At 40.6% G+C, this 258,420-nt stretch overlaps 5 protein-coding genes and 2 long non-coding RNA genes across 16 annotated transcripts; 4 read left to right on the forward strand and 3 right to left on the reverse strand.

Moving 5' to 3' along the window:
- The first annotated feature begins 3,195 nt into the window (after positions 1 to 3,195).
- On the forward strand, positions 3,196 to 44,157 carry kiaa0319 (KIAA0319 ortholog). Of its 4 annotated transcripts, none has more exons than XM_008108791.2 (21): positions 3,198 to 3,433; positions 12,075 to 12,238; positions 17,955 to 18,706; positions 21,512 to 21,704; positions 22,854 to 22,952; positions 23,584 to 23,681; positions 27,227 to 27,314; positions 28,872 to 28,964; positions 29,066 to 29,198; positions 30,552 to 30,780; positions 31,302 to 31,425; positions 32,190 to 32,322; positions 33,927 to 34,075; positions 35,492 to 35,643; positions 36,348 to 36,486; positions 38,722 to 38,881; positions 40,066 to 40,208; positions 40,299 to 40,421; positions 40,560 to 40,650; positions 41,874 to 41,962; positions 43,641 to 44,157. In XM_008108791.2, exons 2-21 carry the CDS (start codon positions 12,181 to 12,183, stop codon positions 43,817 to 43,819), a joined length of 3,225 nt encoding a protein of 1,074 aa, XP_008106998.2. In that variant the 5' UTR covers positions 3,198 to 3,433; positions 12,075 to 12,180; the 3' UTR covers positions 43,820 to 44,157. The 4 variants fall into 4 exon arrangements, with proteins under 4 accessions (XP_062836723.1, XP_062836722.1, XP_008106998.2 ...); XM_008108790.2 differs by having other exon boundaries at positions 3,199 to 3,433; positions 41,871 to 41,962; XM_062980652.1 differs by lacking the exons at positions 41,874 to 41,962; positions 43,641 to 44,157 and having other exon boundaries at positions 3,197 to 3,433; positions 40,299 to 40,471.
- Positions 44,158 to 44,939: 782 nt separating this feature from the next.
- On the reverse strand, positions 44,940 to 70,110 carry aldh5a1 (aldehyde dehydrogenase 5 family member A1). The gene is made up of 10 exons (XM_062980657.1): positions 69,808 to 70,110; positions 62,310 to 62,393; positions 60,273 to 60,443; positions 58,130 to 58,246; positions 53,386 to 53,529; positions 52,431 to 52,574; positions 50,675 to 50,833; positions 50,381 to 50,550; positions 48,883 to 48,941; positions 44,940 to 47,697 (listed from the first exon to the last, which is right to left on the reverse strand). Exons 1-10 carry the CDS (start codon positions 70,108 to 70,110, stop codon positions 47,489 to 47,491), a joined length of 1,560 nt encoding a protein of 519 aa, XP_062836727.1. The 3' UTR covers positions 44,940 to 47,488.
- A 113-nt stretch (positions 70,111 to 70,223) lies between these two features.
- Positions 70,224 to 112,471, forward strand: gpld1 (glycosylphosphatidylinositol specific phospholipase D1). Of its 3 annotated transcripts, none has more exons than XM_062980654.1 (26): positions 70,224 to 70,361; positions 75,680 to 76,020; positions 81,294 to 81,349; positions 82,589 to 82,667; positions 84,235 to 84,332; positions 85,926 to 86,036; positions 87,075 to 87,123; positions 89,288 to 89,342; positions 90,172 to 90,279; positions 91,553 to 91,580; positions 91,660 to 91,799; positions 94,896 to 94,961; positions 95,199 to 95,322; positions 97,617 to 97,756; positions 98,942 to 99,128; positions 100,408 to 100,518; positions 100,848 to 100,925; positions 103,718 to 103,874; positions 105,197 to 105,338; positions 107,250 to 107,352; positions 107,455 to 107,548; positions 108,482 to 108,658; positions 109,097 to 109,257; positions 110,457 to 110,483; positions 111,250 to 111,300; positions 112,203 to 112,471. In XM_062980654.1, exons 2-26 carry the CDS (start codon positions 75,927 to 75,929, stop codon positions 112,278 to 112,280), a joined length of 2,514 nt encoding a protein of 837 aa, XP_062836724.1. In that variant the 5' UTR covers positions 70,224 to 70,361; positions 75,680 to 75,926; the 3' UTR covers positions 112,281 to 112,471. The 3 variants fall into 3 exon arrangements, with proteins under 3 accessions (XP_062836724.1, XP_062836725.1, XP_062836726.1); XM_062980655.1 differs by having other exon boundaries at positions 95,202 to 95,322; XM_062980656.1 differs by lacking the exons at positions 70,224 to 70,361; positions 84,235 to 84,332 and having other exon boundaries at positions 75,936 to 76,020.
- Positions 112,472 to 112,543: 72 nt separating this feature from the next.
- mrs2 (magnesium transporter MRS2) lies at positions 112,544 to 134,369 on the reverse strand. 2 transcript variants are annotated; one of them, XM_003219777.4, is made up of 11 exons: positions 133,818 to 134,340; positions 131,186 to 131,259; positions 129,856 to 129,892; positions 129,458 to 129,570; positions 126,562 to 126,735; positions 125,110 to 125,240; positions 123,080 to 123,196; positions 120,350 to 120,502; positions 118,139 to 118,256; positions 116,335 to 116,448; positions 112,544 to 115,473 (listed from the first exon to the last, which is right to left on the reverse strand). In XM_003219777.4, exons 1-11 carry the CDS (start codon positions 134,323 to 134,325, stop codon positions 115,363 to 115,365), a joined length of 1,650 nt encoding a protein of 549 aa, XP_003219825.3. In that variant the 5' UTR covers positions 134,326 to 134,340; the 3' UTR covers positions 112,544 to 115,362. The 2 variants fall into 2 exon arrangements, 1 of the variants encoding a protein (XP_003219825.3); XR_506147.3 differs by lacking the exons at positions 112,544 to 115,473; positions 116,335 to 116,448 and adding an exon at positions 119,529 to 119,662 and having other exon boundaries at positions 133,818 to 134,369.
- Positions 134,370 to 136,146: 1,777 nt separating this feature from the next.
- Positions 136,147 to 163,841, forward strand: LOC100568238 (partitioning defective 6 homolog gamma). The gene is made up of 4 exons (XR_010006097.1): positions 136,147 to 136,611; positions 144,050 to 144,263; positions 161,255 to 161,476; positions 163,080 to 163,841. It is a non-coding gene; the product is annotated as a partitioning defective 6 homolog gamma (long non-coding RNA).
- Positions 146,338 to 152,926, reverse strand: LOC134298964 (uncharacterized). The gene is made up of 2 exons (XR_010006099.1): positions 147,080 to 152,926; positions 146,338 to 146,997 (listed from the first exon to the last, which is right to left on the reverse strand). It is a non-coding gene; the product is annotated as an uncharacterized LOC134298964 (long non-coding RNA).
- Positions 163,842 to 182,110: 18,269 nt separating the features above from the next.
- dcdc2 (doublecortin domain containing 2) lies at positions 182,111 to 246,887 on the forward strand. 4 transcript variants are annotated; one of them, XM_062980658.1, is made up of 12 exons: positions 182,111 to 182,261; positions 187,188 to 187,541; positions 189,666 to 189,717; positions 196,858 to 196,872; positions 204,479 to 204,555; positions 204,644 to 204,775; positions 212,038 to 212,184; positions 213,638 to 213,692; positions 215,230 to 215,365; positions 222,380 to 222,480; positions 244,474 to 244,785; positions 246,369 to 246,887. In XM_062980658.1, exons 2-12 carry the CDS (start codon positions 187,249 to 187,251, stop codon positions 246,471 to 246,473), a joined length of 1,425 nt encoding a protein of 474 aa, XP_062836728.1. In that variant the 5' UTR covers positions 182,111 to 182,261; positions 187,188 to 187,248; the 3' UTR covers positions 246,474 to 246,887. The 4 variants fall into 4 exon arrangements, with proteins under 4 accessions (XP_062836728.1, XP_062836730.1, XP_008107000.1 ...); XM_062980660.1 differs by having other exon boundaries at positions 244,474 to 244,765; XM_062980659.1 differs by having other exon boundaries at positions 182,128 to 182,228.
- The last annotated feature ends 11,533 nt before the right edge of the window (positions 246,888 to 258,420 follow it).

A 258,420-nucleotide genomic window follows, 5' to 3' on the forward strand; every position in this document is an offset into this window, starting at 1 on the left:
TTATGCCATTCTCACTGTTTTGTTTTACTTTGTTATTGTATAAGCATTTTATTGGATGTTGTCGAGTGTCTTGTATGTGTCTTGTATGTATTTTATTTTGTTTTATTGTAATTGTTTTGGCTTGGCCCCGTGTTAGCCGCCCCGAGTCCCTTCAGGGAGATGGAGGCGGGATACAAAAATAAAGTCATCATCATCATCATCATCATCATCATCATCATCATCATCATCATCATCATGCCTTGAGCTGTGAGAAGAGGCGAGTAACAAAAACATTATTATCATCATCATTAAAACTCATAATATATCATCACTGATCATGTTGGCTTGACTGGTACTTGGATTCAATATTAGGAACCACCGAACTCACCCACTGTGGCATGAGTGGGAATAATCTACAGCATAGGACAAGTTGGGCAATGTATGCATATTCAAAGGCATTTGCCCCAAGGCCTGTAGAGAGGTCACACTGGTTTTTTAAAATGTTGAAAGACAGGAGCAGAACTGGTTTAGACCACTTCTGGTTTAGGGATAAAGGTCTTCATTTCATGTTAAACAGTGCAAAAGGGCTCTGCAAGCTATTTTGTGCAGCTCCACAAAAAGAGCTATCTTAGGGAATTTGGGTGAAAGGTCCGGGAGGCATGAAAACATCTATAGGCACTGCACAAGACATGTGAAAGCTACAAAACTGGTAATATGCTACATCCATTCTGGATTATACAGTACTGTGAGCTTCAGAGAGTTCAGGCAGAGGCTGGAATGTTAGGTTTCATAATTAATTTGATGATGTCAATTATTAGAAATTGGGAAACCGATTCCTTATTACCACTAATAATTAAAAATTCAAACCATTGTAATTGGCCAAGTTGCCTTTTGTTAACGTAACTGACAATCCTGGGTTGGGTATTCCATGTTATTTACAGAGAACAGCATGAAAGCCGGCACAATTCCTTTCTCTGAGGCTGAGAGAATGTTTCTTGCCCAAAGTCACCCAATGGCTTTACATGGCTGAGTGAGGATTCAAACCCTATTCTCCAGAGTTATAGTCCAACTCTTAAACCACTACATTATGTCAATTAAATTACGTTATTCTGCATACAGGACAGGTCATTTCTCCATCCATTTGTTACCGTGTGTTTCTGATTTGTGGCAATGCCAAGGTGAACCAGCCTGTATTCACTCGAAAGCAGACATGGGTAAACTTCAGCCCTCCAGATGTTTGAGACTTCAATTCCCACAGTTCTTAACAGCCTACCGGGAGGCTTCTAAGGAATACCAGGTGTTGTGTGCTATATTTCAGAGGAAGAAGCTGTTAGAGCCATCTGTGCGTATTCCTTGCCTAAAAAAACTATGAAATCCATGAGGTTGTCATCAGTCAACAAACAAATCACAGGGATTTCTTGGCAAGGTATGTCCAGAAGGTTTGTTCAGAAGGGGTTTTGCCTTTCTTTGAGACTGACTTGCCCAGAGCTCACTCCTTGGGATTCCTTTCTTGAGGCAGGGACTGGAACCTTGGTCTCAATATGAAACCAATAATAACACTATGTAAGAAGATTTTTGTTCCTGGGTTATAAATGTCATTTCCTAATTGGTTCCATCATAAAAACATGGAATAAATTTATTAAACTGCCAAAAATTTGCTTTTGCAGGACATTCTGCAGCACATTTTGCTATAGTTTTTCAATGAATATCCCATCGAATCTCAATCAATTCAATACTTCCTGACATCCATCGGGAAGTAGCAGCCAACAATGAAAGGACCAAGGCAGTGACATCTCCGGCCCATCCTCTGTTCGGATATCAGCCAGCATGTCAATGCCTTAAATCAAGAATCAGCTTCCTAAGATCCACAGAGATACTCACAGGAACACCTCAGCAAGCGAGAGTCCAAAAGTGGCAGGCTAAAACCCGAAACCTCAATCAGTGGCTGATACCAGATAAGAAACTCCCTCCTGGGTACACAAAAGACTGAGCAACCTGGAAGGCTCTGAAGAGACTCTGGCACTATGAGATGCAGAACTAACTTAAAAATGGGGCTACAAAGTGGGGTCTACAACATGTGAGTGTGGAAAAGAGCAAACCACAGACCACCTACTACAATGCAACCTGAGCCCTGCCACATCCACAATGGAGGACTTTCTCACAGCGACACCAGAGGCACTCCAAGTGGCCAGCTTCTGGTCAAAAGAAATCTAGTACAATGTCAAGTTTTCTAACTTTGTGTTTTTTAAAAATTCATTATAACTGAAGCCTCAATTTGCTCCTGACACAATAAATAAATAAATAAATTCAACACAGTTTGTGACAGTCACAAAATTGAAGTTTTTGGCATATAACAACTACTTTCAAAGTAATTACAGAACAATTAAACAAGAAATAACATTTTCAGTCCAGGAACAGAATTTCTTTCAAATTTTGTAATATAGTGTAATAATAATAATGATGATAATGAATTTATTACCCGCCTCTCCTTGTGGTTCAAAGCAGGTAATAAATAGGGGATACCTTGAACATGCAACTATGTTTTTCACATAGGTAAAGGTTTTCCCCTGACATTAAATCTAGTTGTGTCCGACTCTGGGGATTGGTGCTCATCTTAATTTCTACGCCAAAGAGCCGGCGTTGTCCGTAGACACATCCAAGGTCATATGGACGGCATGACTTCATGGAGCGCTGCTGCCTTCCAGCTGGTGCGCTACCTATTGATCTATTCACATTTGCATGTTTTCGAATTGCTAGGTTGGCAGAAGCTGGAGCTAACAGCGGTGAGCTCACCCCGCTCGCCGGATTTGAATCGCCAACTTTTCGGTCAGTAAGTTCAGCAGCTCAGCGGTTTCACCCGCTGTGCCACGGGGGGCTTATTTCCACATAGGACCATTGCAGCCGTTGGGTACATCTACACTGTAAAATTAATGCAGTTTGACATCTCTTTAATTACCATGGCTCAATGCTGTGGGGTTGTAAGAGTTGCAGTTTTACTCTCTGCCAAAGAGTGCTGGTGCCTCATCAAAGGCAGAGCAAGCTAAACTACAAATCCCATGAAGCTATAGCATTGAGCCATGGCGGTTAAAGTGGGGTCAAAACTGTATCAATTCTACAGTGCAGATGTAGCTCTCCTTCCCTTCCGATGCATTGCAGAGCGCCGGGTGACGCAGCTCCGCAGCGGCCTCTAGCGGCGGGGTTGGGAAGCGCCTCTAGGCGGCGAAAGGATGCTCTGAGCCTGGGCTGGAAAGCAGGTGCCTGGAAGAAAGGATGCAAAGCGACGTCCTTTGAAGGCGGGGGAGGAGACGTCCAGGCAGCGATCACTCCTCCTTTTGCTATAGGGTGGCCACTTAGACCCACTCAAGCCTCGCCCTGCCTGGGTTCTCCTTGTTTATCCTTAGCAAAGAGGGCTTTTTCTCCTTCCGCCTCTTCTCTCCCCATCACCAGCCGCCAGGTAAGAAAACAGAGAAGCAGAGAGGTGTGGCGATTTTTGTGGCGTATTGTCTTTTGGGGGGAAGACTGAGGGTGGAGATCAGGGACTGGAGGTGGATAAGATCCAGCAAATATAGGGAGACGCATTTGTTTAGGTGGGTTTTTCTTCTTTTGCTCTCTTTGGGAAATAATGTGGTCCTGCCTCCCAGGTTCCCTCCCCTCCTTGCTCTGGCAGACAGAGGGATTTGCAGTGCAGCCGCCTCCAGGTTGATCTCTTCATCAATACCTTTGGGATAATGCAAAATACAGAAGCCATTAGCCATGTCAGGCTTCTCCTTTCCTCCTGCACAGCCCCAGATTGTGATTTTAAAGCATGTCAAGGAGATATGTCTCTTCCCTTTGTTGCTTAGCAATTTATTTTTTAAATGCCTTTGCTGCGTCCTATTTGCGGTGACAAAAGGGCTGCTGCCTGGTGCTTCTTGCACTGTGTCTCACCAATATATACCTTGACATGGTTGCTGTGAGTTTTCTGGGCTGTAGGGCCATGTTCCAGAAGCATTCTCTCCTGACGTTTCACCCTCATCTGTGGCAGGCATCCTCAGAGGTTATGAAGTGTTGGAAAATAGGCAAGTGGGGTTTATATATCTGTGGAAGGTCTAGTTTGGGATAAAGAACTCTTGTCTGGTGTGAGTGTTGCAATTGGCCACCTTGATTAGCATTGAATGGCCTTTCAGCATCAAGGTCTGACTGCTTACTGCCTGGGGGAATCCTTTGTTGGAAGGTATTAACTGGCCCTGTCTGGAATTCCCATCTTCTGAGTGTCATTCTTTACTTACTGTCCTGATTTTAGAGGTTTTTAAAAAAATACTGGTAGCCAGATTTTGTTCACTTTCATGGTTTCTTCCTTTCTGTCGAAATTGTCCACCTGCTTGTGGATTTCAATGGCTTGACACTGTGCTAGTGGAATTCCAGACATGAATCAATTAGGGCCAGATAACACCTTCCAACAGAGGATCCCCCCAAGCAGTAAACAGCCAGACCTTGAAGAAGCAAGGCCATTAAATGCTAATCAGTGTGGCCAACTGCAACATTCACACTTTCCTCAAACAGACAAGAGTTCTTCCTCCCACCCTGGACCTTCTCTCTGAAATGTGGAAGGTGTAAGTACCATTAGAACCGTGATTGACAGTAGCAACATCGATCATTATCAATGCTATTGCATTCATCTTGCGTCAACACAGAGCAAAATGTCCCACCTGAGGAGCAACCAGACTTATGGCTTTCCCCTCCTGCTGAGCTATACCGAGTTAAAGAAATGCTTAAGAGACGAGGTTTGTTCGATCAAGAGACAGGGACACATAAAGCATCTTTCAGAAAATACAGGAATTGCATCTTCATGATACTTTGCTGTATGTTGCAACCTGTTGTTTTCAGAGATTCCAGTAGCAAAGGATGGGCTTGGTTTTGTGTTCAGTGCATTCAATGATGCGGAAGTAGGCTCCTATTTCCAAGGGTGTCTCTACACTGTAGAATTAATGCAGTTTGACTCCACTTTAACAGGCATGATTTAGTGCTATGGGATCATGGGAGGTTTACAAGGTTATGCCGCTTTGAATCCCACCCATGGGAGAAAGCAGGATAGAAATGAATAAATAATAATAATAACTGCAAAAGGCCACCCTACTGGGATCTGCGCGCATCATCCGAAAATACATCACACAGTCCTAGACACTTGGGAAGTGTTCAATTTGTGATTTTGTGATACGAAATCTTGTTTGCTGTGTCATACAATGTTGTTGTGTCAATAATAATAATAATAATAATAATAATAATAATAATAATAATAATAATTCTAGCCTTCTCTGTGAAAAAATGCTGGTGTTTCACCAAACCGCATCTCCTATGATTTTATAGCATTGAGCCGTGGTAGTTGAAGTGGCGTTAAAATACATTCATTCTGTCATTGAAGTTCTTTCCTCCATCTCCCGATCTCCACTAGCAGATCGTTCTCTAATGTAACTGATTTAAATGTGTTGTCAAAGGCTTTCATGGCAAGAATCAATGGGTTGCTGTGAGTTTTCCAGGCTGTATGGCCATGTTCCAGAAGTATTCTCTCCTGACGTTTCACCTGCATCTATGGCAGACATCCTCAGACATTGTGAGATATGTTGGAAGCTAGGCAAGTGGGGTTTATATTTTTGTGGAAGGTCCAGGTGGGAGAAAGAACTCTTGCCTGTTTGAAGCAGGCGTGAATGTTTCAATTGGTCACCTTGATTAGCATTGAATACCCTTTTTGCCTCAAGGTCTGGCTTTTTGTTGCTTAGGGGAATCCTTTGTTGGAAGGTGTTAGCTAGCCCTGATTGATTCATAATAATAATGGCAGAAATCCTAGTGGCCATCCAGTCCAACTTCATTCTCCTATGCAGGAAAAGCACAAGCAACGCATCCCTGAAGGAAATACGGTTTTGGAAGTACAGTAGAGTCTCACTTATCCAACAAACGTTCCGGCAGAACGTTGGATAAGCAAATATATTGGATAATAAGGAGAGATTAAGGAGAAGCCTATTAAACACCAAATTAGGTTATGATTTTAAAATTAAGCACCAAAACATCATGTTATACAACAAATTTGACAGAAAAAGTAGTTCACTATGCAGTAATGCTACGCAGTAATTACTGTATTTACGAATTTAGCGCCAAAATATCATGATGTATTGAAAACATTGACTGCAAAAATGCATTGGATAATCCAGAACGCTGGATAAGCGAGTGTTGGATAAGTGAGACTCTACTGTACTAGGTTCTTGGTTACAACATTCAGGAGACAGTTATAGCTGGATTTAAGTATAGTGGAATGCTTTTTCCCCTTGTTTCTGGTAGCTTTAGTTGGTAGCTTTAGGAAAGGCAGAGATCATCTGAAGGCAAGGATTAGACCTGTTTTTTACTTCTTCAACTAGTCAGCATGTCTGCTATACATGGGATGCGCTGTCAATTTCCCATCCAAACCAAAACCTGCTAAGCATAGGCAAGAGTCTGCACCTTGCATTTAGGGATCCCATTCTGGAACTAGATCAGTCTTTCCCAAGAACATGCTGACTTGTTTTGTCATGCAGCTTTCATCAGCTTGCCTGGCCAATATTTGGATTGATAGGAGTTGTGATCTAAAACAATGGGAGGACAATCAGTTGGAGACGGCTGTTCTCGATTACGTGATTTGCTTGAGCAAAGCAATTCTCAAATTGCAATGAAAACAAATGCTTAAGTCAATAAAACTGCTAGATATTGATACGTCCCTGCAGACCTGTGTATCCAGGAAGGAGCCCTGAAACTTTATAATCTCTTTATAACTGAAATATCTCATACTGATAGCAGGGATAGTGAAAGTGTGGCCCATGGGGTGGCATAGCTTCCAAAATCAGAAGAGGTTGGATGTGCACAAGATGTTGTGATGGGTGAGTAGTTGGAGAAATATCTTTCTGATCAACAGTGGTGTACCTAATCTGTTTTGGATTATCCTGCTCCCCACTCAATTATATTTATTCTGTTGTGGTTTATTTATATCTCACCTTTTTGTCAATGCTGGGATTCAATGCAGCATACGAAATAAAAGACATGAAAAACATAGATCAAGAATGTGTCGTCGAAGGCTTTCATGGCTGGAATCACTGCATTACTGTGTGTTTTCCTGGCTATATGGCCATGTTCCAGGAGCATTGTCTCCTGATGTTTCGCCCACATCTATGGCAGGCATCCTCAGATGTTGGGAGGTCTATTGGAAACTAGGCAAATGGAGTGTATATATCTGTGGAAAGTCCATGATGGGAGAAAGAACTCGTTTCTGTTTTAGGCAAGTTTACTTTATTTACTGTCCTGATTTTAGAGTTTTAAATATTGGTAGCCAGCTTTTGTTCATTTTCATGGTTTCCTCCTTTCTGTTGAAATTGTCTACATGTTTGGAATTCCAAACATGAAACAATCAGGGCCAGTTATCACCTCCTAACAGGATTCCCCCAGGCAGGAAGCAAGCCAGGCTTTTAATCTGCAAGGTCATTAAATGCTAATCGAGGTGATCAATTGCAACATTCACACTTGCCCCAAACAGACAAGAGTTCTTTCTCCCAACCTGGACTTTCCACAGATATATAAACTCCACTTGCCTAGCTTCCAACAGACATCACCTTACTGAGGATACCTGCCATAGATGTGGATGAAAATTCAGGAGATAATGCTTCTGGAACATGGCCATGCAGCCCGGAAAACACACAGCAACCAAGAATGTTTACCTTAGCATGCTAATGAAGTTTATACAAATGGGAGTAACTAAGAAAGATAAAATAAAAGAAACTTCCATTGTCTTTAGAAACAACCACCCATTAAAGGTAAATCTTGCTGTTTCTTCTTCCTGACAGCCATGTCTTAAAAGTGTCAAGAATGCATGTATTTCATTTGGCCTCTGATCCACAGTCTGCTTTCATGTGTGTTAAGTAACCCTTGGAAATGCATTTGAAACTTGAAGACTTCAGAAGCATCAGGTTTTGCTGAACAACGAAGGGCCTGTTTCTGTTTAATGTGTGTGTCACAAGATAATATAAGTCTTCCTTTTGATAATGGCAATTTAATATCTCAACAGAGCAATTACACTCTTCATTGGCTTTTAGTGCAATTGGCTTTTGGAACCATGCAACCATTCAAAACCTCTCCTTTGCAACTTCCTTGCTTCTAATGATAGCTTCAGTAATTGTTAACACCGACATTTGATTCAACAACTGCTGCAAAGTAGACTTTTAATGAAGCATCATTTTTTTCAAATTATTATCCAGGTATTGCTAATTTGGAGCATGTCCAATTAGCTGGCCAAGCACTTGAATATAATAAGAGACCTGTTAGTTTAGTACAGACTGAGTATCTGTTATCAAAATCCAAATTGTTTCAAAAGTCAAAATATCCACATGAATGGCTGAGATGGTGACACATTGATTTTTTGATGGTTCAACATATACAAACTTTGTTTCATGCACAAAAAACAATAAAAGTATTGTTTAAAACTTGCCTTCGGAGTATAAGAATCATAAATGAATTTTGTGTGAAAGGCTTGGGTCTTGTTTCTAAGAGATGGCATTATGTAAATGCAAATATCCCAAAATCTGAGGGGGAAAAAAATCAACATTCTGGATAGGTATCTTCAACCTGGTAGCTCCAGTTTATGGAATATTCTCAATAAAATACTCTCAATGTATTTTATGTAATGATATATATGTATTTGTGTTTTTATGGTGTTTTTTTATGCCGCTTTGAATCCCATCCATGGGCAAAAAGCAGGACAGAAACGAATAATTGTATATCTATATGTATATGTATGTGTGTGTGTGTGTCTCTCTCTCTATATATATATGTATGTATGTATATATATGATTTTTTTATTGTGTTATTAGCTGTAAATACAGTGAAAGTGAGGAAAACAAATATGTAAAGATGGTAAGAAAAGTGGGGGGAAATGAGAGAGAGAAGAAGAGAAAAAAAATTAAAAAGGAGAAAAAAAAGTTTAAAAAAGAGGGGGGGGGGAGTGACTCCCCATTGTCCTCTTGAGGATGTTAGATTGCCGTTGTCAATTCTCTTGTCTGGTATTAACAGTCCTAATACTTAGATGTTTTTCATACATCAGATAAGTCTATTGTTAGTTTGTATCCGTCTTTTCGAATGAAAGCTCTGAAGCCCGACCAGTCTGTTTTTTCCTTGACGTCTCTTAGTCTCTGAGTCAAAATGTCCATTTGGATTATGTCAAATAATTTTAAGATCCAGTCATTAATAGTAGGTACCTCCTTTTGCTTCCATACTCTGGCTAGCACTAGTCTTGCCGCAGTTCCAATAAGGAAGAACAGTTTGTCTTGGTTCTTGTTCAGTTTTACATTTGGTATGCCTAACAGATATGTTTCGGGTGATGACGGGAACTTGGTTCCTAATATTGTTTGTGTCGCATTGTAAACATTGTTCCAATATTCTTTAATTTTTTTTACATTTCCATTTATATGTATATTTTATTAATGTTCAATGTATTTAATTTTAATTGATTGAATGTTTTGTATTATTTTTATACATGTGTTTTATTGTAAACCGCCCTGTGTCCCCTATTGGGCGGGATACAAGTACTGTAATAAATAAATAAATAAATAAATAAAATAAGATAATAATAATCATCATCATTATCATCACCTGGGTTTCAGGGATACCTCATTATTATCTCTTCGACCAGTGCTTCCAAAGCTATTATTATTTTTCAGTGTCCCAGGAACTGGCACTATATTTGTGCCCATTTGCTACAGCTGTTTCTTTCTTTCCTGGAAACATGCCAGGTACCAGCCTTCAATGGCTCAGCAATGGGCAAAACATCCACATTGACTACTTACCGCGAAGGTGCCCCAGATCACCTCTGTGGCAGCCAAATGTGGGATAAGGCCAACTTAATGCAGGAGGTCAGGAAGGGGGGGGGGGAAGGAGGGGTGATTTCTCCTCCCCCATCTATCTTGTTGCTTTGATGTCCTAACTGATTTCACTTCAGGTGACAACCTACTGGTTGGACCATGTTGTGCCTGGAGACCGTCACAACATGAACAACAGGAGGAGACAGTAAGGGTTGCTGTCTGGTGGCACCAAACTGGATTCAATGTCCCTGGACAGTTTGAATTCCCCCTCTCCTCCACAGTGTCTGTGGGATTGTGGCTTTGAAAACCGTTCCTGGGGCTGATCTGGATTGGTGTGGCGTATGCCAAATCAGTCCCCAGGATCAGTCCCAAGATGGGTCAGCATAGATCTACCCAGAATCAGTCTGGAAGCTACTTCTTTTGAGTAGTATTAGTTTAGACTTTAACATCTTTTTATTCTTCAAGGTGTTTAGCAACCGCCTTGTGTTTCTGCAGGTTGCATTGATTTCCTGATAGTTTGTATTGACTGCACTTTGCGACTCAGGTGTTCTTTTTAATTGATCAATTTCATTCTTGTATTTAATAATTAACTTGGCCACCTTGGGTGACTGGGAATTACACATAGCTGAGCGTGTAGAATTCTTTCCAGGTGACTGAGCTGGCTGCCAAAAGAGGTGACAAAGTGCTCCATCCCTTGTTTATCAGTCGGCTTCCAAGCTGACCACTGAAGAAGGACCTTCCCATTTTCCCATTTCCACACACTTCCCTGTTTCCAGGATTCATTTTAGGAAAGTCTTACTCATACATTCTTTACTGAGGATTAAGAACTCATTCATATACCCTGTTTCCCTGAAAATAAGACATACCCATACAATAAGCCGTAGCAGGATTTCTAAGTATTTATGCACTATAGGCTATACTCCGTAAATAAGACATAGTGATAGATGTGGCTATGCAGCGTACCAGCACAGAGCGGTAAAGAACATAGGCAGTCCTTCTCATCTGCTTCATTGTGACAGCTGCTTTCTCAGAGGTGACCGGAGAGGTGCTGGCAGCAACAAGGGATAAAATCACTGACAGTGTTGTTGCCAATGCACTCCGAGGAGGTTACATGGATAAGAGCAGCTCATTTAATGAGAGCTCTATTGCTCAACATAAAAGATTGGGGCCAATGGTTCTAAAGGAAATGGAGTCGTAAAAAATACAGGATGAAAATCCGGGTTTGGAGAGTTATGATGATGTTCCAGAGGAAGACGACTTAACTAAATAAATGTAGATTGTTGTACCATACTTAATAAAAAATAAGGCATCCCCTTAAAATAAGCCATAGTGTGTCTTCTTGAAGAAAAATAAATATAAAACAGTGTCTTATTTTCAGGGAAACATGGTATGCAGCAGGCACATGTGGCACAAATCTTACCTGGAGTGTACTACTTGAACCAACAACTGCATTTTAAATTTACTAATTCATTTAATTTATATCCTACCTTTTACTTTGCATGGGACTCAAGGTGGCTTAGAACAAATTAAAATGAATTATTTTCCCCACTCTTCGTTTCCCTTGCCCTCCCTGATTTTCTAGCATGTGCTTTGTTTGCATGTATGTGTGCATGAGAGTAAGAAAAACAAGCTGTCTGATTTTCCCACCTCAACAGGTATGCCCCAAAGACGCTTTGCCATTTGATTCTACCAAATATGTAAAACAGGTACCATGGAATATCAAACACTAGACTTAATGAACAATAGATGTTCCAAATTCTTGTTTGGTACCCTGGAGATCAGGTAAGGTTGCCACATCTCAGGGTGGCAACTGAAGAGCTTCTCTAGGTCTCTAAACATTTCCATAGACAAAAAACAACAACATGATTTTACTTTAATTGCTCCCATCTGTTATTGTGATTAATAAAACGTTTAAACCAATGCAAAAAAGAAAAAAATGTGAAAAAAATGCTTGTTGTGTGAAGCTTTTTCTGGTGAGAACAACCATATAGCCCAGCGGTGGGAATGCAGATGAATTGGATAGCCATGTTTATCTGGTGAAAATTTCTTCTGCATAGATCTCCCTTGCAATTGTGATGATAGATGCAAGTGAAACATCAAATTTGTCTTTCAATCTTCATTGTTTCTTTCCATAGTTTATTCAGTCTTCAGGAAGTAATCACACACTCCTGCCTACTGCATGCCTGGTAACATTCTAATTAATATTCATGCTAAATCTGTTTTTTAATCTTTCAATCTCTTCAGCCCCCCAGCAGGACATTGAACAATCTCAGAAGAAAATTAAAATAAAGTTGCAAAGTTTCTGCATTGCTGCCAGGAGTCAGGATTGGCATCACCTGTTCCAGGAAAAATGTCTCGAGAGCTAGGAAGACTAGGAGCTTTCTGCTTAGTCTTGGGAGCTTTCACAGGTAAGCTTGCACTTTTGTATTTGTACTAAAAGTTAATAATATTTTAATCTTAACCTAAGATCTAATAATCTTAGGTTCCTTCCAGTGCTATGTGGGGAAACAGAAGTCTGCATAACCAAGATTTTCCATTCTGCACAAAAACCTAAACAACCCGCATAAAAGGAAGAAATTTGGGGCTGAATTGCAAGAGAACCCTCCCAGTGACTATTGGGGAATGATGAGCATGATAGAATAAAATCATAGGTCACCGGAATCAAGCTAATGTACTTAGCAAAAATATTCCTTTTTAGCATCTTGTACCTGAATTGCTCCAAATCTACTTCATCCAAATCAACAGACAATAGTTTGTGCGTTTTGTGTGGAATATTTCCGAATTTAACTACACCCTTGAACTTCTTAATTAGTATTTTCCTTCTTGTGATTCTGGGCACATCTGCAGCAATCACTTAGTCCGAAGGATGACCAAATCAGCATCACGTTGGCCAGATGCCACATTGAGCTGATCCAGGTTAAAGTAGGGCAATGCTGCTTAATGTGGCCTAGAACTGTGTTTACCAAATTCATGAGTTGCTTCGAATTCTGCCCCAGAATTTGGAACAACCTGCAACTTTGGATCCTTGTAAACGGTTGGGCTGGTTCTGAGATGGAATCAATCACAACTGTTTGCACAGCCATCCCGTGTCCTCTGGACTCAGGAGGCCTAGGAACATGGGATGGCACTTACTGCCTCATCCTCTTCTCCTTGTCTCAGCAACTAGTGGGTATGACATGGGTCATGCTGGTTGATCGTTGTCTGGAGTGACGAACCTATTCAGCCAATCAGGGAAGAGAAGATGGAGGGGGGGGTTAAAACACCCTCACTCACTAGCCAATGTCTCCAAGTGACAAGCGACCAGCATGTCATGCCCACTGGCAGTTGCAACAAGAATGGATGGTAAGGGTGGCCGGCTGATAACACTGAACCAGGTTGGCAACTGGTCAGGACTACTTCTCACCTCCGCAACAGCAGAAGTGGTGGTGACTGAAACCATACTGATTTGTCATACGCCACACCAGATATGCCCTGGATAAGGAGTCAATAGATTTGCCCTCTGTCATCCCCAAAATTGCTTGCAGTGCATAGGGAAAGAGGAAGATGTGTACATTTATAACATGACTGTAACCCATAGAGAGAACGAAATCACACTCATTATGCACAGGAGCTTATGGCAGAATGTTCTGACTTAGCTTAATTCCTGACTCTTCTGAGGGAAAGATTTTCATAAACCCTTTCAGAAGTTGCCTGTGATAAGCGTTTTCCAGAAATTGGTTTACAAATCTTTAACACTTTCACTGCTTGGATGTTTAAAAATCTGTGCCTGACAATTGTATGTAATTGAAACTTTTGACCTATTGCAGAAGTGTAAATCTTTTATCTCCAGTGGAAGTTGCATAATGGGGGTGGTAGGAATACACTGATAATGAGTTGGAACCCATTGGATGAGGCTGATGTGTCCAGAGGCAAACTTATGTAGTAGCGATTCTATTGTTTTTCTCTCTCACTCTCTCTCATTCCCTCATCTTCCTTTTTGCCCAGAGGACTACTGGGAAAAAACCTTGAGATACTACACATTTTGTATTATACTAGAAACAGTCATATTTTTTTTGGCAGTGTCATTACGGAAAAAAAATAAATTCATACCAAGGTTTAAATGCCTTGAAGACACTAGATCCCAACTGATTTTCTCAGGCTGGCTTAAAAGGCAGGCACTTAGAACTGCAGAATTCTGATGCCAGGAAGCAGATCAAATGGAACCTGACAGAGTTCCCGGTACTTCTACACATTATCCAATCTTGGATTTTCCAAGTTATCTCTGTTTTGGTAGCACAGTAGAGTCTCACTTATCCAACATAAATGGGCCGGCAGAATGTTGGATAAGCGAATATGTTGGATAATAAGGAGGCATTAAGGAAAAGCCTATTAAACATCAAATTAGGTTATGATTTTACAAATGAAGCACCAAAATATCATGTTAGACAACAAATTTGGTAGAAAAGGTAGTTCAATACGCAGTAATGCTATGTAGTAATTACTGTATTTATGAATTTAGCACCAAAATATCATGATATATTGAAAACATTGACTACAAAAATGCATTGGATAATCCAGAACATTGGATAAGCGAGTGTTGGATAAGTGAGACTCTACTGTAGTTCTGAAATATGGAGAGATAAAATTATTGCTTCTAGTGTTAATCAATTGGGAGCGAGAATTCCTGACCTATTGCAGAATAACAAGCGGATCCAGATAAGCCTTCACACTGCAATATTATAGCTATTTGACACAACTTTAACTGCCATAGGTCCATCCTTGTAATTTGTTGTGGCACCAGAGGTCTTTAACAAAGAAAGGTAAATATCTCACAAAACTACAAATTTCAGAATTTGATCCATGACAGTTAATGTAGTGTCAAACTGTTATAATTCTATTTTGTATCCGCCTCGAGTCCTTTTTGGGAAATGGTGGAGGGATATAAATAAAGTAGTAGTAGTAGTTGTTGTTGTTGTTTTTTCTGCAGTGTGGATACAGCCTCAATCAATCTGATTTTAGGATGAAAGAGCTTGATTCTGAGGAAGATCTGACACCTAAACCCACAAATGCAAAACCAATTTACGCATAACAGTATTAAAATTAAAAACAAACAAACAATGTACAGCATATTAGATCTTAGTTTTTATGTTATATTTCAGTCCATACTTTTGCAGGCTATCTTGCCTAAGAAGGAAACAGCAGGCAATTTTTTCTTTGTCAGCACCTGGGTCAGATGAGATTTTCTTGACTTATAGAAGTGCCTTGTGCGTACGCTTCATGATTTTTCTGCAAACAGGATACAGTTCTTTCTTTTCCAATGGCTCAGCAGGCTGCCTTGCTTAGTCAGCTCATTTGCTACTTCTGAATTCTGTGGCAACCAAAAAGAGAGAGAGAAAGAGAGTGGGAGAGAGAATCTAATTATTTTCTGGATATGATGATATATCACTTGAAAAATACGGAGAGTGCCACCTCTATTCTTCATACTCTCTTAGAATATAAACGTTTGCAGTCTGCTAGCTGCAAGGAACTGTATGTTTCAAGGTATGATTTGTAGTGGTGCTTTTGAACACCACTCTCCTCCTCCCCTCTTTCTCATTTTCCATCTCCCCAGAGTACACGGCACTGTGAAGGAAACAATTACATACTGCTGCTGGTGATGAGGAGAAAGATATGAACCAGTGTTTATCCTAGGGCTGCTTCTGAGCTGTAGACAGTTGTGACAGATATTGCACAGGAGCTCTTAGAAAGGATTTGTGTCCCTGTGAACAAAATGCCCCCCTCCCGCTACAAATAGGATGTTGTTGGTCTTGTAAGAAGTCATGAAACCAGGGGTGGAAGCTGCCATGCTGAGGATTTTGTATGCTCTTGATCCTCCCCACTTCCCACACACAAATGGAGGGGGGGGGGACAAAATCCCCCGAATTTGGTATAATCTCAGAGACTTCCAGAAGTGGCTCAGACCAAATCCTCCAAAGCTTTCCTATATAGCCAACCCTCTTTCTCCATGGATCTGCATCCACAGATACAGCCCTCTATGGCAGGGGTCCCCAAACTATGGCCTGCGGGCCACATGCGGCCCATCGAAGCCATTTATCTGTCCCCCACAGCACAAAGGCAGAAGAGGGTTGGGCTAAATGGCCCAAGGGGTCTCTTCCAACCATTATTATGATTATTATTATTATTATTATTATTATTATTATTATTATTAACATTGAGGCTGAGAGGCCACCTGTCAGGGGTGCTTTGCTTGTGCTTCTGGTCCACAAAAGGGGTTGGGCTAAATTTATTATTATTATTATTATTGTTGTTGTTGTTGTTGTTGTTGTTGTTGTTGTTGTTGCTCGATGGCCACCTGGACAACTATAGTCCGGCCCTCCAACGGTCTGAGGGATCGTGAACTGGCCCCCAGTTTTAAAAGTTTGGGGACCCCTGCTCTACGGTTTGAAAATATACCCTGTCCTGAATTTTTTTTTTAAAGGCAAACTTTGATTTTACCGTTTTATATAAAGCACACCATATTGCTCCATAGCCATGGTGGTCTACGCTCAGACTTAGCCACAGTGGTCCATGCTCTCGTTACATCTCAAATAGACTATTGCAACATGCTCTACATGGGTTTGCCTTTGAAGACTGTTTGGAAGCTTCAAGTAGACCAATGGGCTCCACTGGCTGCCAGTTTGCTACCAAGCACAAAGTGCTGGCTTTAGCCTATAAATCCCTAAACAGTTCCGGTCCAGCTTACCTATCTGAATGTATCTCCCTTTACGAGCCAGCTAGAGCATTACAATCGGCCGAGGAGATCCTGCTCTCGGTCCCTCTCGCAAGCAAGACTGGTGGGGATGAGACACATGGCCTTCTCGGTGGTGGCACCTTGGCTGTGGAACTCCCTCCAGTGAGATCAGATTGGCCCCCTCCCTCCTGACATTTAGGAAACTACTTAAAACATGGCTTTTTAAGCAAGTATTTGGAGAGTCAGATGAAATCAGCCATGATAACTTCAGGATTGGTGCAATGTTCAATGTTCTATGTTTAAGGTTGTCTGTGTTTGTTGTTTTATAGTTTACTGGTTTTAATATAGTGTTATATGCTATTTTAATTCTGCATTATATTTTATATTTTTTAAAAAAATATTGGTATTTTCTGAGTGTAACATTAGACCAAACAAAAATGAACACCCCGAAGAATGAGAATGCAAGCCAACAAGCTATTTTTCTTTTTATTTAAAATCTTTCTTTTTCTTTTTTTTATTCTTTTGTTATATTTTATATTTTTTGTGAACCGCTTTGAGTTCCCCCAGGAGTTGAGAAAAGAGTTATAAAAATGAAATAAATAAATAATACCTAACTGTATATACAATAGAGTCTCACTTATCCAACATAAACGGGCCAGCCAAACATTGGATAAGCAAAAATGTTGTATAATAACATTAAGGAAAAGCCTATTAAACATCAAATTGTGTTATGATTTTACAAATTAAGCAGCAAAAACATCATGTTTTACAACAAATCGACAGAAAAAGCAGTCCAAAACATAGTAATGTTATGTAGTAATTACTGTATTTATGAATTTAGCACCAAAAACATTGCAATATATTGAAAACATTGACTGCAAAAACAGTGGCTACTAACAAATTGACTACAAATAAAGATAGAATTGCATAAAATGAACTTACAGTAGCAACATTGTCTGAAATTACATCCATAAAAAGTTCAATCCTTGCTGCCTAGAGAAACAGCTCTGGATCGGGGTGGGGGGCAAATTGCGTTGGATAATCCAGAATGTTGGATAACCAGATGTTGGATAAATGAGACTGTACTGTAATGAGACTTGAGCACCCACAGATTTTCCTATCTATGGGAAGTCCTGGAAGCTAACTCTGGTAAATGCTGAGAATCCACTGTAATAGTGGAGAAAGGCTGAAAATCAGCTAAAAACTATTCTGATTCCCATTTCTTGTTATTTGAGGCTATTGGTTAATTTGGAGGTTAATTTGGTTTACCAGAGCAATTCCATGCACCTTTCCTTTCAATCCAATTTTTATAAACAAATAAATAAAAAAAAACTATTATTTTAAAGAGGAATGTATGGGTTCTGTGGGATTAAAGCTTCTCTGCTCTTCTTGATACCTGTGCCTATTATTTTCAGGGTATTTCTGTGAGGAGTGCAGGGAAGGCGCCAAGTACTCCGATGCAATCATATCTCCCAATTTAGAAACAGCGAAAATTATGCGGGTCCCCCATGCTGTGTCAATGTCAGACTGCTCCGCAGCCTGTTGTGACCTTTCTGACTGCGACTTGTCCTGGATGTTTGAGGGGCATTGCTACATTGTCAGCTGCCAACACAAAGGGAATTGTGAGCCCAAGAAAATGGAAAAGGTGAAGTCCTATTTGACTTTTGTGCTGCGGCCTCCCCAGAGGTCCCCCACATTGCTGGAGTACGAGCAGATGCCATCAAATCTGATCCACTCTATGGCATTGCAAGGTGAGACCTCAGAGGACATTAGTAATTTGAAGGAACTGTCTTTTCTCAGCAAAGAGCACAGTCTTGAAGACTACTCAGAGGAATATGGCGAGGTGGAGCAGATCCCCTTTCAGTTGAGTTTCAAGCATGAAGCAAAGGAGGGCCTGAACTATGCTGACTGGGGCTTAAGGGGAAACACAGAAAATGGCATCAACGCTTCAGGGCTCAGTCATGGAGACAAGCATGAAGAGCTGGCAGAAAATGAGGAAGATAAGACACCTTTGGAAAACCCAACTAACATAGCGGAATCTGAAAGAAATCCTGCCACTGAACATCCCGGACAATTGCCAGAGATTACTTTAGATCTTATAGAGGAATCTGTAAATGAAATCGGTTCCCAACATCCTAATGAAGCCAACAACACCTGGCAAGAAGAGGTATGCATACTAACAGTATTGGTTTGTTTTTTTAGCTTGGAGCAAGATAGAAATATGTGCAAATTTAAAACAAATGGAATTTTGTCATCCCCAATACTTATATTCAGGTTATCAATAAAATGGGAAGGAACGTTAACTTCATCTTGCTTGGGACCCAATGGGATGTTTTCATGTTCTCTTACTGCTTCTCACAATGAAATAGTGAGAATTTCTCACTATATAAGTATGTTTAAGAATACAAAGAGCCATGCTGGATCAGATTCAAGGTCCATCTAGGTAAAGGTAAAGGTTTCCCCTGACGTTAAGTCCAGTCGTGTCCGACTCTGTGGGTTGATGCTCATCTCAATTTCTAAGCCGCAGAGCCGGCGTTGTCCATAGACACCTCCAAGGTCATGTGGCCAGCATGACTGCATGGAGCGCCGTTACCTTCCCGCTGGAGCGGTACCTATTGATCTACTCACATTTGCATGTTTTCGAACTGCTAGGTTGGCAGGAGCTGGGGCTAACAGCGGGCGCTCATTCCGCTCCCGAGATTTGAACCTGGGACCTTTTGGTCCACAAGTTCAGCAGCTCAGTGCTTTAACACACTGTGCCACCGGAGCCCCAAGGTCCATCTAATTTAGCATATTTACAGTTTTCCATAATGATCAGTCGGATACAGCTGGTTCTTTCCAGCTCTGATAAACCCACAAAAAGAAATGAAAGCAACGTTGTGATTAATATGCCTATTAATAGCTATATTTCTAAGCATCCTCTTAAGCCTTTTAAGGCAGAAACAGGCAACTTGTGAGCTCTCCATATTTTTGTACTACAACTCCCATAATCTCTAGTCCAGTGGTTCTCAACTTGGGGTCCCCAGATATTTTCGGCCTTCAACTCCCATAAACAGCTGGTAAACTGGCTGGGATTTCTGGGAGTTTTAGGCCAAAAACATCTGGGGACCGCAGGTTGAGAACCACTGCTCTAATCAATGCAATCCTGTATTTGGGGATCATATGAATTGATTCCGTCATCACTTGGAGAGCCACACATTCCCCATACCTGGTCTAAGCCAATGTCATGGCCATAGCTTAATGCTCAACAAAAGTGAGTGAAGAAAATTTTCTGACATTTCAGATGTTTCTGGACTGCAGCTTCTTCAGCCCAAGTTCTTGCCTGGCTGAAGAAGTTCTGTCATGTTAATATATTCTGATTTCTACTAGTTAAAAATAGAGGAAGCAAAAAGAGTAGCTGTGCATAAACGTTCCCCCAGGCTTAGATTTATGGAGATATTCAAAACATTGACCATGGTAGCAGAGAGAGAGAGAGAGAGAGAGAGAGAGAGAGAGAGATCTTAAATTCTTGTCTTCCAACTAACTGTTAGGCCCTTGAGAGTGTGGTAAAGGCTAAGTTTGGTTCCTGGTTACTTTCTGATCAGTTCTGTTACTACCATATTCGTGGTAGAAAGGGCCAATTTGGAGCCATCCATTGGCATATTCCTTGGGATGCCACTTTCCATTTGTCAAATTATGTTCTGTTTATTAGCTTCCTAGAATATTTGAATGGTGTCATGACAAAAATATGCAGTATTCATTATAACATTAACAATACAACAGCATTGGTTTTTTATTATTTCATTTATCTGTTTTAAATATGATGGGGCTTTTTGCCTTTATCACACTTTCGAGGGCCTATCAGTTAGTTTAAAACAATTAAAATGTACAACATTACTAAAAGAAATCAGAATACGTTAATGTTTTTGCAGAATAAAATTTCTTCTGTAATTGTAGTTCATTACGTCTTTGGCTATCTCTGCCAAAAAGTGCTGGTGCCTTGTCAAACTACAACTCCCAGAATTCCATAGTATTGAGGCATGACAGTTGAAGTGCTGTCAAACTGCATTAATTCTACAATGTATATGTGCCTAAAGAGCACTTACATTTTGTGTGCATCATCTAGAGCAGGGGTCCCCAAACTTTTTAAACTGGGGGCCAGTTCACGATCCTTCGGAACGTTGGAGGGCCGGACTATAGTTGGCCACTGAGCAATAATAATAATAACAACAACAACAATAAAAAAGAGTTGAAAGAGACCCTTTGGGCCATTGAGTCCATTCCCCTTCTGTCTTTGTGCACCGAAAGCACAAGCAAAGCACCCCTGACAGATGGCCACCCAGCCTCAATGTCAATAATAATAATAATAATAATAATAATAATAATAATAATAATAAAGAGGGTTGGAAGAGATCCCTTGGGCCATTGAGTCCAACCCCCTTCTGCCTTTGTGCACCAAAAGCACAAGCAAAGCACCCCTGACAGATGGCCACCCAGCCTCAATGTCAATAATAATAATAATAATAATAATAATAATAATAATAATAATAATAATAATAATAAAGAGGGTTGGAAGAGATCCCTTGGGTCATTTAGCCCAACCCCCTTCTGCCCTTGTGCCGTGGGGGCCGGATAGATGGCTTCGATGGGCCGCATCCGGCCCCCGGGCCTTAGTTTGGGGACCCCTGATCTAGAGCCTCGGCCCTTGTGTTCATTGTTGTAGATGGAATCTTTGAAGAGCTTGCATGGGTTTCTATTTCTGAATCTCCTGTGGATTCATCATGCTTATATTCAATTGTTTAAAACATCTGCTTATCATGATACTTAAATATTGGCTATTGACATTTTATTTTTCATACCTGTTGGTATTGTTATTGAGTCTGACTATAATAGAATTTTTCACTTGGATCTCCAATACATTTGTAATGCTACATGTCAGAAGGCAATCAGAACTATTCACAGTAACTGTGTGTTCCTGCGATTCATCTTGTAGGTTCTAACACCTTCCCATAATCCTCCTCCTTCAGACATCCCGGGATTTCTCTCGATCACAACAGCGCAAACTCAAACATCAGATGGAGGTAATCTTGTACAAGATGAAACCACATCATTTCCCACCAGTGCCCCTGCCACTCAGCCTTTTGCTACAGATACATTATCATATCCCTCGACTACCACCAAAGCAGGTAATTTGAATTCTTTATGGATAAGGTTTTGAGAAAAATTTAGTAATGCTGCAAAGATGTCCAGTCCTGTTGTCTTTATATTTCACTCCTTCTGAGATACTACACCAGAGCTCTGCCATATTGTTCTTGTTAAATTTTCCATATCCAAGAACAGGAGAGCTTTTAGACAAGGTGAATATTTTTAAAGCTCACAAGTATCTATTAAAGGGTGTTTGAATACAGGTTGGTGAAAATATTTATCAGCTATTAACCATTGTGGATCGCTTAGTATTGCTGGTTCAAATATAGTGAAACCATCCAGATGTTGTACTCTAAATAACCAGTGTTCCACTATGGACCTCCTAATTCAAGAAGAGAATACATATATCAGTGGTTCCCAAACTGGGGTCCCCAGATGTTTTTGGCCTTCAACTTCCAGAAATCCTAACAGCTGATAAACTGGCTGGGATTTCTGGGAGTTGTAGGCCAAAAACATCTGGGGACCCCAGGTTGAGAACCACTGATATATATGGAGTAGGACCATATGACTACAGATGGACAGTTTCTTCATGTTGTAGAGTTACAGGCAGCTGTGAGCACAAAGAAATAAATAAGTCCTGCTTTTCAGTTGTTAGTTTTGTGGTTGCTGTTTCCAGGGGGAAATCTGTTAAGTCTTGATGAGGGAGTATAACTCGCTGATCAGTATTACAGTATTTGCAGGACTAGAACTTTTGATTTCACTTACTTACATTCAAAATAACGTCCTCTCTAAGCATTTTCTAGGTCTTCCAGAATTATTATATAGTATGCTTCCACTGGAGGTTGACTATAGAGATGTGCTAAAGGACCTAGAATTGATAGAGATGTATTCTCGCTAGATATTTTCTATGTCCTCCAGCATGATTTTATGGTATGCTTCTACTGGAAGTAGTTAGTTTGAATAAAATTCACTATTATCTGCAGTTTCACACTCCCATGATAAGTTGAGGATTGTATATCCCACAGATAATCAGAGTCATGCTGTAATATTGTTTTTCAGCGGCAGAAGATTATTGCCAGGATTTACTCAGTATGCTTATTGATGTTAGTCATCGGACTTAATGAGCAAAGTTGATTTTCACTTTTCAAACAGCCATCTGTTCTGCTTTTCTTCCCCTTATATCTGTGCAGTAAAAAAACTCCTGGTATCAGCTGGAGATAATTTGCAAATCACCTTGCCAAAAAATCAAGTTGAATTACATGCATCTGTAGTTACACCATCACTTTCAGGTGAGTTCTTCATATTAGTAGGATGGCAGACAAGTTTTTAGTTCTCACATATGTAGCTTTGGATCTGTCAAAATCAGATTCCAATTTGCAACTCTGATGAAATAAAAATCTGCATTTTGTTTAGCGTAGAGCAGTGGTTCCCAACCTGTGGGTTCCCAGGTGTTTTGGCCTACAAGTCCCAGAAATCCCAGACAGTTTACCAGCTGTTAGGATTTCTGGGAGTTGAAGGCCAAAATATTTGGGGACCCAAAGGTTGAGAACCACTCGTGTAGAGTAAATGAAAATAAAGTTTAAGATAGGGTTACTCTTCCTGCTCCGTCTTCTGCCACAGATTCCACCACCCAGAAGGGAACTCTGCATAATTATTGGCAAGTGGTCTGACTTCTATTGACTCCCAAGTTTTGAGACTGACACAAACTTTTCCCTTTACAAGACAAACAAATATGAACAGCTTTATGGGCATACTTGCTGGAAATGAAAGAACCAGGAAAGCCAAGGAAGAACCAATAGGGGAAATAAGTTTAAATGGCTTTGACAACTTTGAAATATTAACTATGGCATCAGTAAGACCATCCAAACCTCTTCTTACAAAGGGAAAAAAATAATTGCCGTGCTTCTTCCTCCTTTTCAGAAACACCCTATAACTATGAGTGGAGTTTGATCAGTCATCCTGAGGACTATGGTGGTGAAATGGAGGGCAGGCACACATCAACACTGAGACTTTCTCAAGTAAGTGTGCTAGTCAGGTGTGACTCATATTCAGTGTGGACTACATATTTGACTGCTGTTACCAAGATACATTTTAAAATCACAATTTCAACTCCTAAAATCCCTTTTGTATTCATGGCTGGGCAATTCTGGCTGTTGTAGTCCAAACTGGAACTTCTCCAACTTTTGGCCTATTAAACAAGAATACAATGTCCAATGTATGCTGCTTTCTGCTTGCAGAAACAACTGTCAAAAGTCAGACGCCAATTAGAGAGCAAAATAGAGTTTATTAAAGCAACAGTCCAAAAATAGCTCAACAAACTAAAAAGACTTAAAACACTTAACTTTCAGTGTTATTAAGCGGGTAAAACCCCAAAAAACAAGAACTGGCAAATAATCCGGATTAGCCAGAGATATAATCCGGGTTAAATTTAAAGTTCTAGAACTTGACCCAAAAGTTCACAATGGGCTGAAAAACGGAGGCATGAACTAAAGCAAGCAGTATTGAAGCCCACAAACCTTTCCCAAAACTCAAAAGTACAAAGGAGTTCAAAACAAACAAACGGCCAAACTGAGCTAGGGAACTCCCAGTTGAGAGCAGCAAAGCCAGTGAAACAGCGAGACGCTGGCAAGTTCGCAGCAACCGCTGTTGGAACATACACCAAACCAAGAGTTAAAGGAGCAGAGCGAGAAAGCATTGTCAAGCCAGTCCGAAGTCAGGATAAGCAGACAGCGTTGGTATCAGGAGTGAAGGTAGTAGTCAACAACAGCAGACAGCCACGGAATAGAGAACGATGCCAAGCCACGGATTGAGAGCGAAGAGCAAAGCCGAGTCACGTTCCAGTCCAAGGTCTGAGAGGTTGAAGTCATCCAAGAAGGTCACAACATGAAATGGCACAGAGAGCCAAAGCAATGAGGGTGAACAGCAGCTAATACAAAATAGTAATAACAGTGCAGTCCAGGAAAACCCACACAATTCCAGCCCTTCATTGCAGAATAACCCAGATTAAATTTACATTTGTTGCAAAGTCCCAGTCCAGTCTTCAGTAACACACACAGGAAACCCAATGGTGCCCAGCAACACCTTGCCACACGCAAGGTATAATGGCCAAACAACCCCAAGATATCCAGGTCTCCCTGGGCTTCCAAACTATCCATGCCCAAAGAGCAGGTGTCTCAACTTCTTAATCTGAATCAGAACTCCACACAGCCAATGCCCTTGGGTCAGGTGTTCCGAATTCCTCATCAGAGTCCCAATCATCCTGCCCATGCCCAACTCTATCCACACCTGTGGACCCCCTCTCACTCCTCTAAGCAGACCAAGTGGGATCTGCTTCTGAAGACACCCAAGCTTTCCCAGCATCAGCAGTATCCATGGGCCCCGATTCATCCCCAAGCATCTCCGGTGCCCGTTCCCAGTCCGTGCCCAATTCCTCCGTTAACACCTGTTCCCCAGCATCCATTTCCACCTCAGGAGCCCCACATGAATCCTCCTCCTCAGTCTCCCTGACCCTTTTTCTAAACAAATCCTCCAATGAGCCCTCCTTGCGAGGGTTTTTCTTTCCTCTCCTGATCCCACCACTATCATTCACAGTCTCCGAAGGTGCATTCACAACACAACTTCATCCAACATACAGATGCTCAACAAAAGGGTGTGATGTTAAGAATGAGGCTTAGTGGATGGCTCTTTATATGCGAGCGACATGGGAAAAGATAGATCTGCTTTGAATGTCGGAATCAATATTTATATGTTCTCAGCATAAGACAGTGTCTGCTGCATGATGGCTGGAAACATGCTGGCCTCCTAAAAAGATTGGTACCAACTTTTTAATTAGTTGACATCAATGTTGTATCAAAAAACATGAGAAAAGACTCGCACACAAAGAATATTTATATAGCAATTGTTTTCGATACATAATGTTTGCATTCTTGGGTGCATCTACACTGAGTTTGAAACCGGTTTAACTTTGAAGCTAGTCTGGGGACTACTTCACATTCTACAGATTTATGACCTTATCACATGGACCCCCCTCGTGCCGTTTTGCTATCACATGAAGGAAATGTCGCCAAAACCGAGCAGAAGTGTGCCCATTGGAGCAATTGGAAAAATCCCTGGAGCCAGCACAACACAGAAAGATTCCTCTGTTTGAAGGAAAGCATCCAAAAAACCCTTCCCCTCTAGTTGGGGCAGGGCCTTTGCCGGAAGTCGCACAATGTCATGTGATGGCAGGCCAAGGGGCTCTGTATCCAAAGCAGGCTGGAAGCATCCTATGATACTTGATTTGGTCAGTGTGATGAGGTTCTTAGTTGTATATGTATATGATGTATACTACAGGGATGTTTTATCCTTCTTCATAGGTTTGCATACAGGGCTCTCATATAGAAGGAGCAAGCCCATATATGAGAGCCAGCTTGATGTGAAGGTTTGAACATTGGACTATGAATCTGGAGACTAAGGAAAAGGCAATCTTATCTGAACAAATCTTGTCAAACAAGCCCAATGCTGGATTCCTCTTAACATTACCTTAAGTTAGAAACAACCATAACACACAATATCATCAATCATCATCTCATTAGGAGGTGAATACTTGAAGATAAATTCCGGTATATGATCGGTTCCTGCTCCACATGACTGGGACATCCACACAACCAAGGATATCATGACATGGAACCCAATGTATATAACATAATAAATAAATTAGCAATTGCTTATATGCATCTTCATCTTCAAATGTCCACATTTAATGCCTGAATGTTAGAAAATAAAACTTGTTTAGATTGGTGATGTTGAAGAAAGACTTGGCCACAAGCCTTCCTTCTTCATATGAAAGTAATATCTAAGGATATTATCATGTGAAGTAGGATGTGGTGAAACACTAGCCTTGCAGTCAGGCAGAATAAGGCAGCTACTTCAGGCAATAAAAATGGATATCATGAACTGGCAGCAAGTCATTATTTAATTAGTTCTTACTAGCACAGATGGAGCAGAGATGCCAACTGGTGGGATTTTTTTTTTTTTGCACAAGGCATGAACATATGCCAGTATTCTGACGCCTGAATCAGAGGGGTGTGGGTAACATTTGCTGCTCTGTTGCAGGCAGCAAAATGTTTTGGGCTGGCACAGGCATGTTAGCTTAATTCAGTTGCAGAGTTGAATTAATATATGGAGATGGTTTTCAATAGAGAAAATAGAGTAGCTTTTCCTACAGTTTTTAAATTTAAAGTGTATACTTCAGGCTTATGATGGTATAATTTCCAGCTGGTAGAAACAAAAAAAAATAACCAGAATGGAGGGTAATTTTGAAGTCAAATTAAGATTCAGTTGCCTTCTTGGAAAGATTTTCATGTATACTTAAGGCTTCTTAGATATATTATGTCCACCTCATTACACTCCTCCCGCGTTTTTTATGGCAGACATATCTGTAGTCCTCTGAATGGCTTTTTTCTCTTGAGTGATTCTGGGTGATGAGCAAGATGCTTTTAACTCCGGCTTTCAGATTCACATTGTGCCTTAGTGAAATGCTGCATGTAATTGGATTTAAAAAAACCAAGTCTTTCTTTTTCAGCTGTCAGTAGGTTGCTATCTCTTCAAAGTGACCGTTACTGCTGAAAATGCAATTGGAGAAGGATATGTAAATGTCACTGTCCAACCAGGTAAATAGTTTTTTTCCAGACAATTAAAATAATCTCCTAGTCTTCAGCAGAACAGTTCAGTGTGTTATATTTTCAGTATTGTTGATTTCATGAAGTGATATACTTTCTGACTTAACTCTTTTTTCACTCAAGAGGAGTTGCTAACAGAGCTAGGAAAGTTACTTTTAAAAAGTAATCCGTTATGTAACTTGTTGAAAGCCTTCTCTTGTAATTCATTACCATTGTACTCCCTCTCCTCCCATTGTAACTTATGCTTTTATGTTGATAAAGGACCTTTGGGTGCATGTGTTAGAACCGATAAGAGAATAGCATGAAAATACAGTTATCTGTAGCCAGCAAGCTTGGAATTTTAAGGGTTGGTGTCAGAGCTGGTGCACAGACTATTATGATTTATAAATTGTGTATAATATTTAAAATGAATGGTAATACCAACAACTAAAGCAGATAACAATGTAATCCCATGAAGACAATAAAAATAAATGAAATATTATAAAATTGTTTAAAACATAATAAATCAGGAAAAGGTTTAAGACTCTATTAACAGAATGTGAGAATAGCTATAATCTAGAAGACTTCTGTTTGGCAGTTCATCAGAAGGGTCAACAGAAGATGTCTTGTTAAACCTGATTCTTGGTACATGATCATTTTTGGTTCTCTTAAGTCTAGGCTTGGAGGAGGGTTGAAGACAACATTGCCTTCCTCTTCCAGAGTCCACATTTGTAATTTTGTTGTTGTAATAAGGGCAAAAACCTATGCTTCAAAAGTATTACAACAACAATAAGTGTTCTTTAACTACTTTGAAAACATATTTTGCAGTGTGTGTGTGTGTATGTTTTACATACATGTTCACTGAAATCACTAAAGTGCTTGTAGCTCCTTGCTTCCAAGTCTGGCTGGTAAATACTGTCACTTGGTACTCTTACTCACCTAAAACAGACACTGGGCAATGATTCTGTGCCCAATGTAGTGAGATCTTAAAGCTGCAACTTTTACCTGCTTCAGTAATCTGCTGCTACTTAGTTTTGCTCCATGGTGTTACACTGTAAGTCAGGGAAAGAACTCAAGCTTGTCTCTATTGTGGAACATGTCATGTATCAAATGGTCCAGATTTCTCCCCGGAGCGGGGTTCAGGGACGACACAACCCCCTGTTACCCCAGCTCCAAGGCAGGATATAAATATGGTAAATAAATTAAATAAATAAATGTATTCAGCCAAACAGCATGTTGAAATAGTAGCTACACACTCTGACTTCTTTTAAAATGCTAATTAATAATCCTATATTTAACTTTTACATTTCCCTGCATCTCTTGTACTCCAGTAGAATGATCTAGTTCTGGTTGCATTAGAAGTGGATTTGCTATCGTAATTTATCTATTTGATATCTAGTTGGAACACTCAAAACCTGTGTTCTGGGTCATCACTTGCATTAAGAATTTAATCTCATTCAGTGGCTAGCTAGAGAATGGTTTCTGGTTGCACAATAAGCCTAAAGCTTCAGTTGCATGGGATGGATTTATTTGATTAAAAGTGGTGTTCTGTTTCTCCATTTCACGCAGCAATCAGAATAAATCAGCCACCTGTTGCTGTTGTCTCTCCTAAAGCACAAGAGATTTCCTTCCCAACCACTTCTACTTTTATCGATGGGACTCGTAAGTACCAGGTGGAAAGTTTTGTCCTGCAGTCTAAATAGAATTGCTTAAAGTAGTACTAGCTTATTAACTTACGCTTCTGACATTTCCCTTTAACACAGAAAGTACAGACGATAGCAAAATAGTGACTTACCACTGGCAGGAAATTGAAGGTCCCCAAAGAGAAAAGAAGGCATCCGCGGATACACCTGTTTTACACTTGTTTAACCTCGTTCCTGGCAATTATACATTCAGGTAGGAGATTATTTTGTTACTTTCTGCATAGCTACAATCCAGGGATGGCCAACTTTTTGGTTTTGACTTATTTTTCATTCCAGGAGCTCCTCTGTTTTCCTCATTTATGCTGGGTTTGGAATTGATAAGTCAAGTTGTTGAATTCTGCTTTATTATGTCTAGAATGTAGCCAAACTGGTTTGTGAACCAGACAGAAACCAGAATTAGAAGCTATGAATTGTTGTTGGTTTATGAAATCTGGCATGTTCAAGCTATGGATTGGCTTCTTCTTGGATCCAGAATATTGGGTTGTTGACTGCCCTGAAACAGGAACTGACAAAAGGAATGAGAGAGAAACAGACAAAAAAAAATGAGAAGAACAAATTGTGTTTTGTTAAGTTGATTGTCATAGAGTTCAGCAACTAATTGGAAGCAACATAAATTGTGCCTTAGCATGGCAAGTGAATTTGGCTACAACATTGGTTTCAGATTGACATTTCAATAGCTGGAATCATTTCTTCTTCAAAATACATCAAATTCCAGCTATTTATTTTTTATTTACAGCATTTATATTCCTCCCTTCTCACCCTGAAGGGGACTCAGGGCAGATCACAGAACAAATATATGGCAAACATCCAGTGCCAACAGGACGGGCAACAGATAGAAGTATATATAGGCATTTTCCATCTTCAGCCTCCTGAAGGTTGTGCTCGATTCTAGCCACAGGAGGGTGCTGACACTCCATCCTCCATGTTGAAGAGCCCTGATCACAGACTTCCTCCTTTCTTTTGATCGCCAGCATTTTCTGGTATTTCCTTTTTATGGTGCCATAAAATATCTCCCTACTTAAGCGGTACCTAATTTATCTACTCACAGCTGTTTTTGAACTGCTAAGTTGGCAATGAGCTGGGTGCTCACCCCGACCCGGGCTTCGAACTGCCAACCTTTTGATTGGTAAGATTCATTGCAGCTGGTGATTAACCAGCTGTGCTAAAGCTCGGCTAAAGCTCCCAACCAGAGGAAGAAGGCAGGAGAACAATCTTTGGGGATTGCCCCTTCCCCTCAGCATATATTTTGATTAATGTTTTTATGGGGAGGGTTCTTGCCAGAGAAAAATTGATAAAATGACCAGCTGTTGTCTAGTTACACTAAATACATTCTTGTTATCTAGTTTATCAAAACTAAAATGAACAGCACAGTCCTGTGTATTTCTGTTTTTAAAAAAGTCCCGTTCAATATGCTGATTATAGGGCTAAAACCTAGATGTATATTTTTCCCTGCTAGGTGATTAATTCATAAGAATACAAGGGTGCATGATATGCAATCTTTGCTCAAAAGTATGATTTGCCCATGTAATTTTTCTTCCTTTTTTAGGCTAATGGTAGTTGACTCCGATGGAGCAGCTGACTCCACTTTAGCATTTTTGAGAGTCAACAAACAAATGGATTTCCCTCCTGTTGCCAATGCAGGACCAAATCAGGAAATCAGCTTGCCTCAAAACACCATCACACTGAATGGAAACCAGAGCAAAGATGATCATGGGATCGTTGGCTACGAGTGGTCTCTCAGTCCCAAAAGTAAAAACAAATTGGTCACAATGGAGGTAAATTGAGAGTATCTGGTTTCACATCAAGCCAATAGCCATCCCTTTTGTTATGTGACTTGTTGTAGTAATGATTTTGTAGTACTTGATGAAGGTGTAGGCCAGTGTTGATGATGAAGCAGTTTGCAAGAAACAATGAGCATTATCTTAAAATGCATATGGCAGGTTCTATTTCCATACATGCATCCAACAACTAGCTACACAATATCTCATGATGTTCAAATGCACATCCCCATCCCATTATTTATTGAGATGATTTAAAAATCAGGAGATGTGAACCAGTACCTACAGTACCAGCACCACTAGTACCCGGGTGCTTATGAACTGCCAGAACTCTTAAACCCAGCCAACTCTGACCTATGGTCAGGTATGACTCAGTCAGTAGTCTGATGGCACTTGGAGAGTTCCAGGTTTCCCATCTTTGGTTTAAATGGAAAGTATGTTTTCAAATAAAGAAACACTTAGTAAAGTTAACATATTTACTCATCTCTTTGTCTTTCTTCTTCAATCATATTGTATAGGGGGTGAGAAGCCCATATCTCTGGTTGTCTTCATTGAAAGAAGGAGATTATACATTACAATTGACGGTCACTGATTCTGCTGAGCAGCAGTCCACAACTGAAGTCACAATAGTTGTCCAGCCTGGTAGGCAAATTTCTCACATCCTAAACCTTTTTCAGATGATGCTTCCTTGATCATTTGTGCAGATGGGTTTACAAATCTTATGCAGGTTGAATCTTTCTTATCCAAAATGTTTGAGATCAAATATTTTTTGGGTTTTCTTTATTTTGGAATACACATATTTGCATATGCACAGTGAATGAGGGATGCAGGGAAAGAGAAAAGATGGAATGAGAGGAGGACTCTGCTTATACAGGGTCCTGTAAAAATGTCTCGGATGCTTTCCCGTCTGCCAGCACACTTTCTGCTCAAGTAGTCAATAAGGGAGGTGAGAATCATTCTGCTAGCCCTCATTAGTCTTTTTCACTATCTCTAGGCTGGATAAAGGTGGTGGCCAGTGGAGACCAAAGTGGTCATTCTGCTCTTGCCCTCATGGGTATTTCCAGGGCACCTGCCCTACTACTGACTGGTCAGAAGGTTAACACAGGAATGTCTAGGAAATTGCTTTTTGAACTGTTTTTCTCTTGAGGAAGAAAAGAGATGAAATATGGCAAGACAAATCTCATGTTGTTGCTGGTTTCTTTAACAGTATTAAAGATACAGTATTTTTGAAGCATTGAAAGGTGACTTTCTTGGGCTATAGATTCCAGAATCTCCCATTGGCCATGCTATTCTAGGAGCTGTTGTCCCAAGTTCCAGTAATATTTAAATGCAAGAAGGAGAAATAAACATGACCTGTGGTTCACTGGAAAATACTTTAAACATTTAACCTTTTGCTGTTGTTACAGAAAAGAATAGCCCACCAAGAGCAGTGACTGGTCCTAATAAGGAGTTGACTTTTCCTGACCAAAGTGCTATTCTTGATGGAAGCAAGAGCACAGATGATTTTGGCATTGTTTACTATCATTGGGAGAACATCAGGTATTTTATAAGGGTGGGGAATTTAGCAGGGAATATACTCAAACACAATTGAATACTCTGATATTCAAGACTTAATAACTACTAAGAGCTAGACCATGTGTGTGCATGTAGCTTTAAGTTGCCTGTTGATTTATGGTGATCCTCATGAATTTCATAAGGTTTTCTTAGGCAAGAAATATTTAGAGTTGTTTTTGCCAATTCCTTCCACTTAGATCAGTGGTTTTCAACCTTTGGGTCCACAGATGTTTTGGCTTTCAACTCCCAAAAAGCCTAACAGCTGGTAAAGTGGCTGGGATTTCTGGGAGTTGTAGGCCAAAACACTTGGGGACCCACAGGTTGAGAACCACTGACTTAGATATAGCATAAATCACCTGATAGTTACATCCCGTCTGGATAACTGTAGCATGCTCTATGTGGGGCTGCGTCTGAAGAGTGCTCAGAAACTTCAGCTGGTCCAAAGAACTGCAGCCAGGTTGCTTACTGGAGCTGGCTACAGAGAGCGGACAACCCCTCTGTTGAAGCAGCTCCGCTGGCTGCCAGTCTGCTGGTTACAACCTTTAAAGTCCTATACGGTTCAAGCTCAGGCTATTTGGCCAACCGCATCCCCTTGTACGAACCTGCCCAGGGCCTGAGATTTTCAGGAGAGGCCCTTCTCTCGGTCCTACCTCTATCTCAAGCTAACTTGGTGGAAACGAGAGAGAGAGAGGGCCTTCTCGGTGGCTGCCACTGGAACTCCCTGCCCAGGAAAGCCAGAATTGTCCCCTTCCTGCTGTCCTTCAGGTAGCAGGCTAAAATGTTTTTGGGTTGTTGTATGTTTTCTGGGCTGTATGGCCGTGTTCCAGAAGTATACTTCTGAAACATGGCCATACAGCCCAGAAAACATACAACAACGCTGTGATCCCGGCCATGAAAGCCTTCGACAACACATAAAACGTTCAGGCAGGCATTTAAATATGACGGTGTTTAAGATCTAGTCAGGGGGTGCTATAGTTTGAAATACTTTTGTGGTTTTAACTTGAATTGTTTTTAATATGAATGGTGTTCAATACTGTTTTATTATTTGTATATTTGTATATTTTAAGTTGAATTTTAATGTTTTTAATTGTGAGATGCTTTAAGTCTCTGTATGGAGAGAAAAAGCAGGATATAAATGAACATGATAAATATATAAATATTCACTGATGATCTACCATCTGTCCAAGGCTGACCCTGCTTAGCTTCCAAGATGCCTTGCATTAAATACAGTTTAGTTGTTTTATCTCAGCTGTTTTATCTCAGTGGTGGGCTCCAGAGGTTGAAAACGTGACTGTGCTGAACTACAGCTCCCAGAATCCTTCCGTCAGTGTGCAGGCATCACTTTGGAGAAAGTTAACTCTGGAAAGTATCAAACTGTTAAAGTTGCACTATTGCTTAAGCTGAGAATTTACCATGGAGATAATTGGTGCAGACCTTACATTCAACACAAGAGGAAAATTATCTTGAAACTTCAAAAACACTGGTGTCATGACTCTGGGATTTGCTATAATTGCAATGACAATGCTGTTTGGTTTGATATCAAATTAAATATGGATTCAGGACTATATCTTGTTTTGCCTTTGCTGCAGTGGGCCAAGCTCTTTGCAAATGGAAAATGTTGACAGTGCCATAGCAACCGTCACAGGTCTGCAGATTGGAACATATTATTTCAGGCTAACCGTAAAAGATGGCCAAGGACTAAGCAGCAGTGCCACACTTTCTGTGACTGTTAAGCAGGGTAAGAAGCTTAGTTGACCTTTCTCTAGTGCTTGCTGAACTACAGACCTCAAGATGTAACTGTGATGCTGAAAGTAGAATCACAATGTTCTAATTGTATCATTTGAAAGACCACAGAAATGCATAATTGGGAGTAGATGTATTTATTTTTTATTAAACTTTTTACCTGCCTTTCTTAAAAGTAGTTCAAAGTGAATTACATGTCCTCCCCTTCTGATACATGGTCTCACAACAATCCTGTAGGATAGGCTAGTCTGAGGGCAGGTGATTGGCCGCAGGTTGACTAGCCTGAGTTTCATAGTGAAGTCGGGATTTAAATTCTGGGCTCCCTGCTTTTGCTTAGATATTTTTATGTAGGGATAGACAGTCTGATTCTATTCAAATGTTTCGTGTACCAGTTCCTGTAAACCTGAGCTAGCATAGCTAAAAGTAATGGATCCAGGGAGCTGGAATCCAAAACATCTGAAGGACACCAGGCTATGGAGGAGACAAGGTTAACAAGTCTGAAAATGTAGGAGCTGAGAAATACGCAGTGGGAATGACCTAGCAGACATTTGTTCCAGAAGTAAATCTGAAATTGAATTTGGAGCAATACAAGATGGTTAACCTATTTTGGGTATAGGATTCTACAACCATCATTAGCTCATTTAATGTTCAGACTAAAATCTGGGGCAAATTTAGTACTGGGAGTTACTGGCATCATGTTGTAATTCACTTGAGGAATTGAACAATCATGTGATTAACAGTCCACAGGCTGAGAGTCAGGGTATCTCTCAGATCCTAGGCATCCAGAAGTGACAGCGAGTGAGTAGTCGGGGTTCATGAGATGGCTTGTCCCTCACAGAGTCAGCAGTCAACACTGGTTACAGTGGTCATAGGACATTTGCTTCTAGCCTTATTTAGGGTAGCTTATTGTCCAGTGCAAACTACTGGGGCTGTACTAACAGAGCTGCAAGTATGCCATGTCTCTCCCCAAACACCCTAATCCTGCTAGTATCTCAGAGGGAGATCCAGCACCTCAGCTGGATTATAGCTCAATAGCTGAGAATATGTTTAGCATGTAGAAAGTCACAGCTTCAGATTCTAGCATTTCCATTAGAACAGTCTGCTAAAAAGTGCTGGAAAAGATATATCTTAGAACAGTGGTTCCCAACCAGTGGATCCCCAGGTATTTTGGCCTACAACTCCCAGAAATCCTAGCCAGTTTACCAGCTGTTAGGATTTCTAGGAGTTGAAGGCCAAAACATCTGGGGACCCACAGGTTGAGAAGCACTGTCTTAGAAAGACACTACTGGCCAGAGTAGTTCAAGTTAATATAATGGGGTATTGGATCCATTTAAGCAATGCATTTGGCATAATCTATCATTGATAATCTGGCTCTTCTCTTTAAATATACTCTCTTATTTTCATTGTTCAGAAAAGAACCACCCACCGCAGGCTCGTGCAGGGGGCAAACACGTCCTTGTTCTTCCCAATAATTCTATAGCTTTGGATGGTTCACAATCTGTAGATGATCAGGGAATTGTATCCTATCTCTGGATTCGGGATGGCCAGAGTCCAGCAGCTGGAGTAAGTATTTTAATAGACTTGCTAGCCCAAATTTAAGTTGTGGGATATTTTCCTGTTGTATGCACTTTATGTGCACTGTTACCATATAGTTCAAGTCACTGGGGTCCATTGGATGGAAAATTTGCCTTTGTGTGAGAACCTCAGACCTGCCCAAGATATTTCCTAATGGCACACTGATATACAGAAGCATGTTGGAAGTGATATATTGTCATCTCGAATAGTAGCATTGATGCTTCATCAGCCATTGATTTACATTCTATATTAGAAGTTGACTAGATTAGTAGTTGAATTAATGAACAGGTTAGCATCTCACATTCTCCCATCCCCCAATGGTTAAGCTAAAAGTGGTGGCTAGAAGTGATGCAGTGTTGCCTCCTGTGCACCTGAATGTGTGAGAGCACCCTAGAAGGATGTTATGGGGAGCACAAATTGGTCTCTATCCCTCCCAGTTGTTCTCCCTTGTCTTGCCTACTATGCCTTTGGGCGTGCTGGGTATGAGTAGGTAATCTTGGGGAAGTCAACCTGAGTAGCGAAAATGTTTGACTCTGAGGACAGAAACATCAACTTGTGCTAAGTGAAGGTATTTTCAAAATTACTATCTTCTGTTAGAAATTATTGTGAAGGCATTTGGAAAATTACTAGCCTTTGTTGGAAATTAATGTAAAGCAGTGCCATTTTTTAAAAATGGATCTTAACTTTTGCAGGATGTGATCCATGGCTCAGACCATGAGGCTATATTGCAGCTAACTAATCTTGTAGAAGGGAGCTATGCTTTTCACTTGAAAGTGATAGACGAGAAAGGCGATTCAGACATTGACACAGCTGTGGTGGAAGTACAACCTGGTATGATACTTTAAATTATTTTATAGCATGTTCTGTGTTTTGTACTCCTCCCAAAAACTCCCATTTCTAAAGCAGTCTAACAACAATTTGTTATTTTGGAAACTCATGCTTGGAAACTTCCTCTTCGTACCCATGTTCTTACACTTTGATACCATTGTTTTGACTGTCCACTGAAATTCAAGGGAAATGGCAAACATTGGTAGAGTAAAACTCTACCATTTTATTCTAACATTGCACATAATTGTGCATCCATAAAAACCCAGCCCCATACAAACGGAGTGAATTTCTTTTCTATTGTTTATCCTTCACAATGATGAATAAGAAATGGAAGAAAAGAAGAGATTGGATGTACAGTGTGTGGTTCTGAGAAGGTTTGGTGGGGTTCGTGTACATTGAGGGTCTTTTGATGAGATTTTAAAATGAATTTTGCCTGATTGAATTTGAGGGGGAGGGATCCAGACACCTTGAAGGAGCCTCAGTAGTCATTAAAGTGAACAAAGTGGTGTCAAGGGGCCATGTGTGCACTCTCTTCACCCCTGTATCAAGGTTCTTCCTTCAAAGTATTTTACGGGAGGGTCATATGAAATTATCTTTGAATTAAAGCCACCTAAAATCTTTTCCATCCAAACCCTCTTCCATCTTTTTTCTTATCCCAAAAATAGGGGGGAGGGGATCTAGAGTAGCAACACAATTCCTTTTGTAAGAGCCTTTTCTCAGGATGCAATATTTGTGTTAGGAAAAATGTGAATGTATTGTGATACCAGTACAATTTATTTTACAGTTGTTTCAGCTTTTAAAAAAATAATTCTACTTTTGCATTTTTTTCTCTTTGAGCTGTAAAAATGAACAAGTCTAATCCAAACCACACTCTCCTCCACCCCTTATTTTCTTGTCAGGTTAAAGATTCTTTTGGTTTGTTTTTCCCCCAAGAGGCTTTCCTCTTTCAACTGCAGTCCAAATCTGATCAGCATTGTTTTGCACAATTCACCTTCCTTGTGCAGAATCCCATGCAGCTGGCATCGGTAGTACACTGTGTATACTAAGACTGCACATATAGAATCCAGAAATAAAATTAAAGATAATACCAGGTTCTTGGAACACCTGATGGAAAAAAAGTGGTACCAGACTTCCAGGAACAATCTAACTGAACATCCTTTGTGTTCTTGTACCTCTGTACTTTATGGCATCGATTAATCTCCAGAACAGAACAATGATGAAGATTGAGCCATTGATTTGATTATACGCTTTCCTGCTTTCACTTGTGCTCCAATTTCTTCCTTCCTTCCTGCTTTTAGCTGCTTGCGTTTTCTGCTGAAAAGTCGCGTTAATCATTTCAATTATCTTTGTAAATTAATTCATTTGGAAGTGGGACTGATATGGGCAGGGTGATATTTTGGAGAGGAGAACTTGAGAAGAGCCTACTTTTATTTCTGATAGTGTTGTATATAAAGATGAGCAATGTATACTCCAACAGAGGTTAGACTACAACTTCCATTAGGATTAGTCAGGATAATAAATGGCAAGAAACATTGGAAGTTGCAGTCCAATAACATCTGGAGAGCCTCCTTTTATACTATTAGCAGTTTGAATGTTGGCATGACTTTGCTTGGTCATGCACTTCTTCTAAGACAGTAGTTCTCAACCTGTGGGTCCCCAGGTGTTTTGGCCTACAACTACCAGAAATCCCACCCAGTTTACAACCCTGTTTCCCCGAAAATAAGACCTCCTCTGAAAATAAGACCTAGTTGAGGTTTTGCTGAATTGCTAAATATAAGGCCTCCCCCAAAAGTAAGACCTAGCAAAGTTTTTGTTTGGAAGCATGCCCGCCAAAACAGAACACCAGAGCATGCAGGATCGATAAATGTACGTACCATAGATTGTTGTACATGGAAATAGTGACAGTAACAAGAAATTCTTGTTAGGATTCACAGTTTGTCTGGTCATGCTGGTTTGTGATGACAACTACTGAACAGTTACAGTATATAATAAATTTTCTTTTTTTTTGGTTCAACAATAAATGTGAATTCTTCTTCACGGAAAAATAAGACCTAGCTCATCTTTGGGAGCAAAAATTAATATAAGATACTCTCTTATTTTTGGGGAAACATGGTAGTTTTTAGGATTTCTAGGAGTTGAAGGCCAGAACATCTGGGGACCCACAGGTTGAGAACCACTTTTCTAAGACATAACAAAATTGTCATTCTCTAAAAGTCTCTGATTTGTTGTCTTTCATAGATCCAAAGAAAAGTGGCCTTGTGGAACTGATTTTGGATGTTCGAGTGGGTCAGCTAACAGAGCAACAGAAAGATACTCTTGTGCGACAGATAGCAGTGCTGCTGAATGTTCTTGATTCAGATATTAAAGTTCAGAAGATACAGGCTTACTCCGATATCAGGTACAGAAGAATACTGACAGCAGAATATCATCCAAAGTACTACAAGCTAGAAAATATCCCTTTAGTAGCAAGTACTGTAGACAGAGAGATCATATTTGCGACCACACACTGCGCCATTTATATGGACTACAACTTTCTGTGCCATTTAAACTTTGTATATTGTATTTTATGACTATTTTATGACTATTTTATGACTGTTTTAACTGTTTTAATCGTTTTAGTTTATTGTATATCAGTGTAACGGCATCAATTGCCACTTGTAAGCCGCCCTGAGTCCCCTCGGGTGAGAAGGGCGGGGTATAAATAATTGAAATAAATAATAAATAAATTTCCATTCAGCAGAATAGGATTGAATTTGAAAAGTCAATTTGTGCATGTTTGCATTAAAAAATAGATGGGTCTTCTTCGGCCTGTGGGTGCCTTTTATGTAGCTTACAAAGTTCCTCATCACAATTAAAAAGGAAATGGGAAATTGTGTCTCCAGCACAACACAAAAATGTGCTTTCCACAGATCTTGTTTTACCATTTGAAACTAAAATAGAAGTGCCATATGTGAGGATTCACGATGTTGGAGAAAAAAGTGGTTCAAGTCTTTGAATGCTCTGGAACTTATGATTCTCACTGATTTATTGAGCAACCAAAGACTAGAATTTCTGTATTTATGTGTTAGAATTTGCTGATACACTTGATGCTTAAAACCATATACCATCTTGCCTAAAGTAAGATACACTGTGAGTAAAATATTGGGTCCATGGAACTCTGTGCTTTTATGATGTACATCTGTTTCATGGGATTAGAAGGCAGCAGTTTTGTAGGCAGAGGATATTGAATATCCTTTGTCTGAAATTCTTGGGACCAGATGTGTTTGGGATTTTGGATGTTTTTCACTCAGAAAATGGAATCCCTATATTTACACATTTGTATAAAATGAGATATGTTGGATATGAGACCCATGTCTAAAAATAGAATTCATTTATGTTTTATGTACACCTTATAAATTGGAGGTAATTTTATACAATATTTTTAATAATTTTGTGCAAGAAATAAAGTTTGTTAACATTGAACTAGCATGCACAATATAATGGCCAAATCAGAAGTTCCTAAAATAGTTATTTGTAATTAAAATGCTAATCCATTTGGGGTAGTCTAAATTAAGGTCTTTAATATATGCATCCTCTTTTCAGCACAGCTGTTGTGTTCTATGTTCAGAATGGGCATCCTTTCAGAGTGATAAAGGCTTCAGATGTTGCCCAGATGCTACGCTTGCAACTCCTAAAGGAAAAGCCAGACTTCCTACTTTTCAAAGTGCTTCGCATTGACACAGATGGTATGCATTTATATGACAGAGTAGTATCGCATTGTTTGAATGTCAAAGCCCACTGCAACATTTGTAATTTCAGTTGTTTTGTTGTCATAGGTTGCCTGCTAAAATGCTCTGGACATGGACATTGTGACCCTATCACCAAGCAGTGTATTTGCTATCAACTGTGGATGGAAAATTTGATCCAGCGGTACTTAGACAATGGCGAGAGTAACTGCGGTGAGTTGGGAGAAGCGAATGAAGGGTTCTCAGAAGAGATGCTAAATAGAGTAGGTCTGCTAATGCAAATATCTTGAGTCTGGAAGCGTTTTAATGGCCTTTCTTACTGATGTTAATTGTTCTTATTTTATCTTCTAGAATGGAGTGTACTTTATGTAACAGTATCTGCTTTTGTTTTGATCGTACTGATGGTGGGGTTAGCCTGGCTGTGCATCTGCTGCTGCAAAAGGTACTTAGTTTTAATAATGCGTAATATCAACATTCATGGCTTCTACATGTACAATTTTATAAATATAGGTTAGAGCCCCTATTCTGCAATCCCTATCATAAGCATGCACAGAACCTGGTGTATCTGTCTGTAAGATGGGTTATACAACCTGATGTATCTCTACACCTTCAATATTTGTAAGATGGATTACACAAGTCTAGAGCCTGGGTGTGTTCCTGGATCCGGAAACTGAAGTTTCAGCAGTGGCCAAAGGCATTTGCATATTTAAGGCTTGTATGCTTCCTGTGCCCATGCTTTGATACATCAGTGTGGACCATGGTAACACATGACATAGTTGCATTCTGGTTGCATTATTGTAACATGTTCTATGTGGGGTTGCCTTTGAAGAATGTTTGGAAACTTCAGCTGGTCCAAAGAGCTGCACCCAGTTTGTTATTTGGGGCTGGTTGCAGGGAATGTTCAACTTCTTTGTTGCAACAGTTCATCTAGCTCTTTGTTTCTGGGTATATTCTAATGTCAGAACTGTGGTGGAAAGGACTACTACAGAGTAGCAGAGGTGGAAAAATGGTATTTGGGGCCAACACTAAAAAGATGCACATCACCAGCTATTTAAATGCAAAGCCGCAGCAGGAGAGACACATCGGATAAATAACCTAGTCTTGTTTTGACTCTACAAGTGAAGCCAGATGTAAATGGGAATACTGAGAGGGAATTTTAAACTGGCCAATCAATAGTGTAGGAGAACCTTCTGTTACTCCCACAAGCTCCAATGTGTTTGCAAACATTTGTTGCATATGATGGAGATGTGGAATATTTGTCTTTTAACCACTGTGTATATTTCTGGCAAGTAGTTAATGAATATCTGGTCAATCTGAAATAGTCTGTTTTTACGTACATCCATATATATTCCTACAATGCAACTGTGTATAACAAAACTTCACAGGATGCATTTTTGTGCATGTGGCCAAAATCCAGACAGAACTGTAACCACATCAGTAAAGTTCTTTCCTGCTGGCTATTTATAAAATGGGTTCTTCTGTGGATTTCCACTCAAAAGGTTATGTTATGAGTAGGCACCTCTATGACTAGATCCATTTTCAAAGGAGGGGCTTTGGCAACACTGTGTGAACTAGTTTCATTTGCAAGACAACAATATTTGTGTGCCGGAGTTGCTAAATAATCATACGGAATTAATTCTCTGCTTCTGGCTTCATCTTTAGCAGAAAAAGAACCAAAATAAGAAAGAAAACAAAATATACAATCTTGGATAACATAGATGATCAGGAGAGAATGGAACTCAGGCCCAAATATGGTATGATTCTTTTCTTTATCTTTGATTTACCTGATTTCTTTTTTTTTTTTAAAGAGACTGATTCACGTGACTTAATTTTTTAATTTTTTCTTATATAATCTATTAACTTTATACTTAAGCTACCTAAGGGTCCTGCCATGATCAGCCATTAATCTCAATAATGTTAGTACCTCTTGTATGTTTCATCTTATACTGAAATTCAAAAGTATGGTTTTGAGTTTAACACCAACTGAAGTTCCTCTACTTCAGCTGATATCTTTTGATCGCAGAACAGCAAAATGTGGGCCACAAGCCCTAGGGATGTTTTGTAGGCCCTTGGGTAAAAAAATGCATTTTTAAAATTTAAAAATGCCTCCAAATGCCCTCTCTATGGGGCATCTACACCACACTATTAAGCCTCTCAGATCAGTGTATGTCAGTGGTTCTCAACATATGGGTCCCCAGATGTTTTGGCCTTCAATTTCCAGAAATCCTAACAGCTGTTAAACTGGTTTAGATCTCTGAGAAGACTTTTTCAAAATAGGAAGTTAACAGGACTTCTAATATCTTCATGTTGTTAAAGAGGACTTCTTGGGCATCAAAGAAGAAATGGGAACAGTAATTGTGTTTGTTTTGCATTTTCATAAATGCTGTGAATCTAGCAATTTCCTGGGTATTGGGCGGGGGATGGTACCTGCCTCAGAGAGAGAATTATAACAGTGAAGTGGTCCTGGAGTGCAGAAAATTTTCCCAATTGTTCCTGGAAAAAACTCAGACCTAGGAAATATTAATATTTGGATTGCAGACTTCCCCAGCAAGTGATAATACTGAATGTGAGTCTTTGTATATCAGACTTATCTACCCTTGTCTTCTGGAGGGTTGTAGTATAAACAAATAAGCAAGTAAAAACACAGTTTTAAGCGCTTGAGAAAAGTGTATTTTGAAGAATTGCAGCCTGCATCCTGTTCACACAGATAAGGGTCCTTGTCAGTTGTGAATGCCTGCTGCTTCCTTACGGTTCAGTCATGCAATTTCAGTATCTTGGAAGTGGATTTAATGTTATGTATATATGTGAGACAGCTTCTTTTCATTTTCTCCTGTGTTGAACCAGAGAAGAGGAAGGAGAGCTTCATGAAAGTAGAACATCAAATTCTACTCACTCTTGTCTGATAAGCCCCTAACCATGTTCATATCTTATGCCGGAACAGGGCGTATAAACCTGGCAGAGGGGAAGAGGACTGACAGCCCTACATTTGTGTTTTACTAGACTAGGCACCCTGAAATAGTGGACATTTGGAAAGGGAGACCCACTTCAAATATCCAAATTGAACTCAGCAAGGTTAGGGACTGAAAGGTAGGCTGCACATAGAGGATATTTGATCTGCGGCCAACATACAAAGGTCTCTTGAACATACTCACACATATACACACTCCCTATTTAAGTATAATGTCCGATTAGGCTATTGGATGGAAAATATGTCTAGAGGCATAATCATATATTGCAAAGAAAGTGTTATTTCACTTTGAAATGAGATGCACTCTATTGTGCAGAGCTTGAATATTTTGGATCTGGGTAATAGTGTATGGCAGACCGAAGCATAACATGGCTCCTTGAACTCAGTATTATGCATAATAACATTGCTTAAGTGAAATATTAAATAGTTATTCCAGGAACCCTGTATGTCTCATTATCCTACAGGTATAAAACACAGAAGTACAGAACACAATTCCAGCCTGATGGTCTCAGAGTCTGAGTTTGACAGCGATCAGGACACCATCTTCAGCAGAGAGAAGATGGAAAAAGAGAATTCACGGAACAGCATGAATGGCTCCGTTAAAAATGGCGTTTCCTTCAGCTATACTTCAAAGGACAGATAAATAAATAGACAGCTCTGAAAGGACAGCCGGGTCCTCCCTCTCATCTTTTCCTGAAGCTGTAGAAGTGGCAGATGGAATGATAAGCTCCCAGCATAGCAGGAGGGAGAAATATTGGATTTCTTTCAGTAAATGGAAAAAATGGAGTACCTAAAGTACTGGAAGTGGAGTTCCTATAATATCTCATGGACATTTTAAAGTTGCTACTCTAGGCCAAGTTAAGACTGTTACATTTTGACTGCATATATTGTTGTCTTCAATAGAAAACAGTGGCTGTGCATCAATCAAACTTCATTAATGTCAGTATGCAAATTGATCTTATTAAAACCAGTTTGTGGCTACATTGATATCCATATATTTGCTTTCAATTGAACATAGCAAAGGTGGGTGTGTTTATATGTCAGAGAGAGAAGGAGAGTCTGTTGTCTAATATTGCTGCTACTAAACTTTACTTGGTAAGGCTATACATTACGGAGGATATGGTTGTGAAGATATATGATGCTACAACATGGTTGAAGAAAGGAAGATCTCCGTTCAGGTTTAGAAAGTGTTCCATTAAGAAAATATAGAAAGTATTATGCAAAGGGTACATTCCAGTTTTTACATAACATGGAACCCAAATTTTCTTACTTGAAATGAATGATATTTTGAACTTTTTGCTGAAACATACTATAGACTCATCTGGAGAATCTAGAAATTCTTGAAGAGGAACTATTTTGTTGGTTGCAGATTGGGGAAAGCATGGATACAACTATTGTTTATTCAAATATTACAGGTAAGTTGAATTTGACTTTGATCTATCATTTTCCTCTTGTGACTGAAAAGCGATTAAACACATGGATTTATAACAGATATTCGCTAGTGTTGCAGGAATGTTCTCTTTTTCAAGGGCTCAAAAGAACAAGCTCTAAGTTTTCAGCATTGATTTGAGGGTTCATGCTGGATGAAAATGCATTTTGATATCTAAATGATAATGAAACATGGTTATTGAATATGAACCATGTGTTTGTAGGTACGTGTCTGAAGTTCAGCCAGTGAAATAATTTTCTCCACCTGTGTTTCAGAAAAGATGTAAGAGAAAACCGACCTAAACATTGGCAGATTTGACAATGAAAGCAAATACTAAATTTAAAATTAAACGTTTATTACATTATTAGGTCTGTTTTTAACACTCATGTCATGTAAACACACTTGTTAGAAAAAAGGACAAAACATTTTTAAAGAATTCAAGTAACTCCTCGGTTACGGAATTCCTTTCATACAACAGTTTTAATACATCTATGTAAAAAAATAAAAAATATACACAAATTATATGTATATAGTCAACCTGCCCCAGAAAAAGGTCTTAGACCAGTAGGTTAATAGTATCTTGTCACATACTACAAACAAGTTGTGCTTCTCATAAACCCTTTACTTTCCTACAAAATTTTGAAGATGCTTTTAATAACATTTTGAAAAAGAAATTCCAAGTTAGCATTCCCTCCTCCATGCTAATTGTTCAACTGATTTGGAAATGGGGTCATTCAACTATGCCAGTGGTTCTCAACCTGTGGGTCCCCAGATGTTTTGGCCTTCAACTCCCAGACATCCTAACTGCTGGTAAACTGGCTGGGATTTCTGGGAGTTGTAGGCCAAAACACCTGGGGACCCACAGGTTGAGAACAACTTAACTATGATTTTCCGCAAAGGAACTGAAGTTCTATAGCTGAAAATCTTTTTGTTTGATGATAGTTTCTATTATAGATTGGCTTAGTTCCACTATAGATTGACTTACAAGCGGCCGATCACAATTTGTCTTCATATGCTGGGCTGGCACTGAAGAGCATGTGCAATTGTTTTTGAAGTGACTGTGGTAAAAGGCAGAAGGAATCACAAAAGGCCTTGTCTTTATGATATACAAAACTGTATGTATAGATCTTGTCCTCAGCCTCTTTGGCACAGTGATTTCTTTATGAACTAGGTATTCTATTTGTTGCAATATAGACAAAACATTAGGCACTTCTTGCTCTTTTACGGGGCGGCAATTAGTGCTACAAAATGTGCTTTTCAGTAGTACCACAATTTTACTACCTTAATACATCTATTAATACATCTATTTTATTACCTTAATACATCAATTCTAGCCTTATTACATCAGAGAAGAAAAAATACACAATAGTTCACACTACACTTCAGCTGAACTTTGTTAAACCCAGAAGCCAATTCACACCCTGAACCTGTATGTCCAAAGAGGGGTTCTCTAAATGGTAAATGATCATGTTGCATATCAGTTTTGAAGAGTAGTGTTATGCCCCAGATGCAATTGAACATATTGCAAAGGTGTACAGTTTATGGTACAAACTTGTGTATACAAACCTTGGCTTCATCTGTAAACACTCTGCGGAGCATGGACATACTTTTTTTCCTCAAAGGTAGGAAGGATCTCTCAAAAACGTTATGCAGAACCTCAAATGAAGTTTTGCAATGTGGATAAAGTGCAAATCCAATTCGAAAGCAGCTGTATTTATATTTATATTAACATTTTCATCATTTTTCCATTGTATCCATACTCGGAATACTTCATGGCACATCTGAATAAGAATGACCAACTTCTACAGCCAACACAACAGTCAGGAAGGGAAGGGAAGTAATTTCATCTAGGTCTCAACCAAATGATGAAATAGGATTGACAAGTTAGGTTTTTTGGTCACCTTCTGATTGTGCATGGTGCTGAGATCAAAACTTTTCATACCTCTCTAGAATTAGTGTTAGGACCTCATAGAGAAAAAATGGCCTTCAGAAAGGAAATACTACTTAGCAGCAAGTAAATGAATTTAAATAAGCAAAATCTGAGCCTATTTACCATAGAACTTGAATTAAATACCTGCTTCCTCAAGTAACAACTGAGGAAGATGGATCTGAATAATTTAGCTCTGCATTTGTGCTCACCTATATAGTTAGTTACTGCCTTTTAGAAATTGAGAAGTTTTCCTTTTCTGCCATCAGGAATACCTGGAGATGCAAATGCATTACAGTTTCTCCAGTGAGAAGATACTACAATGGTTCATACTCATATTTTTGTGCTATTGTGTAACTGTAACATTTGGTCAAAAGTTTCAACTGTTAGGCACAAAACACAATTCTCTCTTTCAATATGTGCTAGTCCTATTAGAGCTACACATATGCTTGCAAAGGCATTTAAATTCCAGTCAACAGTTGAAAAATAATAAAGTGTGGGATATTTCTTAACCTACTAGCATTAACATATCATAGAAGCCCCGAATTAAACAATCAGAAGACGTTCATTAGAAAGAAGTCCAACTTCAATATTTGGCACAGATATTATGAAGATACAATTATAGCGACATTTTCACAGTGTGGGTAAAAAAAACTAATATCTGCTCTATTGACTCCAAAATGCATACATTAATTATGAAACACTTGATTCCTCTGAAGATTTCTTCCAGCATTTTAATGAAAATTATAAATTATGTCTATATTCTTATGCTATATATGCACACAAATGGATTTCCCAGTAGTTGTTTTACATATTTCAAACTATGGTAAACAAAAGGCACCATTACATAGAAACATGATTGCTTTCATTTTAAGAAGAGGAGGAGGGACAAACAATCTTGCTACACTAAACTTATGAATAGTCTAATAATTCTAAGGAAACACATTAACTGACGGCTACTGCAATCCTCCAAAACAGACATACTTTATTTCCAGATACTCATCAATGCCATATTTTGAACCTTCTCTTCCTAAACCAGATTGTTTAACGCCACCAAATGGACACTCCACGGAAGACAGAAGTCCTTCATTAATACCAACCATCCCAACTTCCAGCTGCTCCGCAACTCTCCAAATCTGGGCAGGATCTCGGGAGTAGAAATAGCCTGCAAAGTGGGCATCAGACAGAACAGATTTATAAAACAATTTTGAAAAAACAGTTCTTATTCTTTCAAGTGTAGATTTGCCTTGGTAGCCTAAAGTGTTTCAGGTAACTGCACATTGCATTAGGGACTCTAATGGGTAAAAAGATGATAAATAAATGAATTATTTATAAACCAGCCACCATCCATGTTGATTTCTTAGTATTTGAGATTTACACCAATTATGTATTAAAGAAAAAATAGGGTTGCATTTTCCCATATGAGTCTGCCCAGTTCTTAAGATCTTCAAAAATGAGAAAACGGCCTTTCCCTCTCACTCTTTGAGGTATGTTTTCTGAACATGCAGTGAATCCTTCTTCATGGTTTTCTCCAAATTTTGGAACGCCTTGCCAAGCTATGCTGAAGACCTTTTTTGTTTTTCAATTTGCACATAAACCATTTTTATTCTGGCAGCCCTTTTATATTTAAGCAGGTCTACCACAAAAGGGGATTTTAATTGGTTGAATTGTTGTCGAAGGCTTTCATGGCCAGAATCACGGAGTTGCTGTGACCACTCTAGCAACTACCATGTCAGACTACACAGAGAAGCCATTGAAATCCACAAGCATGTGGACAATTTCAACAGAAAGAAAGAAACCATGAAAATAAACAAAATCTGGCTACCAGTATTTTAAAAAACTCTAAAATCAGGACAATAAAATAAAGAACAACACTCTGAAAAGAGGGGAATTCCAGATATGAAACAATCAGGGCCAGCTAACACCTCCCTAAAAAAGATTCCCTCAGCAGGAATTAGCCAGACCTTCAGAAGCAAGACCATGAAATGCTAATCAAGGTGATAAATTACAACATTCACACTTGCCTCCAATAGACAAGAGTTATTCTCCCACCCTGGACCTTTTACAGATATATGAACCTCCCTTGCTTAGTTTCCAACAGACCTCACAACCCCTGAGGATTCCTGCCATAGATGTGGGCGAAACATCAGGAGGCAATGCTTCTGGAGCATGGCCATATAGCCCGGAAAAGAGCAACCCAATTGGTTGATTATTTGTCTATTTGTCAGATCTTCCTCCATATTTACTTGTATTTCTGTTCTTGCTGAATTTCAGTATTGAGTCACTTTTTTGGAAGAACGGTGTGATTCAGTTTTAATTAACAGTAATGGAATATTCAGATGACACATACCTGCTAAACCCACGTTAGTTGAATTTGCTATGGCAAGAGCTTCTTCCTCTGTATCAAACCTGCAAATATTGAGAAGATGGGTGAACAGGAAATATAAATGATCCATTGAAGATACTGAAATAAATGGGGGGGGGGGGGGTTTGCAGGAAATAAACATTTCTACATAAAATATGCAAATATTTTAAAATCAATATATAAATGCATATATTTATTGCAGTAAGGCCCTTGACAAGGTCTCCCATGATGTTCTTGCAAACAGTGTGGATTAGACAAGGCTACTGTTAGATGGATTTGCAATTGGTTGAGCAACCGAATCCAAAGGATGCTCACCAATGGTTCCTCTTCATCCTGAAAAGAAGTGCCTAGTGGGGTGCTGCAGGATTCTGTCTTAGGACCAGTGCTGTTTTAACATTTTTATAAATGACTTAGATAAAGGTTTAGGGGGCATATTATCAAGTTTGCAGATGACACCAAATTTGGAGGGAAAGCTAATAGCCGAGAAGACAGTATCAGAATTCAAAATGACCATAACAAATTAGAGACTAATAAAATGAATTTCAACAAGGAAAATTTAGGATATTACATTTAGGCAGATAAAAAATGAAATACACAGATACAGGATGGGTGATGCCTGACTCAACAGCAGTACATGTGAAAAAGGTCTTGGAGTCTTAGTGGGCAACAAGTTGCGCATGAGCCAACAATGTGATGCAACAGAGGAGTTTTGGTTCTATAGGGGAAAACCTCTATAGGGCAGTTGAAACCTGCAAGTCGGGATAAGCTCCCGCTGTTAGCCCTAGCACCTGCCAACCTAGCAGTTCAAAAACATACAAATGTGAGTAGATCAATAGGTACCGCTTTGGTGGGGAGGTAATAAAGGCGCCCATGCAGGCATGCCGGCAACACAATCAAGAGGTGTCTGGACAACAGGCTCCTCGGCTTGGAAATGGAACAAGAGCACCTCCCCATGGCCAGAGATGAGCACTGCCTCCAGAAAGCCGGAGATGAAAGGGGAAGCATTTACCTTTGTTCTATGTCTTTGTATGTCATTGTTATTCAACTGTATTAAGGCATTGAATGTTTGCCTACCTGTGTAATCCGCTCTGAGTCCCCTCAGAGAGATGGAGTGGAATATAAATAAAGTGTATTATTATTGAAGTGCTAACAGATTAAGAATCGATTACGATAAAATGATATGAAATAATGTTAGAAAATCAGATTTCTCTAAATGTCAGCACAAAGTGACAGGATTATGCCCACTAAACATAATGGCCTGAATCCTATTGGTAGTTCCAATTAAAACAGACCTGCCGAATGATTACATAATTATGTATATCTATGAAGCCACTCAAATACCAAAAAGATGTTAACATGATGATCACAAGGTAACATGCCTTTTAGTAGGTTAAAAAAAACATTACACAGAGAAGAAGGTTTTATATGGGAATCTATTATTAAATGAGAAATAACTGTGTATGATTTGCAAAGGCTCTCTTACTTGATAACTGGGGCCAGAGGACCAAATGTTTCCTCTTGCGTACATAGCATGCTTGTGGTGACATTGCTAAGTAGAGTCGGCTCAAAGAAATTCTTCCCATAACTGTGTCGTTTCCCTCCAGTAACAATGGAAGCACCATGTGATACTGCATCGTGGATGTGATTTTCAACCTGGAAAGCAGACAGCAAACATGACTTTAAAAAAATAGGATCTTCTGTAAAAGTGAAACAGTAATTGAGGGATATAGAACAGGTTGCATTGCTCAAGGAAACAAACAATAACACAAGTCCTTACTTTTTCCACTGCTTTTTCATTAATTAGTGGCCCCTGCGTAGTCCCTTCATCAAAACCATAGCCAACATGCAGCTCTCTTTTTATGACTTCTGCAAACTTTTCCACAAATGCATCATGGATCCCTTTTTGCACCAAGAACCGATTTGTGCAAACACAAGTCTGGAAATAAAAAGAAATGTTTATTTTTGTTATCCACTTACATCTTGTAATTCACTGAACAGTAACTCTGTACTATTACAATGTCCTAAACTCTCTACACTTGATCCATTCTTTGGCTGTGTTATTCCTGTCTAAATAAGCCATTGACCCACCATGGATAAAAATAGTACTAATTGAAACTTGAGAAATGAGGAATATTGCTCCTTATGCTGCAACAGTCCCCTACTTCTTCCTCTGCCTGTGTGTAATGGAATCTTTTTCAACAATAATTTTCTTTAAAAAAACTACTGCAAATAACATTGATCAGCGGTCCTTTTTTTTAGAAATGTACTTCTAAAGAAGGCAGCAAAGCATTAATCACTGTATGACCTCGAGTAGTTTCAGCTTTACAAAACAGATCCTGAACAGTGTCCGCAATGTAATTACTGCTGTTTAGATGTAAAGATTTTGGCTTCTACCTTCATCAGTAAATAAAACAAATGAAGTTCAAACTGGGTGCCAAGGTGACCATTCTATAAATAGTAAAGATAGAGCGATTCCTGGAAGGCAACACCGGCCACGTAAGTGGAAGACAAGATTGCTTGGTGTAAGTATTGTCCTCCAACTTAAGAGTACGGGCAAATCAATTAGATTTAACTATTTTTTGAAATAATTTTTATTAGTAAAAAAGTTATAAGGTAAAGGTAAAGGTTTCCCCTGACGTTAAGTCCAGTCATGTCTGACTCTGAGGGTTGGTGCTCATCTCCATTTCTAAGCCGAACAGCCGGCGTTATACATTAGTTATACATTAGCATAAAAAGAAGGGGGGAAACTGGGGAAGGGGGGGACTTTTTAAATAAAAAGCTGTGGCTACCTTCCCTTAACTATACTATCCATTAACTACTTCTGACTGGGTTTTATTTTGAATTGATAAAGACTATGTCCTCATTGGAAAATAATTGTACTGAGTCTCTGGGCATATATCCGTTTGGTAAATGAGAATCTCCATGAATATGTGGAGACCACCTTTTGAAAACCACTAGTCGGGAAAAGCATGACCATGTTAGAAGTCAAATCTTTGATGTAATGGCACACAGGTAACTCAGCTGTTAAACTGAAGAACCATGTCTTTGAACTGCCAAGGACAAAGGATAATAATAATTTGGAAACAATTTCACGGGGGGGGGGGGCTGAAGCCCCTCGAGCCCCCCCACCAGCTACATGCCTGACACAGGGTATCATTCTTAATCAATAGTCCATAGTCTTTAAGTATACTTGTACTCACTGAAGTCCAACCAGCAACATACATGCATCCACCTCCACTGAGGTCTGATGCAAAAAGGTGAATACAAGTCTGAACATGCTCAGTACAATCACATGTCTATAGTCTCTCCCACACCAAAGAGGTACAGTCAAACTGGCAAATCAACATACACATAGAATGCAGGTTATCAGATATATAGATTAACAAATAAATAGTGAGAGGCTTGTAAGGTTACTATTTCCAAGACAAATATTTCATATAACAATCTACTGGAACTACTTAAAGTTTTCTCCTCTCTCAAAGTACGATATAACTAACTCTCAAAACTAACAAAAGCAGAGCCATTAATCTCACCTGGCCCGAGTTTCTGTATTTGGACATTAACGCTCCTGTGACAGCCTTGTCTACATCAGCGCTGTCAAACACTATGAATGGAGCATGTCCTCCAAGCTCCATGGAGACCCTCTTCACAGTGCCAGCAGCATGGCGCAGCAGTATCTGCAAGTACACAGGAGACACAGAAAGTTGTAGACCTACAGAGATGAACATACACACTCAATTCTCCTAAAGTAAAAAGTAAACACAGCAGCAAAATATTACCAGTCCTCCTACAAAACCACTGGATTATCTTCATAAGGAATAAATTTAGATCTCAAACAGCCCAGGACCTCATGACTCACCTAATCCCATTTTCACATATTTCTTACTTCTGAAGTGTACTTTGAAATACTACTTGAAATTGCTCTTTTCACTTCAACGGCACTATCTACTAAGCAACAAGAATCCAATTTATGTGTGTGGATCATGATTGATTTCAATGAACTTCAGAATGTATTTCAAAAAAGTACAGTAGATGTCTGTCCTAAGATAAACTTTCCAACTTTTTCTTAGTAGCATTTTCCTGTATTTTGAAAGCCCCAAATCACTGTTTCCAAGAGAGGGGAGAAAGGAGGAAGGTGGTTGCACTTGACCCACAGCCAGCAACTGAAACGAGAGCTAAATTATATTTGCATGTAAAATCAGGAAGAATAAGCCCAAGGAGAAAAATAATGATTCTATAAACTTTTCCATTTTATTAAATAAAGATACATTGTGACATCCTTATTCCAAAGTGTATTTTATAAAATATACCTCACAACCTCTGACAATGCCTGCCATAGATGTGGGCGAAATGTCAGAAGAATGCTTCTGGAACATGGCCATACAGCCTGGAAAACACACAACAACTCTGTATTTTTTAAAAGAATCTGAATTCCAGCTCGTACAAATTTTAAACCTAAAAAGCGAAACTTGAAACATACAGACACACCTTTCCTGTGGCTGTTGAGCCAGTAAAAGAGATTTTGGAGACCAATGGATCTGTGCACAACACTTCCCCAACCGCTGGTGCCTGTTGTCTAGAACATGGGACCACATTGTATACTCCAGCAGGAATTCCAGCCTGGTTTGCAAGCTGCAATAAAAACAAGTGCAACATTAAAGTGCCAACTTGCAAAGTCTATTATGTTAAGAAAGGGATAAATACAGTGTTTTGTTTTGTCTTTTGACATGAATTGCAAACAAAAGGAACACGGAAGCAATATTTCAAAACACTTAGAACACAAAGAATATTGAGCAGTATTTGTTATCATGGCCAGAATATATATTAGATGTTTGATCATTTCCCTTCATATGTAGCATATTTACTCTAATGTTCACCTTTTATTGGCTAAATGATCTTGCCAAAATTGGGATGTGCGTTATATTTGTGTCATACAGTAATCTTAGTGCTGAACCAAAGCGAAGAGGAAGGTGCTCCAGGAGCTGCATTTGGCGCTCCTCCTTTGAAGGATGTGTAATTGAGAAGACCTCGTGGTGCAATGAGTTAAACCCCTGTGCCAGTAGAACTGCTGACCGACAGGTCGGCGGCTTGAATTTGGGGAGAGCAGGGTGAGCTCTCTCTGTTAGCTCCAGCTCCCATGTGGGGACATGAGAGAAGCCTCCCACAAGAATGGTAAAACATCAAGAACATCTGGGCGTCCTCAGGACGTCCTTGCAGACGGTCAATTCTCTCACACCAGAAGCGACTTGTAGTTTCTCGAGTTGCTCCTGACATGAAAAAAATCTTTAATTAAATGGCCAGGACTTAATGTTATGCCATGTTGGGATTTGCAGTTTGGTGAGGCACAAGAAGGTCAAAGCCTTGTCAAACTACAGCCCTCATGATTCCATAGCATTTAACCGGGGCAATGAAAGTGGATTCATTCTACAGTATATAAATGCACCCAGAGCCGGCCCAAGATAATTTTCAAGTGTAAGCGAATAGAAATTTTGATGCCCCCCTCCCCCCCCCCCCACACCAAACCACATGAACGGGCCAGCAGAGCATTGGATAAGCAAAAATGTTGGATAATATGAAGGGCAAGTGTGAATAACTGCAGTTGATCACCTTGATTAGCATAGAATAGCCTTGCTAGACATGGTTATGGTTATTGAGCATTATTCCTAGCAGTGCAATAATTGAGGACTTTTTAAGTATTGACCACTGGACTGATTCTGGACTATGATTTTGAACTTATGTGGTTGTAATTGTTGTTTTTAGTAGTTTTTGTTTTAATGTTTGAGTTTAATTGTCATTATATTATTGGAATTTGTATGTCGGCCATCGAATTGTTGCCAATTGTGAGGCCACCCTGAGTCCTCTTCGAGTGAGAAGGGCGGGACAGAAGTATGGGAAATAAATAAATAAATAAATAAATAAATAAAATCAGGACAGTAAAAAAAGAACACTCAAAAACAGGGGAATTCCAAACATGAAACAATCAGGGCCAGCTAACACCTCTCAACAAAGATATACAAACCCCACTTGCTTAGTTTCCAACAGACCTCACAACCTCTGAGGATGCCTGCCATAGATGTGGCCCTCCTCTGGACACTTTCCAGCATTATTTGGCAGAGAAGGAGAAAGAATTTGGGCCCTTCCACACAGCTCTATAACCCAGGATATCAAGGTAGGATAACCCACATTACCTGCTTTGAACTGGATTGTCTGAGTCCTTACTGCCATATATCCCAGTTCAAAGCAGGTAATGTGGGTTATTTGTTTGAAGCCATTCTTCCACGTTCTAGTCTCCAAGGCAGAAGATAACAAGCTTGCTCCCTCCTCCCTATGACTGCCTCTCACATAATTATACATGATGAGGAAATTCCCAGCTTGATTTCGTCCCCACAGGCTATATGATTATGTGGGATGCAGGACTTCTTTGGGGTCAGAAACACCGTTTCCCGCCAAAGGGAAGGGGATGGGGTCTCAGAAACATAATGAGGCAACATAACACATGGGCAAGTAGGAACACATAAACAGAAACACTGAGCTTTTAGGGCAATTTTATATACATGAGAGATGTAGTTTCCCAAAGTACCCTAGCAAGCCAGACTCCTTGGCACATAAATCCTGGGGGACTCTAAAGAGCCAGCACTCAAGGAATGTCCCCAAGTTTGGGAAGGCGCGGGGCCAGGATGGCCCCGATAGAGGGAAAAGATGAACTGATTGCAAAAGAGTGAATAAGTATGAGTTCCGAATTGCTATTGTTACAGGGCAGTCGGTGGCTCCCAGAGAGAGCACGCCACACTCAGAACCAGGAGGCTGCGAGTTCGAATCCCGCTCAGGGACAAAAATGTCAAAATCAGTTGGAAATGTTTTGCCAGAGAAGGCAAGGCTTGACAGCTCGATTTATTTATTTACTACATTTATATGCTGCCCTTCTCACCCCAAAGGGGACTCAGAGCAGCTTACAAATTACATTCACATACAATACATTATATTATTAGCATAGTAAAATAATAGTATTAAATTACTATATTGTACTAAATCATTACATTGTAATATTATTAGTAATATTACATTTAATATATAACATATAATTAAAATTATTAAATTGCATTATTATCAGTATTATATCGTAATAATAAATAAATAAATAAAGTTTTATTATTCTTATTCTTAGAAGATAAAGGGAAAAGATGAATGATTACAAAGAGCGAATAAGTATAAGTTCCGGATTGCTACCGTGTTTCCCCTAAAATAAGACCTCCCCAAAGAATAAGACCTAGCAGGGGTTTGGGGGGATTGCCAAATATAAGGCCTCCCCTGAAAGTAAGACCTAGCAACTAAGGCTGCAGCAGAGTTCCATTGGGAAGCATGGCTGCCGGGCAGAACCAGCACTCATACACACACCGGAGGGAGGGAGGGAGGGAAATTGCTTGCTTTCTGTGCCTCCCTCCCTCCCTGGCTGGCCTTTCCTTGCCTGTCCCCCAGCCAAGGCTTGAAAACCTTCCGTGGCTGCTACTGCGCTGCCGTTTCTTCCTTCCTTCCGTCTCCCTCCTGGCCATGCTGCCTTGCTTCCCAGAGGCTTCTGATTGGCTCCTGGAGCCAGGGCAAGGGAGGGTGGGAGGGAAGGAAGGAAGAGGGCTTTCCACTCGTCCCCAAGGCTCCTTAAAGGTACAGGACGCATTGGGATTCTCCTCTCATCTTCCTATCCTATGCCATGAAACTGATTATTTTATACTATTATTCTATTGCCATATTATTATCATCATATTCTGTTACTATTATTATATCCCATTATTATATTATCCTATTAATATATTTTAAATCATTATATTATATTTTTCTATTATTATTATTATATCATTATATTATTATTCTATTATTATTCTATTATATTTTCATATTATTATATTATTATTCTGTTATTATTAAATTCCATTTTATATTACCCTATTAATATATTTTATATCATTATATTCTATACTATTATTCTATTATATTATCATATTATTATTTTATTATTAGCATATTCTGTTATTATTATTATATCCCATTTTATATTATCCTATTAATATATTTTATATCATTCTATTCCATTCTATTATTCTATTATATTATCCTATTATTATTATATTATTATGCTATTCTGTCATTATATCCCATTATTATATTATCCTATTAATACCATATTATTATCATTTTCTGTTATTATTATATTCTATATTATATTATCTCATTAATATATTGTATATCATTATATTATTATTATATTATCATATTATTATTATAGTATATTATATTATTCATCATGCATGACTACACTGAAACTAGAATAGAGAGAAATCAGCGTGGAAACCTTGTGAAACCTAAACTGCAAGAGGTACCATAGATTGTTGCACATGTAAATAATGGTAGTAACAAGAAATTCTTGATAGGATTCATAGTTTGTCTGGTTATGCTGGTTTGTGATGACAACTACTTTACAGTATATAATAAATGTTCATTTTGTTGTTCAACAATAAATGTGAGCTCTTCTTCATGGAAAAATAAGACATCCCCTGAAAATAAGACCTAGTGCATCTTTGGGAGCAAAAATTAATATAAGACCCTGTCTTATTTTCGGGGAAACAGGGTATTGTTACAGGGCAGTCGGTGGCTCCCAGAAAGAGCACCACACTCAGAACCAGGAGGCTGCGAGTTTGAATCCCACTCAGGGACAAAAATGTCAAAATCAGCTGGAAAAAGGCATGGAGGGTACGGGGCGCACGGAGAGCTGCCAAGGCACATGTTTTGCCCGAGAGCGCCCCCCGTCGATGTGCGCCCAACTCGGAGGCGTAATTGGCGTGCCATGTTGGACCGGCCCTGAATGCACCCCAAGGTTTTCTTTTCCATCGCTGGAAGCTTTGGTGTTCTAACACGATTGTTTATAATGAAGGAATTCTAAGCAGGCAGCAACAGTAATGCACATCTTTTTTGGCTAGATTGCAAAGAGTACATTTTTGCTGCTGCTCATTACATTCTGCAGCAATTTTTTTTCAGGGTTTTAAAAATTGAGGTGCACTGCACATTAGAGTTGATGGTGCATTAGACTAGAGTAAATACAGAGTATTAGGAGCATGATCCTCTAAATCCAAGTTTAACTTGTACTTTAATAGAGAACTGGCAGAGAGAAATATCTGAAGTTGACAGGGAATTTCATCATTTAAAAAAAAACACAATTTCCATCAGTGTAAAAAGGTCTCACCTCAGCAAGTGCTAATGCAGATAAAGGTGTATCTTCTGCTGGCTTCACTACCACCGTACAACCAGCGGCCAGAGCTGCACCCACTTTTCTTGTGATCATAGCACTTGGGAAATTCCACTACATTGGAAAGACAGATACAACAGTCAAATTCAGAAAAAATGTTGGGGACACTGAAATTACTGGCAAAGAAAGAAATGTTTGTGAAACTAGCATAGCCTAGTTTATTAGTGTACAGTATTTATTCAATTCAAAAGCAGAGATGTATCAGTCTAGGTCAGTACGCAAAGGGAGCTTGTAGCACCTTTGAGGCTAAGAGGATGAAGTGTGTATCTGACATAGTAAACCTAGGGTGCAGCTACACTGTAGAATGAATTCAGTTTGACATCATTTCAGCTGACATGGCTCAATGCCATGGAATGCTGGAATTTTTTGGTTGTTGTGGCCCAAAGCCCTCTGACAGAGAAAAGTAAATATCTCAACAAACTACAGCTACCAAAATTCAATAGGATGAAGCCATGGCAATTAAAGTGGTGTCAAACTGCATTAATTCCATAGTGTAAATATACTCCTAGTCTTATGAAAGCTTATGTTACAAACTCCTTAGTTTCAAGAGTGCTTGAAGACACCTTTGCCTGTTGACACCTTTGTCCAAACTAACACAGCTATGTCTTTCTGTGAAAAGCACCTACTTCAGCCCAAAGGAGTGGAAAACGGATTTGATCAAGTAGACTGAGTTTACAAAAGCGTATGCTATCTCTTCCTCTCAGTCTCATGGCTGTTGCAAGACCTTTACAAAAGCGTATGCTACCTCTTCCTGTCAGTCTCATGGGTATTAAAAGATCCCTTTACATCTAGTGTATTATGTTATCATTCTATAAATAGTATACATTGACTGAATTGGCTGCTCTTTGATCCAACTAATATGGTTGGTTTATTATCTCTGGGAATCATTAACCTAGATAAAAACAAAATTGACACATGAATTTCAATGCATTTAGTGATTTAGTCCTGAATGGTTTGCAACTACGTTATCTGAAATATCGCCTGTACCTACAACTATCTGATTGGGAAGGGGATTTCCAAAGATTATCTCAGCAAGCTTGTTCTTATGCCTAAGGTTGTGAAATACCAGTTTAGCAAATACCAGGGGGAAAATCTTTTCTATGAGCACTGCATCATCCTTGAATTTCTTTCTCTGTGAAGTATATATGTCCCTATTTGTTTGTGGCAATTTTGAAACACTTTTGAAGCTTTACAAAAAACTACTGCATTCTGACGATTTTATTATACTGCTGTTGTATTTTAGTTGTCTTTGTTTAATAGGTTGTTGCCATTTTAACTGTTTCTGTTTTAATTAATTGTATCTTCAATTGATATTCAAACTTCATTTTTACAAGCTGTATACCTTGATTAATGCACTATAGATCTGTCTAAGCTCAACATGCTGAACATGCTTGTGTTTGCAAACTGTAAAACCAACAAAGAGAAATGGAGTTGAGTAAAGAAAAAAAAAGTGATCCTTATCTTGTTTTACAGCTGCTAGTGTGGTTTATCTTTTATTTATTCTTGAGTCCTAACACAAACATTATGGAAGGGGAAAGTAGGGAGAACTCAAATCTCCACAATGTTGACAATTGGAAAACTTACTTGGTTTTCACTGCTATGTTTGGAGTAAGAGTTTGCTAATTCAGCCTATTCTTGTATTAAGAATAACATTGATCAACACACATTTTGGTGCCCCAAATATTGAACCCGATTCTGAGTATATTTAAACTGCGGATTTCAAAAAAGACACCAGTTTCCCCCCATCAGCTCTACTTTTTGAGATACAGAATATATATCATATACCATGCTTCACTATGCTCACCCTTAGAAAAAAATCAGGATACTTTAATATAGTGTTCAAATCAATAAATTTTAGGCATGAAGGAAACATGTTAAAAATTAAAAGGAAAGTATACTACACAAAATCTACTAATTTCAAAAGCAGATATATGATACAACTTTCCATTATAAATTCAACCGTATAAACTAGAACTGATGCAGTCTATCCAATGCAATTTTCTGAATCAGCTCCTCAAATAACCCACAGGAACAGGCCTAAAAATTAAGACGCCAAGAAAAAAAATCAGCTAAAACTCACAGGGGTAATGATGGCAGCAACCCCCACAGGCTGTTTCAGCACCAAGAATCGCCTATCTTTTGCAGAAGATGGGATGATATCGCCATAAACGCGTCGAGCTTCTTCGGCAAACCATTCCAAGAAAGAAGCAGAATATAGGATCTCCCCTTGCGCTTCTTTCAGTGGTTTCCCCTGGTATACAGTCAGAAAGGAAAATTTCACACACACTATAGAAATGTCAATTAACAAAATAAGAGCAATGCCTATTAATGTATATATCACATCATTTCATTTCAAGGTGCAATAAAAATTCTGTATAAATGCATTTCCCTACCAAATTCCAGCATTTTTCTTTAAAGCTTTTCTCCTTCCTGTACAAAGTTTAAAAGAAACCCACACCTGTCAACACTGTTGTAGGATGGATTGCATATACAAAATCAAATGCTTAATACTTTTGAACAATAATTTACGGTGAATGAAAACACACATTGAATTTACGTCTATTATTTGTAATTGAGAGCCCCTGGTGGCGCAATGCTATTTCATTTTAATGTGAAATAATCTGCTATGAAAAATTCAGTTTAATTTCCACTGAAGAAGAATGGGAAAAGAATATACGAAGACCACAAGAGAATGTGAGAAGACAGAAAAAGATACAACCAACAGACTTAAAATTAAAAAGGTTAGAATCCTCAATATATTATGTAATACAGTAGAGTCTCACTTATCAAAGCTAAATGGGCCGACAGAAGCTTGGATAAGTGAATATCTTGGATAATAAGGAGGGATTAAGGAAAAGTCTATTAAACATCAAATTAGGTTTTGATTTTACAAATTAAGCACCAAAACATCATGTTATACAACAAATTTGACAGAAAAAGTAGTTCAATTCGCAGTAATGTTACGTTGTAATTACTGTATTTACGAATTTAGTACCAAAATATCATGATATATTGAAAACATTGACTACAAAAATGGCTTGGATCATCCAGAAGCTTGGATAAGTGAGGCTTGGATAAGTGAGACTCTACTGTATATGTTAAAAAAAACAGAGATGAAAACTTGTTGCAACAATGATAAAAGAACCCCTTATTCCTTACCAACCTTCGTCCCCTTTGTTTTCTCCTCATGACATACCAGGCATTTGTAAAGATGCAATTAACCAATAATTAATCTATTACCCCCAGATTTTTCATTTTTCCTTCCCCTGTCCCCCACCCCCTACTTTTCTAGTAAAGGTAAAGGTTTTCCCCTGACATTAAGTCCAGTCGTGACCAACTCTGGGGGTTGGTGCACAACTCCATTTCTAAGCCAAAGAAGTCTGTAGACACCTCCAAGGTCATGTGGCCAGCATGACTGCATGGAGTACCCTAACTACATTCCTAGCAAACTTTTAATTAAAAATATTTGGGGGAAAAGAAAAAAAACCCCATAATTCTTCAATTGTAAGATGCTACCCATTGTAAGACACACCCTAATTTCAGTACCACCACCACCAAAAATACATAAGATACATCTTTTATTCTAAGACGCGCCCCATTTTTAGAAATGTTTATGTAGACGGAAAAAGTGTGTCTTAGAATTGAAGAAATACAGTAATAGGGTTCGCAGTTTCACATATACATGCAAAATCCAGGAATGCATCCCTTGCAGATACAGGGGTCATACTGTACTTAAATCTATAAGTATAGCTAGTTTGATACCAATAAATTATTACTTAAGTATCAAGCAAGTGATTTAGAGCTCAGGAAAACCAGGCTGAAAATGTTTAAAACAAACAAAGAAATTCACCCCTGAAGTACTAACAGTGGAACTCCGTGCAAACCTTCTTAGTACGTATTTTAAAGCTAGTCTCTTCTATATTATTATTTACAAAAAGATTGAAGAATGTATAAATAAAAGTCTCTTCACATCAAGAGTAACATGACTGGATGTGTGAGGTACATTGATTAGTGGTTTCGTCTTTTCTTCTCCATGAGATACTAGCAACAAGTATGCTTAATTTCAGTCCCACCATCCCAGAGGATAATGTTTTTCTTCTTCTTTTTAAACACTCACATTCTCTGCTGTAATGATCCTGGCGAGGTCATCTTTGTTCTCTATCATCAAATCATACCATTTGCGAAGTAATGTACTTCTTTCCTGGAAAAGAAATGGTATTTTACTGGGAATAATAATAATAATAAATTTTATTTATACCCCACCACCTCTCTCAGAAGGGACTCGGGGCGACTTACAATAATCAACAGATACAGAAAATAATATAAGCAATGCACAGTATTATTTTTTTATTATTTTTTTCATATCAGGCACAACCTGAGAAATTGCAAGTTGCTTCTGGTGTGAGAGTATTGGCTGTCTGCAAGGACGTTGCCCAAGGGACGCCCAGATGTTTTTAATGTTTTACCATCCTTGTGGAAGACCCTGGTAGTGCAATGGGTTAAACCTTTTTACCAGCAGGACCGCTGACTTGAAGGTTGGGTTCCTGACTTGCAGGTTGCCGGTTTGAATCCGGGGAGAGCGCGGATGAGCTCCCTCTGTCATCTCTAGCTCCCCGTGCGGGGACATGAGAGAAGCTTCCCACAAGAATGGTAAATGGACAGTAAACAATAATAAACAATTATCACTCAATACAATTAAAATAGCATAATAATATAAACATTCAAACATAACAGTTTAAAAGCTATTTGCCCTCTAAAACTAATATAAAAATGACATATCTTTGACATAGGACAAAACAAACAGACCAGAAAACAACATGACTGCTAGGCCAATATTACTACAGATTTACATGTAAAATACCTTCAAAGACTTTGGCCACTCAAAAGTCTTATACAGATGTAAGACCAAAGAGAATATTAATGGCAAGGAGGCATTTAAGTAAACTAAGTTACTAGGACACAAATTAAATGCAACTAAAATATAAAAAGAAGAGACAAGTGATTGTAGTAACTGACAGTGCAAGCTGGTGGATCTCTACTTAGAAGTTAGTTTGACTGTTTCAGCAAGACTTCCTTTCAAATAAGTGTTATGGAATTAAAGCCTTCGACTTAGGTACAATGGACACATTGAAGCAACTGAAACTTATTCAAAGGGGCTTTATTTCATCGAACCTTTGTGTAGTGTTCCATCAGAAATTTATTACTATTATTTTTAAAAAATCTTTGTGCAGCGTTTTAAATAAACATACAGTAGAGTCTCACTTATCCAAGCTAAACGGACCGGCAGAAGCTTGGATAAGCTAATATCTTGGATAATAAGGAGGGATTAAGGAAAAGCCTATTAAACATCAAATTAGGTTATGATTTTACAAATTAAGCACCGAAACATCATGTTATACAACAAATTTGACAGAAAAAGTAGTTCAATACGCAGGAATGTTATGTTGTAATTACTGTATTTACGAATTTAGCACTAAAATATCACAATATATTGAAAACATTGACTACAAAAATGGCTTGGATAATCCAGTGTCAGCTCACCACAGCCGCTCCTGAATGAACACACGAGACTCTCTGTGTTATCACCAGAAACTTTTACTGTAGGAAACATGAACATCAAAAAAGCCAAGAATGGGAGGCTCTGGCCAACCATCCTTTATATACCCTCCCCCTCATTTGAAAAGTCTCTTCCCGCTCAGCAAAACCCCGCGCAAATTCCCCGCCAAGTCCAGCAGCCGTTTCTTCTCCGAGTCCTGAGCCGCAGGTGTCTTATCAATGTCAGTGACCCTGAAACTCAGAGCCACATCCAGGCTCTAGTAACAGGGTTCTGACATGGCGTCCTCCTCCCCTTCGTCCTGGAAGGAAAAGATTAAACACAACTATTGTTCTCCGCTGTCCAGAGTTCCTTTATACTTTTTTAACAGGCTGCAATGGAATACCGGGTGTACCTTTCCTAGGTCCTTGGGTAGCCTCAGCTCATAGGTCACTTCGTTTATTCTTTTTGCTACCCTGAACGGCCCTATATAGCGTGGAGCCAATTTTTTTGATGGGAACCCCAATTTCAGGTTTTTTGTGCTCAGCCAAACCAGATCCCCTTCGCCCAATTTGTCCCCCTCTCGGCGCCTACGATCGGCAAAGAGCTTGTACTTCTTTTGTGTTTCCCGCAATGCCTCCACCACGGTCTGCCACCCTTGCTTAATTTTGGCCGGCCATTCCTTGTCGGTCTGGCCCTCTCCTTCCTTCCACTCGGGTAGCCTGGGGAAAGGTGCCACCTCCTGTCCGTATACTATTTCGAATGGGGCACGACCTGTGGCCGAATGTACGGCCCCGTTAAAAGCCATCTCAGCAAACGGTAGAAGGTCCGCCCAATCATCCTGTCTATAATTGGTGTACATCCTCAAGAATTGGCACAGTGTTTGTTGGGTGCGTTCGACTCCCCCGTTGGTTGCGGGATGAAAAGCCGAGCTCAGGTTCCTTTCTGCTCCTAACAGCTGTAAGAATTTTCCCCAAAATTTTGCAGTAAATTGGACTCCCCGGTCGCTAATTATTTTGTCGGGACACCCATGTAGGCGATATACATGCTTCACATACAAATCAGCAAGTTTTTCAGCTGAGGGGAGTTTCGGCAGGGCCACAAAGTGTGCCTGTTTTGAGAATAGGTCCAATATTGTCCAAATGTATCTGTGGCCTCTGCTGGAGGGTAGTTCGCCTACAAAATCCATGGCCACGCATTCCCATGGCCTCATGGGCTCCACCACCTTCTGCAATAGCCCCTGGGGCTTCCCCGGTGGTGTTTTTCCCTCTGCACATAATTCACACTGCGTGACGTACCCCCTGGCGTCTTTCCTCATTCCGGGCCACCAGCATTGTTTGGCCAACAGTTTAATAGTCCTGGTGGGGCCTAGATGACCCGCACCCTTGTTATCGTGGCACTTCCTTAACATTTCTCGTCTTAAACATTCAGGAATATACAATTTCTTATTTACAAACACCAAATCCCCACACAATTCTCCCTTTTCCTTGTTAGTTTGTAACCATTTGTCCATTCCATACGCTCGCTTCAACTCTTCCTCCCATATTTCTCCTCCCCCCGTGGAAATGGCAGTACGTTTGTTTTCTTTGGCCGCTTGTGCTCGAGTTAGTACTGCCAGGCCCCACTGCTTATCTAGGAACAGGCTCCCTTCAGATTCCTGAATTCCTCCCCCGTGCTGAGGCATCCGAGAGAGAGCGTCAGCGAGTATGTTATGTTTCCCCTGGAAGAATCTGAGTCTGAAATCAAAACGGCTGAAATATTGGGCCCATCTAATTTGCTTCGCTGATAGTTTACGAGGGGATCTTAGATACTGTAACTTTCTATGATCAGTCCACACCTCAAACGGTGTTCCACTTCCTTCCAGAAAGTGTCTCCAGCACTCTAGTGCTTTTAGAATCGCTAAGGCTTCTCTCTCCCAAATCGGCCAGTTTTTTTCTGTATCGCTAAACTTTTTTGACAGATAGCCACATGGCTTCAGGTTCCCCCCCTCGTCTTTCTGCAGCAGAACTGCCCCATATGCCCGGTCTGACGCATCGCAATGTAGTACAAAGGCCTTAGACATATCAGGGTGCTGTAGGACAGGTTCCTCAGTAAAACGCTTTTTAAGGGCTTCGAAAGCTTCCTGGCATTCTATTGTCCATGTCAGTTTGGCCCCTGGGGCCTTCACTTTGGCTGTTTCTCCCCTGCCTTTAGTTTTTAACAAATCCGTTAATGGCAAAGTGAGGCGCGCAAAGTCCTTGATAAATGTTCTATAGAAGTTTGCGAACCCTAGGAAGGATTGCAGCTGCTTCCGTGTTTTGGGGGCTTCCCACCCCCTCACGTCTTCCACCTTCGCAGGGTCCATCGCCACTCCCTGGGAGGAAATCCTATACCCCAGAAAGTCTATCTGGTCTTTATTGAACTCGCACTTGGCAAGCTTCGCATACAGTTTCGCTTCCCTCAACTTTTGTAGGACTTCCCTGACTAGTTCTACGTGTTGTTCCTTAGTTCGAGACATTATCAATATGTCATCTAAAAAAATAAAGACTCCCTTGTACAACAATGGATGCAATACTTCGTTGATTAATTGCATGAACGCGGCCCCTCCCCCGCACAAACCGAAGGGGAGCACACGATAATTGAATAATCCGAATGCGCAGGAGAAGGCCGTCTTCCACCTGTCCTCTGGTTTGATCTGCAATTTATGGTAGGCCTCAATTAAGTCCAATTTAGTGAATATCTGTCCTTCCGATAACTGGGCGATCAAGTCCTTCACTAAGGGTAGGGGGTATTTATTTACAGTACTGATTGCATTTAGGCCCCTGTAGTCAATGCAGAGCCTCAGCGTTTGGTCCTTTTTCCGCCTGAACAACACAGGCGCCCCTAGAGGGGAATTTGAAGGCTCTATGAAACCCCTCGCTAGGTTTTTATCAATGTATTTTCTCAGCTCCTCCTTTTCCCTAGCTGACATCGGGTATATTTTTGCCTTGGGAAGCTCTGCTCCTGGGACTAGCTCTATTTTCACTTCAACTCTCCGCTTCGGTGGGAAATTGTCTGCTTCCTTCTCATCAAACACGTCCACAAAATCCCGATACTCTGGGGGTAATTTATCTGCCAGTTCTGCTATTCTGATAGAGTCTTCCTCCCCCCTTTTCCCTGGCTCCCTCTCAACTTCCTGGCTCCCTTCTTCCAAATTCATCCTGAAGATCATGCTCTTATCCTCCCAGTTGATTTTCGGGTTGGCCTGCCCCAGCCACGGCATGCCTAGTATAACATTATAGCTGGCTATTTGTGATATCACAAATGACACCTTTCCTTCCCAACTCCCTATCTTACACTTTACATCTTCGGCACTGTACTTAGCTAACGATCCCGATGCTGTGGATCCGTCCAACTGCGAAAAAGCTATTGGGGATTCTAGGTTCGTTCTTTCGCATCCCAATCCCTCGGCTAATTCAGGGGAGATGATGTTCCTGGAACATCCACAATCCACAAATGCTTTGCAGGTTGCTTGTTTGCTGCCATTTTCAAGCTGAATGGGGACCACTATCATAGCTTTGTCCTGACTTACCAACCCCCCCGAGTGGTGCCTCATCGGTGGTTCTTCCTCGGCGCGTTTTCCTGCCACGGCTCTGGGTTTGGGCTGGCCTCCGCCTTCCCCTTTTCTCTGCCAGCACTCGGCAGCCCTGTGGCCCAACCGGCCGCACACGAAGCAGCCACTCCTGCTGGCGCTCACGTTCCCTGTCGGCTCCGTTCTCCTCCCGGCTGGGGTTGATCCCTCCTTCCGGCTCCCCTCTTTCATCTGCGGCCGCTGCTGTAGCCCTCCTCGGTGCCTCCTCGCCTAGGCCAGCGATGTCTCGACGCGCCCCGCCAGCTGAATCCATCCGCGCAGTGTGTCAGGCTCATCACGATGCACCGCCCAGGAGAGGATCTCCCGCCTGAGACCCTCTTTGAAGAGTTCTATCTTTGTTACTGCAGACCATTCCGGCACCTTTTCGGCGAGGCATTGGAACTCCTCCGCATACTCAGATACCGACCTCTGCCCCTGGGAGACGGTCTTCAACTTCTCCCTCGCCCGGATCTGCTCCAGTGGATCTCGGAAACGGGTCTCCAGGGCCCCCATAAAGCGTCGGAGTGACCCCAGACATGGGTCGCGCCGCGCGTGCAGCTGAACGTACCAGCTGGCCGCTCCCCTCTTCAACACTGCACCAATGGCCCGTATCCGGCTGGATTCCGTTCTAAAAGTGTGAGCATTGTCCTCCATATAGCCCCTCACCGTGGTCAGGAAAAAATCCAGTTCAGAGGACTCTCCCCCAAACTCGATCCTTAGTTCCTCTCGTCTCGGTAGGGGTCCCTGTGGTGGCAATCCCCAATTCTCCGCCCGTCGCAAGCCCCCTTGCGGACCAGTGGGCCCCGCTGCTGCTTCTCTTGGCCCTGTGCCACGCCCGGCATTCGCCAGGGGCACCAGGGTCTCAGCTGGGAGCGTAGCTGGGATTCTCGGAGGTTTTTCCCCTTCGTCGTCACTCTCCTCCACCCGCGTCAGGCTTGTTTGGGTCTTGGGCCGGGCGCCGGGCTCCTTTCGCATTTCCCTTCCCTTCGGTGCTGGGAGGTCTGCAAAGCCCTGGCTGCTTCCCACGCTCACGTCCCACATTGAGCCAGCCCGAAGTTCCCTTCCTCTCTCTGGCTCCGCCAAAAACGCCAGGCGCTCCATCGCCCTCGACATCACTGCCAGGGTGGTCTCCATCGCCGACATCCTCTCCTCCAGAAACACCATCCTTTGTGGGCCTGGGGAAGGTGAACCTTCCTCTCCTCCGGTGCTGTCTCCCCGCACCACTCCACGCCTCTGGGTTACCCCATTTGGCTGGGCATAAGCGGTGGATGACGCCAGGGCCGCCAGCTGGTGGAACTCAGCGTCCGGCTCGGGAGTGGCCCTTTCCGACCTTCCTCCTCCTGCGCCCAAGAGCTCTTCATCCTCCACTTGCATGTTACACCTCACCGCTACAGCGGGATGGTGTCCGTTTTCTTGGCTTAGTGTCAGCTCACCACAGCCGCTCCTGAATGAACACACGAGACTCTCTGTGTTATCACCAGAAACTTTTACTGTAGGAAACATGAACATCAAAAAAGCCAAGAATGGGAGGCTCCGGCCAACCATCCTTTATATACCCTCCCCCTCATTTGAAAAGTCTCTTCCCGCTCAGCAAAACCCCGCGCAAATTCCCCGCCAAGTCCAGCAGCCGTTTCTTCTCCGAGTCCTGAGCCGCAGGTGTCTTATCAATGTCAGTGACCCTGAAACTCAGAGCCACATCCAGGCTCTAGTAGCAGGGTTCTGACAATCCAGAACCTTGGATAAGCGAGGCTTGGATAAGTGAGACTCTACTGTATTAGGTAAAAGTAAAGGCTTTCCCCTGACATTAAGTCTAGTAATGTCCGACTCTGGGGGTGAACACTAGTTCATCTCCATTTCTAGGCTGAAGGGCCAGCGTTGTCCATATACACCTCCAAGGTCATGTGGCTGGCATGACTGCATGGAGCGCTATTACCTTCCCACAGAAGCAGTACCTATTGATCTACTCACATTTGCATGTTTTCGAATTGCTAGGTTGGCAGAAGCTGGGGCTAACAGCGGGAGCTCACCCCACTCCCTCGGTTCGAACCACCCGACCTTTTGATCAGCAAGTTCATCAGCTCAGTGGTTTAAAAAGGAAGGGGCCTGAGGCTGTTAGGAATGGCCCTTGGGGGTCCCTTACGAAAGAAAAATCTGTTCCTGGTTTGAAAGTGTTATTTCCTGTTTAATTGTGTGGTACATGGCAAGCATGAGGCAAACTTGGGCCCTCCGGGTGTTTTGGACTTCAACTCCTACAATTCCTAACAGCCTACCGGCTGTTAGGAATTGTGGGAGTTGAAGTCCAAAACACCCGGAGGGCCCAAGTTTGCCCCATGCCTAGTATAGGGGAAACAATCTGGAAGGCTCATGAATGCAGGTTGACAGCAGCTCCCAGCATTCGCTAGCATTGAGCCATGGCAGCCACAGTGGGATCAAGCAAAAAGCAGCAGCAGCAGCAGCAGCAGCAGCCTCCCTCTCCCTGCCTTGGCCTCTTACCTTGGCGGTGGCTTTGCTCCAAGCGGGCCCGGCCTCGTAGGCGGCTTTCACGGCGGCCTGGGCCTCCTCCGCCCCGCAGTCGGCCACCCGGCCCAGTTCGGCGCCGCTGCCGGGGTCCCGCACGGGGAAAGAGGCTCCGGCTTGCAGCCAGCGGCCCCGCACGAAGGCCCCCGAGCGCAGCAGCGCCGGCGAGACCGGGCCCAGGCCCGAGCTGCAGCAGAGCGGGCGGCGCTGGGCCCCGAGGGCGCCCGCAGACTGCATCAGGAAGCCCGGGAAGGAGCGAACCAAGGAGGCCTTCGCCATCGCCGCCCAAGGGGAGGAGGAGCAGCGCGGGGCGGGCGCAAGGACGGATTCCCCGGCTGCATCTACATTGCACCGCCTCCCTGCTACGGGATGCTGGGAGCTGCAGTTGGGTCAAAGAAGGAGCAGACGTCAGCTCCCAGGATGCCTGTGCCTTTTGGGGTCATCACACCGCCTTCGTTCTCGAGCTCTGCACAAAGGAGCATCGCCCCGTGTTTGGATAAGGATGCCATCCTGGCCCGGCTTCCCTGGGAGTAAGTACACCACTCAGCTCTGAGTAGACACGTGTCAAGGCTTGTATTAACAACATGACCTTGGAGGTGTCTACGGACAACGCCGGCTCTTCGGCTTAGAAATCGAGATGAGCACCAACCCTCAGAGTCAGACATGACTGGACTTAACGTCAGGGGGAAACCTTTACCTTTTACCATTGAAAGGAGGGAGGTTGGATCTACAGCAGGCAAACTTGGGCCCTCCCACAATTCCTAACAGAGAAGCCATTGAAATCCACAGGCATGCGGACAATTTCAACAGAAAGGAGGAAACTATGAAAATGAACAAAAATCTGGCTGCCAGTATTAAAATAAACTCTAAAAACAGGACAGTAAATACAAAACAATACTCAGAAAACAGGAGAATTCCAGATATGAAACAATCAGGGCCAGCTAACACCTCCCAACAAAGGATCCCCCCAGGCAGGAAGCAGCCAGGCTTTGAAGCTGCAGGACTATTCAATGTTAATCAATAATAACAATAAAAACTTTGTTTATATTCCATCCTATCTCCCCAGGGGCACTCAGGGCAGATTCAGACATAGAAAAAGGCAAACATATAATGCCTTAATAAAAACAAAACACAAGATTAATCCCACATGTAAACGTAAAATTAGAAACGAAAATCAGTAAATTAAGCAAAGCATGGGCAAAAAAAAATTAATAATAAAACGACATAAAATGCAAACATGAGACATCCTTATTGATTTACAGGAGCCAACCAAAGTTCATAAAGTCATGTGGGTTGATTGTGTGGCCAGTGATCAAGCTGGCCGAATGTACCATTCATACAGAAAAAAGTTCTTTCTCCCACCCTGGACCTTCCACAGATAAATAAACCCCACTTGCCTAGTTTCCAACAGACCTCACAACCTCTGAGGATGCCTGCCACAGATGTGGGCAAAACGTCAGGAGAAAATGCTTCTAGAGCATGGCCTTACATGGGCGCCGGGCTGTGGTGCAGGCTGGTGAGCAGCCAGCTGCAATAAATCACTCTGACCAAGAGGTCATGAGTTCGAGGCCAGCCCGTGGCCGGGTGAGCACTCGACAATTAAAATAAAAAATTTCCCCAGCTCGTTGCTTACCTAGCAACCCGAAAGATAGTTGCATCTATCAAGCAGGAAGTTAAGGTACCACTTAGAAGTGGGGAGGCTAATTTAACTAATTTACGACTCCATAAAATTCATCCAGCTGCCGTTGGAATGAGGAAGTGCTGTTGCAGTGGTTGATGAAGCAGCTGCTCCCCCTGTGGCCGGAATCGAACATCCCCTCAGGAGTAGGTTAAATTGCCTCTGCGTCTGTCTCTGTCTTTGTTCTATGTGTATACGGCATTGAATGTTTGCCTTATATGTATATACATGTGCTCCGCCCTGAGTCCCCTTCGGGGTGAGAAGAGCGGAATATAAATACTGTAAATAAATAAACAGCACTTTGTGAAACCTATCCCCGCTGCTTTGCTTTTAATTACTCTGATTTTATCTGCTTGGATTTTAATGTATTGTCCATTATTTTATTTTGTGTATTGTTGGAATGTTTTAAGTTTTTGTCAAATATGTTGTGTTGTTGTTTCGGGCTTGTCCCTGTTGTGAACCGCCCCGAGTCCCTTCGGGGAGATGGGGCGGGATATAAAAATAAAGTTTATTATTATTATTATTATTATTATTATTATTATTATTATTATTATAAATAAATGAATATAAATAAATAAATAAATATATTTATAAATATAAATAAATAAACTCACAGCAACCCAGTATTAAAAATTATGTTACAATCCATCAAACAAATTCAAAATTAAGAACCATAGCATCCCCTGACTAGATCTTAAACACCTTCATCTTTAAATGCCTGCTTGAATTAAAAAAAAGGTTTAAAACCTGCCTACAGTACTGTTCCATTATTTGACTGGACTCCAAAAAGGGACCTGGACAGAGAAGGATAGTCCATTTTATGGAGGGGGGGGGGGTTGAAGGAGGAAAACCATATCCCCATTTTCGCTGGCATTTCCCCCCTTTCCCATATCATAAATTATGGTTGTTTTGATGACTTCGACATGGGTGGGGGGAATAATAGGAAAACGGGGAAATGGTTTAACCCATTCAACCCTCCCCCCCAAAATGGATTATCCTCTGTCTAGCGCCCCCTTGTGGCCTCCGCCCAGATAATGTAAATACCAAAATAACATCAGAGGAATGTGGCTAGATTCACTCAATATGCTTCAGCAAATTTTTAATCTAGCATCAACAATATGCACATGTACAATAATAATAATAATAATAATAATAATTTATTTACAATATTTATATTTTGCCCTTCTCACCCCGAAGGGGACTCAGGGTGGATCACAATGTACATATACATGGCAAACATTCAACGCCATATGAACATAGAGAAAGAGACATAGATGCAATTTAACCTTCTCCAGCTTCCAGCTTCCTGAGGGTATGATCGATTCCGGCCACAGGGGGAGCAGCTGCTTCATCATCCACTGTGACACCGAGTTCTTGATGGATACTACCTAATTCCAAATGCTGCTGGACAATTTTATGGTGTCTTAAATTAGTTAAATTAGCCTCCCCACATAAGCGGTACCTAAATTTCCTACTTGATAGAGGCAACTATCTTTCAGGTTGCTTAGGTCAACAATGAGCAGGGCTATTTTAATGATTGGGTGCTCACTCCGACACAGGCTGGCTTCGAATTCATGACCTCTCAGTTATAGTGATTTATTGCAGCTGGCTACTAACCAGCTGCACCAACAACTTTATTTATACTCCGCTATCATCTCCAAGAAAGACTCAGGATGGCTTACAGAAGCACATAGAGTGGTATAACACATTAAAAAAAGGTAAAATTACATCACATTTTAAACAATGATAACAATAGTTAAGATAAAAAAAACACATTACAAAAAGTCCAATTTAAAAATCAATAAAACAGTGCAAATTGCCATAAAATGAATAATACAGCATCCCAGCCATTGCCCAATTCCACCATTAAAGTATTAGTGACAATATTAGATTGGTTCTGAGATTAGCAGATGTCTTAATCATTTCCAAACAGCCAAGTCAGCTAAGGCTAGCATAAGTAAATAAATCATTCTGAGTCTTCTGGACATCATGTGAAATCTTTTTTTTATATTCCAAATTGCATCCAGAAATTACTTTTTCTTTCAGTAGCCTCCACATTTATTTGATGGCCAAACATAAATCTATAATGTTTAATATGCTGAGAGTTGCTGGTGAGAATGGTTTTATCTGCTCTCCCTTTTCTCTCTGTTTTGCTGTTCATGCATGCTTGGCCAGGGATTCTGGACATGGTTATATAGGCAGTACCCAAGTTACAAACAACTGACTTACAAACAACTCATAGTTAAGAACGGGGGTGAGAAAACAGGAAATGTTTGACACCACTTTTACTGCCATGGCTCAATGCTAGGGGGATTTTTAGTTTGGTGAGGCATTAGCTCTCTTTGGTAGAAGAAGATAAAAAATTACTGTTCTTAACTATGAGTCATTCCTAAGTTGGATATTTGTAACTCGGGGATTGCTTGTAATGTAGAAGAAAGAAAAGAGAAAGACTACTTTCCATATGGATAGACTCAATAAAGGAAGCCGTCAACCTGAGCAGGGCTCTTGAGGATAGGGTGACTTGGAGGCCCTCATTAAGTCAATCAACTTCACAACAACTATAGTAATAACAGCAGCGATGAAATTCCATATCAATGTCCTTCAGTGTAGCTTCACAGATGCTGATTTTCCCAGGAGTACAAAAACTTCTTGTGGCCTTCAAATCATTTTCCGATTTACAGTCAACTCCCCAGGAGTTGACATGTAACCTTACTTTGTTTGGCTCATCTTATGCTTGTGAGCAGCTGTTTTCATCTTTGAAGTATATCAAATCAAATTTGACACCAGAAACAGACAAACTGAGTGCTGCATGTGCTGCTCTCAAACTTACAAAATATGAGCCAAAGTTAGGCAATTTATTGACATGCATACAACCGTAAAAATCACATTAATTGTTCAAAAGCATGCCAAATGCAAACTTTTACTTTTCAATAAAAAGTTGTTTGTATAATTGAAAGCTCTGTTATTGTATTTTCTTTTAAGACAAAAAGATGTCAATGTATGAGTTGTTTCTTCTAAGCTAAAACCTCAGCATGAGTTGTTTTTTTCTAAACGAAAACCTCATTATTTAGGTTAAACTGCCATGTTGGCACTTTGTAATAAAAATGGGTTTTGGGTTGCAGTTTGGGCACTCATTCACCAAAATATTCTTGTGATACCTTCAATTCTGTTTCATTAGTAAGCAATCCCAATGTGTTATTTGCATTAGTACAACAAAGCACGAATAAGTATATTTTGGATTTTGTTTTTTAAAATGAAGTGGCATTTGGAGTTTCTGTTTTATTAGGTAACTGCCCTGCTTCATTTATAGGGTTGTGGACAATTTGTATACCGTATATAAAATCATAGAGTTGGAAGAGACCTTATGGGCCATCCAGTCCAACCCCCTGCTAAGAAGCAGGAAAACCACATTCAAAGCACCCCGATACTCAAGTATAAGCCGACCTGGCTTAGGCACTTAATTTTCCCACAAAAAACTGGGAAAACTATTTGATTCGAGTATAAGACGAGGGTGGGAAATGCAGCAGCTACTGGTAAATTTCAAAAATAGAAATAGATACCAATAAAATTTCATTAATTGAGGCATCTATAGGTTAAATGTTTTTGAATATTTACATAAAACTGTAATTTAAGATAATAACAAAACTTTAATAAGATGAGACTGTCCAACTCTGATTATCTATATATTCAAGTATAAGATGACCTAAATATAATTGGCCAAGACCCTCATTTGAGTATTAGCTGAGGGATGCTTATTCAGCCCTAAAAAAAAGGCTGAAAAAATTGGCTTATACTCGAGTATATACAGTATCTTACATCCAGCTTTTTTCTCCATAGTTATCTTTTTTATCATGGAAATTGGATTTTACTACAGAAAATTAATACAAGAGGAAAAGAATAAATGTGCAGTGTAATTGTCTTGCTTCATTTGCAGGATTTATTGGGGTGGGAGCCAGATGCCATCTTCAATTTGTGTATCCTACATCTTGTCAATTGCCTCAGAGTGTCTGTCTTTGCTGAACACAGAAAATGGATTTTACCCCAGAAAATCCATAAAAGAGGAAAAGTCTAAACAGATGCATAGTATTTTGGTTTCTGGAAGCATCTGCAGTTTTATCTGAATATAATATTGACAAAAGCATAAAATAATGGTTCTTTTCCTTGTTCTAGGCATGATTTCACAGCTACAAATGGAAAATAAAGTATCACGTTTCTGCTGGGCTCATTCTTGTCTATAGGAGCAGGATAATCTGTCCGTTAAAACCAAAAAACTGGCAGTCTGACATTTCAGACATGGGAACTTTAACATCTGTGCCAGTGACATCAAGAAATGCACTGTAGCCCATATTTCAAAGGTCGTTGTGCTCCAATTCACAGCATTTCCAAACTATGGTTTATAACCTAGAATATCAACAGCATGGAAGCTCTCAAGATCTTGTCTACTCTGGCTATAATTTCTACTTTTTGCCAAAGCGTTATACCATGTGGCCTGTCAACACATATTGAAATAGGTAAGATCTAGCAAACTATGAGTATATTTATTAGTTGGTGGCAAAGGTAAGTATAACTCCAATGATGCAAATAGTAGCAAATTGCAGAATAAAATACTGTTTTTATATTAAAGTTATATATGTATATATGTATATATGTGTGTGTATGTATATATCATTCTCTCTCTCTCTCTCTCTCTCTCTCTCTCTCTCTCTATATATATATATATATATATATATATACATACAGTAGAGTCTCACTAATCCAAGCTAAACGGGCCGGCAGAAGCTTGGATAAGCGAATATCTTGGATTATAAGGACTGATCAAGGAAAAGCCTATTAAACATCAAATTAGGTTATGATTTTACAAATTAAGCACCAAAACTTCATGTTATACAACAAATTTGACAGAAAAAGTAGTTCAGTACGCAGTAATGTTATGTTGTAATTACTGTATTTACGAATTTAGCACCAAAATATCACGATATATTGGAAACATTGACTACAAAAATGGCTTGGATTATCCAGAGACTTGGACTAGCGAGGCTTGGATTAGTGAGACTCTACTGTATATATACAGTAGAGTCTCACTTATCCAACACTCGCTTATCCAACGTTCTGGATTATCCAACGCATTTTTGTAGTCAATGTTTTCAATATATCATGATATTTTGGTGCTAAATTCGTAAATACAGTAATTACTAGATAGCATTACTGTGTATTGAACTACTTTTTCTGTCAAATTTGTTGTATAACATGATGTTTTGGTGCTTCATTTGTAAAATCATAACCTATTTTGATGTTTAATAGGCTTTTTTCTTAATCTCTCTTTGTTATCCAACATATTCGCTTATCCAACGTTCTGCCGGCCCGTTTATGTTGGATAAGTGAGACTCTACTGTACTATATGTATACTTACTATCTATCTATCTATCTATCTATAACTACTGTATTTATATGAAATAGCTTGTCATTTTCAATTGCTTGCAAACACGTGGCAAGTTGTAGTCAGAAATTGCTAAAAGGCTGATGGCTACACTTGGATATGAACAATGTAAAGTGAGTGTCAGCAGAATAAAAATGTATACTCACTCATATTGAAAACTCTTTGTTGGGTCTCAACCACCAAGATTATATTGTGTGTACATTCATTAGATGTTGAATGTTTTCTAAGGCTCTCCAACCGTCTCTTGCAAATTGAATACATCTACGCCAAATTTGAAAATTTCTGAAAACAAACATAAAAGGTGTAGGAAAATATTCCTACCTCTCACCATGTTGGCAGTTCAGATCCAGGGAGTGGGGTGAGCTCCCTTCTGTCAGCTCTAGCTTCCCATACGGAGACATGAGAGAAGCCTCCCACAGGATGGTAAAACATCAAAAACATCTGGGCAACATCCCTTGGGCAACATCCTTGCAGATGGCCAATTCTCTCACACCAGAAGGGACTTTCAATTTCTCAAGTCGCTCCTGACACACACAAAAAAACTTTTATAATTATTGACATTTCAGTTATTATCCCTTTGGCAAGTTAATTTGCAAGCCAATTTGCAATTAGGTTTTGACACCAAAATTCATGGGCAGAAAGGAATAGAAAGCTTTTTTTTTTTTTGAAATCATGCTTTTGTTCTAGTACTTTGTGTAAGCATGCATAAAATAATTTAAGATTGAATGAGGTAAAATTAAGCTAAACAAGATGGATAAAGATGGTTGGGTAGAAGATCAACAATAAAAGAAGGAAAAATTCTACCAATGTTGTTTCTTCTTCTTTCTTCTTTTTACTTAAGAAAATATTTTGATTGAAAATATTTTAAGACAACACGTCAAGAATGACATCTTGAGAATGAATAAAGTAAATGCCCGGCATATTAATTCTCCAAAGCCCAGTCAGTTAGGAGTATCATTCAAGGGTCTATCAAAAGGACTAATGTTGTAATTATATTATCTGTAAGTCCTTCCAAAATTCATAATGTAATGCGATTGTCCAAAGCCCACTCTTGTTACTGAAATAGGGGTTTTTTTTTTTTTTAAAAAAAGAACTATTTTCCAACAAACTAGGTCTCTCTGGTTCTCCTTTGGTATGCCTTATATTCATGATCAATTTCTTGGACTATGCCAAATCCAAAAGTCCTTCAAACTATGTTTGAATGTTGAAATCAAGGAGTTTTGATGTAAACATTCAAACATAGTTCCCGTAAAACTATGTTTGATTGTTGAAATCGAAACCCCTTGGAACTATGTTTAAATGTTGAAATCATTGGCATGGTTCTAATTTTGGGTGATTTGATTACACATGACAAACAAAAGTTGTGTGATTAAGCATTTGTTATGTAACAGTGCATGACTATCTAGAAAAAGAATATATATCCTTCAATAAATTAAAATATAGACATTTAATTTCTAATTGGCAGATAATACAAACCAGCTCAAACCTGATAATTGCTTTGGAGTCTCCTGCAGTTTGATTTGTTATATGTTTCAATCTTATCAAACCCAACCAAGTGATTTTGTAGTGCATCCATACTATTGTTTTATCTGATGATCCATTAAATAAATCACTAATTGATAAATAAGCAGTTAATAAGAGCATCAGATCTCTTCCCATGGAAAAATACATCTTACAAACAATACTCTACTGTTTCCTCCAGTATAGTACCACCCCTTGTTTAAATGGATTTATAACTAAGGATAAGATTTTGGGGCGCAAATTTCTTCTGTCAACATCAGTGTATGATTAAAAATTGAGTCCCTCCTTTCATATTAGTCCAATAAACCGAACCATCATTTCTAATCAATGATATAGCTTTTTTAATTTGATAGGCATTTTTAAAAATGAGAGATACAGATACTACCCATAGTGTCTGGAGAAGATCTAACATTGACATGTTATTAAGCTTCTTTCCCTATGAGATAAATCCCTCCTGCATCTTTTGGCATCTCCTTATCTATCTCCAGAAGGGTCCAGCAGAATGGTCTCAAATAAAAGACATGTAGGTAAAACAAGTGTGTCTCCCATGCTATTTAACATCTACATGAGATGACTGGGAGAAGTCATCCAGAGTTTTGGAGTGTGGTGCCATCTATACCCAGATGACACCCAATTCCAAGGAAGCAGTTCCTGTGCCTGATAGCTGTAATGGACTGGATGAAGGCAAACAAATTGAAGCTTAATTCAGACAAGTCAGAGGTGCTCCTGATGAGTTGTAAGACAGATATGAGAATAGAGAGTCAACTTATGTTAGATAGGGTCACCACACACCCCTGAAAATGCAAGTTCTCAGTCTGTGGGTACTCCTTTTGCACAATTAAAGCTAGCGCGCCAATTGCACCCATTCCTGGAGAAATCTATTCTGGCCATGGTGGTCCATGTCTTGGCTACATCTCGGTTGGACTACTGTAATGCGCTGTACGTGGAGCTGCCTTTGAAAAGTATTTGGACACTTCAGTTGGTCCAAAGAACAGCAGCCAGACTGGTAATTGGCCTGGCTACAGGGAGCTGACAACTCCATTGTTGCAACAACTCCACTGGCTGCCAACCCATTTCCCGGCACAGTCCTGGTTTTGACCTAGAAAGCCCTCTTTGGCTTTGGTCCAGGTTATTTGAAGGACTGTATCTCTTTCTGCAAACCTGTCAGACATTTAAGATCAATTGGGGATCTGTTTCACAATCCACTCAAGGGCATTTGGTTTTGGGAAAATCATGATCTCTTAGAGTCATAAACTTTCAGGAAAAGGCAATCAAAGTATTTTGGAAACATAACCTTTTGAAAAGGCATGACTTTCAGAGCCACAGAAGAACTAAAAACTGGTTTGAGTGAATATTCTCTTTAGTAGTATTCATGCAAGGGAGCCCCCAGTGGTGCAGCAGATTAAACCGTTGAGCTGCTGAACTTGCTGACTGAAAGGTCAATGGTTCGAAGCTGGGGAGCAGGGTGAGCTCCCGCTGTTAGCCCCAGTTTCTGCCAACCTAGCAGTTCAAAAACATGGCTCCATGCAGTCATGCCAGCTGCATGACCTTGGAGGTGTCTACGGACAGCGCCAGCTCCTTGGCTTAGAAATGGAGATGAGCGTCACTTCCTCAGAGTTGGACACGACTAGACAATGTCAGGGGAAAACCTTTACCTTTACCTATTCATGCAAGGCAAATTCTTCAGTTGTTAGACTGAAGCTATTGTCTCTGATCTGTTACAAACAGATATGCCAATGCAAAAACCAGCAGAGTTTCAGAAGTGTTCTTTTCAGTTGCCCCAAAAAAATCTACTCTCTTAAAACATCTTTGTTTAAATCTTGCTCTCAAGAGACAAAAAAGTAGTTTTTGTTAAAATAACGTAGTTGGTTTACCTACAAACTTCATGTATTCAGCATACAAGTACATTGCAGTTACAAGTAAATTTGAAATCGTTTCTCTGAGTAGATAATATAGGGCATCTTTCTTAGAATCAACAGTCCAACGTCTAAAACATCTTTCAGAGTCTAATGGAGTCTGTACAGTCCCACAACAAAGAGTTAAGGTAAAACTGCATACCGATACAGATATATATAATACAGTAAGCAATCTGAATATATATATATATATATATATATATATATATATATATATATATATATCAAATAACTAGTATGGGAGGCTTGTAGAAGGTTGCTATTTCCAATATTTGGTGGGAATAAGGGAGAGGGCCTTTTTGGTAGCTACTCCGAATGTGGAATTCCTTCCCAAGAGAGACCAGGATGGCCCAATTCCTGCTTGTCTTTTACAGGGAGGTTGGGACATTTATTTGCCATTAGGCATTTGGGGAAGGATAAGGGACACACTGCTCAGGAGTTTGTGGGTGGATTCTGGGAGGAATTGTAAGTTTTAAACAGAATTTTAATTGTATTGATTATATTTTAACTGTATTTTAATCTTCTTTCCACACAGTACTGTTTAATTTTTGTTTTTGCTTTGTTTTAAACTGTGATCAGATTGTGTACTTGAGTCCCCATTGGGAGAAAGGTGGGTATGAATAAAGTTAATAATGATGATAATAATAATAAATATTTAATGGCTGCAATTCATCCTAATCTTTGTACATCACAACAAACCAGATTCCAACAAAACGAACCATATTTTGTGATGTCTTTATTTGAAATACTGTATGTGACATAAAGGAGCCATTTCCATGGTGATCTAAATGCATTATGTTTGATCGTTGTCAGAATTTGTTTTGATCAGACCGAAATGCGTAGCACACCATGTACTGCTCCATGTTATCGTCCATCACAAACATTTTAACTAGTTATTTATTTTTTCTAGCTCACAGAGCTCTGGAATTTTTGAGCAAACAAGAAGGAAACATTAACTACCGTGAGGTAGGAGGTTTATTATTGTGTTTTACAATAGAATTCTGATGCACATTATTTTTGTTTTTTTGCCTTCTTGTATTTATGCTTGGTTTATTCAACCTGTGGAACATCTGAAAGAGGCTGACATCTATTTCTCATTCCAACTTACTTAAAACACAGATACTTTGATGCTATTCAATGTAGCTCAGAGTTGTATCTATGATATTCATCCATTTCAAGCAATATTGACTTTTTGTGTGTACTATAAAATGAAACAATTCTAATTAATGATTGCTCAAAAGACACTAGATGGAAATGTGAAATGCCATTAAGCTGGAGACTAATGTGCTTTTATTTTTCTCAGGTAATTGCTGTTGTCATTGTGCATTGGAATATGAATCCGTCTTGTCAATATTTGCCCATAGAAATTGGGACAATGTTTATTTAGAATAAAATATTTTGTATAGAATTGCATGTGGCAGAAAATAGTTTCTAACAAGAGACTGGGTATTTTGACTTTTCTAAAGTGTAGCACTAATAGCCAATCAAATTCTCTGTATTAATATGCCTTCAGTTTGCCTGTTGACTGGTACCAACCCCAATGATTTCATAATAGGGTTTTCTTAGGCAAGGGATACTCAAAAATGGTTTGCCAGTTGCTTCTTCTGAAATACAGCTTGCAGCACCTGATATCCATTGGCACTCTCTCATCTTAGTCCCAAACCAGAGCTAACTTATTACTACTACCCTTTTGTTTGTTGATTTGGATGGAAAAGTTGAGAGATTTGAACAGACTGCTGATTTCAATTCTAGTCAAAATATAGGACATAACTCACATATAGATTTTGTGACTGGCTAGCATGCATGGATTTAAAATGCATATACCGCCGTCTCTTGAAAAATAGTTCTATGAATCTAATTACCCAAGGTGCCTTAAACTTTGACTTCTAATCAGATGAGCTATAACTTTTGTTAAGAGGATGACAGAAATGAGTCATATATACTATTTTAAATCTGTCACGTTCTTCTGTGAGTCTCCCCAGCCTTCCTTCAAATTTTCCTCCCCATTTCCCTCACAGTACGCCCTTGAGGCTGGTTTCATTGAGAGTGACCCAAGGCCACCAAGCCAATTTTAATATTCCTTGCGGATTTGAATTTAGATTTTCCAGGTCCAATGCTATTATTAGTTTGTGCATCAAATGCTGGAAATAATACTTTCCCTTTTAATGTTTTCGATTTCTGTTTCTTCTTTTTCCTTGTGTCCAGTTATTACTAACCCACCAAGATGCATATCAAGCTGGAAGCCTGTATCCCGATGCCTTTTATTCTGGTATTTGTAAGAATGGTAAGAAATGGGAGAAATTGTGTTTTTATCCTGTGTTCCCCCAAGAGCTTCTGAAAAGCTAATGTAGACATCCATTTGACAGTGATGGTTAGTGCTTATATACTTGCTGTCTGGAGATCAATGTAGACAAATTGTAATTGAGCAGTAAAAGCTTGTAGAAGGGGGCTCACCCAGGACAAATGGAGGCTTAGGACAATAACAAGCAAGAGAAAAGCAGCGACCCAAATTTCCAGTGCTGCACACATCTGTCACTGGATCTTGAAGAGACACTCATAATTTTTGCTTCTCTGCACATAGTCGAGGTCATGGGAAACACAGTTTTTACTGCGTTCCTCCCCAGACAAATTGAACTAGAAGTCACAGCTCTCCCTGGGTCTAAAATAGTTGGACATAGGACCAGCTCTAGTGTTCATGTGATATTATTTACACAATTCTTGATAAAAATTAAAATTGGGGGGGGGGGGGGGGCTTATTGGTATCACTTTGAACTACATTAGAGTCTCACTTATCCAATCTTCGCTTATCCAATGTTCTGTATTTTCCAACGCAATCTACCTTTTAGTAGTCTGTTTTGTAGTCAATATTTTCAATGCATTGCAATGTTTTGGTGCTAAATTTGTAAATACATAACGTTACTGTGTATTGAACTGCTTTTTCTGTTAATTTGTTGTAAAACATATGTTTAGGTGCTTAATTTGTAAAATCATAACATAATTTGATGTTTAATAGGCATTTCCTTAACCCCTCCTTATTATCCAACATTTTCACTTATCCAACGTTCTGCTGGCCTGTTTATGTTGGATAAGTGAGACTCTACTGTAATTTGTGTCCCTCATGAAAACTGTGTAGTGGCCCTATATGCAGATTAATTCCAGTTATCCATTTCAAGAGAAGCTACATTATATTGCTTATGCATAGGATAAGCTTCAGTATAGGCTGAACGAGTGTGACTTAATTTGGTTTACTGACATTTACTCATTTGGAACTAAAATAATTTAAATCCAAGTAATATGTTTATAAATGGATAGAACTCCATCATGATATGTGTAAGTACTTTGGCTCTCTACGCCAAACATGAGTGGACTCATTCAATCACCCATTGCTAAATGGAGGTCCATATTTGTGTAAACCCCATGATTTATTGGGTCTAGTCCAACTTGTGTCCATAACAGAGCAGGAGAGGATCTTGTGCATAGAACAGTAATATATTTATTTAGTTATATATGATTGGGGTTTACACAAAACCAAGCCACTTAGATTGTTAGTGCTCCATTTCCTTCTGACATGGAGGATTATATTTTCATATTTATTATTTTAAATACATAGGCTGCAAATTAATGACATTTCATTCAGAAATCTGTTATGCATCTAATTTGGTTTTTTTTGTTTTCTATTATATTATATTGTGTTATTTTTATATTGCCAATTTGGTTTGACACACTATACAAAAATGAGTAAAACTTATGCCAATTGTCATATCATTTACAAAACTCCAATGAAAAAAAGTGAAAACTGGAGGAATAAAGCTATTCTTTTAATATTTCAATTTTATTTGCTGGCATTACAGGGATATTCCATCAAGTATCTGAAGATACTCATTGGTCACCTTTCCTTAATGCCAGTGTCCACTACATCAGAAATAACTATCCACAACCCTGGGAAACGGTAATACATTCCCTATCAATTTCTCATACTGAAGGCTCAAATGTTATCATTCTAAAATCAAGTTATCCTCATAAATCATGCTAATTTCACTTAGAATAATAGAATCATGTTCGTATAGTAAGAAAATTGTGAAAGAATTATCAAATGAATGGGATGTTTTGTAATGGCCAACCATAAAATGGAGCAAGACATCTATCTCTCCTAATTCTATCTGATTTGTGAAAGGTTTATTTATGTGCACATTGGTAAACAAGAGTTAAAGAAAAGAAAAGCAGCTGTCATAGTTTACTAAATTTTTCCAATGGGCCTTTGAAATAACATATACATACTTGTAGTTTTTTGAATGATTATACACAGAACCCTGGGCTACCTTTTCATTAGGCATCTCAGGTAGTGATTTTAAAAACAACAACAACAGCAGCAGCAGCAATTTTATTAACTGGATTGTGGCTCGAATTGATAACTTGTTGTAGTTTATTTCCAGTTTGGATCACTCAAATACAGGATTTTTCAAAAACATGGGACTAACTTTAAATCATTATATATCTGCAACCACATACTGCCCATGAATGAAGAGACTCTTACCACTTGAATGGATTGGGCAGTGCACAAACAGCCCCTAACTCCAATCATTCGCAAAATGGCAACCCTGCAATATAAGGTCTAATGAGACATTCCCCATTTGCAAGTTTATTTTTTAAGGTTTGTTTCAGGCTCAAAATTATTAGTTACTTGATAATTCATTGATCCGTTCATAGCTTCGTCTGTAATTGTAACACATTGCCATTGTGAAATACTACATCTACTGCTTTGAAATTGTGTCCATCCTTTTGAATGTCTGTGAATGTCAGATTGAACCAATACAATACAATATAGCTGCATATTCAAAGAAATAATAATGCAGTGACAATTAAACTCCATCCCTTATAAAAAAAATCAAAGCATGACTGGTTCTGTTTGGGATAGAAAGCAGTCTTTCTATTCTTACTCTCCAAAGTGTAATATGTTGTTGTTACTGTGCTGTTGTATGCCTTCAAGTCAATTCTGATTCATGGCAACCTTATCATAGCAAACTACTGAGAAAGGGTGGCTTGATCATGGTTTCCCTATGGGTTTCCAAGGCTGAGCAGGGAATCGAATCCTGGTGCATACTGATACTGCTGTACAAATATATAACTTACACCCACCATTAAGGAGCCCCCGATGGCGCAGTGGGTTAAACCCTTGTGCCGGCAGGACTGATGACTTGAAGATTGGGTTGCTTACCTGAAGGTAAGCAACCCAATGTCTCCAGCAATATGCGGAAACATGAGAGAAGTCTTCCACAAGGATAGTAAAAACATTAAAACACCCAGGCGTTCCCTGGGTAACATCTTTGCAGATGGCCAATTCTCTCACACCAGAAGTGACTTGCAGTTTCTCAAGTCGCTCCTGACACGAAAAAAACCCTGTGCTTATGAAAATGGCAAGCTTTCACCAATGATGAGGTCAGGTAAAAGGTATAACCACAAAAGTTTGTTTCTCTTGAATACTTTTCTGCGTTTTGCTTCAGTAAAGTTGCTGTCAAGTTAAGTATTTTTCTTATTACTCTAGGCTACAGAGAAACTGGTGGCTTTCCTTTTTGGAATTGCTTCTCATATGGTGGCAGATGTGAGCTGGCATAGCTTGGGGATTGATCAGGGATTTCTACGCGCCATGGCAGCCGTAAGTGGGGACATATAGATTTTCTTTCAGGATTCTTAGGGAAAAAAAGGCAGAGAGATGGAAGGAAAATGTGGAACATTATGTGTGTGGAGAAAAACAGAGAGACTGGAGTGAATGGAAAACTGGTAGGAGGTATAAGAGGGCAAAATAAAAATGAAAAAGGCAGATAAAATTAGAGCATGTGAATGAAATCATTAAAAAGTACTAAATAAAATTCTAAAGCAATAATGATCCATGAACATTCTTCCACTTTATTTATTTATTAAAATTTTATTTCTGCTCATTTCCGCAGGGCTGACCATTGCGGATAGACCACATTAGCTCTAGATTATTAAATATGGTTTTCTGTGGGTGAGGAGATGGCGACTATTGGATGGCATATGTTCTGTATCAGAAACTAGAATTAATGTGGTCTATCCAATGCAATTTTCTTAATCAGCACCCCAAATAACCAAACTGAATCTAAAGTTGACCAAAAATTCATTCCTAATTTTTTTGGTAATAATGTTGGAGAGTGGTCCCTGGTTGAAGTGGTTCCCGGTCAAAGTGGGTCCTGATCAAGTGGGCCTTGGTCAAGTGGGCCCTGGTCACAAAAAGGGTGGGAACCACTGGTGTAGATACACCCTGGTTGGAAAATCAGAAATCAGGAAGATTCTCTAGTGTTCATCTTCTGGATGGCAGAAGATTTTTACTACAAGTCTATAATTTGATTATAATATAAGTGATGGAAGCTTTTCAAATTATTCCAATACCAACTGGATTTTTAATTGATTATTAATAGGAGCTAGTTTTTGCCTCTTATATATAATGCATTTTATTCCAGCACAAACTTTTATACTTTGCAAAGTTTTGATGTTATAATTTAATATTTTATGGCTGCTTTGTTTTTTTATTATGATTTGTTGTTCTGTGTTGTTTTGGTTGCTATTATTACTATGTAATAATACATCTTGTCTCAACCAAAATGTGGTAAATGAATAATGAAAGTTTAAAGTGCAAATCAATTGTGGAATATTAAACATTCTTTTCTTTATCTAGATTGATTTTCATGGCTCTTATGCAGATGCTCATTCTGCTGGTGATTTTGGTAATTTATGTTATTATGAATTCTGAAAAGCTTTACTCAAATTTCGGACATTTTCTAAGATTACTGAATATAACAGGCATGGGCAAACTTCGTCCCTCCAGGTGTTTTGGACTTGAACTCCCACAGTTCTTAACAGCCTGTAGGCTGTTAGGAATTGTGGGAGTTCAAGTCCAAAACACCTTTGAAGGCCAAAGTTTGTCCATGACTGGAATATACTCATGTATAAGTTTATAAATTTTAGTTAAACATTGCTCCCAAAAACCTGGGTCATCTTATCCATGGGTCAATCTTACTATTGTATCTTAACTCTCATTTAAAAAACAAGTCATTGCTGAGTGACCTTTTCTACCACAGCACAGGGACAGCTTTTTGAATGCCTGGATCAAAAATAGTCAGGGACAACTATTACCCACAAGATAGCAAAGGTGCTTTCTGCTCTCTATGGAATGACCCTTGACTTATCCACGGGTCATACAGAAATTCATGATTTTGACTTCAAAACCTGCCCTCGATTTATACAGGACTTTTCAAAGAATCATAGAATCAAAGAGTTGGAAGAAACCACATGGGCCATCTAGTCCATCCCCCTGTCACATAGGAAAAGCACAATCAAAGTACCCATATGACCATCCAACCTCTGTTTAAAAGCTTCTAAGAAAGGAACTTCCATCACACTCTGAGGCAGAGAATTCCACTGCTGAACAGCTCTCATGGTCAGGAGGTTATTTGTAAAGATCAGGTTGAATCTCCTTTTCTGTAATTTGAACCCATTGCTCCGAATCCTACCCTGTTTTCCCTAAAATAAGACATCCCCAGAAAATAAGACCTAGCAGAGGTTTTGCTGAATTGCTAAATATAAGACCTCCCCTGAAAGTAAGACCTAGAAAAGTTTTTGTTTGGAAGCATGCCCGCCAAACAGAACACCAGATAAATGTACATACCATAGTGTGTTGTACATGGAAATAATGGTAGTAACAAGAAATTCTTGATAGGATTCACAGTTTGTCTGGTTATGCTGGTTTGTGATGACAACTACTGTACAGTATATATAAAATGTTCGTTTTTTGCTCAATAATAAATGTGATTTCTTCTTCATGGAAAAATAAGACATCCCCTAAAAATAAGACCTAGTGCATCTTTGGGAGCAAAAATTAATATAAGACACTGTCTTATTTTCGGGGAAACACGGTAGTTTCCTGGCCAGCAGAAAACAAGTTTGCTCCCTCTTCCTTATGACATTATTTCAAATGTTTAAACATAGCGATCATGTCATTTACTGTAAGTATGTTTAAATAAATAAACCAATTGTTATCTGTATGAATGGAAGCTTTTCAATTGGTTACAGTGATTTCTTGAAAAGGTATCGACAAATTTGCTTAAAATTATGCCATGTGCAGGGAAAATACAAAGCCTGTATTATGTTAGTCCAAACTAAACAAAAACATTGCATAAGCTGCATTATATTTCACATGGATATTGTCTTTCTCCATCTAGATTTGTCCTATCATGGTTATGGCATGTGTATGAACAGCAGACACATTCACATAAAAAATGCCCACATCATAGGTTCAAGTGATATCATAATAATATACACACACTCTGTGATCAACTTCGGAGATAAGTTGACTATAGAGTTGCTCTGGGGGAACTTCAAGAGATATCATATTTAATATAATAATAATAAAACTGTACTTCTATACTGCCCTATCTCCCAAAAGGGACTCAGGGCGGTGTACAACAAAAATTTCAGCAAATATTCAGTGCCTATAAAACATAACATAATAAAGCACTTCAAATAATAAACACCCATATGGAGAACATCAGAATATACTTACAAAACCACACTTATCAAATTATTCAGCAAAAGTGTATCACAGTCACATTGGAAGACCTAGAGATTCCTAGGGAAGTGTTTTCTTAGGTAAAATTTATGGTTATTCCACTTTTGTGGGAATCCTGTACTTCTAACTCCAATGTATGGGGTTGGGCTGACTGTACGTTATGAAGGAGCAGAAGGAAGTCCAAGTCCAAAGCCTTTCTGTTGCAGTTGAGTCATATTATGTTCTAGATGATGTCCTTAAGATAATGCTCTAAATATGAAACAGAGGCAAAACTGTTCTTTTTTTCTATAGTATGTTGATGGTTCTTTTCTCTGTGATTTTAGGAGGCGATGTGTTAAGTCAATTTGAACTTGATTTTGATTATCTGGCACCAAACTGGTAAGAGATACAAGAATAGTAGTTTGATTTTCTATGCCTGCACTTATGCATACATGCCTATAATGATGCAAAGAGCCAGAAAGCTGGGCTGATGGGGAGAGTTGGTTCCTAAAAGTCCATGGTACACTGTTCCTATTCAATGTGGTGCTTAAGAACAACTGCTATGTTGTAGATCCGTGGTTCTCAATGTGGTATCCCCAGATGTTTTTGGTCTACAACTCCCAGAAATCCCAGCCAGTTTACCAGCTGTTAAGATTTCTGGGAGATGAAGGCCCAAAACATCTGGGGACCCCAGGTTGAGAACCACTGTTGTAGATAGTGTTGCACCAGGTCATGATTGAAATCCCACATAGCCTTCATATCGTATGACCAGAAGGTCATACGATAATACACGTATGAGTTTTTGAGATGTTGCAGCAATCTTTGTTGCATTTATTTTAAGAGAAAAACAGAATTATGCTTTGGAATGCCTTACATTCTTGTACTACTACTTACAAGTCTGTTTTAGGAAACCATCTTTTACTGAGTTAGATCATTGATTAACCTCATTATTCCCTCCTATGGCTGAATGGTAGAGAGACTGTTGAGTATTAAATCTTTGCCAAGCTTGAGGATGCCTGGTACAGTTTACACACAAATGATGTCCTCAACCACCTTCATGTGCTGCACTTTGTGACCTTTATAGATGTGTATATCCAATGTCCTGCTCCTATAATTTTTGAAATATTTTTAGAGGGAATTTGGAGATCAGGATATTGCTTTAAATTTTTCATGATGTCACTTAACAGTTAGCTTAGATTTTAAAAAATCTGGTGCTATCACATTGTAGGTATGTACCTGTCAAGGATTTATTGTCAATTTATAAGGAATTATATGGCCAGGAAGTCATAACAGAAGAGACTATTGTGGACTGTGCACATCTCCAATTCTTAGAACTGTAAGTCAATTGAATTTTTTTCTGGCTTCGTTTAAAAAAATAAGTGAAGAAAATGATATTATAATTGTATGTTTGGTGATTTCAAATGGTAATTATTAGAAAGGAGAGTATTGGGCCTAATCAAAGAAATGGTGAATGGTTGATTAGAGAATAAAAACTGAATAAATGAAATAAATGGAAAATGAAAGTATAATTAAGCAGATCCTTTTGTTTTGGAGGAGATCTTCCATAGGGAAGCAATAGGAGCAGGTTGAAGTTTTATATTCTTAAAATACACATTGGTACTTATGGAGGAGTAATTATTGCCCCACTTTTAAACTTCTTTCACAGGATAGTATGGGGCTGTTTTCTTAAAATATAACGTTGTTTAGTTGATTACTGTATTTTAACTGAAACAAACACTATTCACAGTATAATCAAAACAATTTGTTTCAGGTCTCCGGGATCCTATTTATGTTTCATAGCTCATTATACTGTCTCAATGTATTGCTTCACAAATGTTGCATTTGGAGATTACTACGAGTGGCCTGTTGGTATGGAAATAAACCACTGTGAATCTTTGTGCTTTTTTTCTTTCACTTCTGTCCCTCTGATGGAGTTTCAGTGGTTCTGAATGCTTTTGCTTGCATTTTTTCCCTACCGGTAGCTGTGAGCCCACAGTTTGTTGTTATTTTTGAACCTATATTGCTATGTAATTTCTTTAAACAGCAATATAATGCCTAGCTGAGCATACAAAGGAGGAAGAGGGGGGAGGAGGAAAAAGGAATGTAGCTGCACTAAGGATAACTGGATTTTATTTTTGCATGTGATTTTGTGGATATAAACTCACTTTTTCTAATATAGCACAAAGTGCTAATATATGCTCAGGTATACAGCGACAAGACCCTGTACACTAGACCTGCAAGAGACTAACATGATTATGTCTTTGGAAAATGCTACACTGTACTTAGGCGTGATTTTAATTGCTGTTTTAATAATTCATGTTTTTGTTGCTTGGTTTTAATTGTAATTGTCTATTTTGATACATATATGTATGGCATCGAATTGCTGCCTTTTGTAAGGCCACCTTGAGTCCCTTCTGAGAAAGGCAGGATATAAATATGGTAAATAAATAAAATAAATAAATTATTAATCAAAAGCAATAGAGAAAATTCTGATCTTCTCTTTACTGTGTATAAAACCAAAACAGATATATAGATGTACTTTAAAAATCATTTTGTGTGCATTCAAAAATTCTACAGAAATAGAGTAATAAACTATTTTTTTTCCATAGATATGGTGAAGTGATTGGTATTGCCAAGGTAATGTATATCATTAAAAGTTTATTAGAATGTATTCTTTAAATGCCCATTTTCCTAAATAAAGTTTCTCTTTCCATAGATATACCCTTTCTATGCCAGGAAGTCCCCATTTTTGGTTGATAAATTCGATGACTATTTTCTTGGTGGTGTGGATGATATGGCATTTGCATCAAATAACATTTTCCAGCAAACAAGTCAAATATTAGCAAATGGGACCAGGTAAAATGCTAGCTTAATATTTCTGGAATAAACAAGAATGGAAATAGACAAATTTGTCAAAGAGCATGGGTTCTAATACATGGTGAACTGTGTGCACATATAGTGCTATGTAAAATGTATTTTTGTGAAAATTTTATAATTCTCCCCTGCCCCACCATTTGTTGTTTGCATAAATATTCAGTCCATTTGCTGCAACATGCCTAAATAAACTCCAAAAGTCACATAATTGGTTGAATGGGTCCCATCTTTGTGCAGTTCCAGTTCTACATGTTCTCAGATTAAATACACTGGCTTATGGAAGACTCCAGAGAATACCATGTCTAAACAAACAATTCCAAGTAGATCAAAGGGGGCAAGGATAAAGTTGTGCAGAACCATCTTATCAGGATTTGCATTAAAAAAATTCCCTAAACTATGAACATCTCTTTGACTAGTATTAAATCCATGATTACAAAATTGCTGGATTAGAGGATCAGAGTCACACTGAAGTCTTATCTCAATAATTAGGTAAGATAGACATTCATCAGAAGAATACCCCAAACAGTTGACCTAATGATCATGAGAAATCTGCAGCTAAGATGGAAACAATAATCTGAAATGATCAGCAGGACAGGAGGAATCCTTTTTAGAACTACTGTGAGAAGAAATCAATTGCTGAAATAAACCTATATCAAATCACATTTGAGGGTTGCAAGAAGACTAATAGGAGATAAGACCAATTATTCTCTCAAGATTTTCTGTTTGTATGAGATTAAAATTGAACTGCAGCCTTCCCACTGCATTTGTGGGTTTCACTTTTGAGAAATGTGATTATTTGTGGAGAGTAGGAATTCTTTTTACCATGTTTCCCCGAAAATAAGACAGTGTCTTATATTAATTTTTGCTCCCAAATATGTGCTAGGTCTTATTTTCAGGGGATGTCTTATTTTTCCATGAAGAAGAATTCACATTTATTGTTGAACAAAAAAAGAACATTTATTATATACTGTACAGTAGTTGTCATCACAAACCAGCATAACCAGACAAACTGTGAATCCTATCAAGAATTTCTTGTTATTACCAATATTTCCATGTACAATACTTTATGGTATGTATATTTATCGATCCTGCATGCTCTAGTGTTCTGTTTGGCGGGCATGCTTCCAAACAAAAACTTCGCTAGGTCTTACTTTCGGGGGAGGCCTTATATTTAGCAATTCAGCAAAACCTCTACTAGGTCTTATTTTCTGGGGATATCTTATTTTAGGGGACACAGGGTAGAGACCACAGGATCCTACAGCACAATTGTATGGCCAACTTCTGCTGGTAGTTGGCCATAGTGTTGTGCTGGAAGAGCTAAAGATTTTTAGAAAGGACACTTCTCTGGGCATTTGTAGGTCCCTGCACGATTCTGTGTTCAATTTATGGCAGATGGTGACGATTAAGACTCCAGGTCGGGTTACTACATACGTTAAAATACATAATATAACTAAGTTGACTATATAATCATGCTAGAAAACCTAGAAGTTCCTGAAGAAGTGTCCTCTCATGTTAAAAAGCATCAAAATTTTTATTAGGGGTTTTGTTTGTGCTTTTTACAATCCTGAACCCTAACCCTGCTAAAATTGGAGGCTTTAGCTTTGTTTCAAAATGGTACAAAGACAGAAGTGATCTTTGCCCGAGAATGCCATCTTTATGATAAAGCACAGTAGTAGCATCATCATATTGGGATTCTATTCTTCAGCAGGCACTGGGAAAACTGGTCAGGATTGAAGAGAAGATGGAGTCAAATACAAAATAATTTAGGGGAGACTCCATTTGGAAAGGCTTGGAACTAAAGTAGTTCCATCTTCTAGCAAGATAATGAGCCAAATTAGCAGAAGTTTAAAAATAAGAACAGTCAAAATAAGAAGTAAAGCCCAGGCCTCAGTCTGACTGACATTCTATGGAAAGCCTTGAAAATTGCACAGTACATCCAAACTGAATGAATTGGAGCAGTTTTTGCTCCCCTCCCCCCAAAATGGTCATAACTGATATCTGACTTATCCAGGAACACTTACAAAAGTGCTCCTACCATGTATTGATTTATGCAATCAACAGATAACACTTTATTTTTCTTTGTGTGCCCTTTGTGCCATAATGAAAATACAGGGATCGATAATCCTACTAGGCAGTCTGCTAAAATTAAATGTCTAATATGAGGAAAATTTGCTTCTTTGTTTAATTTTAGCAGAATTGTAAATCATATTTGAGATGATGAGAAATGAGCTAAAGAATATACAAGACATTCTGAGAGAGAGGACAGTTGTTATTTGTTCAGTTACTAGCTTGGGTACCCAGCAATGCCTGGGTTATTTGAAGACATTGCTTGTTTTGGGGTGTTAGGTAATATCATTTAATTTGTAACACAATTTATTAGAAAAAAGTCAGTCTTTGTTTTTGTTTTTTATGAATGCTCCCATTAGAAAAAAAACCCATAACAATGTGGGTGAACTACAATTTCCAGAATCGTGGGTCAGTCCTTGTCAAATCAGGACTGTATGCACAATTGGGCATGTTGGGTCTGTGTGCCAAGTTTGGTCCAGATCCATCATCAGATGGGTTCAGTGCTACAGGTGAACTATAACTCCTGGATGTCAAGGTCAATCACCCCCAAACCCCACCAGTCTGAAAAGTTGACTGTGTTGGGTCTGTGTGCCAAATTAGTTCCAGGTCCATCATTGGTGGGGTTAAGGGTGCTCTTAGATTGCAGGTGAACTATACATCGCAGTCCCTACAACTCCTATAAATCATGGTGAATTTTCCCCAAACCTCTCTCTCTAGTATGTTCAGTTGCTGTGTGCCATAGACAAGAATAGGAAAGGGTTAAGGGAGAGGCAGTGGGTGGGGTCATGCAAATAGAGAGAGAAAACAGCACTGGGATGTGCTCGCTGTAACCTGCAATGTTAGTGGAGGGAGGGCTTTGGTGGCACCCCAGCACTGTGGGTTAAAGCTGTTTGTGGAGGCCAGAGACTGTGTGTGTTAAGTGGACACCCCTGTCACATACACACATACACATTTTTCCTTTTCTTATGTGTATAAAGTATGTACTTAGCATATTTCTTTGGAATTTTTTAGTGGATGCTTTATCCCTGAGAATCCTTTGTATATTCGATGTAAAGATGAGCAGAGATATCCCACTAGGTAAGTATAAATTTCATGTAGGAAATTAATTTACTTAGTTCTCTGAATAACCTCTAATATTTATAATACCGTTTCAGATTATCCCATGAGATAAAATTTAGCTGATGTACATCTTTTATCTTATGTTGTTATATTTTGGATTAGAATTCCACCTTCTACAGCAGAGGGAGTTTGTTAGAAGCATCTCGAAGCTGATGTGCTGAAATATGCAATTTAATTATTATTCTCTTAATTCATTAGGAGTAGACCGTCCAAAACTGAGCACCATAGCAACAAAACATCTTCCCTAGCTAAATCAGTTGAGAAGAATATCAACTATACAGAGAGAGGAGTTTATTTTGATATGCCAGCTTGGGCAACTGTAAGTTTTTCTGACATCTAGAAATGAATAAGAATATATGTATTATATATATGTGTGTGTGTGTGTGTGTGTGTGTGTGTATAGCGGTACTAAAAATACAGTGATTAGTTTGTTGGATAAGATTATGTTTTATATCCCCATGTGAGCCGCCCCAAGTTCCCTCGGGGAGATGGGGCGGGATACAAAAATAAAGTTATTATTGTTATTATAAAATATTGCACATATAAATTACATAGTTAACTAATTCGTATTTTGCTCATTTGTAGAGCTCAGTCTGCAATAGTTTTTAGAAGTGTTTAGATTTTTTACTCTTTACTGTAATTATGTCACAAAAATTGCTTGGACTTGTTGATCCAGGCATATCACCCAGGTATTTTAACATCTCTATAGAACCACTGGGAAAAATCATTCAGAGGACTAGTTTCAAATGTCAGACATGTGTAGATGATCTACAACAGTGGTTCTCAAGCTGCGGGTCCTCAGGTGTTTTGGCCTACAACTCCCAGAAATCCCAGCCAGTTTACAAGCTGTTAGGATTTCTGGGAGTTGAAGGCCAAAACATCTGGGGACGGACCCACAGGTTGAGAACCACTGATTTACAGCTTTACCTTTTGTGTCCCTCCTTGTTTTCAATCTGCTGCTCTGGATGACACTATTGTTGGACTTTTCTTAGAGGATTTTCCTGGATTTTGTGATATTGGGGGCACAGGTTATTACCAATATTGTTTTTTGTCTGCATTGGGCTGATTTATTATTTATTTATTTTATTTCCGATATTTCTACCCCGCCCTTCTCCCCGAGGGGACTCAGGGCGGCTTACAAAACTGGCAGGATCACTACCAGTATATCATAATACAATAAAATAATAAAACAGTTAAAATAGTTAAATAACATAATAAACATACAATATATAAAAGATTTAACACAGTGCAACGCCGAATATATATGCCAATCATCCATCAGACCTTGTGCAAGAGCCTTAATCTAATCCATGTCAATGCTAACTGAGTTCATTCATTAAACGCTTGTGCACATAGCCAGGTCTTCAACTTATTTCTAAACCCCAGAAGGGATGGAGCCTGCCGAATGTCACTGGGGAGGGAGTTCCACAGCCGAGGAGCCACCACCGAGAAGGCCCTGTCTCTTCCTAGTTGGTTTCCTATTTGAAAAGTTCATCTTGCTACAGTTTCCCACACCCTGTTCTTTGTAATGGACTTGAGGTGGGGCTATCTTTTAAGATATTTTGGAACTCCATTTGGTGCAGAATGTCCAGCTTCCTGATTACTTGCCGAAATTATGCAACCAGATATACAAACACAGGTTCTGTCTTGCTTGCACTGATCTGCAATGTATGTAAAAGCTCAGTTTTTGAAGTCCTAGTCATCACGTCTAAAACCTGATCAAGTTATTTAAACAAACATCTGTATCTATATGAATTCTCATTAAACCTAAGATAAGTCACAGATAGATCTGACTGCAGAGGACAGGGCCTGTAAGTGATGACTGACCCCCATAGATAGGAAATGCTCTACAAAATGATGTGATTTAAAACAGGGTTCAAAGATCTGTTTGTTCCAGGCTGTATTAAATAAAGGCCCACATTTTAAACTCTTACTGATACGGTTCTGTGAAATATTTGATGCTGGTATTTTAGTTATCCTTTATTTCTTCGATTGTAAGACACTGTAGATTGTAAGACACAATCTAGTTTCAGTACAATATCTCCCAAAAATTACATAAGATACACCTACAATTTTAAGATGCACCCCATTTTTAGAGATTTGTATGCATGTGTGTGTGTGTGTGTGTGTATCTGGGGAGCCCCCGGTGGCACAGCGTGTTAAAGCGCTGAGCTGCTGAACTTGCGGATAGAATCCGGGGAGCGGAGTGAGCACCTGCTGTTAGCCCCAGCTTGTGCCAACCTAGCAGTTTGAAAACATGCAAATGTGAGTAGATCAATAGGTACCGCTCTGATGGGAAGGTAACGGTGCTCCATGCAGTCATGCTGGCCACATGACCTTGGAGGTGTCTATGGACAACATTGGCTCTTCGGCTTAGAAATGGAGATGAGCAGTAACCCCTAGAGTTGGTCACAACTGGACTTAATGTCAGGGGAAAGCCTTTACCTATATGTGTGTGTGTGTGTGTGTGTGTAAAGGAGATTTTAGAATTGAAGAAATATAGTATTTTATAACTGCATTGTGGAGATATTAGTTTAAAGGCTAGTTCTTACTATCCTGGCAACCAATAATGATAGTTAATGTGCCATATTATTTCATTGTTCATTTTTTCAGAATTATCTTTACTTCCGAAATAGTGCCGCTGCAAAGAGTTTGACGAGCGTACTGACAATCACACAGCAGGAGTCTTCTCATCACATCACCAAACCTACTGCTTCTTACTTTCTGAAAACGCCATACGCTAAACTTGGATGGCAAGTGCTGATTTTTGTTTGTGTGCTAGAGCAACTGGCATTGATTTTTTCACACTGTTGTAATTTAGAAATATCATTGTTTTCTCTGAGTCAAACATGATTTCTCTAATGCACGTGTGTCAAACTCAAGGCTGAATTCAGCCTTCCACATCATTTTTATGTGGTCTGCAAGGTCCAGACATCATTATCCTCTCCCCACTTTTACTCCTTTGATGCCAACCATAAGGTTGATGTGTGAAAGTAAGTTTGACACGGCTGCCTAGAGGGTAGGATGCAGAGCAGTGGATTTGAATTGTAGGAGAAGAGAGCTATGCATGACCAACAACAATGTACGGTAGTTGCAATTTGTGTTGTGGATTCCGTGCCGAAGGCCCTTAATTTTGATCAAAATGGAGTTGTCTGTATGTGTGTGTATATCTTTCAACATCTCTCTATGTGTATCTGTATAAATAATGCACCATATATCACTACAGTAATAATGTAGATAGAGTTACATCCCATGCAATATATGTGTATGTATATATACATACAAACATACATCCATTATAATAGTTTTTTGTGTAGCAATAAGTTACACAGTAGGGCTATACTTTGATAAATGTATACAGACACATCTCAACATCTCATATATGTGTGTGTGTTTATATATATGTCTGTGTATAGTCATATTTATGTGTGTATTGGTATATTTCTATGCATATACATCTCAGCATCCTATATATTTGAATATGTTTGTATATTTGTGTGTGTTTCTGTTTATAAGTATCTATCAAGGTATATGTATTCAGGGTGGTTTTCTTGCTCTTTGAGGCATCCACAAGTCTTATGTGCTTCTCGGTGAAAATGAATTTGATATGCCTGCTCTAGTAGGTCAGTGAATTTATCAACTATCAAAGATGTTCCCCAAAATACAGGTCATTTAGTTTTCAGTTTATAGCTCAAATGCATTATCTGTCTCTGCTCTGCCCTTCAACACTTTACTCATCCATCAGTAAAGTCATAGAACAGATGAGATTCAAATTTTAACACACAAATATTTCTGATTTAGGTGGAAACTGAATTAATAGGGTATATGTCTCAGATGACTAAATTTGTTACAAGATTTGAAATCTACAAAGCAAAATATGGTTGTTTCAACTAATATAAACCAAATAACTGTTGGAAATAATGTTATTTTATATGCAGGGCAATGATTTCAGCTGACCTAAACCAAGATGGATATGATGATCTAGTTGCTGGAGCACCAGGATATAGTCGCCTTGGACACATTCAGATAGGACGTGTATATATTATTTATGGAAACAAATCAGGTTTACCTCACACTGACTTGGACCTAGACCAGGAAGCAGATGAAATATTGGAAGGGAATAAGGTAGGAAAATTTGCCAGTTTATTTTCTGTGCAAACATTGATTCCTAACCACTAAACATTAATCTTGTCTTAAATAACATAGAAGGCCAGGAAGTGGGCTATAAAAAATTGAAGAAAGATGTTTCCGGAGCATTGTGTCATTTTCCCTTCTGTAAACCAAGGTTACAGATTAGATCAATCTACCGATATGTAGATACATCTGTTATAAGACGGTATATTTATGGTGGTTGGAGGATTTCTGTCTTCTAATTGTGTCATTAGAGATTACTGTTGATCTGCATTTTCGAAGTGAGATTGGGCAGAAAATTTTTGTAGTTTCAAGAATCGGCATTAATTTGACTGGAATAAACTCAAAATGTATCAGATTTCCTCTGATCTTGGAAGTAAAGCAGCTATGGCTAGTACAGGGATGGGGACTACCAACAAATATGGTACTGTCTCCTATATTTCTGAGGACAGAACTAGCAAAACTATTTTTGAATATTCCTTGCCTAAGAAAACTCTATGAAATTTATAGGGTCACCATAAGAGCTATTGTATATGTTTCAAATGCCATTACCAGAGTCATTTTAATTTGTTTCAATTATCTTTTTAAATTGTTTAATTGAGTTGCTGTGAGTTTTCTGGGCTGTATGGCCATGTTCCAGAAGCATTCTCTCCTGACGTTTCGCCCACATCTATGGCAGGCATCCTCAGAGGCTGTGAGGTATATTGGAAACTAAGCAAGGGAGGTTTATATATTCATATATATCCCAAGTTTGAATGTTGCAATTGATCACCTTGATTAGTATTGAATAACCTTGCTGCTTCCAACAAAATTTCCAACTAACCTCACATGAGGATGAATGCCATAGTTGTGGGCGAAACGTCAGGAGAGAATGCTTCTGGAACATGGCCATTCAGCTTGGAAAACTCACAGCAACCCAGTGCTTCCGGCCATAAAATCCTCCGACAATTGTTTATTTTTATTTTTTTAAATTGTATTTGTTTTGTTTTAAATTGATCAAAGTGTGTGACTATTAGCTGCCTTGAGTCTCCTCGGGGAGGAAGGAGGGGTATAAATTAAGTAAATAATAATAATAATAACTCCTTTAATACTTGCTGGGTTAATCCCCCTTTAAAAATCATTCTGATTACAATAAAAATCATAAATATGAGTGTTCAAACCCCACAAAGATGACTGCTGCACATTACTCAAACAGTTATTTTCACATTCAAGATGTATTTCAAAAAGGTTTGCATAAATAATCTGTGTTTTTGCTTTGTGTTTTGTTTTTTAGCCGTCAGGAAGGTTTGGTTCTTCCATAGCAGCTTTGGACTTCAACGAGGATGGTGTACTGGATCTTGCAGTGGGAGCACCATCTGTCGGGTCACAGGAGCTCAGTTACAGGGTAAGAAAAAATGCTGATGTAAAATATAGTGCAAATTAGTTTACAGTACAGAGTGCAATAAGTATGAGTGCTTTAGAAGGACACTCTTTTTCGTATTCCTCAAGGTGAACAAAGAGAGACAGGAAAAAACAATGCACCCGTAGACTAGCAGTCTTAGGACTTACTTTGTGTCTAGCAATGATGGTAAATCTGAAAAGATTGATTAGATTAGTCCGGTGTGCCATAGTGTGCCTGGCCATACATTTTAATGTGATTAAAAGATGAGGAAAATATGGATTTAAACTAAATGCATTCATAACCTATTAAAAATTTTATTCTCTGTTATTTAGGGTTTTGTCTATATATTTTTTGGGAACAGAAGAGGAGGAGGCTTCCATAAAACACCGAATATTACGATAGCTTGCCAAGTAAGTTGATAAAAAAGCAATACCTGTAAATCAGTCATTTGGCCTTTTAAAAACGGTCACCTGGAATCAAAATACTCTAGATTGGTATCATGTTAATGAAGGCAAATTTCAGTTACAAGTGGGAAAAATATTCCCCTTGCTTAGCTCCTCTCTTGTTTAAGTCCATTTTATCTGAAGGCATTCAAGTTCCTTAGAGTATTACAGCAAAAGGTGATTTAGAGCAAAAAACAAGAAATCAGCAGATAGTGCTAATATGGGACAGCTCTTATGTAATTAAAGCTTGGAAAGGGGACACTTACACTGTAGAATTAATGCAGTTTAACAGCACTTTGATTGTTATGGCAAAATTTTATGGAATCCTGGGATTTGCAGTTTAGAGAGCTACAAACATTCTTTAACATACAGTAGAAGACTAGGAAAAGGTAAAGGTTTCCCCTGACATTAAGGGTAGTTGTGTCTGACTCTGGGGGGTTATGCTCATCTCCATTTCTAAGCAAAAGAGCTGGCATTGTACATAGACACCTCCAAAGTCATATGGCCGGCATGACTGCATGGAGCTCTGTTACCTTCCCAAGAAGTGGTACCTATTGATCTACTCACATTTGCATGTTTTCAAAGTGCTAGGTTGGCAGAAGCTGGAGCTAATAGCGGGAGCTCGCCCAACTCCCTGGATTCAAACTGCAAACCTTTTGGTCAATAAGTTCAGCAGCTTAGCGGTTTAATCTGCTGCACCACTGGGGGCTCCATAGAAGATTAGAGACCTTGTAAAACAGCAACCCCACGATTACATAGCATTGAGCCAGGACCGTGAAAGTTGTATCAGATTGCATTAATTCTACAGTATTAATGCAGCCAAAGTTACTCTAGGACAGTGGCTCTCAACCTGTGGGTCCCCAGATGTTTTGGCCTTCAACTCTCAGAAATCCTAACAGCTGGTAAACTGGCTGGGATTTCTGGGAGTTGTAGACCAAAACACCTGGGGACCCACAGGTTGAGAACCACTGATCTAGGGAGTCATAGCTTCCAACATCTCCTAAACAGCAAGGCCATTGCCTATGCTGACTAGCATATTCTGGGCACTGTAATCCAAAACAATTAACATTTCCAAACTCTTAGTTACTGTCACTAAGAGCAGGATACTATTGTAGGTATGACATTTTGTTTTACTTTGATCCAAGATCTCACACTTGTTTGGTGAGAAAGAAGTTGTGAGACATTCATGTTCCCTGTGTACTTGATGTTGAAATTGACAACAGTACCTGAGGAAGTGTCTGAATGTTTCCAGCCATGATTGTGTGGGGTTAATTTCAGTCAATGAGTCCAGGGAGATGGATAAAATGCAGCTATATCAGTCATGGGCAAACTTGGGCCCTCCAGGTGTTTTGGACTTCAACTCCTATAATTCCTAACAGCTGGTAAGCTGTCTTGAATTTCTGGGAGTTGAAGTCCAAAACACCTAGGGTCAATATTTGCCCATTCCTGAGCTATAGTCTAATGCCCATCTTGACTATTGGTAAAAAGATAAAGGTTTCCCCTGATGTTAATTCCAGTCATGTCTGACTCTGGGGGTTGGTGCTTATCTCCATTTCTAAGCCGAAGAGCCAGCGTTGTCCGTAGACACCTCCAAGGTCATGTGGCCAGCATGACTGCATGGAGCGCCATTACCTTCCTGCTGGAGCGGTACCTACTGATCTACTCACATTGTCATGTTTTCGAACTACTAGGTTGGCAGAAGCTGGACCTAACAGTGGCCGCTCACTCCGCTCCCGGGATTTGAACCTGGGACCTTTTTTGAACCTGGGACCTGCTGAGTTCAGCAGCTCACTGCTTTAACACACTTCGCCACTGGAGCTCCTATTGACAGATGTGCAATAAGTGGGTGGCCCAAGAGATAGTTATTGCCATTTTATGAGGGGATAGTGCCAGCCATCTTGAAAGAGATAGTTCAGTCACTATTTATGGAAACTTCTCTAGATCCAGCTGCACAATAGTCATAGAGTAATATTTTAGAGAGATAAGTGCATTTCACATCTGATATTTTTATATGGTGCAGATTAGGAGCTGTAGTGGTGCAATGGGTTAAACCCTTGTGCCAGCTGAACTGCTGTCCTATAGGTTGGGATGCTGACCTGAAGGTTGCCAATTTGAATCCGCAAGACGGGGTGAGTTCCCGTCTGTCAGCTCTAGCTTGCAAGGACATGAGAGAAACCTTCCAGTTAACACATCTGGGCATCCCCTGGGCAACGTCGCTGTAGATGGCCCATTCTCTCACACCAGAAGCAATTTGCAGTATGCTCTCAAGTTGCTTCTGACACAATTAAAAAATGGTGTGCGTTGTTTAAACCAGTCAGTCAATTAAAACGGTATTGTAATTATTAAACAACTGTCATCAATATATTACAAACATCACCTTAAGTCTTTCCACACAAAATTGTAAGGCCGAAGTCAAGAATTTAGCAGTCGTGAAGAGCTTTCCAAGTGTGATCTTTGTCTCCACAGTCAACTGCAGGGAATTGTGGGGTCACACGATTATACGTCAGTGGTTCTCAACCTGTGGGTCCCCAGATGTTTGGGGCTTCAACTACCAGAAATCCTAACAGCTGGTAAACTGGCTGGGATTTCTGGGAAATGTAGGCCAAAACACCTGGAGATCCACAGGTTGAGAACCACTGTTATACATGAATGTATTTTGTAATGCCACTAGGGTAAGATAACTTCTTACTTAGAGATGCTGGAGTCATATACAATGTGACATACTGATTTCCCCATAAACTATTGTATTTCTTTGGCAGAAAATATACTGTAATTTTGGCTGGTCACTGTTGGCAGCTGATGTTGATGGAGATGGAAATCATGATCTCGTGGTGGGCTCTCCTTATGCACCTGGCAGGGGAAAACAAAGAGGATTTGTGGCGTCCTTTTATTCATTTTTCAACAGAAGCAGCCAAGGTGACATTTGTTAAGGAATCATTCCCTGATTTCATATTGCAGTCTTTCTTGTGTTTTATTTTAGCTCATTTTCAATCCGTCATAATACAAAACTGCAGCACATAATCTTATTTGCATATGAGTAGTACTCTTGGTAATAAGCACCATATGCTGAACAGCTCATGAGGCTAAAACTCAAGTTAAGATAATGCAAAGAATTCATATCTCATAGTCTTCTGAGTGACATAAAGTATCGTGAATGTTATTTGACTGCTCACAAAAGGCTATCAGTAAAGGTATAGTCTAAATGCAGTGCAAATCTTGGGCTGGAAGATGTATACAAAATCTGATTTGTTTATTTATTTGTATATGTCAGTATGAGAGCTTGGAAGGTGGTTGGTTTTTTATTTTATTTTTTTACAAATAATTCATTCCAGTTACTTATCACAGTGTTTGAAAAGTAACTTATTGCTATTACCTGTTATAGTGGAGTGGCGCAATGGGTTAAACCCTTGTCCCGGCTGAACTGCTGACCTGAAGGTTTGGCTGCTGACCTGAAGGTTGCCGGTTCAAATCCGTTAGATGGGGTGAGCTCCTGTCTGTCAGCTCTAGCTTTCAGGGACATGAGAGTTATCGCATCTGGGTATAAATAATTGAAATAAATAAATAAATAAATAAATAAATAAATCTGGGCATCCCCTGGGCAACGTCTCTGTAGACAGCAAATTCTCTCACACCAGAAGCAACTTGCAGTATGCTCTCAAGTTGCTTCTGACATGATTTAAAAAACCCTGTTCCAGTGTTGAAATGTCACACATTCGTTTTTGTTATTTTACTTTTCTGTTGTTCCCCATTGTTATTTTGAAAAAACGACCTGTGAAAAAGGGATCTCCCCCCTCTCTCAAGCAAATCTCAACATTTTTGTTGCCATTTATTTCTGAATAAACATGCATTGAGTTGCATTGCAGACCACCTTGTAGTCCATTTTCTAAAGTATGACATTGGGAATTGGAATTTTATGGTCATTGGTTAATATCTGGCTTAGCATGCCATTTCTCTGCATGTTCTGACAGATGTGGTTGAATACTCCAGGTATTACACATGAAATGTGTTCTTGAAATTTCATATTGTCATAAAGAACAATAAAATGCATGTGTGTGTATTTGCCTTCAACAGGCCTGTCAACTTATGTTGATCCCATGAATTTCATAGGAATTCCTTTCTCTGTAAAACAGAATATCGTTAATGTTATTGACTCAAACACTGTGACAAGTAACAGTAAAATATATGCTGTGTTTCCTGAACAATGTCCGTTCATTATTTATTCTTGTTTGATCTTCCAGGGCAACTGTCTGTATCAGATGCTGATTGGATAGTGAAAGGACAAACAGATTATGCCTGGTTTGGATCATCACTCAGCAGTGTCCAGCTTCAGAACAGAACACTGTTGCTTATTGGTAGTCCTTCTTGGAAGAGCTGTACAGGGTATAATGCACTTAACCTTATGGGTCTATATGTGACGGGACACAGCCTGACTTTCTATGTGTATATTGGTACCCAAGACTAGTAGCCATAAGATAGAATATAATATATCATTTGATAAAAATAAAGGTTTCCCATTGACATTAAGTTTAGTCGTATCCGACTCTGGGGGGTGGTACTCATCTCCATTTCTAAGCTGAAGAGCCGGCGTTGTCCGTAGACACCTCAAAGGTCATGTGGCCGGTATGACTGCATATCTTTTGGCATCATTATCTAAATGCATATCTCCAGAAAGGAATTGAGTGAACTCAACAACATATCTCTAGAATCATAGCCATGAGAAGGACTTAGAAAATGGTATCAGACAGTATTATCAAAACCCACTGAGCAGTCCCATTGAACTCGATAGGCATATATCCACACTGCACTCCAATTTCCCAGTTAAATCATCTGCCAGATTGGAATGGGTCCATATAATAATTATCTTCCAAGACTGCTGGAAGTTAAGGCCACCACTTTCTACTCTTAATAACATTTCTCAAAAAAAAAATTAACTTAAGGTACTACGTAAAATGTACCCAAAGAACTAGAGTCCATTGTTTTTGTCAGAGTTTGAATTGCTGCTGTCTTTTGGATTGTAGGTACCTTACCATCTCTCATAGAGGCATTTTTTTTTTCGTGTCAGGAGCGACTTGAGAAACTGCAAGTCACTTCTGGTGTAAGAGAATTGGCCGTCTGCAAGGACGTTGCCCAGGGGACGCCCGGATGTTTTGATGTTTTATCATCCTTTTGGGAGGCTTCTCTCATGTCCCTGCATGGAGCTGGAGCTGATAGAGGGAGCTCATCTGCACTCTCCCCGGGTGGGATTCGAACCTGGCAGCTTTCAGATCAGCAACCCAACCTTCAAGTCACAAGGCTTTAATCCACTACGCCATCAGGGGCTCCTATAGAGGCATTAATCATCTCTGAGGTTCCTCAACAACAACCAAGTTCCATAAATAGAAAATGCAGAGAATCTGTGACCTTTCAAGTAGTCTGCTCACATTCTCAGGCTGCCCAAGCTGAAAAAATGTCCTTAAGAATTGAGCAGAAGTCCATCTCTGAGTATTATGACTGTGGTATTCAAGTTGGAATGAATGAGTTTAACTAATCACAACAGGCCTCCTGGAGGTCTGCCTCCACAAATCTACACCACTCCAATGGCATCTCATTAGTCAAAAGTGCCCAGCTGGCTAGCATTGTGTAAATAAAGTTATAAAGTCCACTTACATAGGCTCAAAATGGGGTTAATTGTATTTTGCTTCAGATTTTCTGCCCCTTGTCATTAACCCTATTATATCACTGTCCTTCACAAATTGGAATATCAGAGAATCTACTGGCTCCATGGTTTGGCTGCAGTTTTTGAGGGAAGTTAACTCAATCCTACTAATGGGAAGTATGATTCTAACTCTAAAACAATATTCCTGCTGCCTTTGAAACTTGTTTTAACAAACAAACTCAACAAAATCCAGTGGTTCTTAGCAGACTGGGAGTGGTGTTTCCCCCGTTCAGTTGGTTACATGCTACCAGATTTTGCCCATGCCTGGTGTATAGCCGTGGAGGTGGAGGTGGCCTGTGGTAGGATTTGAGGGGCCCATTGAGGTTGCCTGCTCTTTCCTTTACCCCTGCGGGCTACTTTAGTATCATACTTTCCATTTTCTAGATGAAAAAATTAGGTTGGAAAGAAGCAAGGGCACAGTAAAATCAATATTTTAAGCATTCTTTAGTGACTTCACATTCCCAGTAGTGAACCATGATAATACCTTTAGGTTTTTTTTTTTCAGTGACTGCCTCACATAAACCTTTAAAAAATTTTTTAATCCCACCAGTATTTTTTCCAAGTGTTTTAACTTTTGTAATAATTATGTGCTCCAGAATGCGCTGCTATTTCTCTGATGATACCAGGCAGGCTGTTGGAAGAGTTTATGGCTATATCCCACCAAATAAACGCAGCTGGTTTACTTTAACTGGAGATATGGTGGGTATACTTTTTGTTACCATCTGAAAGTAGTGAATATTCCAATATACAAATAGGGACCCATCTTTTTGAGGCTAATGTCTTTTTATGATTTGTATATAGGATATGGGAAATTTTGGTTCATCTTTGGCAACTGGTTTCCTTTCTGTAGAAGGCATCCTAAGGCATGTTTTGGTGGTTGGCGCACCAACACAAGGTATGCAAAGCTGGACTTGTAATAACATTGTTTGACAGTGGGTTTGTTTCCCAAATAATAAAAGTGAATACCATAAGGCAAGGAGTAATCTTATTGTATAGTGTTCCCTCACTACTTCGCGGTTCACTTTTCGTGGATTCGCTGTTTTGCGGTTTTTCAATAAATTCTAAAAGACTATTATAAATCATAATTTTTTTTACAATTTACAGCCTAAGGAAGGGAGGAAGGAGAAGGCAAAGGGAGAGAAAGGGAGCCCAAGCGGCAACAGGAGGAGAAGGAGGCGATTTATCAACACACCATTGGTTGATAAAAACTTAAAATAGTGTATAACTACTAAAATAATGTATAAATATTAAAATAGATATAGTGTCCCTACTTCGCAGATTTTCACTTATTGCGGGTGGTCCTGGAACTTGACCCCAGCGGTAAGTGAGGGAACACTGTACATTTGACTTACTAACTGCATGTTTTGCTTTATTATAGCTAAAGTATGGAATGCATTTTATGTCCCTTTGCTACATTTATGCCTTTTTTGATGTGCATTTATAGAGAAAAATGTACAGGTAGAAATTACATGTAGCTTTTTCCGGTCACTAAATAATCAATATTTTAAATTCAGATATAGTTGGGAATGTTGACCTTGTTTTGTGACTGCAATCCCATGTGGCTTCTAGATAAAGGACTGCTGCCAAACTGAAGTAACAATATTGCTAACATTAACAATGTGGGGCCTAAACATTTAACATCCTGAAAGCAGATCTTTGTATTTTCAAAGGTTATATATTATTTCACCCTCACAAATAGCCTTGTAAAGCTGTTAATTTTATTTATAATATTTTCTCATGGACAGTACCAATCTGCTAATGCCAATTATTACAAACCTTCTACCAGAAGCAGTACTGTGATCCTGTCATCTTGCTTGGTTTCTTTCAGACAGCCCATCTAAGTTTGTTTTCATACCTTCGGTGCTACACCAAGCAGGGGCTGCTTTGATGTATGATCTGAGAGAAGATACCGAGCCTCATTTGCTCAGCAGTTTTAATGGGGACAGAAGATTTTCACGCTTTGGAGGAGATGTGCACTTAAGTGACCTGAACAATGATGGACTTGGTAAAAACAAAATCATCCCCATAATGACATACTTCATTTGTGGAGCACTTATAATACTAGGTGTTGCACTTTCTTTTTTCAGTAGTTGCATCATAAGATGATAGAAAGCATAAAGTTAAGGAAGCCAAGAATGTTATACTTTCTATCCATGAAGGTGACTAAAAATAATTTTGCGTATCCAGTCCAAAATTGCTGGATAATTAAAAAAAAAATTCTGCCTGTTTCCCAGTATGGAGGAAAGGGAAGATATAAATAATGTTGACATCAATGAAAATATACAAAACATTAAAATATGATTACAGTATCAATAGAATTTAAAGTATTAATAATTAATATCCACAAAATGAGAAATAAAAACAATACAGTACTTTCATGAAGTTCTACTGAAAGCAAAAAGCCTTCATTAGTTACCATTCTTTATCTTATAAATATTTGCAGATGAGATCATTGTGACATCACCTCTTCGAAGTAAAGACATTGTAGCTGGAGTGCTTGAAGGAGAATCTGCACGTATTTATATATATAGTGGAAATCAGACCGTATCGGGCAAAGTTACAAATCAGTGCAAGTCCTGGACTACCCCTTGTCCAGAAGACTGGGTAAGAAAACTTTATGAATCAAAGCAACAAAAACACTCTGGGAGGATGGGGAGTGGGATAGGAATTATACTCAAAGTACGTACATCTAAAAAGGTACAGGTGGAGCATCTCTTGTCCAGAATTCAAAAATCCAGTATACTCTGAAATTTTCACATGGGTGGCTGAGATAGTGATACCTTGCTTTCTGACAGTTCAACGTTCACAAACTTTGTTTCATGCACAAAAATTATAAAATATATGTTGCCTAAAATTACCTTTAAGCTATGTAAAGAATGTGCATATGAAACAAACCAGTATCATGTGTAGAATTGTGTCCCATCTCTAAGGCTATCTATATTATCTATATGCTAGATTTCTAAAAAAAATAAAAATAAATAAAAAACCCAAAATACAGAATACTCCTGATCCCAAGAATTTTGGATAAGGAATACTCATGCTGTATTTGTAATTTTTTGGGTTGCTTCTGTTTGGCAGTTTGAAGTTTTGCATTATAGGGGTTGTTTTAAATTTTTATACAGTAGTAGAACCAGCATATTCCCAGACTTCATGTGGATACAAAAAACCACAAATAATTGCCAACTCTATTAAAATTTATTTATTTATTTATTTACAGTAGAGTCTCACTTATCCAAGCTAAACGGGCTGGCAGAAGCTTGGATAAGCGAATATCTTGGATAATAAGGAGGGATTAAGGAAAAGCCTATTAAACATCAAATTAGGTTATGATTTTACAAATTCAGCACCAAAACATCATGTTAGACAACAAATTTGACAGAAAAAGTAGTTCAGTACGCAGTAATGTTATGTTGTAATTACTCTATTTACGAATTTAGCACCAAAATATCACGATATATTGAAAACATTGACTACAAAAATGGTTTGGATAATCCAGAAGCTTGGATAAGAGAGGCTTGGATAAGTGAGACTCTACTGTATTTACAACATTTATACCCCGCCCTTCTCACCTGAGGGGACTTCTACCACAAGAATATCATAAAGAACCTAGAAAATGTCTAGAGTACATATTTTGTGGATAGATGAAATCATACCTACCAATCCTGTGGTTACCATATTGCAGTACCTTTATCTAGTGTCAGTTAATGGTAGCAGTTCATAAGTCTTTACATTTTTTGTTTTTTAAATATGGATTGAAAATCATAGATCCTGTCATATTTATTCTTGTTTTTTTCCTTTCACAGGCAGAATATGTCATCATTTCTCCTGAGGTAAGCAATCAAATCCTGAAAGGATAGCACGTTTAGGCCATTTAATTTCATAGAATTTGTAGCAAAAAAAGAATGCTTCAGATTACAGGGTGGGGGTTGCTCAAGAATTTCAGGTTGGCTACAGGCTAAGACAATGAAAGCTAGTGCGGTGTAGTGATTGAAGTGAGAGCTGTTCAGCAGGGGAACTCTCTGCCTCAGAGTGTGGTGGAGGCTTCTATGGAGACTTTTAAGGAGAGGCTGGATGCCCATCTGTCGGGGCTGCTTTGAATGCGATTTTCCTGCTTCTTGGCAAGGGGTTGGACTGGATAACCCACAAGGCTTCTTCCTACTCTAGGGTTCTATGATTCTAAGTGTTGGGCTACAACTTGGAGGCCAGGGTTCAAATCTAAATTCAGACATGGAATCTCGTACTCTCAGCCTCAGAGGAAGGCAAATCCAAACCCACTCTGAACAACTCTTGCGAAGAAGACCCTAAGTTCGGTAAACCTTAGGATCACCATATGTGGGAAACATTTTGAAGGCATTGAGCAGTAGTCTTGCACTATTTTTGTCTTTTTCTACAACATGTGTTTCCTCTCTCACAATAGACATCTTTTTGCAGTGTACTTCTTCTCCAATTGTAGCACAATATGGTCCCCCATCTGTTAGGAAACAGATAGAAGTAGACAGATCATCCAGTATATGGATGTTTCTTTTTCTCTTATGAGGTGTACAATGAAGAACAAACATGCTGTTTTTAAAACATGTATCTCTTATCTTCTTGCAGGAAAAGTCACGATTTGGGAGTGCTGTGATTACAGTAAAATCGGGACAACAGGTAAGCAAATGTGTGCTGCTAGCTGTTGCAGGGAGAGAAAAATCCAAGACCAATCAGGAGATAAATAATTGGCTTCTTTAGCTGTTTTCTGAGACTATGGAGATGGACTATGGTGGAATGGCATGTTTTCTTGTCTAAAAGTGTCACCTACAGAATCTTGAAGAAATAACTGAGAACCAAGGCCCTTTCCCTCAAACCCTGACCATCCCTTCCCCAGTTGCAGTTGGTTGCTTGAGTTAGCAAATGAGAGTACAGTTGCAATGTATTTCAAAACACAAAGTTAAAAAATTGGCATTATAACTAAACGTCCTTTGACTAGTTGCTGGCCACTTGGGAGTGTCTCTGGTGTTGCCATAAGAAGGTCCTCCATTGTGTATGTGGCATGGCTCAGACTGCATTGTAATAGGTGGTTTTTGGTTGCTTGAGTGAAGTAAAGATAATTGCTTGTCTACCCAGATGCGTTATGAAATAGTCAATGCTGATGCATTACAGTAGCTAAAAAGTGCCTTTCCTTTTACACAAAGGCACATAACCTGGCTTCTTGTTGGGAGTTTCTTTATTCCATTTCACTGGCTGCAAGGTGTTGAAGTGAGCAAATGTGCACATCTTGCCCAAGTGGGTTAGGAGGATAGATAAGGGGATGTAGGCCAGCTGATGCAGTAGTGACTACACAGTAGTTGGGTTGATTTGAGCTCAAATTCATTCTTCAGAGGTCTGTACCATAGGAAATAGGTTTTTCCTGCATTACATGATTGTACATCATGATGATCTAAATGCAAGTGAGTGCAGCTGGTCTATTCTGCCCTCGTAACAACATAGTCCGTTCTAAAATCTTAAGGTATCAATGTTTTTTATTGTGCCTAAAATTCTGTAGAATCAATGGCTGCTTTCTCTCTTTTCAGAATGACATTGTAGTAGCTGCTGAAAGAAGTTCAGTAAAAGCACGGCTCAGTGGAAGACTTTTTATCTACACTTTCTAACTACTGCTCTCCTTTTGATTAAGTGTTTTCAGTGAACTACTTTTAATTTTCATATAACTGCTCTTTAAAAGTTGAATAGGATGGCAGATATACTATGGGACTGGCATTTGAACAGCACCAATCTTTTTAAATAATGGAAGTTCCACCTCTGAAATCAGTACTGCTGTAATAAAAAATCAATTATAAAAAAATACTGTGTGGAACCTTTTGACCACCAGCTATTTCAACACCGGTCCAAGAAAAGACATCACTCTTACATGGAATCCTGTTGTAAGTTATTTATTACAATATACAGTACAGTTTAGTATACTGGTAAAAAAACATCCAAAATCCTGCAAATGTGGAGTTACTAGTATGTCAAACAATACAGTTTTCCCAGTCTTCCTACTTTTTATTGGTTTAAAAGGGATGGTATTTCAAAGGTCAGACACAGTTGCAGATATCAAGTTACTCTTAATTTTAGCATAGATCAGGGATGGGGTCTTTCAGATGCTGTTGGACAGTAATTCCCAGCAGCTCACATGATTTTGGCTGTAAAGATTTGCTGACAACATCTCGAAATCAACGTGATTTTCCACCAATTCTGGATTATAATGGTCAGGAATAAGCACTAATATTTAGATGCCAGCAAGGGCATTCATAAAGGTTTTGAGTATTGTTGGTGTTTGAGCAATATTTCAATCATGGGGAAGGACTGAAGAGACCCACCTTTTAAGATTGTTAATCAACCTTTTCTGCAGAAATGTAAGCTACTTAAATAGAGACATGAATATTTTCAGTCTAAAGTCACCATCAAGAAACAATGAAAGTAACTACAATACTGTACAAGCAACACCCTTATCCAGAGTTTTATTTACCCACACCCCTCCCCAAAACATTGCCCCTTAGAGGTGTTTGTGGACCTCTCTAAGTCCCTCAGTGCAATCCTATATTATATTGCTTTGGATCCTCTTCGGGGGAGATAAAAGCAAGGTATAAATATAATAATTCCAGCCCACATATACAGGGCTAACTATTGTCCATGGTTTCAGGTATCTGCGGGGAGGTCTTGGAACATATCTCCTGCAGACACAAGGGTTGCATTGTAAATTGTCCACTTTGCCAAGGTTCTTTAAAAACAGTGTGTGGAGTAACTCCAGCAGGATTTAGAAGTTGGCTCACAAGAATCTGAAATTTCCTGAGTTAATATACCTATATAAATAGTTCCTGCAGCTCAGTGATGCACAACACAATTGCACACTGAAGGTCCTGGATTTCATGTCTGTTAAAAGAGGATCAAGTATTAGGTGAAGGGAAAGATTTCTGCTGGAAACTGTCAGTGCTAAGCTAAATGAGTATCACTAACATCCCCAAATTGATTTCTGTTGAGCAAAAGGAAGAATGCAGTACAATGAAGGAAGAAAGTAGGGTGCTGTGAAGGAATCATGTGGCCCTCCAGTTGTCGGACTTCAACTTCCCGCACTGCTTACCTTTGGCTATGCGGACTAGGGCTGTTAGAACACCTAGGCCAACAATATCTGGAAAGTCTCATGCATTCTTTTGAAGACGGCATGGGCAGCAATATAATACAATGGGAAGAAGGTCTCCTGAAGCTATGTTACTTTGGGCTAATCATTGTCTCCTGGGTTAGTCAAACTCTTCCATCAAATGCAGTCTCCCGTTTCTTTTATACATCAACATGTTACAGATTTCTCTCATTTCTTTTATACATCAATATGTTACAGATTATCTCCTTGTTGCTTAGGTTAAAGATTAACAAATGTACTATCTTCATTTAAAATCACCAGTCAATGTCTTATTGCTTCTTACCTTGTTCACTGTGCAAGTAATAAAAGCAGATACTTCTTTTCAAACAACATTTCACAATCATTTTGAACTACTAACATTGTGCTATTTGTTATCAGTAGGTTATACAAGCAAGCAACCATACAACAGATGGAAATCTCTCTCAATCCCAGATGGTGCTTATCTTTTAGTGGAAGTTAGATTTTGGCATTTGTCACATGATATTTTGAACAAGGGAGTGTGATCAAAATAGATAACATCCCTTCAAGCCCCTCTACTACAACTGATGGTTGTAGTAACCATAGAAGTTGGATCAAAGCAGGGAACTGCCCCAGTGCTTACAGTGTTAATATGCTAGGGGAATAAAGGAGATATTTTCCTTGTAAAGCCCAATGGTTCAATATGTACAATCAGCACTGAATTTATTTACCTTCAAACTCATATTATTTGAGATATAGCTGAGCTCTACAGATATTTTGAAGAAATACCAAGAGTACCAGCTAACATGATCGATGGGAGCTCAAATCCAAAAACATATTGAGGGCTTTTATTATATTTAATCCTAAAATTAAAGCAAGAGTGTTGAAACAATGCAATTAAGGAAAGCTTGAGCTGGAAAACTAAAGACTTCTACTCCAACTGATCCTACTATAGCCATGTCCAGAATTCCTGGCCAAGTTTGCATGAAGAGCAAAACAGAGAAAAGGGACAGCAGATATGACAGCCTCAGCAGCTACCCTCAGCATATTACAAATAATAGATGTATAAGTTTGGCCAACCAAGAAATGTGGCAGATGCTGAAAGGAAGTCATTTCTGGGTGCATTTTGGAAAAAGACTTGAAATGATGTCCAGAAGACTCAGAATGGCTTATTTACTCATGCTATCCTTAGCTGACTTGGCTGTTTCATTTCACGTGTACAGATTGCTGATACCGAATTAAAAGTTTGCTGAAACATATTGGCTGAATCTATCCACATTCCTTTGATATTATTTCTGCCCAGTAAGAAATCTGTTTTATTAACTGAGATATACCTGTAATTTCCTTGCATATACTAAACCATGGTGTCCAGAAGAAGTATCAGATTAACCACAATCTGAATTTTCCGTTAATTAGATTATAGGCTTGAGATATTCTACTTTGATACAAAAAAATTCCATTGGGCTCATCTCACCGAAGCTGGACATTTTGATGGCTGTAGGCACATATCTTTGGCATATACTAAAGTCACATAATAACAAATGCTACCTTTTATTAGAGGAAACACAGTCTGAAGTCAAATTGCAAAGGTGGGCTGATCATTGGTTTGTCACTGTGTTTCTACTTGATCCAAGGGGTTCTGTTTTAAAGTCACTTTTAAATTCCACTTTTCCATTTGCTGGTTGAATTCTTTTCAGAAAAGCTGGAATCTGTGGGACAACAACATCATAAAGTGAGTGGGAAAACATTGAAGCGATTAACATGAAGGAACTCTGAAATCCATGCAAGAAAGTTTGGTTGAACATATTTGACCTAGTGGGCCACAGTACCTTTCACTATGTGTTACTTTACTATCAATGGGTTAACTTCACTAAGACAGTTATGAATGTATAATCTAGAACTACGTAGTTATAAATGGTTCTGTATAGGGACTGTGAGAGTTTTCTAATAACACTTATTTGGCAATTGACATTCCGACTCTTCCTTATACAAGTGATCTTGAGTGTAAAGATGAATTGTGACAAGGCTACACCACCTCTGTCTGTTGCAACACTCACGGAATGGGGTGAAAACATCAGTCCAACTGACTGGGGAATAGATCTCCACCGATCAGTGATTGCTGCCCAGTTAGCGGAGATGAGGGAGCAGGCCAGAAGTCACTGCTTAGCCATGTAACTATAGTGGTTATGTTGTTACACAGTAGAAAGAAATCTGGCTGGTATATTTTAAACTAAGTACAACTGGTTAGTTGCCTATGTTTGTATTTTGAAAGGTCAGCAGTATATTACTTTTTACTTACACATGTACTGTATCTTAGGTTCTTTTACTCACTATAAGAAATATTGCTTGCGTTAGATCAAGATTTCAATATAAAACGTAGAACTAATGGAGAGCAGGGTCAAGTCAAACCAAAGTACAGACAGTAAGCTTGTGGTTTCTTCATTCTGAAACTACACAAATTGTATATACTCTCAAGATGGATACTATAAAAACCACAATGTAGTGGCTTCTTAGTAATACAGTCAAGCAAGTAGGGGCTTAAGTGTAAATTTTAGTGAGGTTGTGCTTACTGGAGGAGGTACTGAAGGTTCAAGATGCCGCCCGAGGAAGGAAAGGAGGCGTCGCCAAATCAAGCCGCTGCCCAGGAACATAATTCCAGTCACCAGCCAAAATACTCCACGGTCCTAGCAAGTTTAGGAACATGAGTTATTCAAGGCCTTTTCTTCTGAGAAAACTCCTCAAACACAGCTCTGATTTTTAAGCTCTTTTTAAATAGGAATATTATTCACTATGACCATTGAGAAGACATTTTCAAGCACTACCTTGAAACTACATTTACTAGTTAAGGTGTCATCGAGAACTGAGATAGCACACAGTTAATATCCCTTCATGTTCTTGTTTATCTGATCCCTCCCTTTCCTCCTTTTGGGTTCCATTCTCTCCAACCTCCAGTTATTGGCTCTGGATCAATCCTGCACCCCCACTTTTGTCAGAAATATTAAAAATTAGGTATTTTAATTACAAAAATGTGAGTCAAGCACTGAAAGGATTAAATAAGCTAGTGTCGTCCTGAGGAGAGTGAGTAGGTCAAAGCCTGTTAGTTAGTGGCCCAAAGCAAGCGTCGCCCTGAGGAGAGTGATAATACCTCAGTGTGAGAAGGGTGTGAGAAGCTTTGGTGAGAGGCCCCAGGATGAAGGCCTCATGTGTAAAACTACTGTGTGAAGGCTGCTGTGTGTAAAGCTACTGTGTGAAACCCCTGTGTAAGTTCAATGTGAGAGGAGGCTCTGTGAGAGCAAGCCCAGTGTGGAAGCAAAGAAGGAAGTATAAAGAACTTTATTTGTGTTATGGAAACCTTGTTTTTGTAAATAGTGAAACCATATTATTTTGTTATAAAGAAAAGCCTCCAAAGGAAGAGATAACATTGGTCTGTGTGTTTTTGTTCTTTTTATCACTTTTGGCTACTGGTGCTGGGTCATGCTGCTGCTAATAAGTTACTCTGCTATACATTTATGGGGAGGGCCTTTTTTGTTAATAAGCCCACTTGCCCAACAACTTCCTCATTCCCTTTGCTAGAGTTTCTATTTTAACAAGACACAAGTTCTGAAAAATGAAAAAAGTGACAGTCAAGTGGAATAAGCAACAAGGAAAATCTTCAGAAAAACTCATCTATAGATGTAGTCTATCTGCTCCTTAAAATCTAGGCATATTTTCAAACATCTCCTTGAACCTACAATAGACTTGATCTGTCAAGTAAGGCTTTGATATTACTGTATGCTGGTTTTATATCTGTAAGCCGCCCCGAGTCCCTCTGGGGAGATGGTGGCGGGGTACAAAAATAAAATTATTATTATTATTTGATTCTTTTTATTTTTCGGGTCAGAAGTGAACTGAGGGTATAAGTTGTAATGTATTTGAAAACATGAAGTTAAGAAACAGTAACAACAACAACGTGGCTTTATACTAAATGTTCTTTGACCAGTAGCTGGCCACTTGGAGTGCCTCCGATGTTGCTGTAAGAAGGTCCTCCATAGTGCATGTGGCAGGGCTCAAACTACATTGTAATAGGTAAGGCTTTGATATAAGAATTGTACAGAACTGGCACTGCACACTCACAAGGGGTTCAACAGAAAAATATGATATAATCCTGTTTCTAAGATTTAAGAAAGTTTAAAAAATTTTCCTGGGCATTTGAAAATTGGTGCGTTTGAACTACACACTGGATTTCAATATTTTCCTATTTTATATAGATGTACTTGAGAAGTCATTTCCCTAAAACATATGGGACGACTGATGTGAGTCATATTTGATCAAAAGCGAGATATATTTTTGCTCTCAGATTTTTATGGCAACCTCTCTTTCAATGTTGAGACTCACCTCTTCAAAGGAAGATTCTAAGTTCATGCCAAAAGCTACTCCTAACAATCCAAAGAGTGACAGCGAGAAAGTTCCCATAGTCAGCTGCAGATTCAGTCTCATCATCACGTTCCGGTGACTAAAGAAAAGAAATAATTATGTCAAAGTAAAAGGACATTTGCCAGTTTATACTCATCTCACAGGTTTGGGCATCTCTGAAGTACTTACTGCTTTCTTTAGATTTAGATATGATTAGGAACACAGATTGATCCTAAAAGACCGGCGTTTAGCTCTGCTGCTAACCATTTAAATGTTTAGTCTCACCAAAGCAAACCAAACAAACAAAATACCAAAACAAAACAAAACATCCTAAGTTTGAAGACTCCCATTCCTAGCCTGCATTCTGGAATTTAGACCAGGCATGGGAAAACTTCAGCCCTCCAGGTGTTCTGGACTTCAATTCTTGCAATTATGGGAATAATGGGAACTGAAGTCCAGAACACCTGGAGGGCCAAAGTTTGCCCGTGCCTGGTCTAGAGTGAGGGAGTGAAACTAATGTTGCCCATTTTCTGATTTCTGATGCCACATACAGGTTGAGTAACCCTTATCTGAAATGCTTGGGACCATAAGGTATTTTGAAGATGGGACCCAAGTCTAAACACGAAATTCATTTATGGTATGTTTCAAATCCATTTCATACAACTTGAGTGATTTTGAGCATGAAACAAAGTTTGTGTACATTGAACAATCAGAAAACACCCATGAGTAAAATTTTGAATTTGTACAATTTCGGATTCTGAAATCATTTGAATTTTAGGATTCTGGGTACGGGATGCTAATCCTATAGACAGGAACCCAAAGCTCATTTTATGAAATTGTTTTTCAAAAGTGACACATTGTTTGACTCATGACATTTCCACAAGACTTTATCCAGCACTATAAATAACTGAGTTATTACAACGGAAGCTGGTGTTAGCTAGAAAGGAAGCTTATGCTCCAAAACGCCATAAATAAATAAAATTATGAAAATATGTGTGATGCCCTAGCCAATCTCAGTGCAAATGAGTGCATAGGAAAAAAAGCCCTGACATAGATAAATAATACCAATACACTTGCCTCACATTATAAAGTTATTTATATTCGGACAACAAGAGAATGCAAAATGGGACTTTTGAAAAACTGCCATTTTTTGGAACAAAAAGAATGTTTGTTTCTTTGTTGCTTGAAATATCTATGAATAGTTGCTTCCATTCTTCAAAGGTCTCCCACGTTTTTGCCATTCCTGATTCCTTTGGTAAGTATAGACAGAGTAACAGTAAACATGTATGGATTTACAGATGGATTTGCTTTTCAGAAACAGCTTTTAAAATATTGGCAAGTGAATTTACTGTTACCTTGCAGAAATACTCACAAAAGGATCAGAGGGCCAGGAAAGGCAGCAGAGTGTGTAAAGCAGGAGCATTAAGGCACTTTTGGCATTCAGCTCTTCATTTAAGGCTGTTTTCAGGCTTCCTGATACAGCACTCCCTCTGACATAACATCCCTCTAGAGGAGAAAAGGAGGCTTTACACTACATTGTATACATAACTGATTGGCACTTAGCTGCAATTTAAGAAGCAAAAAGCTTAATAATTAACAGAAGCAGAGGAATACCGTATTAAAATGGGGGCACACACCCATGTGATACTCCCCCCCCACCTAGCTGTGTTGCATTACAGTTTCCATAATCCCCAACCAATGACCATGCAGGATGAAGTTTTTGATCTTGTAGCCTAAAGCATTTGGAAGGCACCAGATGTTGATTTTTTATCCCCAAACTAGCTAAGGTAAGTTTATATACCGTACCACTGTAGCCAGTGGATCTAGTCTGAAAAGCATTGTTTTGTTGACTTTGTGTAGCCCTCACAATGGAATGGCTGCACAGTGTGCAAAGCAATCTCTTAACACATCCCAAGCATATTGCAGAGATGAAATTCAGTTGACTCATTCCATCAGAACCGAGAAGGACTTCCACAATCAAACATGATACTAAGGCAGTGGTTCCCAGGTGTTTTGGACTTCAGCTCCCACAGTTCCTAACATCTGGCAAGCTGGCTGAGATTTCTGGGAGTTGAAGTCCAAAACACCTGCAGGCCCAAAGGTTAGGAACCACCGTACTAAGGCAATGCTTCAAATGCAATCCAGAACAATAATCTCAAATTTTCACATACAGCATGCTAACGTATAGCTAACCTGTCCAAGTTGATGAAAATGATGCTTTCAGAATCATCAATCAATAAACGAAGTTCACGAGTTTCGTTAATAAGATCGTCTGCCTGCCTGTAGTAATTCTCCAGCAGTAGTTCCATCTCCTCTGCATGGTCAATTCCAGAGACACTCTCCTCGCTGTGGGCAATAAGGATTCTTTTTCTAATTATGGTGCCAGAAAACCGCAAATCCATAATGCATATCAATTTCATTTATTTATTCAAAAATGTATACAACACCAATCTATAGCCTAGGATCTCAGGGTGGCATACAGGTTAAATTAATCAAAAAGTTTAAAACTATTTAACATGAAAACAATAAAAATGTTAGTAAACACATATTAAACAATTTAAAAGTTTTAAACAGATTTTAGAAGTTGAAAAACTGGCATTTTGAAATACAGTAAGACTCCTGTATACAGGGTTTCATCTACAAGCATGTGACAAAATATGTCATCTCTAGGAATTTTCTAGGTCCTCAAGATGATTCGACTGTGTGTTTCCACTTGAAGTGACTAGAGTAATCCTAGAATCTAGGATTCCTAGAGAGAATTTTCTAGTTCCTTCAGGGTGAGTCTAGAACTGTGGTCCTAAACCTGTGGGTCCCCAGGTGTTCTGGTCTACAACTCCCAGAAATCCCAGCCAGTTTACCAGCTGTTAGGATTTCTGGGAGTTGTAGGCCAAAATATCTGGGGACCCACAGGTTGAGAACCACTGGTCTAGAGTGATTTCTGGTGGAAGTCATTGATTTCAACCAGGTTTGCTATTATTCACAATTTTGATCTCCATGGTAAGTCAATCAGGATTTAATTTAAAAACACAGCTCCATGGGATTTAATTTTAAAATACTGCAATTTTTATTTAGTAGAATGAAGCCAGATTGAATGCCAAACAGATCTCCCAAGGGGAGAGTATTCCAAGGTAAGGATACTATTGTTAAGAAAGTCACCTCTCCTGTACCTCCAAAGTGTACTCTTGAGTCCCAACTGGTGAGCCCTCCTTCCACTCTCAGTTATCATGTAAGCATCTATCAGAAGAAGTGCCCACTCAGATATCAAGGAATCCAATTATTTAGAGCTTTGAATGTCAGCACAAACAAAGTGAATACAGACTGGAGGCATGCATATATATATTACAGTCACTAAGCTGCTTTTTGTACTAGTTGCACAAGTATCTCATGGCAGGGTTGTTCTATGTTTTCCAGTGTTATGGTTGAGCCTTCTGGCTCCGATACTAGGAGACGGGGTCGTAAGACTCCTCGAGAGTCAGACTCTTTTGAGGAGCGCGAAAGGAAACGGCTCTGGGACTTATTTGCAGAACCAACAGATGAAGACTCATTTGAGGGTTTTACCGAGCGAATGGAGGAAGAGATGGTTAGCTCAGAGGAGGATGACATGGAGTGGACTCGTGTAAGGGAGGATTTGGGTGTCACCGGCAATGATAGCATGGGAGGCGATTGGCGGGTTGCAGGATCAGACCCATGGACGGGCTGGAGGGATGGAGCGGGATCCACAGCTGGGGATGCTGTGGGGCGTAGTCAAAGGTGTTTTAGCTCTGATGAGGATGATGATGATGAGGCACCTGGAATTAGGATAGCAGCTGACAGCGATGAGGAGTTATGAACTGGGATAAAATGGGGTTTAGGATCAATGGCTAATTGCGTTGGGCAAGGTAATCTGGACGAACGCTTGGGCTCTTGTTGGGGAACTTCCTGAAGACGGGTGTGATTCGTTGCTGGATACGTAAGTTACCAAGGACACTGGGCATAGACGGCGGGAGGAACTGTGTGGGGTTTTTCTGTGCAACTTGTGTTTAATCTTGATAGCTTGGACCTCCGTCGTCTTTTTGACGGACATTAATTACCTACTCTGGATTGACGCTGGACTGACTGACTGACTACGACCTTGGACTATCCCTTCTGTGGCTATCGGTGGAACTTGTGGAACTTTAGACGTCTGCGCTTGGCTTTCGACCTTGGACCGGATTGGGACCCTGCTGACCGCCGTTACCCTGATTGATGTGCCTGGACCTGGATTTCGCTCGTTGCACGGAGGAGTAAACAGCCTGAGTTACTCATCTGTAGCTTTTGAGTAGCACAGAGGAATCTGCTGCCAGTTTTTTGTGTTCATTTTGACCTCTGTTTACCAACTTTTGTTTGTTTAAATTGCCAGGCTGAAGTAAGCACTTTTGATTTAATCCGGATTAAACTCCTGTTTAATCCGGTTTATTCTTTCGAACCGTTTTAATTCAAACGGAGCTGTTTCTGTTACTTTTCACACTGAAGACAAGTGTTTGCCTAGTCCTTTGTTTCCTACAGGCATTTTTTAGTTCTGCAACCTCAATAAACTGTGTTGTACTCTATTTGGTGGCGTTCTGTCTTTGACATCCGGGCTGTATGGCGATGTTCTAAAAGTTTCTCATGGCAGAAACACACTTTGTAATTATCCAAGCAATAGGATCTTTCAATGCCCATACGTTGTAAAAACTACATGTCTCTTCTGCAAAAGCTTATGATACAAACTTTCTTCTCCTAAGTTAGTCTCAAAAGTGCTACAAATCCCTTAATATTCTGCATAGTCTGTACTCTACAAAAACAAGATTTAAGTTGTTTACAAAAGTGTAAACAATGCCATTTCCACCTCCTTCTCAAATAATCATGTGAGATTTGAATAATCAGCTATACATTTCTTGAACTTCCCTGGGAGTACATACTTACAAAACTTGAGGGTCTGTCCATTTTGTGAGACACAACTCTTCTAATACTTCTTCTTCATCTAGGATTTCTAAAACCGTCTCTTTGAAAACCTTGAGATCGGTTTCCAATTCTGACAAACTAATAAAAGAAAATGTGAACACAAAGAATTAGAACCTGCAGCACAAAACACACCAATACATGTGTCTCCAATGCTTGGGAAGATGCATGAGCAATCCATAATGAGCACCAATGCAGTTGCAACGAAACTGAAATAGCTGGACTTAAATTTTAAAGACTGTATATAGCTTGAGGAATTGTTATCTGAAACTTCTCCCTCAAATAGAAATCTGCATGTTGATTTAAATGTGCATGAGAAGTTTGGCCAAATGACCCCACATTGGATGGTAAGGCCAGTAGGACCAAAGACACTGACAATTTAAGGTCCTTTTCTCCCACCCTACCCAGAAACAAAATTAGGGAATCAACATATCTGAGAACTATGAACAAACTGTAGTTATCATCAAGGCATTCAGATGACTGGATGGTCATCTGTCGGGGGTGCTTTGAATGCGATTTTCCTGCTTCTTGGCAGGGGGTTGGACTAGATAGCCCACAAAGTCTCTTCCAACTTTATGATTCAATGGCCCTTTTTATCATTTTTTGGGAATACTCTAAATCAGAAATTCCCAATTTATTTGTTCTACTGCTCCTTTTTCAGAATTTTTTTTTTACTCAGCACTCCCCTGAAAATCTACCTTTTTAAAGCAAATAACAGAAAGATGCAGTGACAAATTAGCATTCTTGTAGGAATCTATATTTCTAACTAAATCCTACAGGATGGAAAATGAAGATGTTGTTGTGAAATTATAAAAATACTTATTAAAATCAACCATAATAACATTTGCATCACACACAGAATATTAAGACAACTAAGGATAATACTAAAATAAAAATTACAAATAACATCAAAAATAATGATGAGAAGAATGAAACTAGTGCACTGCTATCAATTTATATGTTTATTTGTTTATTTACTTAATTTCTATGCAACTCTTCTCACCCTGAAGGGGACGCAGAGCAGCTTACATAATTTGGCACAATTCGATACCGCAGTTCAACAATAAAAACAATAAATTATATAAACAATAAAACAGATAAAACATATAAAATCATAAAACATGTTGAGTTCTATTTTTGTCGGCAACATGAATAATTTTTAAAATACTTATTGCACTGGCACTATTATTAAATGCTTGTCACGCAGTCCAGAAACAATCTAAATTAGATTTCATACATGTCACATATTTATGGCATTGGACTGTAGACACATGCACATATTTCTGCCCATGCATGCTGGACTTCTCCACAAAGTGGCTTGTGAATATTTTAAATTAAATAATACACTAATCAGTGCTAATAGTATTTCAAGTAAAGATTCACTTTTATAACAAGATACGTCAATATTTTAGGTAGTACAGGTTGAGCATCCCATATCCGGAAACCCAAAATACTCTAAAATTGAGATAGTGGCACCTTTGACTTCTGAAGGTTCAACATACATAAACTTCATTCTATGAAGAAAATGGTTATTGTGTATAAAATTATCTCCAGGCTATGTGTATAAGATGTAAATGAAACATAAATAAACTTTATTTATGTCCCATCTCCAAGTTATCTCATTGTGTACACATAATGCACAGTCCTATCTCATGCACAATCCCAAAATCAAGTTATTCCAAAATTTGAAAAAAAATCTAGAAAAGTTCCCACGCATTTTTGATAAAGGATACACAACTTGTACTAATTAGGTAAAGGCATTCATGAAAAAATGAGAAGGATAGCTGAAGCAAAACAAAGATGTTAGTTTTCCAAGCAGAAGGAGTAGAGTTAAGCAAGTTCATTTAGAACTGGGACTAGAATCCATCCCAGTTCAGTACCACATGCAACGTGTCGTAGCATGAAGTTTTACCATTATATAGCTCAAGATTTGGGTTTTCTTAGAAATGTATAATTCATTAACTCTAAAAAGGGACTGTGTAAGGCTTTCTTACCTTTTACCATTTTGCAAAAGGACATGGACTTTGCTCCTATCCAAAGACAAAAGCTTTGGGTCCACGAGAGCGTCCAGTGTCTCAAGAATCTGAGGCTGCAGGTGGTGAAGTCTCCCATGTAGGTGGCTGATCTAGATAACAACATGATCCTTCATAAGAATTAAAACAATCTTCTTAGAATTCCTGGGATGTCGAACAAAGCAAGAAACAAGACACATATTCCCAAACTGCCTGATGTGGACAAGACTACCCCAGCACAAACAGCTATCCAGTTATGCACAGATCTTAAGTACGTACATATCAGCAGGGGAATGTGAATGAAATCTGCTTAAACCCGTTTTGACTTCAAAAAATGGATTAGCTTTAGGGATAAATTTGGTCTCAAAAGGATGTGATTAAATGGTAGGCATGTGCATAGATTCGGAGTGGTTGGATCTCTTTGGCCAATCTCGCTTGTTCAGCTTGGCCAGTTAGCCGTAACGGTAAAGGCCCAGCCACCATGTTTTTTCGTCCATTACAGGACCACATGGCAGCCGATCATGGCCCCTCCTCCCCTATTCGGCATCACACACGTGAAGAGGATGCTGTGTGCTGCTCACATGGGTTTCCCTGTGAGCCCTGCTTGTTGGGCCACTCTGAATAGAAGAATGGCGTGACGTGTCTTACACACTGCTTCCTTAACCCCATTGCTGCAACCTAGACTCCCTTGAAAGGCAGAAAGGAAAGGGTCCCAGGAAGGGTGCTTCCTTAACCCCGTTGCTGCAACCCATACTCCCTTGAAAGGAAGAGAGGAAAGGAGCCCAGGAACTGAAAGGGAAGCCTTGTAGGTTTCCCACTGCTGCCAATTTGGCAGGATCTTCCCGGATCTTTCGGCTGCCTAGCCAAAAACAGATATTTCCATTAGCCAATTTTTGGAAGGCTCCTGAAAAACGGATCTGGGTGTCCAGCAAAATTTGGATGCCAAAACCGGATCACCCTCCAACCAAATTGCACATGCCTATTAAATGGTAAATGTGTTCTCCATGTATTCAAGTTAGGGTTCAGAACACTGTCAAAAAAGTGAAACCCTATGTTGCATTTTTATTTAAATTCATTTTTATTTTTAATTGGATTGTATTTCAAACCAGTTGTATTTTAATGCGAGTTTATTTTAATAAATGATGAAAATGTTGAATACGGTATACAGATTCTGTATTGAATGATTGTCAGACATATGCAAGCTGCTACAATGACTGAAAGACTGTGGATAAGGGAAGCAAATCAGTCACTTTCTGCATAAATATTTCTTTCTTCCTTAAATCTTACTTTTTCTGCTTCTGTTATTGTTTATGATATTCTTGCTACTGTCAGAAAATTTGTGTTTCAGTATTTTGATAACTTATATCCTACCTGCTTCCCTCAGCACACAACCACAACAAACTGTTATTCTCATTACAATGAAAGTATGCTCACCCAATACTGTAGTATAGCCTCTATAGCTCTGAATTCAAAAGGTAAAGAATATGTAACTAGTTGACCTTCTCCAGCTAACTGGGGCGCCAGTTCTTGGAACAGCCATTTTTCCAGATTTGCATTGCGATAGTCCAGAATGAGAAGATATTCAGGGGTTACCACTGCCTTCAAAAACTACACAAGAAAGGAGAATAAAATTAGACAATGACTTGTAATGGAAGTAGATTCTGCTATTTAAGATCTTTTCAGTTATGCTATCAACTCACTAGAATCCTTTCTACCATAAAAACCATATTTGATCTCATTTTGTTATGGCTTTTGAGGAAGGATTTATCTGGCTGACAGCTCAATCCTATATAAGTCTACTCAGAAGCAAGTCCTAGTGAATATAATGTAACATTGCTAGGTAAGTGTATATATTATTTTTTTCTGCTGGCTTATTCAGTTTCTCAGCTATTTGTAATATCTGGTTTGTGACTTGTTCTTCTTATCCTAGTTGTGTATTTTTATTTATGTTGGAATTCAACAATGTTCTGCACAAGAAACAATGCCTCAGAGTGGCAATTGAAAAATCAATAGACAGGGATAAAGGAAGTTATAATATAAATGTCAAACCCATTTTCATTGAGGGCCTCATCAGCCTCACAGTTGCCTTCAATGGGCCATTGAATCCATGAATAGAGAATCTGTGGCCAACTATAATTTTTTTAAGTGGTTAGTGCTCTTTACTTTTTACTCAGTTTGGGTCCCCTGATGTTATTGGATCACAACACCCATCCCTTGTGATTATTTGCCATGCAGATTGGGGATAATGGGAATTGCAATCCAACTGCACTTGTAGCTCTGAAGTTGGGGAAAGATCAAATGACATTTTAAAGCCAGACACCTTATCACAAGCCTTGTATCTAAATTCAAATCCCACTCTTCTGACTAAACAGAACAAACTGCAACCTTTTAGATATTACTATATCACAACTCCCATCAGCTCTAGTTATGTCTAATGATGAGGAATACAGGGATTGTAGTCCATCATCTGGAGATCCACATAAGATGACATGGAGGGCCAGATTTTATATTAGTATTATTATTATTTACACAACAAGATTAGGCTTTTGAACGATAGCAGCAGTGTCAATTACAACTATAATGAATTTATGATATAGTGACAGACTTGAACTGGACTCAGAATGTGCCTTGAATGTATATTTATATGAATGTTTTAACTGAATTAATTTTAAGTATTATCATTGTTGATTGTAACTGTAATTGTTTTATACATGTGTTTTATATTTGTAAGCCGCCCTGAGTCCCCCCTTGGGGTGAGAAGGGCGCGATAAAAATGTTGTAATAAATAAATAAAATAAAATAAGATTAGTTCACAGCAAACAAGATCTCTATGCTGGCTTTTGTATTCGATCACGTGTTGGACACTTCCCAAGTACCTAGGAGTATGTGATGTATTATTATGTATTATATATGTGATGTATTATTATTATTATTATTATTGACACAAAGTCAGAGTATGACACAGTAAACGAGATATATATGCTGGATTTCATATTACAGAATCACAAGTTGAACACTTCCCAAGCGTTCGACTTACTATTATGCATTATCTATTATGTATGTGATTTATTATTATTATTATTATTATTATTATTATTATTATTATTATTATTAGAGACACAACAAGATTAGTTCACAGCAAACAGATCACTATGTGGCTTTTGTATTCGATCACATTATTATTATTATTATTATTATTATTATTATTGACACGACAACATTGTATGACACAGCGAACAAGATAGATATGTTGGATTTTGTATCACAAAATCACAAGTCGAACACTTCCCAAGTGTTTAGGACTGTGTAATGTATTTTTGGATGATGCGCGCAGATCCCAGTAGGGTGGCCTTTTGTAGTTGGCAGATCGTAATTTTGTCAATGTCTATTGATCTTTTGGCATGGCACCCAATGTGCTGATCACCACCGGGACCACCTGTACTGGTTTATGCCAAAGTCTTTGAAGTTCAATCTTGAGGTCCTGATAGCGGCTGTGTTTTTCCTGTTGTTTTTCATAAATTCGACTGTCTATTATTATTATTATTATTATTATTATTATTATTATTATTATGTCAGGCCAGCTAGTGTTAGGAACTTTTTATCTACTCTTTAAGTGATGTAGTTCTCTTAATAAAGATTACTTTTTAACCTTAGCTACTGGTGCACTTTTCCCCTTGACTGGCATCTCATAATTCCTCCACTGTGCATTTTCTCAGCTAACAATTCATTTATTTAAATACATACATACACACAAACATACATCCGTATACTCTTATAGTTTTCGTTGCTTGTTCCTATTTCTTGTAACTTTGGCTCTGTTACTTTTTTGTTGATAAATCAATATGCTGCTGATCCCCACAAATAAAATTCCTCCAGTTTATAGTAAGTTATAGAAGTACATCACTTATGCAGAAATACTCCAAAACTGGCCACATAGGTGACCGAGATAGTTATCTCCCTCTGCTTCCTGTTGGTTCAATGTATACAAACTTTGTTTCATGCATCAACTATTAAAATACTGTGCCTAAAATTACCTTCGGCTATGTGTAGAAAGTGTATATGAAACAAAAACGAATTTTGTTTGAGGGTTCCATCTCCAAGATATCTCATTATGCACATATTTACAAATACAGGCAATCCACATTTTGGAAAAATCCCAAATCCTAAACACTTTGGGTTCCAAGCATTTCAGATAAGGGAGACTCAACTTGTATTACTTCATACACAACTATCCCCCCCCCCCTCAACACACACACAATATGCCGTAGGAATAGCAAAACACACCATCACATATAACCAGTAGATACAGGACACAGAGATTCCTATTTACCTCCATTCTCACGATGATCTTGTTGTTCCTGGGTGATATGTTCACTTGATGCTGAAATCGTAGATCCCTTGCTTGAAGGTTTAGTTCTTGATATAGTTCTGTTTTCTTTCTTTCTGTCCAAAAGAAGTTTAAAACATGATATAAAGAACACACACTACAATGAACTAATAGACTAACCCTCAAAACCATAAAGTAGGCACCCCACTTTCGCAGAGGTTGGGGGCACAGGATCTTTGCAAAAGTGTAAAAATATCTGTGATTCATGATTACATGTATCAGTTTTGGCAACTAAAATGTAAGCAATGATGCTACCGCATCAATACAAAGGTTCTGCTGTGCCTGTAAGAGCTCCTGTTTTAAAATGTTTAGAATAAAAAGAAGTTTAGAATTCAACTTACCGTAAGCACTTACATTACCATCTTTATCAAACTTCATCTATGAAGAAGCAAATAATCAACATTAGATTTTTAAAAAGAAAACAATGGTGTACTATAACAAAATGTGATTGGGTAATATTTAATTGTGTTGTTGAAGGCTTTTAAACATCATTTAATTGTGTTGTCGAAGGCTTTCCTGGCTGGTATCACAGAGCTGTTGTGTGTTTTCCGGGCTGTATGGCCATGTTACAGAAGTATTCTCTCATGACGTTTTGCCCACATTTATGGCAAGCATCCTCAGAGGTTGTGAGGTATACACATCATTTAATTTTCTGAACCATTTCTGGAGATACCTTTTCTACTATAAATATTGTCGTACAGACGGAATACTTCTGCAAGCCACTGTACAACAGTACATCTAGTTTAAATAATGCTTTAGCTATAGCTTCTTGGGACATATATGGTATGCTATTACACTGATTGCATTTTCTTTTTAAAACAGTGGTTCCCAACTTGTGGTCCGTAAGAACTAAAATATGATCCATGGCTACTACACCACTGCAACAAGGGCGACTGGTCTCGTTAAACCCTCTTATAGTGTCGAGGCAACAGGGAGAGGCTGACTACCCATGAAAGGCACAACAACAAGCCTCCTGACTGCTGCTTTTCTTCCTCCTCCCTCTCCCTGAGTGGAGCTGTTCCATATGGCACCTGGAAGTGGGGCGCCTTGGTGTCTTCGTTTTTAGGCCTGTTATTTGGGGTGCTAGTTCAGAAAACTGCATTGGATAGACCACATCACCGCTAGATTATTAAATAAGGTTTTCTGTGGATGGCATGTGTTCTGTATCAGAAATTGATATGGTCTATCCAATGCAATTTTCTGAATCAGCACCCCAAATAACCAAACCGAATCTAAAGTTGACTAAACACTGATTCGTAACCCTTTTAGTACTAATATTGGAGAGTGGTCCCTGTTCAAAGTGGTTCCTTGTCAAAAAAAAAGGCTGAAAACCACCGTTTTAAAACAACAACAACAAGAGTAATAAAAATTGTTACACACATCTCCTCATGGCTTGAGTATATACAACATAATTACAATACACAAATACAACAAAAGGCTGTTAAAAGTAGTATGCTAAAAGATATGGAAGAAAGATTAAAACACTAATACTAATAAATTTTTACATTCACAGGTTAAAATTGATTGGGTACAGCTACCGAAACAGATATACTTTCTTCTTTTTTTCCCCTCTGCATTTCCTTTTTTCTCCCCTTCCCTCACTAACCAACTTTCCTTCTTGCCCAGATTTTTGGTTACTTTTCCCGTGTCAAAATAGCAGCAGGAACTTACCACTGAAAAAACAGGAGCCACACTGGCGAGAGTGGCTTGAGATGCCTCTGTAGTCAAGCATCGAGAAAGATCACCTGGGGGGGGGGAGGGGGGGAGAAGTATTATTAAATGCAATTTACTGGTATGAATATAAGCATGCAAAATGTTGTTTGGCACCAAAGGTGCCTCTATGGTGACCTCTATATTGTAGAATTAATATTAATGTAGCTTGACTTTTAACTGCCATGGGTCAATACATTGGAATCCTGGGAGTTGTAGTTTTGCCAGGACTTTAACCGTCTCAGCCGAAGAGCACTGGTGCCCAACCAAACTGGAACTCTCATGACTCCATAGCATTGAGGAGTTAAAGTAATGTCAGAACCATACATTCTACAATACAGATGCATCCCTTGTAGAATGAAGGGGGTTTGACACCACTTTAATGCATGGGTTAATGCATTGGAATCCTGGTAGTTTTACAAAGGCTTTAGCATTCTACCAAAGAGTGCTGGGGCCTCACAAATGAACTATCCCAGGAGTCCACAGCACTGAGCCATGGCAGTTTAAGTCTATGTTAAAATACAGCAATTCAACAATGTAGATCACTGTGTTATTGAAGGCTTTCATGGCTGGAGTCACTGGGTTGCTGTGAGTTTTCTGGGTTGTATGGCCATGTTCCAGAAGCATTCTTTCCTGACTTCCACCGGCATCTATGGCAGGCATCCTCAGAGGTTGTGAGGTCTGTTGGAAACTAGGGAATTGGGGTTTATCTATCTGTGAAATGTTCAGGGTGGGAGAAAAAGCTCTTGTCTGTTTTGAGGCAGGTGTGAATGTTGCATTTGGCCACCTTGATTAAAATTAAATAGCATTTCAGCTACAAGGTCTGGCTGCTTACTGCCTGGGGGAATCCTTTGTTGGGAGATGTTAGCTGACCCAGATTTTTTCCTGTCTGAAATTACCCTGTTTTCAGAGTGTTGTTCTTTATTTATGGTCCTGATTTTGGAGTTTTTAAATACCGGTAGCCAGATTTGGTTAGTTTTCCTTGTTTTCTCCTTTCTGTTGAAATTGTCCACATGCTTGTGGGTTTCAATGGCTTCTCTGTGTAGTCTGACATGGTGGTTGTCAGAGTGGTCCAGCATTTTTGTGTTCTCAAATAAAATGCTGTGTCCTAGTAGGTTCATCAAGTGCTCGGCTATGGCTGACCTCTCTGGTTAGATTAGTCTGCAGTGCCTTTCTTGTTCCTTGAATCGTGTTTAGGCAATGCTGCGTTTGGTGGTCGCTATGTAGACTTGTCCACAGCTGCATCGTATATGGTAAACTCCTGCAGTGGACAGAGGATCCCTCTTGTCCTTTGCTGAACGTAGCATGTATTGGGTTTTCTTAGGGGGTCTATAGATAGTTTGTAGGCTGTGTTTCTTCATAAGTTTGCCTATGCGGTCAGTTGTTCCCTTGATGTATGGTAAGAACACTTTTCCTCTGGGTGGATCTTTGTCTTTACTCTCATGGCCTGTTCTTGGCCTTACAGCTCTCCTGGTGTCTGTGGTGGAGTTGGCCTGTAGAGCCCAGCTTAGGCCATTCAGTTCATCTTGGAGGAGGTGAACCCCACTTGATGAACCAACCTGGACACAGCATATTATTGGAGAAGACAGAAATGCTGGATCACTCCAACAACCACCATGTCTAAATAGAGCCATCAAAATCAACAGAAAGGAGGAAAACATGAAAATGAACAAAATCTAGCCACCAATATTGAAAACTCTAAAATCAGGACAGTAAATAAAGAGCAGGGGCCTCCGGTGGCGAAGTGTGTTAAAGCGCTGAGCTGCTGAACTTGTGGACCAAAAGGTCGCAGGTTCAATTCCGGGGAGCGGGGAATGAGCGCCCGCTGTTAGCCTCAGCTTCTGCCAACCTAGCAGTTTGAAAACATGCAAATCTGAGTAGATCAATAGGTACCACTCTGGCGGGAAGGTAACAGCGCTCCATGCAGTCACATGACCTTGGAAGTGTCTACGGACAACGCTGGCTCTTCGGCTTAGAAATGGAGATGAGCACCAACCCCCAGAGTCGAATACGACTGGACTTAACGTCAGGGGAAACATTTACCTTAAATAAAGAGCAACACTCTGAAAACTAGGGAATCCCAGACAAGAAACAATCAGGGCTAGCTAACACCTCCCAATAAAGGGTTCCCCCAGGCAGGAAACAGCCAGTCCTTGAAGCTGCATGGCTATTCAATGCTAATCAAGGTGGCTAATTGCAACATTCACACTGGCCTCCAACAGACTAAGTTCTTTCTCCCACCCTGGACCTTCCACAGACTTAACCCCACTGAACTAGTTCCCAACACCTCACAATCTCTGAGGATGCCTGCCATAGAAACGTCGGGAGGATTGCTTCTGGAACATGGCCACACAGCCCGGAAAACTCACAGCAACCCAGAACGTATCTTGTTGGTAACTTGGGTACTGCCATGGCTCAGTGCGATGGAATTCTGGGAGTTGTAGTTTGGGGAGGCACCAGTACTTTTAAAACGACACCTCTCGTGATCCAATGGCCCCAAGCCATGGCAGTTAAAAGCAGAGCCCAATTTGCAGTTATTCTGCAGGATAGCTATAGTCAGCGGGTCCCTTTCTGGGTGACCTGCGTGGCTTACGTGCGCGCAGCACTGCTTCCGCTCTCTTCCTTCGCTGCCGCTGCTTCCTGGCCCAAGAGACGTCGGTGCAGAAGCCCGAGGAGCGCCCATCGTGGCGTAGAGGCCGCCGCAACAGAGGAGGAGGGCGCCGGCAGCAAAAGCAGGGCAGAAGCGCCAAGGCGCCGGGCCTAAGCGGAGCCTGTAGCCGCAGTAGCTGAAGCCACGCTCCCTCCATGACTCCCCGGCGCCTGCTCGGCTCAGCTGCCGGGAGAGAGCCACGTGAAGCGGGCCGGGGGCGGAGCCTCTCGCTCCCAGAGCCGGATTTGGGCGGAGGGAAGCGGCAGAGGCCCGGGCCAAGCTCGGAAGCGCCTGCTTCTGCAACCAGCGCCAAAACAGAGGAGGGCTTGCGACGCACAAATCTAACCGCATCTGCAGTTCTAATGCGCAGCGTGTATCTTCTACGCCAGTGCTTCCCCTTAATATACAGTTCCTCATGTTGTGGTGACCCCAACCCTAAAATTATCTTCATTACTACTTCATAACTGTCATTTTGCTACTGTTATGAATTGCAATGTAAATATCAGGTATATCCTTGGATGAGTTCAAATACCCCGATACAATTTTATGCAGGCTTTTAAAGAAAGACTAGTGAAGTTGAATGGGAGATCTCCAATGAAAATAGGTAAAGGTAAAGGTTTCCCCCTGACTTTTAGTCCAGTCATGACCGACTTTGGGGGTTGGTGCTCATCTCCATTTCTAAGCCGAAGAGCCGGCGTTGTCCATAGACACCTCCAAGGTCATGTGGCCGGCATGACTGCATGGAGCGCCATTACCTTCCCGCCGGAGCAGTACCTATTGATCTACTCACATTGGCATGTTTTCGAACTGCTAGGTTGGCAGGAGCTGGGGCTAACAGCGGGCGCTCATTCCGCTCCTGGGATGTGAACCTGGGATCTTTTGGTCCGCAAGTTCAGCAGCTCAACGCTTTAACACACTGTGCCAGGTGCTGTAAATTATGTTTACATAGTGAGTGTAGAGAGTTCATGCATCCCTTATCTGGAAATCTGAAATACTCCGAAATTGTCCACCTGGGTGGCTGTGATGGGTTTCTAATGGTTCAGTGCACACATGCATAAACCTCAGGCATAACATTTTTGTGAGCTTGAGACTATATAAGGTGTGTAAATGAAGCATAAATTAATTTTATGGGGAGACTTGGGTCACATTTCTAAGATGTGTGTAAGTGCCTACACGTTGCCTGTTGACTAATGGCAACCCAATCTATTTGATAGGGTTTTCTTAGGCAAGGAATGCCCACAGCTGGTTTTACCAGTTCCTGCCTCTGCAATAGAGCCTGTGGCGCCTGGTTCGATTTCAGAGCCTCTATAGTCCAACTATAGACTTTATGGAGCCTCCGGTGGTGCAGTGGATCAAACCGCTGAGCTGCTGAACTTGCTGACCAAAAGGTCAGTGGTTCGAATCCGGGGAGCAGAGTGAGCTCCCGCTGTTAGCTCCAGCTAGTGGTTCAAAAACATGCAAATGTGAGTAGATCAACAAATACTACTCCGGCGGGAAGGTAACAGCGCTCTATGCAGTCATGCTGGCCACATGACCTTGGAGACGTCTATGGACAATGCCAGCTCTTCTGCTAAGAAATGGAGATGAGCACCAACCCCTAGAGTAGGACACGAAAACCTTTAACCTTTCCCTACAATTGGGCCCCTGGTGGCACAGTGTGTTAAAGCGCTGAGCTGCTGAACTTGCGGGCCAAAAGGTCCCAGGTTCAAATCCCGAGAGTGGAATGAGCGCCCGCTGTTAGCCCCAGCTCCTGCCAACCCCGGAGTCGGTCAACGACTGGACTTAACGTCAGGGGAGTACCTTTACCTCTTACAATTAGTAGGTAATTTATCTACAATTACCCCGGATTCGAAGGCCTTGTGTTTGACAAGTATGCTTTAGGGTATTTTAATGTGGCTGAGCTATCTCATATATATTTTATATACAATAAGTTTAACATAGGATATTTAATAGATATCTTACTACAATAGAGTCCCAGGCCCCTGCCACACTGCCCCTATATTCCAGGATCTGATCTATCCTTATTATCCAACATTTTCACATCCAACGTTCTGCCGGCCAGTTTATGTTGGATAAGTGAGACTCTACTGTATTTTAAATAGACGTTTGGCACCCTGACCGAAAAGCCTCCCAGCCAATGAGCGAGCGAGGCGGCGTGACGTCACCCTTGGAGTCCTATTCCGTCACGCCCTCTATGCGCCCCCTGGCGGCCAAGAGGCGGTTGCGAGGCAACGGAGTGGGAATACAAAAAAGGCAAGTGGGCGGTGCCGCGGAGGAGGTGGGCGTGGCTTCGGCGGGCCCCCGCCTCCCCCTTGAGTCAGAGACGCGCGGCCGCGGGCGGGCAGGTAGACAGGCAAGCGGGCTGCCTGGGAAGCGAGGGCGAACAGAATGGCGGAGAGGCAGGCGGGCGCGATGATTGGCGGGCGGAGACAAAGTGGCCGAATCTTGGGAGCCTGGACGCTCGGAGGAGTGGCTGGGCAGCAACGGCCGCAGCGAGCCCGAGGCGCCGTTGTTTCAGAGCGAGGAGTTCGGAGGTTTTTTTTGGCGCGAGGAGAGCGAGTTGGCGGCGTTGGAGAAGGTCGGAGCCCTTTCGGAGCGAGGAGAGCGAGTTGGCGGCGAGATGGCGGCGTCGGAGGTGTTGGAGGGGGAGGACGGCTCAGGGAAGATGAGTCGGAGCGTTAGCCCGTCCCCGAGCCAGGAGAGTTTGGGCTTCGAGCCCTTGGAAGTCAAAAGCAAGGTAAGCCCCTCCTTCCATGCCCCACCCGACCCCTCTTCCTCCAAATGAATGGAGAGGGAAACTTTCTGCGGCTCCCGGAGGCTTTTGTTCGAGGCTCCTTCCTTCCCGCAGAAGGGTTGGAGGTCTTGGCATTCCTTCTCTTCTGCGTTTCCCACACTTTTCTGCCTCCCCGACTTCTCCAGGCCTGGCTGACACACACACCTCTCCGTCCCTCCCTCTCTCTGCCTGCCTGGCACCCCTGAGGCTGCTCTGCCCGCCTTCAGCTCCGCCCACTCGCTCCTCTTTCTCCTCCTGTTTCCACTTGTTGGGACAGTTGCGCCTCTCCGGGTCTGGCCCTCTTTCCTTCTTCTGAGCCGCCCCATCTCTCCTCTCCGGTGGGAGACAGAGCTGAATGTCTCCCTTCCACACAGCCCATAGTCCAGGATACCAAGGCAGGAAATCCCACAATATCTGCTTTGAACTGAGCCCACACTCAAATAATGTGGGTTCTCCCACGTAGTCCCTGTGAAAATCCGCACATGTGGTAATTAGTTCACGTGCACAGCAGTAACGGAACATACCGTACAACAGCTATTTGTAATAAAGTAACAATTTTCCGCCGTTTGCAGCAGTCATACGAACCTCTCTCAGCTTTTCTCCTCAGACTTACTTATCTTCACCTCACTGTGGCGACTCCGGTCTTCAAAAAATGCCTGTCCTGTGGGGGGGGGGGGGGGGGACTCCTTGACACAGACAGGCATGACAAATGTCTCCTTTGTTTAGGAGAAGCACACACCGTCACTTCTTGCTCAGCTTGCCGTGCTTTTACGCCCCAAGCTCGGAAGATCAGAGAGGCACGTCTTAAGGCAATTCTATATGAGCGTGCCTTAATGCCTCCTCAAGCCTTACTGCAAGCCTCAGCGCCTCCAACACCAGGCCACTCACTGGACCTTCCCTTACAAGTTCCCTCAGCACCTCTTTTCTCTCTCTTACACTCTTCTACATCAAAGAGGCGTCACTCCAAATCCCCTTCTCTCCGGGAAGGTGCAACCCTGGAAAAGAAAAGGAAGAAAAAGAAACACCATTCTGCTTCAGCAGAGCCGGCCAGCCTTCCGCTTCCTGGCGCCTGCACACCATTGCAACCTCCATCCACTCCGAGAGGCTGCTCCTCTCATGGGACAGAAGGGATGCAAGTAGCCCCAGCTACTCCAGTTCGGGAAGAGAGTGCGGCCCTGATCCCTACGGAGACAGCCCACCTTCCCGCTTCAGACCGCCACAACTTTCTCCTCACCCCTCAAAGGGGAGGAATGCGGTCAGGACCATACGGGACCGAAGCTATACCATCCCGTAGACAGCCAGATGGGGAGCTCCCTCCTTCAGCTCCATTGAAACCCCCTTCTAACCACATAACGCCGGCGCAAAGGCCTCCCTCTACAGAGCCTATGCCAGCAACTTCGGTCCCTGAGCCTCCATTACACTGTGCAGGCTCCATTCCCATCTCCATCACAACGGAAGACATGGCATGCTCCTGATACCATACTGACGTCATTCCCACAAGAGAATATTTTTTCAGTCCCGTAGAGGCCCTTAGTCGTCCACAGCCTCCTCTATTAGCACCACAACACGGACAGCCTGCTTTGCAGCCCTCCTCCTATGATACCGAAGTACCCATTCCTTACCTTTCAGATTCAGACTCTACTGTTTCAGATGATCATAAGGAGCCTGCACAGACAGACTCTACCATACCAGAGGAATTTCTTACTTTTTCCTCCCTCATGACTCGTTTGTCAAAGGCCTTGAATTTACCAGTACCTACTCCTCAGAAGCCTATTGAAGACCCGCTGTTTCCATCCGAGCAACAGCTGCCTCCTACCTCCTCATTACCTCTTCCACCTTTACCTTTCCTGTTACAGCTCGCTCGTACTCCTGACACTTCTCCCCTAATGGTCCCTCCAGTCTCTAGAAGGAATGATATACTTTACAAAGTAGATCTTGCCTCTGCTTCATGGGCATTGAAACCTCCTAAACCGAATTCATTGGCCATCAAGGTCACTCCGGGAAAACGTTCAGAACGATCTCACCCCACTCCAACAGATAAGGAGGGCAGAAAACTTGAGCATCTGGGTAAGAAAGCCCACCTTACTGCCGGATTTGTAACTCGTCTAGCTCATTACACAGCCTATATGGCTTCTTATCAAGACTATTTATGGAATAAGATGATTACCTATATCGACACTCTTCCTCCAGAACATCGTGTGTTGGCAAGAGCATATCACCAGGAGGTGACAGCCCTTGCTAGGCCTCAAAAGGACATGTCAAAACACACTGCAGATGCGGCAGGCCGAATGTTTGCAACTGCAATCCGGCGCCATGCATGGCTCCGTGCCTCTACACTTCCTGAGTATGGAAGAGAGATCGCGGAGAACCTTCCAGTCCTCGATGATGGCTTATTCCATCCAGATACTGATGAGCAACTTCAAAGTACGCAAGACATGAAAAAGTCGACTTCCAAATATGGTTTTACTCCTCAGAACTCTTTTCAACCTAGAAGTAGAAATACACAATTTTCTTATTATCGTCGTCCCTTCATTACTGGGAATCGACCATTCCTGCAAACATCTCAACCACCTCAATTTTGACAACAACCTACAGGTCGCCCTCGGCAACAGCCCAGAGGCTGTTATCAGCCTAGGGCAAGGGGCCGCTTTTAACGCGCCTCACACTTTACCCTCCCTTAACTCCACTCATTTCTCTTTGGTGATGGGTTCTCTACAGTTACATGATGCCACTCCTCCCTCCACTTACATTAATGTGGACATTACACAAAATTCTTCACTTGTTTTTGGAAATAGGTTAGCACTTTTTTCTCACGAGTGGCATCGTATTATATCAGATAGATGGGTTTTACAGGTTATCACGAATGGTTATTCCATCGAGTTTCACACACAGCCGAAGACAGGCCATATTAAAGTTACTTCTCTTTCATCACCGATGTGTCAGGAAATTTCTGAGTTGTTGAATAAAGGGGCAATTGTGCCCATTGATCCTTTGTTTTACTCTCGTTTCTTTTCTCGTTACTTTTTAGTTCCTAAAAAGGATGGCGGTCAGCGTCATGTTTTGGATTTGAGACCCCTAAACTGTTACATTACAGCCCATAAATTCAGAATTATTTCCATTGCCACGATTTTACCTCTGTTACCTGAACGGGCATGGTTTGCTACTCTGGATTTAAAAGATGCATATTTTCATATAGCCATCGCCCCCCATCACCATAGGTACCTAGCTTTCATGGTCGGGGAACGGGCATTTTGCTTTACAGTTTTACCCTTTGGAATCTCTACCGCACCTCGTGTTTTCACGAAGTGCATGGCGGCAGTAATTGCTCATCTCCGCCTCTAGGGAGTTACTGTTTATCCTTATCTGGATGATTGGCTTTTTGTTGATAAATCCAAACAAGACCTTCTCCACAATATTCACCTTACCCTCTCCCTCCTTCAGAATCTAGGTTTGGTGGTCAACACCAAGAAGTCCAAACTACAACCAACCCAACACATAGAATTTATCGGCACCTCCCTCGATTCCATTTCATGCACAGCTCATTTACCGGAGGACCGGTTCCGAGCACTCAGATCACTCATCCTTCAAGTTCTTCATGCGCCTATGACACCGGCCTCTCGCATACAGACTATACTCGGGCATATGGCTTCTACAACAGCAGTAACACCATATGCCCGTCTTCGCATGCGTACACTCCAGGCATGGTTCCTCCAGGTCTTCGACCCATGCAAACATGACCCACATACAAGACTTCATCTTCCACCACATGTCCATCAATCACTGATATGGTGGACTCATCGCTCTCAAGTCTGTGCAGGAATGCCATTCAGACCAGCAGGCCCTTCCACACAAATCACAACAGACGCCTCCCTCCATGGTTGGGGGGAGCGTTCTCCGGCAATCTCTCAGCCCATGGCCATTGGAGCCCTCTCGAATCACGCTACCACGTCAATGTCCTGGAACTTCTAGCACTTTTCAAAGGCCTTCAAGCATTCCGCGACATTCTTTCAGGCTCCACAGTTCAAGTATGCACAGACAACACCACCGTAATGTGGTATGTCAACAAACAAGGTGGCACCAGATCCCGCTCACTTCTCAAACTCACAGTTGTTCTTTGGGACTGGTGCATCGCCCACAATATCACTCTCTCTGCCATACACTTGCCGGGTCACGAAAATATCACGGCAGACAACCTCAGCCAGATAACATCCATACCTCACGAGTGGTCGCTCCACAAAGACAAGATAGCCAGACTGTTCCACAAGTGGGGACAACCTCAAGTCGACCTCTTTGCATCCCCAGCAAATGCCAAATGCCATTTCTATTGCGCTCGAGGTATATCAACATCCAACAACCGTTGTCTGGGAGATGCATTCCTTTTCAACTGGAAAGGTCTCCTACTCTATATCTTCCCTCCAACTCCCCCCCTCACCAAAGTAGTAGCCAAAATTTACAAGGACAAAGCCAACTGCGTTATCTTAACACCATGGTGGCCCCGTCAACCTTGGTTTCCACTACTTTCAACAATGGCAGCAGGGACTTACTACACCCCTCCACAGCGCCCAGACCTTCTAACTGCAAACCAGGGCACACTTCGCCATCCAGACATAGACCGCCTTCGCCTTACAGCGTGGCGGATCCACAACTAACTCTATCTCAACCAGTTAAAGACATCCTCCAAGCGGCTTATAGACCGTCTACGAGAAAATCATACAATTCAAAATGGGAGAAATTTAATACTTTCGCCCGCCAACATCACGTTGACCCCCTTTCTGCACCCACATCCATCCTGCTAGAGTTCCTCGCCTCCTTAGCATCAGCTAGTTTATCTTTATCATCCCTTCGCTGTTACCTCGCAGCGATTACGGCTCACCGCCGCAAACATGGTCTTCCTTCCTGTTTCCATGACCCTATGATCCAGTTGTTTCTTCAAGGATACAAGAACACTAACCCCCCTCGTCCTTCCACAACCAAGGAACTTGGAATTAGTCCTTTCAGCTTTGACAAAAAACCTTATTTCGAACCACTGGCTACCACTGACCTTTCTTACCTTTCATGGAAGACAGCATTTCTAGTTGCTATCACATCGGGACGTCGAGCCAGTGAGATATGTGCCCTCCGTTCCAACAAACCCTATGTTCGATTTCACTCCGACAAAGTTGTCATGCGCCTCGACATCTCCTTTTTACCAAAAATAGCATCCCTCTTCCACCTTTCCCAAGAGATAGTCCTACCAGCCTTCTACCAAAACCCATCAACACCGCTCGAATGCTCCCTTCACCTGCTGGATGTCTGCAGAGACATTTCCTTTTACCTCAATAGAACTGCACCTTTTCGCACTTCACCAAGACTTTTCCTAAAATACCGCTCTGATACCAAGGAGAATCCAGTCTCATCCCAAAGACTATCGGGATGGATCGTAGCCACAATTAAGTTGGCTTATCATTTACACCACAAGACGCCTCCCCTACCTCTCAAAGGACATTCCACGAGGGTAATGGCGACCTCGGTGGCTTTTGATCGTGGCGTACCTTTAGAAGACATCTGCAAGGCAGCTACTTGGGCTATACCTTTGACATTTGTCAATCACTACAAATTGGACCTCCTTTCTGAACGACATGCAACTTTCGGGAGAGCAGTGTTATTTTCAGCAGTAGCATGACTCCCACCATCCACAGTGAGTAGCTAGCTAATCTACCACATGTGCGGATTTTCACAGGGACGACGTGGGGGAACAATGAGTTGCTTACCTGTAACTGTGGTTCTCCGAGTGGTCACCTGTGAAATCCGCACATCCCCGCCCTTCCTCCCCTCTTTATGTCATGCCTTGGTGACTTTGCCGCTCTACGGCGGGGGAACTAAGGCCGAGGCTTCACTGAGCCATATATATACCCTCTGGGGAGGGAGCATGGGGCAATTATTACTTTATTACAAACAGCTGTTGTATGTTCCGTTACTGCTGTGCACGTGCACTAATTACCACATGTGCGGATTTCACAGGTGACCACTCGGAGAACCACAGTTACAGGTAAGCAACTCATTGATTTTCTGCTTTGGTATTCTGAGTTATATGGCTGTGTGGAAGGGCCCTTAGCATGATTTTCAAGCCAGACTCTTGTTTTTATAATTTAAATATAAAAATACAGATTATTTTTAAAAACAAAAACAAACAAACAGCGCTTCTAGATTCAATTTTTTGCGTTTATTATTTAGGGAAGTAACAAATCAATACGGTTTTATTTAGGGGGCCCCTTCCACACAGCCCTATATCCCAACATATCAAGGTAGAAAATCCCACAATACTGATTTGAACTGGAGTATATGGCAGTGAGGACTCAGGGCCCTTCCACACAGCCCTATATCCCAGAATATCAAGGCAGAAAATCCCACATTGCCTGAGTGGACTCAAATAAAACCCAGTTCAAAACAGATATTGTGGGATTTTCTGCCTTGATATTCTGGGATATAGGTCTGTGTGGAAGGGTCCTGAGTGCACACTTCCATCTACACCATTTAATATGGCCTTCCACACAGCCATATAACCCAGAATATCAAAGCAGAAAATCCCACAATACCTGATTTGAACTGGAATATAGCAGCGAGGACTCAAATAACCCAATTCAAAGCAGGTATCATGGGATTTCCTGCCTTGATATTCTGGGATGTAGGGCTGTGTGGAAGAGCCCTAGAAGGGCCCTCTGTTAACCCAGTTCAAAGCAGATATTGTGGATTATCTGCCTTTATATTCTGGGTTATATGGCTGTGTGAAAGGGCCCTAAGTAGGTTTAAGGCGCATCTGCACTGTGGACTGTACGCAGCTTGACAAAACTTGAACTGATGAAATCCTGGGAGTTGTATTTATTTCATTACTAGTTTGGATACCCAGCATTGCCCGGGTTGTTCAAAAAAGTCAATTTTAATTGTCCAAAATGCATAAGTTTGTGGGTGAACTACAACTCACTTCATACCAGGTTAACCCCGTGAAACTTCATTAGTGGTTAAAGTTTGTCATGTTGGGCAAGTTTGCTCCCTAGATGCATCATTATCCAAAGGCTTGGCCCCACAGCCATGATTTTGCTTTTTTTCTGATGACCAGGAGGGAGGGTGCTAATTTCACTGGGGAGTGTTCCAATCTTCAACTGTCGATTTCTGAGAAATGTCTCCCCATGGATGAACTCACCCAAGTGATGGAAATATGGAAGATCTCCTTTTGACCTTGACTAACCTATTGTCAGTTATTTGAAACTCAGTGTGCTCCATTACTACTTCAATCTGGAATCGTAATAAGAAAATAGCGTTGCTTACCAACCCCGTTTATTAGTCAGATTTTTTTTCATGTTGTATCAAATACATTTGCAAAATCCTGACATCTTTTTCTCTTCATTTTTTCCTTTGATTATAGTTTGGTGCTGAATTTCGAAGATTTGTCATTCATCGCTATAAGCTACCAAGCTTTGAAGACTTCGTCAGACTTATTCTTGATGTTCTCAATATAGTCAACCTGAAAGTAAAGCTTAGATATGCAGATTACCATGGGCATCTTTATGATATTCACAGCTGCTTTAAGGCTTATCTATCAGCAGACCCAACACTTAGAATTTTTGTACAACCACAAGGTAAGAGGACATGGTCTTTCAGCTCCTGGAAGTATCCGCTCTATATTTTTTCAAGTGATTTACAGTTTTTGAAGCCCCACTTCAGATGAGAACATTATTTGTATTGGATCCTCAACCCCAGTAATTAAAGAGTATAATTTGTTATAATGGAAGCAGGCCTTTGTCATAAAAGAGAGAACTGAAATGGATCAGCATATCAAAATAGCATGCACCTAGAATAATTTGGATATTCATCTCATTAATACGCAAATGCGAATGATATTACATCTGCTTTAGTGTTATTTAAAAACCTTTCTTAGTATGCAGATCATTTAATTTGGATCTTGTTTTTTAAAAATAGCTGAAATTTAGTGAATATTACATGAATAATATTACCTGGGCCAGCTAGAGCATGCGAGCGAAAGGAAAGGGAAGGAGGGATGTCTCTGTGGTTAAAATGGCACTGGTTCGCGGGCGGGCTCGCGTGCTCTAGCCCAGACCTCCAGGGCGCTCTATGGTCCCAAGGGCGCACGCGTCCTGGTGGGGCCTAGGCCGGCACTGCTGGCAGCAGCGGCTGCTTCCTGAGGCAAGCGAACAAGCGGACATGCCCTCGTCTCCTCCACCTTCACGAGTGGTTTCTTTCTGTTGCCGAGGCCAAGGCTCTAATCTGAGGTAAAAATGGGCACAACCGGAGGGAGGCCTAGTAGCTAAAACAGGCACGGCCCACCCTCCAGGTGTTTTTGACTTCTACTCCCACAATTCCTAACAGCCTCAGCACACCTTCCTCGGCGGTGGCTCCCTCCTGCTAGGTCTTACTTTTGGGGATGTCTTATATTTAGCCAGTCACCAAAATCTCTACTAGGTCTTATTTTATGGGGATGCCTTATTTTCGGGAAAACACGGTATCTCCAGATCAATTCTCTCTTGAAAAAACAAGGTGTACTTCTGATTTAGCTTGCATATAGTACTGGAAAATGCAGAGTCTTGTGATCTTGCATCACATTTTTACAATGCTCCTTTATTTAAAGAATGCCGAGGAAGGAGGAGGAGAAGGAATGGGGCGGGGAAAATGGCTTACTCCTTGAGTCCTGGAGTAAACACACTGCTGTGTTTGGCAATCATGTTAAATCTGTTTGCAGTAAAATCCATCTTCTTCCTGTGTTCCTCTTTTTGTATTCCCTTAGCAGCCATTACAATCTTACAGCTACTGTTCAATTTCACAGCTTCAAATGTAGAATGAGTTAAACATTTTTTTTTCCTTTGGAGTCACATATCTACAAAGTAGGGTATAGTTCGCTTGGCCTGACTTCTCTTTTTGTCCCCAGAATAAAACGTTTCTTCTTGTTTAAGCTTTTTTTTTTATTAAATAAACACCCTGATTCATTTCCCGGCTGTTTGAATAGCTTTTTATTCTTATTCTGCAATATTATTGCATTTGCTCTGTTATGGATCTCTTGTGGATAAGTATGAATTTGATGATGGTAAAAAGAGCTCAATCTCATTGTGTCTCCCAATGAGACCTACAGAATCAGTGCGGTTGTTGTAAGTGTTGCATTTCATTCAGAAGTGGTTTCAGAGAGCCTTCTTCAATTGAGATTAAGACTTGGATTTAGACCTAAGGTTGAGCGTAAGGTGCTTAGTTCTTCTATTTGTTCCTGAGACCAGAGCATTCAGGAACTCCCAGGAAGGAAATGGGTGTTCCTCTGCCATGCTCCATCTGACTTTCTGCTGTCACTTGACAGTGGCTGAGTGGGTTGTAACTAGACTGCCATCTTGGGCCAATATCCCGCTCTCATTTCAAGATCAAGGGAAATGCACAGCTGGTCTGCTCCAGTGTTTTTTCTTTCCCCTGCTAAGTCTACTGAGCACCAGGGCTGCTAATCGCAATGCAAACAGGCTTGCTTCACAGGTGGAAAAATTAATAGACTGTGCCATGGGGACCTGGGTTTAAATCCCACCTGAATTTGACTGGGTTGGCCTTGGGGTGCATTGTGTTCATTTAGCCTTTGTACTCTGGGAAAGGTGCCTTGCTTCAGTGGTTGTGATAAGAAAGGAATGGTTATCTGCCCCGAGCCTGTCAAGAGTCAGACGCCAGTTAACAAACAAAACAGAGTTTATTCCAAAGATAAGCCAAAAATAACATAAACACAGAAAGTATCCTTGAAACACTTCACTTATCAGTGTTTCAAGAGTAGTTTGGACAAAAATGACCCAAAAACAAGCCATGCTATTTTCCCATGCTGACATTCAATAAAAACTAAAGACGCTTCAATTCAGCTTTGGAAAAACAAATAGAGTTGACTGCAAGAAAATATGCAAAATAAACGAAGGCTTGCAACCTTCCAAAAGCTGCAGAGTATAACAGAAAGTGCAAAAGCCTCTTTTGGCTTCAAACCGTTTCTGCAAACAGACAGCCGGCTCTGCGGAGTTAAAGGGACAGTTCCCAAAAGAAAAACAGCAAACTGGCTTGAAAACAAACAAACTAGAAGAGCAGTAAACTGCTTCCATGGTGCAGATAAAGCCGAAGCTTCAAAGGGATGATGAATAGCCGTCGTCAGGAGAATCCAAGGTCAGGTCGGGAGGCAGCAGCAAATTCCGAAAGGCAAACCAGAAGTCAGAAGCCGGGAGTAGTCGTCAGTCAGAGAGCGTAGACAGAAGCCAGGTCAAATTCAATCCAAAGTCCGAAGAGGGTGCAGTCATCCAAACCAGGTCCACGATAAGACACAGCGAGAGCCAAGCCAGATGGTATCAGCAGCTAGAAATAGTAATCAGAATGCAGTCCAGGGAAACCCACACAGTTCCATCCCTCTGCTGTAGAGCAGTCCCAGATAACTTACATCCGAATCACAGTCCAAGTCCAGTCTTCACGGAAACACAGAGATCCCAATGGCGCCTCAGCAACACCTTGCCACACGCAAAGTGCATTGGCCAAACATTCCCATTTTATTCTCCTTCCTCCTGGGTGACCAAACACTCACACCCAAACACCAGGTGTCCCAAATCTACTCAGAGTCCGAACTCCACACAGCTAGAGCTCGTGGATCCGGAGTACCTAGCAATTCATCGGAGTCCCAATCATCCTGCCCACACTTAGCCCCATGAACACTTAAAGAACCATCCTCCCTTCTCCAAGCATCCCAAGTGGGATCAGCTCCTGCAGAAACCCCAGGTTCAGGAGTATCCATAGGCCCCAAATCCCCAGACATCTCCGGCTGTGCCCATTCAGTGCCCACTTCCCCAGCCACCACCTGTTCCTCAGCATCCATTTCCCCAAACTCCCCATCTGAATCTTCCTCAGAAGATCCCCATATAGCTCTCCAAGTCGCTTCCTGCGCAACTCCTCCAGTGAACCCTCATCACGAGGGTTTTTTCTTCCTCTTCGAATCCCATCACCATCAACCATAATCCCCGAAGGCGCAGTCACAACAGAGCCTTGGGAGTTAGAAAAAGAAGCATATCTAAATAAAAATATAGGACCAGTAATAAGTGAGCCATTGGCTTTTTGCCTTGGCGTGACCAGACATCCGCTGGTTTCTTGTGAAGGACAGACAGTCTTTGTGTCCTCCTGCTGCTGCTAATCCCTTGAGCATCCATGTGGGTTGTAATGCAAAATCCTTCTATGTAGATATGGATAAGATTTTTTGTTTGCTAATGAAGAAGGGCTGGCTTTGCCCACTCTCTGGAAGGCAGACATGAGCAAAGAAGTTCATCTTGCCAAGGGATGCACCTATTTTCTTCTAATATGACAAATCAAAACACTTTAAATAGGTGACATATGATGTTCTTCCTTTTTTTCTCTCCTCTCTGCCATTACCACTTCTTGGCTTATGCATTGCAAGAAGATGAAGCAGCCTTGCAGTGAAATGAGCACTTAATCCTTTTTAGCTTCATGCAAATATTGGAATCGCAACAGAAAGCTGTTAAAATAGTTAACAGCCCTTAGAGCTCCAGGCTGCAGCTCATGTCCTTTTCCTTATCCTATTGCATTTATTTGTTATCTTGGCCTTGCTGAGCTCAAGCTGGATCTTAAAGGCCTCCAGTCCAGGCTCTCCCCAGTCCTTGAGCTCATTAAAAGTGTCCCAGGTAGAAACAACCAATATGCCTTCAGGCCACCATTAACTGTGTTTTGTCCCCCATGAGCACAGTCTTGATGCTTCTCCTATTTCATTGAGCCTTTGGTACCGATTGAGATGATGTTTGTCTGGTAATATCTTCCAGTGGCATCTGGTTGTTTTGTTTTGAGCATGGTAATGGAGCGCAGAAAACATTCATGGGGAAAGTAGTCTTGTTTTTCTACACTTCACTTCCATGTTTGCTGTGGGTAACAAGTTTCATGAATCACATGGAAGACTCCAGATTTGTAGGCTGGTGTGTGAGGAACAGAGAAAGAGACAGAAAAACAGCATAACATTTTCACTGCTGGATTCAGCAGCTTCCTGTTAGCAGTGGACTAAGAACACTCTGAAAGTGTGCCAAGAATGTAAGAAGAACCATCCTGGATCAGACCAAAGCTGTGTCTCGCCCAGCATGCTGTAGTGTTTACTCGGTGACCTACCAGTTGTTTGTACAAACCCCGCTCCTCTGGGCAAGATGTCCCATGGGTTGTAATTTTGGTTTTGGGACATGTAAGCCCCTTGGTAGTGTAGTAGTCTAGTTACTGCTTTGTGCAAGTGAATATATGCACTACAGTATCCCTTATCCAAAATACTTGGGACCAGAAGTGTTTTGGATTTCAGATTTGTCCAGATTTTGGAATATCTATGTTTGCATATACATATATGAGATACCTTGGAGAAATTTGGTCAGATAGTGTCGACTCAGCTGCAGAGACGCAAAACAAGGTTCTAGGTCCTTTATTCTGGGCAAATCTTGTTAAACATCACACTACAGCAGGTGAAAAAAACGATAGTTTCCCAGAGGCTGGGCAGCCAAGTTCTCTCTTCAGATGAAGTACAAGGCCCCAAGAGAGGAGGGAGAAGCTATTGCATCATAACTAGGGGTACAGAAAGCCAAGAGGGGCAAACTACAAAGGAGGAGCTATTGCATCATAACTAAAAGAGTACAGAAAGCCAAGAGGGCCAAACTACTAATCAAACACAGTATGGAAGATGCATATACAGTAGAGTTCCGGTTATTCGACATAAACGGGGGGGCCGAATGTTGAATAACCGGAACTGACGGATAATAGGCAATCCGGTTTAGGGAAGCATGACTTCATGGAGAGCCATTACCTTTTTGCCAGAGCAGTACCTATCGATCTACTCACATTTTGCATGTTTTTTGAACTGCTAGATTGGCACTAACAGCGGGAGCTCACCCCACTCCCCGGATTCGAACTGCCAACCTTTCGGTCAGCAAGTTCAGCAGCTCAGCAGTTTAACCCACTGCACCACCAGGGACTCCCTGTGGAAACATGTACTTATCAATAAAAAGTCTTCTGTGCCTGTTGTTTCCTTCGTTGTACTGTTGTCTCAGCATATCTGTTTCCACCATGTGTCCAAGATTTCCATATTTACGCCAAACACTTCTGAAAATTCCACCCCCGCCTCAAGTGAGGTACTTCCAATCTTATCCCAAGCACCAGAGATACCTCTATTTCCTAATTCACAACTAAGGTGATATCCAGTTAGAGGGAGTGACCAGGTCTTCCCCTCCTCCTCCCTTCAACTGTTCAACCTTTCTCAAGATTGAAGCTCTTAAGGAGGATTACAGACACATACTTTTCAAAGTCAAAGAAAACCAGCCAGCCATAGATCATTTCATCCTCCACATTACGATCCTCCAGAACTGCTGCCACATCATAACGCCCTGCCTTACACATCTTGTTACCTTATTTTCTATTAGCAGAAAGCGTGACAAGCTCATCTGAGGTTGGGGCCATGAAACTCTGAAGCTCATGAAGCTCATCTGAGGTTCGGGCCTCCTTCTTGTCCTACCAATGGCAGGCTTTTAAATTGTTTTAAAACTGGCAATACTTGTGTTATAGTATTTCTGTTTTGTAGTAGATCAAAAAGTAAAAAAAAAATATCAGAAAAGAAGGATCAGCTTTTGCGATTAAAGACTCCATGGGTTCAAGGTAATTTTAAACAGCTAGACAAATTTAGATGGAATTCGTATAGTGTCTTAGAAGAGTCATAACATGTGTCTAAGCAAACTGCTTATTTGCTTACTCTGTACTGTTAGATGAATAGAAAACGAAACCAATGATAACTAACATTTAAATCTTTGTCTAATAAATATTATAGTAAAAAACAAAAATGACAGCTAAAAGTAGAAAAATAAATTGTAAAACAATAAAGAACTTCCTAAATATTTAATGAATATATTCAATTTTTTCTATTAAACCATTTTAACAACTTGTGGCATTTTACAGAACAGAAACGCAGAGCTGGGAGTAAACCCCCCTCCTTTTGAAATAATTTTACTGGCATAACTTATAGAGAACCTCAATAATGATAATTTAAAACAAATCTTACTCAAAACTTCTAATATATTGCTAAATTGTAGAATCCGGGGCAAAGTGTTACATATTTAATGGTGGCAGCTTCGGGATCCGAAAAAGTACCTAAATCCAGTGTTATTAAGCGTTGGGATCCGAAAAATACCTCAATTCAGTGGTATAAAGTGTTGTGATCCAAATAAAACTGAAATCCAGTAGTTTGAGAAGCCAGAATAGGAAGTAATACAATATAGTTTAGTTCTGAGGTTTACCTCAGAGAAGAAAAATGGCACCTCCTAAAACAAGACCAATGCATGCGGAGAATGTGACAGGCTTCAGAGGAGGAAGGAGGACCTCAGGGACAAACAACTGAAGTCCTGAGACTGAAATTAGAAATGAGAAAGATGGAATTGGAAGCTGAAAAGAGCAAAGGGAACACGAGAGAATGATGTTTCAAATGAGATTACAGGACAGAGAAAGTGAAGTATTTACTCCACATAATTATAATGAGTTCTCAGCTAAACTGAAAAGATTTTCAAAATTCCAGAAAGGAGATGATATAGAAACTTTTTTATCATCTTTTGAAAGGACCTGTGTGGAGTTGGAGATTTCTGAGGAAAATAAGATGTCGTATATGAAACCATTGATCTCAGTAGAATTAAACCAAGTGTATGCTGATATGAGGGATGAAGAGATAACAGATTACCAGTTATTTAAAGAAAGGGTGAAGATAAGATTTGGCATAACACCAGAACAGAGTAGAAGGAACTTTAGAGAATTAAAGAGGAAGATAGGTGAAACATATACACAATTAGGAGCAAGATTGGATAATAAAGCATTGGATCAATGGATAGAAGGAAGCCATGTGAAGACATTCAAACAGCTGAAACAACTTATAGCCTTAGAGCCTAATTTTATAAATTAGTGCCTATGCAAATGAGATGATACATTAAGGACAAGAGGATTGATAATGTGGCTGGAGTTGCTACAATCCTTGAGGAGTTAGAAGGAGATTTTGAAATGAAAAACATGAACATGCCATTTAAGAAGTACAGTAGAGTCCCACTTATCCAACATTCGCTTATCCAGCGTTCTGGATTATCCAATGCAGTCTGCCTTTTAGTAGTCAGTGTTTTTATAGTCAATGTTTTCAATACATTGTGATATTTTGGTACTAAATTCGTAAATACAGTAATTACTACATAGCATTACTGCGTATTGAACTACTTTTTCTGTCAAATTTGTTGTATAACATGATGTTTTGGTGCTTAATTTGTAAAATCATAACCTAATTTGATGTTTAATAGGCTTTTCCTTAATCCCTCCTTATTATCCAACATATTCACTTATCCAACATTCTGCTGGCCCATTTATGTTGGATAAGTGAGACTCTACTGTCCTATAAATAAAAGGCGGGAAACTTTGCAGCTAAGAGTACTGTGAGAGGGGAAGTGTCAACACAAGCCTATGGGAGAAATAGTAACATTAATAGAAAGGAAATGCTAACTCAACCTTATGAGAGGAATAGTAATTACTCCAGGAGAGAAATGCCAAAAACAAGTTTTGAAAAAATTACTTGTTTTAATTGTCAAATATTAGATCCAAATGTCCAAGGTTAAGTCCAGAAAAGAAAGTCAATTTACCTCAGAGAAATGTTAGAATGATACAGAAGGCAGGAGATAATGTAGAGATAGAGAAAAAGCCTAGTGGGGATATAAAGAAAAAGGAAGAACCGATTAGGGTATTAAGATCTGATGTGACAATATTGCATGAGGAAATGATAAAATCAGATCAAATTGTTCCTGATAAAAAGTTTTTGCTGAAGGGAATTCGAGGACCATCATTTGTAATACCAGTAGCTGAGATCCCTATTCAGTTTCGTAATTATACAGGAGTGTGGCATATTGGAGTAATGTATATTGAGATAAAAAGAGACTGATTTAAGTCTGGGTTCTCAGTTAGGAAAAAAAACAGAGAAATAGAGTTTTTTGAGACTAGAATTCAGTCGGGTGACTAGAGTGAAGAGTAACTTTGAGATTGAATTGCCCAGTCAAAAAGGCTGTGGAGAAATAATATATTTTTGAAAAGAAAAATAGAGCATTAACAAGTTAAATTAAGTTTGAGTGTTTGGAAAGTTATATATATCAACAGCTTTGTGCAACCAAGAGAGTGCAAGGCTATATATATTATAACAACCAAGTGGAACTGGAGAAAAGAACCTTTGTAACGAGATACGCTTTATGTACCAAAGAATTCATAAACAAACATGTCTTTGTTTCAATAAAGATAGTGTCTTCACGTTGTGAACTGCACCTCACAGAGTCTAGCCAGGATTCTTCCATCCCTCTCCCCTCAGCACCATATTGCCTCATACGTGCACACGTACATGCTTGTTATGTGTATATTGTCGGCAGTGGCTGGGATTTTGGAATAGAGATCGCCCACTGCCAAACGGAGAAGTTCCTAATCGCCCTGAAGATCTTTGTTACAGCTGCCAATTTAATTCTATGCCCAGTGGAAATATTTTGGGCCATCAGACTTTTACAAACTGAGTAGGGCTGGGTTTTCGATGCAGCATTGTGCTGCTTTTAAGGGTTGTATATAGTCTTTTAATAAATGTCAATGTTTTCAGTGTTTAATGTTTTAACTTTATATATTTGGTTTATAAAATCTTATATTTTTATTAATGTTTGTGTATACTTTTAAATTTGTATTTATTGAAATATGCTGTTAGCCACTTGGACTCCCATGATTGGGAGAAAGGTAGGATAAAAATAAATAAAATAAAATAAGATTTTATTTATATTTTATTTATTTATATTAAAAAGCTTCTGAGTTAAGCAATATAAACATTTCTACACAGTTTTATTTCAAGTACAAGAATAGAAAGCATTATCAACCCTTCAAGGGTTTAAACCCTGCATAGTACAAAGAAATGGGGTATAAGGGATTGGGACTATAAATTTGAGAAAGCACATTCCTTTAGAAACACTTTAATACACGGCACTACGCAGTAAAAAATAAAAATGACAGCTAAAAGTAGAAAAATACATGGTAAAACAATAAAAAACTTCCTAAATATTTAATGAATCTATTCAATTTTTTTTCTATTAAACTGAAGGGGCAAAGATGTAAAAATATGTAAAAAATACTCTTCTTTAATCCAAAGTCAAAATCCTGTGGAGAGGGTGAGGAAGGACACCACGAAAGTTGGATCATCAAACTGCAAAAAAACTATTGCGAGCTTTGCAAGAATGACAAATCAAGCATACATCAATGCAATAAAAGGATTTGTCGCACTTTAAAAATGGTTGCAAGGGTTTTTATCACTTCTACAGAAAATAGTAAGCATATTCTTACTGGCTTACAAAGATCATTTACGCCATTCTTCTAATGTTGGCTACATCACAAGCATCTTAACCATCATGCAGGGCCGGCCCTAGGTAATTTTCATGTGGCAAGCAGTATTTTTGCCCCCCCCCCTCCCCCCCCCCCCCCCCCCCCCCGACAAACCAGTAAATCATTCCAACAAAGGATTCCCCCAGGCAGGAAGCAACCAAACAATTGAAACATTTATACCTGCCTCCAACAGACAAGAGTTCTTTCTTCTCCCACCTTGGACTTTCCGCAGATATATAAACACCACTTGATTAGTTTCCAACCTCTAAGGATGCCTGCCATAGATGCAGGTGAAATGTCAGGAGAGAATGCTTCTAGAACATGGCCATAGAGCCCAGAAAGCTCACAGCAACCCACTTGTCTTTACTGTATTACATAAATGTAATGTGCACCTCAATTTTGGAATAGTAATTTAGGCAAAAAAGGTGTGGCTGAGATTGATGTAAATATGGTAATTTTAGCCTTCTTACACAGATAGAAGCTTGAATAGGGCTACAGTAAAGACTTTGGCATTTTAGAGAATATGCTCAGCATGATAACTATGGTCCGTGTCCTCTGCTGAGCATGAGAATGATGAGCAAATCTTCTTTTCAACCTCTGACAACTCTGATGGCAAGGCTGGGGTGATTTACTTGAAGTGGGGACAAACTTAGTAGATGTGGGCGAAACGTCAGTATTTTAAAAACTCTAAAATCAGGACAGTAAATAAAGAACACCACTCAGAAAACAAAGGAATTCCAGACAGGAAACAATCAGGGCCAGCTAACACCTCCCAACAAAAGATCACCCAAGGCAGAAAGCAGCCAGGCTTTGAAGCTGCAAGACTATTTAATGCTAATCAAGGTACCTCAGATAAGAGTTTTTTTTTCCAACCCTGAACATTCCACAGATATATAAACCCCACTTTCCTAGTTTCCAAGAGACCTCACAACCACTGAGAGTGCCTGCCATAGATGCAGGTGAAAGGTCAGGAGAGAATGCTTCTGGAACATAGCTACAAACTCACCAGAGAGTCTGGGAAAACGGCCAATGAATGTCCGTGCAGTAGAAAGGAGATGAGGGGGGGGGAGGAAATAAGGAGGGAAGGAAGGAAGGAAAGAAAGAAAGCGTGAAGGATGGGAGGGAAAGAGGAAGAAAGAAGGTCAGAAAGGGAGAGGAGGGAGAAGAAGGAGGGAGGAAGAAGAGGGAGGACGCCAGGGGATCCTCAATCAGGGCAAGCTGACACCTCCCAACAAAGGATTACCCCAGGCAAAAAGCAGCCAGGCTTTGAAGCTGCAAGGCTATTTAATGCTAATCAAGGTGGCCAATTGCAACATTCACACCTGCCTCAGACAAGAGTTCTTTTTCCCACCCTGAACATTCCACAGATATATAAACCCCACTTGCCTTGTTTCCAACAGACCTCGCAACCACTGAGAATGCCTGCCATAGATGCAGGCGAAACGTCAGGAGAGAATGCTTCTGGAACATAGCTATAAACTCACCAGAGAGACTGGGAAAATGGCCAATGAATGTCTGTGCAGTAGAAAGGAGATGAGGAAGGAATGAGGGAGGGGGGGAGGGAGGGAGGAAAGAAGGAGGAAAGAAAGAAGGAAGGAAGGAAGGAAGGAAAGAGTGAAGGATGGGAGGGAAAGAGGAAGAAAGAAGGCCAGAAAGGGAAAGGAGGGAGGAGAAGGAGGGAGGGAGGAAGAAGAGGGAGGGCGCCAGGGGATCTTCAATCAGGGCAAGCTAACACCTCCCAACAAAGGATTACCCCAGGCAAAAAACAGCCAGTCTTTGAAGCTGCAAGGCTATTTAATGCTAAGAAAGGTGACCATTTGCAACATTCACACATGGCCAGAAAGTCCATGAGAACCGCCATCCGCGGGCTGTGGAAGGGGCAGGGCCGAAGGGCACTTCCAAGGCACTCCTTTGGAAGCAGGGGGCGTGGTCTCCTGGGAGGTGTGTGCCCTTAGGCCCCGCCCCGCCGCAGCCTCAAAGCCTGGCTGCAAGGCATTCCCCTCCTTGCAGAAAGGGAGAGCAGGTAAAAGAGGAAGGAGGGAGGGAGAAGAGGGAGGGCGCATTTGGGCGATGATGCTGTGCGTGCATGTTGGTGCAGGGTTTCTATCACCTGTGCGGTGCAGTGCACTATAATTATTCGGGGGCGCTGTCGAGGCCTCGACAGCACCCCCTCCATGTGCGCCCGAAGCCGCAGCTTTGGGCGCTTCAACGTTTGTCCGGCCCTGCCATCATGTAATTCCATTGGTTTTCTATGCTGTAACAACATGTGACTCTATAGACAATGGTGCGTTCATGTTATTGACCCTGATCTCAGTACCAGCTTATCTTCCTCTCATTGCAAGTATAGGTTCGAAACCGTATGGGAATCTGAGGGAGTAGTGGTTAACCGGTTCTGACTTGATGTATTATTATTATTGAAAGTAACTACTTCTTCTCTGGAACAACTCTTTTTCCAAACATCAGCATTTTCTATCAAACATAGGCTTTTTCTCAAACATAGGCCTTTTGCAACTTAGGTCAATAAAAACATATGGGACTTGCAGTCATTACAAATATCTTTGAAAATTCTCTTTTTAAACCCACGTCCCCCTCAAAACCATTTTAACAACTTGTGGCATTTTACAGAACAGAAATGCAGAGCTGGGAGTAAACCCCCCTCCTTTTGGAATAATTTTACTGGCATAATTTATAGAGAACCTCAATAATGATAATTTAAAACAAATCTTACTCAAAACTTCTGCTACAGTAGAGTCTCACTTATCCAACACTCGCTTATCCAACATTCTGGATTATCCAACGCATTTTTGTAGTCAATGTTTTCAATATATCATGATATTTTGGTGCTAAATTCATAAATACAGTAATTACTACATAGCATTACTGCGTATTGAACTACTTTTTCTGCCAAATTTGTTGTATAACATGATGTTTTGGTGCTTAATTTGTAAAATCATAACCTAATTTGATGCTTAATAGGCTTTTCCTTAATCTCTCCTTATTATCCAACATATTCGCTTATCCAACATTTTGCCGGCCCGTTTGTGTTGGATAAGTGAGACTCTACAGTATATTGCTAAATTGTAGAATCCAGGGCAAAGTTTTAACAAAGTAGATCAAAAAGTCAAAAAACTATATCAGAAAAGAAGGATCAGCTTTTGCGATTAAAGACTCCATGGGTTCAAGGTAATTTTAAACTGCTAGACAAATTTAGATGGAATTCGTATAGTGTCTTAGAAGAGTCATAACATGTGTCTAAGCAAATTGCTTATTTGCTTACTCTGTACTGTTAGATGAATAGAAAACGAAACCAATGGTAACTAACATTTAAATCTTTGTCTAATAAATATTTTAGTAATAAAAAGAAAATGCCCATCACGTATTATGATGATGCATTAACTAAACCACCATGGGCTGCCTGTTCTTCACAATACATCCATACAGAAAGGTTCATTCAAACAGAACTGTCAGTGACCAGCAGATGGTGCTCATCTAGAAAGGAAGTACTGTATGCCAACACTACACATCTCTATCTCACTTTAAAAATACATACCGTATATACTCGAGTATAAGCTGAGTTTTCCCACCCCTTTTTAAGGCTGAAAAAGCCTCCCTCAGCTTATACTCAAGTGAGGGTCCTGGTGGGACCCTTACTCTGCCAGGACCCTCACCCATACGCACCCAGCTGGGCCCTATGCTGAGAGGAGAGGGCCCTGCCTTTCTCTCCTCTCTCTTGCTCCAGCTGGGTTGCTGTGTGGCTGTGTGGAAAGGGCATCCACTTGGTGTTGCTCTCTCCACACAGCAACCTAGCTGAGAGAGAGAGAGAGGAGAGGAAGGCAAGTGCCCAGAGAGGGAGGGGGAGAGAGCGAGCTCCAAGAGAGGATGAGAGGAAGAGGCCGTGGTTGCCCTCCAAATTTACAGAGATGTATCCACATATGGGATAATAATAATAATAATAATAATAATAATAATAATAATAATAATAATACTTTATTTTTCTATCCTGCCACCATCTCCCCGCAGGGACTCAGGGCGGCTAACACGGGGCAAAGGCCTTACACTGTTGGTGGTAGAGTATCTCTGTGACTTCACATGTGTATTTGTGTGCAAACATCTGGACATCACTCTGTCAGATGATCCCTTATAGGTCCTTAAAAGTGCTGATATTTTGTTTGGCAGAGACCAAAGTTCATAAAATAGTTACTGCTTAATTGTTGGGTTGGTTTTCATTGTGGTATGCAAGCTTCCGGATTGCACAGAATCCAGTTGTGGTTGTTGCTATTTTTGTTCTTGTTATTATAGCGGGCCATTGGTGTCCACTGAGGTTTGGTTCCAGGATACCAAATGGTTCCATGGATACCAAAATTCATGTTTGCTTGAGTTATTTATTTATTATTTACAGCATTTTTACCCCCGCCTTTCTCACCCGAGGGCACTCAAAATTTAAAAACATATGTATATTTATATGTTATGCAGTGACATAGTATAAAGGATGTTGCTTGTATAAAATGGAAAAATACGGGGGGGGGGGTGATTGTGTGTGTTTGTGAATATTTTCATGCTGTGGATGGTTGAATCTGTGGTCACAGAGGGCCAATTGTATATGAAGTCTGTCACCCCTTTAAGGTCTTTTTTTTAAAGTACAATTTATTCAGAGGAAGTTTACTATTGCCTCCCATTGAGGCTGAAAAAGTGTGACTTGCTCAAGGTCAGGCAGTGAGTTTCCATGGTTGAGCAGGGAGTCAAATTACCAGTCTAACACTCAAATCATTATACCATGCTAGCTCTCTTATCATGGTTCTTGTCATTGTTGTTATTTCTATTGGATGGATTCCATGAGGCTTACGTTCAGTAAAAAGTTAATTGTCTTTGTTCAGAAATGCACTGGACGATTATAGTTTTATGAGTGGTTTCAATATTTCCATTAACTTAAAAATGGCTTATTAAGCAGAAAAAGCAGTTGTGGTCAATGGACAACAAATGATACTTCACCTTGGTACATAGGAAAAATAGTTTTGTTGGTTCCCCACATCAGGTAACTTAAGAAAGACTGTTATATACACCACAAACCCTTCACAATGAATTGCAGTGGGTAGCTACTAGCTGTGCTTCTTTCTTATATCCCAGATTGCACCTATATTCTGAATTAATTCCTATTTTTCAATATTATTTCATGGAGCCCCCAGTGGTGCAATGGATTAAACCCTTGTGCCGGTAGGACTGCTGACTTGAAGGTTAGGTTGCTGACCTGAAGGCTGGCAGTTTGAATCCAGGGAGAGCACGGATGAGCTCCCTCTGTCAGCTCTAGCTCCCCATACAGGGACATGAGAGAAGCCTCCCACAAGGATGGTAAAAACATCAAACATCCGGGTGTCCCCTAGCAATGTCCTGGCAGATGGCCAATTCTCTCAAACCAGAAGTGACTTGCAGTTTCTCAAGTCACTCCTGACATGAAAAGAAAAATTATTTCATTGAGTCCATTCCCATCTTGTCTTCGTGCAGCCATTTTGTGGTGGTCCTTAACATTTATCTATGGCTTCTGTTGTCAAGTAATCATATAAATCTCTCCTACTCTGATTTAACAGTCTTCTTGTTTTCTTGGATAATGTTGTGCCTTCTTGCGCTTGACATCTCTTGCACTTGATATCATGCAGTGAGTTCAAGATGCTCATTACCAGCACGTGTGGCCAATTTCCAACGCCATCAAGGGGAAGAATATACAGTATTCCCCCAAGAACAGTCTGTGTTTGTATCTTCTCTCCTCTTTAACTTAATCTGGTGCCTTCTCAGTCAGAACTGGTGCATGGGGATGGGCTAAGAAAACTCTCAGAAGAATGTTCTCAAATTTCACTCACTGAATTGAGCAGAACTGACATGCAGTTTGTTGGAACATGACTCTGGGGTTCAAATTCCTGCTTGGTTGTGAAACCCCACTGAGTGACTTTGAGAAAGTTGTACACTTTTAGCCCCAGAAAACACCATGATAGGCTTGCCTAGGGTTGCTCTAAGTGGGAAACAACCCGAAGGCACACAACAGCAATCGTGATTGGATCATGCTAGGTCTTGGGAAGATGCTGTTGGAAAATAAGGCTTGAAGGAAGATATGACAGGGCTTATGAAATCTTTTGTAATCCAACTTTTGTAATCAAGGATGGGATGGGGGCCAAATCCCCTTCAGAACTAGTCACCTGTCCCAGCAGAGATTCTGTTTTGATCACCAAATGGTAAACCAGTCTTATTCCCAAGCACTCTGCTTGTAAATAGATTTGTGCAAAAACACTTGAAGTGTCTATTGTCTTTGTTTGAAGATGCTGATATTGCAGGGTAGGAACGGAATCTACCTGGGAAATGAGGGATAAACTGAAATCCCTAAAAGTAAATTACATTGAGATTTTGCAAGAGGAAATTGCTGCTAAGAAATGAAGCATTATAAACTAGGGGAAAGTGGAAATGTTGTATTTTGGTTGAGATGTATTTTGTTCTACTTCACGTGGGGGACCATAGGGGAGGGCACACCTTTGTTACAACTGTGGTTGGAAGAGGTAGTTAAATGGCCAATGTCATGGTTAGCCATTGCTCTGCCTCCAGATTGTGCATTAAGTGGAGACAAGCCTGAATTTATGAAGCTGAACTCGGTTTGGGGAATGGAAGGAGAAACGGAGCTCAGTGGTTTGCTTTTTTATACATTCAGACTAGAGTTTTGATTCTGAAAGAAACTGCATTCAAAGTATAGCTTGTCCTAATTATTGAATTACAGCAACTAAAAAATCTTCAGCTGTCAATTTCTGAGAAATGTCTCCCTATGGATGAACTCACCCAAGTGATGGAAATATGGAAGATCTCCTTTTGACCTTGACTAACCTATTGTCAGTTATTTGAAACTCAGTGTGCTCCATTATTACTTCAATCTGTAATCGTAATAAGAAAATAGTGTTGTTTCTTCATCTATTTTCAGAACTCTTTCACCTCCCTCACTTTCCTATCAATATATTGTTCCACCACTTTCGATGTATTATGCTTCTTTACAAAATAAAAAATAATAAGAAAGAAAAAAAAGAAAATAGCGTTGTTTACCAACCCTATTTATTAGTCAGATTTTTCCTTTTTTTCATGTTGTATCAAATACATTTGCAAACTCCTGACATCTGTTTCTCTTCATTTTTTCCTTTGATTATAGTTTGGTGCTGAATTTCGATGATTTGTCATTCATCGCTATAAGCTACCAAGCTTTGAAGACTTCGTCAAACTTATTCTTGATGTTCACAATATAGTCAACCTGAAAGTAAGCTTAGATATGCAGATTACCATGGGCGTCTACGTCCTCTTTATGATATTCACAGCTGCTTTAAGGCTTATTTATCAGCAGATCCAACACTCAGAATTTTTGTACTACCACAAGGTAAGAGGACATGATTTCTCATCTCCTGGAAGTATGCGCTCTATATTTTTTCAAGTGATTTACAGTTTTTGAAGCCCCACTTCAGAGGAGAATATTATTTGTATTGGATCCTCAGCCCCAGTATTTAAGGAGTATAATCTGTTATAATGGAAGCAGGACTTTGTCATAAAAGAGAGAGCTGACATGGATCAGCATATCAAAATAGCATGCACCTAGAATAATTTGGATATTCATCTTATTAATACGCAAATGCGAATGATATTGCACCTGCTTTAGTGTTATTTAAAAACCTTTCTTGGTATCCAGATCATTTAATTTGGATCTTATTTTTTAAAAATAGCTGAAATTTAGTGAATATTACATGAACTACTCATGATCCACCAATGACTTATTTCTTTGTCTATATACTGAATGTATGTTTACCTCCCCTTTCCTTCCTCCTTGCAACCATAAAAAGCTAGAATCCTTTAAAAAATTACACTCTAGAAATCAACATATTTTTAAACAGGTAAATAAATACACTACTGGCAAGGGAAAGAACCATCTATGTTATATTACTTATTTCCCACTCTTGCGTTAGTTCCCACTCCACCTGATTGGCACCTAATTTATTTGACGTGCATATTAACTATCCCAAACTATTGCTAAACCATTCTCAGGTTTGCAGAGATATTGAAGAAGTAAAGACTTTGTTCCCATATGGCTGTGTTTAGAGTTGGGTTGAGATAACTGAGTGACAGAGTGATGGAGAAGTATAAATGTGAATAAACTATCTTAGGAGTGACATCTAAACCAAAGGTATACTGATGTAAGCACTGGCTGTGCAAACATTGAAGAGCCTATTGCTATATATGAGACATTTTTGTTCTAGATGAGCAGTTTTCTGTGTTGATCAAAATATATAATGTTTCAAGATAAACAGAATCCAAAATCCACAAAAGGGTGGTACATTTATTGGCCAAGCAAAATGCAAAAAATACATTATATGAGGTTTCAAATGTTCACTGGCAAAGATGTTAAAAATCTTACAAAAAAGTGACAATTATAGAGTCACAGGCCTTCATCTTGTCTTAGATATTATTTCTGTTGCCAGCTAAGATGGTATTGAGGGATTTCAAGGCAGGTAGAACTCATTCTCAGCCAATAACTGTATCGCTCTTCTGTGGCTTTCCAAATTCTGTGTATCTTAAAACATTCTGCATGTTAATCAACACAGAAAGCTGCTCATCAAGAGCAAAAGGTTCTCATATATAGCAATCGGCTCTTCCCAGTTTGCTCAGCCATCTATTGCCATTTTGGTGGTAGATTGATGCCCATCTTGTTGAGATAATGAGCACTGTTGAAGTCTCATAAATTGTATTGTCGAAGGCTTTCATGGCCTGAATCATTGGGTTGCTGTGAGTTTTCCGGGCTGCATGGCCATGTTCCATAAGTATTTTCTTCTGATGTTTCACTTCATAAATTGTGTCATTTTTGTCCACGTGCACAAAAAGCAATGAAAGACAGGTGAGGAAATTTCAAGTTCATTAACAACAGATATACCAGTAAGTGGCTGGTTGCAGGTCTATGCCATGTTAAGAACATGTCATGTCTTTTGATGCAGGTCCAAAGAGAAACTCAGGACACCAGGAGCAGAGGCAGAGGTCTTTGAGTAAAGATGGCCAGCAAGGAAGCAAGTCCAGCGACTCCGGAGAAGAAGCAGACAAAGAGTTTATTTTTGTTTAGTTGATTCATCATCTCTTTGGCAGTGCAAAATCTGTTCTAACAATAAGAATTTGTATAAATAATATATATTAGATGCTTGCATATGATTTTTACATTCACCCTTGGGAGACCTTTTTCTTGTTTGTTGTACTGTATATAAAAACACAACCTCTTACATTTGTGTACTGTTCAAAGAAAAGCGAATTACTAAACCTTTGCTATGCTTCCACTTCCATAAGTTATATGTATGTTGTTGTTTTTTTATATCATATTTATTGAGTCACTTTCAGAATTATATAAAAGGTAGTTAAGGAAAAGAGGGAGGATGACAGGATAGTTGGGGAGGGTTAAGATATGAATTACTTATCCTTTGCTATGCTTCCACTTCCATAGGTTATATGTATGTTGTTGACTGGAATGACAGCAATGTACACCTTATTGGTATTGGTATTTTCTAGAGGCTGCCTTAGAGTGTCTCTCTGCATCCTTTCTAACTTTTAACTTGTTCTTCTTAAACAAAAAGGTAGTTTTTTTTTGTCTGTAAAAGCAATTTTGCTTTTCCCCTGTTTGCATATTTACAGTCATCTGCTTACAATACAGGCTGAATGAGTTTTATTCATAATGTATATTTGTACCAATAAAAATGATTTTACAACTGGAACAGGAGTTTCTAATTTTTAAGCTGTATTCTCGTGCTGTCTTTCAATGGCTATAATGCTTACTCATGTTCTAAGGCCAAAATCCGGAATGAGCAAGGAGTGGTCCTCCAGAGGTTTAGTAAGCTAGAAGCCCCAAAATTCCTCACTATTAGGTATAATAGCTAGGGATGTTGGGAGTTGTAGTCCAATGCCTTCTGAAAGGCCACATTATTTCCATCCCCAATCTAAATTCAGGGTGGACCCTTTGACTCAATGGACATTAAGTAAGACCTTGCATTTAAAGACCTTGTGTTTAATTGCATTTAACTGCATTATAGAAGTCTACACAGGCAATATAATGCAGTTCCAAACTGCATTATATGGCAATGCAGATGTGTCCTTAGTCAGTACTTATTTATGTTCCACTGACTCAGTGGGCTTAATTAGGAGCCCCCAGTGGTGCAGTGGATTAAACCCTTGTGCCAGCAGGACTACTGATTTGAAAGGCTGGGTTGCTGACCTGAAGGATGCTGATTCAAATCCAGCCTGGGGAGAGCACAGATGAGCTCCCTCTAGCAGTTCCAGCTCCATGCAGGGACATGAGAGAAACCTCCAACAAGGATGGTAAAAACATCAAAACATCCGGGCGTCCCCTGGACAACGTCCTTGCAGACAGCCAATGGTCTCGCACCAGAAGCAACTTGAAGTTTCTCAAGTCACTCCTGACATAAAAAAGTGGGCTTAATCTAATTGGGAGTAACTGTTGGATTCAAGTCATATTTTCTCTCTGAAGCACATTTTTAAACAGTTTCCAACAACTGGATATACAGTATAATGGGGACTAACCTACTACAGTAGAGTCTCACTTATCCAACATAAACGGGCCGGCAGAACGTTGGATAAGTGAATATGTTGGATAATAAGGAGAGATTAAGGAAAAGCCTATTAAACATCAAATTAGGTTATGATTTTACAAATTAAGCACCAAAACATAATGTTATACAACAAATTTCACAGAAAAAGTAGTTCAATACGCAGTAATACTATGTAGTAATTGCTGTATTTACAAATTTAGCACCAAAATATCATGATGTTTTGAAAACATTGACTACAAAAATGCGCTGGATAATCCAGAACGTTGGATAAGTGAGACTCTACTGTAACAGCAAATACCATTAATTTAAGAATGTATAATAGAGCCATAGACTTGGAAGAGACCCCAGGGGCCATCCAGTCTAACCCCCTGCCATGCAGGAACACACAATCAAAGCACTCCTGACAGCCTCTGGTTAAAAACCTGCAGAGAAAGTGTCTCCACCACATTCCAAGGCAGCATATTTTACTGTCCAACCAGTCTTACCTTCAGGAAAATGTACCTAATCTTTAGGCAGAACAGTTTCCTGCAATTTGAATCCATTGCTCTATGTCCTGTTTTTTGGAGCAGCAGATAACAAGCTTTGGTCCTCCTCGGTGTGGCAACCTTTCAGATATTTAAATATGGCTCTCTTGTCCCATCTCAGCTTTCTCTTGTCCAAGCCAAACATACTCAGCTCCCTTGGGCATTCCTCATAGGGCTGAGTTTCCAAATATTGGACCATTTTAGTCACAATGCTCTGGGCACATTCTAGCTTGGTGATTATCCTTGAATTGTGGTGCCTAGAATTGGATACAATGGTGTCCAGATCTGGGCTCATGCATTGTTTCTGCTGCAGCTTATACGGTAAGTATGGCTTTCTTACCCAAACCTCATCCAGTTCAGTAAGACGGAGGAAAAATATTGCTGGGTGGATCATATTCTGATTTTATCCCTCCCCTACCTTACCTCGAATCACATTAAAATCAATTGAAGTTTAGCTCCACTGGTTTAGATGAAGCTCGGGAGAGGGGCATTTTGGCAAGAGCATTAGTGCTGCACACTGGAGAACCCCAAGGTGATGCTCTTGGCTGCATGGATCAGTTTGTTTCCTGCTGCTGCGAGGCCTCAATGTCCCTTTGTTTGTAGCAGACAGTGACATGTGGCTCAGGTTATTACATGTTCCACTGTTACCATGACATACATAGTTATGTCAGTCTTGCTGTCACTAGCTATCATTGGCCTATATAGTTGAATGACACAATATACTGTTTTGATATCTGGCTTTTCCTTCTGCTCCTTTGGACTATATTTTGGTTTTTCTTATGTATTTACTGCATGCCTTGACTTTTCTTGGACTAGTAGTCTTGCCTCTTGACAAAATAATTCTTTTCTATTTCTTTTCTTTAATGTTGGGATGAGAATTTCTTAACACTGAGTCAAAATAAAAGAAGTCAGAAATATCTATTAGACAAATTACTTGTGAATAATTAGTAGGTATTTTGAAGCACTTTTCATCTTAGACTAGCATAGCGGTTGTCATTTTAGATTGCTTTCAGATTGGAACTGTCTCATATAATGTGTGTTTATCAAACATTTTGAGCATACAACCAATCATTCTAAACATTCCTCAAAACTATTTTTACCTTCCAAAGTCTAATTAATAAATGCATTTTTTATTTCCCCTAGTAGTGAAATCTATTCTTAACGCTTCTCCTAAAGCAAACTGAGTTGGTGATTTACTAAGTGGTTGTTTCTGCCATTTAAAAATATCTGTTCTTTGTGCCGAACTCTTTTCAAGGCCTTGTTGCTTCAATCAGCATTAAAAGGAAGAGCTTCAGAGTAAGAGGAGCTAATCAAATTAATCCTGTATATGCATGTATGATAAAAACCACTTGAACACACAGCCAGAAATCACTTTTATATTCCTTCCGGTTGCCTATAATGTTCAAGAGGTAAAATCTTTTATCTTAAAGTTTAAAAAAAAACCAGTTTGTATTTTTAGCAATAAGTATGACTGCAGGGGCAACTTCAGTGAAATACAAGCAGTCTCCAAATTACGAACAAGATAAGATCTGTAGGTTTGTTTTTAAGTTGAATTTGTATATAAGTCGGAACAGGTACATTTTTAAGAGTAACTCCTGCCAAAATATATATTTATATCTAACTTTGAATAGTACAGGGAAGATTGAACACCTCTGTGATATTTATTTTGCTGTCTGTGCCCTTCTTCAGAAGATTTCACCTCACTTTCTGCCCCTGTGATAATTGAATTTTGAAAAATTTGGCTTGCTGTGAAAACAAGGTTTCAGTTGAGACCCCTTTTCCCCATGATAACTCCTAAGAAGGGCAGTGTGAATTGCCCTTCTTAGGGGTAGCTTTCTCTCACTTTCTGTTGTCTCACCCCTGTTCTTAAATATGAGTGGTTTGTAAGTCAGCTGTTTGTAACTCGGTAACTGCCTGTACATTGTGTATGTGGTGGTATTCTACATATGTACAGAATCTAAGCCTAACAATTGAATCTAAATTTAAATGCTAGTTCTGGCCTTTGACATCTGCACAGAAATTGACAATAGAAGCCTCCTGATACAGAAACAACACTGTACTTGACTATTTTCATGCTAAACGTGAATACCTATGTACTCTTAAAGAGTACAGCAATTGAGTCCTTTGTTGTGAAAAAAAGCAAAAGAATTGGTAGGGACCAACTATTTATTTATTGTGTCAGAAGTGAATTGAGAATACAGTTATAATGTATAGAAAACCACACACAAAATTTTAAAACTTGGCATTATTTCCAATGACCAGAAGGTGGCCACTTTGAGTGCCTCTGATGTAGCTATGAGATGGTCCTCCATTGTGCATGTGGCAGGGCTCAGACTGCTTTGTAGTAAGTGGTCTGTGATTTGCTCTTCTCCACACTCGCATGTCATGGACTCCACTTTGCAGCCCTATTTCTTAAGGTTGGTTCTGCATCTGGTGGTGCCAGAGCGCAGTCTGTTCAGTGCCTTCCAAGTTGCCCAGTCTTCTGTGTACCCAGGGGGGAGTTTCTCATCCAGTAACAGCCACCATAAAGGTTCCGGGTTTTAGCCTGCCACCTTTGGACTCTCACTTGCTGAGGTGTTCCTGCGAGTATCTCTGTAGACCTTAGAAACCTATTTCCTGACTTAAGGCATTGGCCTGCTGGCTGATAGCTGAACAGGGGATAGGCTTTGGTCCTTTCATTGCAGGCTGCTACTTCCAGATAGATGACAGGTGGTGCAATACTAGCTAAAGGGTATAATTTTTCTAGTAGTGTGGGGGTAGACATCCTGTGATAATGCGGCATGTCTCATTAAGAGCCACATCCACTGTTTAACTGTGGAGACTAGAAAGTATAATGCAATAGACAAATGTATTGGAAGAGGGTATACTCCAATACGTTTAGGAATAGGGATTGAGTGGCACACTAGATATTTTGTCCTCAAATTTGTTGTTTGAATAAATGTGTATGTCACCCTTTAATTATAAATATACTCAGAGCCATGCATAACATTAAAGAGAACAAATACACCCTAGTGCAATGGTTCTCAACCTATGGGTCCCCAGGTGTTTTGGCCTACAACTCCCAGAAATCCCAGCCAGTTTACCAGCTGTTAGGATTCCTGGGAGTTGAAGGCCAAAACATCTGGAGACCCACAGGTTGAGAACCATTGCCCTAAGGCAAGCAAGTTACAGTTGTGACAAAAATTAGAACTGTCATTCCTAGAAATGAAGCAACAGTTTTCCCCAAGATACAGATATAATCAATAGAGACAATATATGACTATGGTCCTCAGCTCAGATTGCTAACCACTAGTACTGTAACTTAAAAAATAGATTTAAGCCGATCTTGTAACTAGCAAAGGAAAATTTGAGGATTTTAAAATTTATTTATCAAGTTATGAATAATATGAGTTGGCCCTGTTCCTGTTTCAAACATGGACCATATGTGAACATGGTTTTAATTTTACCAAGTGAGGAATAAGCAAATGCATATATACACAAATGCATATGCAGTATGACCCCATATCTGTAAGGGATGCATTCCTGGTTTTGGTATGGAAATGCAAAACTGCAGATATTTATTTATTTATTTTTATCCCACCACCATCTCCCTGAAGGAACGTGGACCATCTCACAAAAGCACTCCAAAGTGCAGCACACATAAAATACACAATACATAGCATATAAAATGATTTAGCAAACCTTATTGAAGCAAATCATTTCTGGCAGAAGCACACCATAGAATTGTATTGGAGAACTTAAAAATGCCTAGAGCAGAGATGTGGGTAAGTGAAATCATGGATATTGATCTCATGGATATGGGATTTGTGGTTTCACTTCCCCAGATCCTGCAGATACGGAAATCATACCCTAATGAAGTCCCGATATAATTGAAAATGAGAAATAGCTCTGAGAGGTTGCCGTTCTTAGTGCGGGAGCCAAGGGAGCTGCTTAATCCTGCTCAGTGGTGTGCTTTTGATTGCTTTCCCTCTGTGAGATCTGTGTTTAATTTATCTTTTGTAAATGATACATCCGGAATCCCACAAAGAGGAAAGAAGCATGGACTGGGCCAACAAGCTGTTTTCCTTCTTAAAGGGTTAAGTGTCACATTCAGCTCCACCCAGAATCACAACTCCATCAGATTTGTCTTCATTTTTAAAAAAGCTGTCCAGGCCTCACTTCCAAGGACTAATGCTTCCCCCATGCGGTTTACAATAGAAAGCCAAGCAAGAGCAAAACCTAATAATGGCTGAAGCAAAACAATTCAATACAGAAAAGAGATGCAAAGATCAAGACTTTGAATGCTTCACTGACATGTGCCAAGGCCATTATTAATATAAGTGGACTCTAAAAGAATAAATCAGTTGAAGCCATTGCAAATTCTCCTCTTTCTTCAGAAGAACCATCTGGATAATGTCATTATCTCAGGGGGTTGTCTTTAATCACATATGATGAGCAAAACAAACTGACCTCGGGGGTCTCCATCTTTTGAGGCATTTTTTATTATTCTAGTAAGATGAGGTGAATGTTAAGAACCAAAGGAAGATAAAAGTGGTCTTATGGGAATTGTTGCCTTAATTGGATCGACCCTGCCCAGGAAGGAGGAAGGGGGGACTGCTGGCTGGGCAAATGTAATTTGCTCAAACTCAGTCAAGTTAAGCCACTGCCATTTCTACTAAAAGACATAGTGAAAACAATATAAATTACATGAATGCATTTCCCTATTTCCCGTCATTTTTTTCTCCAAAAGCACCAAGACAGAAAGATTTTTTCTGAAGTGACATAAACTATGTTTCTATGACAGAACCAATTAGGAAATGACATTTATTACCCAGGAACAGAAATCATAGTACACCATCAAATCACTCCTGACAAATGGCCATCAGCCTCTGAATAAGGAAATCTGTTCCTGGTTTCAAAGTGTTATTTCCTGTTTCATTGGGTTTTCTGGGGCTGAGGGTGTATGACTTGCCCAAGATCACCCAGTGGGTTTCCATGGCTGAGTGGAGAATCAAGCCACAATCGTAGTCCAACTCTCAAACTACTACACTACACCATGCTGTCTCAAAACGGGCCCACTGCTTTCTTTCAATGGGCTTTAGCCCGTTTCTAAACCAGGAGGGAAAGCGGTCAGGAGTGGATTTCTTCTGATGTTACACTATGTCTTAGGGAAAAAAACTCAGTCTTTTGTTTTTTTATGAATGTTCCCATGAGAAAATGTATAAGGATGTAGGTGAAATACAATTCCCCAAAGTCTTGGGTCAACCCTCCCAAAATTCCTCCAGGATTCACAGCTGTCCGTGTTGGGTCTGTGTGCCAAGCTTGGTCCAGATCCGTCACTTGCTGGGTTTAGTGTTCTCAAAGAGGAATGGACCATAACTCTCTGATGCGAAGGTCAATCATCCACAAAGCCTGCCAGTATTCACAGTTGGCCATGTTGGGCCTGTGCCAAGCTTGGTCCAGATCCATCACTTTTCTTCTTATCCCAGATTATATGGCAGTGGGGACTCATAAATCAGATAATCTGGAATCAGATCCTGGGATATAGGGCAGTGTAGCTGCATCATGAGGCCCCTTCCATACTGCCCCTATATCCCAGTATTGGATTCCAATCCCTACACTGCCAGATAATCTAGGATAAGAAGATAATCTGGGATCAGATCCTGGGATATAGGCCAGTGTAGATCCAGCCTGATTCCTCTTCCACACTGCTCCTATATCCCAGGATCTGATCCCAGATTATCTGCTTTGAACTGGATTATATGAGTCTGCCATATACACTGCCAGATAATCCAGGATAAAATGAGAAACAACTCTCAGATTCCAATAATGAACACAGTCTTTATACGATCGTTAAGTCTGATTTGAGGCCAAGCACTGTGCTCAGTATCAGACATAAAAGAGCTCCTGGTGTTTAACCCTTGTGCCGGAAGGACTGCTGACTTGTAGGTTGGATTGCTGACCTGAAAATTGCTGGTTCAAATCTAGGAAGAGTGTGGATGAGCTCCCTCTGTCAGCTTCAGCTCCCCATGCGGGGAAACGAGAAAAGCCACCCACAAGGATAGTAAAACATCTGGGCATCCCCTGGGCAATGTCCTTGCAGATGGCCAATTCTCTCACACCAGAAGTGACTTGCAGTTTCTCAAGTCGCACCTGATACACAAAAAAAGGATCAGACATTAGGAATTGTTGACCTTGAGTTTCTCTTTCCCCCTTTTCAATTTGGCAACCTTATTGCTGTACTTCCCCAGGTGGGTAACATCAGAGCATGAAGGAATTTGGGGTAAGTCCCCCCTAGAAGGAATTTACACAGTTTTGCGGTGCCAAACAATGTAATATACATAATTTTTCACCATCTCTTCAAGATAGGATAATGCCATTAGTATGGCAGCTCAAATTACTAAGACGGGGCTAACTAATTTACTTACTGATAATAAAGCACATAAAATTAAGGAACACTGGCATTAAGCATTTGTAGACTGTAATTCAGAAAAATAATTTATCCTAAAGTATACTGCCCTTTCACATGTATTAATTTCACATTTATTAAAATACTACCCTTTCACATTTATCAATTGGGGCAAAATTGGAAAAAAAAACCCCACACAACTAGTGTTAACCAGTAACAGTAGTATGTCAAATGCAACTGCCTTACAAATTACTTTTTTTGTAATGGTTAACCACCCTCTTTGTAGCTCACAGCAGGGGAGCTTTTTTTTCTTCCTTTCTGAATGCTGAGATAAAAAGAAGAAAAATTCCTATGTGCTTTTATCATCCTGTGTGTTGAAATCAGTTGTTTTTAAAAAGACAGACAAGCAACTGAAGCATTTGAGGCTCAGCAGTGTCCTCTGGGCAGTGCAAGATAGAAAAGAAACAGTATTAGTTTTGAGATATTTAAACGTTCTGCTAGATCACCCCTTCTTTTGCTTCAAGTGTGAGTTTTACTGGGAGGTCAAAGTTTTAAGATAGTTATGAACAGTGATTTTATAGTGCAGACCTTTCAATAGGAAGCATTTTAAGGTAATTCATTCACTATCTTTGAACTATTGTGTCCTTGAACTGTGATGGCAATTCATGACAATGTCCAAATCCAAATTTATTTAATGCTTATTAGACCATAGGTCTTTCGCATGCAAGACAAACAAACAAATACACAAAAGCCAGATCATCAATGACAATGTCACCTTTGTGTTGTCAAAGACTTTTATGGCTGTTATCACTGGGTTGCTGTGAGTTTTCCAAGCTGTATGGCCATGTTCCAGAAGCATTCTCTCCTTACATTTCGCCCACATCTATGGCCGGCATCCTTAGAGGTTGTGAGGTATATTGGAAACTAGTTTCCAACACAACCTCACAGTTCCCTCACAACCTCTGAGGATGCCTGCTATAGATGTATGTAAAACTTCAGGAGAGAATGCTTCTACAACATGGCCATACAGCCCAGAAAACTCACAGCAACCCAATGTCACCTTTATTTTTTTTAGCAGTATGTTGAAACTCTTATAAAGTATTAATCAAAATAACTGAATATTATAATGTGTGGTTTGATGAAGTTCAAAGGATTATTTTATAGGAGAAGCTGCAAATAGACTCAGTTCAACTATTTTAGAACAGATTTTATTTTCCCCTCTAGCAAGGGTTGGTAACATGTGGTCCTCTTCATCTTTTTCCAACTACATTTCCCAGTGTTATTTATTTAAATTGATAAAGTGTAATTTAGTTCCCAGTATGGGATCCAAAGCAGCTTATGGTATAAGGCAGAGCTTTCCATACTGTGTGTTGCAACATATTTGTGTGTCAGTTGTTGTGTGTAAGTGCATCGCACAAATGTAATAGAAAATCAACCGCGGTGGCGCAATGGGTTAAACCCTTGTGCTGGCTGGAAGATTGGGTTGCTGACTTGAAGGTTGCCGGTTCTAATCTGCGAGATGGAGTGAGCTCCTGTCTGTCAGCTCTAGCTTGCGGGGACATGAGAAAAGCCTCCCAGCAGGATGGTAACACATGTCTCCTGGGCAACATCTCTATAGACAGCCAATTCTCTTACACCAGGAGTGACTTGCAGTATGTTCTCAAGTTGCTTCTGACATGATTTTTAAAAAGCCAAATCTTGGACATACACACACACACACACACACATACACATATATAATGATATATTTTAAAATATTTATAAATGAAAGGCATTCCTGAGATATACTGCAGCCCCATATATTTCATTATTCCAATTTATGTACGTGTCAGTATCTCTTATAAGGGATTGGTTTAACCTTCAGTTTGCCAGTAAAACTGAATTACTGTGTCACGAAATGATGCATGTCTAAAAAATGTGTCCCCAACCAGAAATGTTTGGAATGCTCTGGTATAAGGTTAAAATAAAATTCCATTATAGTAGTATATTATTCAATTTTTAATTAAATTGACAATACTATTAAAATGAATGCATTTTTAGTTTATAAATTTACAATATGTTTGAATACCCAGAATTCCTTACCATGTGCTATATTGGCTGGAAACTTGTAGTTTAATAATGTCTGGAGGACTGTGACATACAGCAATTATATCTGACCTTTTCTAGTATAAAATTTAACTCTCAAATTAAGCTTATTGCTACTTCTCCCACAGATAACATTCCATTCTGTCTCAAATACATCCTGTTCATTGCATCACAGAGGTACATTCCATAAGCCTTTAAATTTTGTTCATTTCAACCTTTCCCCACATCTAGGATGGTGTCACATACTGGAGCAAGAAAAACAAACAAAAAACCAGATGACATGTTGTCGTATTAGGAAAATCCCAAAATTGGTGATTAATCAATACTGGGGACCAACAAAAATGTTTAAAAGTTGTGAACAAAAGGGCGGTGGGCACATTTACACAAAGCTGTTATTTCCACATGCAGAAAATACTTCAACTGTATTTCATAAAAAGGAAAATAAGTCTGTTTAACAAACCTTGCAGATGCTAATTTATTATCAATACTTTTTATGCCTATTTTATGTATCTGGGGTCATGTAAAAATTTATCGGGTGGGATGGGATTATGGGTGGAAAAAGTTTAAGAAGTCCTGGTATGCAGTATTAGACTCTGAAATCCACTATTTATTTATTTATTTATTTATTTATTTATTTATTTATTTACAGTATTTATATTCCACCCTTCTCACCCCGAAGGGGACTCAGGGCAAATCACAATGCAAATATACATGACAAACATTCAATGCCATTAGACAATAGACATATAGACAGACACAGAGGCAACTGAACATTTCCAGCTTCCGGCTTCATGAGGGTATGCTTGATTCCAGCACAGGGGGAGCTGCTGCTTCACCGTCCACTTGTGACACCAAGTCCTTGATGGAGTACTTCCTCATTCTTCTGCATGGTGTTGTAAATTAGATAAATTAGCCTCCCCACCTAAATTTTCTACTCGACAGATGAAACTGTCTTTTGAGCTGCATAGGCCAACAGCGAGCTAGACTATTAATGGTTGGGAGCTCACTCCACCTGATGTCCGAAGCGCCAGCATTCAAATTGATTTGAACCCGCAGCGGAGAGTTCCGCAGATCCATCACCAAAGGAACAGAGCAGGACCGCAGCAGACTATTATTAAAAGATCTTTTTTTTCTTCACTTTCCCCTTCCCTGCACTATGTAACAAATCCCCCCAATAAAAGTAGCATACATTTTATAACAGTAGCACTCTCTATCTGGTTATTTTGTGTCTTTCCTTGACTCCTTCTTTTACATGCAATCCTCCCCCTCCCTCTCTCTCTCTAACCCGTCCGTCCTTTAAACTCTGGCTGAGGCTCCTCCGCCATAGGTTAATACGGCGGACGATACAAATTGGCTCATATCTTTATCAAAATTACCCCTAGCACGCTCTTCTTTTAGTTCTAACCCTTCCTAAGGCTCCTGACCCAAGGACCACCAGCGGAACCAAAATCGGTCCAGTTCTCGGCACCTCATCAGCTGACTGTCAAACGGAACCGACTGCTCTTTCCAAGCCAGACTGCTCTTTTCCAGCCTTATCCCGGACTTTCCTCTCCCCGCGACCCGCGGGATGGTTTTAAGAGATCACTGGTCCTTTTCTGTGAACTGTGGATGGGGGATCGCTCTCCCGCTGGGGAGACATAGTTCTCCAAGGACCTTCACCCTCTCTGCAGCTGCCAGGAGGGTGCCTGGACGGGCGCCCTCCACGTTTCATTCACACCTTCATAATTTTATGAATGAGAAGAACACTCTTCCCCAAACCTACCCCTGAACTTATGAAATCCTATACTTCCAAAGACTGCAACTCACATGTACCTCTTCCCCATACTATTTCTATGAATTCCTTCCACCACAGATGAACTCTTTTCCCAATGTATCCGTGAATTTTCATATTCTATGAACCTGGACACCCTCATGAATCACTGTTATATGAATTTCTAATCGTTGGGCTAACTTCATGAATTGTAAAATCATGCTGCTAAAACTCCACTTTTATGAATTTCCATGCTGGGTTCTCCAGATGTCATGAACTTCGTTCTTATCAAATATTTTCAATTGTTTATACCATTCATGATTCCCCTTTATGCAATGTAACTCACTTTTATGAATTCTCTTATTTCCATGAAATCTATCTATCTGCCTATATGTATTTGTACTCTTTGGGATCCCCGGAAAATATGTATTTTTCCCAGCATGGTTTATATTCCAACTTTATTTTATTTTTCATTTTATTTCATATAATTGTCAAATCATGAAATCAAATAGGAAATATTTTGAACTCAACCTGAACCCCAGAACTTATCCCATTTCCTATGACCCAGGCTTCCCTTCCCAAAAACAAAAGGATAATCTGCCACCGCTAAACCCAATCAAATTCAAATTGCATGGACAATATAGGGCTTGAGTCGCCGAATTCGGAGTGTTGACCTAAAGGTGATTCGCCCCAAGGCAAACATTGTCATATCTCACCCAAAGGAAAATCCAGGACACCTCAGGAAGGCGCCCTGCAGAGCCTGTCAATATGGCTCATCACCACCCATCTTTGCTTCCACCTCTGACACCCCAAGGCATATCTAAAATCTGTATATGTGACAGAAACCCGGACACTCTTGATTGCTGCCATTAATAAATTAATCACCCTTTAGAAATCGGTCTAGCAGGACTTAATCCGATAGTTCCTGCCCTGTCACCTCATTGTTTCAACAACTCCCGCCTTCTCTTTCCTGATTGGCCCGAGTAGAGACAAAAGGCAGCTTCCTATTGGGCCAACGGAGCAAGGCGGGAAACGAAAGCCCGCCTCGTTCAACCTTCTAGCCTATCAACGATCAGATGGGCGGGGGAACAGGGCGGGAAATTCAAAGGGCTGTCAGACTGAAATTTTGTATAAATATGGCTTTATTTTGATTGTATGGGACCCTAGTAGACCGAATGATCGCTACTAGAGTCCTCTTCAGCTGAATTGCTCAATAAAGACTCCTTGGCGGATTTTCCTTCAACTTTGGCGGACCTTCTTCATTTCGGCTTCAGGTTGTATTGCGGCTCGTAATTCTCCTTTTGGCTTCGCCAAGGTCCGTTCTCTCAGGACCGGATCGGGTCTCTCCTTAAGGGCCCGATCCCCTAAAACGCGGTCGACAACACACCCCGGGCTGGCTTCGAACTCATGACCTCTCGGTCAGTAGTGATTTACAGCAGCTGGCTACTAACCAGCTGCACCACAGCCCCACCCACTACGTGAGCTTGGATAAGTCACACTCTCTCAACTTCAAATAAAGACAGTGGTAAACCTGAATAAATCTTGCCAAGAGACCCCTGTGATAGATTTGTCATAGGTCAGAAGGCATACAACAAAAGAGCTCAGAATGATGCAAGACCAAATAAAGTGTGGCCGTAAGGGAGTGGGATGACATTGCATTCAATTATATGCACTATAGGACTCCCATATATGTTCAGTAGAGTTGGCTATGCACTGAACTGTACAGTTGTCTTCTTATCTAAAAGCCATTGTCTGGGGGTAATCTAGCTCCTAAAAATGATGACCCACTGGAAGGGAGATCAGGTACCTTGAAAATGCCCATTGTGGATTAGATTGATGGAAGCATGAGCAAGACCACAAGTTAATTTGGTGCAAATTATTTACCAAAACATTATGTTTTACAACAAATCAATAGAAAAGGCAGTTCAATATAAGGTAACGTTATGTAGTAATTACTGTATTTACGAATTTAGCACCAAAACATTGCAATGTATTGAAAACATTGACTACAAAAACATTGGCCACTAACAAATTGACTATAAATAAAGATAGAATTGCATAAAATGAACTTACAGTAACAACATTGTTGGAAATTAAATGCGTGAAAAGTTCAGTCCTTGCTACCTAGAGAAAAAGCTGTGGATCTGGGTGGGACGCAGACTGCACTGGATAATCCAGAACATTGGATAAGCGAATGTTGGATAAGTGAGACTCTACTGTACTTGACATTTTATAGCTATCGTTTTTCCTTTTTTGTAGGAAAATATTATAATGATAATATATTAACAAAGCTGTATTGTTGAAGGTTTTTATGATTGGAATCAATGGGTTGCTGTGAGTTTTCTGGGTTGTATGGCCATGTTCCAGAAGTATTCTCTCCTGACGTTTAACCCACATCTATGGCAGGCATCCTCAGAGGTTGAGGAGTCTATTGGAAACTAAGTAAGGGAGGTTTATATGTCTGTGAAATGTCCAGGGTGGGAGAAAAAACTCTTGTCTGCTTGAGGCACATATGCACCTTTTCAGGAGTCTACCGTGTACCATGCAGCTGTGGACAAGTCTTCAGACGCAGCACCCAAGCACGAAACAAGGAACATGAAAAGCATGGCAGACTAATTCAACCTGAGAAGTCAGCTATAGCAGGGCACCTGATGAACTGACCTGGGCACAGCATATTATCTGAGAACACAGAAATGCTGGACCACTCTAACAACTACGATGCCAGACTATACAGAGAAGCCTTTGAAATCCACATGCATGTGGATAATTTCAACAAAAAGGAGGAAACTATGAAAATGAACAAAATCTGGCTATCGATTTTAAAAAACTTTAAAATCAGGACGGTACATAAAGAGCAAGACTCAAAAGCAGGGGAATTCCAGACAAGAATAAATCAGGGCCAGCTAACACCCCTCAACAGATAATTCCCCCAGTTATCCATCAGCCAGGCCTTGAAACTGCAAGGCCATTAAATGCTAATCAAGGTGGCCAGTTTGCAACATTCACACGTGCCTCAAGCAGACAAGAGGGTTTTTTTTCCTCCCACCCTGGACATTTTTCCACAGATATATAAACCTCACGTACTTAGTTTCCAACAGACCCCACAACCTCTGAGGATGCCTGCCATAGATGTGGGTCAGGAGAGAATGCTTCTGGAACATGGGCATACAGCCCGAAAAACTCACAGCAACCCAATGAACAAAGTTTTCAGTGTCAGAAATTCATTGACTCTTCCTTGGCTCTTTGATTAATGCACTGGCTGAACCACCCTCTTACAGACCCTTCTGAGGACTCTTCCATAGAAGTACTAACCAGAGATGATCCTGCTTAGCTTCCTAGATCAGAGGGGAGCAGACTTTCAGGGTAGCAGACAAGCTGTGCTTAATAAAAAAATCATAATCATGATGATGATGATAATAATAATAATAATAATAATAATAATAATAATAATAATAATAATAATAGGCTGGTTCTTATATGAATGACAGTTAGGAACAGTTAGGAAGCTATTGGAATCCAAGAGCAGTCATGATGTGGCAACTGCCATCTCTCCTGTCTTTTCCAGCAGGCGCCAGCAGACTAACCAGGTATCCACTAGGCACTAGAGCCCTAACCTTGACTTTCAAACTCCAAACTATGTCTCTTTTTTCATCTTTCTTCTACTTGTGACATCATGTCTACTCCTGATTTTCGCTCTTTCCTGCCCATTTCTCATCCTTCTCTGTTAGGCCCAGCCATAGTTTCTGTAAAAATACAAAGGAAATATATTACAAATATGTAGCAGCTTGAGTGTTGAAATATGACTCTTAAGACTCATTCAGCTATGGAAACTCACTGCTTCACCAGTGGCAAGTCACATTCTCTCAGCCTCAGAGGAAGGCAATGGCAAACACTCTCTGAACAATTCTTGCCAAGTAAGCCCTATGATAGGTTCCTCTTTATATCCCCATAAAGTCAGAAATTACTTGAAGGCACACAATGATAAAAAAGCTTGTTTCCATCTACAGCAAAGAGGAATCTCGGGGGAGATTACAACTTGCATTTTGAGAATGCTTTTATACTGACAATATGTAGCTGACTTGGCTTACCATAATCAATATTTGGGCACAATGTGGGTTTACCTCTGTAAGATCGCTGTTCATAACATTATAGCAGATATTTTCTGGAATTGCTGTTTTTCCCACACTTTCACAGTTAGGAGCACATTTCGGTGCTCCTAACTCAGGGACTGCTGCGGTTTTTAGCTCTGAATATGTTTTTTATGGATTTTACTGGTGAATTTCTAATGCTACTGATATATTTTATTCTGTTTTAATGCTTGTATATTGGTAGACTTTAAATTGTGTTGAAATGCTTTTCATGTAGGCAGCTTTGTGTCTCCTTTGTGGAGAGAAAAAGTGGGGTAGGAATAAACATAATAAACATAATAACAACAACAATAATCTATCTATTCACACAATAAAAGTGAAAATACGTGTGTGTGTGTGTGTGTGTGTGTGTGTGTGTGTGTGTGTGTGTATGGCTGGGGTGTTCACTTACACATACAAGCTCCTGTCTCCACAAATAGCTAAATCTCCCACTGCTCAGGAGCCACCAATGGCACTCACTTCAATGACATTGCAGGTTATAGAGAGCGCTGTGAACATCTCCAAGAGCCCTACCAATGTCCTCCACAAACACCATAGTGCCCACCACCCAAGTGAAGGCTTTTATGCGGGGACAATTTCTGTTTTTCCTCTACCACAGGCATCCCAGTGTTTCTTTCTCTGTCCATTGGTGTGGAATATGCATGACCCCGCCCACTGCTTCTCCCATAATCCTTTCCTATTATTTTCTATGGCACACAGCAAACAGAGAAATTGATCAGCAACTGAATATACTAGAGAGGTTTGGGGAGAATTCACCATGATTTATAGGAGTTGTAGGTACTGGGATGTATATTCACCTGCACTTTGAATGCTACCAACAATGGACCTGGAACTAACTTGGCACACAAAGCTCCCATGACCAACAAAAATACCGGAGGTCTTTGGAGGGATTTGTATGAGTTGTAGTTCACCTACATCCAGAGCGCACTATGAACCCAAACAATGATGGATCTGGACCACATTTGGCATGCATACCCAATATATCCAAATTGGAATACTGGTGGGTTTGAGGGTAATTGGTCTGGACATTTTGGAGTTTTGGTACTGGGATGTATAGTTCACCTGCAACCAATGAGCACACTAAACTCCACCAAAGATGGAATTGGACCAAACTTGGCACACAGAGCATCCCATGACCAGCAAAAAATACTGGACGTCTTTGGGGGAAAATCACCTTGATTTGGGGTAGTTGTAGTTCACCTACACACAGAGAGCACTGTGAACCCAAACACCATTGGATCTGGACCAAACTTGGCACACATATCTGATATGCCAAAATGTGCTTACTGGAGGGGTTTGGGGAAAACTGACCTTCTTTTCTGGGAATTGTAGTTCACCAACAACCAGAGAGCCCATTGAACTTCACTGATGATGCATCCAGAGCAAACTTGCCCAATATAACAAACTTTAAGTACTGATGGAGTTTCTCAGGGTTTTATTTATTTATCGTGTCAGAAGTAAACCAAAAGTACAGTTGTAATATATTCAAAAACACAAACAAAGTTAAAAACTTGGCATTATACTAAAACCTGGCATTATGAGATTTGTAGTTCACCCACAACCTTATGAATTTTGTAAAAAAATAAAAAACTTTTTCCAACGCCAGGTACCCAAGCTAGTATTAATAATAAAACTATGTAACAAAACTTGTAAAAAGTATTATTTCCTGTTTAATTGTGCAGTAATTGTCTTGCTTATACAACATAAATGGGCCGGCAGAATGTTGGATAAGCAAAAATGTTAGATAATAAGAAGGGATTAGGGAAAAGCCTATTAAACGTCAAATTATGTTATGATTTTACAAATTAAGCACCAAAACATCATGTTTTACAACAAATCGACAGAAAAAGCAGTTCAATACATGTTATGTAGTAATTATTGTATTTATGAATTTAGCACCAAAACATTGCAATATATTGAAAACATTGACTACAAAAACATTGACTACTAAAAGGCAGACTATGTTGGATGATACAGAATGTTGGATAAGTGAAGGTTGGATAAGCGAGGCTCTAAGTTGCAATACTCCAGAAACATTTTGTGGCTGCAATTTTTCACCTTTCAGTGTACCATTTTTGACATTTTGTGCAGACTGCAAAAACAATTTTTTTGAAGTTTAATAAATTTTCCCCATGCTTTCATGATAGAACCAATTAGGACATGATATTTAGAATCCAGGAACATAAATTTGTGTTACATAGTGCAATAATCATTGTGGGCAAATCACACTCTCTCAGCCTCAAAGAAAGGCAAAGGTTTTAAATTTCAATACAATTTAAAATCTACACATATACAAACATTAAAACTCCCTCTGAACACATCCTGCCAAGGAAAACTTAGGGTTGCCATAAGTTGGAAATGAATTGAAGGCACTTAGCAACTCAGCAGCTCCTCTGTGCGCCCTGGAGGGGCTTTTGGAGGGGTGTGGGGAGGTGCCTTGCTTTCCCCTCGCCTTTTCCTTCGTGGGTTGCCCTAGAAACAACTAGGAGGTGAGGAGGGGAAGCACTTGCTTTCTCCTCCTCCTCCTCCTCCTCTTCCTCCTCCTCCCTTTGGGAGCAGGAGCAGCCAGCAGCAAAGGGGCAGAGCAGAGGAAAGCAGAGCATGAGGCTGGGACGTGGTGGCCACACACCCCCTTCCGAGGCAGGTGCAGGACTGGGACTTTGCTGCGCTCAGGTGCTGTTACCTGTGGGCCCTTTCTCTGTTTAACCCCCCTTCTCTGTTGAAGTCCCCTTTCATGGCTTGCTCTCGGTGCCTTTTTCTTTTTCTTACCTGTGTCTTTCAGGGCACTTTCTCTTTCCCTCCCTCTGACACGCGTGTTTTAGTGCTGCTGCTTGTGGAGATGTAAAAGAAAAGCGACACCAGCTGGTGGGCATGTGGATGCAGGGACCCCAAGGTAGATCTTAGTGCCACCTATGGAAGGAGGCACCTGTGTTGATTCGGGCTTCCTTAGGGGGTGAGATGAGATGATCAAATGGCAAGAGAAGGGAGAGAAATGGGAGCGGCAAAAGGGAGATGTGAGACCCTTGCAATTCTTTCTAAGGATGCATCTACACTTTAGAATTATCGCAGTTTTACTGCCATGGCTCAATAATATAGGATCCTGAGTTCTAACTCCCAGGATTCCATAGCATCAACCCATTAATTCTACAGTGTAGATGCAACCTAAACATGAGGACTCAGGCCCCTTCTGCACTGCCCTATATCTCAGGATCTGATCCCGGATTATCTGGCAGTGGAGACTCATATAATCCAGTTTAAAGCAGATAATCTGGGATCAAATCCTGAGATGTAGGGCAGTGTAGAAGGGGCCTTGGTGAGGTTTCTTAAAACAAGGGGGAGCAGGTACAGTGGGTCCTCAGTGTCCGCTGAGGTTTGCTTCCAGGATCCTCATGGATACCTGTATCCATGAGTGCTCAAATTGCCATATATACTCTCTCCCTCCTCTCACACCAGAAGTGACTTGCAGTTTCTCAAGTCACTCCTGACACGAAAAATATATATATATACAGTAGATTCTCAACTTATCCAACATAAACGGGCCAGCAGAACGTTGGATAAGCGAAAATGTTGGATAATAAGGAGGGATTAAGAAAAAACCTATTGAATGTCAAATTACGTTATGATTTTACAAATTAAGTACCAAAAGGGTTGTTGTATGTCTTTCGGGCTGTGTGGCCATGTTCCAGAAGCATTCTCTCCTGACGTTTCGCCCACATCTATGGCAGGCATCCTCAGAGGTTGTGAGGTATGGAGAAAACTAAGCAAAGAGGTTAATATATATCTGGAAAGTCTAGGGTGAGAGAGGTCAGTGTGAATGTTGTGTAGTTAATCACTTTAATTAGCATTGAAAAGCTTATCTGCTGTCTTCTTCCTGCCTCTGGGGCATCCTTTGTTTAGAGTCGTTAACTGCCCTTGGTTGATTCATGTCTGGAAATCCTCTGTTTTCAGAGTATTGCTTTTTATTTACTGTTCTGATTTTTGAGTTTTTTAATACTGGTAGCCAGATTTTGTTCATTTTCATGGTTTCTTCCTTTCTGTTGAAGTTGTCCACATGCTTGTGGATTTCAATGGCTTCTCTGTGTAGTCTGACATGATAGTTGTTAGAATGGTCCAGCATTTTTGTGTTCTCAAATAGTATTCTGTGTCCAGGCTGGTTCATCAAATGCTCTGCTATGGCTGATTTCTCTGGTTGAATTAGTCTGCAGTGCCTTTCATGTTCTTTGACTCTTGTTTGGGCGCTGCGTTTGGTGGTCCCTATGTAGACTTGTCCACAGCTGCATGGTATCCGGTAGACTCCTGCAGAAGAGAGAGGATCCCTCTTGTCCTTCGCTGACCGTAGCATTTGTTGGATTTTCTTCGTGGGTCTGTAGATAGTTTGTAGGTTGTGCTTCTTCATCAGCTTCCCTATGCGGTCAGTAGTTCCCTTGATGTATGGTAAGAACACCTTTCCAAAACATCATTTTACAACAAATCGACAAAAAAAGCAGTTCAATACACTGTAACGTTATGTAGTACTGTATTTACAAATTTAGCACCAAAACATAGCAATGTATTGAAAACATTGACTACAAAAACTTTGACTACTAACGAACGGACTACAAATAAAGATAGAATTGCATAAAATGAACTTACAATAACATCATTGTCGGAAATTAAATTCGTAAAGTTCAGTCCTTGCTGCCTAGAGAAAGAACTGTGGATCCGGAGGGGAGGCAGACTTGCGTTGGATAATCCAGAACATTGGATAAGCGAATGTTGGATAAGTGAGACTCTACTGTACTAGCTTGTGTGTATGTGTGTGTATGCATATATATATATATACACACACACACACACACACATACACATATATACATATATACACATACAGTAGAGTCTCACTTATCCAACCTTCGCTCATCCAATGTTCTGTATCATCCAACGCAGTCTGCCTCCCGTCTAGATCCACATCCGCTTCTCTAGGTGGCAACGCGCAGTGGGCCAACACGCCTAGCAACAACACAAGTGCAGCCACACTCCCAAACACTTGGCAGACTTGTTGTAAAACATGATGTTTTGGTGCTTAATTTGTAAAATCATAACGTAATTTGACATTTAATAGGCTTTTCCTTAATCCATCCTTATTATCCAACAATTTTGCTTATCCAACATTCTGCCAGCCCGTTTATGTTGGATAAGTGAGACTCTACTGTATATATAAAATATACTAGCTTGCCTGGGTCATTTTAAAAAGTCAGTTTTTTTATTTTACAAAATGCATAAGGTTCTGGGTGAATTACAACTCACATCATGCCAGGTTAATCCCCTGAAGCTCCATCAGTAGTTAAAGTTTGTCATGTTGGGCAAGTTTGCTCTAGATGCATCATTAGTGGGGTTCGGTGTGATCTCTGGCTGCTGGATAAACTACAGCTCCCACCATGGTGGGTCAGTCCCCTCAAATCCCTCCAGTAGGTTGAGTTGGTCATGGGGGTTTTGTGTGCCAACTTTGGTCCTGGTCCATCACTGGTAGTGGTCACAGTGTTTTTGGATGAAGATGAACTCCAAAAATTAAGGTCAATCCCCCAAACCCTTCCAGTATGCAAATTTGGGTGTATCAAGCATGTGTGCATCGTTGTTTGGGATCATGGTGCTCTCTGGATGTAGGTGAACTACAGTTCCCCCAAATTAAGGTGAATTCCCCACAAAGTCCTCCATTATTTTTTGTTGGTCATGTGGGTTCTGTGTGCCAAGTTAGGTCCAGGTCCATCTTTGGCGGGATTCAAAGTGCTCTTTGATTGCAGGTGAACTTTAAATCCCAGTAACTACAACATCCAAATGTCAAGGACAATTCCCCCCCAAAACCCACCAGTATTCATATTTTGGCATATTGGGTATGTCTGCCAAGTTTGGTCCAGATCCATCTTTCTTTGGGATCACAGTGCTCTCTGGATGTAGGTGAACTACAACTCCTATAAATCAAGGTCAATTCCCCCCAAACCTTTCTAGTATGTTTTGTTGGTCATGGGGGTTCTGGGTGCCAAATGTGGTCCAGGTTCATTGTTGGTGGGGGTCACAGTGCCTTAGAGTTGGGTTGCTGACCTGAATGTTGCTGGTTCCAATCTGCGGGATGGGGTGAGCTCCCATCTGTTAGCTCTAGCTTGTGGGGACATGAGAGAAGCCTCCCAGCAGTATGGTGTCCCCAGGTGTCCCCTGGGCAATGTCTCTGTAGACGGCTAATTCTCTCACACCAGAAGCGATTTTCAGTCGTTTCTGACGCGATAAAAAAAGTAACAAACTCTGGAATTGCAGCCAAGGCAGTGGCTATAATTTTATAGTGTGAAAGAGAACATGTGTCTCTGTATATCTGTAGATTACACTTGAAAAATTGTACTTTTATAGTTTTGTAAAAGGAAGGACCATCTTTTTCCTTTTAAAAAAGATACAAAGTGAGATTGCACCTCTTCGAATACTTGTAGATCCCTTCTTGCTTTTTATGTATTCTTTATCTGCATCCAAACAAGAGCAATTCACCCATTACATGAGGATTGTACTTTTTTATTTTGCTGCATCTCTGAAATAAGGGAGATCAAAAACTGGGCAACTATTATACGATCTGAAGAGAAACCAGAGTATGGGCAACTATTAAGAAAGCAGCAGGAAAAACCTTTGATGATTCATTTATCTGTCCTATGTTGGTATTTTCTCTCCACTTCTAGTGAAATGTTGCTTTCTGAAAGTTACTATAATAAACACATATTGTTTGCCTGTCAATGTTTGCTAACACTCCTCCTCTATTTATCCTGTTATCTCCGAGGCCCCTTCTACACTGCCATATAATCCAGATTATCAAATCAAATAATCTGCATTATCTGCTTTGAATGGGATTATATGAGTCTACACTGCCATATAATCCAGTTCAAAGCAGATAATCTGGATTTTATATGGCAGTGTAGAAGGTTAATTTGGGATATTGTGATCTTGCTGACCAGGGGCCCTTCCACATCGCTATATAACCCAGAATATCAAGGCTGATAATCCACAATATCTGCTTTGAACTGGGTTATCTGAGTCCACATTGCCATATAACCCAGTTCAAAACAGATAATGTGGGATTTTATTCAGCTGTGTGGAAGGGGCCTAGGAGAAACAGAAGATATTAAGATCAAAGAAAAGGAAAAAGTGTAAAGATACTTGGGTAGAAAACATTTTGATAGTTCTAGTGACTACAAAGTTGGGTTTTCATGAGTCCAGTGATTTCAATGAAAAGCCTCTGAAGACTGGGAAATAGGGCGATCTCTTTGCTAGGCTTGGTTTTTCTCAGTTTTTCTTTCATGCATCAATAGTTCATGTGAGTATGTAGGGAAAGAAACTCAAGTTGATTTTCTCACTCTCAAGAGAGTGGCGTGAACTGGTTGCCTAGCAGAAGTTGCTTTTTAATTGTATTGAAACTGAACCTGTAGGGACATACCAAGAAAGCACTTTTGTGGTTCTTTAGGGAGGGAGATTGCATTCGTGGCAGTCCTAGTGTGTCCACTTTGCTGGTTGTAAATGAGAAATTTGAACAAATCTGTAGGAGTGAGGTTCAGAGGAAACATAACCCCATGCTTTTTGGTCCAACAGGTGTGCAGTCCAAATAATCTACCAGAAGCAGGAACCTGAAGAGGGGATTTGACGTTGAGCAATGAGTAGTCCCAATGCCAAGCCAACATGCCTGTCACAGCCAGTGGTGAAGAGTGTGATGGTATATCGCAATGGGGACGCCTTTTTCACTGGGCGCCGTGTCGTCATCCACGAGAAGAAAATGTCTAGTTTTGATGTTTTCCTAAAAGAAGTGACTGGTGGAGTAAATGCCTCTTTTGGGGCCGTGCGGAATATTTACACACCACGCGGTGGACACCGTATCCGGCAACTAGATGAAATTCAGAGCGGAGAGCACTATGTTGCTGGTGGTCGGGAGGCCTTCAAAAAACTCAAGTGAGTAGCTGTGCTTGGAAGAGACCTCTAAAATAGCCTAGAAACTATGTGATCATTTAAATGATAGCAACCAAGCATTTGTAACACATTGACACACTATTGCCGGTACTTTTCATTAGGGGGGAGACTAAGGAAAATGAAGATTATTATAACAGGTTAAGAATAGAGAATTTCATAGCTTAAAAGTTTCTTCTACTCCATCTCCCCAATTCTCCTTCAACTGTTCCCTACCATCCAGCTTTGTATATTCTGTTATCCAAAGTATTTATTTCAGCTCTGGGAGAAAAGCAGGGTACAAATAATAATAATAATAATAATAATAATAATAATAATAATAATAATAATAATAATACCACCTTGGCCAGCACAAAACAATCTACGCTGACAAAATTATCATCTGTCAGCTGCAAAAGGCCATCCTACTCGGATCTGCACATATTATTAGCTGATACATCACATAGTCCTAGATACTTGGGAAGTATCTAACGTGAGATCCAATACAACAGCCAGCATAGTGATCTTGTTTGCTATGTACCAATCTTGTTGTGTATCAAATAATAATAATAATTATTATAATCATTATTTCTGTCATTTTTCCATCAAAATGTCATTTTTCTTTCCCTGAAAGAAAGAAAAAAACAACTGGTTGAAAACTTCTTTTGCTCAAAAATAGTTGGTGGTATTGATTTGAACATGTGAGGCTACTGGAGGGTTTAAATACATAGCAATCAGCACTGACAGGGATTTTTGTAATGCTGCAGTTCTATATAGCATTGCCATACAGGGTGGCCAAATGTAATAAATGTAATAGGTAAAGGTTTCCCCTGACGTTAAGTCCAGTCATGTCTGACTCTGGGGATTGGTGCTCATCTCCATTTCTAAGCTGAAGAGCCAGCTTTGTCCGTAGACACCTCCAAGGTCATGTGGCTGGCATGACTATATGGAGCGCTGCTACCTTCCCGCCAGAGCGGTACCTATTGATCTACTCACATTGGCTGTTTTCGAACTGCTAGGTTGGCAGAAGCTGGAGCTAACAGCGGGCGCTCACTCCGCTTCCACAGAAATAGGAGAATACACAAAAAAGTATAGCCTTACTACAAAAGAGACAAAACTTCAATTCCTGAGTATACTAAAGCTATCAAATATTAGAAGACTTGGGGAAGGCAAACTCTTGCAGTACAGGATTTATGGGCATTTTCTTTCCTTAAGAGTTGTAGAGAGAAGAGTATTTCAGCAGGAGTAGGTTGTCATAAATCCTATTGCTAAAAGTGCTGGAAATGAACCCTATTTTTGGCATCAGGTCACCATAGTGCAAACTTATCTAGGAGCAAGTCCCATTTAACTCAGTAGAATGTATTTCTGAGGGAACCTATCTAGAATTGAACTTTTCACAAGATCTATGTAGGGATGCACTCATAGATTTTAAAAAAGTTACAAAGCAAGGGGGAAAAAACCATGGAATAGGAAGATATGTAACTGCTTGTTTATTCAGAAGACTTGATACTCAGCTACCTTGTACACTGATAGCAAATCCATTTTCTCCATGTGGATCCTAAGAACCAAAATCCCATTTCTCCCATGCAAGTGTAGTAGTAGGATTGTGCATGCATCAGTGTATAACAGTGGTTCCCAACCTGTAGTCCATGGACCACCAGTGGTCTGCAAGAACGAAAATATAGTCAATATCCTCACTGTTACTACACCGTTGCAACAAGAGCAACTGAGCTCACAAAACCCTCTTATAGTGCCGAGGCGTATTAAATGTGGTTTTCTGTGGGCAAGTAGATGGCGATTACTGGATGGCATCTGTTCTGTATCAGAAACTAGAACTGATGTGGTCTATCCAATGCAGTTTTCTCAGTCAGTACTCCAAATAACCAAACCGTATCTAAAGTTGACCAAAAACTGATTCATAACCCTTTTGGTACTAATGTTGGAGCGTGGTCCCTGGTTAAGTGGTCCCTGGTCAAAAAAAAAGTTGGGAACTACTGGTGTATAAGATTAAGGATGGGGGTCCGCAAATAACTGAGTTGACTGTTAGGATGATGCTGATGATAGGCAGAAGACAGAACATGTTGTTGCAAGCCTCAGTTGAATATAACCCATACTCTTCTTGGTTTTCAGCTACTTGGACATTGGCGAGCCAAAGAAAAAGGCCACAGAAATTAATAATGAGGTAATGTAGTGAATTACACAATTAAAAGTAATGGTTTCTAGTAATTTCACAAGTGTGTTTCACAACTGAGCTCTGTCCCTTCTCATTTTAAAAATCAATGAATGCAAACCATAAGATAAACCTTAATTATTTTGCATATACAGGAAAGTGCAACTACGAATGTGGTTTCTTCCAGAATAATTTTACTTAGTTCAAAGATTGTAATCTGGGGAATGTATTTAGCTAGTTATTTCTGCAATTTCTCAACATGATCATGCAATTCTGAGACTTGTGTTGGCAAAGTAAAGCTATAGGATTTACGTACGGTATTGTACACAAAGTCATACATTTGCCTCTATACAGAATATGTCTTTACATTTATTTTACGTTCTGTCTTGAATATCTCAAATGGCTTGCTTTCAAATTCTGAACATTTCTATCCTTGCTTAGCATCAACATTGTAAGAGCATGTGGTAAACCACTTCTGCTTATGAGATTGGAGGCATACAGTAAATTTTGGAAAATGTATAATCGAAAATTCATGCATTTTTCATTGTTTCATTTGATATTCATTCTCTTCAAACTAGTTGAGATATAAATCAGTCTTTCCCAAACTAGTGCCCAATTTTCTTTAGATTACAACTCCTATCATTCCCTACCACTGGATATGGACAGGAGTTACCAAACCATTTGCAAATGGAAAAAAGATAAAGGCTTAGGCCGTCACACTGTTGTCTGAAGAATCAATGCTCAAATAGTTCAATTAAAAGTTCTTTATTGAAAAATCAAATGCCAAGTTCTTTAGTAAGATTATGCATTCAAATAAAGATTGATAATTTTCTGACTATCTTGCACACAACATAGTGATATTTATAAGGCAGGAAACTGATACCTACACATTTTCAGTTGTAGTAGGGCAGTCATGTCAGGTTGACACAAGTTGATCTGGCTAACTAGAAAAAGAAGATACAGATTTGCATAAATTTGTGTATGGTTATGCTTATATAAAAAGACAAACAGCGTGTGACCCTCTTATTCATGCACTCAATAGCCACAGTTCACGTATCCATGCTCTAAAATATTATCCCACAGAAGTCTTTGTGGGACTGTCTAGGTCCTCCAAAGTTATTCTATGGCATGATTTTGGGGCCATGTATAGTCAAAATATAAGCTTTGCTATAATTTGTAGTTTCAAGTATCCATCCCATGGATATGCGGGTCATATTGTATTTAGAAATAATGATGTGATTTCACAATAATTAATCTCTAATGATATTCCGATGTTCAGGTTTTCCTAACTATTGAAGCGGTTGCTATAAGGTTCCAGAATCAGAACCACCTTTACTTTGTAAGATAAACCAATATTTTAGAAATAAAATTATGATGTTTGTTGCTTAATGAAGGCTTTGCATTCCAGAGAAAGTATCATTGCTTATGTTTTCTCAGGCAGGAGAGTTGCAGAATAAAAGCCAAGAAAGGATTCACCATTAAAAAATAAGAAAGAAAGCTTTACTTCTTAGGATGGTTGAGTGACCCAGCTCGTAAAATGCTAGATTAATGCCTTAAAGTTCTGCAATAGCAAGCCGCTCAGTAAATTGTTTGGGAGGTAGTATCTTGGTAACCTAATTAGCACAACAAGTTCTACAAACACTGTTATTGTTTCAAAATGAATACCTTGAGGATTCACTGAAGTATTGGCCAGAAAGTCTAAAAAAAGCAAAAGATGGAACACTCTGATTTTCACATACACTTCTAATTGTAACAAGATCCTTCAGAATGATAAATGTTCTCTTATAAATGTTCTCTTATAAATGTTCTCTTATAATGTTCTAAAACAAGACCCAACTAACAAAATCACCAGAAAAACTAACACTCTGATCAAGAACTCCTCCATTAACTTCGACATACGCCAACAGCTGTGCAAATCAGAAGCCCTCCCACCCAGGCTTTACGGACTCCCAAAAATCCACAAGGACTCCATCCCACTCAGACCCATTGTGAGTGCCATTGGATCACCGACTTACAACCTGGCAAAATTTCTGGCTACACAGCTACAAACCCATATTGGGCTCACTGTGCACTATATCAAGGACTCAACACACTTCATAGAAAAGATCAGCAACCTCAAGCTAAGCACCAAGGACATCTTGATCAGCTTCGATGTGGTGTCCCTATTTACTAAGGTCCCGATAGCTGACACCCTCATACTAATTAAACAAAACTTCCCAGAAGACATCACAGCTCTGTTTCACCATTGTCTCATCACTAGCTACTTTCAGTGGGACAATGGATTCTATAAACAGAAAGATGGAGTGGCCATGGGGAACCCTCTCAGCCCAGTCATAGCAGATTTCTATATGGAACACTTTGAAAAACAAGCCCTAGAAACAGCGCCAAAAAAGCCAACTGTATGGTTCAGATATGTTGATGACACCATTTGGAGCCATAGGGAAGAGGAACTCAGCAAGTTCCTGGACCACCTCAACAGCATCCACCCAAACATCCAATTCGCCATGGGAAAAGAAAAGGAAGGAAAACTGCCATTTCTAGATTTCTGGTCATCCGCAAACCCAATCAACAATTGGGCCACACAGTTTACAGAAAACCTACACACACAGATAAATACCTTCATAAAAACTCCAACCATCACCCAAGTCAAGAAAGAGGCACAATCAAAGCCCTGACAGACCGTGCACAAAGAATCTGCGAACCTCACCTCCTCCAAAGTGAACTAAACCACCTTAATTGGGCTCTACAGGCCAATGGATACTCCACCATGGACATCAGAAGAGATGTAAGGCCAAGAGCAAGCCAGGAGAGTAAAGACAAAGATCCACCCAGAGGAAAGGTGTTCTTACCATACATCAAAGGAACCACTGACCGCATAGGCAAACTGATGAAGAAGCACAACCTACAAACTATCTACAGACCCACAAAGAAATTCCAATAAATGCTATGGTCAGCGAAGGAAAAGAGGGATCCTCTCACCTCTGCAGGAGTCTACTGTATACCATGCAGCTGTGGACAAGTCTACATAGGGACCACCAAACACAGCACCCAAACACGAGTCAAAGAACATGAAAGGCACTGCAGACTAACTCAACCAGAGAAACCAGCCATAGCAGAGCATTTGATGAACCAACCTGGACACAGTGTATTATTTGAGAACACAGAAATGCTCGACCACTCCAACAACTATCATGTCAGACTACACAGAGAAGCCATTGAAATTCACAAGCATGTGGACAACTTCAACATAAAGGAGGAAACCATGAAAATGAACAAAATCTGACTACCAGTATTAAAAAAACTCAAAAATCAGAACAGTAAATAAGAAGCAACACTCTGAAAACAGAGGAGTTCTAGACATGGGAACCAGGGGCAGCTAACGACTCTGAACAAAGGATGCCCCCAGGCAGGAAGAAGCCAGGAGATGAAGCTATTCAATGCTAATTAAGGTGATTAACTACAACATTTACACTGGCCTCCAATTGACAAAGAGTTCTTCTCTCACCCTGGACTTTCCACAGATATATATAAACCTTCCTTGCTTAGTTTCTCCATACATCACAACCTCTGAGGATGCCTGCCATAGATGTGGGCAAAACGTCAGGAGAGAATACTTCTAGAACATGGCCATACAGCCCGGAAAACATACAACAACCCTGTTTTCTTATATATCGACCACTCTTAAAAAAAAAAAAAAAGCAAAGCAGGGGAGAAGGGATTGGGAGGGAGAGCCCAGAATTTGCATGTTGTTGTTTTTGTGGTGGTGTGCCTTCAAGTTGTCTCTGACTTATGATGACCCAAGGCCAGGGCCATAGCCAGAAAAAAATTTCGGGAGGGGTTTTGAAAATTTCGGGGGGGGGGGGGGTTAACCCCTAGCACACACCCCTCCCCGCTACAAACCTGTCAATATCTGCTTGAGATAGTGCCTGGAGGGACTCTTAATGTTTTGTGTCTCATAGACTTAGCATGGGGATTTGGTTAACCAGTTAAAATTCATGAGTAAACCAGGTTTTTTTTATAACCTGAAAAATTTCGGGGGGGGGGGGGGGGTTGAACCCCTAACCCCCCCCCCCCCCCCCTCGCTACAGGCCTGCCCAAGACCATCACAAGGTTTTCTGGGTCTGACAGTGTGTGACCTGCCCAAGTTCACCCAGTGTGTTTCCATGTCCAAATGGGAAATCAAACCCTGATTTTCAGTCATAGCCTTTTGGCATGGTCCTGAATCTGGGAAGTGGAGTACCATGCCCATGGAACATTAGGGTTGGTATATGAGGCTTCATGGCATCCCCTGGTGCCATGAAGGCGCCTCCCCATGTCAGTGGGTCTGGACACTATACTAATGGGGCCTCCCCATGCCAATGGGTCAAGATACTTTTGGGGTTGCTTCCCTGTCAGGTGGGATGATCAATGTCTGGAGTCAGGACCTATGCGTTGCATCAACTGCATCTGCAATGAAAAAAACCCCTGTGGCCTTATATTTTCCAACATCTGCCAGCTATTTAAATTGTCAACTATATAAATAATCTGTAATCTGTCAATTACATGTGTAATATCTATCATGTCAGTGTGGTACGTTATTTTCTTTTCTGAGCATCTTCACTCCGTTCATGCAACCAAATGTACAATCTGGAGGCAAGGCTAAATTTACATTGTTTGTACAGTGGAACCTCTACTTAAGAGCTTCTGAACGTAAGAGCATCTTAAATTAAGAGCGGTCACTTGGTCCAGGTTTCACTTTGACATAAGAGCATCGTTTTGAGTTAAGAGCTAGTGCCAGAAGGAGTGCTAGCGCAAGAACAAAGAGCTTTGGGGCTTCAAGGGAGCAGCCTCCGTGTCTCGTGCCTTGTGCTCTTGTCCACTTTGGGAGATTGCTGTCTGCTTTGCTCTTGTCCGCTTTGAGGAAGTAACAAAAATTGAGGGGGAGTGTTTCGGGTGGCTGGAAGGGATTAATAGCATTTCAGTGCACTTCAATGGGAACATTCACTTTGAGATTAAGAGCGTTTTGAGTACATTCCTTCATTTGTTTTTAAAAATAGTACCTTAATGAATTAACTAAGAATGTAATAAATCACATTCCTAGTTCTCAGCATTAATGGCAAAAAAATCATTTCCTCTATTCCAATTATCAGTGCCATTGTTTGTGTTTCAAACAATGTTTTTGCACAATCAGAGGGGAATGGATAATAGTGGGCCATAGAGCATATATAGACCATAAAACATTGCATGGAGCTGGAGATGAGGAACAAGTGTTTTCATTTAGACTTTGCCTATCATAAGTACTCATTTCAGATCTTAAAATATTCTAATGTTTGTTTATAAAAGTAAATATATGATAAAAATTGTGATCAATGGGGTTAATTCACAGACTAATTTGGGATATTCAGAGCCAATCAAAAGACTGGTTGTCTGCACATAAAGCAAATAATCTTCTACATACAATTCTTTCTGTTGAAAACTTTTTAATTTTATGTAAAGAGCAGCAATTTCATCAAATAGATTAAGGTGTTTACTGGACATTCGCCAGATATATAAACCCCACTTATCTAGTTTCCAAGCAAGTGGACAATTTCAACAGAAGGGAAGAAACAATGGAAAATGAACAAAATATGCCTGCCAGTATTAAAAAAAACTCTAAAATCAGGACAGTCAAGAAAGAACAACACTCTGAAAACAGGGGAATTCCAGTCAAGAAACAATCAGGGCCAGCTAGCACCTCCCAACAAAGGATTCCCCCAGGCAGGAAGCAGCCAGATTTTGAAGCTACAATGCCATGCAGTGCTAATCAAAGTGGTCAATTGCAACATTCACATCTGTCTCCAACAGACGAGAGTTCGTTCTCCCACCCTGGACCTTCCCCAGATATATAAACCTCCCTTGCCTAGATTCTAACAGACCTCACAACCTCCGAGGATGCCTGCCATAGATGTGGGTGAAACATCAGGAGAGAATGCTACTGGAATACAGCCATACCGCCCGGAAAATTCACAGCAACCCTGTTTACTTTGTTTTGAATATTTGCTTTCCCCCCTAAACGAATTATGGATTTAGTCTTTCTTTGGTTTTTGACTAATGAGGCTTGAATGTTCATTTCATTTGCCTGATACTTTGAACCTTACAGCAAGAACAATGCATTTAGACCTTTTGGTTCTCTTGACCCCAGTCTGCTCTGAGGGAATACAGATATTTATACTCCATTTACCAGGGAGGACTGAATATAATCAGCCATTGTATTCATCTGCTTAGACCATGGTACATTAAACAAGTTGATCAACTTAATATTGTGTGCTAAAATCCTCAAAATGTTTTTTTTAAGGGGGTGGAATCATATTTGGGGTTCTGTGTCCACATTATTTGTTATTAATATTGAAACAAAAAAGAGGACTAATTAGACAGATTTGCTGCTCATGTTATTATACATTAATGTTTGGTTTTCCTGAAAAGATTGAATTTTGAAATGTTTCGCATCATGTGTGAAATTAACTGTTTTGGGAATCCTGAATGCATAGAACAGGAACTCTCTTCGGCTCAGTTCCCAAATGTACAACTGGTCGAACTTGCTTCAGTTTTGCAGACACATTAATATTTACAAGGCTATTATCTCTTAAAATCTTATGCCATAGTTGTTAATCTCTAAGGCTGCCTTCATGTTCCAGTATTTTTAGAATTTTAGCTTTATGTTTTCTGGAACATTAGTTATGAACAAAGTCACAAGGATTATATTATTCTGCCTTGCTAGAGATAACCTCTTGAGCTAAGAAAGCAAGTCAGACCTGCTTGTGTTTGTGGAGTGGGAGGCCCCAGCTGAATAAAATCCCACATTTTCTGCTTTGAACTGGAATATATGGCAATGTGTGCTCAGATATCCCAGTTCAAAGCACATATTGTGGGATTTTCTGCCTTGATATTCTGGGTTATATGGCTGTGTGTAAGGGTCCGGAGAGAAGGAGGAACAAGACATTGACTTTTGGTTAAATAATAATAATAATAATAATAATAATAATAATAATAATAATAATAATAATAGAAAGATGTATATTTGTTGTTGAAAATAAACAAACAGATGATAAATAGTGAACCATTTAACATATTATGGATATCTTTCAGGCACTTTTGTATATTCTGTTGTAAAATGTTTTCTTTTTTAACCAACAGTTAGCATTGGAAGATGTAAGTATCTATGCTGGATATTTATGTGCTGTGTATCACTATATTTTCTGAACAATTTTTGAATAATATTTGTTATAGTGTTAGGATGAATGACTTACAAAATGTTCTTATGCTCAGAAGGTCTGATCTAGTTACACCCATTTGCAAACAATGAAACATGCATGCACACAACAGGAGAGGTTTTGTATGTACAGCCTCAGTAAAGGTATTAAATAAAGTACTGCTTTGAAAGGGCTTCCAGGCCAGATATCTTATTGCCTTTTTTCATTAATTGAACTGGCTGCTATGAATAGGACTTGTTAGCACTTTGGTTCTGTGCTTTTCTTAGGGCTGAGTTGCTTAAAGTGGGCTTTTAGTTTAACTCTGATATTGGTTTGTGCTTATTTGTAATACTTTATTTAATAACACTTTGAACTGCCTAGGGAGCTGGGATATAAATCCAATAAAAAAACTTGGCTGAATTTCTAGAAACACTTGTTTAGATGTCCAGGTTGCTTCAGGGGGCATCTAGGTAAAGGTAAAGATTTTCCCTAACATTAAGTCTAGTTGTGTCTGACTCTGGGAGTTAGTGCTCATCTCCATTTCTAAGCCGAAGAGCCAGCATTGTCCGTAGATACCTCTAAGGTCATGTGGCCGGCATGACTGCATGGAGCGCTGTTACCTTTCCGTCGGAGCGATACCCATTGATCTACTCACATTTACATGTTTTCGAACTGCTAGGTTCGCAGAAGCTGGGGCTAACAGCGGGAGCTCACGCTGCTCCCTGGATTTGAACCACCAACCTTTTGGTCAACAAGTTCTGCAGCTCAGCGGTTTAATCCGCTGCACCAGTGGGGGCTTCCAGGGACATCATTTAATGCAGTTTCAAACTGGAATTGAAGAAAATGTTTTTCACTGTGTAGATGATTCCATAGGAAACCCTGGAACCAGTTTGAGACCTGGATGGTGATTCCATAAACCACAGAGCACTGATGTTCATTGGGGGCTTTCTTTTATGTGCTTTGGTGGGAGTTTAGCTAGCTTTGAACTGCAGTAAACTGTCAGTGTGGATGGGGACTGTGATTGTGATCCTGAGAATTCAAAAATGGTATTTTTTGTATGAGGAGCAGCTTTGTGGTGAGTAATTTATTTTTTTTAAAAAAGGCATTTTTAGTATTATTGTCAGTGATTTTCCAATTACTGTCCTTTTCCTCAAATGCTTTCAACAGAGATGTTTGATACTGGCTCCTCCACCTGTAATTAAAGGCTCTGAGAAGGATGTGAAAAACTATAATCCTTTGTGTCAAATTCTGAGGCCTAGAAACTTCTTCACCTCCTTAAAATATGCCAAGAAGATGTTTGTTATTTTATTTATGTAAAGTATTTTTGCTCCTAAGGTTCCCAGAATAGACCCACAATTACTGTAGATAGTCTTTGGAACCAGGGTACTAGATAACTGGGAAGGAGGAAGGAAAAAAGCAAACATGAATAAATCCTAAATTGCATCATTCTTATAACAACTTGTTTAGAAGTCTAAAATTTGAAATGAGGATACAGTATATAGTTTGCTTGACATTTTTGAACTATGGTAATATTTACATTTTCCCAGAGGCAGCAGGTGAATCAATTACAGAGGATACAGTGAATCTACTCAGTTTTATGGCTGCTCTGTTGGCCACTGTTTTGATTTGTATGGGAAGTACTGGAATCTATTCCTAAAATACATTTGCCATTAGGATATTCACCACTATCATATTGGTGGATCCACCTATTGCCCCTGCATCTTCCTGTTGTATAATATATCTCTTCCACAGTTTTAATGCTACAGTGGAGGAAATTACATATAAAAAGAAGTTATTGTACTGAAGTACAATATAAGTCGGTTGCACTTGGATTGAAGGGTAAATGTGGCAGCATCCTAAAATGATGTTCAGCTTTGTGATCTGTGCTGGAAATAAACTAAGGGCCCAGCAAAGGTTGTCTCCTTTACATTCATTTGGGAAGAGAGTTGGATGAACTATTCAACGAGTTTAACAAATCTGGTTACAGTCTTACACATTTGTCTTGAGATGGAATTCAGAGTTAACATGTATTGGACTGTGTACTGTTTAATTAGCAAATTCTTTACTGAGAGACCCCCATTAATCAATACCTTGTAGCCAAAGAACTGAATTTACGGCACTGCAAATGAAGGGCATGTTTGTATAATCTAGTTTGGCTGTCTGCATTTTGCTTTGTGGCTCTTTGAATTCAGATTTTGGAGTAATTCCTTCTTCAGATTCCAGTCCCAGAACCCCTAGCTAGCATGGAGAATGCAAGGAGATTTTTTTTTTCATGTCAGGAGCAACCCGAGAAACTGCAAGTTGTTTCCTGTGTGAGAGAATTGGCCGTCTGCAAGGACGTTGCCCAGGGGGTCGCCCGGATGTTTGATGTTTTACCATCCTGAGGGAGGCTTCTGTCATGTCTCCGCCTGGGAAGCTGGAGTGGACAGATAGGAGCTCACTCCGCTCCCCGGATTTTGGGGGTTTACTCCCATTGCACCACTGGAGGCTCCTATGCAAGGAGGTATAAACTCGGCATAGATCATAAACTCTCTTAAAGTTATCTATCTAGCTATTTTGCTATTAAGGGGTGGTTTTTGCTTTTTATCCTCTATGTATTTTATTGTTTTATTATTGTATTATTGTGGTTTTAATTTGTTTATTTTACCTGTTTGGTGATGTTGTTTACATATGTATTTTTATTTTGTTCACTGTTTGTTTTTTGGGCTTGGCCCCATGTTATTCGCCCCGAGTCCCTGTGGGGAGATGGAGGTGGGATAGAAAGATAAAGTATTATTATTATTGTATGACACAGCAAACAAGATAGATATGTTGGATTTCATTATTATTATTATTATTATTATTATTATTATTATTATTATTATTATTATTATATTTCTTATATTATTATTATTGTTGTTGTTGTTATTATTATTATTATTATTATTATTATTAAAGAATGGAGATAAATTTGTGCAGATCAAAATGGTTTGGTCAATACATTTCTTTTTAAAATAACAAAAATACCCAGTGATCAAATGTTTAAGAGTCTGTACAATAATATTTATCACCTAACTGCCTGGTATGGAAATCTGTTTTTGTGTCTCCAAAGCTGGGCCTGACATAGATATCTAGTTGTGATAAGCTAAACCATTCATTAATGTTATTTGAAGCATGCTGATTTACGCTATGAAGGAGCTGATGAGTAAAACAGAAGAATAAAGGCTCTGATGATATGAGACCCTTTGCATATTGCCCTTGTTTTCACAAGATTCCACTTTGGTTAATATTTCACTTTGTGGCTCCAGTGGGTATCATATTCCAGACACTGTTGAGTTGTGTGATTTGGTATGCAGAATGTATGAATAGCTGAACGGTGCTCATGTATTAAAGGACTTCTAGTTTGGCGTTAGTTCTTATCACCAATAAGAACCTTAATCTTCAAAGACTGAACTTCCTTTAAATCCTTTTAAAAATGTGTTTTTTAATCAATTTTTTCCCTTATACTAATATGGATTTCAACCTCGGGTTCTGATAAAAAATTGCCTCTTCCTGCCTCATGGGAAGGGCAGAGAGAGATTGAGAGAGAGAATGGAAACAGAGCTTGGGTTTAGAGAACATTTACAGGTTGAGCATCCCTTATCTGGAATTCCAAAATGCAAAATACTTGAAAATCTAAAATTATCCACATGGTGGCTGAGATAGTGACTCTCTTTCTTTCTGATAGCACAATATGCACACATTTTGTGTCATGCACTAAATTATTGAAAAATACTGTATAACGTTTCCTCCAGGCTCTGTGTATGTGTATACGGAACATAAATGAATTTCATGTTTTGACTTGGGTCCAATCGCCAAGATATCTTATTATGCTCTTATATGCAAATACAGGTATTGCAAATCCCCACCCCAAAAAATCCAAACTCCAAAACACTTCTGATCATAAGCATTTCAGGTAAGGGATACTCAAATTGTACATGGCAGCATGCAAGTGAGCAAACTTCCAGTAGCTTAGGTAGAGTCTGATGTGAAAAGGAGAGTTGGTTGTAGACTCTGCTTGTCCCATCACCAGGGCACATTTTCCCCCATTTCCCTTCCTCCTCAGAATAGATTAGGGCTAAAATTGGCTCTTCTCTAGTGAAGAAGTGCAAAGGACCCTCTCATCTTCTGGCTTGGTTCAAGCAGACACTGAAGGGATGGTATGCAAGTTAAAGCATCAACAATAATGATTGACTGGATATACTCCACTTCGTTCCCTCTACCCTGGTAAAACTAACAGGGGTTCAAATGAACCATCTTGTCTCCTAGTTATGTTTCTTCCTCTTTTCTTCTCTGCAGTTCCTGACTTCAGTGTGGCATGAATGATGTCCTTACTCTCATCAACTTTTCAGGCTGCTGCAGTGTTTACCTGACACAGAACTCTTTTTAGATTGATTTTTTAAAAAGACAAATCATTGTGTTTAACAAAAGGCAGAACATTTGTCTTGCCTCCTCCAAAACCACATAGGATAGAATCCCATCCCATGAGCAGATTTATCCTTCTTCACTTTCCTTGCAAAGCTCTCTCTCCTACTTGTTTCATATGGTCTTTCAACCTTCTGGTTTAGAATTTGAAGCTGTGTCAGGGAGGTGGAATTAGATTTAAGATCTCCTGTTTTTAGAGGGGCAATTGTATAATGCCACTCAGCTGGTTCAGAGATTGGCAGCCAGATTAGTAACAGGAGTCTTGTACAGGGAGAGATCAACTCTCATGTTGCTGGAGCTCCACTGGCTGCTGATCTGCTTCCAGGCTAAATACAAAGTGCTGGTCGTTACCTTTAAAGCCCTAAATGGCTCAGGTCGAGGCTACTTGACTGAACGCATCTCCTCTTACAAATCACCTGGGCACTGCGGTCAGCGGAGGAAGCCCTGCTCTCGGTCCGAACCCTATCTCAAGTACCACTGGTAGGAATGAGAGAAAGGGCCTTCTCTATGGTCGCTCTCTGAACTACTTGACTGAACGCATCTCCGCTTACAAATCACAAAAAAGCTGGCCCCTCCCTCCTCTCCTTCAAAAAACAACTGAAGACCTACTTCTGGTCACTAGCATATGGAAAGGAGGAGGATTAGATAATGAGAGATCATTACCGGGCCCTTGGCGGAGAACTATATCGCATTTGGATCGTCCTAGTCCATGCCTTGATCTTGACCTTGACCTTGACCTTTACCTTTACCTAGTCCATGCCAGCCCGGTGGCCATCATTTGACTACATAACCAATCCACACTGTTTTGTGAACTCTAGTTGGCTGTTGTAAATTAATGTGGATGGTTGTTTAGACATTATAAGGTAAAGGTTTCCCCTGACGTTAAGTCCAGTCATGTCTGACTCTAGGGGTTGGTGCTCATCTCAATTTCTAAGCCGAAGAACCGGCATTGTCCGTAGACACCTCCAAGGTCATGTGGCCGGCATGACTGCATGGAGCACCGTTACCTTCCCGTCGGAGCGGTACCTATTGATCTACTCACATTGGCATGTTTTCGAACTGCTAGGTTGGTAGAAACTGGAGCTAACAGCGGCCGCTCGCGCCGCTCCCAGGGTTTGAACCTGGGACCTTTCAGTCAGCAAGTTCAGCAGCTCAGTGCTTTAATTTATTGATGTTAGGTTTAATTTACTGATGTTAGGCTTTAATTTGATGTTAGGTTTTAATTTTATTCTCATATGTGAGGTTTCTCTGGGATTTTATGTCAGTATTTATTTGTTTTATGGAGGCATTGAATGTTTGCCATTGTATGTTGGGATCCTCCCCAAGTCTCCTTGGGGAGATAGAGTGGAATACAAATAAAGTTTTTATTATTATTATATTATACATATTTTATCTAAAAGAATGGACACACGTTCTTATTTCAGCTCCAAAGGCAATTCATGGCCAATATTGTTTCCCAGCATGTCGTGCCTCCTTGTTTTGCTTTGCTGAGTCAGAGCTCAAGAATGGGACTGTGCTTGCTGGTAATGAGGATACACCCGGGACTCTCTCAGGGGATCCTGGGGCATCTTTACTGTTCACTGATATATATATTCTGTACAAAGGCAGCTGAGTCATGGGACTTCCCTACTCTAAGAGTCACAGAGGGATGGAAGAATATGGCACAATTCACCCAAGGCCCAAATAACCCTACTGCTTCTTTTTTCTCTTATATGGTCTGACATACAATTTTAACTACCAGAGTGTATTAGGGGAATGAACCTTTTGCTGTATAAGAGGAAAATCTTTGTCACATTATGCCTTTAGTATCAGATCTTTTGACAAACATTGATTCGAGTTTTCAGGGTAGAGGGCAATCATAATTTGAAGTCATACATCAAGTAGAAGAAGAAGTGATCTGAAACTCAGAACCTTAGGTTCACTTGCTCAATCATTCCATCCCTGGCACTGCAAAAGGAACAGACAGTTTCATCCTTAATTAACCATGGCTTAATGTTGCATCAAAATAACAAGCAAATTATGGTTAGTTTAAGCTGGCATTTGCTAAAAAAGACAGGATTTCACTGCTGTGAACCTATCAACAGCAATTGTTCAAGCTAACAGAATTCAAGGTAGCTAACAGGCTAACATAATGAGATTTTTTTTCTTTGTGTGTGTACCTAGACACATATATATTTGCATTGCAACAGCTCATGTCCAATCAACCTTTAAGATCTGGTCCCATTTTAATGTATTGTTCTGTCTATACGTCTCGTGTATGTGCATCCTTTTGCTGTGATTACTATGACTCAAGATTCCTTGGATTAATGAATTGTATTTCTATTATATCTGAAGTAGAAAAATATAGTTCCTGGGTTCAGAAGAAAGTGGGTTGATGTTGGACTCAGATCCTGATTTGTTTCAAATCTGGTAATAAATTTCCCACACTGAGACACTATGGTAAATTACCCCATAGTGACTTGCATCAAGTCCAGAGGAGAAAAACAATTGCACCAGAGCGGAGCATGTAGAGTCATGCGTATCTTTGTTTGATTAGTCAAGATACATCACATCAAAATCAGGCCTAAGTCTCATTTGCAAAGTATTTTGACAGTTTGTTGTTGAAGGCTTTCATGGCCGGAATCACTGGGTTGTTGTGCATTTTCTGCGCTGTATGGCCATGTTTTGACAGTTTTGGATCTGAAGAGTTTTAAAAATAAATGTAGCACTAGGGTGTAATATCAAATGAGAGATAGATTTCTTTCCAAGCCACTAGGCATGAACTATGAGAAACAGCTAAGAAAACAGCAGTTTTGACCAGTACTCCTATGACCCTGTTACAGTCACCAGCATCTTAGCAAAGGCACTAATTAACTTTTGAAGCTCAGTTCTGCCATCCCTAGAAATACACAGACACAGTGCAGAAGAGAAAAAAAAATAAAGGACTTGACAAGAAAGGGAAAACACAAATTCAACAAAAGCAGATATAAAAGACATCAACTGTTGTGAAAATGTGTACAGTATGCTTGGTTGAGAGTGGCATGAACTATTTTAAGACATATGAGAAATATTGACATTGGAGAAGATAACAGAAAATTAAATATTGATTCTTAATAAATTATTTGATCTTTGGGATCCTTTAGGTGAAGCCAGTCACTCACAGCCGAATAAATGTGTCTGCACGTTTTCGAAAGCCGCTTCAGGAACCATGCACTGTTTTGTGAGTACCACCTTCTGTTCAGGTAGTTTGATCGGCATTCTTATGCCAAAGATCAAATTGTTTGTAACTTCCCATCCTTCTTTGTTAGCCTGATTGCTAATGGTGACCTCGTAAGCCCAGCAGTACGTCTCTTCATCCCAAGGAAAGCACTAAATCAGTGGGATCGTGTCCTTGAAATGGTTACTGAAAAGGTCACCCTCAGGAGTGGAGCCGTACACAGGTAAGACAAAGCTGTGTGGTGTAGATATAGAACCACATTTTGAGTTCATTGACACCCAGTTGAAATTAAATAGGGTCAGTGTCTATGATGTACAAGGGACTGAGGAACCTTCAGATCACAGGTCTAATTTGGACCATCTGAGGAAGTACACACAGACTGTGAGAACAATATTATTATCCCAGTCTTTTAGATGTTACCATTTGCATATTGACTCAAGGAGGCTTCCATCTGTCCTCCTGAAGCATTTGGAGTAAACTTCGTCCCGTTTCATGTCCCGGCTTTTGTTGAGGGCCCCAATCAGTTTTTTGTAAACTTCCTGAAATTGGGTGGGGGGTTGTTTTTGGTTCTTTTGCTTTGGGGCCCAAAAATCAGACCATTATCAGGGGGGTGCTTCCCATCCACTGACTCCCCTTCCCGGCGTGCGTTCTTCTTATTTGGCACCTGATTTTTCTACTCTAGAGTAAGAGGTGCTTGGCTGCAGGCACTGGTAGGCACACACGCTTTTCAGGCCTGCCTGCAGGCCACACCACACACATATGTTGGACGAGTGGGCTTACAAACAAAATACTCACCTCGTAAAGAAATTGTAGTACAGTTTAACAGCAGCAATGTAACTCAGCAGTGGATAGAAAGTGACCAAATGAACAAAACACACACACCATGTTAATTTGCCTTTCTTTTCCTCTGGAGTCTTTTTCTTGTTACAAAAATAACACTCTTGAAGTATTTACAAAATATGGTTTCTTCCAACGCAAAGAAAGTTCATTACATAGGCATAAATCCAATGCCTTATCTTTGCTTATTCAATCCAAGGCTTTTTCTTCTTTCTTCTATCTTCTTTCTTCTGTTGTGGATGACTCAAACTACAAACAATCCAAACAGCACCAACTACGCTGAACACAGCAACCCATTCCTTCATTCTTTACTCTCTCTCTCTACTCCACAGGCACACCTGCTTATAACAACCTATTGGTGTAACTGCACCATTTTTAACCCTTACAGTTCCTGTATATAATCTTCGTAGTTAAAAATACACTGTTAATTTTCAATATTTCTGACAACATACTCTCTTTGGAAAGTGTGTGTGTGTGTGGCGGGGCATGCAGGCAGGCTCAGAAAGCGTACGTTACCTGCCAGTGCCTGCAGCCAAATGCTTCTTACTCTAGAGTAAGGCACTCAGCTGCAGGCACGCTCTGGGCCTGCCTGCACGCCATGCCACACATTCTCCACCACACTCTCAGAGAGTGCGGGGGTGCGTGCATATGCATGTGCATGCACACGGAAGCGGCTCAACTGCGCCCCCTAGAGAATGGCGCCACAGGAAAGTGCCTGGTTCGCCTTACGGTTGAACCGCCTCTGGTCCTAGCTTTGATCATGCACTAATGTATATTGATCCTCTGCTTATTTCACTATTTGGTTGAAGCAGCTGATATCTGCATTTCCCTTCTTTATATGTTCACACTTGAACTTCACAAGTGGCATTGTTTATCCGTTTTGCGTGTGTTTCTCCATATACAAAAAAGTATAATCTTTTCTTTTCTTGGTTATTAAAATATTTTCTGAATATTAAAAAATTTTGGACACCAAGCAGCGGTTACTGCTCTAGAAGCTTTTGTGACATTTCTGGTGTTTGAACAGAAGTCCAGGTAGAATGCCTTCAAATAATATCTGAAAGTTTGTGTTATGAAGATGAGTTTCACAGCTTTAAAGCTTCACACAAGCCAAAAAATGTCAGCCTTTGTTTGGAAAACCCCTAGCATTTTATATGAGCACATACTGTTTTTTTTAAAAAAAATCTAGGAGAGACATTTAAACAATAAATTGCTTCGTGTTTAATTTTTTAAAAGCCCTTTCCTGCTTCAATCCAGTTTTTCCTCAGTTTTTGAAAAGCTGAAAAAACACACTAAATAGCTGGGTGAAATTCATCATTGTTTAATAATTAACCAATTAGCTACTGTGGTTTATGGTAACAGGGCTACAATTAGCCAAGGTTCCAGTAAAGACTGCTGATTCTGATAAAGATAAAACTCTTCATTAAGTCAATGAATGCAGCATTATAAGTTTAACACAGCCCAGACTATCCAGTCAGTTGCACATGTCAGTAATAACACAGATTTGTGTATTCCATTTCTAGTACGTGGAAGCAATGAGCTATTATTAAAGAATAACTTAAAAGTGGGGCAGAAAATATGTGGCTGGCCAGCATCATCCACAGTGCCCCAAATGATCAAAATTTATTGTGATGGAAGTGAGGAGTCTAGTTTATTGAATAGATAGAAGAAAATGAAGAGTGAGCAGAACTTGGAAAAGCTATTTTGGATAATATTTCCTGGAATCTCTATCAGTCATGCAGGCTTGGAGATTCTTCTAGTCTGAGGACTGAATTCAACTTCAGAAAGTTCTCGGGGGTTCCATTCTGGTGTTTTTTTCTTGTTTTTTTTTAAATCCAAAAATGAAACATTAATTTTACTGTTTTATATAAGGGATGCCATTTTTGTGCATCCTCAGATTTTGGTATTCATAGGAAGGTGGGCGGATCCTGAAACCAAATTTCAGCAAATACTAAGGACCTACTGCATTCAGTAGGATGCCCCTGGTGGTGCAGTGAGTTAAACCACTGAGCTGCTGAACTTGCTGACTGAAAGGTTGGTGGTTTGAATCTGCAAAGCGGGGTGAGCTCCCGCTGTTAGCCCCAGCTTCTGCCAACCTAGCAGTTCGAAAACATGCAAATGTGAGTGGATCAATAGGTACCACTCCGGCGGGAAGTTGACAGTGCTCCATGCAGTCATGGCAGGCATTTTGGCTTAGAAATGGAGATGGGCACTGTAAAGATGCTGAGGTGACAGAGAATTGAATCCTTTTGATCCCACCGCTGCCACCAATTTATGTAGAGAACTGAGGGTGATGTGGCAGGGAATGGAATCCCTTTTAGAATCCCTCAGCTTTACTACCAATTATGTACAGAGGTGAGGTGTCTGACAGGAATGTGTGACAGAAATGGAATCCTTTCAATCCCACACACACACACACAGATACCACCACTTAATAAAGATGTTTTATGAGAGATGATGTTAATTAATTATTTGTTTGACTATCTTCTTCTTCGCTGCCACCAATAGAAGAGACGTCAGGCAGATGGTACTGGTTCTTATAAGCTTTCTCTAGTTGTTCCACTTTAGATGTTGATGTTACTTAACTTAATATAAGAGTATGACAGAGGCTTGATTTGAATAAAATCAAAACAAGTTTATTGCAGGTACAGAGCTTGATGGTTTCATATAACTTATTAAAGGCACTTCGCTTAATGGTTACAAACAGTTATGAGGTGGTCAAACTTTCAGAATACTTCTTTCTCTGGATTACACTAAACCCTGATCCTACTGGATCCCCTGGGATTAATGTTCCCTAATCCACAGACTCTATAACTGACCCTAGATAAATCACCTAACTTGCCTAGTCTGGTCCAACCTAAATCTGACTCAAATCTTTCTATTTAAGCCAGCCTGATTCTCCACACAAGAATCAGATCCTTCTCTGTGACTGGAAAATCACAGACTCCTAAAATAAATCCTTTATTTTAGGCCTGACTCAAATTCTTTTGAGTCACCCTGATCCTCTACACAAGGATCAGTTCCTTCCCTGTGAATGGATATCACAGACTGCTTCTGGGTTTTAAAAATATTCCCCCTCTTCCTTTCCAGGCGGCGGTTGGCTCCGCCCCTGTTGCTATGGTAACCTGTTCTAGCATTCTAAGATGGCTACCTTCCCCCATACATAATGTCAATTCAAATACTCACCATTTTAAACTTAGCCAAACCTGACTGTTTAAACAAAATTAAATACACATCTCATCCATATACAAAATATAATTATACACTTCTTCACAGGCACCAATCCCCAAAGTCAGATACGACTAGACTTAACGTCAAGGGAAAACCTTTACCTTTACCTTATTGCATTCAGAGATGGTTTTGCCAATTCCTTCCTCTGAAATAGAGCCACTAATATTCTATGGCAGTCTGCCATCCAAGTCCTAACCAAAGTTGACCCTGCTTAGCTTCCAAGGTCACATGGGATCTAGTGACTTAAAGTTTTTAGACCTAGCATGACAATTTAGACCAGAGTAATTCTTTGAGGATTCTGAATCCTTGAATTACACAGATTTCCTTGATCTGCGTTGGTCATTGACCGTAATAAAAGTTTACTTACAGTAGAGTCTCGCTTATCCAACACTCACTTATCCAACGTTCTGGATTATCCAACGCATTTTTGTAGTCAACGTTTTCAATGCATTGTGACATTTTGGTGGTAAATTTGTAAATACAGTAATTACTACATAGCATTAATGTGTAATGAACTACTTTTTCTGTCAAATTTGTTGTATAACATGATGTTTTGGTGCTTAATTTGTAAAATCATAATCTATTTTGATGTTTAATAGGCTTTTTCTTAATCTCTCCTTATTATCCAACATATTCATTTATCCAATGTTCTGCCGGCCCGTTTATGTTGGATAAGTGAGACTCTACTGTACTTATACTTACTTGCACAGATTTCCAATCAGAATTTTGAGTAGAAGAAATAAACTAGCCTTATATCCCATCTAGTGGCTCCTGTTTAGTAGTGCAGGTGTGGTAAAGAAGTTCTTAAGATATCAGTGGGTTGGAAATGATACTCCGTGGCATAAAAGATGCTAGTGAATATGCTCATCTCCCTTATGCTCACACAAGTGATACCAAAATATTAACATTTATTTATGTACTAGCTTGGGTACCTGAAGTTGCCTGGGTTATTTGAAAAGTCAATTTTTAATTGTACAAAATGCATAAGGTTTTGGGTGAACTACAACTCACATCACGCCAGGTTAACCCCCAAAAAACTCCATCAGTCCTTAAAGTTTGTTACGTTGGGCAAGTTTGCTCTAGATGCATCATGGGTGGGGTTCAGTGTGCTCTCTGGCTGTAGGGTAAATTACAACTCCCATTGTTGTGAGTCAATGAGAATAGCTTGAGTTAGTCATGGGGGTTCTGTGTGCCAAGTTTGGTCCAGGTCCTCATCGGCGGAGCCTAGGTCACAGTTTCTCTGGTTGTGGGTGAACTACAACTCCCAGGAAGGAAAGTGAGTTCCCCCCAACTCTTCCAGTGATCAAATTTCAGCATAATAGGTATGTGTGCCAAGTTTGGCCCAGATCCATCAGTGTTTGTGTTCACAGGGCTCTCTGAATGTAGGTGAACTACAACTCCTATTTTTTGGTCATGGGGGTTCTGTGTGCCAAGTGACTTCCAGGTTCATCGTTGGTGGAGTTCAGAGTGCTCTTAGATTGTAGGTGAACTATATATCCTAGTACCTACAACTCCTATAAATCATGGTGAATTCTCCCCAAATCTCTCTAGTATATTCAGTTGCTGATCAATTCCTCTGTTTGCTGTGTGCCATAGAAAAGAATAGGAAAGGGCTAGGGGAGAGGCAGTGGGCGGGGTCATGCAAATTCCACACCAATGCAGAGACTAAGAAACACTGGGATGTCTGTGGTAGAATGAAATTGTCCTCAAATGAAAGCCTTCGCTTGGGTGGTGGGCAGTTTGGTGTTTGTGGAGGACATTGTCAGGGCTCTTAGACATGTTTACAGCGCTTGCTATAACCTGCAATGTCATTGGAGGGAGGGCCATGGGTGTCTCCTGAGTAGTGGAAGTTATAACTGTTTATGGAGGCAAGAACCTGTCTCTGTAAGTGGACACCCCAGCCACATACACACATACATATTTTCACTTTTATTATGTGTATAGATTAAGGTTAATTTAATCAAATAACTCAAAACAGGGCTTCTTCTTTTTAAATCCTTCAATAATCTATTGAGGGGAATGAGCATAGAGGAACAAACACACACATGACATAACGTTTGCAATTTTATCTCCCTTTAATGCTATGCTAATTTTATATACATACATACATATAGTGTGTGTGTATATATATATATATATATATATATATATATATATATATATATAATTTATAATAATTTATAAATATATAATATATTGTATATACATATTATGTTGATAATAATATTATAAGGTAATACAATATTATACTAATAATAATACAATATAATAATATTAATTATATATTATATATTAAATGTAATATTACTAATAATATTACCATATAATGATATAATACAATATAGTAATTTAATGCTTATATTTTGCTATGCTAATAATACAGTAGAGTCTCACTTATCCAACATAAACGGGCCGGCAGAATGTTGGATAAGCGAAAGTGTTGGATAATAAGGAAGGATGAAGGAAAAGCCTATTAAACAGCAAATTACGTTATGATTTTACAAATTAAGCACCAAAAACATCATGTTTTACAACTAATCGACAGAAAAAGCAGTCCAAAAGATGGTGACGTTATGTAGTAATTACTGTATTTATGAATTTAGCACCAAAAACATTGCAATATATTGCAAACATTGTCTAAAAAAATTGGCTACTAATAAATTGACTACAAATAAAGATAGAATTGCGTAAAATGAACTTACAGTAGCCACATTGTTGGAAATGAAATCCATAAAAAGTTCAATCCATGCTGCCTAGAGAAACAGCTGTGTATTGGGGCGGGAGGCAAACTGCATTGGATAATCCAGAATGTTGGATAAGCGAATGTTGGATAAGTGAGACTCTACTGTATATTGTATGTTCATTTGATTTGTAAGCCACGCTGAGTCCCCTTTGGGGTGAGAAGAGCGGGATATAAATGTAGCAAATAAATAAATAAATAAATAATGTAATATAGGTAATGTTTAGGACAACAGTATGACTGAGCTTATTGATGGCTTTCACTTCAAAATATCATAGTAAATCCACAATATTGGGTAAAAGGAGATCAGTCAATACTTTAAGAAACACCGATATATTTAACAAAAAACTCCCTTGAAAACCTCAGTTTACAAATAATACGTGAATGCATTAGGCTAGTTCTCTGTTCCACTTCAGGCCAAATTCTCCTGTGATATTTCTTCTGTAGATACATAAGTGAATAAGTGGAAGCAATCCCAGACTGGTGTGGGTTCTGCTATTGGGATCTAACAATAATTTCTTCCCTTCTGCTTAGCATTGTTTCTCTAAATGGAAACTATATGCCCAGTTAATTCATTCTCTCTTGTGATAATATACAGGACAACAAGTGTATTGTATATGAACTGTTAAAGAACACAATTGGTTAAAAATTCATCATGAATCTGTTGTATATCATTACAGGCTTTTCACCTTAGATGGAAAACTTGTTGAGAGTGGGTTGGATTTGGAAAATGGACAGTTTTATGTTGCAGTTGGTAGAGATAAATTTAAGAAGTTGCCTTACAGCGAATTACTATTCAGCAAGTCCACAATGAGGAGACCTTATGGGTAAGTTAATGTGATTTTGCACTATGACATATGATTCTATTTATGAACATGATTTCTAATAACACAGTGCCATTTTATTTATTTATTGTGTCAGAAGTTGATTGAGACTACTGTTATAATGTATTAAAAACCCACAAATTTTAAAATTTGGCATTATACTAAATGTCCTTTGACCAGTAGTTGGCCACTTGGAGTGCCTCTGGTGTTGCTATAAGAAGGTCCACCATTGTACATGTGGCAGAGCTCAGACTGCATTGTAGTAGGTGGTCTGTGGTTTGTTCTTCTCCACACTCGCATGTCGTGGATTCCACTTTGTGTCATAAACTCACATTGTTGCTGTTGGAAAGGATACAGTATTATGAAGGATGAAATAACACAGTGCAAAAGTCCAATCTCTGTATGAGCATGTATTTTTTGGTTCTGCTTGTTGACATTTTTAAATGACCTATTTGTTAGTTAAATTATCTCGCCTTTGCTCCAGTGAGCTCAAGTTACATGACTGTCCTCATCTTGTCACAACAGTCCAGTGATGTAGGCCTGATTGATGATAATGGTGACCGTTGTTATACTCCTCCTCCAAAACTGGGAGTCAATTCAGTTCACAATTTGAAAGAACAATTTAATTAAAAACATACATAAATTAAATACCAAAATAGAATTAAAATAGCATTACAACAATTAACACCTCAGTAAAAGAATAAACATATTGATGGCATTGCAACTTGAAACTCTGGATGACCCCCCCCCCCCAAAAAAAAAATTCATATGCAGATTGAATATCCCTTATCCAAAAATCCAAAATCATCCAAAATGGCCCATATGGATGACTTTCTAATGTTTTAATGTACACAACTTTTTTCAAGAAAAATATTTAAAATTACTATGTGTAAATAGCATGAAGAAAAAAAAGCCAGCTGTGAGAGACCCTCTGAGCCAATATTCAGGGACTGAGCAGGATCATCTTCCGGGTTTCCCCCCACCAGGAAGAAATGAAGCCACTGTAAAACGGTGTTTTCAATTCCCATCCCAGAGACGTGGCCCAGAAGTATCCCGTGGGCAATTGTATCAAAACCCATTGAGAAGTTCAGACAAAAGGGACATAGTCTCCCTGATGTTTTCATGGGGTCAAACCTGGATCTCACAAGTGACAGTCCAACACTCTAGTCTGCTTGCAATCTCCTCAATACAGATTTTAATGAACGTAATGATGAAATGCATGGGATTTTTAGTAGATTTTTAGCATAAGTATGTCATCATCACCATTTATATCCTGTCTTCCCAAGATAGGTTTGTGGTCCTTTGCAAAATGTGCCACATAATCCCGTGCATCCATGCATCCTGGGAAGATATAAAGTTTGCCAGCAATATATGGGACAGTTGTAATATAGTAAATTATTATCCTGATAATGTTCAGAGTTTTTAGAACCTAACGGATGATTATGTGTTTTTGTAGTGCAAAAGCATCCTCATTACCTCCAGCTGGTGGATCTGGAAAATCTAAAGGGAGTGTAAGTGTCACAATGCATGGTAGCTATCAAGCTTTGTTCCAACATATGGGATCTACTCTAAGGGCCTTATCACATTGGGATATACTCTGTTTCTGAGGCTCTTTGAACACAATTCTGAACAGGTCCTATCACATGTCATTTGTCCCATTCCATCCATTGGAATTCATCTGCAAAACACTGTAGAAACAGAGTAATTGCACACGGGATTTTTAATGTGTTTTTTAATTTAATACGGTTCTGAGGTGCTGTTTTTATGTGTGATCATAAAATCAGTATGCATTCTGTCAGCTAAAATCTTGTGAGAACAGTAGTTTGAGACTTCCAGGCTATGTCACTGCACAATATTTTTTTAAAGTGACATAGGGAGGCATTCGAACAGATTGGGAGGAGCCAGCCTTTCATGGTGTGATGAGTCAAAGCACAGTATTTTCAAAATGTAAGAATTGAGTGTGATGGGGTCAGTATGCATTACATTTGAATACTGTATGTATCCATTCCTAAAAAATATGGGATGCATACTGATATAAATGGAGTATATCCCAATGTATCCAATACCTCAACAACAAACTGTACTCCATGGCTTTCAGGTCCTCTGAAAAATGGCTGGGGTTAATGTGACTGGGCTTTTAGTTTTTCTTTTCTTTTCTCTTCCCTCTCTTTAGTAGAGTATACAAATACTCTTCTTCAGGCAAGAGGCATGGAAACACATAACTTGTTCTTGTACTTTTATCAGATTCAAAACCATGCTTAAATAATTCCAGTACCATCGGATTTATTGCCTTTCAACCCTAAAAACCAAAGCATAATGATGCCAATTTTATAATTTAGGAATGTTATTGTTGTATGCCTTCAAGTCATTTCTGACCTATTGCAATTATCACAGGGGTTTCTTGGCAGAAATTGTATTTTTGTATTTAAGGATGCATCTTCACTACAGTGAATTAATGCCATTTGACACTATTTTAACTACCATGCTCAATGCTATGGAATCATGGCAGTTGTCATTTTAGGGCCCTTCCAGATAGGCCCTATACCCCAGGATCTGATTCCATGTTTTCTGTTTATCCCAGATTATCTGGTAGTGAGGACTTGTATAATCCAGTTTAAAGAAGAAAACCTGGGATCGGATTTTAGGATATAGGGCCTGTCTGGAAGGGCCCCCAGAAGATCTTTAGCCTTCTCTGCCAAAGAGTTCCAGTGCCTCACCAAACTTCAAATCCCGTGATTCCATCTCTTTGAATCATCACAGTTATAACGATGCCAAACCTTATTAATTTTACAGTGTATGCACCAAATGGACTTGCCTAAGGACACCCTGTGTTTCTCTAGTCAAAACTGGATTTGAGACCTGCTCTACCAATGTCTTAGTCCAGAGCTCAAAGCACTATACCATGCTGGGTTTTGCAATTTGGGAATATTGATAACAAAAAAATCACATATAAATGTATCCGTTTAATAGCAACAACCATATGCTGTTCTTTGACATTGTCACAAAATAACTGATGTTTCTTTTTCTTTGGTGGAATGATCACATCAGTCAAAATCTACGGATACAGGAGAAACAGTCTCTCCTCAACCTCCAAAGGGAAAGGAAAGACATGCGCAAAATCAAGAGATTAGGAAACCTGCAAAATCAAAAACAATGATAAAATCTTACGCAGTCACAGATAATGGTAAGTACTCAAAGTTCATCCTGATATTTTGAGAAACTCTACAAAAAGGAAGACAATTGATTCAGGCCTTAAGATCTTTAAAAATGCAGGATTGTTATGTTAACATTTCTCCATAGTTATACACTACCTAAGCCATTACTTTTTCAGGTATAGATTAGCTTCACTCAAACTGTTGCTGGCAATTACTGAAATAAATGTTTAGTTCCTCTGTTGTCTGGCCATATATATTTGCCTTTGGCTTTTTTCCATTTTGGGTCTAGAGTGTTATTATTTTCTGCAATGTTACTTACATCTTTCTTGAAGCAGAAGTAAGTAGACTCATCTAAATAAATTCGTTGAATGTAATGCTTGTCCCTTGTTCAGCTAAAAGAGAATTCTGTGATTACAGTTTTGTGTCTACTGATCTCTAATACCTGCCTATTAGATATTTTCTAAGAAAGCTGAACTTCCAACTTGGATTTGATGCCATTTGATAGACAGAGGAGGCCCTTAAGGTTGTAGAATTAATATAGTTTGACACTACTTTGACTGCTTATCAGTGGCATGGAATCATAGGATTTATAGTTTGGTAGAAAAGGCTAAGAATCTTGTAAAGCTACCACTTCCACAATTCCATGGCACTGAGCTATGGCAATTAAAGTGGTGTTGAACTGCATTAATACTACAGTGTAAGTGCATTCTTTGTGCCATTCCACCATTCAGCAGTCATCTCTCATCACCTTCTGGTAGCCATCTTTTCAGAAGACCAAAGCCCCTGAAAAACAGTATGTACATAGCAGATATTCAGCTATTTGCCATATAGCTGTGAAAAATGAAGACAATAATATTTATTTCTATGAATACTTATACATTCCTTAGATAAAAATATTTCATTGTGGCATACACAATCATAAAATATACACTGTTCTAAAACATAGGAGCTCCCGGTGGCACAGCAAGTTAAACCACTGAGCTGCAGAACTTGCTAACCAAAAGGTCAGCGGTTCAAATCTAGAAAGCAGGGTGAGTTCCTGCTGTTAGCTCCAGCTTCTGCCAACTTAGCAGTATGAAAACATGCAGATGTGAGTAAATCAATAGGTACCACTCTGGTGAGAAGGTAACAGCTCCTCATACAGTCTTGCTGGCCACATGATCTTGGAAGTGTCTATGGACAATGCCAGCTCTTCGGCTTAGAAATGGAGATGAGCACCCCTCCCCCAAAGTTGGACACAACTAGACTTAATGTCAAAGGAAACTTTCACCTTTACCTTAAGACACAGTATCCTGAAAGATTTGTAATAATATTTTCAGCTTGGATTTAAAAACCTAATTTTGTTGGGCCTTGTTGAAAAGCAGAGAGGAAAGTTCTGCATAGTACTAAATGTCCTTCTCTGAATGATTGGAGCAGACCTCAGCAACAGGTGAACCATCCTGTGGACCTCTCCAGATGACCTCAAGCATCCAGTGGATCTATAAGGGAAAAGTTGGTTTCTCAGGTCAACTCATCCTAGAATGAGGCCAAAACCAGGTCCTCAATGCCTGGTGCACTGTGTTCCAGCTATATCTGTTTATACTATCAGTGTTTGATGTTAACAGTGTCAAATTTCTAGGGCCCGTGTGCCTTCAAGTTACCTGTTGACTTACTGAGACATCATTAATTTTACAGGATTTTCAAGGGTGAGGAATATTCAGACATGGTTTGTCATAACCTCCTTCTGAATATAGCTTTGTGTACCTAGTATTCCTTGGAGGTCCCTCAACCAAGTACTAACCAGGGCTGCTACTGAGACCAGAATCGATCTAAAGCCTTTGTCATGTTTGGGCCTCAGCTTCCTGGATCTAGTTGTGCCTCATGCACACATTCCTTCTTAGGGGGAATTCCTTCTTATCAAATGATAGAATCTCCCCCTGTATTTTTAGGACACTAATAGTTTTATCCAGAGCAGGTTCATGCCTGTATCCAGTATTCAATTTTTTTATACTATGTGTCGATGTTATTTTTGTAAATAAAAAGGTTTATTTGAAATAGATATAATTGGTGATTTAACCAGCAGGTGATGAAATGATCATTTTAATATTTTTTTCCCAAGAGGGGAAAGAAATGTAACAAATTCTACAGGGCTTGGGGAAAGTCAAATACTTTTCACAAATTCGTTGAAATGAGGGTTTTTACTACCTGCAGGGTAATAGCGTTCTTTTTCCATGAATCAATCTGATTTACCATAGAAACTGAGATATTTCAATCTATTTTATGTGCTCTTCATGCTGTGAAGAAGTTAATACATTTCCTTCTGAAAAGTGGATTATAAGACATTCATAGTCAGAGATGTTTTGGCAGTAATTGCTGAGAGATTACTTCCTTAGTTGAAATGGAATCGCAACTTTGTTCAAAGGCTGGATGATCAATCTATTCCCAAGAATACTTGGCAATAGGTTGCTAATTCAGGTCTGTCCTAGCTCCTGAGAGTTTAAAGCCAAAATCTGAGAACTAGAGGTGACCCCTTTGTGGTAGGCTTGGTGATGTCGTAAGGACCGTGGTATGACGGTGATGTTTCAAAGAGTAGTATATGGTGATGTAATTAAACAGTATATATTTGGAATCAATCACAATTGCACAGGGTATATCTCTAAAATAAAATAAAAGTCTGATATACTGTATGAGTCAGTTGTTAGGTTAAGACAGTGGTTCTCAACCTGTGGGTCGCCAGATGTTTTGGCCTTCAACTCCCAGAAATCCTCACAGCTGGTAAACTGACTGGGATTTCTAGGAGTTGTAGGCCAAAACACCTGGGGACCCGCAGGTTGAGAACCACTGGGTTAAGGGTTCGTGGAGGTCAAGGAAATGCAAAAATTGGACAATTTCTGTTGGTATTAGCTGATTTGAATTCTTCCAAGTGAGTAAAATAGACTTTATGAGGCACACTTGGCTTCACTGAACCATAAATGGTTGAGATCATCCCATATGCTATAAATACCAAGATTCAGCATAATGTAGATTCAGCACTATGTAGAATGCTTGACTCTGAAGAACAGCTTTATGAGTTACACTGCCATATAATCCAGTTCAAAGCAGATAATCTGGATTTTATATGGCAGTGTAGAAGGGGCCTATGACTTTGGAGACCAAGGTTGAAATCCCCATTCATGTTTGGTCTTGGGCAAGTCACCCTTTCACAGCACAAAGGGAGGCAATGGCAAACTCCCTGCAAACAAATCTTGCCAAGAAAACCCAGTGATAAATTTACCCGAGGGTCACCATAATTTGGGACTCACTCAAAGGCACACCACAGCAACAGCAAGTTCATAACTTGGTCTCAATCCAATATTCTCTGTGTCAGTGCTGTGCTTGTAGTGGAGGGAATTGATCTAGTTATCTGCTTACTTAACTCCAGTTTTTATTTTATTATTATCACACTAAATTCATGGTTAATGAATTTTCAAGCAAATGTATGAAGGGCTGTCTTTTGAACACTAAACTGTTCCATACCTATTAGAGATTTAAAATTATCTTGAGGCATTTTGAAATGAAATCCCACAACGGTAAACTGGCTTCTTTTTCCTTGTCTTCTTTTTTCGGTTTAGTGAAGACAAAGTAAACAATCTCCTATCCTCTCCACCCTTTTTAGATATTTATTGGATTTCACGAACAATACATTCCTTATGCTGTTATTTTCCCCATTCTAACTTTATGAGGCAGCATCTGGGACATTACAATGAACATTTTTGTAGTTAGATTAAGTCCCACTCTTACAGACAGAGCTTACAGCTTCGTTAATGCCCCTGATTTCCATAAAATATTCAGGGCAGACTGTTATTACCATGATTATTTTCTCCCTAATGCCGAACTTCAATCAGCTTCCAATTTGAAATGCATTCCATGGTTATGCATAATGCTGTCATTTGTGCTGCAATATTTTTTAATTTCAGTGCTGCCTAGGAAAAGAGCTTATGCAAGAAACGTTAATTTTCTGTGTTTAATTATTTAAAGTGTATTGATTTCTTATTAGTTTGGATTTATAACTTATTTGCTATTTAATACAGTCTTGTAATTTGCTTGTTTACTGAAGTGTACTGAAGTTTCTGTCAGGCTGGATAAATATACAGACTTTGAGACAACTGAGAAATGTCTCCAGCAATTTCAAAACCCAGGAAGCTACCAACTTTTTAGAAATTTCCCAGGAACATCAATTTTCTCTTGTCAGATTCCTGTATTTCTTCTGTAGCAGGATATGTGATGCAGAAATGCTAGTCAATCTTGTTCAATTCATTCAGTTACTTTTTTCCTATTATCTCTAGGTAATAGGTTCTACATTTTCCCACTCCTTTTTTGTGCATGATCACTTGTTTTTTTCCCTCTGCCTTGCCATTTGGTGACAATTTCAGCATTGAAGTCCTTAAACTTTGTGGTTTCACTTAAAACCAACACTGCTCTTTTTGCCCCCCGCCCTCCATTATTTACTCTCCTCCAGTCTGACATTTTGGTATCTTCTCTGAATCCCATCATGACAACTAATACATTATAGTCTATAAATGGTAAATTCCATTTGACAAATCCCTCCTGTACCCGTGAGCTTAGCCATTGAGCTTAGAGAAACTATTTTTTTTCTCCTCAGCTGTAACATGCTGTTTGATTTATGGGAGCAATAAACTTGACCTACCTTGCCCATAGCATTGTGAGGATTATGTAAACGAAATGCATAAAGACTCTGAAATCTCTCGAGAATCATAAGTATTATGATTACTAGGGGAAAAAAAACAGAATGTAAGAGGGCTGCTTTTATATTTTGAAGGATCTCTAGGGGGAATATTTTGTGCTTGAAATATAAGTAATACAAACCCTTCAAAAATGTGTTTGTATGTGTGTATATGTAAGGAGGCTGTTGCTGTATTGCATGAATCTCTTGGGGATATGTTATACTTTAAAGAGTAGGATTCATTTATATTTGAGAGCCTCACTTTATCCATTAAAATGAATGGCAACTATTAACATAAATACAAGGAGGGAAATAAGTGTACTCAAGAACAATGCTGGGATCAGTATATCTGTTACAGGCAGTAGGGTGGTTTGCTGTTGTTGTAGCTGACTGTTGTGTGTTTTAAAGTTGTTTTCAACCTAAGACAACTTTAAAGTAGACTTGTCATAAGGTTTTTTTTTGGAATGGTTTGTTCATAGAGGGTTTTGCCTCTGCCCTCCTCTGAGGCTGAGAAGAAACTCAAGGTCACCCAATGGGTGTCATGTTCAGGTAGGGATTCAAACCCTGGACTCAGATTCATAATCCAGCACTAAAGCCAGCTACCAAAATGCTCATCTTCCAAAAGATTCTGAAGATGATCTGAGGTAGAGACCTATGAGTGTGAAACACAGAGACCACAAAGAAGACTATCATTGTACGGCAGGAAAAACCAAGGACCTCTTCACACAGGCTGCCAGAATCGCCATGCATTGTGACAAATCTAGTGGTGCCTGGTGTGGGGTTGGGTGGGGAAGCCATCACCTCACACCCCGCATTGCCCAAATTGATGGTCACCATATCGCACGCGGGGAAGTGTCGGCCACCCAGCTTCTCCTCATTGTCTCAAAGGCAACACGGGAAGCCTCCTGTATACTTTCTTACTTAGGCAATCCATTCTTGTCCGAGTATGATGGCCTTCCAAGTGTAGTGTCTTGGTCGTGGGTACGTAGGTGACTGTAGAGCCCTATTCTTGGCCTGCATGTTCTTCCAAGTGAGGACTGCAGTTTCCATGTGGAAGGCAGTCCCAGTCAGAGTTGGCTTGATGCGCCTTCCTCTTGGCACATTTCTCCTCTTTGCCCTCCATTCATGTATCTTCAAATTCCACAGCATTACTGGTCATAGCTGACCTCCAGCTAGAGCGTATAGGGGCCAGGGCTTCCCAGTTCTCAGTATCTGTGCAGCTTAATGATGTAATCTTAGAAAACGTTGACTATTTCCGCTACCTTGGCAGCCACCTCTCCACAAAAGTCAACATTGACACTGAAATACAACACCGTCTGAGCTCTGTGAGTGCAGCATTTTTCTGAATGAAGCACAGTGTTATGAGGATTGGGACATCCTCTTGTATGCTGCCTCGGTGGCATGCACTGGATTTTCCATAGTTTTGTGATGGAGCCCTGCTGGAAGTGGAGCCCTGATGGGAGCCGGTAGGCTCCATTGTAAAACTGTGAAAGATCCGGTGCATGCCACTGAAATTAGTCTGATGAAGTTGTTAATCTTAGCAGGGAGTCTAAACTTGTCTCCTTACCACAGTGACCTCTGCTGTTCTTTATATATCATTGATTCCTTCACTTGTGTAATCATTTCCTGGCTTTTGTGTTTTTCAGTTACACTAAAGCAGTGGTTCTTAAATTCTGATCTGCCAAACAGTTTGGATTTCAGCTCCCAGAATCCCTGATCATTGGCCAAGGCATTGACACATCTTGGAGTTGGTCCAAAACTTGCAAGGCATTAGAATGTGAGAATTACTGTACTAATCTATCAAGATCTGGGAGTACAGAGGGTTATGGGAGAACAGAGAGCGAATGAAGGCATTAGCTTGCAGTGAAAACTGTGGAGGGAATCTGGATGTGTGTGGAAGTCCAACCCTCATGTGCTTAGTGTGATGAACTCTGAAATGTTTTGCAATGTTTGGTTGATTTTGCCGTGTAACTAAAAACTCAAGATTCTCTTTGAAAAAGACCTTCACTGCTTGAAGCGGGCCATTGAAAAGGGGGCTAGATTGGCCTCTTGGGAAATGGAGTTCTAGTGTCTAGCCATCACCACAAAAAAGACTGTCCTTACCAAGTTCAGTAAATCGAAAGACAAAATATTCAGTCTTATAAGCATTTCCTCCAGCACCTCCTTTTCAAACCTGGATAGCCAGGTGGATAACAAATTGCATTAGACTCTGTAGGAATAGACACCTCCAATGAATGAGAAATTAGATGTTCAGAATTCCATCCTTGGATTGTCTTTGGATGCAGTTCATTCCTTTTACCATGTGGTGTCACAATTGGACTCTGCTTCTTTTTGCTTTCAGGAGATGGTGTTTACAAGGCTGGCAAAAAACGATCTGAAATGCGGGGAGCTGTGGAAATCCAGGAAGATGAAGACACTCAGACTGAGGTCCCAGTTGACCAGGTAAATTAGAAGCTGGAAATAAATGGCTAATGCTGAAATCCGCTTCCCATCCTTCCATTAACGTTCATGATTTCCTTAGCATGCATCGGCTACTCAGGTTGGGATGTGAAGGCTGCAAAATGACCAGAAGGGGAAAAAAAAAATTAAAACAGCAGTTCCACTGATGCAGCAACTGATTAGTCACATCATGTTGTCACAGGTGGGAAGAAATGGGAATGCAGAGAAATTATACCTGAGCAATGTGGGATCATTCTAGAGAGACATTTTTCTTCATGATGTGGCATTAAAAAAGGAACACCATAACTTGATTTGTTTATTGCATTTTGTATAGATTGAAATGGCCTGCTCTACTTTTGCTTTTCTAATAATTAGTTCATGAGATTTCAAGAAAGCTATTCCTTATACAGGCAGTCTCCAAGTTACAAACATCCGACTTACAAACAACTCCTAGGTAAGAATGGGGGTGAGGCAACAGGAAGTGAGAGAAATCTGTCCCTAGCAAGGGAAATTCACTCCTGAAAGAGTTATCATGGGGAAAAAGTGTGTCAACTGAAGCTTTAGCACCACAATAAGCCACATTTGTCAAAATCCAATTATTACAGGGACTGAAAGTGAGGTGAAATCATCTGAACAGGGGCACAGGCAGCAAAAGAAATACCACAGGGGTGTTAACCCTTTCCTATGCTATCCAAAGCTGATTGATTGATTATGTGTGTGTGTGTGTGTGTGTGTGTGTGTGTTTTGAAGACTTTCATGCCTGAAATCACTGGGTTGCTGTAAGATTTCCGGGTTGTATGGCCATGCTCCAGAAGCAATCTTTCCTGACGTTTTGCCCACATCTGTGGCAGGCATCCTCAGAAGTTGTGAGGTCTGTTGGGAACTAGCTAAGTGGGGTTTATATATCTGTGGAAGGTCCAGGGTGGGAGAAAGAACTCTTGTCTTCTTGAGGCAAGTGTGAATGTTGCAGTTGGCCACCTTGATTAGCACTGAATTGCCTTGCAGCTTCAACGCCAGGCTGCTTCCTGCCGGGGGAATCCTTTGTTGGGCGGTGTTATCTGGCCTTGATTGATTCATGTTTGGAATTTCCCTGTTTTGAGTGTTGTTTTTAATTTACTGTCTTGATTTTAGAGTTTTTAAATACTGGTAGACAGATTTTATTCATTTTCATGGTTTACTCCTTTCTATTGACATTGTCCACATGCTTGCAGATATATACTTAGGCTGGAATTACAGTTAGAAAATGAATCTATTTCAACTTGCATACCAATTCAACTTAAGAGAAAACCTACAGAACCTATCTTGTTCATTACTTGGGGACTTCCTGTACTTGGTAGGTCTCTTTGACCCTTCTTGTGACTGTTACTGGAAGCTGTGTGGTTTTAGCACTTTGTGATGAACAAGCAATATGGACATTGCTGTGGCAGAGAGAAGAGGCAGTCATTTTGCCACCTTTTGTATTGAAACTGAGGTCTGTGTAGCATAGTCTGAGCTTTTAAATTAAGGATACAGCACTCTCACATCCCTTTTAAGGTCAAAATTGCTCATCACGGGGAAGAAAAAAAAAGCTGATTAGCAATGTTCATTTTTAAGGCTGCAAAATTATACCTTTTGTAGAAAGTCAAATGTCAGGCTGCAGCTGTTTCCACTGCTGGCATTGAAATCTAGACACGTGTCTCAATTTCAATGCATGTGCTTCCTTTACGTATTTGAGCTAAGCACAGTGACTACCACTAATGTTCTGTGGACATGAATATGCCTGTGTGTAATGGTACAGCTTAAAGGGATTTAAGACTTTCCCTTAATGTGCCAACCTAGCATAATGTGAAGGGGAAACAAAGGGGGCTGGGTTTTGCACATTTCAGCCTTCTAGTGTCCAATCTGGGGGCAAGAAACCTCTTAGCACTCTCAAAGTGTAATGCTTATAGGAAGAGATGATGTGAAGTCAATGATGTTATAATCAGTCCACATTTGCCAGGGTTAGGGGCAGAAGACCCCCATTAATTTTTTAAAACAAAAATAAAGAAATTACTATTTAGGTTTAGCTGAGAGAATTGCTCTCTAGAAATTTCTAGGTCTTCCAGTATGACTCCAAGTTTGACTTCAGCTGGAAAACAACCATAACATTGAAGTAGTAAACCTAGAAATTCTTAGAAAGATGTTCTGTCTTGAAGTCTCAAGCTCCTCCAGCATGACCGGAGGAAGTTGACCATAGAGTCATACTGGGAGAGCTAGAGATTTTTAAAGAGAACATTAACCCGAAATAATCAAAACTGCATATGTAGAAGGACGATTTTTGCATCTCTTCTTTTGTTTGCTAGATTATCTGTGATATGAATTTGGATGGTTATTTATTGTCTGATTTTGGCCTTCTCCAGCTTCCCAATCTTTGATCTTGTTGAATAACTAGCTTAACAATTATTTTGCCTTTTTGTCAATTTGTTAATTTGAGTTTATTGCATGTAGATCTATGAGCATTAGGTACTGAAACTAATTTTCTCCTTAGTCCAATTTATCCAATTCTCTTTTGCAGTTACGTTAGATGTCTGATTTGCTTTCTCAATGTGATTAATATTTCAAAATATAATTCCTGTTCCGTCCCCCAGGACGATGGTTTGCCTTACCTATTGGTCGTTTGTTTGTTTTCCCTCCTTTACATTTTGTTTGAGCCTCTGGCTGCAAAAGCCTAGGAAAAGTGGCTTGGAATCTGCAAGAGCTGGCTGCAGTTTTCTTTGCAGTGATTGGTCAAAGAGTGCAACATCTTAGGACCGCCCTTTTTACCAGGGTCTAGTCTCCATTTTAGAGTTTCATTCTGGCTATAGTCTTCCAACGTGCTGGAGCTGTGCAAGGCTAACTGGGACAAATCATCCTCAAAACCAGGCCAATCTAAGCCTATCCAAATTAGATAAGTATTGAATTATATTGATCTGGAATAGGAAATCTAGTTAGAGGAGCAGAGTTATTCCATCGCTTCTAGAACTAATCTTTGCTGTAAAGATAGGGAAGGAAAGAGTTTCTCCTTCTAATATAGGCAGCGTGATTAGGGTATAGTGGTTTTATAATCACCTTTGCCTTCTGGAACCAGGGATAATTCTGCAACTAAAACCTATGGAAATTTGTTTCATTTTCTGCAACTTTAAGATCTGTGCCAGGTTTACAACCTTGTATGAATAAACATCCTTTTTTGAAGTTATCCAGACTCAGTCGTTCAATATCTATAGGACAGCTTATAGGGATTTGCAGTTCGCCCGGATAAAGGACAGCACGTTTCAGTTTTATAGCTTTTTATTGTCCGGCGGACGGCACAGTTTTGAGGTAGATCAGCGGTTTTTCCGCTTCAGCTAGCTTGCACGGCCATAGAGACTTTGATTTTGTTGGTCTGTTGCAGTGAAAGCTTGCTGCCAGGCCGAAAGGCAAGTGAGAGAGTGGGGCTCCATTCCTTCAGCCTCTGCAGTATCCTGCTCTTCAGCTCGCGTGTGTGCGCGTAGCCCTGCGGCTGTTTCGGCAATTGCACGGCTGTGCAAAACCCAGCAGTAGGTCCTGGAGGTGGTGAGTCCAGAAGCACTCGGCCGGGACAGTCGCCTGGCGGTGGTGACCTGCCTCATCGTCCTCCGGTGGTGACCTGCCTCATCGTCCTGCGGTGGTGACCTGCCTCATCGTCCTGCGGTGGTGACCTGCTTCATCGTCCTGCGGTGGTGACCTGTTTCATCGACCTGCGGTGGTGACCTCCCTTCACAGCGGGGAGGAGGCGTCTCTTCTCTCCTCCTTTCCAAAGCCAGCCTCGGTGCTCCTTCGGCGGCAGGCCTCGAGCCGCAGAGCACGAGGTGCTTGAAAATTTGGCGAAGTCGCCATTTTGGCAGTTTACGTCACTCGGGCAAGGGAGGTATCAAGTGGCAAGTTGCTGTCAGTTGACATTTTGCAGCTTGCCCACCAAAGTCTGGCGCCAAAGGTCACAATCTTTGTAAAGTATAGTTACTTAGTGATATATATTGCTATGGTTAAGTGCTGTGAGTTGTATTATATATTGAATTTGCCTTTGTTGTAAATTTACTTGCTATTAAGAATACATAATGTCTATGCAATTTCAAGATGATACAGATGGCGTACCTCCTTCTGAGGCTGAAAGTAGGAATGAAAGGCCCCAAAGGATAAAGCACCCTTCAGCCAAGATGCTAGCCCATCTAATAGATGAAAAGGAGCTCCTCCATGTGAGGTTAGGTTCGGCATGGGAGCGAATTGTAACATTAATGGACAGAATAGAGAGCTTGGGTATCACAAGGGTGCCAGCCATATTACAGACAGACCTCGAAGAAGCCTTCGGTCTTTGGAGGGGTTTAGTGTCTAAGATAGTCCAGGTCCTCGAGCGCATTAACGCCAAGGATTCAGAGTTAGAAATAGGGAGTGTTTTAGCTGACACTAATGAGAAAGAAAATAGGGTGAGGGCAATCCTAGCTTCCTTATGCAGCCATGAGACCAATCTTTTGAAATCACCTGCTGTGGCACTTAGTCTTAAGTCCAACCGCTCTAGCCAGGTATCTAAACTAAGGGAGCGTGCATCGTCTAAACACAGCCACTCTAGCAAGTCTTCTGCTGCTGGGAGTGCCATCTCTTCCCTAGCTGCCTTGCACATTAAGGAGGCTGCACGTCTGGAGCTAAAGAGCAAGGTAGCGGGGGCGGAGGCTGATGCTAAGGCAGCTGATCTCACCCTTCCCTTTAAAGAAGAAGAGCAACGACTGCAAATAGAACAGGCCCGTAGACAAAGCGAAATGCAAATGGAACAGGCCCGTAGACAAAGCGAAATGCAAATGGAACAGGCCCAAAGACAAAGCGAAATGCAAATAGAACAGGCCCGTAGACAAAGCGAAATGCAAATAGAACAGGCTTGTATAGAGATGCTTAGAATAAAGATGGATGCCGCAGCCAAAAGGGTAAGGGCTGAGACTTTGGCCAAGGCCCTAATTGAGCCACTCACAGAAGAAAATGTAAGCCAGTTACCAATACAGGACCCTTCTGCCAAAGTGTTTGCGCACCTTGGCAGCATGTACAGTCAGTTTTCGGATGAGGAACAGGGAGACTTCTCTCCTTACCCAGAGCAGGGCCCCAAAGTCACTTTTGAGTTTCCTGCAGAGCAGAGCGTCATAGCGGGGAGCTCACCCTTGCTCGAGCTACCTGTGCCTCCTGCTAAAACCCTAGGTCAGTCAATCAGGGCCTCAAGGCCGAGTGCTAGTTGGCCCCTACAGACAGCTGCACAGGGAACCATCGATTCGTCAGTGGTCGATGTCATCCCTCCAAGAGGCCAAAGGTTGACGCAAGGTACACGGTGGGAGTCCACTCCACAACAGCAAACTCCTCAATTGTTCCCTTCGACGCCGGAGTCCCAGCTTGTCTCCATCATCAGAAGCCCCAGAAGAGATCTTAAGGACAAGGGTGTCGAAAAGTTTTCGGACAAGCCTGAGGAATTTCTTCTCTGGAAGGCCACCTTCCAGAGAGCAATCAGAGACTTAAAGTTATTGCCTGAGGAAGAACTGACTCTTCTGGCTGCATGGTTGGGCCCAGCCTCATCCTCACAAGTTAAGAAGATCTACGCAGCCCACGTAGCCGATCCCGACAAAGCCCTGGAAAAGGCCTGGGCCAGGTTGCAGCAGAGGTATGGGGCCAGTACAGAGATTGAAGCATCTCTTATGGACAAGCTCCAAAGGTTCCCAGCTTTAAAACTCAAAGACTTCAAACTCTTGTGGGACCTCAGCGATCTCCTTGCGGAATTAGAGTCGGCCAAGGAGAATCCAGAACTGCCCGGTTTGAAGTGCCTCGATCAGCACCTGTCCCAGAGGCAGATCTTGACCAAGCTGCCCTTCACTTTGCAAGAACGCTGGGGACAGGAGGTCTTCAACTACAAGGAGGCCCACTCCCAGGCATACCCTCCATTTTCTCATTTGGTCCAGTTCATCACCAGGGCAGCCAGAGAAAGGAATGATCCACAGACGGGCCTCCCCACCTTATACCAAGGGACCCAGCCAGAGAAGGCACCTGAAGTGGACAAGAAACCACCTAGAGAGGCCAATAGACCTGTCAGCGTAAAGGCAGTCGAAACTCGACACAAGACTGACGAACCCAGGTCGGAGGTAAAAGAGTTGCTTTGCCCTATTCACCAAAAGCCTCACAGCTTGGCCAACTGCAGGGAGTTTAGTAGAAAGACATACAAAGAAAGGCAACAGCTAGTTCAAAAGCAGGGAATCTGCTTTAGATGCTGTGGAGCAACTCCACACTTTGCATCCAACTGCAAAGAAAACATCAAGTGTGAGAAATGCAACAGCCTCAAGCATTGCACCGCAATGCACAACTCCAATATCATCTCCCACCCCAAAGAGAACGCTTCACCAAAAGAAAAGTCAGCAGTCGAAGACACCGACAAGCCAGCCGTACCAGAGATGCAGGTGGAGGTTTCAGCAGTCGCCTGCACAGAACTATGCTCTGACTCGCACCAGTACAGAGTTTGTCATCCTATCTGCCTAGCGGATGTATATCCAGCCAAGAGCCCTTGGCTTAGAAAGAGACTCTATGTGGCCCTGGATTCACAGAGCGACGCCTCCCTGGCTACTCCAGAGTTCTTCCGCATGTTTGACCTTAAAACCAAGATGGTCGATTACACCATGACTACATGTGCAGGAAAAAAGAAGTTGCAGGGTCGCATAGCATCTGGCTTTGTTGTCTCCTCTTGCGACCAGAAGAGACAGTTCAGGTTGCCAGACCTGATTGAGTGTTCCTCCATCCCTCGGAACAAAAAACAAATTGTAACTAGAGAAGTTGTGGAGGCTCATCCACATTTGCGACGGTTAAAGAATGCTATACCAGCCTTTCGGCCAGATGTGGACATTGCCCTTTTGCTTGGCTCGGACTGCCCGAGCTTGTTCTGTGTGAACGACCAAGTTAAAGGACCTCCAGGTGCACCTATCGCACAACAATTGCCATTAGGCTGGACAGTCATAGGCCCAGTGTGCATAAACAAGATGCACCCACCATCGTCGTTGGACTCCAATCAAGCACAGGTGCTTAAAGGTGGACGTCCTACACTTGTGCGCAGTTGCCTAAGTCATATCTCAGTCTACTGCCAAGCAATAACTCCAGAGTATTCCTCCATCTTCAAAGTCTCTGAGAGAGACGAAGCCACAGCGCTCTCGAAAGATGAGCAAAGGTTTTCGGACATTATGAATGCTCAAGTCTCACGAAGTGCAGAGGTGAAAGCCTGCAAATCAACCACAGAAATCAAGATGGGCCAAAGATCTTGCCTGGAACCACACCGTTTTGAACGTTTTTCGGAGTGGCACAGTCTTCTTAGAGCAGTTGCTAGGCTTATACATCGCTTAGTCTGCAAAGATAGTCAGCCTTTACAGGTCCAGGATATGATAAAGGCTAAGAGCGTCATATTCAAGTCAGTGCAGAGATCTGCTTTCAAGCCGGAAATAGCTAGGCTAGAGCAAGGGCTCAACATCCCTAATCAAAGTCTTCTAAATGAGTTAAACCCATTTCTAGACAAGGAGGGTATTTTGAGAGTTGGAGGAAGGTTAGCCAAAGCTAAACTCAAGGCGTGCATAAAAAACCCCATCATCATACCCCCTAATAGTCACACTGCATTGCTGCTCGTTCGGCATTACCATGAGAAAATCCATCATCAAGGTAGAACTCTGACTGAGGCGACCCTTAGAAATGAAGGCCTGTGGGTGGTAAATGCTAAAAGTTTGGTCAGCAGTGTTATTTTTAAGTGTGTCAAATGTCGGCGACTCAGAGTCAGCTGATGGCTGAGTTACCTCAGGACAGGACTTTGACAGACCCCCCCTTTTCCCATGTGGGAATCGATGTGTTTGGTCCTTGGGAGGTTGTCACTAGGAAAACCAGGGGTGGTGTTGTAAATAACAAAAGATGTGCGGTTTTGTTTACTTGTTTGTCAGTACGAGCTGTCCATATAGAGGTTGCAGAGGGAATGGACACTTCATCATCCATAAATGCATTGAAAAGGTTCATAGCCCTCAGAGGGCCAATTAAGTTAATTTGGTCGGACTGTGGCACCAATTTTGCATGTGCAGACCTTAGCCAACCACTTCTGGAAGAGGTGGAAGGCCGAATACTTAAGCCAGCTTCCAACCAGAAGACTCTGGCAAACCCAAAGGACAATGCCAAGGTGGGAAACCTTGTGTTGCCAAAGGACAAAGACTTGCCCCGCTATGCCTGGCCTATGGGCATTATACTAAAGACCTTTCCTTGCCCTGACGGTAAGGTTAGAAAAGTTCAAGTAAAGACTCATAGTAAGGACAAAATGTCTGTCCTGGACAGACCAATTAGTGACCTCGTGTTGCTTATTGGAGATGTTTAAAGTTTTATACTGTTGTATTGTTGTGTATACAAAGGTGTTTGTATGTTTTTGATTGGTAAATTCCCACATCCTGGGAATTTAGCGGGGAGTGTTCCGTCCCCCAGGACGATGGTTTGCCTTACCTATTGGTCGTTTGTTTGTTTTCCCTCCTTTACATTTTGTTTGAGCCTCTGGCTGCAAAAGCCTAGGAAAAGTGGCTTGGAATCTGCAAGAGCTGGCTGCAGTTTTCTTTGCAGTGATTGGTCAAAGAGTGCAACATCTTAGGACCGCCCTTTTTACCAGGGTCTAGTCTCCATTTTAGAGTTTCATTCTGGCTATAGTCTTCCAACGTGCTGGAGCTGTGCAAGGCTAACTGGGACAAATCATCCTCAAAACCAGGCCAATCTAAGCCTATCCAAATTAGATAAGTATTGAATTATATTGATCTGGAATAGGAAATCTAGTTAGAGGAGCAGAGTTATTCCATCGCTTCTAGAACTAATCTTTGCTGTAAAGATAGGGAAGGAAAGAGTTTCTCCTTCTAATATAGGCAGCGTGATTAGGGTATAGTGGTTTTATAATCACCTTTGCCTTCTGGAACCAGGGATAATTCTGCAACTAAAACCTATGGAAATTTGTTTCATTTTCTGCAACTTTAAGATCTGTGCCAGGTTTACAACCTTGTATGAATAAACATCCTTTTTTGAAGTTATCCAGACTCAGTCGTTCAATATCTATAGGACAGCTTATAGGGATTTGCAGTTCGCCCGGATAAAGGACAGCACGTTTCAGTTTTATAGCTTTTTATTGTCCGGCGGACGGCACAATTCCTCTTGTTCTTCCATCTGTTTCTCTCTATGTGCTTTTTTGCATTCATCAACAAGCACATGTGTTTTATTCACAAGGCACATTATTAACATATTGCCTTTTTAATGCTGGGGAAGATAAGTTGAAGTCTTGTCATAGCACGCATGTGGATGTTCTGCCGTTAACTGATAGGCCACTGAGTGGGCAGAACATAGGACTCGAAAGGCCTTTGCTCTCATCCAACATGGGTCTTCCTATATTATCATCATTATTTTATTTCCTGTCTCATTTGTAGTGATTAGACAAACAAGCACTCAATTCAATTTCCATCCAATCTACTAATATATCATCAGGGCCGGCCCTACCATTGAGGCCACGTGACGCCGCCGCCTCGGGCGCAGGTCCCGGGGGGCGCCGTCAGGCTGGGCGGGAGGCGGGGCACCGCTCTGACGGTGCCCCGCCGCCCGACCAGTGCGCCCTGGCCTTGTGGCTCCCTCTTTCGCCGCCCGGGGAGGGAAGGAAGGATCCCCTCCTCCCCTCCCCGGGCGGCGAAGCCTTTCTCTTTCGCTGCCCGGGGAGGGAAGGAAGGATCCCCTCCTCCCCTCCCCGGGCGGCGAAGCCTGTCTCTTTCGCTGCCCGGGGAGGGAAGGAAGGATCCCCTCCTCCCCTCCCCGGGCGGCGAAGCCTGTCTCTTTCGCTGCCCGGGGAGGGAAGGAAAGATCCCCTCCTCCCCTCCCTGGGCGGCGAAGCCTCTCCCTTTCGCTGCCCGGGGAGGGAAGGAAGGATCCCCTCCTCCCCTCCCCGGGCGGCGAAGCCTGTCTCTTTCGCTGCCCGGGGAGGGAAGGAAAGATCCCCTCCTCCCCTCCCCGGGCGGCGAAGCCTCTCCCTTTCGCTGCCCGGGGAGGGAAGGAAGGATCCCCTCCTCCCCTCCCCGGGCGGCGAAGCCTCTCTCTTTCGCTGCCCGGGGAGGGAAGGAAGGATCCCCTCCTCCCCTCCCCGGGCGGCGAAGCCTCTCTCTTTCGCTGCCCGGGGAGGGAAGGAAGGATCCCCTCCTCCCCTCCCCGGGCGGCGAAGCCTCTCTCTTTCGCTGCCCGGGGAGGGAAGGAAGGATCCCCTCCTCCCCTCCCCGGGCGGCGAAGCCTGTCTCTTTCGCTGCCCGGGGAGGGAAGGAAAGATCCCCTCCTCCCCTCCCCGGGCGGCGAAGCCTCTCTCTTTCGCTGCCCGGGGAGGGAAGGAAAGATCCCCTCCTCCCCTCCCCGGGCGGCGAAGCCTCTCTCTTTCGCTGCCCGGGGAGGGAAGGAAGGATCCCCTCCTCCCCTCCCCGGGCGGCGAAGCCTGTCTCTTTCGCTGCCCGGGGAGGGAAGGAAGGATCCCCTCCTCCCCTCCCCGGGCGGCGAAGCCTCTCTCTTTCGCTGCCCGGGGAGGGAAGGAAGGATCCCCTCCTCCCCTCCCCGGGCGGCGAAGCCTGTCTCTTTCGCTGCCCGGGGAGGGAAGGAAAGATCCCCTCCTCCCCTCCCCGGGCGGCGAAGCCTGTCTCTTTCGCTGCCCGGGGAGGGAAGGAAGGATCCCCTCCTCCCCTCCCCGGGCGGCGAAGCCTGTCTCTTTCGCTGCCCGGGGAGGGAAGGAAGGATCCCCTCCTCCCCTCCCCGGGCGGCGAAGCCTGTCTCTTTCGCTGCCCGGGGAGGGAAGGAAAGATCCCCTCCTCCCCTCCCCGGGCGGCGAAGCCTGTCTCTTTCGCTGCCCGGGGAGGGAAGGAAGGATCCCCTCCTCCCCTCCCCGGGCGGCGAAGCCTCTCTCTTTCGCTGCCCGGGGAGGGAAGGAAGGATCCCCTCCTCCCCTCCCCGGGCGGCGAAGCCTCTCTCTTTCGCTGCCCGGGGAGGGAAGGAAGGATCCCCTCCTCCCCTCCCCGGGCGGCGAAGCATGTCTCTTTCGCTGCCCGGGGAGGGAAGGAAAGATCCCCTCCTCCCCTCCCCGGGCGGCGAAGCCTGTCTCTTTCGCTGCCCGGGGAGGGAAGGAAAGATCCCCTCCTCCCCTCCCCGGGCGGCGAAGCCTGTCTCTTTCGCTGCCCGGGGAGGGAAGGAAGGATCCCCTCCTCCCCTCCCCGGGCGGCGAAGCCTGTCTCTTTCGCTGCCCGGGGAGGGAAGGAAGGATCCCCTCCTCCCCTCCCCGGGCGGCGAAGCCTCTCTCTTTCGCTGCCCGGGGAGGGAAGGAAGGATCCCCTCCTCCCCTCCCCGGGCGGCGAAGCCTGTCTCTTTCGCTGCCCGGGGAGGGAAGGAAGGATCCCCTCCTCCCCTCCCCGGGCGGCGAAGCCTGTCTCTTTCGCTGCCCGGGGAGGGAAGGAAGGATCCCCTCCTCCCCTCCCCGGGCGGCGAAGCCTGTCTCTTTCGCTGCCCGGGTAGGGAAGGAAGGATCCCCTCCTCCCCTCCCCGGGCGGCGAAGCCTGTCTCTTTCGCCGCCCGGGGAGGGAAGGAAGGATCCCCTCCTCCCCTCCCCGGGCGGCGAAGCCTGTCTCTTTCGCCGCCCGGGGAGGGAAGGAAGGATCCCCTCCTCCCCTCCCCGGGCGGCGAAGCCTCTCTCTTTCGCCGCCCGGGGAGGGAAGGAAGGATCCCCTCCTCCCCTCCCCGGGCGGCGAAGCCTCTCTCTTTCGCCGCCCGGGGAGGGAAGGAAGGATCCCCTCCTCCCCTCCCCGGGCGGCGAAGCTGGGCCAGGGCGAATAACATGGGAGGCGGGGCCAACCCTGGCCCCGCCTCCCACCCAGCGTGCCCTGGCCTCGCCTCCCACGCAGCGTGGGAGGCGCGGCCAGGGCACGCTGGGTGGGAGGCGGGGCCAGGGCTCAGGAGGCGGGGCCGGTGGGGGGCGCTTTTCAGCGCCCCCGCTTAATATTTAAATTTATCTCCGACCGGCCCTGTATATCATTTACAGTTTATGACTGGCAATGTTTTTGGTTTGTGACAACTACAATAGACCTATTCAGTCAACTGTTGAATTGGGAGTCAACACATATGTAGAACTCATTGATTGAATGTGTTTTGCCATTACCATTGTATTACTAGTACTTCCAATAAGTACATGTACTTAATTGATCATCAGACATACAAAATTGGCAGGTGCTAGCAACTCCCCCCACCCAGAAAATTATTGATGGCAACAGTCTCTTCTTATCTTTCTTCAAATTTCTCCTTTCCAGCAACATCTCACTTTCCAGCAAGCTGCCAATTTCATTATTCTTGCGTGTCAGATTGTGTTACAAGTTAGAAATTTGCAGTCTAGTAATGTTTTTCATGTTGCTATAGTTGCCATTTCATTCTAAAGGATGTTAATATTTGGACTTCAGTAAAGACAGGAATCATGAACATTTAAATTCAATTTTAAAATTTAGGAAGCATTACAAATGGTCTAGAAAATAAGTTAAATTATCATTTCATTTCTGCCATTAAACTGCTATGAAAGAATTCCTAGCAATTCTCTGGTAAGGATCTTATAATTAGACCAATAAGCTCTTTAGGGTTTTAACTTTTTCACTTTTCTACTTCTTCAATGAGTTACCAGTGTTTGCCGTATATTTTAATTTATCTATTTCAATTTTTATTTTTTTATTTCACGTTCATAGCATGTTTGGACAAACACTGAAAAGGGCCCATTGGAAGATCTATTCTGCAGAAATGTGGGCAGAAAAGAAATTACTCTTTTCTGCCACCATTGCATCTGCAAGGAGCCATTCAGGAGAGCTTTCTTTGAGTTGTCAGACTTTTTCAAGTAGAAAGTGTAGCCCACTCAATAGACTACTTTGAAGAATTGACATGGTACTTTGGGGATAAAATTGCTCAGGTGTGCTACAATTTGGATGCTGAAGTTGATACAGTTCCATTGAATGTAGCCTACATGTCCAGTGTTGTAGATGCTTTTCAGTTTGTGCCACCTGAGAATGTGAATAGTATCCTTGGAGAAGTGAGAACCACCACATGTGTGCTAGATCTTTGTCCCTTAAGTGTACCAACTGAGGCCCCTTCCACACAGCCCTATATCACAGAATATCAAGGCAGAAAATCCCACACTATCTGCTTTGAACTGGAATATATGGCAATGTGGACTCAGATAGTGTGGGATTTTCTGCCTTGATATTCTGGGATATAGGGCTGTGTAGAAGGGCCCTGAGAAGATGGTTGTTAGTGTTTCCTTATAACAGTGGTTCTCAACCTGTGGGTCCCCAGGTGTTTTGGCCTACAACTCCCAGAAATCCCAACCAGTTTACCAGCTGTTAGGATTTATGGGAGTTGAAGGCCAAAACATCTGGGGACCCACAGGTTGAGAACCACTGTCTTATAACAAGAAAGCAGTTCTTAGGCATTTAAAAACAGCTCCCCAAATCCTTCTATAATGGATAACTATTGACCAGCATCCAACATACCATTTCTGGGCAAGACATTGGAGCATGTTCAATGTTGGAATTCAGTTACATTCCCTTTGAAGGCATAGTTTCAAAGTTCTGATATATATCTGAACTCGGCTTTGAAATTGGAGGCTCCAGTTTGTGCAGAGGCTAGGTGTGCTCTTGCACATTTAACTGCACTCATTTTTTGGGATGAAAGATCTGGTGATAGTTATACATGCTTTAGTTACATCGTGTTTATTCTAATACATTTCACATGGGATTATCTTAGAAAAATGTTAGAAAATAATGGCGCGTCTAAAGAGCTGCGGTTAAAATGTTAACTAGGGTAAGATAACACTCCCTTGCTAGAAAAACTCCACTGGCTGCCACTGTGTTTTGGGGCACAATTCGGTGTAGAGTTTATAAAGCTCTATGGCTCAGGTCCAGGTTATCTTGCAGATCTGGCTGTTTCCTAGTACAGTAGAGTCTCGCTTATCCAACGTAAATGGGCCGGCAGAACGTTGGATAAGCGAATATGTTGGATAATAAGGAGAGATTAAGGAATTAATCTATTAAACATCAAATTAGGTTATGATTTTACAAATTAAGCACCAAAACATCATGTTATACAACAAATTTGACAGAAAAAGTAGTTTAATACGCAGTAATGCTATGTAGTAATTACTGTATTTATGAATTTAGCACCAAAATATCATGATGTATTGAAAACATTGACTACAAAAATGTGTTGGATAATCCAGAACGTTGGATAAGCGAGTGTTGGATAAGTGAGACTCTACTGTATGAGCTTTCCCAGGCCCTGAGTTCCTCAAGAGAAGATCCTTCTCTCAATCCCATCACCATCACAAACATGGTTGTTGGAAATGTGAGACAGTCCTTTTTTTGCCCCTGGACTCTGGAAGTCTCTTCCTAGTGAAGACAGATTGACATGCAAAATTTCAGAATTTTTTTTTTATTATGTTAGAAGTGACTTGGCAAGTTGCTTCTGGTGTGAGAGAATTGGCCGTCTACAGAGATGTTGTCAGGGGACATTCGGGAGGCTTCTTTCATGTCCCTGCAAGCTAGAGCTGACAGACAAGAGCTCACCCCTTCTCACAGATTCGAACTGGCAGTCTTCAGGTCAGCAACCCAATCTTTAGGTCAGCAGTCCAGCCGGCACAAGGGTTTAACCCATTGTGCCACCGCAGTTCATTTCAGAGTTAAGAGTGTCAACTGGACACCATACTTTTCTTCCTTCTCTAGTTATATCTGCTTTGATCTAAGCCTAAAAACAGACAATTCTAAGAAACCCCTATATGTTTCAATGTCTTCAGTTTGCGTATAATAGTATAATTCCTATGAATGATCCCTTCCCGTGGATTCATATGTGAGTGCAAAACATATATGTTTAATAATACCTATTAATTTCTTCCTTACAAATGATGCTTAGCAGATCTATGAATCAGAATTCTAATTGAATTAGAAAAGAAATTGAATTTGAATTATTCATTACCAGAGGGCTCCATGTAAAAAAAGAGCTTATTGGTCTAATTATAAGGTCCTTACCAGAGAATTGCTAGGAATTCTTTCATAGCAGTTTAATGGCAGAAATGAAATGATAATTTAACTTATTTTCTAGACCATTTGTAATGCTTCCTAAATTTTAAAATTGAATTTAAATGTTCATGATTCCTGTCTTTACTGAACTCCAAATATTAACAACCTTTAGAATGAAATATCTAGTTCTTAGAATTGAAACAATAAATACAGAAGGTGACAAAGATGAAATGTACATTTTTCAAGATGACACATATATATATAAAAATGTAATGTGATGTTTTACTATGGAGTGAATAACAAAACCACTGAACCAAATCACACCAAATTTTGCCACAAAAGACATAGTCATCCAGTCTATGTCTTTCAAACAAAAAAAAAACCCTAGAAAAATAAAGTCCAAATTTGACGAAGAAGAACATTCCCCCCCCCCCCCCCCCTATGCCAGTTAGAAGGGTAGGCTCTACCCACTTCATCTCCTAGCAACCCACTCAGTCAGAATAGCGCGCTGGGCCTCTTCACTCAGGCCTCTTCCACAATGCCTATAAAATACAGATTATCTGATTTGAACTGGATTATATGGCAGTGTAGAGTCAAGGCCCTTCCACACACCTATATAACCCAGAATGCCAAGGCACATAATCCACAGTATCTGCTTTGAACTGGATTATCTTGAGTCTACACTGCCATATAATCCAGTTCAGTGTTGATTTTATACAGTTGTGTAAAAGGAGCCTCATATAATCATAGAATCATAGAATCATAGAATAGTAGAGTTGGAAGAGACCTCATGGGCCATCCAGTCCAACCCCCTGTCAAGAAGCAGGAAATTGCATTCATAGCACCCCCGACAGATGGCCATCCAGCCTCTGTTTAAAAGCCTCCAAGGAAGGAGCCTCCACCACAGTCCGGGGGAGAGAGTTCCACTGCCGAACAGCCCTCACTGTGAGGAAGTTCTTCCTGATGTTCAGGTGGAATCTCCTTTCCTGTAGTTTGAAGCCATTGTTCCGTGTCCTAGTCTGCAGGGCAGCAGAAAACAAGCTTGCTCCCTCCTCCCTTTGACTTCCCTTCACGTATTTGTACATGGCTATCATGTCTCCTCTCAGCCTTCTCTTCTGCAGGCTAAACATGCCCAGCTCTTTAAGCCACTCCTCATAGGGTTTGTTCTCCAGACCCTTAATCATTTTAGTCGCCCTCCTCTGGACACTTTCCAGCTTGTCAACATCTCCCTTCAACTGTGGTGCTCAAAATTGGACACAGTATTCCAGGTGTGGTCTGACCAAGGCAGAATAGAGGGGGAGCATAACTTCCCTGGATCTAGACGCTATTCCCCTATTGATGCAGGCCAGAATCCCGTTGGCTTTTTTAGCTGCTGCATCACATTGTTGGCTCATGTTTAACTTGTTGTCCACAAGGACTCCAAGGTCTTTTTCGCACACACTGCTGTCAAGCCAGGCGTCCCCCATTCTGTATCTTTGATTTCCATTTTTTCTGCCGAAATGAAGTATCTTCCATTTGTCCCTGTTGAACTTCATTTTGTTAGTTTCTGCCCATCTCTCTAGTCTGTCAAGATCGTTTTGAATTCTGCTCCTGTCTTCTGGAGTGTTAGCTATCCCTCCCAGTTTTGTGTCGTCTGCAAACTTGATGATCGTGCCTTCTAACCCTTCGTCTAAGTCGTTAATAAAGATGTTGAACAGAACCGGGCCCAGGACGGAGCCCTGCGGCACTCCACTTGTCACTTCTTTCCATGATGAAGATGACGCATTGGTGAGCACCCTTTGGGTTCGTTCGCTTAGCCAATTGCAGATCCACCTAACCGTAGTTTTGTCTAGCCCACATTTTACTAGTTTGTTTGCCAGAAGGTCGTGGGGGACTTTGTCGAAGGCCTTACTGAAATCCAGGTACGCTACATCCACAGCATTCCCTGTATCGACCCAACTCGTAACTCTATCGAAAAAAGAGATCAGATTAGTCTGGCATGACTTGTTTTTGGTAAATCCGTGTTGACTATTAGCAATGACCGCATTTGTTTCTAAGTGTTCGCAGACCACTTCCTTGATGATCTTTTCCAGAATCTTGCCTGGTATCGATGTGAGGCTGACCGGACGGTAATTGTTTGGGTCGTTCTTTTTTCCCTTCTTGAAGATAGGGACCACATTCGCCCTCCTCCAATCTGCTGGGACTTCTCCCGTTCTCCAAGAACTCTCGAAGATAATTGCTAGTGGTTCTGAAATAACTTCCGCTAATTCCTTCAATACTCTTGGATGTAGCTGATCTGGCCCTGGGGACTTGAATTCGTTTAGAGAGGCCAGGTGTTCCTGGACAACTTGTTTCCCTATTTGGGGTTGGATTTCCCCCAATCCTTCGTCCATTCCATGTTGCTGAGGTTGAAGATGGCTTTCTTTTTGTGAGAAGACCGAGGCAAAGAAGGCATTGAGCAGTTCTGCCTTTTCCCTGTCCCCTGTCGCCATCACCCCATCTTCTCCTTGCAGAGGCCCTATCGCCTCCTTTTTCTTCCTTTTTCTACCAACGTAAGCAAAAAAGCCTTTTTTGATGTTTTTTATGTCCCTGGCAAGCCTGAGCTCATTTTGTGCTTTAGCCTTGCGAACCTTTTCCCTACAGGTGTTGGCTATACGTTTGAATTCTTCTTTGGTGATTTCTCCCCTTTTCCACTTCTTGTGCATGTCACTTTTGAGCTTTAGCTCAGTTAGAAGTTCTTTGGACATCCATTCTGGCTTCTTTGCACTTGTCTTATTTTTCTTCTTTGTTGGTACTATTTGCATTTGCGCCTTGAGTATTTCACTTTTGAAAAACTCCCATCCATCCTTAACTCCCTTGTTTTTTAATATTGGTGTCCATGGAATGCCGCTCAGTAATTCCTTCATTTTTTGGAAGTCAGCTCTCTTAAAGTCGAGAATGCGTGTTTGACTTGTCTTAGTTTCAGCATTCCTTTGTTTTGCAAACTCCAGGAGCACATGGTCACTTGCCCCTAAGGATCCAACCACTTCAACTGTATTGATCAGGTCTTCCACATTTGTTAAGATTAGATCAAGAGTTGCTGATCCTCTTGTTGCCTCTTCTACCTTCTGGACCATAAAATTGTCTGCAAGGCAAGTGAGGAATTTGTTGGACTTTGTACTCTTGGCTGAGTTTGTTTTCCAGCAGATATTGGAATAATTGAAATCGCCCATGACTACTATATCTCTTCTTTGTGCCTGTTTGGTCAGCTGTTGACAGAAGGCTTCATCAAGTCCTTCATCCTGACTCGGAGGTCTGTAGTAGACACCCACGACAAGATCTTTTTGAGTCCCGGTTCCCTTGATTCTTATCCAGATGCTTTCTAGCTGGTTTCCCGGATTACAGTCTTGCATTTCTTCTGCAACGTAACTGTTTTTGACATATAAGGCTACTCCCCCTCCTCTCCCTTTTGTTCTATTTCTGTGAAAGAGGTTATAGCCCTCAATGGCTACATTCCAGTGATGGGAGTCATCCCACCAGGTTTCAGTGATGCCTATGACATCGTATGTGTGGTGCTGTGCTAAGAGTTGGAGTTCGTCTTGCTTATTTCCCATGCTCTGAGCGTTGGTGTATATATATATATATATAAACAAAAATGCTGAATTCAATCTCAAACTAGTTATTCCTTCAATTCCTTTTGAAATAAGTATGTTAAGATTTTGTAAATAACGTGGGTGGCATGTACTCTATTATTACTTAGGAAACTTAACTGGTTTAAAAACAAATGTTTCTTTTAGTTTTGTAAAGCAATTGAGATATTTGTGTAGCATTATTCATTACTGGAAAATAGCAGCTATATTTAAGTGGTGCTATTTGTTCAAAGCTACTGTAAGTGTGCCTTGAAACTATATTCATGCTGTGATGTTTGTTCCTATCAGAGTTTTGTTGCTCATCATCTCGCCCCTATTTTGCACAATGACCTGTAATATTCACAGCCAGTGCTTCATGCCTCTAGAAAAAGGGAAAATATTAAAATAAGCCAGAAAACCCCCAGGCATCTATTCAAACAATGCTTGTTTTTCTGAAGTTTCACCTTGAATTACTTTCATATTGTGTTGTTTTACCTATACTCAGTTGTAAGTGGCACTGCCTGAGTAGGTTTAGCATTTTGAATATAAGGGCTGTGTGAGAAGGCAATGATAATCCAATCCAGAAAAACATCACCACCAAGAAAAACAAAGTAAGTGTGGTAGTTCAGCTTGTGATAGTATCTGATGCCAATGGGAATGCTGGGGTATTTGGGCCTGTGTCTGATGACAATGGGGGATGATGGTTTTCTTGACAGGCCTGGCTTCAATCTGGAGGTTTCTTGAAAAATAGAGTGAGATGTTCAAGGCCAAATTCCTGAGAGGGGTCCTCAGCAAGTGTTCTCTGCGAATCGATCTTCTTAGGACCATTTGTCAGGTGCAGAATTTAATGAGCTGGAAGATAGGTGACAAGACTTTTGTAAACAAAGGGAGAGTCAGTTCGTCTCCAAGAAAAAAGGGAAAGTAATCTTTATCTGGTGGGAAAGTGAAACAGAATGTGTTTTTTTTTATTGCATGAGACAGGAAAAACTTTATAAGAGACAAGGGAAATATTTTTACCTCAGTGTGGTCAGCGTTGATTTTTCATGCCAGTCTTGCTTCCAAGTGGATTTCTAGTTTCATGGTTCCAGTCTTGCCAAGTTCCTGTTCTGAGTATTGGGATTTTATGCTGCCTTGTTCTTGTGGATTTTGCAACCTTGTACCTTGTATTTTATCTTTGTACCTTGGGATTAATGGACTAATTGTTACAGTTCTATTATTACTTTTTGGACTATACCTTTTGCATCATTTTTATTGCTTGGCTTTCATATATTCTTTAATAAACTGCTTGCTGATAACACTCAACTGGTGTGGTGTCTAAGGGCAGAGGGGTTCCAGCTCTGGGGTACAAGTTAGGTGTGTAGTCAACTGTATAGATGACCAACTCAGCAAATGAAAACAAAATGGAATCATACGAGACTAGTAAATGGGAATAATTTTGAATATAAACATAGAGTCATTGAAAATATGTCAACATCATATTGATTTTGTTGCTTTTCACGGTAGACATCTATGCCATTACCACAAGCTGGCACCGGATCTCCTTTTAAATTCAGCTTGCCATGTGTTTTTGAGTCAGTGTTAGTTTTTGAGAATTTAAGAAAATACCTACTAAACTGGATCAAAGCTCCCCCTAATCTAGGGTTTGCCTTTAAGGGGCTGTTTGTAATTGTTAGACTGTATAAATGTAACTATGTTGGCCTATCACTGAAAGCCTCACGAACTAAATAAAATGACTTGGTGGGATGAATTTGGCCCACGAGCCTTGCATTTGACATGTGCGTCATATTGTCATATTGGTGTTCTAGTACATCAGAAAACCCATTTTTGAGCCCAGGATTTAATAATTGTAAATGTAAATCTTAGTCCTAATCTCTATTTAGAATGTCAGTTTAAATTGAACCAATCAACTGTATTGAGACTGTGTTGCCAGTAACATAAACCACCTGAAGTCATGGGCCATAAGTACTACTGATTTTAATGGAATTTAAATATGAATACCTATAGTGATATTATGCTTAACAACAACTTCCTTGTTCTTAGGGTCATCCTTAGAGGTGGTACTGAGCAAACTGCTGGCTAAGAAGTTAGCATATTACATCAGTTGTTTGATAGCCCACTGAAGATGCCTCCTCCCCATGATGAGCTCTCTAGAATATGACCATAATGTGTAGATCACCTTGCTTTGTTTTCTAAGGAGCCTCTGGTGGCCTAGGGGATAAAAGCCTTGTGACTTGAAGGTTGGGTTGCTGACCTGAAAGCTGCCAGGTTCGAATCCCACCCGGGGAGAGGGTGGATGAGCTCCCTCTTTCAGCTCCAGCTCCATGCGGGGACATGAGAGAAGCCTCCCACAAGGATGGTAAAACATCAAAACCTCTGGGCATCCCCTGGGCAACGTCCTTGCAGACAACCGATTCTCTCACTCCAGAAGCAACTCCGGTTGCTCCTGAAACGGAAAAAAAAGCTGTTTTCTATGTCAGTTCATCTTCATACAATTTTATACATGAGTGGTGCCAGATAATTAACATATTGTTTGCGGCATGCAGGACACAGCATGTAGATTTTTCCTAAATCTGTCAAAAGGTAGCTAGCTAAAGTAGACATTGGTCTATTTTCACTGTGCTATTTTCTTTGTGATGCAAAAGAGCCATTTTATCTATATAAGCACACAACTATATATTTTTTTCCATGTCAGGAGCGAATTGAGAAACTGCAAGTCGCTTCTGGTGTGAGAGAATTGGCTGTCTGCAAGGATATTACCCAGGGGACACCTGAATGTTTGATATTTTACCATCCTGTGGGAGGCTTCTCTCATGTCCCGCATGGGGAGCTGGAGCTGACAGAAGGACCTCACCCACTCTCCCTGGATTCAAACCACCAACCTATCGGTCTGCAGTCCTGCCGGCACAAGGGTTTAACCCAGTTGCTCTCAACCTGGGGTCCCCATGTGTTTTGGGCCTCCAACTCCCAGAAATCCTAACAGCTGGTGAACTGGCTGGGATTTCTGGGAGTTGTAGGCCAAAAATATCTGGGGACCCCAGGTTGAGAGCCACTGGTTTAAACCCATTACACCACCGGGGGCTCCAACATTTAAATTAAACTTATACTGTTTATGCAAACACAATTCTCAACCATTTATCTCATAATTGTGATCTGTTTCATAACCAAGAAGAATTTGCTGTGATATAACCTTAGGATAAGAGCCTATAACACACCACAGAATGCACATGTACTTTCCCATCCTTAACTTAGTTCATCATAATCCTTCTGCCTGGGATATTTTATTCTAAAATACTCATCGTGATATTATTTATGTTTGCTTTTCTCAGCAATCAGCAGAAATTGTGGAGGAGGAAGAAAATATAGCTCTGGACCAGCATGCTCAGCATCAAGGGAAATATTCAGCCATGAATGTAGATGCAAATCCAGGTGAAGCAACCGAGGAAGCCATGAATGGCATCGAAGAAGACAAACTGAATAGCCATTATGAAGATGCACAGCAATGGCAGGATCTTGACAATGGAGGAGAAGATGAGCCCATTCCTCAAAGATATGCTGAAACAAATGAAGAAAATGGTGAGAAAACAGGTCACAGTCATCGTGAAGAAGAAACTAAAGAAGGTATTGATGATCAAATTCAGGTAACATGTCTTTCCTCTCTTGTTGTGCTCCCATTTGTCTGCTTTAGTTGTAGTTGCTGCTTTCAGGCAACATATTCCATTGCTGCAGCTTTGGATTTTTGTTTTGTTTTGCTACTCTTCATTGCTGATGACATTGATGGTGCTGCCATAAGGGAATGCAGTGTCATGAGAATTTTTCAGTCCATTGGTCTGCCATGCAAGAAGCCCCTCTGAATGCTAAGCACTTTTCCAGAGTATAATTGAGAAACTCAGTGTAGCTTCCTTACAATACTACAGTTCATACATCCTAAGAGGCTGAGTTCATGATTATTCTGGCTGTGAACCCTGCAAATTAAGCACCCACAAAATCACAAACATTGTATGCTGCACCATTCGAAAACCTGATTACAACTAATGCACATCTGGTGCTGTTTGACAGCTGACATCATGGAATTTACTACTCAGCATACCTCTGCCAGTGTACAAGACAGAGCATAGCCATTCTGAAGGGAGAAGAAAGCAAGGGTTTGGTGGGCTTTTTTTCCAGGAGTGGTATCATCACTTATTTATAGAAATGCTCTTGGCAGCAAGTGGGTGGGGTTCCCCCCCCCCCCCCCCATATCAGAAGCGACTTCAGAAACTGCAAATCGCTTTTGGTGTAAGAGAATTGGCCATCTGCAAGGATATTGCCCAGAGTACGCCTGGATGTTTTACCATCTTTTGGGAGGCTTCTCTCATGTCCTTGCATAGGAGCTGGAGCTGACAGATGGGAGCTCACCCCGCTCCCTGGATTCAAACTGCCAACCTTTTGGTCAAAAGTCCTGCTGGCACAACAATTAAACCCAGTGGTTCTCAACCTGTGTGTCCCCAGGTGTTTTGGCCTACAACTCCCAGAAATCCCAGCCAGTTTACCAGCTGTTAGGATTTCTGGGAGTTGAAAGCCAAAATATCTGGGGACCTACATGTTGAGAACCACTGGTTTAACCCACTGTGCCATCGGGGGCTCCAGTGGTTGGGGTGAGATCAGTCCTTTGGGCTGAGTGTTGCCCAGCTCGCTACAGAAAGAGCTAAAGCACTCAATACCCAACTTTCTCTTGGGTGAAAAGGCTAATGCAAGGGTGGGAATAATTGGGTATTTTTGTCATTATGTTGCCGATTTTATATACAAACTGTCCCTCTTCCTTTTATTTCTGCACTTTATTGAGTGTCTCCATTTGATTGTGGATACTAACTAGCAGTGCTGTTGTCTTCACTCTTTGTCTTTTATGATGTTTCTACAGATAGTAGAAGGCTGTTAATTGCCCAAGTGGAAGGTGATAATAATTGTTTTGTTACTGGAGTTTGTATTTTGTTGATCACCGTGCACAGTTCATCTATTAGATGTGGGGGCTTATTTCTGGTTTCATGAACCTTCTCGTTCTGCTTCCTGTCTGGAATGGCAAAACAGATGGGTTGACAAGTATCTTCTATTGCTAATGAGCAGAATATGACTGGACAGAGCCCAGGTTGTTCAGATCTTCCCTAGTCTATCATGTGTACATCCCCACCTAAGAAAGATTCCTGTCATATAGCAAATCATAATACCTTTCTTTGTTCATTTCTAGGCTGATTCCAATTATGAACAAACCTCTGCTCCAAGAGTCACTATCACCAGTCCACAGGAAAGTGAAAAAAATGAACAAAGCAATGACTATGCAGCAGTAGCGTAGACATATTTCGAAGGACATAATAACAAAAAATGAAGGATTTTATATTTTGAATGCAAAGCATCTTTCTCTTTGCTTGGTTAATTTATAATGCAACAATATGGTGGAGTTCCACCCATTAATCCCTGATGTGATAATGTGATAACCAATAAATAGATAATTAAATGAAAGAAGATGAAGAAATTAGAGTCCTTAGGGTTGGTTTTCCTCCTATGTGAATGTTAAAAGGAAGCCAGGGAGGTCACTTTAATAAATGCTGTCATTACAGATTGCTTTTTGTTGAACTAGCCCCCATGTATGTTCACAAAAGAGATGGTTAGACTAAAAGTATTTGGTTTAGAAGCGTTAAATAATATTTTTGCAACTTTGAAATAAAAAAAATCTGTGATAAGCTGAATAAATCTGTATGTGTATGAATATTGCAGTGGTATATTTCCATAGTCTAACATGGGGTAGCAGCCAGATTCCCACTTTGTGATGTGCAGTGTGGGTTTAGGAAATCTCTACAATGCAGAATTAAGACTTAATTCAGAGCCCTGGAGATCACTGATATGCACAAAGTACTCTTTCATACATGGGCTGTTACACTTGTTTCAAAGAATGCCAATATGGATCTGCTGTCCTTTTTTTGCCAGTAATTTCCATTGCCTTTGATTAATTTTTCATGTACTTATGATCTGACTAAAATTGTCCATGACACTATTTTGCTGTGCTTCCAGAGCCGATGATGATGCCAATGATATTTATTTTTACCTCACCTTTCTCTGTGGACTGAACCCAAAACTGCTTCCATTGAGATAGTCATAGGAAGCAAATTGAAAAATCAAGGCAAAAAGAATCTATACATACCGTGTTTCCCCAAAAATAAGACAGTGTCTTATATTAATTTTTGCTCCCAAAGATGCGCTAGGTCTTATTTTCAGGGGATGTCTTATTTTTCCATGAAGAAGAATTTACATTTATTGTTGAACAAAAAATGAACATTATATACTTTTGTAAGCCGCCCTGAGTCCCCTCGGGTGAGAAGGGCGGGGTATAAATGTTGTAAATAAATAAATAAATAAATAAATAAATGTACTGTACAGTAGTTGTCATCACAAACCAGCATAACCAGACAAACTGTGATTCCTACCAAGAATTTCTTGTTATTTATTTCCATGTACAACACTCTATGGTAGGTACATTTACCAATACCGCATACTCTGGTGTTCTGTTTGGCGTGCATGCTTCTAAACAAAAACTTTGCTAGGTCTTACTTTCAGGGGAGGCCTTATATTTAGCAATTCAGCAAACCTCTACTAGGTCTTATTTTCTGAGGATGTCTTATTTTCAGGGAAACAGGGTAGATCTTTGAAGCCAAAAAAACTTTAATTTCAAGTTTTTGATTCTGTTCTTACTGACTTAAATTTTCAGCCTATGAGAAACAGGAATAGTGAAAAATGTATCAGACGTAAGTAAATAGGCAAACTTTGACTGACACGAGGTTTAAGATAACAAACACTAGAAAAAGATTTGTCCTATGGTTGTTATGGGAAGAAGCACTCTTCCTACCTTTTTTAGTTTGCTGTTTTTATTTTAACTAGGCTTTGAAAAAAAAAGAAAAGTCTTTGTTTTGTATCTTCCTTTTGATTTGTGGCTGTTGTAAGATCATTCAGATATTTTGAACATGTGTTCAGATTCACAATCCTAATGTATTTGGAGTTCTGCACTTTGGCCTGAAAATATTCCAGTGCATGAAACAAATGCTAGTGTATTCTGGGTCTGGGTCTTTGAATATATTACTAAAACTGGGAAATGTTTATTCCATGACATTGCCGCTAGAATGCAACTTTGATAGTTTCTAGGCAACTGACAAGGACCTGATAATTTTCCAAGGACATTTTGTTATATCACTGTATTGGCAAGACAAACATATCACCTGTAACACTATTAATTGCTTCATCAATGGCACAGTAAGTCTGATCTCACCAGCGTATTCCTCTGAACTAAAGAGTGATTCCTTTTATCTTAGTTGTTAAATATTGTCTTGTGGCCTTTGGACATGTAGTGCCTTTAACACTGTGCTGTAAAAGGCTGTTAAGATAGTGTGTTCAAATGCTAAGGCCTTTCACTTTCCATAATTACAGCACCATGATTCCACTTTAACCACTATGGATAAACTTATAGAATCCTGGGAGTTGCTGTTTAGGGAGGGATATTTAGAATTCTCAGCTATAGAGGTTCAAAATGCCAAACTACAAGTCAAGCAGAATCATCACAATGAAATTTTGTATTGTGGAAAGACCCTAAGATACATTTCAACCCTAGAACAAAAAAAGTTTTACTCTCAGGATCAAGTCTTGGAATAGAAGAAGTGAGAGAATGATGAAGAATAATTTCAGAAGTTGGAATAGTTCCTTTTTTGGACAAGTGGCCATGCTGACAGGGTATCTGGAGGAATTGTGGTACACAATTCATTTCTCCAAGCTCACATTCATCACCCAATTATTACAATGTCACGTTGTGAGAGCTAGCATGAAATCTTATAATTTCTTTGAACTCATAACATATGACCTACTTACATTTCGAAAACAAACACAAAATTATCGCATAAGAAATAATCACACAATCCAAAATATTTTGATCTAAGAGCAAGAGTTTTCTAGAAGTGAACAACAAAAATGACAAAAACAAAATATCCTCAGGTATACATGTATATCCCAACATGAAAAGGGCCAAGGCCCCACTCAGCTTTCAAATTTGAAGCCGAAAAGTAGAAGGGATTTTGGCAAAAAGGGGGTCCTACTTCTTTTAGCCACGAATTATGCAGTCGAGTTTCCTGCATTTGGGGAAATCGCAGGGGTTAGCACACCTGGAGTGCAATGGATATGCTTCAGAAACAAATCCTAGAGCAGTGGTTCTCAACCTGTGGGTCCCTAGGTGTTTTGGCCCACAACTCCCAAAAATCCCGGTCAGTTTATCAGCTGTTAGGATTTCTGGAAGTTGAAGGCCAAAACATCTGAGGACCCACAGGTTGAGAACCACTGCTCTAGAGTCAGAGCCAGCCCTAGGTATTTTTCAAGTGTAGGCGAACAGAATTTTGGCGCCCCCCCCCAACCAATCACTGAAAAATAAAAGCATTGGATAAACAAAAATGTTGGATAATAAGGAGGGATTAAGGAAAAGCCTATTAAACATCAAATTACATTAAGATTTTACAAATTAAGCACCAAAACATCATGTTTTACAACAAATCAACAGAAAAAGCTGTCTCAACTGCGCCCCCGTATGCTTTGCGCCCCAAGCGACCGCTTAATTCACCTAATTGTTGGACCGGCTCTGTCTAGAGTGTACCAGACAAAGTGGCAACTATGCTTCATATAAATAAGTTTTCCAAATCTGGGTTCTTCCTTCCCCTTTTCTTCCCCTTCATGGGCTTACTATAAGTCAGCAGTTGACTTGAAGGCCCCTGTACACACAAGTCTGCATACTGATCTGAGATCTCCTGTGGTCCTTATATTATGGCTGGATGTAAGATGCACAACAGTTTGAGCTGCCTACATATACGTATGATAGTTAAGTCAGAATTCTTTTCTGTGTGTGTGTGTGGGGGGGGGGGGAATTCCCTCATTTTGCCCTTTTCACAGACCCCTGCTTGACACATTCATAATCATTAATCAAATTTTAGCAACACTAATTATACTTTCTAAGCAGATGATCTTGCTGTTGTTTTCCAAAAGTCTTAGGGATTTAAAATCAAACAAATAAACAACAGGCATGATGGGGAAGAAGAGTGGAAAATGCAATAGTGCAAAAAACAAAACAAAACAAAACAACCCTCTCTGTGGCTCCCTCCAAAGCCACAAGGGAGAATCTTCTGTCACATAGCGGAAGACGTGTGTTCCCCAGCCTTGCGATGTGTGACTCACTGTGCTTATGCTATCAGAATGCTTACAAGGAAAAAGAAAAAGGAAAGCAGCAGCACTGGGGTCATGGCAGCAGCCCACAGAGAACAACCAGATGGCTGGCATGCAAGGGCTGTGCAAATCAGAAGGGAAGCAGCAGACACAAACATCCTGAGAGCATGTGTTCATCAACGTGAACAAGATAAAAGGCAATGATTGCCCGTCATGCTATGCCAAATTTGATCTCACCACAAATTGCCTTAGTTATTACTCTTCTGTTCAACGAGTTCGGGAGGTTTCCAGTTCAGAAGCAAAGGGGGAAAGGTTCTGAATATGCATAAGAGATTGATATTTGATAATTAGCAGAGGTAGTAGAGGACAGAGAGATCGAATACACCTCCTCCTATTCTGCAGAGGTGACACTTATGTAATTACTTCATGGAAAAAGAGGGAAGGAAGAGGATGGTTCCTGGAAAAAACTTCTGTTGTGGCACACATATAAAAGGCAAACTGCATCTGGTATGTCTCAGGACACAATTCTCCCCCTTGTCACTTCCAAGATGATTTCTTACATTGGGTGCAGTTACATTGTTTATTTAATGCAGTTTGACACCAGCCACCACTAGCCTCACTCCAGAAGCTTCAATGGTCTCAGGATGCATCTATACAGTAGTTTAGTATGCCTTTAACTGTCATGGCTCAATTCTATAGACTAATAGGAGTTGTAGTTTTGCAAGATTTTTGGTCTCTTCTGCCAAAATGTGCTAGAGCTTCAACAAACTACACTTCCCAGGATTCTATAGCACTGAGGCATAATAGTTAAACTGGTGTCAAACTGCATCACTGATAGAGTTCAGGTCAGTGATTCTCAACCTGGGGTCCCCATATGTTTTTGGCCTACAACTCTCATAAATCCCAGCCAGTTTACCAGCTGTTAGGGTTTCTGGGAGTTGAAGACCAAAAGATCTGGGGACCCCAGGTTGAGAACCACTGGTGTAAGACAAAGCAATATCCTGAATCCTTTCCCCCAAAATTCTCTCTTCTTCTCCATGCACGCAGTCCCAGAGTTGCAAACATCCGACTTACAAATGACTTATAGTTAAAAATGGGGATGAGACAACAGGAAGTGAGAGAAATCTACCCCTTGGAAGGAAAATCCACTCCTGAAAGAATTATCCTGGGAAAGGGGGTATTTACTTAAGCTTTCTCGCCAATCCTTGTTTCCACAACAAGCAAGCTACAACTCCCAGAAACTCCAGCCAGCACAGCCACTGGGGGAAGTGTCCCAAAAATTAACTATTTCAGGTTTGGCACTAAGTGTCTAAGTGTGCAGTTAATATTTGCATTATTTATGTGACTGACTTGAAGTAGCTTTTCAATCTTTCTTTTCTACTCAGAAAATCAGAATACTTCAAAGCAGAAAAATACAAAAGTACAAAAGCAAAAGCTAATCTTTTAAACATTTGAACAAGCTAAAATGGCAGTGAGCCCAGACACATTGCAGTAGCTGTCGATAAATGTTTTGTTAGTTAAGCAAGAATCTAATCTTAAACTAAAATGTCTTCCTCTTTTGACAATGGAACACAGGTGAAAGAAAGGGAAATACAGCATGGAAATTTCCTTTTTGGACTACAAGTCCCAGAAGATAGGAGATCATTGTCCTAAAAATGTAATGTTTCCATAGGTGAAGAGGAAGGTATCTCTTGGGACAGCCTGTTTCACATATAGGGTGAAATAATGTGAGAAATAAATAAAAAAAATGGACAAACCAAGATGGGAGTATAGCAAACCTTAAATGACCAGTAGGCACACATGCAGAAATGTAGGTAGCTTCCAAATTGTATATGGCTTTAATAGTACATTTTGAATTGTAAATAGGATCTGACAGCAAGCAAGTAATATAATAGTCCTTGTATTTTGCTTCAGACAAAATTCTAGCAGACGAGTGAGAATCATACACTCAGCCTGTCCTTTGGGCAAAAATCCAAGTTGTAGTTATTTTCATCACTGAGGCTTTGGCTTGTGGTGACCCTATGAATGAGAGACCTCTAAGGGTTCCAGTTGTCAGCAACCCTGCTCAAGTCTTGCAAATTCAGAATTGTGGCTTCCTTGATTAAGTCAATCTATTTGTAATGTGATCTTCCTCTTTTCCTACTACTGTCCATTTTTCTCACCATGATTGCCTTTTTCAGTGGGTCATGTCATCTCATGATATGTGTGAAGTGCAATGGCCCAGTTTGGACTAGAGGAGTAGTTCTCAACCTGTGGGTCCCCAGATGTTTTGGCCTTCAACTCCTAGAAATCCTAACAGCTGGTAAACTGGCTGGGATTTCTGGGAGTTGAAGGCCAAAACACCTGGAGACTCATAGGTTGAGAACCACAGGACTAGAGATTGCATCTGTACACAGTGTTTGTTTTTAATTTATGGTGATCCTACAAATGAAAGACAAGATACTTCCAACTCGTTCTTTGTCAATAGTTCTGCTCAGACCTTGCAAACTTAGAACCCTTGCTATCTTAATTGCGCCTCTCTATTTGTAATGCAGTCCTTGCCTTTTCACAAGGCATTTTACTTTATTGCTTTATGAGTCATGTCATCTCATGATATGTCCAAAGAACAATAGCCTCAGTTTGGTCATTTTGGCTTTGAGGGAGAGTTCAGGCTTGGTTTGCTCTAGGTATCTGTAAAACTGCCCTCTAGCACAACATCTCTTCCTTTTCACCTTTCTTCACATGATATGACTATGCATAGAAATCATAAATACTGTGGCATGGATTATTCTAATTTTGGTATATATTGATGCTCTTTCCATTTTGGATGGTGGTGAAAACTGCCATATTTTTTAAGTTAAAAAAAACCCTTTAGTGAGGATTATTGCATATTCTTTCAAGGTGCTCCTCCCCAAATAGCAAAGCCCAGAAACAGCTGGATATATTATTGGTTGTGATCAGCTGTCACTTTGAATTGTCCTAATGAGGACTGTGGTACTCCATAGCCACAAATCCAGGAGTGTGGTCCTCTGAGCTCTAGTGCAGTGATTCTCTACCTGTGGGTCCCCAGGTGTTTTGGCCTACAACTCTCAGAAACCCCAGCCAGTTTTCCAGCTGTTAGGATTTCTGGGAGTTGAAGGCCAAAACATCTGAGGACCCACAGGTTGAGAACTACTGCTCTAGAGAGTACCATGCAAGGGTTTCCATTTATCTCTACCTCATCCACCAAATGCGAGAATGTTTTCCCATCCCATCACTGTGGCACCAAATATGGGCATATTTTAGTTGCTCCTGTGATTCCTGTTTGAGACTTTATTCATCTAATCTCTCCAATGGATACCACTATCCCTGAATGACTTCTGCCACCAGAGCCAGCCCTAAGTATTTTTCAAGTGTAGGTGAACAGAATTTTGGCTCCCCCCCCCCCCAAACCAATGACTGAAAAATAAAAGCGTTGGATAAGTGAAAATGTTGGATAATAAGGAGGGATTAAGGAAAAGCCTATTAAACATCAAATTACATTAAGATCTTACAAATTAAGCACCAAAACATCATGTTTTACAACAAATCAACAGAAAAAGCAGTCTCAACTGCGCCCCCGTATGTTTTGCATCCCAAGCGACCGCTTAATTCGCCTCATTGTTGTACCGGCTCTGTCTGCCACCACTGTGATCGAACTCAAGCTTAGGTAGCTCTCTCAGAGATATAACAAAAAATAATTTAGGTAAAGGTAAAGGTTTCCCCTGGCGTTAAGTCCAGTCATGTCTGACTCTGAGGATTGGTGCTCATCTCCATTTCTAAGCCAAAGAGCCGGCGTTGTCCGTAGACACCTCCAAGGTCATGTGGCCAGCATGACTCTATGGAGCGCTGTTACCTTCCCGCCAGAGGGGTACCTATTGATCTACTCACATTGGCATGTTTTCGAACTGCTAGGTTGGCAGGAGCTGGAGCTAACAGCAGCCGCTCCCGCCGCTCCCGGGGTTTAAACCTGGGACCTTTTGGTCTCCAGCTCAATGTGAAGTGCATTAAATTTACTAAATTTACTAAACAAGAATTGAAGGTAACATCAAAGTTTTGACCCTGGCTCCAATTAATCTCCATCTCTGATACTAACTCTCCTGCTATTAACATTGACAGACTCATCTTTTTCTCTATCTAGCCTTTTCAGTATCCCTTCAAACACTCAATCACCAAGCATTCCTGATATTTTATATTCCCACCACTATTAGAACTTTTTACATCAACTATACATGACCGTTATGTACTGTACTTTATCAGTAAATGCAACAACACTTCACTGCAAAAGTCCACTGGTCTTATAGCAGCAGCCTTCTGTATTATTTGAAGTCTCCAGATGTTTTTCATAGGCAGCCTCCCATTATAATAATCCTTCTGAGATGCAACTGACGCAGGTTGGACCTTGGCCAGGTCTGAATGTACTAGGCAATGGATGCAAATGGTGCACCAGCAGGGCCGGCCCCACCATTAAGGCCATTGACGCCGCCTCCTCGGGCGCAGGTCCCGGGGGACGCCGTCAGGCTGGGAGGGAGGCGGGGCACCGCTCTGACGGTGCCCCGCCGCCCGACCAGTGCGCCCTGGCCTTGTGGCTCCCTCTTTCGCCGCCCGGGGAGGGGAGGAGGCGATCCCCCCTCCCCTCCCCGGGCGGCGAAGCCTGGTTCTTTCGCCGCCCGGGGAGGGGAGGAGGCGATCCCCCCTCCCCTCCCCGGGCGGCGAAGCCTGGTTCTTTCGCCGCCCGGGGAGGGGAGGAGGCGATCCCCCCTCCCCTCCCCGGGCGGCGAAGCCTGGTTCTTTCGCCGCCCGGGGAGGGGAGGAGGCGATCCCCCCTCCCCTCCCCGGGCGGCGAAGCCTCCCTCTTTCCAACCCTGGCCGCGCCTCCCACGCTGCGTGGGAGGCGGGGCCAGGGCGAATAGCATGGGAGGCGGGGCCAACCCTGGCCCCGCCTTCCACACAGCGTGCCCTGGCCCCGCCTCCCACGCAGCGCGGGAGGCGGGGCCAGGGCACGCTGGTTGGGAGGCGGGGCCAGGGCGCAGGAGGCGGGGCCGGCGGGGGGCGCTTTTCAGCGCCCCCGCTTAATATTTAAATTTATCTCCGACCGGCCCTGTGCACCAGTCTTACTGAGCCAAACCTCTGACCAATAACTGTTCTCTAATTGTTTTGAGGGCAATTCATCCTTGCCAAGGTTGCACTGGAATAACAGTGGATCCTGCCCTGTTCAAAGTAAATATGCTTTAGATATCTTGGCTGTTTTTCCCAGAAATGTCTGTGAATTAGATTCACAATCTGATTTAAAAAATAATGCTATCAAAAAGAAATGGGAAAGATGGAAGGGGTCTATATTGGAGCCATCATTTTAGATATCCTTCAGCATGCTCAAAATGTCAGATGTCTTCTCCTCACCATCTTTAATTAAACTTCACATCGGAAAGGTCGCAATGCCCTGCCTGGTTGCTGCCCACATGGCTCGCCCGACAGCAGTGAAAGAAAATCTACAGTAAACAAGTTTCCATTTACATGAAAAGGACAAAACAAAAGCCCTGTCATTATGATTTGACATTGTGACTCTAAAGTATGGAATAATAAAAGAATGATAATAGCTTCTAGGATGCTTGCTCAAAGCATTTCAAATTGAATTATTGCAATACTGCTTCTAAGACTGGCCAGCAGAATCACCCTCAGGATGCAAAGGGGGAAAATGAAGGATGCAGAAACAATAATCTCAAAATTAAACTTCTCACACCATGCCGATATACCGTCATAGTGATGCATTAGTTTTGCTTTTGAGTCAGTTGTATTTCATGACATTATTGCTCTCCAAGTATTGTGGCATTGCAGGAACATTGAAAACGTGGTTTTCTTCACAATGGAAATAATTGGCTCCTCATAACAATTCAATATCTGGTTCAGATGGCGATATCTCATATCTCATAGCTATTTCTTCAATGAACAATTCATTAGTAAGCATGATGTAGGTGTGGCCTAGTAGTGCTCTCTTCCTCAAGGATTCCCAAAGAAATCTCTGGCAGGAAGCCCCAAACTGGTGGTGAAGATGACTTTTCCAATATATTTATGCCCTTCTAAACCTCCTCTTCCGATTTCTGGGTTTTTGTTTGTTTGTTTGCTTGCTGTTATATTGTAGAGGGACAATTTAGCCCTCCATTCCTGGCAATTCCTTGCTTGTTTTCTAGGACAGTCTTATGAGGCTATCAATGTTACACTGAGGCAGTAAAGTGAGAAAATATCCAATATGATCTTTTTGTTTGACTGTAATTTATTTGTGCGTCTGCTATTCATTTTTTATTTTTTATTTCACTGTTTAAATAACTCTCAGTCCAAATAAAGTTTTGTTAAAGTTCATGATCCTTTTTGGGTGTGGGTACCCAACATCTCTGCAGCAGTGATATCATGTTATCATGAATGTTTACCACTCTATGTAATATGACTCTAAGCAACAAACTATACCCATAAGGAAAATCTAATGTGCAGCTATGCACATTATGGCTTGAATCCTTTTATAGTGGCATAAGCTGGCATATGCAGCCATTAAGTTGTGCTATGCATGTTTTTAAGGAGCCCCGGTGGCGAAGTGCATTAAAGCGCTGAGCTGCTGAACTTGCAGACCGAAAGGTGCCAGGTTCAAACCCTGGGAGCGGCGGGAGCGGCCGCTGTTAGCTCCAGCTCCTGCCAACCTAGCAGTTTGAAAACATGCTAATGTGAGTAGATCAATAGGTACCGCTCTGGCGGGAAGGTAACGGCGCTCCGTGCAGTCATGCCGGCCACATGACCTTGGATGTGTCTACGGATAATGCCGGCTCTTTGGCTTAGAAATGGAGATGAGCACCAACCCCCAGAGTCAGACATGGCTGGACTTAACGTCAGGGGAAACCTTTACCTTTTACCTATGCATGTTTTTGGACTGAGTGAAGTGATGGTGATGGGAACAGCATTCCATATAGAGAACTTTTGCAGATGTGTAATAATGTACCCAAAATAGTATGGCTTTATGCACTAAACACTGTGCAATTATATGATATCTATTTGCATCCACCATTTCTCATATGTGGTATCACAGTGATATTCGGTATAAAAAAGTAAAGGTTTCCCTCTGACATTAAGTCTAGTCATGTCCGACTCTGGGGGTTGATGCTTATCTCCATTTCTAAGCCAAAAAGCCAACGTTGTCCATAGATACCTCCAAGGTCATGTGGCTGGCATGACTGCATGGAGCGCCGTTACCTTCCTGCCAGAGCCGTATCTATTGCTCTACTCATATTTGCATGTTCTTGAACTACTAGGTTGGGAGAAGCTGGGGCTAACAGCAGGAGCTCACCCTGCTCCATAGCTTCAAACCGCTGACGTTTCGGTCCACAAGTTCAGCAGCTCAGCGGTTTAACCTCCTGCGTCAACTGGGGCTCCTGATATTCAGTATAGGGATTGTGTAATACTAGCAAAGAAGAAACTCTGTCAGTTAATACAGTAAGACCTCTTTATCCATGGGGACATATTTCAAACACCCCCTAAAACAGGATACCTAAACAGAGGTTAGTACTGCACCCTATTTTGGGAATCATGGTTGAATACTTACATTTTACCCACTAACTTCAAGTAGTGAACTGCCAAAATATAGGATTCTGTACAAAGTTAACTGGGGCTTGGCAACAATGCTTCCCATGACTGGTAGGTATGCCACCCAATTTCCACCCACTTGCTCCCAACTTTCCTTTCATTGCTTCTTTAGGTGCCTGTACATAGGTTTGACATGGGAAGTTAATTTCTGGCTCAAGCAAACCATAGAGTTGCACTGAAAGATTAGAGAGATGCACACAAACATTTCCAGGAGCAGTGATTGCGGGCAAGTGAAACAAGAACCCATGAATAAGGGGATCGTATGCATTGAAGTAACTGGCTTGACCTTGAAGGAGCTGGGGCTGCCCACACTTGATAGGGAACTCTGGCATGAGAGTTGGAAATGACTGAACGAATAAACAGCAACAACAAATGCATTTACATTAACTTAGTAGGTAAAGGTAAAGGTTTCCCCTGACGTTAAGTCCAGT

Source organism: Anolis carolinensis, chromosome 4 (assembly GCF_035594765.1).
Source record: "Anolis carolinensis isolate JA03-04 chromosome 4, rAnoCar3.1.pri, whole genome shotgun sequence".
Taxonomy (NCBI): Eukaryota; Metazoa; Chordata; class Lepidosauria; order Squamata; family Dactyloidae; genus Anolis; species Anolis carolinensis.

What these genes read in the sequence shown, in the direction of transcription:
- kiaa0319 (XM_008108790.2), top strand. Translation starts at nt 12,181, where the DNA reads ATGTCTCGAGAGCTAGGAAGACTAGGAGCTTTCTGCTTAGTCTTGGGA. An exon ending in AAATGTCACTGTCCAACCAG is followed by an intron (nt 27,315 to 28,871) that starts GTAAATAGTTTT and finishes CATTTCACGCAG; the next exon opens with CAATCAGAATAAATCAGCCA. An exon ending in CCTGGCAATTATACATTCAG is followed by an intron (nt 29,199 to 30,551) that starts GTAGGAGATTAT and finishes TTCCTTTTTTAG; the next exon opens with GCTAATGGTAGTTGACTCCG.
- gpld1 (XM_062980654.1), top strand. Translation starts at nt 75,927, where the DNA reads ATGGAAGCTCTCAAGATCTTGTCTACTCTGGCTATAATTTCTACTTTT. An exon ending in CATCTCCAATTCTTAGAACT is followed by an intron (nt 90,280 to 91,552) that starts GTAAGTCAATTG and finishes TTTTTTCCATAG; the next exon opens with ATATGGTGAAGTGATTGGTA. An exon ending in TTTCAACAGAAGCAGCCAAG is followed by an intron (nt 103,875 to 105,196) that starts GTGACATTTGTT and finishes TTGATCTTCCAG; the next exon opens with GGCAACTGTCTGTATCAGAT.
- dcdc2 (XM_062980658.1), top strand. Translation starts at nt 187,249, where the DNA reads ATGAGTAGTCCCAATGCCAAGCCAACATGCCTGTCACAGCCAGTGGTG. An exon ending in CAGGAACCATGCACTGTTTT is followed by an intron (nt 204,556 to 204,643) that starts GTGAGTACCACC and finishes CTTCTTTGTTAG; the next exon opens with CCTGATTGCTAATGGTGACC. An exon ending in GTATTGATGATCAAATTCAG is followed by an intron (nt 244,786 to 246,368) that starts GTAACATGTCTT and finishes GTTCATTTCTAG; the next exon opens with GCTGATTCCAATTATGAACA.
- aldh5a1 (XM_062980657.1), bottom strand. Translation starts at nt 70,110, where the DNA reads ATGGCGAAGGCCTCCTTGGTTCGCTCCTTCCCGGGCTTCCTGATGCAG. An exon ending in GGAGCAAAGCCACCGCCAAG is followed by an intron (nt 62,394 to 69,807) that starts GTAAGAGGCCAA and finishes TTTCTTTTCCAG; the next exon opens with GAAAGAAGTACATTACTTCG. An exon ending in ATGAAAAAGCAGTGGAAAAA is followed by an intron (nt 50,551 to 50,674) that starts GTAAGGACTTGT and finishes TCTGCTTTCCAG; the next exon opens with GTTGAAAATCACATCCACGA.
- mrs2 (XM_003219777.4), bottom strand. Translation starts at nt 134,325, where the DNA reads ATGAAGATAATTTTAGGGTTGGGGTCACCACAACATGAGGAACTGTAT. An exon ending in GGAAGCAGTGCTGCGCGCAC is followed by an intron (nt 131,260 to 133,817) that starts GTAAGCCACGCA and finishes CCCCCCCCCCAG; the next exon opens with GTGATCTTTCTCGATGCTTG. An exon ending in TGGTAATGTAAGTGCTTACG is followed by an intron (nt 129,571 to 129,855) that starts GTAAGTTGAATT and finishes TCTTTTGGACAG; the next exon opens with AAAGAAAGAAAACAGAACTA.